The sequence below is a fragment of the Scomber scombrus genome, chromosome 4 (assembly GCF_963691925.1).
Source record: "Scomber scombrus chromosome 4, fScoSco1.1, whole genome shotgun sequence".
NCBI lineage: Eukaryota > Metazoa > Chordata > Actinopteri > Scombriformes > Scombridae > Scomber > Scomber scombrus.
Genome location: NC_084973.1, coordinates 12,273,882 through 12,511,208, shown reverse-complemented (window position 1 = coordinate 12,511,208; position 237,327 = coordinate 12,273,882). Strand labels below are relative to the sequence as shown.

Genomic DNA, 237,327 nt, shown 5'->3' with positions numbered 1-237,327 from the left:
AGGACGAGCTGGCCTGCTGCAAAGCAGTGATGGGTGAGGTGTCAGCATGAGACCTAAATCTGCTACATCACTTTTATCTTAATTGAGTCTTTAATCTTTGTAATCTCAAATACACAATCCTCAAGCACAAAAGAATCATTTTTGTTGATGTTACTTTTGTAGAACAGGCACTTACAATTTTGATACATACTGTTCTGAAATGGTTGTGGTTTGATTTTTTTCAAGTTGAAGTAAATATTTAACCTGCACATGTTGCACATTTCTATTTTGAAATAGGCCTGCTCTCATTCTGTACAGTTTGTCTACACATGACCTATTTATAATGTTCACCAGGCCGTGTATTGTGAGCAGTCAATCAATTTTACTCGTAGAGAAACTTTTATTACGTCAACCTAGGTTTAAACTAATTGATTTTGTTGGGAAATACAAGCATGTATGTACAAATGAGCTCAGCAAATTCGATAATTCTGGATATGAATGAATATATTGTACCGCATGTCTCACAGGTCAAGCTAGAGCAAAATGCACAGAATGAGCTCTGAAAAGTATGAAAGTGATTGATGTTGCGTAACTGGCAGTAACCTGGCAGTTTGATATCTAAATGCCCTCTGTGGCTGTGGTTTCCAAACCTGACATGTTTAACACAAAATGATAGCTCATCAACGTTACTGGGAATTTTAGCAAATTATCAGTTCAAGCCTGCACCAGTGATGACTCAGCAGCCCCGTCAGCTTTGACCAAGCACTTCAGTTTGCCTTTGTCCCCCACCCCCCTCCCCTCAGTCCCCACCAGCCCCCTTTGACTTTTGTGGGCCCAGGCCTTTGTGGGTGTCTGACCCCTGTGGATTGAAAAAAAGGAGGAGGGGATTATTGTGGGAGAGCATAGATTGGGGCGGCATGGTTGTATGTGTGTGCGGTGGGAGTGTTGATTAGCAAGTGCTGACACTACACAGGCCTCAGCTGTTTCCTCTCACCGGTTAATCCCACCACCCAGAAGCCCCTATGATTCAGAGGTTCTCGGCAGCTTGCTGTGACCAGGCACGTTCAGCATGGATGTAAGGGGGTTGGACTGAGGCCCCCGTACGCCTGCTTGCCAGTGCCACATCATCACTGTGACATAATAGAAATACACACACACACACTCATCCCTGCACTGAAGCATAGAGCGCAGCATTGATGTGAGCCCACGCATTCCTCGAAACAATGGAACAGCCAATATTATTACAGGTCTGCAAATGAGCAGATAAACAGATATGAGTTAACAAATGTGAGAGTTTGTGACTGCTGTTTTATAAACGCCAAAGACATATAGTGCCCTCATAGAGTTTAATTGTTTCCCTGGCAACATGGAATCATATTTTAAAAATTATATTATACATATCCAGTCCCATAAAATCTGTTGCACTTGAGGAACATCTCTTAATAATTATGTTAAAGATTCAGTTGATTTGCAGACACATTTATGTCAAACAGCACAACCCTTTGAAAAGGCAGTCTGACCTCTTCAGCTGAGAACTTGAATAATTGACCACATTTGGCTACTGTTTGCTTATCATTAACACACATGCTCCTCTGTAAATGTCACTGCTTTGTGTCAAACATTAAATGCTTTCAACTTGTTCCACATAAGTGATCTGCAACAAAAGTTCAAAAAGGAAATTCACCACTCCCAGTGCAGGGCTTTCGGCCTTGTACTTCCCCTAAAAGCAGCATTCTTCTAGTAATCCCAAACCTTTTAACCAACCAGTTATCACTCTAAAATCATATAACCAACATATCTGTTTGATTTTTTCCAGAGGCTGGTCTCAAACTAGTCGTAACCTTCCTGTCATATAATAATACATTCTGTATTCTCGTCATCTTATCGTAGTCATTCTGTGTGCTGAGGCATCAAAGGTCACTGTTTGTCTTCTTCAGTCAGTTACTCAGTTGACATTTGAGCCAATGCCAAGGTTTACATCAAATTATCTTGTGTCATGGATAAATGAACATATAAATAAATTATTCTTTATTATTTCTTGTATGTCAACATTGACCTCACTGACGGAAGAAAGTTTATGACTCGTTTATAGCTTTTTATTTTGATTTATTAATTCATGAACGATAAAGATGGACTTTTAGTAAGTCTGTGTGTATTTAGTCATTACATCCTGTATAAAAGTACATCAGTGAAGTCACCAGTCATTTGCAGCATCTCTCACCCCTCCCCACACACACATCACTAGCAGCAGCAGCAGCAGCAGCAGCAGCAGCAGCAGCACTGCAGCCAGCTCCCCATCTGCCCTATGTTGTACAGACTATACTTCCTTTTTCTCACTGGGCACAAAGAAAGAAATAGAACGAACTAGAGATAGACTGAACTGAGGCAGAGGAGGGGAGGAGGGGGGGCGTTCCTTTTTTTTCCAAGGGCTTTTCTTCATGATCTTTCTTGGCAGCTGGTTCATTCCAGTTTGAAGCACTTTTGCACGAGGCGGCTGACAGCAGATACTGCTGCTTTTTTGTCACTGGATTTCGACCTTGCTGGGAAAGATGTTTACCTTCACTGAATGAACCACATTCGACCACTGAACAAGAGAATAATTGACCATGGCGCAAAGCAGGCTGTCGCTTGCTTTATTCACTCTGTTGTAATGTTACTGTAGCAGAGAGAGAACATGCATTAAGAGGAACCTCGTGGTGACCTTTTCTCCTACATCTTGTCGCTGTCAACACATGTGTGCACATGCCTTTTCACTGCAAAAACATTTCAATTGAACATTAATACAGTGTGTGCATGTCAACAGCAGCTGCTGCACATAAACAGTATCTGTCACTTGTCAGGTATTAGAGTGTGTGAGTCTAAGTTGGTCCCTCTTTGAAAGACAGATGTCAGATTCCTCTTCTAATCTCAGCCTAAAGTCCACAGGGTCTGTCTTCACCTCACTGATGTGTCATATTTTCTGTTTAGTGTATGGAAATCAAATTATTGGTTTTAAAGAAAGAGTAGACATTGTCTGCCCTTGGGCTAACAGTGGTTATGGCCTTGATACCCAGACTGAGTGTAATATATGATGATGGTGCTAATTGAACATCTTTTAAAATATCCTCAGTGGAGCTGTGTGGGCTGTTGTAGCCCTCCATGTTTAGTACAGACAGGAACCTGATAGCTACAGTGACACTGTGCTATGTTCCCATGCCAGGACTCCCATCCCTGCCATACCAAAGTCCCAGCATGGTCAGAATTCCACCTCCAACCCTCCTGCGCACACCCACAAATACAGACTGCACTGGCATGTTTGCAACCCTTACGCAGCACCACAAGTTCAAGACCTTACTGCTACTACTGTTGGGTGAATCCCCGTACAGGCTCCCACTAGAGAACTGACTATGGTCAAAATAGACAAGGTTGAACAAAGTGGTCAAGTTCAAGGTGCTGAAGCTAATATTAGGTGTCATTTTAATTTTCCAAGGAGAAATACTGTACAGAACTGCATCATCTATATCTCAAATTCACTTGTGAGACATAAGATGAGACACTGAGAGAATCCAGCCATAAAGTGGCTGTAAGTTGCTCAATGCACAGCCGAGAATGATGTCACTTTGATCAGGGATTTAAAATCCTACAGCTTTACCGCTGCGTAGGTAGGATGTCAACTATGCTTCATTGCTTGTACTGTGCCATCCTCCTGGGCACAGGAGGTAAACAGAAGGCTTTGTCAGGCCTGATTATGACAGTCTAAAATCATATCAGAGCCAGACCACAAAGAAAAAGTCACCTGGAGTTCATTTTTGATGTGACACATTGCATTTGGGCAGATGCCTTTCTTCCCCTCTCTCTCTCTCTCTCTCTCTCTCTCTCTCTCTCTCTCTCTCTCTCTCTCTCTCTCTCTCTCTCTCTCTCTCTCTCTCTCTCTCTCTCTCTCTCTTTTCCATCCATTTGTCATCTACAGCATATCAGAGCATCCACAGTGTTTTCCTTCACAGGTAAAGTTTCTTTCTTAATGAGATCATCACCAGATGTGTTTGAAAAGCTTTACAGAGCTAAATCTGTTCTGATGGCTATGGCCATGTTTCTCTTTCTTATCACAACCAAGTCAGAGAGACTGATGAATTTGGGGAGTCATGACTTGAATCCAAGGAGAAAAACAAAGTCAGTATAGTGAAACAGTATATGATTTCTGCATTTCCTCACCATGGTGAGCCATGCTCGGTGCTTTGCTGTATTTTGAGAGTTCAGGGGGAGGAACGGGAGATATCGTCACCAGTGACACTCTACCTCTCCTGTTATGTCACAGAGAATTTGACTCCAGAACATACGAGAGGATGAAATTCTGTTGTAACCCCAAAAAAAGACTGAAATGTTTCCCTATAAACTGAACAGATGCTGCAGTTAATACCTTGTGCAGTGGTAATTCGATTATCTGTCTGCACAAATAGCTGTGCGTCTAAAGGGTCTTGATATGGTATCTATAATATCCTTCACGAATGCATTCAGTATGAGATGAAGCTCTATCTGAGAGTATAGACGCAATTGTGTCAGCGCCTCATGGAAAAGGAGATGCCAGGTGATTTGGTTACTTTAAAGTCCCTTTTCGTGTTTGTTATTAAGTGTTATTAAGTCTATTTGTGGTGTTTAGAATATGATATCTAATGGCAAGCCACCAAGCCAAGCATGATTATGTAATTTAAAACCTGACATGCTTCTTATACAACTCCCTCCCCAATGTCTTTGGTCACATTAAGTTCCTTTTCAAGGGGACAAGAGGCTGAGGAGTGCTGTTTCACCACTTGTCTTATTTTACCTTGCTGGTCCCCAGTGGAAGTTGCTCAGTTTCCTTTTTTAGCCATGGCTGACTCATTGCATAGCTCCCATCCCCCCTCAGCTCCCTGTCTGTGCCTGCTCAGATTCTCCTGAGTCACAGGGAGCAAAGGCACCCCTTTCCTCACCCCTCCTCTCTTTGCTCTTCCCACTGTGACCCCCTACCCCGCCTCCCCACACCCCCCCATGCGTCTCCCTCCTGAAAAACAACAGGTGCAGCGGGGCCTGCAGAGGGCGGGCTGTCTGGTTGGCAGCGCGTCCAAGCCTTCCAGTCACTTCTCACTGTTATTTCACCCCCTCTGCGTCCAAACATCCAATCTGTCGCCTCTTCCCCATCCTTCACCCAATCTCGCTAAACCCTTTTACCCCATGTCTGCACCCTCCCCTCCCCCACCCCTCCACCTCTATCTGTCTTTACCTCTCTCTGTACTGAATGAATGTGTGTGAATGGGGTGAATGAAATGTATTGTAAAAGCGCTTTGAGTGGTCGAAAAGACTAGAAAGGCGCTATATAAGTACAGGCCATTTACCATTTACCATGTTGATCTTTGTATGCCTCATGTATGGTTTCCAGGCCATCACCGGTGCACGTGTTCCAAACAACACATGGTCCTCCCTCTCTAACCCAGATCCCTGCTTTAAACACCCTCTAGGTGATATCCCAGTGACTTCCAAAATAGCATGAAGGCCTTATACACAGAGTAAAATAGGGCGAGTTGCACAAGCAGCTTCAGAGAGGTGTTTACAAGTCTAAAGGGGGATTTTATTGGTGGGTTAGTTGTGGTTGGCTGAAAAGCTGTAGAACAGCAGTACAATACATCTACAGTAAAACAATTTATTTCATCTTCTCTCCTATGAGAATAAACTCTACACTGAGCTCCAGTTCCTATTTTCCAGTCCACAAAAACGGTGTGCAATGCAACTGCACTAAAGCTGCTGAGTAAATGTTTATAAGGATGTATGTTGATTGGCCTTGAGTCAGAACATTGCCTTGCTATTTGAGTTTATATTCAGATATTGCCTTTAGCTCTGATATTGCACTGTCAAAACTTAAGCCATCTTTATGGTGAAAAGAGCTCATAAACATTTCTCTTTGGCCTTGCTCAAAATAGGACTGGGACACTTGCTGTTGATTAGTCTATATATGAGCTGACATTAAAAACGACCCTGAAGCAGCAGCTCAATTATAAACAGTTGAAAAACTCTTGAGTGAAGGAGTTTTCTGTACATCAGTTGTTCCCTTTTGCTTTCTCATTATAGTAAAAAGGTTTTCTTTTAAAGTAAATTTATTTTTAAAATCAATAGTTTAATGTTGAGGGGTTTATCATTGTTGTGTCCTCTCTGCTCTGAGTAGCATATTGAAAGGTATAATCTTCTAGAAAGAGCTTTTTGCAGGAATCAAGATGTAAAATTAAGCTCGGTAACACTGTTTCACACAAGAGTTCAGCTATTAATGGAGCACAATATCAAAAAACACTTTGCAATCCAACATTTTATCAACAAGTCAGGTGTAGCGTAGTTCACTGCTGACAAGACTTAAATTTCTTGTCCTTAAATTTGTTGCCAGACATCCTGAGACACCATCTCATGTTTCAGAATTTTCCATCCAACTAGACTAGACTGGACCTGTGGGCAATTCCCGCAGTCTGTCTGTGCTCCCTGGGTTAGACTGATACGTAAACAACATGGCCGGACAGCTCAGCTGGTGTCTGTAAAGCTGAATCCAGTACAATGGATAGGAATGACCAGGTGGCTAAACGAGATGCAGGCACACACTCATGCACGCAAGCACAAGTCATTATAAGCCCTAGTTGTGTGTCCAAATTGTCCCAGAGCAACACACTTAGTTGTGGCCAAATGACAATTTGATGAAAGCCACAAAAGATATTAATCATAACAAAGTAAGAGCTGCTGAAATGTTGATGCCATTGGCTCTGAGACAACAAAGAACATACGCAACAGTGTTATGTTACACAACAGATAAATGACCTGCAACAATTCTGATACGTCATTATAAAACCAGTTCTGAGTTGTTGCTCAAATGCACAAACACACACTTGTGTACGCAGTAGCTGAGACGTATTGACACAATGTATTTTCTCCATGAGCTACATCAGGGACAGTGACAATGCTGCTCTACTCTCATGCTCATTATCATCTGAAATGACATGAGAAGATTTGGAGCGAGGCTGAATCTTCTGTTGGGTCTGTGAGTTTTGGCAAAGATTGTTGTGCAGTGGAGGCAAAGGGATGTGAGAGGAATTTGCTTAGGAAAGGGCTTAACTACTTTGAGCTTCATAATAATATTTCATTTTTCCTATGATCTGACAATTCTTGATAGTGGAATGTCCCCTCTATTTACTTTCTCTTTTAATCTCGGCTCAATCTCACCAGCTCCTCTTCTTTAAATTGTTTCAATTTCTGTTTATTTCTTCCGTCTTTGATTTATCTTTGTTAAAAACTCCTCTCCTCTTCTCTCCTCTCCTCTCCTCTCCTCTCCTCTCCTCTGAGCAACAAATCACCACTGAGTCAGGAGGGTCCTGTCCTGGGCAGTGGGCTAACTACTTCAGCTGACCACAATCAGCCAATCGGAAAAAAGGGGATGAATCACACCCCTACTAGGTCCACGCCTGCTTCTTCCTACTCCAATATATGAGTACACACACATACACACACACACACTTCCACGTGGTATCAGTAAATATGTACTATGAGTGTTTTTTCTTTACTATCAAGTGAACTCTCTCTGTTGTACACACTTTTCTTAATCTATTTAAAATCATATTGCATTTTTTCAGTTTTTTGACCCCCCTTTTGCTCTTTACTTTTTATAATGCTTGAAGTCAGGATATCATTCACACAATAATCTCATTTGTGTTCTCTGTCCCCAACTATTTTCATCATTTCACTGTAGAGACTTACTCACTAGAGTCACTTTAGTACAAGGGCAGCTCGGTCCGGTCTGCTCCAGTTCTGTGACTCATTTTAATCATTTGAAGCGGCTGCCTGATGAAAAAGAGACTAAAAGGCCTCTCTCATTTCATCCAACTGAGTCAGTTTTTGGCAGCCGGTCTCTTTTCCCTCCAAATGAACGGAGCTGCAAAGCTGCGTTCGTCATCACTGTGAGCTGAGCAGACAGAGAGGAATGTGTGACACATATCAGTGCAATCGTCTTCTGACCAGTTCACGCTCTGCTCAGCATGTGCTCAGCTGCTTCTTGGTTCCCGCTTCTTTTCACAGCAAACTGGATAAAGTAGGTTATGACTTGGATGCTTTATAAGGTCAACATTAAGGACATTTTGGCATCTTATATTACATTATAGTTGGTGTCTGCCTTTTTAAACACCCAGCTACAGTGAGATGATTTTTTTTACACCTTGAACTAGAAAACTAGTTCTTACCATGTTTTGTGATATTAACATGACTGTAAAAAAAAAAAAAGGGCATACCCACCGTGGCGTCACTCATTGGTTGGTTTTGGAGTCCTATTGTGAAGCCTCGACTTTGGCCGTTTTGACTGTCTTGGATTTTTGGAGCCAGAAGTGACCATATTTGGACAAGTGGGTGGAACTGCTCAGTTAACACAGTGCATTTACAGTCTATGGTTAACTGTGATAATGTTAATACGAATGCTAATTTTGGCTAGCGAAAAACAACCAAATGCTTAATAAGACTTTTTAGGTGACTGAAATGTTCAACTTTAATGAACTGAAAACATACTGAATTGCAACAGCTACACCTTTACTCCTATATTAATGTGGGGTTGTAAAACGAAACGTAACTAACATTGCCGGCATGGTAGCAACTTGTCAATCACAATAAAGCTACACCATTAACCTCACGCAGCTTTAGTGTCTGTTTTACACTAAATGGGACCATAATTTACAAAATAACATCATGATGTATTGAAGAAGAATTCAAACTAGCAATTGAGAACATAAACTCATTGGGGAAATGTTTACTGAGGCAGGAGATCAAGTCAAGAATGAGTTATTTTCTCATAGACCAATACAATTGGACTTCTGGCGATTAGAACGAATGCAGGTTTAAGGTAGCCTGCTTCTGCATTGGTAGAGGTAACAAGGGGAGAGAGACATACAACAAGGGTCCGTTGCTGGAATGAAACTACTGACTTTGCAGTTTTGTTGCATCGTAAACAGTAGGCTGTCAGAGCACCCCAAAAATACCATTTAATATAAGACTGTGTAAAGTGCTGTATGGGAAAACATTTTGTCATATTTTCAGGTAGGAGGCATTAAGTAATTTTGAGACTGTTTGCTCTGATAACTGGCAGTGTCAGTTGAAGTCCTGTCTTGCACCACTGTAATCCAGGTTGTTGTTTGACTAGTTTTGGACAGGAAAAGAACATTAATACAAAAAACTTAAATTAATGATGACCAGAGCAGAATTTAATAATAGTCAGGGTAATGGAGTGTGACATACTCAACCAGGAGAACACTTTGCATGCGGTTCCCTCTTTTGTTCTCCATGCCAGGCAATATGAAACAACAGGTGGGAGGCAACAAACAGTCTGACCTATGAAGCATGCAACATTTTAAAGATCATATTAACTCTGAATAAACACTTCCTGGTAAAGAAATTCAAAGTACTATTAACAGCAAGGCGAGATAACTGCATGAGACAGGGTTTGCTTTACTAGACAACAATTTAAGAATAAATTAAGCATCTCTATTCTTGCTCTTTGACCTAATTTTTGTCCTCAGTTCTTGGACGCAGACTGTGGACTCCCAGAGCATGTGGCTGAGGGGAAGTCATGGGAATGCTGGATGAGAAAAGATAAAACAAATATAAAACTTCATTCACCTTTCATTATCCTAATGAAAAGTATACTAAGTTCCTCTGTTCCGATCTCGTCTTTTCCCCCTCATCACAGTAACTCCATTGTTCTGAGTTGGTGAGTCTGCTTCCCCACCACCAACCCCTCAGGACCTGCTCTAACTGCCTTGCATTTTACATTTCATCACGGACACACAACAATAACTGATATTGTTCTCGTGTGCAGTCAGAGCCTGATCGGGCCGGTTACTCTGCCTCATGTCATGTTGTTGCTGCTGCTGCTGCTGCTTGCTGCTGCTGCTGCTGCTGCTGCTGCTGCTGCTGCTGTTGGTGCAGACGAGCTGCTGGATCAAACCAGCTGAGTCTGGCTGAGCTCACACACAGAGGAACCAGTGTGACACGATTGCTTTCTCTGATGTGTCATTTCCATTGGGTTGGAAAGGTCACACGTCTCTCCACTGAGGTCACCAGTTGTTTCCCTCTGTATTGCTCACTCCTCTTTTGCTTAGTTGTTATCCTTTTTCAGTTGGTTGTTATCTGTTAGGCGTGCCTATAGATGCGAATAGAAGTGCTGAGATATCTGACAGCAAGATAGCCCACATTTCCACTTATTGTGCTTAGATTATGGTATTTATAGAACAAATCTTCACCACCGAGGTCAGAAAGTGCTCTTCCATCCAGGCAAGCAACATTTACACATGTGAGTGTCCAGTTTTACATTGAACTGAAGCAAACAAGCCTGATATAAACTGACATTCAGAAATCGAGAATTGTGACTTTATATTATCATTATTATAAATTGTCGTTATTTAGTCATCTCTTACCTTCATGTATTTCAATCAAAGACAGAATTTACTACACAAATGCTGCTGCTTTTGATGATGATGATTTAGGTGATTATGAAGATAATAATGATGATGATGCTGGTGACCACAGCTGTGATAGTGAAAGTGGTGGTCAAGGTAAACAGCTCCACACAGGATGACAGGAGGACAGCTATCTCTTTCTCTCATGTATTAAGTTACCGCAGAAAAAGCTCCTTGTGGGTGATAAGCAAGAACTGGTCTCAGCCTGCTTGAGGGAGTAATCAGTGTAAGCCAGACATAGAGAGAGAGAGAGAGAGAGAGAGAGAGAGAGAGAGAGAGAGAGAGAGAGAGAGAGAGAGAGAGAGAGAGAGAGAGAGAGAGAGATAGAGAGAGAGAGAGAGAGAGAGAGAGAGAGAGAGAGAGAGAGAGAGAGAGAGTCAGAGGAGAGTGAGAGAGAGAGAGAGAGAGAGAGAGAGAGAGAGAGAGAGAGAGAGAGAGAGAGAGAGAGAGAGAGAGTCAGAGGAGAGTGAGAGTAGGATCAGCAAGAGGGAGTTTGTAAAGTTTGTAAATGAAGCACATATGCCCCTACAAACATTCTTGCATTAGAACACTCAAGTACTAATGGGTGTGGCAGTTGTGGTGATGACAGCACAGCTTACACAGACCAGTCCCATTGACTTGACCTGCACTGGAACACTGTGACCATGTTTACAACAAGCAGACAAAAGGTTGTTTCAATACATATTGCTTTAATAAAGACAGTTTATCAATCTAAATGTAAGATAAGCCTTTCATTCTTCAAAAGCTTTGATTGAATAAAGCTTTGTCACACAAAAGCCCACTTGGGATAAAAGGGTAGCTGGATGAGTTTCAGATCTGACTGATGCTTTGTGGCTCTCTGTAAGGTCTGTGTTCCCAGCAAAACAACTCATCTGCCCAAACGTGAGGACTATTTCAGGCCGTTGGAGGGGTTCCAAATATATATCAGGACCCTGTAGATTCCAGTGTCAACTTTCAGGCACATAAAAGTGTACAGTATGTACAGTACGCACACTCACGCATACATACAATGAGGTCAATAAAGTTTTTTGACCATATATTTACATGCATAAAGACATGCATGTGCACTAAGACACACACATAAAAACAACACATGCAAGGACATACATTAAATAAAAACTGATAAGCAGGCAAACACATGCTGTAGAGGTTACAATCAAGTAATCCTGCCAACTAGACCACATAGTGAGAACAAGACAGAGTGTCATTTGCAGACACGCTATGGCTAAACCCCCATCCTCCCCCTTCCCCCGGTCAGGCATGTTGGCAAGGCCGCCACAGACAGTGTTGCCTTTCACTTTGCAGAATCCCATCATAGAGCAGCTATAGCCTGTAGTTTCAGCACACTGTAATGTGGCAGTAAAACAGACAACAAAAGGCATCAAAGAAGCAATTTTAGAGGCCACCTAGAAGAAAAAAGACTGTCTGGGCCTTTTTCTGTTTTTTTCTCTTCTTCAATACAGTCAAATTCTGGCTGCTCTGCTACACCCTGCTGTCAATTTCAATCAATGAACCAACTCATTTCAATGAACATGCTGCATTGATCTATGATGTCTACGTCTGTGGCTCAAGACGGTCTGTTTGCTCTGGTGTTCCTGGCTACACCTCCACAAGGCTCTCTTCTAATCTGCCTGACCTTTGCAGTCAGTGGACGAAAAGAGCCAAAATGTCATGTTATCTGACCTGAGTGTCAGCTTCAAATAAAAAGGGATTGACTTCCTGAAAATACGAACAATGTCCAACTGCCCATGCCGTGCATCTCATTTCTTCTAATAAATTATTCTGTACAGAACCACGGAAATGCATTTTATGAGGATGGAATGTGTGTGCTCAAGCATGTGAAGTGGATGACATTGTTGATCGAGTTTACCTTTTTTGTGTATGAAAAGTACACTGCCCTACAGAGTAGTATAACATTATTCCTTTGGTATGGACTGATTAATGAGGCATTTGTTAACCATTAATAAGCAATTATTTACTGTTTATAAACTCTTCATGAACTAAGCCTTATGAGTAAGTGTAGCCAAGTTTTATATACTTCCATATTTGGCTGGAGAAAGACAAAGTCTTCATCTAACAACCCAAGAATAAACACATATTCAGAGTTTTCAAGCATTGATGCCACCGAGACTGCTGAAGCCACCAGATACCCTTTAGGACTTGTCGGTGATATCAGACACACCAATGTTTCAGTGACGTGTGTGGATGTAACTGACCAGATGACAAGATGTATAAGTCACTTTGACTTGTCGAAGTGAAGAAAGAAAAGCTCTGCTCTGACCTCATTGTGGAAAAGGTCAACATGTGCCACCTTAATGAGGGGCAATAGAATGTGTGAATATGCTTACACACACTTTCTCTCTCACACACACACACACACACACACATACACACACACACACACACACCATATAGTACTGTACTCTGATTGTTACTGTGAAATCAATGCAGGCATTGATGTTACACAGGAAATTACTGTGAAATTGAACTTGACACAGAGCGTTGTGGGATTGACAGTTTGACTTCATCTGTTGGGACTCTGGATGTGTTCTAAGAACTGGACAGGGCACTGCCAATTAGCCTTACAGCCCATTTTCCCAGTGGTCACTCACGGTATTGCAGTGAACAATACCCCTTCTGCCCAAAAAGCATTTTCTCGTTAACTGTTAACAGAACACCTCAAACTGCAAACAAAATTATTATGACACACAATTATGACTCTTACTACTATGAATTTTTGATCCATGGAGCTTTTATATTTGTAAAACTTTCTCCAGGCCGAGAAAGGCACTTTTGGTGTATATAAGCAATTCTTGCAGGACTGAATGGGTGCAATTTTTGGTCCTGTATCCAGCTCTTATAATTCATCCATGGTTCAGATATGGTGAGTAACGAAATTGGGTTTGTTATCTAACTGATTGACAATGTTTTGGTATGTTTCTGTTTTAGAATTTTGTGTTCAATAAAAAAAGATTTTGTGGAAAACATGTTAAAAAACATTAGGAAACAAAACATCAAAGTATTTCCACCCTTGCACCACTGCATTATTCATTTTCTGCTGCTGTCATCATTTTACAGACAGACTCTGTAATGATGATCTAACATAATGAACTGATAAGGTGGGGATGTCTTTTTTTTTTTTTTACAGTGTACCTGTGTGCCAGTGTCCCAGATGACCTCCTCCCTGCTGTCGACATCCTGATTCACAGCAACGATCCCCAGACTTATGAGAGCTCTAGAGTGTCGAATAATGTCAAGAAGAGTACGGACAAAGACCTTCTGACGCTTTCAGCTGCTTCACTCTATCCCCATTTACATCAAATTACAGCCAAGTTCAGTGTGACCTGAGCTGTCAGTATCAGCTTTAATCATGCAGTTTCTGCTGCTGCTTTTCTGCTGCTAAATCTGATCTACTTGTGTTTCACACTGACAGACCGAAGACAGAACAAATGCATCTTTAAACCAGTTGAAATATTGGTATTATTTTTTTTTTAACTGAGTGTGAAAAAAGACCATGACCAAAAACTAGCTTCATGATCATTGTTTGAGAGGTGAAAGTTACCATAGTTGCAGGAATAAAGATTTAAAAAATCATCCAGCTCTAAAACCTGTTATATAGATCTCATGACGCATGTGTCTCTTGAAATATAAACCACTGCAATCTGCATGCAGCTTGTTGTTGATGATTGGCTTGTTGTTCTGTGGCAGAACAACTGTGTGTTCTTGTGACCCCTGACCCAAAATAACCTCCTCTTAACGCCTCCTTCCAAAACACACCACCAATCACATTACCAACATATTTTTAAAGGTGAAAAGAACCAGAGGCAAGTAGGAAACAAAATGCCCACAAGAAGTTTTACAGTAAATATTTGTTGTCACTCTTCTGAAGGAGACACAAGGTTGATCCATGTGAACGATCCATGTCAATTAAAGAATTATTGATAGTGGTTACTGATATTTTTTGACAGGAAAACACAACAGATGTTATAATGCCTCGTAACATTCAAAAGATACGATCAAATTAACTCATATTTTTTCCCACTAACCGAGTAACCAAGATGAGGGATCCCAGATCTGGCCTATTTCTCCCACATCAAAGTTTTCTTGCCTGACAATAATGTTTCTCTTATACCAGACAGAGGCTTTAGGGGTGAGATATAGACTAGCTGTTAGTTGTTGTTTGGTGAGTGATTGTCCAAGTTCATCTGATAAAACATAATACTATATGTTAAACCGGTCTTCCCATTCGATTCAAGGAAGACTCCATCAGGGCCAAAATCCACAGTCCTCCTTCTGTGCAAAAATGTATTTAAAGCTTCAACTGTCCAAATGAGTCAAATCAAGAAGATCTTTCTCTTTTTAGTGCCAAAGTCCCTCTTTTTGTTACTATACTTCCACCACAGCTAAACAGGGAAACAATATTGGAGGAAACACATAGAGATAATTTGATGCTAAAAAGACTGTAAATGTGTCAGATAGCCACTTTATATGACTAACTCAGACTGTTGAAGCCTCATATAAGCTTCAGATAAACCTTTGAAAAATTTATTTTTACACAAAATGACCATGTGGACACACAGTCCCCATCACTTACATTGAAAGTGCAGTTGAAGGGGATCTTCAATAGCCAGTATGAACAGGACAAATTATTACAGCGAGGAAAACCCCTTTCACTATGAGAAAAACCTCTTTCACTGTTCAAATTGACACCTGACTTTTTGTCAAATTTGTAAACTTGTCCTTTTAAGATGTTTAAATACTGTGTTGACATTCCAGCTGACATTTCAATCAGGAGAGACCAGAGAATGAAGCAAGAAGAGCTGTTTATTATTACAATTATATTGATGATTAGGTATTGTCAAAGTCTTTGGCACTTGGACTCTGAGATTTTGAATCGAAGGACTTCAGTCCTGAGCAGCAGCAAGATAGAGCCCTCCTTGAGTTCAGACACTGGTGGTGGTTATCTGATGACTTATGCTGAGACTGATCAGGCTGATGAGGATGATTAAGTGATGCACTGATGAATCTGAAGACATCATCAAAAAAGCCCTTAAGCAGAGAGGGAGAAAACATATTTAAAAAGACAACTGCAATATGAAAGGCTGATAATGAAGGTGTGTCACCATGCTATTGGTTAGATGTGACCAGGTGATGTGAACAGCTGACATCTTAATTGATGCCCCAGAGATGCCCCAAGATAGTCTTCCTGACTGACCTAAGTGACTCAGTTTAGAAAACACTGCTAAAATGTAGTCTGAAGTAAAAGTTCATAAGTATTAGCAGTTAAATGTAAGAGTAAAACTAGTGGTGTGGTCCCTCTGACTGATATATAATTATATATGACATCATTAGATTATTAATACTGAAGCATCAGTGTGTAAGCAGCATGTTACTGGTGTAGGTGCTGGAGGTGGAGCTAGTTTGAACTACTTTATATACAGTTAGCTAATTTAGTTCAGTGGTTCCCAACCTAGGGGCCAGGCCCCTCCAAAAGGTCAAGGTGAACATTTAGTAAAATGAAACGATGTGAGAAGTTTAGACGAAAAAATCCCTAGTTGTTGGAGCTGTTAACAACTCATAGGCATCTGAAAAGGGACCCAGACTACACTGCTTTTTTTTTTTTTGAAGATGTCAAAAGCCAAAAAGGTTGGAAACCAGTAGTTTAATCTTTAACAATTTGTTGTATTTTAAAAGCTTGTTACATTACCCATTGTTTCAAATCTTCATCTGAAAAGTAACTTAAACTGTCAAATGAATGTAGTGGAGTATGATATGGAGTATGAATGTAGTGGAGTGGAAGTGTAAAGTAGCATGGATGTTTCCTCCATGTTTGCCTTTCCTCCTCCTCTCTATAAAAGACTGAGAATTGTAGGGATATAATACCATACAAAAAGTTGTACTTGAAATCAGGTCTTTTCTGTTATCAGTGACTGTAGTTTTGTAAACATGTACATTTATGTTTGTAACTGTAAACTCTGTGCTGCAAGCTGTATTTGCATACTTGCAGGCTGAACATTTTATGCTGCCTGCTGCAATCTCCTTTTTGCAAGTTTGTGCATCAGTTACAGGTCTGCAAGCATGTGTTCACAACCTGTGAGGAAAAAACAATCACGCACAAAGGCTTTTTCTACTTTTTCTTTACTGCATGTTGCGTGTGTAACAGTTGTGTTATGTACACTGAGCTTTGTAAGAAGGAGGGCAAGACCTTCAACTTTAACAATTCAGCTTTGTTGGAGACTTAACCACTTAAAACGTCATTAGGTGATTGTGTGACCACTAAGATGACTCAAAAACAAACCCATAGCAACAGTCCTGATGAATATTTAGATTTGGTAGGTCAGAGCAAAGAAACAGAGAAACAAACAGTAGAGAGTAAAACATACAAAGTTATACAAATAAATAATACAATACACGCAATACAATAGCACATTACAAATGTATGCTAGTCAAAATAACTAGTGATCAAGGTAAGATATTGAAATCAGTGAGTTAAGAGCTGAGCGGCTTTTAGCAGACTTTTTAAGCTGGTTTTGAGAGAACTGATAGAGCTGCAGCCCCTTACATTGTCAGGCAGGGTGTTCCATTGATTGGTGGCTGTTCCAAAGAAAGCTGACTGCTCAAATGCAGTGTGGTGAAATGTTATGGTACAATTTAATATAAAGGATACTCTGGAGAAGGGACCAAACCATTTAAAATGGTATAAACCAGGCACAAATTTGAAAATATAAGATTCTCAAAGCTAAGTAAATTTCATTTCCCCAGTACCTCACAGTAATAGAAATTCACTGGCTTTTCGTCTAGAGTTTTCAGACTTTGTTTGGTTTTATGGCTGTTTCTCCAGCTTGCCAAACTTCAACAGCAACATATTGATATATCACAGTAATGGAGTGGCAGACTGTGTGTCACTGTGAAGTCATAGCAAACAAATGTCATTTTATAGTAATAGACTGTGAAAATGTCACATTAGCTTACTGTGAAAGAAATGCATCTAGTAGCCAGTAATTTCCTGTAAACTTACATTCAAATATTTTACAGTGTAAGGATATGTTAACATCACATCCTCACAGAGCTCACTGTCTGTTTCCTCCCATGGATAGCAGGGAGGATGAGATGATAACTTTAACATATGCAAACACATGCACTGTCTCCTCAGCACCTTCATTTAAATATGTTTACTTTGAACCGTCTATGAGCCATCCTGTTCTCTCTCCTTACATCATGCAACTTTGTGTTCATCTCAACGCCTGTGAATTAAGCTTCTGCTGACTTGGTGACCTACCTTCCTTTTATTGCTCTGTGGTGTGTTTCAGGGAAAACCGACAGGAGTATGGGGAATGTAGTGGGAGTTCAAGCACCATGTGCGTAATAGACGGACTCACAAATACTTAACAGAAGTGCAAATCATCTGTGCTTGAACTCAACTGATTTCTGAGGTTGTGGATGAAGACAGTACTGCTGGTCAGCAGTCTCTGTGGGACACAAAGAACTGGTTCGGCTGAGTGTCAAACATACACTTGTACAAACGTTATGTAGTCTGCTAGGTAAGTTAGTTAGTAAGGTACACATACATAACAGTTTGTTATGAACTGAGCATCTGTATTTGAGGCATTATTAGTTCTCAGTAGTTCTTATCTTGAATGCCTAATAGTAATCTCTATTGTGAGTAAAACCTGTAAAATCAGCTTCTGTACTGTTCAAATTACCTTTAAGCAAGTTATTGATTATCTGGCTGACGTCACAGGGAGCTGATTGGTTGATCAAATTACACCTATGCTGCAAAGCCACTTGTAATGAGATATGTTTACATCCTGCAGCTCTGTGAGACTTGAAGTGCACAAGATGTACACAAACTGCAATAACCTCCTAACATGTGCATTTTCTCCACCACAAGTTGAATGTAATGTAGCACAGATTATTTTGAAGATGTGAACAGGAAGTATGCAATTAATAAACCTGATTGTTGATGTTCTGCTTCTTGTTTTACCCATTCATCCGCATCAGTGGCCCCTGACTCACTGTCTGGCTGTATTGATTTAATAGATGAAGACTGCTGCCGCCAGGCTTAATGTGTGGAACTGGGTCACTCTATTGTAGTCTGAGATGAGGTGTTGCATCCATTAAAAGGTTTTACTTGTTAATATTCACGCAAAGTGTACACTTATTCACAGGCTAAAGAATTAAAGAGGTGTTTTCTTACATTCATTATATTGTGGAGAAAAAAAGAAGGAAAAACAGTCAAAAAGATGGCATTATCGTGTTTCAGAAATTCATACCCTTCCATTGAATTTAAAGACTGATGCAATCCATTGAGATTGTTGTAGTCATAAAAGACTTTAGATGAACGAAACACAATGACATTGCTTTCCTTTGAGGGTTTACCTCAATTTCCTGTGACTTTTCTGGAAAGACAAATGCATTCATATTTAGACAGAACCTCTCCCCGGCCTCCTCCCCCTCCAAGCGAGGTGTTAAAAGAGAGCGATCCCTGATGGGACGTGACTGGTGAGAATCAGTGCTCTTTTCATCACCCTGTGTTTGCTGTGTTCCCTTCTTTATTTTGACAACCTTGCTTTGAGGATGTGGAGATGTGGTGATTCACTGAGAGATAGAAATGCAGAGTCATCATCTGTGTGAGAGAGAGAGAGAGAGCATCTATTCAGACAGACTGTGAGCCAGCATGAATCAGCTGTTGCCTGCAAGTCTAAAGTCTTATCTCTGTTGTTCCCTCTGGGCACCGACAGATAGAGAGGGCACGCAGGCGAGAAGACCAAGGACTTCAACATAAACATGTTTGCCTCCAGCCTGGTGTCTTTGGGACCGAGGCTGGTGGTTTGGGACACTGAGCTGTTTGCTGTGGCTGTTTAATTGCTTTCCCCCTATGGCTGAGAGAGACAGTTTAGATAATTTGAACACTTTTATTGATGCTCTCAGCATCTCATTTGAGACTCTGTGAAGTACTGGCAGAAAACTTTCATTACTTTTATATCAGCCACCAAATCAGTGCCTCACAAAACTCAAAATGCCTCTTAGAGAAACATTCAGACAACTAATTCCACAGTAGCTCAAGATTTAAATCGCCTTCAATCCTTGAGCCAGAAGGGTCATTCTTAACCTTGGAAATAGCGATTTAACAAAACAAAACAAAAAGTCTCATCATCAGGCGCCACTTACTTTTTATCTGGACCTTTCAGCCATATCTAATGGGCTTTGACAGCTGATGTTTAGGTATCATGGAGACATTTAGTGAAGAATGGTCTTTGGAGTCACATTTTAATGGCCCACAAACTGTGGATGATGAAAATTAAACATGTTCAAGCCCAATTCTGACAGTATATAACTGACAGAAAAATCAAAAATGTATGATATGTCCTGTTAAACATTTCTGTTGGTATACCAAAAAGACAAGACCCCATACAGCGAAACACTATAGGTATGTGATGGTCTGACATCGCAGATAGCATACAAAAGTGGGCCACTTCAGGCAATGATGCTGCACTGCTGGCCCTCCTCTGGCCCAGACATAATGGATGTGATCCTGAATATAAAACAGCAAATAAATATCCCAAATCAAATGTGAGCCTTTTTTGGTAAAGATGTGGTGCTCTCAAGTATGTGTATTCAGGACGTGGGCCAGTTCTGGTTTTTCTTGGTTGACATAAGGCATTGCTATGACTTGCTTGTGGCTCCAGATCTGGGAAACAGGAGCGGACCGCCCAAGTGCCACCATCACATGGTGTATAATTATGTCATCACATGTGACAGTTGTGGGGAACACTACAACGGCAAAGAACCTGGACAAGTTACTTAATGAACGTCGTAAATACAGAAGGATCAAATATCAGAGACCATGTTTGAACAGAGACAGGGATTACTATCTATCTTCCATAAATATAATAACACAATAAGTTGATGTTAATATCTAATTTGAATTGAAGACTTGACAGTTCCATATCTTAGTGTTCATAAACTGATCTAAGCTAAACAAGATAAGAATTGTGGCAAGACTGTACACCACGACTCATTACATAACTAGAATATGCTATAAAATATGCCATGTGCACAGGGCCAGCTTGTAGTCAGCAGTTTTAATACAGCAGTTAATTGAGATGTCTATCAGCAGGTTTGACTAAAGGGCAGGAAGTCTAGCTGTTTTTAAGCAAATCCATTGTCCTTGTACCCCCTAAAGCTTAATAGGTTACTGATGACAGCTGCTGTTCATGTTAACGACTCATTAACAATGATGACATAATGCAGCCTACAGACATGACAGAAGTTTTAACCTAATGGATACATAATGGAAATATGTGGAGTTTGTAATGCTATCATGATGGCAGACTGCAGTAATACATGAAAAGTAATTGCTTGTGTCTTAACTATTCTTTATAGAGGGAGGTAAATAATGAAATGAGCCCCTTGGAAATGCTACATGACAATCAAAACTTCTTACTGCATTATTATGAGCTCATTTGCTGCTAGAAAAACACAAACCCAGAAGATGCTGCCATCAAACAATAGAGTGTTATTTTGTTAAATGACCTCGTTGCTTTGTTTTCCTTCAAATCCCAGTGGATGGGCTTGTATTGACGGTTAAAGGATGGGTCTGAAAGTGATGAAATCATGTGGCAGGAAACAGAGAGGACTTGCAGACTGAACATTGTTGTGTTTTGGGAGTTGATATGATTTTCTGTCAGGGCAGATGTGTCTGAGAAACTTCTCCACAATCTAGTGAAGTCAAATCCAAAAGTGTGCCCAACGCTTGTCCCTCAGGGGTGGACAAGAGCCAGAGTGGTGGACAGAAAAATTAGAACAGAGGAAATGAAAGTCCTACACATCCAGCCATGCTTTAGAGTGGGGAGAGGAGGATCAATAGATTTGACAGATTTCTGTGTGAGAAAACACTGGCTCTGAGTCACTTCCTAAATAAAAATAAACTACTTAAATGTTTAAGTGGGGAAAAAATCATTCTTTTTACTCCCCTTTTGTTCTTACCTTCACATTCTCAACTCCATTTGCTGTGGGAAGGAGAATGGAGTCATTAGCTAGTGGGAGGGAGGTATATCAAGAGGCAACGATTTTATCTAGCTGGTTCCTCAGTGTCAAAATATCTTCAAGTAGCACACTCATCTGCTGCTGCTGCTTTCTCATTATATGTTGGCAACATGACCCCAAGCATCCAGCCTACGTCTGGAAGGGTAGCTGTAACGAGCAGAATATGGTGTTGGTGGCAACAAACAGTTGGCAGGATGATTCCTGCCTCTCTTCAGTCTGTGTTTCTTTACTTCTTAGTTTTGCAAATTTCACATTCTTGCTTTCTTTCTTGAACAGTAAAAGTAACAGCCTCTTGTGCACACCAGTGACCAAGTTCAGAAGTTGAGTTAACAGAGGACAGAGGTTAAAGGTCAGTACAAGGGTCAAGTAGACGGTGGATTCCAAGAGGATCAAAGCTGATGCCAAAGTTGAAAAGGGGAACAGTTGCTTGTACGTTTTCACTAGCTGATTCTTCACAGCAGCAGATCAAAGACTAGACTTTGCTTTAAAAAATGTATGGCATTAAGTGAAACTGAATTAAATATGACTGAAAAGCTAACATAATGCAATTTTAGAGTATTTAGAGCTTACTCCACATTCCTCTGCTTTGCATTGGTAAATTTTTATGAATCTCATTCATTGCTGTCTGCCACGGTGCATTTCTGCAGACAGCAGCACAGCAGTCACACTTCTCCTCGTCTCTCAACTCTCAGATGATGTGGAACCAGTTTGTGAAATGCCTTTGAAGCAGCGATCATTCACACAAACCATCCTTCATAAGGGTGTGACCCTTGACCTCTGCAGAGACTTACATAACCGTCTGACCCCCCACCCCCCCCCCCCCCCCCCCCCCCACCCCCCACCCAGTCATAAACTGCCTCTTGCACTTTGACATTTTTGACTGACAATTTTGAATGAGTCAGCACAGCCAGATGTAAAATATAAAGTAAATCATTTATTAACAATGTTACACAATTTCCATCCCAAGCAGCAGTAGTCATGCTGTGGGCACATCTGGCTATCTCATTTGCTAGGTCTCTAAAGAAAAAAAGAACCAAATATACATTCAGAAAACAACTCCATCAAGGACTTAAAAAAAATTAATTTAGTAAAACATTTATGTATAGGTTCATACATATATATATAAAAAACAGATGTACAGTACAAATCACAAGGTTTCATATCAAACATCTATATGAAAATGTTCTATTCAAAAAACAGTTTTAGTGCAAAAGCATTTTATAATATAAAAATACTGCGTTGTAATTTCTCTCTCCGATATGAAGAGTAGAGGACACAGGACGTGTGTCAGAGGAAAAGGTTAGAGGTGTGTGTCTGCGATGGGGATTCGTCTCAGCTCGACAATCTGGGAGTTGGTTACGCTCCCTCCGTCGTGGCTTCCAGGGATGGACTCATTATCGCTGACATTAAGGCCGGTCCCTAAGACAGACAGAAATGACACCTTACACTTCTGTCACCAAATATGATTTATGTCTTTGTGCAGAGTATGTACTTTTACTGCGTTACCTGTCTTTATTACAACAAACACAGCTAGTCATTTGCAGTACTGATTATCTGTCACATTTGCCCCCTTAGTGGCAACATGTTATTATGTAATCTAATAAATTTCATAATCTTGGGACTGTATCTGATCAGTCATGGTCATGGGTTGGATAAGGAGCAGACTCAAACTGTAATGCAAAAGTGGAAATCAGCAGTGAAACAAAGTAAGCCAAAAGTTGCAGGATAATTCATACAGCAGGCCTGTTGGTAAAACTGTGGCACCATATGTGTATTAGTGTGTATAGTAAACATGTGTTCAGTAATCCTATCACCAACAAGCAAGTTACTAGATATTTTCTGCACTGCTTGTTTGCAGGATATCATCAGAACTTCTACAGTTCAATATATCTTGCTGGAAAGTTAAATAGTGGGCCAAGAAACAAAAGATATTTCTTTGTGTAGATTCAGAAACTGTTGCATATTGTGGGACAGGGAATTTAACTTTCACTTTGGTATCTAATACAATACATTTATTATTGAATCTTGTGTTTAAGTTCTTGTCACATCATATTTCTTAATGTCTGACTTTGAATGTGGTCTCCATTTTGATAAAGGATGGTGAACTGTATAAACCAGGGACATTAATGGAACTACTTACAGCACCAGTCAAAAGTTTGGACACACTTTCTCATTCAAGTCAATGGGAATTTCTGTCTGGGAATGTTTTGACTGGCGCTATAAGTCCTGGACTTTATCACTCTATTCCTGACAAAGTCTGACAAAGCTGACTGTAAACTAGAAATAATCAGGATATCACAATACACACATTTATATGTTTGTGTGTATATATATATATATATATATATATATATATATATATATATATATATATATATAAGTGTTCTGAGTTGAATCCTTGCTTGATACATTTAACTGTAACTTACAGAATAAGGTGACGTATGACACCTGTGACTTAAATAAGTGGAGTAGCGGTCTGACTTCTGACCCATAATGATTCATTCTCAGTTATGTCAAGGCTCCTTTTACAAGAAAAAGCTGCCGTTTCACTGTAAAACCAACACGTCAATGATTAGCCTTCAGTTGTACTACGCAGAATAGATGTGCTGATGGTACGTGTGTATCTCATCGTGTGCGTGTTAATGGTTCACTACCAAATGAAGTGTGAGGACCCTCATTACAGTCCTACTTACTGACCCTGTCAGGCGGTACCCTATTATGTAATACTGATTAGCGAATTATCTTTACTGCTGACTGACTGGTTGAGATTAAACCAGGTTATAAGTTTAGTGTGACATCTAGGCTGAAGAGAAGGTCAGGGGTCACCAAGGAAAGTGTGGAGACTCTACTAGTGGCTTATGGAAGAAAGTTCTTGAGACCTGTGAGGCTACAAATGTAAAACAGATTGGATCATGTTAATTAGCTGATTTGTACTATTTTACTAAAATTAGTCTAAAAAGTTTGTATTTTTTAAAAACAGCATAACTCAACTTTTCCCTTTTACTTTTTACTTGAGGCCATGCCAAAGACCTGTGAGGAGCCAACTGCTTTGAATTAATTCAATCTTGCAAACTTGCCTCTTTGCTGAATAATATGAATGACTACTTCATACTGCTGAGTTTGCATTTGAAGGCACCAATAAATTCCCTCGGCTTGTGTGCTGTAGCCCCGAGACTATTACAGGTTGAACACCACACTGACTCAAGACAGCAGGAAGAAGTCAAGATAAGAGCAGAGCAGGGACAACTGTCCTGCTGCTACAACAGTCTGTTTATTCAAGATGCAGGCTGACACGTACAAACACACAAATCTGGCTCTGGTTCAATTTGTCACCAGACAGTCAATAAGAGTATAGGAGGTTATCTCTGTCCATGTTTTTCACTCAGTGTAATGCTATCCTCTCAGCCTAATCCACATTCATTATCACCCCTAAGTCTCTCAAACTCACAGCTGCTATACTTTAAATTTGGCTATCTCCTTGGTGACCAGTTTTGTTTTTCTTGGATGCACACTAACGGGTGCTGCATCCTAGAGGCATACCCTCTGCACTGTTATCTGTTTTGTACCTGAACAGACAGAGTGAAGTTTGATGATTGTTTCAAGATAAAAACCTGGCGTCAAGGTCAAATCAAATCTCAGGCCTGTAGCTTTTACTGCGCTGAAAGATGTCAGGAGCTTGGAGCTGCTCATTAATTGTTAATGTTTAATTGGATCTCCTTGAAAGTATTTTGACCAAATCCTCTAATAATCCTAAAAATGATCCGGTGACATTCAGCGTGACCTGACCCAACCCCAATAACTTCAAGTTCTTATCAGGTTCAGTTATGTCACTCAGTCTATCTTCCATAACCATAAAACAGAATTTACAACTTGTTGATTCATCGCAAAACAGCACGTAATCTAAAAACACACAATACAATAAAGTTGGTGACACGTTTGCTTCTGTTTTCCACAGAAGAAAATTTCAGGTTCAACTTCAAGAATTTTGTAACTGTAAAGGCACCACAGACGGATTCATTCCCTGAGCTGAAGCTGTAACAAGAACAATCATGTAGATTTTCATGATTCATGACAGAGAAGACTCTTCATTACATTACATTGCTACGGCTGAATGCCTTAGTTGGTTCAGAGCCTCAATTTTCTAAACACAAAACCAGATTTCATGTCTGCAAATCACATCTACACCAGCAAAAATGAAAAATTGCTCTCTATCCTCAAAGTTGAGAAAAATAGTACTTACCTATTGAAGGGAGATTATTTCATTAGTTTGCTGACTAAATGAGATATAGGCACCAAAGTAGAGATTACAGCAGATCTTCAAAGTAGATTTATGAATGCTGCATTTATTCAGGTTCTTGTACTCATTTTAAAGTTGTGCATCATTGCTTATTTATGTTAACACTAGGTAGGACAGCCGCCTCTGTAAGAGTATACGACCATGACATCATCAGATCGGTTGTTTTTCAGCAGTGGTAACAGTTACTCCGCTGGAGTCCTTCTCTTTCTGGTAATGTCTCACATTAACAGCAGAGGAGTGTCCTGGTGTATTGAGGCTCCTTCTGGCTGCTGTCCAGCTGGGCCTGATTCTTACACAGACACTGCAAAGCAATTACTCAGTGATTTGAAAGAGTGAAGAGAGGACTATGTATACTGGACTGGTGATATATCAGTGAGCAGTTTGGGCCCTCAGCTCATTAAACATTGATGGCGATTGAGGAAGAATGGTTTCCATGGTAGCAGAGAGATTTAAGGTCAGCAGAGGAATGACTATACAGGGATGAAGCTAATGGATGCCATGGATATGTATGCATACTATCAAATACACACACCACACACATGCTAACTTTTGCATTCACTCACCACAGAATAAACTCATAATATCTCTTTTGTGTTTTTGCTCTAAGCCACATGTGCCACGCCCTGGTCCAGAAGGGGGATAAATTAAGGTCATATTTTGGAAGCATGTTGTGTTTTTCTTGTAATTTAAAGAAAAAGTTGCCACCACATTGTGTTGGATCGTGGTTTTGCACAGTACACAGTGCCTGTGTTATTATATGTCATGGAAAAGTACTAGACTGACATGCTCACAGGATGTTTTTATGCTTCCAGTCATGGTTGGGAAACAATGATAGGATCAGAGGCAAATCATCTACGCATTTCCAATGTGTTTGATTAAGAATTTACTAAAACGTAAACGAGAAACTCTTGGAAATGTTGTTTTCCTGCCATTAGTTTCTTACCGCTGTATAATCTGCAGGAAACATGTTTTGTGTGTGTTGGTAGCATCCTCACCAGTTTTTAAGGCAAATATGAGGTCATCAAACTCTTGCGACTCTTCATCTGCAGTAACCAGGTTGGTGTTGATGAAGCCTCCGTCGGAGGTGTACGTCCCCATCACAGGACTGGGCTTAAACACACTGCTGGGCTGACTGCTGGGCCGCAGCGACGCTCGCTCCCAGTCTGCTGACACCTGACACGCACACACAGGCCAGCACATACAGTTATATGAAGACACAAATTTACATGGACATAAACTAAGTTTCCCCATTTATGAATTATAGTCATTGTTGGCCAAGAATCTTGATTGAACCCTGATTTTATGATTTAACCTCAATTCCCTCTAAAAAAGCTCAGTAGTTGCAAAATAATACAAATATCAAATGTATTTATATAATACTTAATTTTAATTCAGTAACTTCATTTCTCATAGATAACATTTCAGAGGTTTTTTTTTATGGTGCAATTCTCTTTAAGTACATGTAACAATCTTTATGTGTTGTTGACTACAATAAGTCCAATGCACCAAAACATTAACTTGACATGAACACAGGGCAAAATTGGGTCAACTATTCCTTTCATCAATACGCTCACACATAAACGCACATGCATACTTAATTCAGAGAAGGGCTGCATCTGTCAGCTGTGTAATCATGTCTGTGATGTGTTAGGGTCAGTCAGAGTGCATGTTGTCCAAGCACCCCGAAAGGTTAAGGCCAACCCAAAGGGTCACAGCGGGTTCATGGGGTGAGAGCGAGGTCAGCGGGTTTGGGATTTCATACTTAATATTAAAATCATACAAATGATGCTGTGGACACTGTCGAAAGATGATGCACAGTCTAAAGCTGAAAATTCTGGGGAAATGTGCAATTTATGCATCCATGAGGGGAAAGAAGGGAGTGATGGGAGTGAAATAGAGAGGCAGAGATGGAATTAAACTGAGATTCTCCCTTTTTTCTTTCTTTCTTCTTCTTCTTTTTTTTAATTTTTTTTTTTTACAACAGAAGTGTATCACTGTATTTGTGTGTTTCCTTTTTATTAGAAAAAAACAAGATCCATTATCTCTTCTTATTATGAATGTCTCATCTGTTCATGTACATGCATAAACTTGTGTGTGTCTGTGTGTTCCAGCAGCTTATGATGCTTGCTGGGTTGTAACAGGTAGAGAGCCTCCCAGTGAGGTGAATTAAGCACCACCAGGCACCTCAGATCCACTTTGAGGGGAGCAGTGACTGGATCATTCCAACCTTTCAATAAGCAATTTTACCCTCAAATTACATGTTCCTACCCCTATTCTGATCTCACTCCAATTTCTTTCAAGCCAATCCTCTCCACAAATCATCACTCATCCAACACTCACATCGCTCTTCTTAGCGTTTTTTTGTCTGTGCTCTGCCTCTTATTTTTCTTACTGGGCTGTAGCCAAATATCAGAAAGGCAGGAGTGTGCTCTCATGAATAAAACAAGATTACTGGATTGCTACGTGGGGAGAGAGATGGAGAAAGAAAGAGGGAGGGGAAAGTTCCCAGGAGTAATGAAGCTAAACCTGCCTCCTCTTTTTCTCCTTCTTTCTGTCCCTCTCACCAGCTCACTCCTTATAGGGTATTCTCGAGGGAAAAAGTTGCTGAGGAGACTGGGTGACTGTAGTAGTAGTGTGCGTGCCTGTGTGTGTGTGTGTACATTATGTTTTCTGTGTCAAGAGGAGTTGATGTGGCTGTTATGAAGGAGTTATGAAGACGGACCATTTACACACGCACAATTTCACACTGATGTTACATAACGAGAATCAGTCTGAAGTGGACAGAGCAAACGAGTGTGAGTGAGTATGAATGTTCCCTCTAGAGTCACGCTCAGCTGATGTGAGAAATGTTTGAAGGAGGAGCAGGAATGGGCAAATAGAGCCATGGGAATGAGGGCATGGGAAAAATAGGACTAGGAGGAGGAAAATCAGCTTTACATCAGTCAATCAGTATTTACAGGACCATTTTTTTTTAACATCATGCGTCTTATTTTCATAGTTCTGGTCATCGTTCCAAATAGTTAGGATAACATTTTATTAATAAAGTTAATTTCTGGGATCTGGAGAAGTAGGAACATCGCTACCCTTTTCTTGGGAGGAACATGAGTGCAATTAGTGTAAGGTTGTACATTTGTTTGTTTAATCTCATCCACTGTTATCGGGGAATCAAAAGTGAGATTGAGTTAAAGTTGAACCATGAAGTGAATTTTGGACTGATTGCTGCATCTACAGATGTCAGATGTCAAAATGCTTTAATAATCAACAGAAAAAATCTATAGATGTATGACCCAGACAATAAAGAATATAATTTCAGTTATGAGTTGAAGTTATAATTAAAAGTTGACAATGAAGTGCACTGTAACTAAAATAAGAATGATTAAAACAGAAGAGGATGGAAAATATGGCTGTAAATGCTGTTAATTTATAGCTAAAATATGTGTGTGTGTGTGTGTGTGTGTGAGCATGCTTTTGTCATACCTCCTCCATGGCGCTGATGAGGTTCTGAGTTGATTTACTGATGTCACCTCCCACAGTGGTGGGTCCCCCTCCCTGGTAAGTAGAGTCTGGACTGTCATGGCCGCTCATCTCCACTGTGTAACTGGCTTTAGTTGGCCAACACAGCTGGTTGTGCATGACAAAGTACACTGCAAACACATACAGGCCCTGTAAAGAGAGAGAGGGTGGGGGACATTCAGGATTAAGAAATAAGTTCAACAGTCTCTACTGTCCTGTTCCTTTATCTTTTGCAAAGCTCTTCGGCATCACACATGTTCAATCTTAAGCTTGTGTCAGACATGGAGCCCGTAACATTACTGGCTTCACAAAGTCTCTTTGCCACTAGCAGGTTTCATGGCTGCTTGTAAGAGCAGCCATGAAACTCTAAAGGAGTAAAATGTATTCTGTTATATAGGTCGCACTTGAATGAGACTGTGAAGTAACTGATTAAAATATAAATGTATAGAATTTCAAACTTCAAAACACAATTATAGCTTTCTTTATTATTAAGCATATAATAATAATAATAATAATAATAATAATAATAATAATAATAATAATAATAATAATAATAATAATAATAATAATAATGAAGTGAAAATCCATGCGCATCATTATCGGCTGCAGTATCTGTTCAAGCATGATTGATGGAGAATTACTTCATCTGTGGGCAATGACATCATTGGCACCCTGGTACTTCTCCTTTCTCTGCTTCCTTGTCATTACCAAATCCTCTTGGTCAACAGCACCGGGCTGTGAATTACCCCAAAACACCAGAGTGTCAAATACCACAAGTCACTCCTGTATTTCATAACACCCATCACCGGGTGATGACGGCAGCCGCAGACAGAGATGGAACGCACAAGAGGGCCAGGCACCAGTGTGTGAATGTGTGTGCATACAGGTGCATGACCTGTATATACACAACCAATTCTGCACACATAGAAACCTTTTTACACAATCAAAAATGACTGGTTTGGTTTAATTTCATGTGCAGACATACAGAACTGCCTGTCAAGCTAATTGTTAAATTGATGAATCCAGACTTCCTCAGTGGCTTTGTTTGTTGTCACTACACTTAAAGCAAAAGCACAAATTTCTGTCTGGCTGATGAGCAAAGCAACACATTTGTTTTAGGTTCCAGTGGGTGCGAATGTCCCAAAGTGTCGTGAATATTTCACATCTCACTATGCAACATGCAGATGTGTTACACATTTAAACTATAAAGCTGCATGTTTGCAAACCACAGACACGCTCCTACAGTATATGTAGTGAAGCGATCATCATTACCCATTTGCCTGAGGGATATTGACAAAGAAATGGGGTTATAAACAGTGCTGATGGTTGCAATCAACATTATGAGAAAGTCAACGGGGGACGTAACTGGAAACTGTGTGTTTATGGGTGTGCTTTAAAACAGGAACATCCAGCTTGTAAGAAGGGGAAAAAAAGCCATGAAAGTAGATAACACATGGAACACCTCACAGGTCATTAGCTGCGCTTTATAGCCTGAGTTACACAAAGTGTCTTAGTGTGCTGTATATTTATGTACGTAACCTTTGAGGACAGGTAAGTGTGGTTTAGCTTCTTTTTAAGAAATGTATTCCATGTCACTTACAAAATGGGACACCTCAGGGTTAGGAGCTTGGTTTAGTGGTGTGTTGGATGATTTGTATAGTTGGGACCTTTTGTTTGCATTTTTTAGTTTTCTGATGAAGTAAAAGACAGACCCTTCCTTTGTGTAATCACTTAAAACACTGAACAAAAGCAAACAGGTGTGTCTTGTCTAGTTGAGCATGTTGCTATCCATGACTGTAGGTCCATCATCAAGGTACTGTGGGTGATTAGCACAGATCATTAGCAGCCTGGGGAACAGGCTTTACTACCATAGGCCTGTTATGTAAGTGTTCCCTGATCAGTGGAGAGGCCACGTCATTAGAGATGGAAATGCAGACCTAAGGAGTGCAGGAAGGACAGGGAAGGGTGGAAGGTAGGTAAAGCAGAGGGAGAAAAAAGCTGGGTCAGGTCAAGAGAGAGAAACAAGTGATAAAAGAGGGAGAAAATGGGGCAGGTATGGGGAAAGAAGTACAGGGTACAGAAAAAGTAGGGGTCATTCAAAAGATAAATCTCTAAAGACATAAAGCTCACAGAGACATGCTGTTGTCTTTCTTCTAGTCTGACTCATGCTACAGTGACAATCTTGCTGTCTGGAACTAAAACACATTTTTGTATTCAGCTGAATAATTGATGCAGTATTCCCTTCAATCCAAACACAGAAAAGTGTTGTGGGTTGTGTGCAACACAGACCTTCCTATGAATCCTAATTCTTCACACAGCTGATAGCGTGAGTGTGGACATGAGTGGGCCTGGGTCTTATTTTCCATAATAACACACAGATATCCTGTGTCCTATTTTTAGGCAAGTACAAAGGTTGAATGAGGAAACAGGGGTGGAATTGAATTTTAATGGAGCATGGTGCTGCTTCACAGTTATGGATGTTTCTAACTGTGATGATACAATAAGGTAAGCTTTACTGGCAGCGGGCCGCCACAGGAGGAGATAATGAGGGTTAGTGCTGTCGTGATTTGATTATTGTCTCCTGGTTCAGCCTGATGTGGCACAGATGTGGATCCAGACTAACCACGTGACATAATGGAAAATGAGCGGTGGAAGGAAAAGGGAAAGAAAAAGAATGAAAATAGTGATCTGTGCATTAAAATAGTTATAATTTCCTCATCGCTGATGCAAACATGAACACTTTGACAGTTTGGTTCTATTGAATGTGCCTACTGGAGACTAAAAGTCACTTTTAGCAAACAGTGTGCACAGACAAAAGAGAAATATCTGCTCTACAACACAAACACAGTTGTGCGCAGCTGTAACATGTGCAGTGGTTTAATGGTGTTCAGTAATCAGCTGTTGGGATGTGGGCCACACAGACATCAACAACACAAACATGGAAAATTCTCCTAATGGAAAATTCACGGCATGAACGCAACACAAACAATGACTCTACTATTCTTTGCAGTAGAGACCTACAATATAATAGCATGTAACCTTAAGGCAATGGAACATGGGAAAACAATACATTAAAGACTTAAATAAAGGATACAAGAGCGTGTTTAAATAATCAGCTAGTGGAATACTAATCTTACAAGAAACAGGTGATTATGCAGCACCTTAGCCTGTACAATATGTTAAGTACAAAGTTTGTTAACCACAAGAGTGTATTTTTGTCGTTCTTCTGTTCATTTAAGCTTTTCCACATTGCGTGCAGAACTAGATGAGACTGAATTTGTTTAACTTTACAACTTTTGCATCTGTTGTAGATCATGACAAACAAAGTGTGTTTGTTCATCATATCACATTTGTTTCATTAAACGTTCATTTAGTCTCTAATGGAAGTCTCACAATAGCATACAATGTCAGCCCTGTAACGGCAACTTTCCCCCCTTCACAGCTAAAAAAACATTTTTTCCCCCCATAAAGCTTTCTTTCCTTTATATCCATGTACCCATACACACGCAAATCTAATTACAACCATGCTTGGTACATGGCAACAGCATCTCTACTGATACTGTCTGTTTCCTAAGCAGCCTGTAATAAAAAACTAGGTCAGATGAGTTTGTTTACTGCTAATCAATGTCCTTGGACTGTGGCTTTGGGGCTTTCTACCTGTCTGTTCCACTCTGATGAATCCTTCCTCATTCCTGCTGCAGTTGCAGACTGAACCCCAGAGGCTCCTGTTTTCGTCTGAGCTCTGATATTGCAATGTGGAAGAATGGACTGAAAATCAATTGGCAGAGTTCTTTTTAAAATATGTATATTTAAGAGAAGTCAGAGTTTGAAAGGTTGGCTGTGTGGGTCAACTTGTCTCCAGAATGTGTCCACTCCTTATGCAAAGGGAAAATGGGACACAATTTAAGGCAATGCGTGTGTGTGTGTGTGTGTGTGTGTGTGTGTGTGTGTGTGTGTGTGTGTGTGTGTTTGTGTGTGTGTGTGTGTGTGTGTGTGTGTGTGTGTGTGTGTGTGTGTGTGTGTGTGTGTTTGTGTAAGAGTAAAGCACAAAAGACGGTGATGTTGCTGCAGGACTAAGGCAGGACTTTCACCTTAGTGAATAAGGTAGAATAGTTTGAATTGGTCATCAAAAAAATGACATCTATCAAGTTTAGGAATGTAACACGGCCATTCAATGTTTCAGGACAGACACACTGAGTCCTGCAATATACAAATGTCCTCATACTTTTAAGAGCACCATCATGCTATTGGTCAGCTGAAGAAACTGACCACATGATGTCACAGAGTGGGACAAACACTATTGGAGCTCATAATCAAGTGCTAAGTGCAACCGTTGGTGTTGACATCACTTCACTTCATCAGTCACTCTACCAATAGAAGAAGTTTACTTTGGTTCAACACTGTTGTCTTTGGCATGTGGATGCCACATATCACTCTAGGTTACCACAGACCTCTTATGGCACACTTTACAGGCAGATGATGTCCGTAAGCCGATGACAGAAGAGACCACAAGCATTTATAGACCAAACAAGGAAGAAAAGAACCTGTTGTACCGAAGAGAGTGGGGTGGGGTCAGGGGAGCTTCCTGGATATTGTAAAGAAGACACATTGTTCTCTGGCTCAAGAAGCAAGACATTTCCACTCAACTATATCCCATCCAGCTGGGAGGGGATATTTAGTGATAGAGGTTTTTTGTGTCTTATTAACGTTCTCTTTATCTCCACTGATACTTGGAGCACAGAGCCAGAATAAAGGGAGGGAGCAGCAAGAGAGAGGCAAACACAGAGACAACAAAGAGTGGAGACCGAGCGAGATGGCAGTTTGAGGCTTCACTGAGATCTAACACAGTGATAACCCTTCTCTGTCTCCACTCCTGGGGCGCTCCTCTTGCTCTGCCTCCCAACACTTCAAAGCAAGGCTTCAAAGTGGGATAAAGCAGCCTTCATAAGTCCCTCAACAAAAGTCAGAAATCAGCAGCACACATCACACAATGCAAACTCACTATGCAATGACCACATAGAAGAAAGAAAGCTCTGTTACTGTAACCCAAAAATACATTTCCTGATATTATTAATGTGCCCTCTAGCACCCTCAAATTCCCACATTTTCAGCTGGCGTAGTGCGCACAGTTCATAGCTGAGTTTCAGAACACAAACATTTGGCTGGGAGGTAACTTTTGAGATTTGGGAGAGCTGTGGGAGCTTCATAACAAAATAAAGGAGTGAAGCTTTAATGGTGTCAACTGAAATCAAAGTGGAAAAGGGAACGCTTGGCAAACAAACTCCAGCACATTTCAAGCTTGGAGGTGCACATCAAAACATCTTTTATATTAGTTTCACTTCATAACTCTGCATTGGCAAAGGTGACAACTAGAATTTATGTTGATGGCACCGGTGAAAATGATGACAACACTGATAATGAGATTAAGGACAATGATGAACAGCAAATCAGTTCATTAATCTCATTATTACAGTGTGCAATCAAGAGGGAAATGCAATACAACTGCTGTTAATAAGAGTGTTGGAAAAATAATTGCACAAATGAACAAATAAATAAGCAAACAAACTGATAAATAAACCAATGAGCTCACCAGCAGGCAGTCAAAGATGACGTAGAGGATGAGCATCCACAGGTACCTGTAGCCCATATGGAGTCCAGCCCACAACCAGACCAGAGAGATGAGCAGGAACAGGTAGAGGACCAGCGGCACCTCTGGAGCACAAGATAACAACAGAGAGGCGTCAAAAACAATGTTACATAAAGTATATCAACAACTAAATACATCGCAGAAAGGTTTTTGTATTCATTTTATGACTACTGTAAAATCCAGCTGAGTTTTTTATCATATTTATATTACCTTAGGTGAGTAAAAGCTTTTAATGCCTGCTTTATATTATTTTTAATGGTTGTACATAGATGGGATGTTAGATGGAGGAGAAGGCCTTAGGAGGAACTGCACACTCAACTTCAGTGAGTCCACATGGAGACCCTGTGGATTCTTGTGACCCTGATTAAAGGCCAAACCAGTGATTGGTGCACAGAAACGAGTGTACTACTGGAAAACACACAAACACACACACCATGACATATGCCAGTAAGCAAACACACATGTAAACATGCACTCATGGCAGTGCTCCATTTTCCCCACTCAGGACTTCATCCATTGAATCTTTGTAGTCCTGCTAATGCAGTTTGTAGTACAAGAAGTAGCATTCATTCATTCATTCATTCATTCATTCATTCAAGTGTACAAAAAATCATTATGTTTGAGTAAGTAGTGGAGAAAACTTGCATGGTCACATTAAAATATTATGTACTGTAAAATGCCAAATGGAGTAGATTATCAACATGGACAGAACTGATCACTCTGACCAACTGACTAAACTAAAAGGCGTGTAAATGTGCCTGGTATTCATCACCCAGAAGTCACACGGTTCTTACAACAAGTAAAACATGGCTGATGGGTTTAAGCCACAACAGGTCTAGTGGACGATTTTGTATTTGTTTGATTATCTATTGCTTCCAAATGTTGAATGAGAGTAAAATGCATCATACATTGCCTAATGATATTCCTTAGTATAATAATCCTAACATTGATATTTAAAATGATTAAAGAACTAAAAATGAGCCTCCAGAAACTGCTATTCTAGTTTTGACAAACCTTGTAGCCTTCATCTCCCAGCTTTTAGCACACCTCACCTCTCTAGGGAATGGGAATATACTTGTGAGTCTGTTAGCCTAGCTAACCCTCGTTCAAGACGTCTTTCTAACTGCAAATGTTTCTAAACTGAGTTTTATATGGCTAATAAACTACTTTCAGGCATGTGAGAGTTCAAGAGAAGTTCAAGAGAAGTGGAGACTGAAGAAAGGACACCGAGGTATCATTTCACCTCATCTCTATCAGTTCATAGTGTTTCTCACAGCTTGAAAAAACCCTCCTTCACCTATTATTGGAAAAGCTAATTAGAGGACAAACAAAATGAGTACTGCCAATGAAGGGTGGACTGACTCAACTGGGAAAATGAGTAATCACATCAGAGGGAGAGAGAAAGAGGGTAAGAGTGCAAGGCCTGATTAATGAAACAGCTCATTATTATCCAGCAAAACAAGACAAAAAAATAATCTTGTCCTTACAAATTCTGTGGAACATTTTGAAATGAAAAAAGGCTGTACTTGATGAGTAAAATGTCTTCACCAAGAGAGGAAGATACTTTTTTGCTCCTTTGCTGCTACAAGTATGAAAGTCAAATTTGAACATTGTCAGCAGAATATTCATTAAGGTACTGTAAAAATGTGAGATTTCAAATAATGTAACCTTACTGGCGATCGCTATCAAATTAGAGGCTTACATCTATTTCATTTGTTAGCATTAGCCTTGGTCTTAAATATACTTAGCAGCTGATATAATACAGGTTTTACATGGCAGATTATTAGGACTGAAAAGGACCAAATGGAAAAAGTGAGGATAGAAGAGGGATAGAAAAAGGGTGTGAGACACTGAAAAAATAACCGCAGGCTCTGATCGTTATATATTTGCTGTTAACTCAAGAGGAAGTTACTTTAGATATGCATTTTAAATATATAGAAAGTATTGCAGTGTATGTATTTGTGTATGTGTGATAAGGTGTAGCGAGCTAAAATATGCAGCAGCACGTTTACAGTAATGATAATGGATCCTGTGTGACTGAGAACATGATGTACCATTGATAACATTCATTCATGCTCCATGTTTTCATATTTACCCTGACCATATGGAGCACACGTTGTCAAACAGACCGTAAGAAAACACCATAACCTGAATCTTATATAACAAACACAATCTAAGAAAACACCTTCAATTAACTGAACTCAAACGTACCCCAGATGGGTTTAAATGCTTATTTTAAACTGACTTTCTAATCTCAAAGAGTAAACATACAAATTCAAAATTATGCTGTTGAGTCACTCTAGCTGCAGTGTGCTGGCTGGTGTTATCCGGGACAGACTGTACAGTTCACTTCACAAGTAGGATGGAAACACAGGGCACGGGGCCCAAGTTTGCACGAAAAGCCCTCACGTAGGTGCCACTTCCACCACCCTGTCAGCTCCCCTCTGCTCCAACTTCTGCTCCTTATCTCACTGCAACTTTCCTTTGGCTCTCCCTCACACTTTATTAGAGCTGTCTTCTCTTTTTCTTCTTTTCCATGCCACTATGTTTCCCTTTGAAACTTTTTTCCTTATAAGTCTTTTATAGGTGCATTGTTTTCCACTGCTTCAGTATTATCATTTCATGACCAGTCTCCTCCTGCCTTATGCTCAGTCTGGACATTCTGTCTCACTTTGGTGTATGTTTTCTCAGAGCTGATAAATCTGCATATTAAGCCATTTCATCTGTTGCTTTAACTGTCTTCTCAAACTTCCTATTCCTTCCAGTTAGAGCAGCATAGACTTTTTCTATCTCTTTTTCTTCTTTCTTGCACATCTGTCTCCATCTCCTCCCTCACTGGTATTATTTTTCCAACCATGTAAGCACATTCCAGGCTGTGGACAGGGCAGCGCTCCCACAGTAAGAACAGGTTCCCAGAACCAAACGGAGATGGACTGCAAAATGCTGACTGAATGACTGGCTGTTTGGCTTCATACCACTACAGAGAAGAAGAAAGAAGCCGAGCAGGCAAACGTTTTCATTAGTTATGTATGTGCAGATTTGTTTGAACATGCATGAATGCATCTTCAACTATCCGCCACACAGACACTGAAGCTGAGAATGATGTCATGGGCATCTTTCTGTGTGGCAGATCTAAAGTAAACAAACATATTAAACCCCCACTGGTGGAAATTTTACACTAAACTATTTCTAGAGTATTTTTGCTAGACACAAGGGAGCTTTTTTTCTCCAAAGGCAGACAGTTTACATTTGATCAGGGAGTTCCTGTTGTGAGAAGACAAACTGAGAGAGGAGTGTTGGTTCAACAAAAACAGCCAGACAGAAACTCAAGATGGTGCTGACATTACTGTCACAGAGGTCAGCAGCTGTAATAACAACACGCTGTATAATAAGCATGTGTTGAGCGTACATAAACACATGCACACAAGTAATGTGTGTGTGCACTAAGTATGAACATTGCTTAATTGCTGCAAATATTCAGAATAACACTATCAAACTACTGACAAACTGATTTAGTACTGCAATTTCAAAGTTATGTTTTCTTGTATACTTTTACGCTGGTAGGGAAACACCTACCTACGAATAATTGAGAATGTGTCCTTCAGTTAAAAAACCGTACCCCCCTAATAAAAACTTTACTTAACTTTATAACTGTATAGTTTGGAATAATGTTATTAATATGAGTCCTAACCTCCAAAAAACAGGAAGCAGTTGTCTTGAATTACAAACCTTATTGACATTAGAATACACAGACACAGTGCGGCATTGCTGTTTTAGTATTTACATTCATCTCAAAGCTGTTGATACAAAATAATCACAGTGTGAAGTTGAAATCTTGGTATGTGGATAACGTGGCCATTACAAATAAATTTATTAAACCAGGTATGAGAAAACAAATCCAGTCCAAATCCATTATAAACAACATCCACGTTGGATGTTTGCACATTTGCATTTCAAGGAAAATGATAATGAGGTTGTGAGAGCAAAATATTAACATGTGTCTGGCAGCCAGATAAAGCAACTTCATTGCCTCAAACACGATGAGTACATAATGCTGCAATGTGCAATCAAACTTCAACCATCAGTTATTTTCCCCCCACATTCCTAAACCAATCAATGATCAAAGTGCAGTGAGGGAAACTCAGAGCCATAAAATAGAACAATAATAGTTATTCATTGAAATGTGCTCATTTGGAAACTGAAAGTTTGCTCACTGCTGCAACAAAAGAACATCATGTCTTAAAAACACCTTGTTGATTCACTGCACTGTGAGCTATGATAAGAGCTTACTGATGATGATTTGAATTGGCACTATTGTGTATGGTTGGTTAAGCTGATGCTTTGTTTTCAGCATTCCAGTCTTCACTGAGGTACAGGTACAAGTCTGCACACATGCTTGATTTCACTGACGTCAGAAGTCCTGCTATATCTAACATGGTCCTGTGAGTTTTACATGTGGGCTTCTCACACCCACGTACACACACAGATTAGCGCTCATCTTATCGCATCGCTTCTTTATTGTAGTACGGAATTTGGAAATGTTGGCGATCAACTCTCTAACTGCACAAGGTACCTGCAAAACATACCAGATTAAAATATCAATCCTTAAAGATTTTTTTCATATTGTTTTTTACTGTACTGCTGTTTTTCAGCAGTGCCTGTGGTTTGGAAATGAGAGATAGTGAGTTTGGGGAATTACCAGACATATGATTAGAACAATAAAGTATAAAAAGCTGTTCCCTCACATTTATTTTATTCACCTTTTAACTCTGGACATGTTAAGACAAAGTGAATACTGATATTGCAGAGTCGTCAACTGTGCCTAAAAACCAAAACCAATGACAAAAAAAAAAAAAGGAAAGGAAAGTGAAGAAAAAGGTGACAAAATGCAGTCTATACCGTTTGTGTGCATGTTGTGTTCATGGTTTTAATATGTGCTTGTATGGTTGTATTGTGTCAGTATGTGTCCAGATAAAAAAACTGCAGCTTCAACAAACACTGATCCCTCACTGCATGAAGTTTTAACAGGAACGTTCTAATTGTATGTTTTTGAATGAATTTGAATTCCCTTTCACGAGCACACTTTTCACAGTGCAGCTCTTTTACGCAAAAGTGAACACATACATTCACACCTCGAGGGCTGTCCTGTTTGTGCCTCACACACACTCACTTCTGCTGCTTTGAATAGTGTGCCTACCTTTCCTCTCACTTGCTCTCTCTCTCTCTCTCTCTCTCTCTTTGAATAGACACTAACTTTTAAAAGCTGCTGAAACCTTGTTTGCTGTGCTAACTGCTTCCTCTCTGCCCTCATTCAACATATAACATAGTACCTTATTCTTATTCTACTTATTCTTCAACTCACCCCAAAACCATCCCGTCTAACCCTGATCTCTGCCTCTCTTTTTCTTGCATGTCCCCTTTGCTGTCCATGTGACCCTCAAAGTAGGCCTGTTAGGTAAACAATCTTACAGGATGAGATTTAGCCTCAGCCTGGTTTGTATATGAGAAAATATTGCCCTCTTTTTAGGTAATGCACGCTCGCAGTACCTGCAGCTCAACAAAGCACTGTTTTGATTTGCTAGCCTGCTTCAGAGGCCACACACAGCGTGTAGGGCAAACTGCTCGCCAGCCAAAGGAGTGGCACTAATTCCAGGCTTTGCTTTGTCATTTGAGGACCTGAACTGAGCAAAACAAGCTTAGGCCATGACACTGTGGGACTAAAGTGCTTTGGCAAGGATTCCCGTCTGTGGGGTAGAATGATCGACTGCACTGAATAATTTCAACTGATTTATACTAACCATAACTCTATGATGGTTGTTTCTCAGTAAAGAAGAATGTCACATAAAATACAACTTTGAGGTTGTACGCACTCTAGTTGTTGTCTTTCAACACTATATTTAGTGTATTTACTGCTTTAAATGACTTCATATATGCAATTAAAACAGTTTAGATGTGGTAGAGGTTTTGGAGTTGAAGTGTGCACCCAAAGCACATCCCACACTTCTACTACGATCTGTAACAGCTGCATACATGTTGCTTAAAACTGTGTCAAGTTCTGCAAACTGTTACACTAAGTCAAAGAAGTAAAATGGCTGAATAAAGGTGATTATAGTTATAGTATTATATCATCATACAAGCAGGTATTGGTGATGCTTTGTTCCTGTTGAGCTCTTTTAACTGCAGCATGGATCTCTTGGGTGCATACAGCAGACTGTAGGTGAGCAAAATAGGGGCCAAAACTTTTTGCCAAAAATAGGGGTGGATGCAATCCTGCTCCTGAGGGCAGCCAGGCAGCGGGCTACTTGTTTCTGTGGTGTGCATGAGAGATATACAAAATGAGATTGTGTGATTGTACACGTAGGCAATTTCATCTTGACTTTTTTGCCTCCTGAAGTGCAATATGTAATTGGAACATTCTCCAAATCATGCTCAGTGTGTTTGTGTACTTATTGGCATTTATGCTGGTTGATTGGGTACCTGTGCTGTTGGTGCGTCCACGATAAATGTCATCATAGGCCTTCCACTGCTGAGTGACCTGGTAGGCGTGGATGAACACGACAAGCACTGCAACCAGACAGATGAGGGGCACCAGCACTGCTGTGCACAGCGCTGCATAGATGTTTGGGATGAAGCACCTAGAGGAGGGACAGACAGAGATGTGAATGAGTGTTTTTACTTACTGTATGTTGAAAAGAGCAGAACAAAGAGGAAAGGGAAAGCGAGAGAGGTGGAAGTCAAGCTAAAAGAGTGACATAAAGAATGCACCAAGCTCAAGGGTAAGTTCTGCAAAACAGAAACGCATTACATGTCTTTATTGCTTTATATTGACTTAAGTTAAAACCCTGTTTCCGCAAGTTTCACAAACAGGGTCTGCTTGGTGAGACCTCTGAGCCTGCCTGAGACTCAGTATTCTTGCTCAACAGCAGCCTTTGCCTTCAGAAGGAAAAAAAACATGTTTTTAAATCTTCTCAACAACCAGGTCACCCTGCAGCTACAGTGGGATAATATCTGAGGCCAAAGACGCTTAAAAGTGTTTTTCTATTTTGAGGATGAAAGAACATTTGTAAGAACAAACAACAAGATGCATTTGTCCATTTTGAGAAGGAGATGAATGTGGAGTGGTTATGTGAGTTCATCTGCTGATCTTGCCAAAGGAGCAACGTTTAAAACTTGGTGAGGCCAAACTGAATTTCAGGCTTGATACAAAAGGTCAAAAGGAAGCACTCTGCTGGCAAAAGTGAAATCTATTTAAACTTCTGATGAATAATATTTTTTCATTATGACTTATTGCTGTGTACTTTTCAACAGTTTTTTATTGGTGTGTGTCCGTTATTTTTCACTATCTTTCTGTCATTTTTTCGGGAAATCTCAAGAGTCCTTTCCCAGCTTCTGCCCAGTTTGATGCATTTGTTCTTCATTGAAGAAAACTGAGCAAAATATTTGTCTCTGGGAAAATCAACTTCCTCATATAAACTGTAACTGCCAAACAACTATCAAAACATGCATGTGACTCTGTCCTTTTCACATAACTCAGCTCAGCCCCTGGTTTGGTGGGAGTGCAAAATACAGGTGGGAGTGCAAAATACAGATAGGACCTCCCCACAGGCCTGAGTAATCACAGGGAAATAATTGGCACAAAGCTAGCCATAACATGACATGAGGTATGCCAAATAAAGCATTACATTACACCGTCCCAGCAAGACAGCCAGACTGTGAGAGTGTAAACAAGCTGTAATATGGATATTTGTACTGTGTGTGGCCTTACTGTACTAAAAGTCACACAAGAAAGTGAAATCTCAGGGATTCCTGCAGTGGATGAAAAAAGAAACATTACCCAGAGGTCCATTTTCCTGACTTCGGGTTGGATAGGGAGAGCGAAAATGAAGTGAGGAAGTTAAGAAGAGCATTCTATCATTTCAAGATTATAAGCGAGGTTGGACCTTTTTTCCCTCCCCGAGATGCACAGAAACTCGTGAATACTTTTGTTACAAGTAGGATTGATTACTGTGTCGTTCACAGGTCTCCCTAAAAAGTTTATAAATCAGTTACAGCCCATTCAACACTGCAACCAGATTTCATCACTCCTGTTTTAAAGTGTCTGCACTGGTTTCCAGTTACTTTTAGGATAAGTTATAATATTCTTGTTCTTGCATATAAAGGTATTAATGGACTTTCCCCTGACTGCTTAGTTGATATGATGCAATGACCCTGGTAGATCCCTCAGATCCACTGATTCTCTGCTACTTAACTAACAAAACAAGCAAAAACGTATGATGAAGCTGCTTTCTGTAGTTCTGCACCTAAACTGTGGAAATACCTGCCTTTTGATTGATATTATATCGTCTCTTTTCTTTTTTTGTTATTTTGAGGGGAATTTTCTTATGGATGCCGCAGGGGTTTTGTTTTTTATATGTACAACACACTTACAATGTGAAGTAATGGCTTACAAACATTCATTTGTATGAATCATATATCTCTACAGGAAATTACTCATAGCAAGGCAATAAAGTAGCCACACTGATGATGAATTAGCCAGGTAACACAGTTTATCATGCTGGCTTTAAACAAGACTTACAGTAATAAGACACAGCTGTATTTAAATTGCATTTTGTTCAAATCAAAATCTAATCAAAATTATGGTTATAAGATACTGCATCAGTTCTAAAACACTTAGGAGGTGAAAAAAGTATTTCTAGGTGTGATAAATAATTATCTATTTAATCACTCTGCAATGTCACTACCTGTTACTTTAATCATCTTCCATCTCACCTGCTTAAATGTTCAGATATTCTTTTTTATCCATACTTTAATCTAAAGATGCATTAAATTTAAGTGGCGCCTTAATTTTAATTGAAAGATATACAACCTACCAGAGCCACAGTAAAAATGAAATGGGGATCAACCTACCAAGTAAAAACATGACCTCTCAAACACATAAACTGAGACCTATCAAAAAACCTATCAAGAACACCTTTAGGTACTCTGTATAATTACTTACTATATGGAAGATAGGATACCAGCATGAAGTCATGACATCGGGGTTGACAATGAAAGAAATGTGATATTATGACAAATGGATAGAAAAAAGTTTCATTCAACATCGCCCTTCCATATTATGTTACCATTTCACTACACTTCTTCAAAAAGGTTTTACAGTAATATAATATATATGACAGACAATGTCTACTGACACAAGGTCTGAGTCTGACACCTGTTTGTAGGCAGGTGGGGAAACTAAGCCAATTTTAGAAAACAAGAAGCTATCTATTTATACAGATGGAGATAGAAAGAGAGAGAAGAAGAGAGAGATAAAGAGAGGGAGAGAGAGAGACAGAAAGAGAGAGAGGGAGAGAGAGAGAGAGAGAGAGAGAGAGAGAGAGAGAGAAGTCAAAAGCCCCAAAGAGGAAGGTAAGCTTCCCTGGAAACTGAATACTACAGTGCATACACTCACTGTCTCACACACACCCACAGGAAGCCCGTGCACACACCCGATCCCAAGGATAACAGCCACACCTAGGACCACTGGCTAATTTTAGATGTGATTTAGGGGCTCTAACTTCATCAGTGTTTGACTTCGCCCATCATACACACACATGAAAGGCAGCCACTCAGAGGAGAAACACACGTTTACTTCACAAGCACTACATGGACACCTACACACACTAAAACATGGTCACATCTGTAGGGACCATTGTGCTGTTTTTTTTGTTTTTTGTTTTCCCAAAGTGACCTCGCTAGTAATGTTTTAGGATTCAGGTGTTCTCTAAATATAGATAGGAACTGGATATTTATACCTCACACACACACACACACACACACACACACACACACACACACACACACACACACACACACACACACACACACACACACACACACACACACACACACACACACACACACACACACACACACAGTTAGTACACAATATAAGGGTTATTTCAGGTTTCCCTCCACCCTGCTGCTCCCTGTGTGAAAGCCTCCACCTCCAAGGTAAGGAGTTTCTATATGAGCATTCAAACACTGAAACTCATTCATTTATTCATTGAGCTGATTGGTCACGCAACCTCCTCACATGATGTCACTGGCTCAGGTGTTTTCTGTTTGCTTTACTCAAGTGTGTAGGGGAATTTACCTAAGACTGAAACAGAAACTGATGTCACCATGACTGACTCACACTGGTTTAAAAACCACCTAGTTTTAAAAACAGATTACGTGGGCATTGGGTTTATTACACCTTCAACGGTTATAAACACTAATAAACACATACGCTTTTTTTTACAGTTACACACTTATTTGTGTGCACTTACACATCTCCTTGCACCAGTCCGTAGACAGCATGTATGGTCCATCCGAAGCCTCCGAGTAAGACGATGACCAGGACAATGATGACTAGAGCAGGAAGTCCCCAGCCCAACAGGAAGTACAGCAGATATCGACGCTCTGTGTGCTCATCATTCATCACCAGAACTTGCCAGAAGTTCACCGCCTGTGGACACAGTTAGAGAAAAAAACTTGTGAACAGGACTGTAAATTTAAAAAAAAACAACAACAAAAAGCAAGTATCAGCCTCTTATTGTTCTCAGTAAAGGCAACATATCTTCACTTTTGGGGATTTTTTTCCATTTTTCTATGCTTATGAGGACATTTGATCCACATAGTTACTGAAGCTTGAAAACAAACACACACACACACACACACACACACACACACACACACACACACACACACACACACACACACACACACACACACACACACACACACACACACACACACTTTATAACACCCACAATAGCTATGTTTGCTTTGTAATCTGGCAGGCTTTGATATTCTCCTCCGTCAGATATAGCGAGCCCTTGATTGTTACATAAGAGGCTTTTCTGAACACCTGTTGGTTACAACACGGACACAATGTCTCATCCTAGTGCAAAGACTTCAACAGACAAAAGCTTATCTTCCCAACACAGATGTGAGTAAAAACACTGCAGAAGAGCAATGGTTAACGTTAAGTTTTAAAGTTGAACTCAAAACAAAACAGGTCTTCATTTTGCAAGCCTACTCTCTCTGTGTGAGGTTAAGACTGATGACCTCCACCTTCTCTAGCCTCACTAAGACAAAGACAAGACTATGACAAACCATGTAAGGAATTCAAGGAAACCAACAAGGACAAAAAAGATTTAGACATTATGGCTGAAGCAATTTAAAATTCCTTCTTTTCTTTAGAGTGATAAACATTTAAGCAACAGGTCAGTAGCTACAATGAATAACAGAGGAGGATGTTTGTGACTGTCCATCTGTTTGCAAACACTTAAGCAGGGCATTTGCACAGAGGGCACTGTGATGCAACTAATGACAGGAGGTTAAGAGATGCTGACCTCTCCCTTGGATAACCTATCTCCCCATAACCATAACCGTATTGTATAACCACTGACACAACAAACATTGCTGCACAAACTCACAACAATGAGCACAAACACACATATGCAGCTTGTGAAACCAAACTGCAGTTGTATAACAGCTTGACTGTGCTGCACGGAGACAATGGTGCGGTGTCAGTCACAATCAAGAACAGCCTTTCCTGTGAGCAGACTGGAGCCACTGAGATACAGTAAATGGATTATGGGTAACTTTGTGCTGAACTTTTTCCTCTGCAGCAGCTGCTTATTTCACTGACTGTTGCTACTGCAGCTATAAGAACAAGGCAATGTGTTACCAGGCTGGAAAACAGATCGATATGCTCGCTGAGTGGTTCGCCTGACGATTGACTATTCTTTTGTCATGCTGGTTGTTTAAAAGGCCAGTATACCCAATTTTTTTTCTCACTTGTTTTTATTTGTCACAATTTGAATATATGTGAGATTTCAATAAAATGGAAGTGAATGGAATCTTGAATACGGTTCTCACAGCACTGAAAATGTGTCTGATCAGAAACAATGTCTTAGATAGTCTGGATAACCCACAGTTTTTATTAGTCAGTGGATTATCCAGATTGTACTAGAGACTCTCTTGACTGTAAGAACTGTATTGTTATGTAATATTACGCAGCCACCCAGTAAGCTGATGTTGGCGAGCCTCTGTAGTCAAGAAAAATCTGGTCTGGATAGTCATTTAATTATTGGCCGTTTTCTGGCATTATGTCAGTGCATATTCCCCTGACCAACCATTGGTTGTGCAGATCCACACACCCACAACTGCAGTTATTGATTTAAGTGTTCTTCGTGGTCTGAGATGGGTTTCTGGCGCCCGCTCATATCAGCCACTTAGCTGGAAGCAGCTACCTGATAGGAGGGAAAAATGAGCGGAGAGACATCACGGGGTCGATACGGAGACGTCGGTGAGGACAAAGGGGCTTTAGTGCCACACATCAATGAAAGCCTGAGTGGAAGCAATATTTTCATTGTCAACTGCTATAGTTGCTGACAGAAAAGAAATGACTAGAGATAATTGTTGGCAGCGGTTTTACAGAACAAGAGCAATTTAAGAAAAAGTAAATCTCTGACAGTGTGTGAATGTAAGATTAAAAAAAATAATAATTCCCATGTGCTTTTTTTTTCTTAAATTTGAACTCACTGGGGTGAATTATAGTTTAATCCACTAGATCATATCAGCTCCACTATGATTCTAACCACTACCATGTGTGTCTAAATCCACTTTTTTAACGTCTAAATACATTTAATCTTGCTGTCAATTCTTTTCATCCAAATTCTAACACGTCTTAAACCACATGAAAGTCTTTAGCCTAATCCATCAACCTTGAGGATATCTCAGAGGTCATCTGGTAAACAATCTGATACCTTATGGAAAAACAGAAACCTAGCGTGCATACATTCAGCACTGCTCAGTCCCTGTATAACCTCTGGTGTGGTCAGTCTACATTAGCTTATTAAAAGGGCTAATCTCATAATACTCCACCAATAATAATATATGTGCCAGGAGAGATTATATCCACTACATAAACTATTATTATGTACACTTTCAAACGTCACAGGTTGTAAAAAGATTGAGGGGTGATGGAAACAAAGCAACAGTCAGTGGCTTACGCAAGAGGAGGACAACGAGAGGAAAAAAGGGGGGAGATGAGGAAGTTCATTTAGGGACAGGTCTCCTTGGGATATTGGTCCCGTACAGAATAAACTGCTCAAATGTGTGGCCCATGTTTATCTGGTAGAAAACTTTTTTACCCCAGTTTGAATGAGATTCTTTTTGTCTAGTTTATGGTTGAGTCGGACACAGAACAGTTTTAAGAGATAATGGGTTATAATTACATGGATCACATTCAATATTCATTATTGTTTTCATCAACCAGTGAATCTAGTGGATCAGTTGGTTTGCAGTAATTTCTAAGATCAATATGTGTGCCACCAACAAAAACCCCAATTAAATTTTTTAAAATGTCTTTCCCTTATAAGGAAGTTTACTAACCTCAAACAAATCTGTTAAATCAGGCTATAATACATATGTTTTATTCCTACAAAAATTTAATTGTGTTTTTATTATTAAAAAATCAATTAATTTTACTACGAGGAAGGATTTTGGGAAGGAGGATCAGCTGAGGTAAAGGGTCTATCCCTGGGGCAGCATTCTCCTCTAAAGCAGCTGATGAAGTGCTCCGGGACACATTCACCACATTCCTGTGCTCTCTCAGCTGGTCACAAGTCATCCATAGTCTCTCTGAGGGATTAAAATTGGCTTAGGCAAGATTTACACTGCTAGTTGAAAAATCATATTCTTTTCTTTGGCCTTGTGTGTGGCATGAATATGGCTTATCTTCTATCACTGCATTAACAATGAAAAGATAATAATAAGCAGAGAAAAAGATCATGTTCACGTTTCTGGTGCCAGTTAGACTCCCAGAAGCTGCCAGAGTATATGAAGCTTTAAAATCTTCATATGCGAATGTAAAGCTATGGGTCAGGTTGCCTGGTTGGCTTTGTTCTTGGCTATTGCGCCACAAAAAAGAGGCCAAGAAGAAGTAGACGCCAGATGGTCAAGAAGGGGGGTTGGAGGCTGTTGGGGTGAGGTGTTACTAAGTGGTACCAGTCTAGGGTCATAGGTCATGTTATGCAGCATTGTGGTACTTTCATCTCACCCTCTAATGAAAACCTGCCTAAGCCCACGTGGCGAAGGAATGAAGTTTCACTTCTTAATACGTTAAAAAAACACATGCTTCACATAAAGAACAAAAGAAAGAATGGGAACTCTGTTTGTGTCAAATCATGGGGAAAATAAGCCGGAGAGGAAATTTTAAAAACAGGTGTGCTTCATTAAAAATCATATTTCCTGTTCTTAGAGAAAAACCATACCTCTCTAAAAAACACACCTTTGTTGTTAAATACAGGAAACTACAGTGAAGAAATGACTTGATCTTAAATATTACAGCAACAAATATGTTGCACTATAGATCTTTGATCTGTATCTTTATCTTTGATCAACAAACTGACTTTATTGAGGCTTTCATGTTAATCATCAACACTGTTGAAAACCTAGTGAATAGACATTATTGTTGAGGTTTTCAGACTGAATAGACACACAATGAGTGACAATGTGTGACAATGTGATGCTGGTAAAGGGGTAAACCAATCTCCTCCTTGTCTATTTTTCCAGATGAATGAACACAAATGGAACATTTTCCTCATCTCTGCAAATATCAGAAAAATATGATATATATCACAGTCTAGCTGCATGGGACAATGGCAACAATGACAGCAAACACCTTTTCTAAATGAGCACTCTGTCTTTGGGGTATGTCCAGGTGTGATGGACCTGTTCCTGTAGAAATAATCTAAAGGAAATAATAATCTTTATGTCCAAATATCTCAGTTTAATGCCATAAGGAGCAAATGTTTTTAATCACCATGTAGGCTTTCTAGTGTTGCCTGATACATTTCATTACCTGTATAAGCATCCAAAAGAATTGACTGAGGTGGAAATAGTGAGAGAAGAGCGCCAGTGCAGCACAGCTGTCCTCTGAAAGCATTCGACCACGGAAAGCTGACACCAGGAAACAGATCTGTAAAGAAAGAAAGAAAAAACAAACAAATTTAAAAAATATGGCACAAATAATTATATGGTATAAAGAAGTATAATGAATTATGCCATTCACTGCTTGATTATCATGGTGATTATGTCACCTTGAAAGCAGTTGCAGCACATTTTTATGGCAATTACTGGATGTACACAATTTTTTCTATTTAGATAATGTGGTGACATTTTTTAGTATAGAGTAGCTGGAAAACACATGCACATAGATGCAGCATTCATTGCAGTGTCAGCAGGTCATTGAGCATGAAGCATTTTATTGCTTGCTATATAGTCTATGCATTTTTAAAGGAGGACGGCAGGATTCAGATACCCCCCCTCCCAAAGAGAGACATCCTATTCTGCAGACCTGTTACATCACCATGCAGTAAGCTACAGTATGCAGGCTGGAGCAAAAATAAAGACATCAACAACAAAAACAACAAAAATGTTCCTTTGGTGTCATCCCACATGTACAAAGATTTGTACAAATATGCGGGTGTTGCATTTCTCCAAATAACAGAATAAAGGGCACAACAGAATCTCACTGCAGAAAACAGCATGTGTGTGTGTGTTTGTAGAGAATCAGAGACTGGAAGAGACAGCAGGAGAGATAGGTAGAGAGATTTTTGTAGGCAGGAACATATCAGGGCCAAAATTCAATTTGTAACATTGGAAACCCATGAGGGAAGAAGAAAATACTGCTGCTCTTCTGTCCATCACAGAGCTTCATTAACCTTCGGCACTGAGAAAGTGTTGTGCCAACACAGCAAGGCGATTGTTACATAACCTGAAGCCTGTTGGCCTGTTGCCAGTGCCATGGACCAGAAAGAGGGTGAATGGAAGAGAGTAGGGAGTGAAGGGATGTGGGGTGAATGGTAACTTGGTGTCAAATGTTACATGAATTCATTACACTCAGCTGCCAGGGACATACAGTAGCAGAAACAGCTTCAGGTAAAGAAGGAAGGTTTAATTTTATATAACAGAGCCAAGGAAATGGTAATGAAGCAAGACGACAGTAGCAGTAGCAAGTCTGTCTCTATAGTAACCAGGTAAATAGGCATGTTGAGCAGTGACATGACCTGTTTTTTACACATATACATCCACACAGGGCTTATGTTTGTAAGACCTGTGTTGTGTTGAGGTTACTCTGCATACAGACTGATATTAAGTGACATGCCCTTTGGAAGACACCAAAAGTCCTACCAGTTTGAGTAAGGTGACATCAGCGTCTTCGCTCCTCAAATGTCCCCTCTCTGTGTGCTTTTTCACAGTGTTCTTTGTGTTTCATTTCAATTTTTGTCTCTCTCTCTTCCTCTTCCCTTCCTTGTAATTTTTTTCCCCTCTTCCCATTTTGGAGACTTAGCAGGAAAAACCCCAAATGATCAGTCCTGGATTTTCCAGCTTTTACTAACCCTGTCGAGTAAGTGGAAAAGTCACGGCCTTTAAAGAAAAATAAGAATCATGAGTCAGTTTCCTATTCATGCTCCAAACCCTGCAGGGTGTGAGTGGGAGGGATGGCACAGGAAGGAAACTCGTGCCTGAACTGCCTGGAATCGGGCCTGAGAGGGAAGCTGTTCAGGTAGCTTATGGGAACAAAGATTAAGCTGCAGGTCTGTGTGTTTTTGGCAGAGGGCAGCCTCATTTGGCCAAAGGCACAGCGTGACACACCATATACTCCCTCAAAGGCAAAACAATGGGGAAAGTACCCAGTGAGAAATACAAAATAAACTGCAGGACACTATACACATAATCATGAGCAAACATGCATGTATGCATTTTTGTGTAACATTAAGAGCTCTAATTTTTTTAATGAATTCAAGCACTGGGCACCAAGCCTGGCAAAGTCTGCCATGTGCAACAGGGGTGGCAGCATGCATACACAGCACAGCTTTGTGCAATGCATCCAAACAAATTACTAAAACCTTTCATGACAAACTCTAACAGCCACAGGGATAAGTATCAAATTACTGAAACTACTGACCTGTAGTGAATCGATGACATAACTGGTTGAGAAAAATTGTCATGTTGGGAAGGCAAAGGGCTTAAACGTGTGTGTGCAGTGGCTTGAGTGGACTCTTTAGCAGGTGGTTGCCCCTCAGATGTGCATGTATCTCTGTGTTTGTGTCCTCCATGGACCTGAGCTTTGAAATACCTGGCTCAGGCCAAGGCTAGAAAACCAGGTAAACAGGTATAGTGAGCCACGTTTGGTGAGCCACTAGGTGACAGGGCTTATTCCATAAAGATTTCATTTGATTACAGACAGTCTGCCGGCCATCTGCCTTTTCAAAAGGCCCAAAGATAAGCAATCTCACAGAAAGGTACACACACAAGTGCACTCTGATAGGAACTTGACACGACTTTTTATTGCTTTCGTGTTTTTATTGTTTTGGGGTCTGGCTAATATATCACACTTCATATCATGTGGCTAAAATTAAACACAGGGCATGAAACTATACATTAAAAAAATATCACTAAGTTATAGGATCAAGAGTTTTTTTTCATATGTGAGATTGGTTGTTAATGAACATAGGTCTACAAGTTCTTTGTAAATATGCATAAGACTGCTGTTGCTATTGGCAGCAGGAGCACTGCCACAGCTGCTTTGAAAGCAGCAATCAGATCTTTGCTGTAAAATGCTCCCATTACCAGATATTTTGTATTGATTAATGTTTCCAATGAGGGTTCAAAAGACCAGATTTCAGAGGAAGAATAAACTGCCTTGTTAATGAAACCACAGCAGTGAAGACTCTATTCTAAAACTGGAATGAGAAATTTGGTGTGAGAGAGATAAGGGAGTTATCCACCCGTCCTGTAGATAATTACACTTAGGACTAACGAACTGAATGTTTAACTAGACAAATGTCACATTGCACAGCACTAACTGAACACTAAAACAAAAGAGGGAGAGGTAGGGTGTTTGCAAAGGGGAGGTTTTATGACACAGAGGACTGATCCTTCACACATTCATCAGTAACTGTTCAAATTATCAGTACTGATGCGCAAAGTACATGAACTAATTAACTGTGAAGGCTTGGACATATCTAAACTATAGCCATTAATTCTGGGATGGTAAAACCCATTTCACCTGTTGCTTGAGCTTTGTTGAGGAAACAACAGAGTACAGAGACTGCTATAATTTGAGCCACTGAGAGTAGTCTGTGTTCAGGTCAAGCTCTGCGGTTTTGGAAGATATGCTACTCTATGTCATAGGGTCAGGATTTATATGAATATGGCCTTTGTGGAGGCCTATTATCTGAGGTTAGCTAAGTAGGTATGGAGGTCATGGTTATAACTGTGGCTATTGTTCAGCCTACTGTGAAAACAACACAGGTACATGTCAGGACTGTTGTAATGATGACCTGCCAGAGGGAATAGGTTAGCAGGGTGGTTAGGTGAAAGGTGTGGATGTGCCTATCTACTGTTCTGCCCTTTATCCCCAGGTCTCCCTCTCTTTTGTGTAAAACACTGGGAGTCGACCTGTCTAGACCCTAAGGCTACAGACTTATTCATAGCAAAGACTGGGAGGTGTTGCTGGAACACTAAGTACAAGTCATGGCAGTGCGGATTGTGTTATGTGTGTGCTTGCGTGCTCTTGTGTCTGGTAAAACAGGAACAAACCAAAGCACAGAGGCCTTTGAGAATAAATATAAGGAAGTAGAAAATAAAGCTGCTCTACTACATAATGGTTTTGTGGCCTTGTCTTGCCCTAGATCTTTAGCCTGAACTGTTGGTCCATCTCCTATAAGATAAATTTTCCAATCAGAGAACTTCCTTTTATTTTGTGGCCCTTAAGCAGATGAGAGATTGTCAGTTCACTGTTGTTGCTTTTGTTCCAGATCTACTACTGCCTTGAGAATGATTCTGTTTATCTGTAGACACAATTTAAAATAATATTGATATGATATGAAGGTCTGACATGAACAAAATGCATTTTTTCAAACCGTGGGAAATGATACAGAGGCTGATGGCAAACTGCTATACTGCCAAATTGCCTTCTAAAAAATTTAAAAGATGCATTATTAACAATAAATCTATATAAAATAAAGTACAAAACAAAATAAAGTTATCCACTGTACATCAAATAATAGTAATAATGTACTTGTCAGACCTAACAAAGGAGAGAAATACTGCAACACCAAATGGCAAGGATAAAAAATAATATTTGGTGCAACTGCTTTGTATGGCTGGTGGCTGCAGCCCTCGTCCTCCCAGTGAGTTTCGCTGCTGATCGATAACCCTGTGTGCTGCTGTGTACCAGTGTGGCTAAAAATAGCATCTGCCTGATGCATTACATCACTGAGGGAATGGGGCCTTAGCTGTCAGCCTGCCAGATGATCCATCTAGACTTGTGTCCAAAACACTTAACCGCCACCTCTCCCCTCCTCTAGGCTTCCTCAAGCCATCCTCTTCTTCAACCCCCAACTCCCTCTCCATCCTTTGCTACACCCTGCATCTCATCTACCCCTCTCCCCCCTCCTCCTCCTTCTCCTCCTCCTTTCTCCTTCACCTCCCCCTTCTCTCTAACAGCTACCGGTCTGATCTAGCTGGTTCCAGCCTCAGCCTGCACCCTGGGTGTTTCCTCTTAAGCCTTTGTTCAGAAAGAGATAAAGCAAAAGAAAAGGAAAAAAGAGAAATATAAGACAACCACTCCACCCTCACACTCTTCATCATTTTGTCACTGGAGCAATGCATTCCTGTCAAGCAACATCACTATCAGACATACCAACTCTCCTCCTGCACGGCTGAGCGATCTATTAAAAAAACTGAAGTGAAGCCAGCTTTGATGTGTACAACTACAGATTTATGTATATGTTACAATTAATGTCGTTTTAAATGTAGCAATGTGACTAGCCAGCAATTTTCATTTCAGTGCTACTGACTGTGTGTTAATGAGGAGGCCATTTATTTTTTTGCTTTACAGTATATGCAGGCATCATCGTCTTCTCACGTGCTGCAGCCTCTCAGTTTGTGCAAGCATGTTGTTTATGTGCTAAAGGCGCCCAGGACAGGCAGTTGCAAGAAGCAGGTCACATGGGGATGGCTGATAGCTGGGTTAGTGGGCCAGTGTATGTGGAGAAGGAGGTAATATATGTGAGGTGATTTAACATTTGCTGACAAGAGGTGAGATTGTTGAAATAAAAGGAGAAAACAAAAACACATGAGACCAACGTGGGATGCACGTGTCCCAGTTGAGCAGGAAAAATATCTTAACGGCGTCAAGTGTCTAATGCCACATTTTGAGAGCACCGTCCAGGACATAGCTAATGATGTCATGTCTTTCATATTTTGAGACTCACTGGATGGTTTACCACAACATATCCTGTGTGCGTGCTAATGAGCTATCTTACAGTAAGTGTTTCTTTGAATTTTTGTTTTTTAATAGCATGTTCAGTTGCTTAAGGTCAGAATGTAGAAGTAAAGTTCACAAGTGTTTTGGGTTGAACCTCAGGTTGAGGCTTACTTGCTGAGCCAGCTGTTGGCAAATAAACACCCACTCCCCTTTGGTTTGTTTCACATCCAAACAACCACAACACTGCTTCTACATTTGCTTACGTGAGCACATACAGCGATAAAGTAATACCATGCCTACGTGACTGTGTGAAACAGGAAGGGACATAATTGGGAGCGACTATCACGCATTCTGAGTGACATATTCCCAGAATCAATAATAACCTCAGAGCCTGCAGGTTTTGGACTTCCAGTTTAATGCTGTGTGACACAACAATAGGGGACTGTCAGCACTTTGAAGTTTACAGTTTCAAACCAAGGAGCATCCCAGACCTGCTCTGTGTAGTTTGATCATTTAAATAAAAAAGCCAATGAGATAAAACAATCTGTATAAACTGTACAGTATGTATTCCTGCTGTGTCATGTTCCATAAGTCTAAAAGGTTATGCACGAAATCAGTGCAAATTCCTAAATTGCGTTTTGTTAATTACAATTTTCTCTGTAGTGTAGTAGAGACATGTGCAAACTAAATGTAATGACAATGTCTCATCATAATTAGTTCCATAGTGACAGCACATGTAAATAGAAACTGTTTCTAATGTTATTTTTGATATTGCTGCATCTCCCATCAATACTCATGAATCTCAGCAGTACCACCCACATGAAGCACATTTAGCTGCATTCCAGCAGGCCTCTTCTCATTTCTCACATTCACATTTGAGTCAAAGAGGGTCTGTTGCTGGAAACTTTCAGCTGCTTTTCAACAGGGCTACTTTCAAGACGCCTCTTAAATTTCCTTCCTCAGCATCTGGTGTGAGCCATTCTGGTGACCAAGACAGAGAACTCTTTGCGCTGTAAGACACTCGTGGATGCATGTGCACACACATAGCTACACAAACACTGCAACCAGCTGCTCAAGGTCAGCTCCCTAAACACACACGCTCAGTGGGTCTTTGCTCTACCACAACTGTTTGTGTGCACACATACTGATGTGAATACATGATGTGGGTATGCATCAACCCACATATAGAAATCCACTGGCATGGGGTGACTATTATACATTTTCTCTAGGCTATTCTAAGTTAACAGACAAAATACCACATAGTAAAACATGATAGAAACATGGCTACCTTTTGCCCAAATTCACAAAAAAGGTGGTGATTATTTACTTTAAAGAGAGACTACAGTAGCACAGAATGATGTGTCTTTATTGTATGGTTGCCAAGGATTTGCAGTCTCAAATCAATACACAAAATGTAATGCAATGGATAGTGCAATGGATGTGACATGTCTTCTTGATATATGCACAAGTATGCTCAATTTGACAGCGTGATGTGGCTTACAACACAGTTAAACAATTAAGCTGTTTGCAGGAAGAAAGCTGTTTGCACACAGATTTGCTCTTTTGGTGACTTGTTACATCCCTTCCAGATCAGTAGTACTTTTCATGCTTCAACTGGTTATCAGTCAGGTAAATGCAAATCTAATCATATTGATTGAAAGCCTACAGAAAACTACATGGACCCACCAAAGCAGCCTCATCCACTGCAGTCCAACAGGCCATCGATCTAGGAGCGATCCCTTCCATGCAAATTGGCTGATCTACAGCAGCTCTCAGTTTCTTTCAATGTGCATTCGTAAAGTCAATCGATTTGTGAAGATTCTGAGATAAATACTTTAGGCTTAATTCATGCTGCTTCTGCACACACACTAGACTATACAGTACTATGTGCTTTGGTAGCTCACTGCGTTACTGAGACTTAATCAGAGCGACAGTTGGCCCTCTTCAACTATCATATCCAAAATTAGATAAGACTAAGATTAATGTTATGGTTGTAGTTTAACCTTAAAGTATTTTTTTGATTTGTATATATCTACCTAGATGACTCAGTACTAGATGACCGCTTGTTTGGCTGTTCGGATAAGGGGGATTTTTTTTTTATTTTTTTTATTTTTTTTACAGCTTAGACATCTGTAAAAGTGAATTCATTATCAGAACATCTCCTACTGGATAACAGCGCAGCAGTGTCTTAGTGTGCTCCAAAAAGAAAGCACTAGTCATAAAAAAAGAGTAAAACTCTAGGGACTCATTGATTAGGCACTTCATTCACATCTGCTGTTGCACTTGGCTCTGGCTGTGGAGCTACAGAGACCTCTACAGGTTACTGTGGCCAAGAGCTGAAGGCTGAGTGAATGTATTGGATGTTATGTGTTTTTCTGAGTGTGTGTTTGTATTGGTATTTGCTCACAAGGCCATCTGTGCACACTTATATATGTTTGTGCATCCATTAATGCAAGCATAAGCATGTGTTTTATATCCACTGCATCGAGGAGTGGGCTGGTAAACAGTGTGAACAGCATTTGAATATGTTTTTTTAATGCTGACTGTACATGAGCATATTCACACACATTTGATGGTGTATATGTGTTCATCAGTGTGTGTGTTTAATGTATTTGTCATATAGATATGTTTTGTTTGTGAGCTAATGCACTCACAATCAGCGGTGGGCCTGCTGTTCATCATGTCACTCCAAATATTAAATCATGCTCAGAATGAGACTGAGAGTCAAGATTCAAGCAAAGCTAGAAACAAAGCTGACAAAGTAGACTGATTACAATTTGCCAAGATAAAGCGATAAGCCAAGAACAAAAGATCTTTTTATAGATTCAATTCAATTTGATTACACCGTCCCCCATTTCCTTCCTCCATTCAACATCTCCTGATTCTTCCATTAAGCTGGCATCACAATAGAAGAATCTTCAATCTTGCACAATGTAGCTCAACACAGATAACATTAATGCTACAGTAATATGCTGTGTTATATTACAACAGGTGAAAAAATCGTGTTCAATCTAACCTATAAAACCTAGGTTATCTATCTAGGGTGAAAAAATCCACTGAGCTCAATAGTTTCAGGGTAAATCATGTTTTCACTCCTCTAAACCTCCAAAGTTCACTCCACTCTACACACAAAGGTCTGCCAAGGCAAGCTATCAAACTCCAAAAATAGAACAGGATACTGCAGACTTCTCTAGCCCCCACTTTGTTTATCATTCATGGTGTCAGCAGCCCTGTTTGATAAAGTCCTTCATGGCAAACAGGATGACCCCGCTGAATCAGGTAACAGTGCCGGCTGCTACAAAGTATGGAAAGTACAGCAGGCTAACAATGGTGGCTGTTGGATTTTCAACAGTTTTTCTTTGTGCTAATACATTTACTACCTACAGGCCTTATAAATTATTACTCCTTCATACTGGCTTAAGATTACAGGAATACTAGCAACTGTTAAATGACACAAGCCCTGGACTTGACTTGCCAAAAGAAATGTTCCTCTCAGATATCCATCTGTTGATTGTATTATCTTTACCTACTGAAGCGGGTAATTGATGAGAAGTCAATGTGTTACAGCTTAAGGGATGTACTAGGTCGTATATGCTTTACTGACAGATTTAATGCCTAATGCACAGGAAGTTTTTGAAATATTGATTTAAAATAATATGAAAGTATACAGCATATTGTAGCTGAATAGCCATGTTTTTCAATACTTTCTGGATACAAATCTTTACTGTATTTATATTTCTTTGAGTTGTGCTGTGAATGATCTAATCTAATACAAATGCTGAAAATTGCTATTTTGTTTGATGTACTGTACTCAACACAGCGACTTGTAATACTGTCAAATACTGTGTATAACTGAAATATTCAGTCACCCCAGAAATAACCACCAAGGCATTGACAGCTTGTTTGATTTGCTCTTGGATATGTGCTGATAGGCTACTGTGGCCTCCTGTTGCTGTTTACTGTGCTTTTTCTGGAAATAGAGGAAAGTTCATGTTTCTAGGGTCACCAGCTGATAAGACAACACACATTTGGCAAAAATGAGAGTGTAACTTCCATAGTCCAAAAAGGCCAGAGTCTGGTGCATCACATCTGATCGTTAGGAAACCATTATGATTAATCCAGTTTAAATTGCTCTTACATATGAAGAAATCAAAAATCCGACCAGTGACCACATACACTCACACATTGCTTGAAACTTATGCAAAAGTACATTAAACAGAAATTATTAATTCTGCAAATACTATACTGCTGAATGGTATTATGTCCTTACTATCCATTACACTAATGAGCAAAATGAATTGAAGACTGAATTGAATCACTATAATATTACTGATCAATAGTTTACCAAGAAAATCTGTACTGGATATACAAGGGTGATCTCTGTGTCTGTGTCTGTGTGTGTGTGTGTGTGTGTGTGTGTGTGTGTGTGTGTGTGTGTGTGTGTGTGCGTGTGTGTGTGTGTGTGTGTGCTACATCCTAATGGCCACCCCATAATGTAATCTAGATAAGACTGATGTCTGACCACCCTGGTAGATAAATAACTAGAGCATTTCATGAATAGCTACTGCATTTAAGGCTCTGTATTTGTGCAAAGGTATGTGGGTGACAGCTGCAGAGGAGGTTACATTTCCATCACAACTCAAATTAAATTGATGATGTCGCACCTGTAAGACTTGTGTAAACAGTCTTTCATGAAAGGGCCTTATATCTGATGACAAAAAATGAATTAATTTATGAAAAAAAGTGAAGAAATAAAGAATGTAAATTATACAGCATTTTCACAACCTGTTGCACTATGGGGCAACATATCTCGTGCTCTACTGTGAGGATAATTGATAGCAAGAGGGTGACAGGATACACATTTTTACCAAATGCAGAGGACAGTAATGCAAATGTGTAGTACATGCATGCTATTGCTATATGAAGTCTGTCATTTTTATGCTGTTCAAGTAATGGACACTTGTGGTCCAAGAAGAATATGAGTCAACATTAACATGCATTTAACAAATGCAGGTTCCAAAATATATACAAAAATATGATTTGCAAATGTTTTATGAGGAATGTTCAGCACATTTGTTATTGCTAAAGGATACACACAATGCGTTCTTGTGAGAAACACCAAATGTAAACAAATAGGAACTCCACAGGGTATTTTTAGGGACTTGCAGTAAGGCCACTGTTGATGATATTAAAATATGACAAAAATGGTCCTGGCAGAAATCCCTGTGTTTGGTGAGTCTTTAAGAGTCAGTAGGCTGTCTACAACCAGTTTAGGGGAAAGCAACATCAAAACTGATGAGTCACACAGGATGTGCTCGGTCACTTCCACTGGGATAACGAGAGGGAGAGGCTGAGACAAAGTGAGATAGTCTTTTTGTGGCTCATAATGTCAGAGCTCCCAGCTAAGCCCAGCAGCAGCCAGAATGATAAAGGGGACAGAGAATAGAAATAGGGACATCAGTCATCATTTTGAGAAATAAAGCTGAGGTGAGAGCAGAAAGAAGCCGCAAGGACAGATGAAAGTGAAACAGGAAAATGAAGACATGAAAGGAACTTTCTGAGAGCATAAATACAGCTTTTTACTTTGTGTGGTTTATCTTTGTTTTTCAGTATCAGACAACAGACACAGGGGAGTCAAGAAGGGCACAATGAATGCTGAGTGTTGTATAAAAGAAAGATCCTCCTGTATTAGCAGAGATGGGTCAGATGATGAGGAGGTGAGTCAGGGAAAGCACTACGCACAAGGTGGTGGACCAGCTAGTGAAGCGTAATGTGAGTCTCCCAAGAGGCCTTCTTCACCTCTCCACTGTTCTGTCCACACACACACACACACACACACACACACACACACACACACACACACACACACACACACACACACACACACACACACACACACACACACACACACACACACACACACACACACACACACACACACACACACACAGTAACACAGGCATCGACTGCTGTTACTTTATACCGTTCCATCAATTGCCTGCCATTAGCTTGGGCTGACACAGTAAAGAGCTTAGAATTGCATTAAAATCAACAACATGTAATACACTGTATCTTGCTGTTCATTTCTTAATAACTACAAGAAAAAATAACATTGTAAGACTACAGAGTAAAGAAAAGTCAAAGCATTAATGGCCCTTTTCTTTATCATATTTGTTAAAATTAAACTGGACGAAACTATTGGAAGGGAGAAGAAAACACTGAGAAAAAAACAGCAGTCCTTCCTTCTTTTAGCTTTTCTTTTTTGTCTTCAAACACATGCTGGGCTAAGCACAGAAAAGGATAAGATAGGCGTATTCTCTGATGTCAAACAGAGGGGTAGACACATAAAAACTCTCCCTCTGTTTATTGATTTAATGATTGATTGGCCATGATGGGAACAGATAAACTTCCTCAGGAAAAACAGAGTCACTCACTTTGTTTACAAAGACTTGGATGTGTGGCTCTCACGTTCTACAGACAAGGACACAGTAAGGTCTTGGATTACGCAATTCATCCGCTTTCCTTGGGAGCTGAGTAACTGCATGCACGCTCCTCAAAAACCATACCGCCCCCACATATATATACACGCTGACGACAAACAGGAAATTTTAGGAATTTGTGCAGCAATCAGACAGTTTCTTTATTCTTCTGAAAGACGGGAAGTGAGGGTGTGGGTGTTGTGTCAGGGGTTAGGGTTTAGTGTGCTGTATGTGCCTGTGGACTCAGTAACAAAATTCTGAATGCTGGAGCCGGTCCCAGAGTTACCCGGAAATCCTTTATAACCAGAACTAAGAGTCACCTAAACACCTCCTAGGAATAAAACACTGGAACCACTGGGATAAACACTTAACTGAGTATGTGGGAATGTCTGTCTGATTCGTGGAAAGCTGTTGAATCACAATGGATGAGAAATTAAATTGTTTTTTTTGCAATAAAGATGGAGATGAGATTTCCTTTCTCACACTAGCAGTTGAATGTGTGTTTTTAAGCACACACGAAGCTGTACGTTTTATAGTGTAAGTGACACTCAAGGTACAGCATACAGTACTACAGGAGAATTATAAGTTCTTTGGAAGTTCCTGGAAGTCTTTCCTGGAAACAACTATGGGAATATGCTTGGCATTGGTCTGAAGGCAAACACTGATGACTTTAATATAAGATAAACTGTGAATGTGGTGAGAAATTGCTTGAGGTGCCACATTACAGGAAAAGAAGAGACAGGGTGTGCAAATACAACAAGAAATGAGATAATCAGCCATCTAGTTTGTTTTAATGGAGGCATCAACCCATAAATGTTCATCAAATGTGTGACCTGTCTCTGCTGTATATTTTGGTAAAATGAATGCAAAATTATGTAAAACAGTAAAACTACATGTGCGTGTATTTGAGACCACATACAACTGTAATTCAAGTCAAATTGCTGGTCATTTGATAAGCCCTAACATGACACACGCACGCACGCACGCACGCACACACACACACGCACGCACGCACGCACGCACGCACGCACATACACACACACACACACACACACACACACACACACACACACACACACAAACAGACGTACAGATGAGGTTCACTTACACAGTACATATGCACTGGGTAAATTTCCACTCTACACAGACAATCTTCAGTTGTCTTGCTGAGAAGAGGGCAAACTGCTGGCCAGAGCCTGTCAACGCACTACCTCTGATGTGACAAAGTGGCACACACACACAAACACAAACACACACACACACACACACACACACACACACACACACACACACACACACACACACACACACACACACACACACACACACAAACACACACACACACACACACACACACACACACACACACACACACACCACCATGGTTTAAAGTGAGAGGACTCTCCCTGGAGGTGGTGGAAAGAACAAATCATTATTTTCTCTCGGTAGGTGGCCGACTGTATCATTGTCAGTGTCTGCTCTCTGTTGCCCCGTGTGTGTCTTGATACCAACACAGATCAGTTCCAACCTGTTTGACCTCCTGACACCTTCAAAAACCTGCTTCTATGACTGAAATAATGTTGGACAAAAAATAAGTAAGCCTACAGAATATAACTAGTATTGTACAGTCAGAGTTACAGTACTTTTCTTAAAGCTCCAGATAAATGTTAGACTTCTGGATGTACATTGGATAGAAAACACTGGGAGTATGCTACAGTTGCAGTTTCAAGAAATTTGAGGTACATTTTCTGGTTTTCCTGAGTTGCAAAAAGTCACATTGACACCTATAGTTAAAAAAAGCTTGAGATGGAACAACAGAGACTAACTTGCTGTTTTGGTAGCCTTACCAATTGATGTGGCACTGAGCAAATAATGAATTAATTTTCATTTTTCAGTTGCATAGGGACAATGAAGATGAGATTAATAGCCTTTTTTGAGTGGCTCACAGAAAAGGGCATTTGCAAAACAGCTATTGTTGCTGTAGCTTATTTTCTTCTAATTTATTCTTTGACAAGAGATGATGTCAAAATATGTGATGCCTGAAAGTAAATATAAGCATGAGATGGAAAATAGAGGAGCAAATGATGATGAATGAACCAAATGCATTTTGTTTGGAACTGAGGTCATATTGCACTAATCTTGCAAGTCTGCCTAATGTTCTCCTTTTGTCCTGCCAGCTCATTTCTCTCTTGTTTGTGCTTATACTCATGTTCGTTTACTTTGTTAGTGGTTTCATAGCTTAATGTGATACCCTTGGTACCATCAAGTCTGTTACATTTTCCACATGGAAATTAATGAAGTGAAATGACAGTGGCTGCACATATTGTGACAGTAAGACAATTAAAAGGTACATAATCATAAATTGATCCATGAATCGCCACCTTTTACATCTCCTCCACCTGCTCTCTACTCTCAGAGTCTCACTGCGGAGTGGGATATTATTCTAGTTCTATCTCGCTGACTGTAGCTGTTGCAGAGAGAAATAAATCAAACCAGCAGCATTAATTTTCTGCCCACAGAGGGCAGCGTCAGTGACTAATTACAATCCAGCCACCATAGATGGAGAGTCCTCTTCTGTCAGAGGTGGTGGGAGCTTGACCTGACAGTTCAAATCAATGATGAGGCGTGAGCAAGGCTGAGACCCACAAGTTCAGGAGACATTTCTGTCACAGTGATTACACATCTTAGATCAACGATGCAAGATCCTTGGACCTCTTAATACAGACATTTAACATTAATCACTTCCTAATGCCTACCCTTGACGGTAAATATAATCCTGTGGAGCATTACAAATTCAAAAAGATGCAAGACTACCAATGGCATGTCACGTGACTGACCATGTAGTGCTGTAGCAGCAAAAGTAATAGCCTCAGTTTTACTGAGGTGTGGACTCCAAGGAATCCTTACTGACATAGAGGCATCTTATTGTAAATGGGATCATACAATAAGAACAGTGACAGCGTGCATAATGCATATGATAGTTAGGCCAAAGACTAAATGGATTATACTTATCCTTTCACCAATAGCATCTAAATCCACTGAATATACAGAAAGTGTGTCTGCTACTTTGTTTTATAGCGTACTATATAACCATTGGGAAAAGTTTAGGAAAGTCTACTTTACTGACAGCCAGAAACTAAAACCTTAAATATAGCTCACCTAAAATACAAAGATATAGCTTATCTCCAATAAGATGTGAAAGGCTATTCTAAAAAAAAAAGTCAAAGCAGTTACTAAACAGATCTTGCAGTGAGATCGTCTCATCAATTGTTACGTTTTAGCCTCATACCAACTGCATATATGCGCATACATGTTTTAACAGTGGAAGTTGACTGATAAGGCATATTCAGTCCATTCAATGATCCATTTGACCATCTCGTTGGTTTTTCAGTAAGAACTATGGATAGTTGATGTGTTGGACACAAAAAAAGGTTACAGAAAGAGGAGACCAGGGAAGAAGCAAAAGTAGACTTGACCGACAAATCTGCTCCTAGAGATTCATATAAAAGGGAAGTTACATTTGTTTACGTCTGTTTCTAGCTAGCCATTCCAGATCTAAGACAAAGTGCATAGTTAAGTGAACACAATGACGTCAACAGGTCTATTTTAATTCAGCACATCCTGCACCGTGAGCCCATCATCACCTCCAAAATATTTCCAGCAGTACCAGACAACCACTTAGAGGGTACATCTTAATACCAGAGTGTACATTCAGATAAGCCTTCAGTTTGACAGTCTGGCACTCAACCAGGCCTTCATCAGCTGGCCTTGACCAGAAGGCCACAGAAAAACACGTATGTATTTTATAAACTATAGCACAATCTCAGACACGTGCGAACAAGGCCTTAATATACAGTACAGTATCAACAAGGAAACAGAACAGGACGGAATTTTCCATCCAAAACCCTTTTAGGTTCAGGGGCTCTCTCTGGGCCATAAACAGGTTGAGCCTGAGGTGGTTAGCCCCCAACGACAGTCTGCTTTAGTAGGGGCTCATGTTTGTCAACCAAAGAGACGGGGGACCAGTGGAAAATTACCAGTCCCGCACTCGGTCACGCACACACATACACACACACATGGTCAGGACCAACTGAGAGATTAACCTGCAGCCGCATATCTATCTCGCTCATTGCTTATGTGACAGCTTGCGTTTTTAATGGGTGAGAGTGCGGGGGGCATGGTTGCGTTGTCAGGACGCATTGGCCCGCAAACTACGCAACCAATGACATTTGATGATGTTTTTTTCACATCTATGCACATTTCCAAGAAAAAGACCTGTGCCATGTTTGGTGGCCAGTAAGAGAGGTTGGCTGCATACATATGTGTGTGTGTGTGCACATGTAAAAGACGTTAATAAAAATGAGAAAATGCATGTGTGCTTTCTTCTATTTTTCAGTCAGTATTTTTATATGCACTTGTGAAAGTGAAGGTGTGTGTTGCACTGCAGACACATCACAGCTGTGTTAATGTATGTGAGCTACCAATCAACCAAAATGGGATTAATGTCTCTATAACAACCTCGAAAGGTTCCTCATCCATCTATACTTCTAGCCCTACAGAAAATCAGTAGATGCAAACACAGATGGTGTGGGACTATGAAGGTCTCAGCTTTCATAAGCAGTCAACTGCGGGTCTTAAAACTGTGGCCTGTATAGAAAAAGTGTTGTTGTACCACACAAGAGGATGTTAGCAAAATTATTATATTACCTGGGTTCCAAGGCAGCTCACCATCATGTGAGTGAGAAGTTTGGCAGCAAACATGGGGAAACGGGAGCACAGCACGTGGGATATAATGGCCAATGCAAAGCCTGAGGAGAGTGAAAACACAGAACCAATATTTAGTATAAATGAATGACTACTGATAACAATGTGAGATGAATATGGAAGATAAATAGCTATAGAGAAAGGCAGGCAAGTGGGCAGTGGGCAGACACAAAAACACAGGAAAACAATGTAAGACATGTTGAAGAGAAGATATAACAAGACAGTGTTTTGTACCTGAGATGCAGATAAATCCCGAAGCATAGAAGGCCTCGTTGTATGATGCAAAAGTTGTAAATTCTGCATAGGCCGTGTAGATAGACAAGTGGGAGCAGGCACATTCCACATAGTTGCCACTCTCTTTCACAACCCTGCAGTACTGACCATCTGATGACCAGCTAGAGGTGAGGAGAGGAGAGGAGAGGAGATGGAGAAACCATGTAGGATAAGGCGAGGAAAGACAAGGAAAAGCAAGTAAAGACACTATTCTAACAACAGACTGAAAAAACATTGACAAGGCAAGGCAATGACTCTGATGATCATCTGCTCTGTGGTGTTTTGACTTCAGTAAGTGTTATTTGATGTCACATTTACCCTTCAAAGATTCTTTGTGACAAACAAGAACATTATAATGTGTGCTAGATTCAATGGCACAAACATATAACAAGATATAATATGAACAGACATGCACTGAGTGAGCCATTTTTCAAAAGCAAAAAACATCTGCAGTGACATTTTCAGTGTCCTTTCCCTGTCAGTGATTTTGCTTCTTTCACCACCTTTTGCTCTCTTTCCTTATCAGTTCTCCCATCAGTTTTGTTATCTGGGATACATTGTCCAAGTCGCTGTTCCAGCCAAACCAAACCTGCCAATTCTTAACTTGTAACAGTGTGTTCCAGCCAAGTCCCGCTCAAAGCCCCAGGAATGTCCTCAACAAACTGAGGGCGAGTGGGAGGATTCAGAGTGTGCAGATTTTAAACAGAGAGCAATGTGACTTTACTCACAGTCACAGAGAGGCTCCACTTAACAAACTGTGCCAGTAAGTGCTGGAGTGGCAGAAAGAGGTGAGCAAAGGGTTACAATTTTAAAACATATTCAAATAGCATAAATGTATAAAGAGAGGATATAAAGGATATAGTTGAGACAAATGACAATTAATAGAAGAAGAAAGTTTGGACACACTTTCTTATTCAAGTGAATGGGAATGTATGCCCTTACTTTTAATTGGTACTGCATATTTAGCGGCGAGTAACAGTGGACATTAATATATCATTTTGCGTGTCAAGTAGCTGTCTTTAGCCTATTTAAAAGCTGAGCATGTACCTGCACAGCTGCGTCTATGGTGGATTACCTTGCAGTGGTCTGATTCCAGAGAAGACACAGAGACCGGCCAGGTTTAACTTGTTGACCAGGTGTGTGGATACGGTATACCACCTCATTACCATCTCCTAGGGGTCGTGAACCTCTGTCCTGGAGGCTGGCTGAGAATACCTACATATCAACAGAGGCAACAGCAGAAGGGACTTCAGCTTTGGAGTGAACGGAAAAAGATATGGCTAGTTTATACTGGGGCAATACTGCCACCTGCTGTTTCAATCAAATCATTTTCCCAGCACCAAAAGAAAACATGCACAACATAATTTCCTTTGTTATTTACAGTTAACTAAGCAATACTAGATACGCTTCCCTACCTTCCCATTGAGAGCAGTGGTTGTATCATTGGTGAGAAACCAGTGTTCAGTTCTAAACTCAGTCAGTTGAATCCGACTGAGGTTGCCACAGTTGGCAGTCAAACCTGCTGGCACTGCAAGCAGAGTATCTGGGAGCTGGAAGAAGTCTGCATTATGGCCCCTGAATTTGTGTCCATTGATCTGTGTGGGGTACCATTGGAAGGCAGAGATGGACATATATGGACATTTGTCCAGGATGGTTCCCCCTCTGGAAAATCACAGAAAAATAATATTTAACAGACAAAATCCTTGGTGTTTCATTCTGTATTGTTTGTCTGTAAATGTCCACAATGTTCAACATCTCAAGATTTCAAAGCAACATATTCCCCATCTTCAGCAGATTTAACAGCATTCCTCACTCTTCACTCTCATTGTGCTGGGACTCACATTTCACATTGGCTGTGTGTAAGGAGGGAGAATGCAAATCGCTCAGCCACCTCGGCAAGGTGACTAAGGCCCTGTGTGTCGACTCTGCTGGGATTGGCCAAGGCACACAGCAGGTCATAGGTCAAATTTCGGCTGCTTTCCTGTAAAGGAACCCTGTTGGCCACTGCAATAACCTGGCTCGGGAAAAAAACAGAGACAGGAACAAAAATGCACTGAGAATTTCAGTTATTGTCACATCCATCTGTCACTGATATGCATGTCATCTGTGTTTGACTAAACTTTAGGGTACAATATTTATCCTCTGACATGCAGCACTTTTGTTTTTTATAGTTAATTAATTTCATTTGCGTCTGCAGTGTTTCATCTCCTCATCACTCTTTCTTTGCTCCCACGTATCCTCATGCTGGCATTTCTCCTGAGACCTTTTCAAATGACAAACTGGTTCAGATTTGTCAAAATAGTGCAGTGGAAGTGATTTTAAAAATATGATGCGAATAAATTGTAACCATTCTGGTTTTTTTTTTGTTGAGACCAGAGTTAGCTTCATCATTTTGACAATGGAATGGCACTCTGGGGGAAAGAAAATCATAGTACATTTAAAAAAGTAATGATAACTCTAGATGACGTCTAGTCTCATATCATGATACTGATGATGTGTAGGGGCAGAGGAAACAGTGAGATACTATGATAGCCCATTGTCCTATTTGCTCCAGCTTCCAGCTTCAATGAAAATAATGGTAAGGGTAAGAAAATATGGTGTGGTTATTGTATAGCGGAAATACTTTTGTCTGTTATCTCTCTCCAACCCTCTTACCTTTTCCACAGCTTCAAGCACAGCGATCATCTGCTCACGATTGAGAGGTGTGGTGACCTTATCGATCAGTCTTTGCAGAACCTGGTTCAATGTAGCTGCATCGAGAGGCTGGTGTAATTGGTCCAGTAAGACCCACACAGATTCACTTGCCGCATTTGACACCAGAGTCACATTAGCAAGCCCGAACTCAGGCTGCACTCTGACACTCCCTGTAGCATTGTAGAGCTCGATTTGGAAGCGCTTAGGTGTGGGCAAGGATGAGGCAAGGTCAGGTGTCAGGTAAATGTCCAATGATGTGTTATGGTGACCCACATCAAAGGTTAGCCTGCCCTCCTGCTTAGGAAAATCCATGCCTGCTTTCGCAGGCCAAATTATAGAGGGACCCACCATCTCTTCCCTGGGAAGTTCCTAGGGAAGAAAAAAACATAGATGTTATGTACTTCATGGAGTCATGTTACCAGCATCAACAGAACAATGACAAAACGGCAACAATGTACTGCCTGAAAACACCTAACAAAAACAACTATACCTCAGGCTACTGACCACATTGTGAAAGTTGGGATGTAATGTAAATGAGGGACTGGGCTTTTATTATGTATAAAAGCTTATATGTTGCAACATGCTTTAGTTGTGAGAGGTGAAAGCAGATGACCTGGTCATGTGTCTCAGTGAGGTTTTTCAATTTTGTTGAGTGCACTAGACACTCTCTACCTTTCATCTCTAATATCAAACACTGGGAGTGCCAGTGGAGACTTTATGCCCCTGAGCTGAATGCAGCCAAGACATGTCTAATCATTATTCCTCAGAGAGAGAAAGGGTGGCAATGATATAAAAGATGCAAGGAGAAGAGGGAACATTGGTCTCTTTGAACTTTATAAGTACCAATAAATCATTAACACAATTATTATTTCCATAAAGCTAAAGAAGATTGCGAAATCTTCTAGGGTTCAACCATCAGATGAAATGTAAGATAACTACTAAATGCAGTTTTGTTATTTGCATTCCATTTTAAAATAGCTACATAAATGAAGGATTATATCATGCAAAGTTGATACTTTTTGTATCTTTCTGGCATTTCTGCTTAAGGATAGAGAAATCAACCATGATCCGAGGAAGTGTCCAAAATTAGAAAACAACGTAAGCTTTCTGAAAAAGAATGCTTCCAATTTTCCAGTATTGTTAAATCAGGGAAAACCTTTGAGAAAAACCCCTGCACATCCCAGTCTTGGGGCTCGGTGGTAGCAGCTAGAACGTGACATGATAAAATAGTTTTTTGAACTGGCTTTAATAGTGACAGCGTTACAAAGGAGCCAAAATAAATCAGTGGACTACTAGATTTGTGATTAACTCATTGGGTGGATAGGGTTAACAAAACCAGGTCAGTTGGAGACAAATATACTTCATTCAGGTGTCACAATTTCAACGATTGGGGAAAATCCTACTTGGCACGATATCATTACAGCCTAGATTAAAATGGGATTTCTTACTATGCAGAATGACACCTCCAAGGCAAAGGTGAATGGTCCTATTTGTTTCCATACAATCAAAGTCAAGTACAACAAGTTGTAAATAAAATTTCAAGATATGTGTATCATGTTTGTTCGTATGCCCAGTTGTATTTATAGTACTTTATGTATGCTTGCATGTGCTATAGTGTATGTTGGTGCTTAACAGCCAAAAAATTGTGTGTAACTTACCAATGTGCGATATTGTACAGACATGACAGAAGCTATGCTTGCTCGTCTATAGACCTGGAGACTGAGCCTTGTGGTCATCAGGGTGGCGATGGGCAGTCTGTGGCCAACAGCAAAGTACACAATTCCTTGTGGATCGTCGCTCTCAGCCAAGGTGATGTTGGCAAAACGGGTTGTTGCATTAATGGTAGCACCTGCACCCACCTGATAAATCTCCACTAAGAACCATGCCTGGTACTCTGGTTCCTACGGAAACACAGATGAGTGGTTGTTTAATTTTGTGCACCACAACATTTCTCATGTTTACATACATAACGTAAATTATTATTCCCCAAATTATGTTGGCTTAAAAACTGTATTTTCAATTCTTAGAGTGGAAAAATCAGCTGCATTATAGCACACTGAAGCACGTGTAAATCTTGGGCAAAGTGTTATTAAAGGTCAGGAAGATACCAACATCTAATATTACCACCTGCACAAGGGACTGATCCCTCTCACCTCATCATCTAGGACCTCCACCGTAAGAGCACATATTATCTCTCCTCTCGTGCACAGCACAGTTCCTGAAGTTTGCACCAGCTGTTTGGTTAGGTCGACTCCATTATTGACAAGAGTTAGAGTTGTCTTATTGAATGTAGCTCTCCAGAAGACCTGCAAATCCTCAAAAACTCTGATCAGAGAGAAAAGACCATACAAAATAAATAGAAATAACAAAAAATGAAAGCAGAAGAATTTCTTTGAGGCAATTTCATATTAACGTAAATTTTAACCCAATGAGTGCAAAAAAAGTAGGTTTTATTACCTGTTTTCTTGTCTCTGTAGGTATAGCTGAGTGGTTCTGTTCTTTGAATCCTCATCCAGAAGTTGGCCCATCAGAGAATTAAGACTGAAGCCTACAATACCATTGTGGAAGTCACTCCCTGTTGTAGATAGTACAAATTAATGATACAAATTAATTTAATCATAGCCAGACAACCACAAAATTATGTACTTTGTAATCAATCATAATAATCTTCCCACTGCAATGATTATGTGTGAAGTAATGCCAGGAGGCCGAAAATAGCAGCAGGACCCTAATGTTACAGCAACTCAATGCAAAACAAATAGCATTAGTGGAAACTAGAGGAGGACACTGACTCATTCAAATAACAAACACATGTCTGCAGGTTTTTTTAATTAGTCCCCAAGGACACACTTGGAATGAATTCAGTGCTATAGCCAGAAGAACATGGAAAAACATAGTAAGAAATGAATGCAAGAAATTAACATGTTGGAACAAATTCATTTGCTAATAAATTTGCAGAACTAAAAACAAACTAGAAATAAATACTACTTGATCTTTCGTTCGTTATTTTACCAAGGATGGTGATCTTGACAAAGGCCCCAAAGCCCTGATCTGGACTGTCTGTGATCTGTGCCCCTCCCTCGGGATCACTGAGGTAGATGAAGAATACTTCCTGTCCCTCTGGCTCAGAGTCATCCAGGATGACAAGGATAACCTCGGCCTCATTCTGACCAGCCTGCAGGGTCACAATAGTGGACTCCAAGAGGAAGTCCTGATTCTCCTTCGCTAAGGTCTCAATAGGATCCACAGTGAAGGGAAGAGGTGTTGGGCTTCCATCTGGATGAAATCACACAGCAACAAAAACTAAAGCAAAACTGTAAACGTCACAGTAAATTTTGATATAATATATTGTAATTGAGCAAGATGAGGTGCATTAAAACAAACACACCTCCATATGCTTGTACCCGAACTCTCACAGCTCCAGCCACACTGTCAGACCTGCGCACCCTCAGAACCACTTTCCTCTCCAGCTGAGTCTCCTCATCCCTGTCTTCAGGTACTTGGATCTGTCCAGGGCCAATACTCAGCACTCCACCAGTCACATCACTAGCAAGGATGGTAATAGTGGCCAAGCTGTGCTGAGGGTTAAGACGAGGAGAAGTGTCTGCCAATGCTGAGACTGGAGTAAGGAGGTGAACATCTGTTAGGTTGACGTGAAAGTATTCATCAGGCTCTGAAAGGGAGTCATCAAGTATTGAAAGGCGCAGGGAAGTGTTGGTTTGGCGAGGGGAGTCAAAGACCAAGCGGCCGTCTGGCACTGCAATGAAGTCCTCTCCCGCTGCTGCGCTGCCTGTTATTGTTGTATAGGACAGGCGGGTGATGTTGCTACGAGAACCGTAGAGTCTCTGAACATAAAGTGTTATAGTCTGGATGTCTTCTGCGATAACCAGCTGCCGAGATTCAGGGGCAAACTGGTAGATTCCCAATGGCTCCACTTCAGCCACAGTATATCCTGACCTGCACAGGCAGAGAGACACATTTTATTTGTCTTAATGTTTTATTCAACAGACTTCTAGATCCACATATTGACTGTGCTACAACTTCAGACCACTGTAACACCATTACCTGAGTTTAACAGTACTGGTTACAGCAGTGCTGGAGGTGGCAGCAGTAAGGTGTATGGCATGGACAGCTGGCTCAGATGCATCAGCAATAGCTGTCAGAGATATGGCTTTAGCCTTCTCTCCATGGGCCAGGGTTAGTGAACCTGTATATGAGGAAGGAGCACATTAAAAAAAACAACTGACATAAATAATGCAAGTGCAGTGAAATGCCTGAATCTGTGCTGCTATCATTCAGTTTTTCAGAGTTTATTTGCCTACAGGGTATCTCACCTGAGTTTGGCATGATAGTTCCAAATCTGAAGCCAGAAGGAGCCTGTCCTGAAGGATACCCTGCTCTCCACTGCACCCTGATCTCTCCAAACAGCCCTTCTCGCGTCACTTTTGCTTCACATTTCCCAGTTTCTACATTTGAAACCTGCAGGGCCAGGGAGCCAAAACCAACCTGCACAACATAAGTGAGACAGGATAATTATAAATGCTGCTGTCTTGTTGTCTCCTTTATCATTAACCAGAAAAATATATAAATGCATTGTTGTATCTAATAATTATTTTGTATTCCACAGCGCTGAGAAAGTTATCTGTTATAAAGTGTCTTTTTGTAGTGTCCACAACGTTTGTCATGTTCTGTAAATTTCCTTGTTAGCAGTGAGTTAAATGCATTAGCTCGAGTGTGTTACATGGACTTTTCAAAAGGTTTGACAAGGAACAGTTGAGTGTTCACAGAGCAGTCAAGAACTCAACATTAACTCAGTTACAAAGGCTATAATTGAGTTTTATGTTATATCAAAGTCTGTGGAGAGAGATTTCAGAAGGTTATGGTGTAGTAGTAGTTTTTCCTCTGTTGGCGGAGAAATAATTAAACAAACTCATGTTTACCGATCAGTTATCTGTAAGTGTAACTTACCCTACCTTAAATAAGGAAAATTGATGCATTATGTCAGTGGTGTTCTACAAAAGGAATTATTTCTAAGCAGAAAGCTGCCAAGTGACACAATATGTATATAGAAGATATATTCACTCTAACAAAATGTCATTGGGCATTCAGTGAGGCCCTACCACTTTTCACAATTCGGAGTGCCCTGAAAGGGAAGGAAGTTGGGGACTGGAAGTTATCCTTGCAGGGTCATATATCAACAAACAAACAAATAAAAACATATCCACAACTCACCTCTGAGCTGGCAGCTTCTTTAGGCACAGTCACGGTAGCAACACTGGCCTCATGAAGGAGACGAGGAGGTGAACCAAGAATAGGACTTACTAGTCTGACATTAGTCAGCTGTGCTGTTAAGCTTTCACCCACTGCCAGAAACACCTACATAGAATAAAGCAGGAAAACAAACAAACGCTGTATGGGTGCTTATTAAAAAAACTACTTAAAAGCTAAAAACCTACATGGGTCCTTTTAAAATTAATTTAATTTAGGTCTTAATTGTCGTTAAGCATCCTGATCCTTACCTGGCTGCTGATGGGTACAGTGACAGTAATGAAGGCCTCTCCCTCCTTCGACAACAGCCTCCCTTCAGCTAGTCCTCCCAGTATCTCCTCAATGTCCATCACTTCATCTATGCCTCCACTGATCCTATAGCCAACACTAGCATTGCCAAACAGCCCTGCGAGCCGTGTCACGTTCATAACCAGGACTCGGCTGACCTCTGAACCTGATCCCACTACAATTATAGACTGTTGCTCAGGGTTCAGGGAAAACATGCCATGGGGCTCGTCATTAGCTTGCACCCTAAGGATGAGAGATGAAGGTGAATGAAGTTGATGAAATATTTGACTTTTTTACTTTATATTATATATGTTCCTGAGTATAACAGAACCATAATGACAAACCTAATACGGGTGCTGATGAGGTTTGGGTTGGAATCCAAGGTAGCACCACCCTCCACAGCTGTGAGCTGGACAATGTAGAGCTCCTCCAGCTCTGGCACTGTATCGGGCATCAGCCTGAGGACTATTTCTGCCTCCCTTTGGCCCTGCAGGATCATCACTGAGCCAGAGAAGGCTAGGAAGTCACCCGCCATATCAGAGTCACTCTGTATCTCCCAGTGGACCTAAGGTGTTGGACAAACATATGTGTGTGTTTCAATGAGAGACTAAATAAAAAACTAAGGATTTAAATCAGCTATTTGACTGATAATTGATACATTTCCTTATATTTCTGCTGCTTACTGGTGACAGAGGGGGCATGTTCTAACACATGCACATAAATACATAATCTTACCATGATGTCACCCATGACACCCTCTCTGCGTGTGATTTGTAGGGAAATGTCAAACGGTCCCTCTGCTTCTGTGGATTCATTGTAGACACGTTCACGAAGAGCATTCTCAGTAAACCGGACTATACCATTTGGGTCACCAAACTTCTCAATCTGGAAGACAAAAACACATTAAGAGAGAGATGCTAAGGCCTGCTATTACATGTCCTTCTGCAAAAAGTGTTGTAATTCATGATAGCGAAATCAACCTTGCTGTCATGATTAAATTAAGTACCTTCAGTGTTACAGAGCCAGCCTGAGGATCTATATCCATGTCCCCAGACAGGATGTTGAGCTCTATAACAAATGTCTCCTCCACCTCCACTTCACCATGGGGGAGAATAAGCAGCTCTATGGTACGTGTGCCTTCCTCTCCCTCCCTGAAGAAGAAGGACCCATTCACAGGTTCTCTAATGTCTGTATTGAATGGAGGAAGGACCTTTCTGCTGTTAGGGCCGAGGATAATCCAGGCAATCTGTAAAAGGGTAAAACAAATTTAAACACCTGAGATCTGACAGTAAATTGCAAGCAACCACAACTGAAGTGATGTGATTTTCTCTGTCTGATACCGTTGCATTGCCCACTAGACCGCCTGCTCTCTCCAAGACAAGGTTGAGTTTTAGAGTTGAGTTTGGGTTGACCAAGGTGATTAGGCTCTCATTGAGGAAACGCACAACCCCGTTTGGAGAATCATTTTTGGTGATGGTTACCCTGGCAACATTTTGAGAGCCGAGGACTGCACCCCCTGTAGCTCCAACCAGTAGGACTTCAAATATCTCAGCATATTCACTGGGGAAGACAATTTGAACTTTAAATTATAATCAAAGAATATCTGCATATAATTGTATGATCATTTAAAACACATTTGATGATTTATGTTCACTTCAGCAGATATTCTATTCAAAATATACAGTATACCTTAAATAATCTGGTCTAAATGTCTTTCATTTCATCTCTCACCTGTCCTGGTCATCTATGATAGAAACTGTAATGTAGCTGGTATTCTGGCCATGGACAAATACAACTGAGCCATTATTCAGGATATAGTCAAGGTCAGGAGTTGCACTCAAGCCTTTTGAAATATACTGAGCTGAGACCAGTCCATATGAACCCACTCTCCTCACCACTGGAATCAACAAAGTGCCCGCATCCTCATCAACTGAAAGAAAGAAGCCAGAAACAGGGATTTTACATATGCTCCTAATAGATTCTCTATAAGACATTGGGTCATTGCACACTTTTGCCTCACTTTAACAAGTGCTTTAACAAAGCTCCTTTTCAGTGTGCCTTTCTTTTGATTTACCTGTTATGTTGGAATAGTCCTGCCTAAACTCTAGGATACCCTCGACATTGTCATTCTTCTGTATGAGTACAGTAAGAGAAGAGATGTTGCCTATAGCTGGGGGCTGGTCCAGCTGGAGACCGGACTCTTTCACTGTGTAGTCCACAGCACTGACCACCAGAGGGAGACACAGAATGAAGAGTAACCGACAATAACTCATATAGACACAATATTTTGACTAAATTAAGGCTATGAAGTGTCTGTAATATAAATGACTAGGACACTCCAGTCAAACTTGCAACATCCTTTCTGAAAATACTATACAAATTTCAACCATCCATTCATTGCCTTTATCCAACTAATTTTACTGTACCTGACAGTGACTAGCTCCACTGCAGTGATGTTGAGGAAGAAAACCTCAGGCCCCTCTGGAAAACTGTCATCATAGATATGCAGTGAGACCTGTTGTGATGTCTGGCCTGGGGTGAAGAGTAGTCTTCCTGAGGCTGGAGCAAAGTCAACTCCACTGACCGCTGTGTTGCCAGAGGTCTGATAGGTGACCCGCACGCTGCCAAGACTGCCTAAAGAGCGATTAACAGCCACATTCACCTGGGGAAAACATGTAGCTGTGGGTTAGGTTTTTGACTACAGTATATCAAATACACTCTAAATTTTCTCTGTATATGACTCTGTGCTCACCACCCCCTCCTCCTCAGTCACCCTGATCTGGTCCTGGGTGAAGGAGAACAGGCCATAGGGGTTGTCGCTGGCTGCCATTATAACTCTGGCATGCTGTGCTACGGGACTGATTTCCAGTCCTGGGGTAGCAGACATGAGTGTCAGCTGGTACTCACGTCGCTCCTCAGGGAAATCATCATCCAGGACCTGGCATCATGATAGATGTGATAAGGATCATTTTGTGGAAAGCACAGAGAAGTTCATCATTATGATGCTATTTTGGTCTACATATGTGTATTCTGCAGACAATCACCCGATTGTTCAATGAACACTACAGTCCATATTAACCAGTACCTTCAGAGTAATGGTAGCAGCAGACTGTCTGTCTCTCATAATCACAATGCCAGAGATTTCCTTGAACTCCGAAACCACCGCTGGAGTGATGTTCCAATATAACTGGACCTCCCCAAACACACCTGGTCCTCGCACAAGGCTGGAAGACACACACACATACAAAATGATACATATACCAAAGGATTTTCACATGAATGCTTAACTAATCAAAGGAGGCACTGAAAATTAAAGCTCTCATATGTTTATCTCACCTGACCACGGCACTGCCATTGTAATCTCCCTGGGGTTCTCCAATGATGATGTTCCTGTATGACTCTGCTATTCCAATAATTCCCAGGGCAGCCTTGTCTGCCCTGATAGTGATGGTGGCCAATCCTGGAGGAGCATATGACCAGTGAAGGGAGGACAAATCAATGAAAGACAATAAATAATAAATTGATGCAGTCATTGTGCAACTTTTTTTTTGAAATGCTGACCATTTAGGTGATCAATGACAGCGCCACTCTCAGCAGGAAACACCCGGACAGTGAAGTGCTCATCTCCTTCCAGTATAGTGTCAGCGAGGGCTCTTATCACAAACGTCTTCATTGATTCACTCTGGAAGGTTTAACATTATAATTGTATAGCAGACATCATGAAAAAACATCATACCTATGTAAGACCTAAATAAAAAAGAACAATATATTCTGAGTGATGTTCACAAATCATTACATAGAAATAATACTAATACTATACTGTGCGGTGGGACAGTGACACCACCCCTTTTATATCGTACCTCAGTGAAGACAAGTGTTCCATTGAAAGGTGAGAGGTCATCTTTAGCCTCGTCTTCCAGCTGCCACACAAGTGTCACTGCCCCCTTGCCCTCTTCACTACGCAGCACCGCTAGCGTTGCTACAGCAGCGGGATCATCTGCAAAATCTGGCTCACTGACAGTAACCTGAGAGGGGACCAATTAAGGTTATTATATGTGACACCAACAGTAAAATAACATGCATAACCAGCTATACCAGAGCTTATGATCACTACGATGATATTTGAAGGATCTGAGATGCTGTTATTTTGTTGCAGTGGAGCAATGAGAGGGAATGAACGTATGTATATTTAAGTATGGGTGATCCACAAATCTGCTCAATTGAGAAGGTATACATAAGTATGAATAATTTAGGCTCACCTCCTGTTCCCGAAATCCGAATTGTCCAAGTGGTGAGTCATTAGGTGGAATGCTGATAGTTGCAGAAGTCACCTCTCCCAGCCGAGCACCACCAATCACACGCAGTAAATTTACTCTGAAGGTTTCCGAAGTCTCCACCTGTTCGTCGTCCAAGATAGTGATGGCAATAATGGCTTCTCTCTAAGAACAAGGTTGAGGAAACAACATAAAGCATCGAGGATTTCAAGATAATAATAAAATAAGAGGATTTCAAGATTTCAGGATATTTAATTCAGGTTCATTTTAAATCTGGATAATTTAACAATTTACCTGTCCATCTTGAAAGGTGATGTTCCCAGATGTAGGGCTGAAGTCATTAAAATCAGCAGTGAGGGGCTGAGCCTCCCAGTAGATGATCAGTCTTCCAGTTGTACCAGCAAGTCGCACAACTGACAGATAGAGGATGTTGTCTGGTGGTGGGATCTCATAGGCCAGCACGGTTCCTGGGATATCCTGGAGAAGATATTTAGAAATAATACTTAATTAGTGAAGAATATGACTTAGGATTTAAATATTATTATTTAAACATTATTAATTTAGTATTTTGGTTGTTTCACTTTGCATCATTTCAGAGATTGTTGAAGAGGACTGCAAACTGCAAAACTAATATAATTAATTTTGTCACTAATGAGATTGTATCTCTAACATGGTAATTTCTAAGCCATAGCCATAGAGCTGATCCTGCACTCACCTCAGACACATTAAACTGAAGAATACCTCGAGGGTCATCATTCTCCTGAATGGTTACTTCAGCTACTTCCATACCATGTCTCTTAACACTGGGCTGGCCTGCTCCAGCCGACCCTCTAACAAGCTCCACACTGGTGATATTTACCAGGAAACACTCTGCAAGCTCTGGGATGTCATCCTTAGAAAACACATATTTAGGCAGACATCAATATGCATGAACAGATTCTCATCCATTTCTCAAAGTCATAAGCTTTGTCACTAAATGTAGCTTGGTGGTTACAAAACTGCAGTTAATGGTGCAGCCAGGAGTCATCTTGGATAACACAACATTTTCAACACAACAATATTAATGAAACCTTGCAGTTACAAAGGGCTGGCAGAAAATTGTGTCTCACATCATTTATTTCAATCTCTAGTGTAAACACACAACATAATCACAAAATCCCCTTAATAGGAGATGGACAGTAAGACTGGGTACAAAGTAAGGAAACGTTTATCAAAAGTAAATGCGTATAAAGGGAATATTTGAATGGTATGTGGAAAGGAAAAGTTGCATTTTCCCTTTTTTGATGGAATACACCTAACATTTTAAGGCTAGTCAGATAGTCAGAGGGCTGGTTGGCAAGTTTTATGCTGAAGGCAAGAAACAGGCTCCAATCTGCAAAACCAGTCTAAATGTGTATGAGTGTGGGAGGTGTGAGATGAAGGACAGAAAGAAAGAAAGAAACTTAGAAAGCAAGATTAAAATTGTGATTGTGCAAGAAAATCTATTATACTTCATTCCAATAAATGATAGGAGACTGGTGCATTTTAAGACAACATTTTTTTGTCATATTGCTAATTTAATATTCTTCATTCAGGTAGATTTAATCGACTCTATTACACAACAGTCCAAACTTACCGGTAGGACTGTGACAGTGACAAGGGCCACAGTAGCACCATCGATCATGACAATGGTGTCATCTTTGGCAGTGTAGTCCAGTCCTGCAGTGGCCTGGTTGGATTGGGGCTGGTATAGGGCTGGCCTAGTCTGGTAATGGATTGCCACCTCACCTGAAGAGCCCTGCTCCCGCACTATGGATAGAGTCACATTGACTGGAACCCCTGTAGGTTGGGAGAAAAAGGAGGTCACAAAATGTTGAAACAACACAAAAATTATATTTTCAAGATCTATAACTTGAGTCTTTCCACACTCGAAAGTGAATTTGAAGAACAGTATGAAGGTATGTTACCCTACGACACAGACTACTCTGACAACTCGGCCAGCCTCCAAAACACAGATGGAGACAAATCCTAAATTACACCAAATCCTGGAAACCACTGCAGATCTCATTTACAGTAAATCTAAAAGTGTGATTACCGTAAAGCGCCTTAAGAATCCTTACTCAAAAATAAGATGAATGACTGGTATTCAGTAACCATCTTAACTCTATTGGAGTAATCTTAATAGAGGATTATCCTTCAATATTTAACTGTAATGCATTGTGAAATACACATTTAGCAGCTAATCATTACTTGTTCATTCTCTCTCTGGAAACATAAATACTTACTCTGTGGTTCTTGTGTTAGTGTAAACTGGGAGTCCAGATGCCATCCAATCACCCCATAGGGAGAACCATTTGGTAGGATGGTGAGTAGAGCTTGTGCCCGCTGCTTGTCAATGACTGCGGCCTGCTGTAGATCCTGCAGTCCCACAGTGGTGACATCCATGAGGGTGATAGTGACACTCTCTCTCGCTTCTGGGACACCATCTGCTATCACAGTCAGTGAGATGATGGCTACTGATTGGCCCTCTGAAAATGTCACCTATTATAGAAAACAAAAATGTATCTTCATTTCACAAATCAGGGACACTTTATTAGTATTCTGCCATTATTGAAATTTGGTAATATTTCATATTCAAACATGTTGTCAATACATACATACAGTAATGTAATATAGTGATAAGTACGTATAATAGGAGGTTAACTCACCACTCCTGAAGTAGGGTAAATGTCTGCCAGACTGCCATTTGCAGCCCAGTGAACAGTCAGTCTGCCAAAAGTCCCCCTTCTTCTCTGGACACTCAGAAAAATTTGATTATTTTGCTCCAGCTCCTCCACCTCCATAGACAAAGAATTCTGCAGAGAGGTGATGATAATTTGATGAATGTGATACTTAAAATGATGTTAAATTATTCTGATATGGTTTACATAACGCAGCTTTACACACAATTGCTGTAACATGATGACTACTGTGGTTGAATACCCAGACTATCTTACATTAAAGGTTTATCTGCTTACCTGAGCAAAGCTTATGACTCCATGGGCATCATCGTTGGTCGGGACAATGACAGTCACCTGACCACCAAAACCAATCTCAGCCCCACCCTTTGGATTCTTCAGGCTAACCCGAAAGCTCTCCTGCTTCTCAGGGATGCCATCATCAATGACATTCACCGCTATCTGCAGTTCGCTGTCGTCTGGTAGAAAGTGCAACTCACCATAACTGAACGTGAAGAAATAGAAAACAACATAAATTAGTTTTTTGTGTCTTATTTGTCCTTGAGCAGGTTTTGCCTTCATGAGTTAACACTAGCAGATCCCAGATTTAGGAAAAACAATGTGGGTACCTGGGTATGAAATCAGATTGATTGGAGACGAAAGTGAATTCATAAACTTTTGAGCTGTTCTCCTCAGTGGAAGCCAAAAGGGTCTTGGTGGTGTTGAGGGACGGGACCATGAAAGAAAGGAAGCTAATGGCAGGAGGGGCCCTCAGTATCATGGTAAGAAGGCTTACATCAGACCTCCAGGAGTAGAGTGATGAGCTATTTTTACCAGCTAGCAGGACATAAGCTATGAAAAAGAAAAAGATTTCATTGATTTAATCAAGATGTCTGGCGAAAGGATTTCAATAGCACACCTGACAAATACAACTGGATTAAAATGATGACAGTTATCTTTAAAAACAAAGCATTTTATTTTATTGTATAACATAAGTACTTACTGACTCCAGAAGGAGCAGTGAAGGGGTGAATAGAGGTGAGGCCCGGGTGAGGAATGGACTGATAAAGCTGAGGTAAACGCTGACCTGAGCCCCATCGTAACACCTCACAGGATGGAGAAAGACCTTTAGAAGGAAACACGCACATGAACACACAAATAGACACACACGTACATTCTTTCACACTAGAATAGCACATTTATGTAACGTAAGGATTGGTCTGACAGACACACCCAAGACTGACAAATTACAACCTCTGAGTCCCTCTGTGGCTCTGGTCTCCTCCACACTGAGCCCTTTCCAGTAAACCCACAACAGATCTGAACCAGGAAAACTCACCACTTTTGCAGACTCAGAGAGATTATGTCTCATCAAAATATACAGAGCGTAGTATAAATATATGATCTGGCTCTGTATTGAGAATTTTGTCATCTTACTTGAGACAACAGAACAAGGCTGTTTTGTCTGTAATACACACATAGTTTTTGTGTGCCTTCTAAAGTATCACTGATTTGTTTGTACTGTCCGAACCAGCATCAAACTGCCACACAATCCACTAAAAAGAACAGTGAACCACAGAAAATAGCATCTCATTATTGTAAAAACACAACCATCCTCTTAACATACCATAGATTAGGTGCATTTAACTTCCATTGTAGGACATTTCTAAATACGTAGGCTCTGCAATACAGTCAACTAGCACATACATTTTAAATTTACAAATTTAGCTAGTCACATCTGTTTATGGATGCTCTTATAATTCAAGAAGAAACTGCGTAGTTTTTTAGATATAAAAAATAAAATAAAAAAAACAATTTAATGTCATGGGATGCCAAAGTAAGACAGGTCACCTTCAATAACAACCAATAGGAGAGTGTCATCTGCTCTTGTGTGGATTGCCTCCACCTGACTGGCTCTGCCATTGAGTGGGAGGGGCTGCGGATTCAGAAATCTTCCACTGGACCACTGAAGCAGGAGACAGCTGGCACTCTGTTTGTCTATGCACACCACCAAGTAAGGCACAGCCGCAAGAGTGACTGGGGTCACACTGAGGATGTCCTGTTCAAAGTCAAGTGTCTGGTGGAGGGTGAAGGAGCCTCCACTCCAAACAAAAATCTGTAGCACAAAACAAACAAAATAGCAAGACTTAACATTTTTTAAACATTTTATGAGAAGTTTTATCCATTTTAATGATATTGACACCACTGAAAACAATTTCAAATTTGTGGTACTGAGTTCAAGCCTTACAATCAGACTCACCTGGCTTGATGCAATCAAATAATCTCTGCCTTCAGTGGAGAAGTGTTTCACATCCAAAGCTTCAACACCTATGGTTTGTTCCTAAAGAAATCAATTTGCACTGATTCATTTGAAGGTAATCCAAAATAAGGTACTAAAACCGTGCCAATGTACAAAAACATGATGTAAGCAACAAGTAGCACAATTAGGATATGCTTACCAATGTGACATTGAGGTCCATCTGTAGTTTAAAGATGCTGAGGTTGGCAGCAGGGGAAAAGGGAGGGCCACTATGTGTGATGGCTATGTATGTAGAGTTATTAACTGCAAACCCAACGCAAGAGCTCGGGTCCTGAATCCTGACTGACTGGAATGACAAAAGAGAAAAATATATATTTATGATTGCAATGTAAATAGCTATAAATCAGCTCTGCAAGTATATGCATTTGCAGAAGGAGGATCAGGTGCTGATTGACACTACAATACTGTAGTTAACCTACCTCCACTGACACAAAAACACCCTGCCATTGATAGAGAGTCGCAAAAGTGTGTGAAGATCCAACAGTGGGACTCTGATCCAGTCTCATTGCAAGGAAAGAAGGCCCTTCAGGGAGGGAGCACCAAGCAGAAGTAGGGTTGTCCTCAAAGCTTTGGTACACACCCATCACTGGGAGATGACCCTCTGGAAGAATCAAGCAAAAGAAGGAATCATGATGACATTTCTTATTCACAGAGAAACTGGAAAAAACTAATAACAGAAGAACAGAGTAGATATTCAGGAGATTGAGACTTTGAATACTGGTCTCACCAGAGGCAACAGCTGTGACGGACTGTGTCACCCATTCCACACTGACAGCTGTCTCCAGACCATTGCTGCGAGACACCATGAGGAAGACTGGCCCATCACCTTCATTAGCTACCACTTCTGTGTTAGTTCTGTCCAGAAAACACATATGTAATAGTTAGGGATTACATTGACATGTTTTCCATTAGTATGTGTATACATGCTTATGTATTTGTAAACATTTTTATGTAGTTTATGTTTTCTTAAGTTTGAGGGTCTTCTTGGTGCAATTCGATTCAGACCTGTTGAGAGTGGGTCCAATGCGGAACAAGCCAGAAGGAGCGAGGTTCTCCTGGATAGTGATGAGAGTATGGAGTTTGTCACCCAGCCGTGCACCTCCTGTTGGGTTGGACAGGGTCACTGTGAAAGTCTCATTCACTTCAGGCTCAGCATCCAGCAGTGCCCAGATCTCCAGCATCTGACACAACACAGATAAAACAATGACTCATTAGCCAGATAAACTTGGCATAATGCGTGTGTAGTATGGGAAGAAAAATGAGATCCACTTTACATTACAAAAATGCATGTGCATGATTTCTCATATTTGAATGCTTTAAACCTACATTCTCTCACCTTAAATCTGACTCCATCATCCAGTACCACAAACCCTTGTGCTGGCATCAGGTCGTTCTCTGCTAGGCTGCCATTAGCATCTGTGATGGTAAACTGAACGGTTACAGCGCCAAATGTGCCTTTCTCAGGGTTCCGAACCACATACAGTGTGGCCACGCTCTCACTCAGCGCTGACACAGACGTGGGCTCCTTCAATAAGAAATGCTCGCTGGTGTTAAAGGAAATGACGCCATGTCCATCATCACTGGCCAGGATATTCACTGTTGCTGTAAGAAAACAGAAAGATGCACTTAAGGAGAATAATATCAAAGTTACATATGGATACATGAGAATAAGTTCTTATACATTACAAATTCTTGTAAATTCAGTAATTTAAGTAATTTTTAGTATTGTGTTGTGTGTGATGTCTTAATTTGCATCCTGTCCTGTTTCAGAGTGCATGATAAGGTGTCCTTATTTAACCTTGTATGTCCTGAAATAACATATTGTGTGGTGGCCTTCCTGGAGTTTGGTGTTTTCATGTATCATGTCACCAAATTGTGTGGTACTGTGCTCATACTCTACCACTTACCATAGAAGAAAAACGTTTGCTGTGTTTAAATTAATCAATTTGTTTTAGTTTGTTAGTGGTCAGTTCAACTCATGGTTAGAAACAGGATAAAGAAAATGTACCGTTGCTATGGTACCTTTGATATAGACCACTGAATAAACTGTAATCTAGAACAATGTATGAAGAAGCTGTGATAAAGAACTTTAAAAATCCTACAAATCCTATAAAACTTACAATCCGATCAGGAACAAGTATCTTCTATTGTCACAGTATAAGACCTCTTTTATCTCATATTTTGTTATTAAATTCCTAACCCTCTTAATCCAAATCTCCACTAATTCTTCGCCATTACTTGCACATTTTGAAGATTTTAACCAAATATACAGTGAAGGTTTATGTTCCAATGTCTTATACTTATTGATTCTACTGCAACGAAAATTTCCCAGAATGATATCGCATTCTACTCTGCTCTATCTACCTGTAGTATTTGTTCCCAATTCCAGCCCAGGGGAAGGCTCGGACATGATAAGCTGGAATCTCTCAGCTCCCTCTGGAATGGCGTCATCAATGATCTGTACTTCGACAAACTTATGCCTTTCGCCATCAACAAAATTGAGCATCTGGGTGGACAGAATGGTTTTCAGTTGATTAAAATCATGCAACTACAAATATTATACAGTGCACGATATTCCATGTTAGTGTGTAAGTGTGGGTATCTGACTGTGTGTGTGAGTGGCTGACCATTTCGCTGGTGTTGTAGTCCAGTCCTTGCTGAGCCTCCAGGTTCTGAGCGTAGAAAAAAAGAGAAACATTTCCATATGCCCCCTTGTTCCTGTAGGCCACTAGAGTCAGCACCCCTATTGATTCATTCACTTCAAACCTGGAAACCAGAACATATTTCTATGAGAAAAAAACACTTTTATTACAGCATGTGTGACTCAACATAAGAAATCTGTTAATTATGGGTACTTTCTTACATGGTGTTTGTCCATTCAATGACTCCTCTAATTCCATCATTAGCCGAAATGCTGACCTCTGCAACCAAACCCTCAGTGTCTAGGGGAAAGAAAAAACACTTAGCACTAGCAACATCGCTGAATTTAGGGCTATAACTACAGTACTAGCTCCAACAGCAAGTTGTGCAACAGCAAACTCTGGAGGATCTAAGTTTTCTCATGCCACATTTGAGCGAAGGATTACAGCTAAGGAGTGTCTCCTGTAAGTGGCTTGGGAAATTGAGCAGCCAAGTCTTTTGGGTGGACTGATTTATGACCCCCTGAATAGTCTTCTCCCATTCATTCTATGGCCAAGGTACTGGGAGGCCAGCTATGGGTTTAGTTTGGCTTTCTCTTTCCTCACCACACAGTGCTACTCGGCTCCCACCAAATCCCTAGGCTTCCTCAATCATGGAAAGCATCAATCTCACCATCCAAGCCACATAATGACTGCTGCCAAAAGAGCGGCCTGGTGTTTACTGTGCGTCTCCAGGCAGAAGGCCTATAGTATTCTGGGAGCCTCCAAGCATTGCTCTGCCTGTAGTATTCTGTCTACTCATCACTTTCTAAAGCTATCCATTCATAAATTGGACTGTGGTTTGAATTATGCAAAAACAGTAGCAGTAACTAACAAGCTCTGTCATGGCGCATGTTGACAGTGAACTACAACATTATACTTCAATGTACAATACAAGAACATATTGTACATCAGGCTACATGGCATTTCAGGCAAAGATTGTCAACATATGAAAGTATATTTTACCTGGCAATGTGCAATACACAACCTCTACTCATCAAATAGAGCAAAGTGGTGTGGAATTAGGATAAATTATAGGAAGAAAAGGAAGAAAATAAACTTTTTTCACGAGAGAACAGGAGAAAATGCTAACTAACAGAGAGAAACAATGAGGAAACTATTAAGATTGTTACATGAAATTCGAGACGGTAATGTTGCAAAGAAATTCAATAATCAGTACAGATCAGATTTAAGCTGCGTAACTGCTCCATACCTAGTTGGGGAACAGTGGCAAGGGTTGTGATGAGTACTGCTGACGTAATGTTGACCAGGAAGAACTCCTGCAACTCTGGAATATCGTCCTGGTAAAACAAAGGGAAACGAAAAGCTTAAAATTCAACATTCAAACAAATCTGCTTCATCTACGTTGATTTTGTGTTACAACGAGAATATATATGGCAGTCACATCTCCATATTTTCTTAATATCAGACTGATGGTGGTGCAATGTTTTTATAAAATTGATGCTTCTTGATTGATGATGCTTCCCCCTACTGTTTTACACTCAATAAGTAAAGCAGTAAATAATTTTAAATGATGAAGCGTAGTGGAAAGATAAATCATGCAACAATGGTGTTGTAAAAATACATCTTTTCCAATGTATCACCTTAGCGAACAAGTTTGATAGACAGACAAATAAACGAATGGGAGAAGGACACATTTTTTACCTCCAGTATGGTGACAGGGATGGCGACAGAAGTCTGTCCATCCTGAAGGATCACAAAACCAGTACCAGAGATGAAGTCTTGTCCCGGGTCAGCAAGAGCACCCTCTACCTGGGACAGGTCCTGTAGAGAACCTCTGATAACCTCATAGGTGATATTCACAGCTCCTGGACAAAAGCATTTAGGCATAGTATCAGTTAAAAAGTCAAGAATTAAAATATACTGTAAGGGCCAATTTCCCAGACAAATCTACTCTTGGACTAGTCCTGTTACTAGACTTGTTTCTCAATGGATATTTTTACAGAATCTTGTCTTTAGTCTAGGACCAGGCTTAATCTCTACCTGAGGAACTGGACCTTATTCAACAAAATAGTGGTTTGAAGTTAAATGGGATAAATCTAATTCAAAGGAAACTTTTTCATTCCTACGACACATTTTTGCCCACTGACCTGAAGCTCCAAACTCCCTGTTGATGTAGATATTAATAGTTCGGTCTCGTTCCTCTGTGGTCAACATAAGCGATGATGGGGCAATGGTCAGTATCCCATAGGGTACATCACTGGTGTCCACACTAAGCACTGCCTCACTGGCCTGAACATCCAGGGCAGCATGGCCGGTCACTGCAATGCCTGTATCAGGAGAATGTCAATCTGTGTAAGAATTCTGATTAGGGTTATTTTGAGGTACATTCTTAGAAATATAGCATATGTGTATCATATCATAAGCTCATGCACGATTATCAACCACATTAGCACTAAGAGCAGATGTATTACCAAAGGTTTGTATGTTGGACAAGGCAACTTTGTATTCGTTTTTGTCCTCTGGTGTAGCATCATCAAGAAGCTGAAGGACAATGGTGTCATTCAGCTTTCCCTGTAGGAGATACATAATGAAATACACTGTTCCTGCTGGAGATACCAAATCACAGTTTATATCAATTTCAGTCACTAATAATGGTCAACAATCAACAACAATGACAACATGCTGGTATGTGCTATGGTCTGCATTTTTATACTGTGCCGCTGTGTGAACTGTACCTCAGTAAAGAAAAGCCTCCCTGATGTTTTGGTAAAGGTCCGGTCTACCAGGGGCCCTTGTACAGTCCAGTCCACAGTGACATTACCTAGACCTGGACCCGTCCTCAAAACTAACAAGGACAGTTTCTCACCTGTAATACAAAAAATGACAAAGTCAACCCTAACACTTGATGCAAAACCAGGAGTAATTTAACATACTTTGTCTTCTTTTCTCCTTTTCATTAATTGTGAGAAAAGTTAATGCATAATCAGAATAGGATAGTGCAGTACATGACAAGCCTGTCCACACCTGTTTTATGAGTTTAAATTATAAATCTGTTAAGATAATGTAAAATGTTTTTTATAGATTCAGGTAGAGACAGTTGAGGGTCCCTAATTGCATGGATTCTACTCAGCGAGACGTCAACTGCTCATGCATACATAATTTCCGGATAACGACAGGCAACTACATGGGCCACCTGTTGCTGCATGCTGCCATTGCTATGATTGAATTTATTTTCCTTTGCACCCACACATAATTAGGACACATCTCTAGTGAGAGAGGCAATGGAAAAGGATTATGAATGTAATGTATGGCTGTGATAATAGACATACGCAATGTACAATGTACATCCAAATAAATTTGCAAAGCATCAAAAATGGCTACGCACCCTCTCTGGCGATGACAGAACGTGAGTCTGGATGGAATCCTACAATCCCAGCCACATAATCATTAGCCAGTATCACTATGGTTACAGTATCAGAATTTGGCAGGATTCGACTTCCTCCCTCTGTATTAACAAGACCAATCATGAGACTCTCGTTGTCCTCTGGCTCAATATCATTTCTGATTACTATCTCTATTGTCTTCTTCAAATCACCTGTTGAGACAGAGAATAAAGTGCGTTGAACATGGTGAAGGGCACATACTAGCATCTGTCTATTCTCCTGACTATTAGATAAATTTAAGCAAAAACAATTAAATATCATATGAAGAATTCCAAGATATATTGACCAATGATGAAGGTTTAATATGGACATTGTCCCAAATAACTCATTCTGAGAAGTTGTATTTCTGTTTTTTATATAATTCCTCATAGATAATTATAAAACTGCATGCCATTGCTAATCAGTGAGTGATCCACCTACCATTAAAAACCAGAGTCCCTCCAGTCCCTGTGAAGTCAGCATCTGGTGTGGCTTTCCCTCCAACAAACCTCCACTCCACAGTGACAGTCCCCAGATTCCCTCCCCTCCTTTCTACAACCAGGGGCACCACAACCATAGGTTCTTCTCGAACCTCTAGATGGAGGCCCTCGTTAGTAGCATTGGGACTGACGCTGTATATCAAAAATACACCAAACGCATCGCCATTCATCCCTATAGTCACCACAGCGTTGTCTGGCTGGCCAATTGAGGGCAGATTCTTCTGTGCCACCATCAGATTCATCAGTTCTACCTTCAAACAACATATGATTATACTTTTTACTTGTTAATTTGCCGTAAAACTTGAAAAGCATGTATTTAAATAAAACAAATTAAACCAATAGTGTGAAAAATACTGTACATATTATTGGATTTTACCTTTAAGATCTGTATGGAGAAACTCTCGTCCATTTCAGCAAATTTATCAGTCAAAATTTGGACTGTGAGGTTGGCCACCCCTGAACCATCCTCCATAAAGGCACTTTGAGCTGTCACAGGGGTGTAGTCACTCCCTGCAACAGCCTGTGCACTGAACAGGAATGCAGATGCAGTGACATTTTTTAAATAAGTCATAACCTGGGATTTTATAGTCAGCTGGTCCACCCCTGAAGTCACCCAGGTGCAAGATGGTGGGGTCACGGCTGATGAAAGAGAGAAGGCCTGGCAAGCATGTTCTCTCAAACATGCAGCAGCACATGCAGCCAGGGGGTCTCTCTGACCAGTGATGTTAATTGTCTGATGGAGGGCAGTGGATGGAATGCCTGGGTTTGGGAGTTCATAGTACATAAGCAGGTTTTGGCCCTCAGCATGAGCCAAACCAACAATGTCAATCTCAGAGGTGCTGTACAGGATCTCCAAGCGACCAAAGTGACCCCCTCTGGAATGAAAGCAATGGAGATGATGGAGAAAAAGACAGATGATAGGAAAAGGGAGGTTAATGTAAGCAGTACAAAACAAAACAATTAATGCAGAAGAAAAAAAATCAAAAGTACCTCCTGTGGACACTAATATTGGCTCTATAAACTCCCTCCAATGGTTCCTGAATGCGGTAAACAGACTGTTCAAAGTATACTGTTCCATATGGGTTGTCATTGGCTGGCACTATAATGTTAACAGATGTGTCGGCTCCAAGGTTTCCTCCATTACTGGCGCCAGTAAGCTCTACCTTAATTATCTAGAAAAGACAGAAAGAGTGTGATATACACAGTGAACTGTAAATAGAGCAAACATCTTAATTTAGATATTTCATATTGTTATGTTAAGTCTCAGTTCATTACCTCAGTGATTTCAGGATCATCATCATCTAAGATCTCCACTCGGAGCGTCTTCATGGTCTCTCCAGGAACAAACCTCACCTCTCCCGATGTGGGTCTCATGTCCCCTATAGCAAGTTTACCATTGACAGTGGCCTGCCATTGGACTACCACTGTTCCAATAGTACCAGCATTACGGACTACAGGCAGCAAAACCTCAATGGAGTTAGATCCTGGTTCCTCTATGGTGACTGGGACAGACTGGAAGACTAAATAAAACAAAGTGAACAACTTGCTTAACGACCCTGTAACTCACTGAAATCAAACCATTATAGTGAAAACAGTATGACTGTACATATGAGATGGAAAGACTGAAACTAACCAAAGGCACCAAAAGGGTCATCAGAAGGCAGTATGGTGATAATGGCACGTGTGAGCTCTCCCAGCAGAGCTCCTCCAGTTGTCTGATTGAGCAGCTCGATGAGAAACGTCTCCTCCAGCTCAGGGACCACATCATTAATGACATAGATGGGCACAGATTTACTGGTCTCCCCTTCAAGAAGGACCACATCAGTGGAGGCCACGCTGTAGTCTTCACCTATAGCATGACACACACGCACATATATATGAACATGGACAACCTCCACACACAAATTGTGGAAAACATTTGCACTGCTCAACACTTACTGACTCTGGCGGTCAAAGGCACAGTTCTGAACTTGACAGATACGTCAGCAAAAATCCCCCCTACACGTGTGACATTTATTATGGGACCAACATAGTGCTCAGCCACACTGACAGCAGAAGCTGACAGCTGAAGGATTCCAAAAGCATCATCGCTGGCCTCTACTATCACCTGGGCTACAATGTCCAGCTTGGGGCCCAGAGAAGGGGAACTGAAAACTGTAAGGGACAGTTAGAAGATATGTTATCAGTGTAGGGTAGTATGGTTGAAGTATCATTATATCTAAAATGATTTCTTCAAGTAAAATCTGTGTCAGTAGCTTACTGTGCCTCTCCTGCTCTCCTTTGATGAGTTGAACACTGATCAACTTCACAAACACTGACTCGTCTCTTTCTGGATCTTCATCATCCAGAACTCTGAGTGTGATATTTGCTTCACTCTGATTGGCAAAGAACACAACAGAATCTAGGAGAGGAACAAAGTCTAGCCCCTCAGAGGCTCGGCCCACCCCTGGGGTCATGTAAGGTGCCGGATCAGCTTCTTTTAGTGTCCCATACGTGACTCGCACCTAGGTAAATGAATATTGGAGTCAAAGACACAGAATCATTATTTTAAAATTCAACTCAACAAAACATATCACATTGTTTTATTAAAGAATACTGCCAGTCATAGAATTGGCAGTAGTTTCTTTACTTCTTCTATAACCTTCTATAGTGGGACACACCTGTCCCATAAGGCCTCTTTGTCGCAAGATGGTAAGGGTGACAGTTGAGTCTGCTTCAGGAAGTCGGACAGGCCCCGTGACATTAGAGAATACAAAAACACCATAAGGATCGTCATTGGCGAGCACAGTCAGAGTAGCAGAAGTCTGAACACCCAGGCGACCATGGGAGGCGTTAACTAAGGACACAGTGAAATTCTTGTCCAACTCAGGGATATCATCCTGGGCCACTCTGATGATAATGTTCTCCGATGTCTGACCTATACCAAAGGTGATGTTACCAAATGTGCTGAGGAGTTCCCCATCAGAGCTGTTATCAGTCTCCCAGTATAAAGTCACACTGGAAAGGTCACCAAAGGACCGATCCACCTGGAAGAGGAAAAAAAGATATTGTATGATGATGAATAATACAGTATAATATGCTGTATTTAAAAATAGTAGCTAGCTTTGTTGCCAGAGCAGTATTAATATCTTGACTACTGACCTGTAGGACCACAGTACTATGTCCGTCCCCAGGTTCTGTCCCATTAACAGACAGGGAATCAGGACTGAACTGAAACACTCCGTGGGCATCATCAGAAGCAGCGATGGTCACTGTGATGCGGGAAGCAGCTCCCAAACTGGCTATACAGACAATACAAGATATGATTATTCGTTAGATAAAGTTTGGATTTGCATTTTTAAGAGTGAAGTAAATGAAAAGTACCTAACAGTTAGAGAAGAGCAAATGGATCATCTTTTAGTCGAATCAAGCACAATAATAATATTTACACATTTGCTTCCCACTAAATAAAGTTCAAGTGCATCAGACTGAAGTATGTGTGTGGAGGGTATTATAGCACTAAGGTATGCAACACATCATGTAAACCACTTACCACCACTACTACTGAAAGGCTATTTGCTTTTCCCACATCACTTTCCTTCAGTCTTGCACAGGGGTCATAGTACAATGTAAATAGCACACACTATTAAACACACACACATGCATATGCATGCACACATCCACAATTCTGTGTGAGTGTATATGCACATAAGACCACACGGGTAGATACTAACTATGATGTTAGTGGTGATTTTTGTGCATTATGTATGAGACAATCCATGTCTAAATTAATGGATGGCCAGTGAATTAGTTTGCAGATATAATGTGTTGATAATATATTTAAGAGTTGGTTAGAGGCATACTAAGAATGTGATTGTAATGTCATCTATGGTCAGTGTATACAATATGTTACCTTATTAGTACTATTTATTTCACATGGCTGATCAGAGAAATCAATACAGTATGATTTGGGAATATTTCACTCAACAGATTCAAGACTGACAGTCCAATTGGAGAATTTAATTCATTCTGATTTCAGAGTTGTTTTTGTGGTCCAAATGTTGTTTACGCAACTCTATCCAACTCGCCAAATATATTATTCTGAAAGAAAGAGGTCATTCTTATTCAATTTCTGGATATCAAATTTAAACATCAGATCCAAATAGTATTTGTCAGAAGTTACACATTATTTGATCCCTGACAGAAATTGACTTTGAGATATGCAACCTCGGGGAGTGAGAAATTATGTTGTTGTGGGAGTTGCCGTAATAAAGGAGTTCGGGAAGTTGGGGAGGGGAGACTTACCATGGTGGTGATAAGATGGAAGTAGAAAGTCAGAGTCACTCTCCCCACTACCACTTCCTTCACCATGCAGAAACTGATCCACTGATGGATCACACACCAGGATCACACAGGTGTTACACCAGGTTAAAGTCAAACCAGAGGAGTAGGAGTAGGTGTCATAAAGCAAATAGGAGGGATGGTTGGTAGGTAGGTATGTGGGAAGCACACAGGAGCACAACACACAAATCACAAAACACACGAAAAGAGGGGCAGAATACAGGTTCACTTCAACTCTAAATTAGAGGATAGGCAATGAGAGACTTCTATTAAAAATATAAGTGAATTTAAAAAAGCGCATATAAAGTAGTTCTAAAGCATGCTAACTATTAAAACACTAAAGGAAAACAATATGCTGAATTTCATACCTCCTCCATCAGCATTGTAGAGCTCCACTCTAAAAATCTTTTCCAGTTCAGGGACAGGATTGTCTATGATGGTGACACTAATGAACTTTAACCTTTCCCCTGGCAGAAAGTCCAGCATGCCCTCTGAGTCCTGACAATGAAATACACAAAAAAAAAATCCATCCGAGCTACATAGCAGAAATTTGAAAGCTGGGGCCAAAACTTCAACTTCAAACCTTTACATTTATCAAAATCAGCATAGCATCAGTAAGATAAAAGACTTGAGGGGAAACCAACCTCATAGTCTTCAGGACTGGATGCTGTAAAGGGGGTGGTCCTGTATCCTACCATGACCCTACCCAAAAGGCCTTGGGCTCTGGCCACCAGCAGACGGACTTGTCCATCTTCCTCATTAACAGTGATGTGGGCAGGTTCTAAAGCCGGAGCGATCAAACCCTCTCCTGGAAGGCTGGGCTGAAACTGCAGCAGGCCTGGAAATAATTATGTTTGTGAGTTATAGTGATGATTAGAACAAAAGAGATAGGGGAGAAATATACAAATATATGCCACAAGAAAAAGTGAAGCGAGTGAAGGGAAGAAGGTAAGAGAAAGTTGTACTTAGTTTCAATTAACCCGGTAAGCCACTTATCACAACATACTACTAATAATAGTAACACTGTTTCCTAGGTGTGTGAGTAAGTACCATAGGGGTGGTCGTTGGCTGTGACAGTGATAGTGTTAACAGAGTTGTTGGGGTCGATGCTTGCTCCGCTGGTGGGGGTGGAGCCTGGCTTCCCATCACCAGACTCTGCTGACACCAGTGTGATCTGAAAGGATTCTGCCAGCTCTGGGAGGTTGTCATCCAACACCAATAGGTTCAGTACCTAAAACAACAATGCACATCCAGTACATTTGTGTTATGTTTGACTCCAGGCTGTATCTCACTCAACTGGGATTAAATACTTGATTTTGCATAACGGAGTCTAACTGTAAGTACATTATTTGTGTACAGTGTGTTCATGGTGTGTGTGTGCTGTGTGCCAAAGGATTAAAGACTAAGCTTAATCACCAGCTGACACCTGTTGACTCATCAGTAAATGCCAAACAAGCAACCACTAGGTGGGGCTGGTTGTCAAGTAACGTTGCAATTAGGTGACTAAAACACTGCTGTTAAACCGGACATACAGTATTTATTTGAAATCAGTTTACTGATATGTAAATACAATGCACAATAGGTGTATCACGCTTATTTCACCTACATGTGTGACCCTGGATTACCTCAGAGGGGTTTTCCTCAGCTCATATAAAGTCACATTAATACATGTACAATGGTTGAGTCACTCTCACACACAGTACACACACCTCAGAGCGCTGTCCAGGCACAAAGAGTACAGCTCCAGTTGCATTAACAAAATCCTGATGGGCTGGCGTCTCACTGTCCAAGACATCCAGTTGGGTAACAGTGTAGTTAATATACACATGGTCCAGAGATCCTCGCATACGCTCAATCACACAAGAAATGGTGGAGCCCTCGTCAGTGGTCTGTAAGGACAAACAAGGGAATACAAATGATAACAATGGAGGAAGTGATCAATACTGAATGCATTTTATAACAGTAATTTACTGCAGTTATGCTTAACAGTTAATGGCCCTATCAAATTCCAGCACAGTAATAATGTGATTTAGAGAAGGGGTACCAGATAGCCCACATGCCTGTACGCCTTTTTTTTTTATCACTAAAGGGTCTAGTAAATAGAGAGGATCCTCTAGTTCTGATGGAATGCCATTGCCAGCCCTGCCACCTGTTGTGCTGATGGAAATGAGGAACTAGATCTTCCATTTCTAGTGCTGGAACTCCTGATCTACTTCTACAGGAATGCCCTGACTGGTAGACCTGCTGCAGCCACACCAGCTGTCGCTTTACCTGAGAGGGGCCAACATGAGTCCACCCATCCAATCCAACTAAAAAGGGAGAGCATGCTCTTGCTGCAGCCAGGCATGAAGTGTGATGAAATATGCAGCAGGACAGGGACTGACAAACCAGTGGGTTTCCATTACATGTGTTTCTATGCATATGTTTTCTGTGTAAACACAACTGAGTGATGACACCGACAAATACTACTATAATGACAGACATGTTGACTTAAGCTTATTCAGAAGACACCTAATTTACTTGATTAACAGTCTGATTTACAATTTTAAAAAATGCAGTTGAAAACTGCAGTGTTTGTGAGGTACTTTTAGATGCTTAAAGAAGAAAGTTTTTTCACACTAAATGCCCCTTACTAAATACTGTGCACTTACATCAGGTATGCAGGCACCGGTGAATCCAAAAAGTCCATTGGCATTGTCACTCTTCATGACTCGTAGTATGGCAGTGGGTCTGGGGAGGGGGATGCGGGCTCCCCCGTGCACTGCCACCAGCTGAAGATAGAAGACCTCCTCTCCCTCCTCCTCATTATCATCCCTTACTTCTACCACAAACGACTTCTGCCTCTCCTCCTGCCGGTACCGTAAGTAGCCTGCGATGTTACGCAGGTCTATTTTAGCAGGCTGGGTGTGAAGCTCGTGGATGTGGCTGCGGTTCAGCTTTGTCCTATATAACCGAACATCCTGGAGAAGGCCTGTGTACCGCTGTTCACCCTCCGGATCTGATCCAATAAACAGTGAAACAGGTCCTGCAGAAGACATATCCAAAAACAGTAAACAAAATTGTATATAACCAGCAGCTGTACATAGAATATGTAACATATAATATGACAGACAATATGACTGAGGAAAACACTGACATTTAGTAGTAGATTTATGTGGTGCAAAGAGGGTCAGAAGCTGTTGGAAAACCTTGGGGTGTTTATTTTTTGAGTGTGTTCTGTAGTTCTCCTGGTGTTTTATAATTCTCATAACTTGATAACTGTTGAAAATTTAGCAACATAATATGAACTGCATCATTTTCACAATGAAGAATGTGACTTTTATTGATGCAGAGGGGCTTTTACCATTACAATGGGGGGGGGGGGCTAATATATAATCATATTATTGTCAATGGTGGAACTACTTTGGTTGCTATTCTAGGTGTACTGTGACCAAAACATAATCTTGATTAAGCTACCAAATGCTGCTGAGGTCTAGTCTAGCTCTTTCTCATTACTCATTTATACACTTACACCTCACATGGCTATCATTTCCTGTACTTGTACAAAATGGGACAAATGCAGGAAATCTGCCACAGTGAGCAAATACAAAGCCCTGACACAAAATGGTCCATCTGCAGGATGAGTTACCAGTAGCAGACAATAACACATGACACAACTGATGATTATGTATATATCTATAGTGATTAAAGTTAGCCAAGGAGCCATCAGGCTATTTCGCCTCTGGGAGCTATTGGTCCAATACAGGCTGCCACTACTGTCTGTATTAATTAGAAAGAAAAGAAAGAAAAGAAAATGCAGACTGATTCCCTTTAGCAGTAACAATATCCAGCAGTGCTGGGACTGAGTGGTCACTCAAGCATCGCAGAGTCCCAATAGCTCTGAACAATGAAGAAGCGACTGAGAGGTTTGTGTGTGTGTGTGTGTGTGTGCGCGCATGTGTTTGTGTGTGTGCGTGAATGTGCATTAGTGTGTGTGAGGGTTCATGCATCTATATGTATGCTTGAAGACTTGTTGTCTTTCCATATGTGAATAAGGAGAAGAGAAAAAAAAACCCTCCCCATACAGTCATACATACAGTTTTGCACATACACACACACACACACACACACACACACACACACACACACACACACACACACACACACACACACACACACACACACACACACACACACACACACAGACACAGACACAGACACACACACACACACACACACAAAATCATAAAAGCTGATTCACAAACTTACACTTGGGCCACCAATAACATAATTACTACACAGACATGAGCATGATATTTGTGCCTTTCTGACACTGACCATGGTGCTGAAACAACAGTGAGCAGTCGTCTGGATTTACAGGGTGAGTAAAGTCACAACTTAGTCTGAGTAGATTTTGTTATTTGGTATTAAAAACAGAATGTCAATGTATAAAGGGTTTCAGACAAAATTATTTACATTTGTCTACATTTGTCATCAAAATGTTTCATCTATGAATGTGATCTGGTATCAGTACTTTGATATGGAGTTTTCAAGCATCATGAGTCATCAGAGATGCACAGGGGCCTCATTTTTATGCCCAAGTAGATATTAAGTGGAACAAGCTAAAAAGTTGTGAAAACTTGGTAAACATAAATAAACTGTATTTACAAGGAACAACAAACACAAGTTGAAAGTAATCAACAAGAATATGACACACACTCTACATACAACCTGTTATGTTTAATACATCTCTAATACTGTAGAATAGCTCACCATCAGTGATTCCTTCTCCTTTGATGCTCTTCAACCCTCCAGGAATGGGGTTTCCATCAAGGAAGAACTCAATAATCCCATCATCGACTGTAATGATCACATGTAACCACGTATTCTCCTCCACAAACTTCTCAGCAGTGGCTCGAGCCACTTGGGTATTGTTTGACCCCATCACTGTATAGTACAGCATCACTGTGACATAAGACTCATTGACATGGACCTTCACTCCATAATACAAGGTCCCATTCCTGGTACCTTTAGAGACAATGAAGCCATCCGTGTCTGGTCCAGGCACTAGCCATGCAGAAAAGGTAAAGTTTCCAAGAGGAGCTGGCCCATCTTCAGGGTAGATAGTCCCATAGGCTCCTGGAAGGCCAGAGAAAAAACATGTGTCTGTGGCTGAGTGGTGTCTCCTGGCATGAGGCCTCATTTCAACCTCATCTGGGAATGAAGCTACAAGGAGCAGGTCATCCATCAGAGGAAGGCCATCTGGGAAGCGGCCAGAAACAATATCCCAGGCAACCCGCACATCACCAAAAGCACCCTGCTGTCGGAGGATGGTGAAAGTAGTGACGTCAGCCATATCATCCTCTGAGAGAACATCTTCAGCTACTTCTTGGTCCAGGTTGCTGTCAGTGATGGCAAAGACACCGAACGGATCATCGTTGAAAGGGATGACAAGTGAGGCATTCAGAAAAGTCTCAGCCAGTCGTCCACCCTCCCCTGGGTAACCACCTTAAAATATAAAGACAAGAACTGAAGGGTTTTGCAACAAAAAAATGATTTAAATGATTTGGTTGGCGATTCTCCATATTTTTCTTGTTGTCAACAAACAGTGTGCAGAGCAAAGCCAGCAATGGACTCATCCTACTCCCAATTGTTGGGCATTATCCAAAGGTTGATATATTGCATTCCCTTTGCTGTAAACCTCCATGGTTGTCCAAAAACTATTAAAAACACATCAATGAGCCACAACCACCGCATTGGGTGACATGTTCTTCCTTCCCTGAAGAGAGTGGTTAACATAGCTTGTTTAGAAAAACGGCTTCAAAGAGTAAAAACTGCAATAAAATATTAACGTTCAGGAGTGAGGTTCCTAGTACAGCAGATGCCACTGTATTTTTTTGCATGCAGTGGCTGGTTGCTATTTTATCACTATTTGTATAGGGCTGTTTCTAAACAAGCTATGATAATGTGACTGTACCTGTGTTGTCAGGGACGAAGGAACGTGTCACCCAGTGCAGGGGTGTGACTCTTTGATGTGTTTTTGGACAACATGAGATTTGCTAAATAATATAGAAAATCACCAGTGATCCCCTCTAATTCATTATGACTAAAATTAAACTTTATTCTTAGTTTACCCTTAATGTCAATAATCATTCATTATAGCAGCTGCCACTTCACAAACGGTAACTTCATACATGTTTACATTATCTATCAAACCTAATACTTTTGTCTGGAACTCACCTGAGATATTAACCAGCCTGAGGACGAAGAACTCATTGAACTCTGGAAGCTTATCTGAAATGGCTTCCAGGACAATAGGCTTCGACTCTTCCCCAGTGATGAAGGTAATGGAGCCAGATGTATTGGTGAACTCCTGGTTTTTATCCAGTGGGGTTATTGAGTCGTTGGCATAAAGCTGCCAGAAGACTGTGACATTACCAAAATGACCCCTTGAACGCAGGACACTGGGACAGATAGAATAATAATTTTAACAATCATGAAAGATTTATCTCAAAAGTGACACAAGAAAATGTCACAGTTTTGTCAATACAAAATATTTTAAAAATCATTAAAATGTTACAATAAATATGACAACCACCATTTTTTTTTTAAATTATCATGAGATGCTGTGCACAAAATAACTTTTCCTTACTAGAAGTTATTGGTTTTGCCCTCTTCAACACTTTTTTCTGTTGGCTCCAGGGAGAAAATCCCATTGGCATCATCATTGGCCTCAATCACCACAGTAGCCGTGTCTGCTCCATACACAACAGCATCACCTGTGTTTATACACATAAGATCAAGTTAGTCATGATGATGTTATGTCAGAGTTGCCAAAAAAGATGCCTTGCTTACATATATATAGGCACAAGAGAGACTAACATGCATTTTGCTGGCCATATTGTTATTGTCATTCTATATTTCATGCAATAGGGGGAGGTTGTCTCACTAACATAGCATGCCATAACTATGGCAACCAGGCCAAGTAGGAAAGGGCTTCTTATCCATGAAAAAGCTAGAGTTCATAAGAATGGGCTTCTCTTAGCAAAGGAGTCAAAGTGAAAAAAACTCAAGGATAGAGCCTCAATAAACCTTTAAGCTTTTTGTATAAAATTAAGGAAGGAATAAAAGCTACCAGAAAATATATTTAGCTGAAATAGCATTCACACAAGTGCAGTGACCTCTAACAAGCACATACTTCAAGTTGCCAGACTACAAGAACACTGAAATAGGTATGCAAATCTGCTCATAATTAAAAAGACAAGGTAAAGTGTCAGTGTCATAGTATGCGTTTGATTGACTTCTAACATGAGGGTTATTGACTTTCAATGCAATCCCTATATAGAGGACAATCCCCTGGTGTAAACCAGAGACTGACCCTTAATCTACTCTACTTCATGTCATTAAGTAAAAAGAAAGAGGCCAGTGGAGTAATCAGTCTTTGTGTCTTAGAAAGTCTGGAGCCTGTTAATTAAGGTCCTGTTGGGGCCAACTAGTCTTTCATTCCCATCCCTAACACACAATACTGGGATTAGGAGAGCATTCAGTGTTACTACAGACAATGTTAAATAACCCAGCTACTCTTCTGTGTACATATACAACTCCCAATAAGGCAAGAAAGGTTATTGAGGTGAGATCTGTAACTGACTTGCAGCTATTGGTTACATTCTTTTAAGGGATCTATATAATATATGAATATGAAGATTTGACACGTGCACTATATTATCTGACCTGAACACTGATTCACAGACACTATCCTTCTAATATAAAATACTTCGCTGAACTAACGTCTTGTTTGAAAGGAAGCATATACTCACCGGTGGCGTTGTATAGAACAATATAGAAGGGTTCATCAGTCTCTGGTATGTTGTCATCTTCAACAGCCACAGAGATGTTCTTCATCCATTCACCCACATCGTACACCAGCAACGTGTCATTACTCAGCAGGGTGAGGTCACCTGGCGACGCATCACCATATTGCACACGGTACATCACTGTGACAAGAAAGTCTGCCCGTCCCGCCCTCAGAACAGTGAAGTTGGCCACGCCACCTTCCTGAAGCCGCACGATTACAGGTTCTTAAGACAAGGCAAGAGAGAAGGACAGAGACAGGTGAGGGGAGTGAGTGGCTGTGGCAATAATAAATGAATATCCTTTATATACAGTACATTTCTTACCAGAAAAATAAATGGGGTCATCATTCTTATTAATCTGTAAATTTGCATTGAGAATGTTTCCCATTCTTGCTCCACCTGTAGCATTTAGCAGTGTGATGGTGAAATTCTCCATGTCCTCTGGGATCTTAAAATAAAAATAAAAATAAAAATTCAAACAAACATACTAACTGAAATTGGGCTGGCATGCATTATTGAGTTCAGGTTTTTTTACCTCATCGGGTTCAGAGAAGAGAGTGAGGTTTTTCATGTACTCGCGCTCCTTGAAGGTGACGTTTCCCTGGAGTGGGCTAACGTCTCCAGGTAAGGCTGGCTCCAAGACCCAGGAGACAGACACCTCTCCGAAGTGACCCCTGTTCCTCACTACAGGGTACACCGCTGTGATAGAGTCAGAATAGACAGAGGTATTTAGACAAATAACTTTCCCTCAAGTCATCAAATGTGGTCCTTTTACTCTTGATATATAACACAATGATTATGTATTTTTCTGGCTACTGGCTTCTGTTTTTAGGTTTTTAGCACACATTTTTTTGCCTGCTTGCTCCACAACTTGAACAAAGTACTCTTACTACTTAATATATGTGAACTTTCTGCCACAAACACGTTTTATTTACTACATAAACTCTGATTGTTCAGTTTTTAATTAACTAGGACATAAAAATTATTTACAGTAAAATACAAACTTTTTTTCCCCAGTCCAACTCTGCCTACTGGCATAAAAATGTTCTGCGATTCATCCAATTAGGTTAATTTTAAGGGTCGATGAGATACCACTTGACATGGAAAAGTATAGCTATTATCTAAAAGAGTGCTAATCCAAAGTACCCTTGTGCATCTCGTTCCCTTTGCTTTCATTGATGGCCACTGTCAGTCCTGATTGGGCAAACTCAATGACCCCAAAGGGGTCGTCATTCCTCCGCACTGTGATGTTGACCTCCCTGTGGTTGCCAAGGCGACTGGGTGGAGTGCTGTGGCTGCTAAGTACCACAGAAAAAGTCTCGTCCAGCTGCATGCACACATACGCGCATAAAAACACACACACACACACACACACACAGGTTTTCATGCATCAAAAACAGCATAATCTTTACAATCTGTTATAGATTCGATCAAAAACTAAATACATTACAGCAGTATATATGGAAACCAGTTGACTTATTTTGACTTGTTTCATGAGACACACTTGCAAGATTTTGAATCAAATGATGAGCAACTTGATTTGCTAAATTATTCTAAACAAGATTTAAAACAAATGGACATTATTTTGTCATGAAGGAAATTAATATTATATTAACTTTAATGAACATATTCTCACCTCTGGCACACCATCAGGCCGAGCCACCAATGCCACCGCCACCTCTCTCTCCCCTGGTTTAAACTCCAAGATGCCTGTGGCGCTGTAGAACTCAGTGTTGCCTGAAGGCATGACGGCATATCGTACCAGCTGTTTTAACAGCTGTCCCTGGGCTCTGACCACATACAGCTCCACAGTTTCACCCTCCTAGGTGCAAAAGTTTTAAAGTTTACAGATGTAATTTGAACAGATCCAGAGAAAATAACAATCTGTGGAGTTTCATTATTGTAACTATCAGTTCATACTGTTCGTAGCTAGTTAGATACAAACTATACAAACAAATTTAGTCTTATAGTCTGTAAAACTGCAGTTAGACTTACATTGATGACCCATGGACCTCTGGAGAATGGAGAGAACTCAAAGACTCCCCCAGGGTCATCGTTCTCCAATATGACAATCTCTCTGCTGGTAAAGCCAGCTTTCAGGATCTGATTCTCCACATTACTCCTGGGAAACATACAGTGAACAAAATAGGTTGATGTATTTGGCTAAATATTACTTATGCCCTCCTTAATAAGGGATTGTCAAGCTGTGTTTGGTGTAAGCAAGGAAGGCACATAAATGCACCCTATAATGTTTTGTCTTGCATTTGCTGTTGTTCAACATCATCAACATCATGCAAAATATCACGACAAAACAACTGAGCTTTAATCTAAACATTCCTTGTATTGTGTGATGATCATCCATCATTTGTTCCGTATGCTTAAGATTTGCTGTTAAGACAGCTCTTATTAACAATGTCAATCAACACTGTGCCAGCATCTTTATTGCGAGTATGTGTGTGTATGTTTGTGTGTGTGTGTGTGTGTGTGTGTGTGTGTGTGTGTGTGTGTGTGTGTGTGTGTGTGTGTGTGTGTGTGTGTGTGTGTGTGTGTGTGTGTGTTTGTATGTGTGTTCAGAAAATTGGAGCCAAGTAAGCATCACATAACGGGTAAATTAGAGACAAAGACATGAAGTACTCCAAACAAACAGTCACAGCCAAGGCACTGCATGCATACAAACACTGACATCTTCAAAAGGGTATACAATCAAGCCTGGTTAAATTAGAGTGAAACACATAAAGAAGATACTGTGTTTACTCCCCAAAACCACTTTCTTTTGGGTTCCCTTTTTTCACACCATCCCAGAGTCCCCCACCCCAAAGCCCCTCATCCCCACATCAACCAAAGACCCCAAAAATCCTGAAGTAGGCCATTCTCTGAGAAACAAGGTCCTGATTCATGCTACACAAAAGGCCCAGGTTCACTCCACTCTCCACTTACCCGAAATACACTATAAAGCGTGCAGTCTCCACCCTGCAGGGGAGGAGTGGGAGGGAAGCAGAGGTGCTGTTCTCATCAGAACATAGACTAACAGATGAACCCACCCCCAAACCGCCACTACAAACACACACACACCCACACACATCTACAGAGAATCAAGGGAGGTATGGTATGAGATCGCACCCGCTTTGTCCGATCCCACTGTACTCACTTGTAAGTTGGCTTTAAAATATTACATGATATTCACATTCTAAACCCACCAAATTTATTTTATCATAATTATTTGTGGATAGATCAGAAGCTTCTAATCAACGTTGATAATTAACAAAATGATGTGTTCAATGTCACTCCTTACCTATCCAGAGTGAGCACTAAGGTCTCATTGACCTCTGGTATATTGTCAGCCAAGACAGTGAGATTGATGGAGGCATCGCTCTGCCCAGAGAGGAAGACAACAGAGCCACTTAAAGGTTGCAGATCGTTCACTGTTACATCCCCACGATTGGCTCCGATTGGATGGAGACTCCAGAACACTACAGCCTGACCATCTGTCCCATCACGCCGCAGAGGAAGGTTCACCTGCAACAAACATTGTGAAAATGAACTACCATACATTTGTACATGTACCAACAGAAAACTTGGTTTCTGACTAGAAGGATGGTGGCAAAAATTAGAGATGCATTTTGTTACTGTGTATGAGTGTATGACAACCAAAATGTTTTTGTCGAATATCTTGTAGTGCCACCCCCGCATAAAAAGGGGATAAGATTGTATTTGGCACTGGAAACCTTTAAAGGAATGTTAAACAAAGCAGGTCAGTGGGCGAGATTGTGTGCACAAAAAGTTGATATTTATTAATAAAAACATAAATGAAACAGTGGTGAATTCAACAAAAATAACTTAAGCTGAAGAAATGAACAAACAAATAAAATCTGCAGCCTCACCTAATTGGAATGTACCATCTACTCAGGCTAAGGCAGGATGTGCTAGATTGATATCAAGCCTTTAAAACATATAGAACAACACTGATGCAGAATTCCTGTAACTGCTGAAAATAACAATTTTCTGTGGTCACACACACAGCTATGAGTGTATCAAATTATCCAAAATGTAATTTACCAAAGAACAGTTTTATCCTTCCTATCTCAACTTGATAGCATCTATTGACTAAACAGTCAACCTCTTGTCCTTGTTATTGACTAAGCAGACAATCTGCCCTACCATAATCAAACTCTCAAAAAGAATAAAAGGATTGAAGCCCTTCAACAAAATAAAAAAACTACCTGAATTACTTGAATTAAACCTGTATTCCACTATTCGCGTAAAATGATTGATAAATTAACAGAAACACTGGACTGAAATGAGTGGTTTAACATAAAAAACACTTGTAATCTTGGACACCAGGGCCCAGTGAAAGGGAGAGGAGCAACCTTTTCACAGATTTCCACCAATTGATTAAACATGAACCTTTTTCTCACAAAGTCATTGATAGCATAATATAAAAAAGGGCCGATTTAAAGCTGTCAGGTAACTCAGCTGAAAATTGTATTGTGTCTTCCTGACAGGATTATTTATATGTAATAGTTCATGAATGGTTTATTTTTGCTTCCCAGTACATTTATATCCCTTTTAATCAAATCAAATCAAAAAAATACTGAACACAGACCTTAAACTATCAGTATTTACTAGTGCTGAAATGGGGGGTTGTATCTTACCATGCTGGTATTGGTGTCCTCTGGTTCATAAACCACCACCATGGTGTTACTAGTAAATCCGATTTCCCCATTGGCAATGTCTGGGCTGACTGTCAGGGTTAGGTTGAGAGGCCCCCCAAACCTTGGGCTGTTTGAGGGAATTTGGGGATGAATATCTACCAGCTCCAACGCATTCAACTAGGACAAAGAGAAAATAACACCAACATTCAAACAAGGAATAGATATTTAGATGTTTCTTTTTTTTTTTTTAATTCATCAGTAAAGAATACAGCTGTTATTACACTTCGTTATTTCTATTCTGTCACTTGTACAGAACAATTGAAGTCAGAGCTTCATTCACAGCATTTATGTTTACAGTTAAAAGGCCTGAATTTAAGTGTGTGGTGTGATTATAGTTCTGAATGTAAGGAAGGCTTTTCTAGTACGTTTTTGCTTGCTTTAAGAGCTAGGTGATGTTGTTAGTTTGGACAGTTAGGCAATTCCCATAGAAAGATGCCAGGTTTGAGTGCCACTGTCAAGCCATTCTCACATTCAAATGAAGATAGGACTGATTTATCCCAAAGAGCAAACAAACAGAAAACGTATGCTTGCAAATGTTGCCTGGATTACAACTTTTAAAAAATCATCATGTCACTAAAATGAAAAAAAAAAATCAGATTTCATCCAATCATGTGTTATGTATGTGTTTCACTTCATCATGTTTCCAGAATTGTTACCTGTATTAAGAAATGAGCCCCGTTCTGCAGAAAGGCATCATTCCTGATTGGCAGTATGACATGGACCTCCTGCTCATGGGAGAACACCACATTAACGGACCTGCTAACATTCAGAACCTGGTCACGGGCTAACGCTGGGTCTATTGGACCTGCAGGAATGTAGAGGGCTATGAGAGTCATAGACACATCACCGAGCATGCCTCCATCCCGTAGGAAGTTTAGGGACAGGAAACGGCCCTCAGGTTGGCTCTGTATGCTTTGCTCTTTTGCCAAATTAAACTGAAACATCCCATAGACATCATCACTATCTTGGATGTAGAACACCATCTGGGGAAAGAGTGGATGAGAGCATGAAAAGATTAAGGGACTGATTTACTAAAGGTTTGCGTGTGTAAAAAAGTGTGCAAACTTGACATCTTCACAAAAAATGTGCAAGCTGATCTACTAACGCAGCACACTGAGGTTTGCGTCCTTGTTTTTGTTATAACTCAATATATTTGTTAACCTCTTCCACTAGAACCTTATCACATTTCATTTTGCGCTTGCAGCTTTCTGCTCGTCAAAACTCTCCATAAAGAAACGCAAAACCCTCATTTAAATACTGCTGTCTCCACCATGTTGCACCTGTTTTCATTCACGCAGTTATTCTTAGTAGATCATCCGCAAAACGCACGCAAACGAAACACGCAATCTATTGCACTGCGCACGCAATTTAGTACCTTTTATTTGGGATCTTAGTAAATCAGGCCCTAAGAGTATAATTGACAAATTAGGAAAGGTAAGGAGAAATATGTAGATTGTATATGTTCACTGAGGAGGACATGATCAAATACACATTTCATAGAACACAAATAACTTGTTTATGGAGTATTGTTTGCAGATACAATGAAAAAAGTAAGATGATAGACTCAAGTATGAGGACAAAACTGAGAAGTTGGAAGGTACTTTTTCCAAATAGTGCCAGGTAAGTTGTAAATTGTACCCAAAAAGTCCCATCAGTAAAATGAATGTTTAGGCTGACCTTACAGGTGACTATAGGTGGTTACAATATAGTCACATTTAAATTCTGTGCTATTCATTTTATACACTTCTTGTCTTGGAAAAGAATGGGATTTCACATGTTTTACACGTAGTTCTTCACCACACTGCTTATAGGAGGTAGCAACTCCAAGCCAGGTGCAGTGTGAGTGTGAGATGGTAATTGCTATGAAGTTCAGATATCTCATCAATACCCTGTTGGAATTTTGTTACATATCCTCTTTTTCCGTGACTAAAACTGAATCTTGAAAATGGAAAGAAATGAGGAGAGGTGAGGAACAGAGAAGAAAGAAAACAAGTGGGACTGAAAGTAGTAAAACAGAGCCCTGAGCTAACTTTAGAGAGGCATCCTCTTTAATTAACTCTGCTAAGTCTGCTAGAGTAGTTTTCATGAGCGTTTTAACTGTGGCTCGTTCATTTCCCTGAAAACTACACTTGTCTCATGCATTGCCTGGCATGTTCACAAGATCTGATTTATAGCTTTGTATAATGTGTGTTGGTGTGCATGATTTATCATTTGTAACATTAATGAAACATAACACTGACTCACTTGTCCCACTGTTAAAGTCATCTGTTAATTCTTAAAGAAATTTCTGCTGAGCATACTCGTTATACACAGATGGCAAACAGGCCCTGTAACCTCACAACCTGAGGTGGTGTGCTGTGTGCTGTGTGTTGTGTGTTGCGAACAAAGCAGGGTTTGTGTGCATCTCATCTCATGCCTCAAACATAAACAAGACTGAGATGTGCCCAGTGCTTTCACACATAGCCAAAAGGCTTGGACAAAAATTGGAAGCTATAAAAAACCTGTCACCACTTTACCCATGCTTTCTAAAAAAAAAACACACAGACACCACACACAGAGTGCGCCTGCTGTTTCCGTTTTGTTTTGATTCAGCCACATTAAGGGAACACCCAAAGAGCAAATTGAGAGACTAAGGGGTCGACTTTTGCAGAATATGCCAAGTTTGCCACTGTACTTTACAGTAGATCACACAAAAGCACACAACCATGCAAAACACATGCATAACATCTGGAGGATATGTTCCCCAACAAGTGCACCCTTCTCTCTCTATTTGCTCTCTTTCACAAACACATCATAGCATCAAATAGAAGTTACAATTAAATACACAAACACTAGCCTATCAAAGATCTCCTCTGAACTGACCTCCATGGGCTCATCAACCTCAGCATTTCCGGTTACAGTATTGGGCAGTAGCTTGAGAATAAAGGCCTCTGCCTCTTCAGGTAGATCATCTGCCAAGATGTTTATTGGAATCACAGCGGTCACCTGGCTGGCAGAGAATCTAACTGTCCCCGCTGCAGGACTCAAGTCATCTGACACAGGGGAGCGGTCACTGGAGTTTCTACTGATCGACCAGTTGGCAGACACATCACCATAGCTGCCTCCGTTTCTTACAATAATGATGCCATTAAATCTAGTGGAAGGATAGAAAAAAAGAAAAAGGTTCACCTTTTTATTAAAATACACTCATAGTTAGATGTGCATTATAGCTATTAAAGAAGTTACAGTATTACTATAAATCCAAAAAATGTATATAATATTTGCCCATGTCCACATATTTCATCATAGTTTCCTATGTATTTTAAGTTTTCCACCTCTGTGTCAGGTCTTCATTGATGCTGATTGGCTGAAGTATTGCACTGCTGCTGATGGACAGGACACCGTGAGGCTTATCGTTGGGCTCGATGGTCACTTGGACAGCGTTGGGTGGTACTAAAACAGCATCTCCTCTGACTGTCTCCTCTAGCAGGACCACATGGAAGGATTCTGCAATTTCTGGCACTTTGTCATCGAAGATGTTAAACAGCAGGCTGGTCTTGTAGACAAATGGAGGGAATGTTATTGTTCTGACTGGCTGTAGGTCAAGGAAATCCACAGCTGGTGTGGCGCTTCCCAGTCCTTCACCGCTCACCACCATGTAATCTACAGAGACCTAAAAACAGTATAGTCCAGAGGTTTTAAAAAAATGTTTCATGCTTAATGTTTTTTTATGCAGCAATATACTGTACATATATATACACACACACACACACACACACACACACACACACACACACACACACACACACACACACACACACGCACACACGCACACACACACACACGCACACACACACGGACACACTATATACTATACTGCATGTATGTAATTATAGAAGTTGAGCCCTGTTCTTCAATAACCAAATGTCTACAGTCAACATGCGCAATTGTACAGTAAGTTGGTAAGGTCAACAGATAATGAATATTGCTAGATTTTAAACAACAAACAAAAAAGTGGTTCATAGAAAAATACCTCAGTGTCAACAGAGCCGACGAGTGGCCCGTCCTCAGTTAAATGACCACGGGTCACATTGAGGGCAATGACTCCAGCAGATTCTGGTACTGCGATGATAGAGTGGGAGAACCTCAGTGGGCTGTCATTACGCCGAATTCTCAGCTGAACACTGCTGGCATTGGGCCTGAGGAGGGCTCCACCTGCCACACCCGTTAGTCTAACCAAAAACACCTCATCATCCTCTGGGATCTGGTCCACAGAGAAAGGGAAGCACATTCATAGTTACACATAGTGGTGCATTATATGCAACTGCTTTTTAAAGTCTGAATATGCAACTTAAAGCAATATATATAGTCTCATGAAGGGGGTCTTTAGAAAAGTTAACCTTTTATCATCAATTAGGCCAATCATAGTTATTTGTACAGACAGCAGTATGTGTATGGTTAGTTCTATATTTCTCAAACATATTGCATAGTATAGGGGTTTGTCCTATCAAACTTTGAAATGTTGATGTTTAAAAAGAGCAACCATACCCATCAGGGCAATTGGGGTCACTCTAAAAGATTGATAGAGAGACAGATGGACTGACAGAGTGTCACAAGCTAATCCATGTCTGTCACATGTGGTGGCTTGAATGAGGATCTTGTTCAGTACCTGGTCATCCTGGATGAGAATACTGAAGTGAACTATAGCCTGTCCTACAGGGATGGCGATGTTCCCTTTGTCTGGACTGAGGTCTTCAATGGCAGGATTCGGACCTCCAGAGATCTGAACAGGAAGAAGTTGCAGTGATGTTTACACATGAGCAATGAGAGAATTACATGTTCCTCTTTCGGTCCAAATTCTCCAAACTCTTGCAGTGACAAGTCTTGTTTTAACTAGTAGAATAAACTATCAAATGAATGTTAGTTAAGTTAAAAACAAGCCAGTTTGTCAGATACATATCTATAACATATAAACAGATATAAAGAAAGTATTTTAGTTCTGCTAGTTTTATGTATGTTTTCTTCTTACCTCAAAGTTCACATTCACAGTCCCATATGTTCCCTTTTCTCTAATCAGGGTGAGAGGCACATAATGGTTCTTTCCTCTCGGCTCATCGACTATGATCTCCTCAGTCTGAAATGAAGAGGGTGAGACAGAGAAAAACAAACAAACAGAAATAGAGCCCCAATTAATTAATTTTAACCATTTCAACAAAGTTTTGTATTCACTATTAGGATAATTCAAATTATAGTTAATTATATTATAATGAGAGCAGAGATGAAGCAGTGCAAGTTGCACAAAATTATTTTTTATTCAGTTTCAGTAAATTAATTTGATTGATCACTAAAAAATATTCCATCATAACATGGAGTCAAAAATCACATTCAATCTCACTGTATTTGGAGTCATTATCATTGACATAAAATTTGGAAAATAGATTTGTTTTTCTATTCTAGTTTCATTTGTCATGACTAAAACAAATTCAGGAGGATGCAAGAAAGAAGGACACAGGAAAGCAAAGAAATGCTGCACAAATACTGCAATTAGTTTAGTATCCTAAATTCTGTACAGAAGTAAATACATCAATGCATTTACTGTGGTCAGAAGGCCTTTTATAGATTTGAAGCAAGCCGAATCACTAACCAGCATATGAGACCAGCTGGGCCGGTGGGGCAAACAGTTCCTAATATACCATAGCTACCATGGAAACGCTATAAACTCCCACTGATAAGTTAATCCAAGGGAATGTTGTGGTTTTATTTGCCCCTGGAAACCCGCTTATCTTGCCCCCAACCATAATACTGGTATGATAGGACCAATCATTGCTGTAGATGGCCTGTATTTCTCCACCTCTGACCCCTTTGTTTCTACTGGTAAGTAATATTTGTGATATCTACATTATAAAATTGGTTGCAATGCAAATGTATGCAAGTTGTTATGGTGCATTGTGCATTGGTGTGGCCCATTTTGGCCAGTGGCCAATTTTTAGAATTCATTTTGTGAATAGTGGCACAACTGCTAATATGGCAGACATTTTTTTCTGATTATATTCACTATTATTGTATATTGAATTAATCATAGAATCTAGATTATAATTTATCACACAATGTATGCTCTTTAGGTGATTATATACAGGACCAAAGTGCATAAACAAATGAAGACAATGCACGTGGATGACAGGGTTTCTTACAGAGTTGAAGGCAATGATTCCAAAGGCGTTGTCATTGGACAGGATGGTGATGGTTGCCTTGCTTGGTGTTCCCAATTTCACGCCATTGGAGGAGCTCTAGACAGTAGAAAGAATTGATTGAATTGGTTAGATAAAACCAGGCCACATACACAGTATGTACTTTAACACACCTCAACCCTTCCCCCATCAGCTAACCCTGACACTCATGTGAAAAGCCAGAACGCCTGCCTTATCCACTGTCTTCACTTTATTCTTGTGCTCCCACTGAGAGGTCCTGGTGAGAAGGCACAAAGACAGGAAGTACTGGTCTCAGCCCAGTTGATTTGTCAGGTTCCCTCTCAGAGGGATACCTCTTCAGGACTTGTGCTGTGCTCTGTGACTCGGCACTAAGACCTGACAAACTCAAAATTTCAGTGTGCTTAACATCAAACAATGACTTCACTAGGCTTACACTGAGTTTTTAACTTGAACAATAGAACCATAACCTGTGATCTGTGCAAGGACAGTTTCCCTTTTTTTGAACCCTATTAAACATGTTATTTTATGTTACCTTCCAAGGTTTCCATTTGTGAGCTTACCAATGATTTCATAAGTATCTACAATACTAACTGTCCTGACTAATACCATGTGCACAGGCTTTCCATTTGCACCATACAAACATCTGGATACAGGCTCATTTGTGCATGTGCAGGACTCTACTATATCATTGACTATGAGAGTCTTGAAGAAGTATAATAACCAGAAACTGAAGGCAAAATCCTTTACAAAACCACTATGTGTGTGTGTGTGTGTGTGTGTGTGTGTGTGTGTGTGTGTGTGTGTGTGTGTGTGTGTGTGTGTGCGTGTGTGTGTGCGCACTCGCATATGAGGGGCCGTTTAGGAAATAATTCATAGTTGCTCTCACATGTTACATCATACTCTCTTACAAACACTAGTATAGTCACGCACACATACTGTCATACTCTCTCACATACACTACTATAGTCACACACACATACTACTATAGTTACACACACACACACACTTACTATCATACTCTCTCACATACACTACTATAGTCACACACACTTACTATCATACTCTCTCACATATACTACTATAGTCACACACACATACTATCATACTCTCTCACATATACTACTATAGTCACACACACTTACTATCATACTCTCTCACATATACTACTATACTATAGTATATAGTGACTATAGTAGTGTATGTGAGAGAGTATGATAGTATGTGTGCGTGACTATACTAGTGTTTGTAAGAGAGTATGATGTAACGCATGAGTATGATGTGAGAGCAACTATGAATTATTTCCTAAACGGCCCCTCATACTCGCATGCCAGCATGTGCGCATGCATGTTAAAGTGACAGCAGGCAAAGGAGAAAATGAAAAACAACAACAACAAGTGCTTAGGCCTTCTGCATTCACCCCTCTATTCAAACAGGGCTTTTCCCAGCTGTAGCAGAGCTTTCTTTTGCTGCTGAGCTTTTGTAATGGTCAACTCACAGACACAGACTCCAAACAAAGCCAAGCCACCAAGCGAGCCAGAAGTCTGCTCGCACACGCACGCACGCACGCAAGCACGCAAGCACGCACGCACGCACGCACGCACACACACACATACACACATACACACACACACACACACACACACACACACACACACACACACACACATGCTCAATATAGACATCATAGACATTAGACATAGACAATAACATACTCAATTATGCAGAGACACACAATCACACAAATACTACTTAAAAGCTATACTTGTCATATGCACTGTATACAAAAAGTAGTACAAAAGTACAAAAAACACTGCCTCCCCGAATCGAATATGCTACAGCCCACTGAGTGTTAGTGTTGCTGGCAGGCTGCACCTGCTCTGGTCCACAACAATTTTAAACTATTTCTATGTAATGTTTTGTCATATTCCCACTTTCTTACTAACTAACACTTCATTTACTATAGTAACAGACTGTTGGCAATGATAAATGTTTCCTCATAAACCCTTTATTTGTACCTTATGCTTGATCTGTGACACCTCTTGTAGTGCACATTCATCTTCCCGACAGTCTTTCAGTAAGCTGATAGGGTAGCATTTGGTCAAAGCTTTGTCTTCGCTGTAGTGTAAACAGAAGGGCTAAGTGGGCCTCAGCTGGTCTTTCACTTTAGTGGCAGGCTAAATACAGGCTTGCCCTGCTGGTTTTTAACCAGATGACACAAAAATGTAGCATTAAATTAACAATGTTGTGAGGAAAGTCACTCTTGTTGACAGCTGTTGAGAGTTTTGTGAATGTGCAGAGATGACAATCAGTGATTTACAATTCACAACCTTTGTTTTAGGTCTTTTAGTGAGGGATAAGACAGTCCGAAAGCAAGAGCAGCACCCCCTCATCAATCAAACTTGACAGCTAAAGGCTAAATGAAACCATGGAGATAGCCTCTAGGTGTAAGGCACCCTGAAGGTGATGGTAATTCTTTTGAGAGGGATTTACAATGTCTACCCCTAAAATATTTTCAAACGTGCAAACATCTACAGCTGTCTTATATAAGACTATGTACAATAGCAAGACAATAAAAAACAATTATTGCACACCATCTGTCCGTTCTACTTTTTTCATCTAGTCTAGAATAGTAGAGAGTAGCGACTTTTGATAATATTCTGTGTTTAATGATGTCAGCAAAAATGTCTTAAAAATGTAAATTATTAGAAATTATTTTCTTATTATTTATATTATATATTTAGATATTTATTATAAATACAAATTATTGTAATGTACTTAGTTGTGAATCCATTCATTCATTGTAAACTGAGCTTTTATCTGCAATAGTATATCAATTGCAATACTGAACACATAACATACACAGAAATTAAATCCACGGAACGGACATGCCCATTGAAGTCAATGGGTGCAGAGAATTAGAAAATCACTTTAATCTATGTGTGGTGAGGTTGTGGCTGTCAAAGTTAGTTTCTTTTCACAAAAGTGTCTTTTAGTGGGGAACCTAAGAGACGCTCACAACATGCAGCCCCACCCAGGCCAGCCATGGAAAAAGTCCTATAGAGCACAAACATCAAAGACCCAGAAGCTCAAAGCCTCTCAGGGCTTACTGTGGTTGACGCCCCCACTCCCCATTGCTTAGTAGCTGGGGTTAAGGTTTAAGATGGTCAGGGGCAAAATTTGAACAGTGGGACTTTTTATGGAAAGGAAGCTTGTAGCTCCAGAGAGGAGAGAGAGAAGGAGCAAGAGGGATTGGTCATCCATCCAGAAATATTTGGCACATAACTGCAAGTCTGCAAAGGAAAGGTTGACATACATGGTCACGCAAACTTTTCAGAGAAACAATAGATTTTTTACCTGTAGAGCGAGGTTGAAGGTAAATGTCTCATCAGCTTCAGGCAAGTCATCATCTTTCACAGCAATAAAGATTGTCTTACTGGACTCAGTGGACCGTAGAAAGGCTGCAGCATTAATGGCTTCAAAGTCCCCTGTGTCAGCTCCCTCTAGCTGGATAAAACAAGCAAACACAACATGGTGTCACTCAGAGTAACACTGCGTTTTATGCATTATCTGAAAATGTAAAATGGAGAGAAAGAAGCTTGAACCTAGGATGCTGCATGTACATGATTTATGTCTTAGACAACTGTGCCAATAGGATGCCCCTGGGCCAATGTTTTTGACTGTTTCAGCTCTTTCCAGCGACAGAGAGCAGATATTGTGTTCCTGTCACTTTATTTCCTCTCCACTGGTGAATTTATCTGCTAGATTTTGTGATTCGACTGTTTGTTTCTGTGTCTGTCTGTTAGTTTCTTGACAGGAAGTATCATATTATGTAGGATTTCATTAATTCATAAGGTAATGGAAGTTCAGGTATAATAGTTAATGTAAGAAGAAATATGGTTAAGACATCAAGAGGCATAGGAAACCCCCAACCACACTCCACTGCATGGCCAGCTTGCCTTGCCAGACACCAACTGTGAGCAGCTGACACTAGCCCCCATGTCAAGTAAATAAAGCCAAAACTCATTCTGTGATTTCCAAGACAGTTTCTGCAGACACACTCTCTGATTTCGCCATCACTGGCTACCATAAATGAAAAGTTACTTGGTCCTCAGCTGGACATAAAGGTGACAGCCTTAACAGAGCAAAGAGATGGTGCTACTGCGTGGTCTGCTTCGGGTGGCTTTATGGGTTGAGGGGTTTCTTATGCAGGATAATATAGTGATATGATATTATTATATATGGTATTCGAGCTTGTCCGATGTCCTACCAGAACCAAAGCTGTCACATTGACCGGGTCTCCCAATCTCTCCACTACCAGCCGGATCACAGCTGTGCTGCTCTCGTTGACAACAAAGTCAGTCTGCCCCAGGAACTGCAGTGTGGCTGACTCAGACGTAGTGCCAGGGATGGACAGAGCCTGAATCAACCCGGCTAGCAGAAGGACAGGGAGCATTCCTATGAAAAGAGGGAAACACATGGAGGAAATGTTTTTAAAATTGCAGAAGAGACAGACACAGTACATACATTGAAATTTAAAAGAAGTATATTTGTAGAAGTTACAAATATAGAGTTGGAGAGGTTCAACTGGAGAGGTTGGAGAGGTTCATTGAATGTATTTGACATATCTTTCACCATCTAACAAATGCAACACCACTTCAGAAATGGCAATAGTAATGACACAAAGACGTAACTAAATCACAAATAAACAAGGTGCTTCAGTGAGTCAGATTTTAAGGTTAGGGTAGGTTTAGGGTTAGGGTTAGGTGTTAGGGTTAGGGTAAGTTTTAAAAATAGAAGCAATTCAAACCACGATAATACAATTCTAACTATACACCCACAAAAAAACCCAAACAACAACAACAACAAACAAACAAACAAACATAAAACAAAACAAAAAAACAACATAAAAACAAACTCACATAAAAATTTAAATCTAAAATTTAGGGACCCTCAAGGTACAGCTTTAAGAATTAAGATATAGGATGTCTCCCCTCTAAAAGTCAACTCAGGGTTGAGGATAATGGGAAAACCCAGACACACTTTTAGAAATTACAAGACTTTTTCTATAATGAATAATGTATTCACTCATTCATTATTTTAATGATGGATGTAGATATCACAGTGAAAAAATGTACAGTCAGGATATAGCTAATATGATATAAATACAAGCAGTATCGAGTGGCCAGATGTTCAGAAGGACTGGCTTGTGAAAATATGCCAGGCCGGCTGGCAGACTTGATGGTATAGTGGTATAAATGATTCATAAATGTATTCCATAATTACGACTGTTGTCCTTACGTTGTTATAACTGTTAAAGCACTTGTTGTTGAGATTATTCCTCTTAACTATATGAATTTAATATGCCATGCCAGAATAAATTAGATCAGATCAGTATGTTTCAGTAATTTAACATGAAGCTCACTGTGTGTTTTGCACTTCAACACTCCTTTCTTTCTTTCTTTCTAATTATCATTTATAGTCTCCTGCTACCTCCAATCATCCTCACTTTTAGTTTGTCTCTTCTACTCCCCTCTGCTCTCTACTTCTCACATCCTCTCCTCTCCTGCTCAACTCTCTCACCCACAATAATCCTAAAGCTGGATGGAGCCACTGAGACAGTTGTCATGGTTAACACAACAAAACAACACAGCATGACAAGTGGGGTGGAGCCAGCTGGGAGCTAAATTGTGGCCACTCAATCCTGTCTCTCCCCCTCCTTGCTGCCTTTTACCCATCCCATTCATAATCTACACCACACAGCACTGCCAACAGTATGAACACGTAAAGGTCTTTAAAAAAATGTTTGCTCTTAATTACAAGGTTGAAAAAGAACATCAGCAGCTACGGTGTATGAAGTCATGCTGTTTGCTCCCTTTTTTCATAAGCAGAAATCGTTTAGGAAAGTTGGACATTGAAAATATCCCATTTTTCATATGTTCCATTACTGTTATATCAATTGGAGTTATTCTCAGTATTGCCTGGTGTATAAATAGCAACCATCCATCAATCAGTTTGTCAGCTTAGAAAGGAGGGCAAGACACTGTAGCAGCATTAAAAGCTGTTGGTTGACTGATTGAGCCAGAATCAATAGATGCAGACATGTGTGTGAATGTTATTGTGTGTGTGTGTGTGTGTGTGTGTGTGTGTGTGTGTGTGTGTGTGTGTGTGTGTGTGTGTGTGTGTGTGTGTGTGTGTGTGTGTGTGTGTGTGTGTGTTGTTAGACACATGCCAGCAGTGGAAAGATTGCTGGGAAATCCATCAAAAAGGGATTTAGTGCTGGTGGGTAGCAAGGTTGGACGGTGGGAAACAGAGGGTGAGGCTAAGGGGGAAGAGAGGTGAGTGTATTGCCGGACAAAGAGAGGCCTGGGCTGAATAAATCCTGTTATTCACCTTACTCTCTGTCCTGGGGTCAGGAACTTCCTGCACCACTGAGAACTTGAGTGAAATCCCCTCTTTCTTGCAACATCCTCCCTGGACCTGCCTTACACTGTATTAGTCAATTCTAATGGCTAATAGTGCACCTAAGGGTGTGTGTAGTTTCTGGGCACACAGACACAGACAGGCGTATACCCACTTGCCTACCCAACTGAGTTATGATGGAGGGTTATGGCACCAAATGCTTTTTGGCTATAGCAATCCCTCATCAATCACAACTCTCTAATAAAGAACAAATGATTTTTTCTTTTAAGCTAACTCTTTCTATATCTTCTCCTCTCTCTATTGTCAGAACAAAAGGTCTGGGTTCCCATGGGCTATTTCTTCAGTTCATCTTTGTGCATAAGAACCTCACTTCCAAATGACTGAATAACATCCCTTAGACCACAGTCTTTCAGATGGATGGTAGCAAGCATCCAACCCTCTAACCTCTTTAACCCTTACTCCCAAAAAGTAGTGATGTGGATGGTCCATTTCACATCCACTGGCCCAGATGCTGCGCTCCCTAATACAAAGCAGATGCTGTGTGTATGGCACAGGTCTTGCTTATAAGCTGCGGGGCAGTTTTGTGTTGGCATCAAGCATTGTGCCAACCCTGACCCCAGGGGTTACAGTAGGACCAAGGATCTGTCTGTCACAGCAAAAGGCGTCATGGGGTGTCTGGCACAGACCTCTGACATTGATAAGGCTGGGAGTCAGAGTTCATGTAGAGAGGTGCGCAGAGACACATTCAAAAATATGTGACACACAGTCAAATGTGTGCACAGATAGGCGTATGCATAGATAGAGCTGCCACAGTCAGCATACACGTCCAAAATGCAAGGTCTCAATGCTCAGGCAGACAGCTGGGTGATAGGCCAGCACACTAGAGAGCTTCATAATGCATGAAAACACCCTGTCCATCACAAGTATCGTGGGCCAAAGGAACAGAAATTGATGGCTGGGGCTTGGAACCTGGCACTCTAGCAAGCCACAGACAACACCACAACTAAAAAGACTTCACGTTCTGAACATCCAAAATTGTTTTTATTGGCTTATTATGTGACAGCGCAGTCAGCTGACTTATGTTTTTTTATACTGCATTACTTTACTACCGGAACACACATAGCGTCCAATGAATATCAAATGCTCACTATACATAGTATTCACTATATCTGTGATGCACCATTTTGTATCAATCCAGGGAAGAACAACATAATGCAAGATAAGCATTCTCATAGACTTGACAAATGTATTCTTAAATAAGTAAGGAACGCTCAACGTTTCTGGAACAATCCTGAATCATTCTTCACCAACAATTAGGCACAAATTCATGAAGGTCAAGTCTTATGTCATAAAGCCTTGACCTTGAACCTGCTTTCATCACAACCATTTTTGTCCCGCACATAATGCTTCCAGCTAACTTCTTTCATCTTTTCTATATGCAGAGTCATTTGGAATTATGGTCCTTTTGCACAAGCAGGCGTTGGGCTTGCCAGGAAAGTTTCTAGTGTTGGCCATTGAGCTTTATGAGTATCATGAAATCCACTTGTTTCACCGGCTAAGCTCAGATCAAAGCTACAGGGAACAATGGCAACACACACATGCACATGTACACATATCCTGCACTATCTATAGGCTATCCCTTTAGTATCCCCTCATAATCACTCACTCCTCTCTATCTTCTGATTGTCTCCTTATCACTTCTAACTCATTTTCCTGTGTCTCTGTGATGGATAGCTGTCCACCAGTCACTGTGATGATATCAGCACTGGTCTGTGGTGGTTTGACCCCTCACCTGTCAGCCCTTCTTAAAGCAGCTAACAGTGTTGGGAGTTTGGTTCACAAAAACACTGTTACACTGGATCCCTTGCAGACACACACACGCACACACTAAGTCACTGATCTATTGGATATCCCTGTTAGAGGTGCTGAGGAGGTGTCTGGTTGCAGGGCTGCTCCTGGGGTCAGTGCTCAGCGCTGATACCTCTAGGGTTTCTCCTGACAGTAGCCTGTGTGTCGTAATCTTTAGCATCAATTATTCACCGTGAGCCTAAGACTTCACAATCAGAGGATCGTAGTAAGCGTGACACTGCAAGATCCTCTGTATGGAACGTGCCATGTGCATGTTTGAAAGTGAGTGACTTAATTTTAGCTTTAACTAAGCTTTAACTATGCCAGTTATTTGTCTCATTAAATTCAGCATCTGTCATCTCTTTTTGCCACTTCAGCTCTCTGGCATCTGCTTGTGGTAAAGTACCAGTCTCTATAATCAAATTAAGGACTTTGCCTTTCCCCTAGTTATTTCACTAAGAATACCTGGTTATGGAGGGTTTAAAGAGGAAAGAAATACTTTAACTTCCTTTTTGGTTGAGGGTGTGTGGGATAAAGGTCTGCAGAGTCTTAATCAAGGGCTTTCCCATGTGGCATCCCTGCCCTGAGGCTTCCCTCTTACTGAGACGCCCTTGGTGAAGAGTTTATATCTGGCAGTTAGATATCTGCGCGCACATCACTAACACACACACACACACACACACACACACACACACACACACACACACACACACACACACACACACACACACACACACACACACACACACACACACACACACACACTCTCTCCAGTTGTCTGACACTGGGAGGCCTACAGTGGGATCTCATTCATCAATCTTACAGCTCTGGTTGGTGATCTGGAGTCAGTCTGGCCACAAAAAGAAACTGCTCTGTCATTACGATCAACTAATATAACAGTGTTCCTGGAACGTTTGTGTGTTTCTTCCGCGCAAATTCACACTAAAACCCAACCACACAAACAAACAGACAATATGACCGATACTGACAAGTAGAAACAGATAAGTAAACATAACAGAAAGAGGTGATAAAAAAAAGCCTACATGTACGCCTTTATTTATGCATATTGTAAGGGGTGACTGCTATGCCAGTGCTTGAGGGCTGTAAACATTGGAAAAATGGACATATCCTGTGGTCGAACCACCAGATTGTTATTCAGAGTTCAGACTAAATAAAAGAAGTGCCTAATTTGAAAAGGCAGTGGCCACCAATATTGCAAGAGTTACTCAAAATATCTTACAAAAAATGTCTGTTAAGGCCCTCAGTGTCTTAAACTAGTGCAAATCTAATAAAATCAAACCTTATAATAATACCATTGTGTCATTGTGTAAACTATTTTGTCATAGAAAGTCTGCTACAGTATATTAGAACAGTTTGTATTTATAAGTCTCAGGCTATGTGCTTGGCCCAAAACCACAGTGCCTCCTCGGCTCTGTTTATTGGATTGTTTTCTGTTTGAGCTGCACTCTACTCTAAGCGATGCCACCACCCCAATGTGTGTCGGGCCCTACCTCTGAAACCACCCACCGTCCGTTCTCAGCCCGGCGTAGCCGCGCGCTGCCATACCCGGTCAACTCACAATCCCATAATTGCACTTCACATGTAGTTTGTCCCTCTGGTATTTTTAGATCAGTGAATGTTCTCGCCATGCAGAGAAGTTGGGGAGAAGAAATTAAGAAACTTAATAAGCGAGTAGAGCTAAAACATACATCATTAAATCTGACAAAAACTCTGTGTTACTCACTGGGCTTATTTTGGACAGCTCAACCCCCACAAAACAGATTTTTATTTATTTTTAGGGGGAAAAACAGAAAACCTACCATTAGTCCAAAAAGAAGGGGGGGGGGGGGGGGGGTGGCAATGTGCTGAATTGCAGCCAAATTATGCCATTCCACATAAGGGGAACCAGAAAACACTTGAATGAACACCTCTCTCAGGAACAAAAATGCATGAGGTCAGCCTTCCAGCTATTGTCAGAAGATACTTTTCAAACCAGGCATTTCTACTTCAGGGGCAAGAGGCTGCCAATCAAGTGTGCATTTCACTGTGAAAAAGAAACAGAGAGAGGGAGAGTTTTCCTGAGGTATTGTCCACCGGGCTGTGGTCGGCTGCTCTTATGTTGAGCCAATGGCATCTCACGTCTCTATAACTAAAAACAGTTTTTTTCTCCTACTTAGGAAACAGTGGGAAGGAATATAGAAAAAGGAAAGTGGATCCAATTGAGTAGGAATTAGTGCGTGAGCAATTTAGAGAATTTTCCAGTTTGAGCATTGGCTGACTGATTAGCCTGTATGACACACAGTGATGGAGGCAGACAGAAAAGCACTTTCAGGGGATTAAACAAAGTTGCGCTCTCCATAGCGTCCCAGTCCAAAGGGCCAAATTAGAAAGGGTATTACTTCATTGCATGTAACTGGTTGGGCCTGGATGAAATGCTAATTGCATTTCAAAAGAGTTCCCAAAACAGAGAGGCAACCCATAATGGGGGTGTATTTTCATTGGAGAAGAAGCGGGACTTTACGATTCACTGACCAGCACACAATTTTAAGGAGCAGGCTTTTTTTTCCGCTCATGCTCCTTTTTGTGTTTTGTGTGCATTTCTAACATTGCCACAGTTCTCTATTCTTTTGTTTCTCCCACTTTTTGGCATGCAGGCCTCCTCTCCAACAGAATCCAAACCATCCTATTCAGACTCACTCTTTTTCTCTCAGCTCTACTCTATCACTCTAAAAAAAAGGCCACGACTGCACACACATCCACGGTACAGTAGGTGCGGGGGAGCCTCTCTTTCAGGCCTTGGAAGCAATGAAAAACCTAAGGGCCAGATGGCAGTATTGAAGCCAGAGGAAGTAAATCCCTGAACAAGTGCTGTCCTCACATCCTAATTATCATAAAGAAAAATAATAAAAACTGTTTTTTGTAATCTGCCTTACGCATTCAGAACCAGTTATTCACACGACTGTGTGAGGGATCATTTACAGGTGTGCAGTATTTAGATGACACAGAGATACATTTGTTAAAGGATCCTTACATACACTCTAATCAAACTCAGCAGTGTATTATCCTGAACTAATAGGCATCTTTATCTTATCTAAAACATTCTTGTTTTGCAGTGCTTCACAGATCATACTTTGAAAAATACACAGATTCATGTGTGTTGCCTTTTTATCACCAAACAATTTTGATCTTGAGATGTTTTACTCACAAAGCTATAATCTATTATGACAGGCATCCAGAGAAAGTGGATGAATACATCACATGCCGCCACATCTCGGCCATGCTAGAATCACCCACCCATCACCACCCCCACCTACTCAAGGAATTCCTCTGCCATGACCAACTACAGTACAATGAAGGAAGTGAGAGATAAACAGAGAAAGACAAGAAAAGAAAGAAAGAAAGGAAGGGCTGGTGTAAAGAACAGGGCAGATGGGAGGGGGGCGGAGATAAATGTGTGTGGATGAAAACAGAATGAGTCATGCTCACATGGGGTGATGATGGATAAATAAGGTTGAAAGGTTATGGAGGGAACTAAGATTGAGTAAAGAGTCAGTGACCTACATCAACAGGTTTATGTTTTAAATAGGTGTCCTGACCCTTTTTTCTCTCTCTCTCTCTCTCTCTCTCTCTCTCTCTCTCTCTCTCTCTCTCTCTCTCTCTCTCTCTCTCGCTCTCTCTCTCTCTCGCTCTCTCTCTCTCTCTCGCGCTCTCTCTCTCTCTCTCTCTCTCTCTCTCTCTCTCTCTCTCTCTCACACACACACACACACACACACACACACACACACACACACACACACACACACACACACACACACACACACACACACACACACACACACTTCATCCTAACATTACAGTGCCCCCCTTTAACGCATAATACACACATACACACAAAGAGGGGTATTAACAAACAAGGAAGGGTCTAGGGATGGATAGCCATGAAGTCCTTCCAGCCAGACTCGGAGTGTGACCCACTCAACCCAACCTGCCCAAATTAGTACAGGAAGCAGGGGGCACCATGGGATTTGCTCCATGTGGCTCCCCCAAAACATCCAAGCGAGGGGTATAACCCCATGGGAATATATGTCTGTATGGCGGGACCCATGTGGGGGTCTGTGTGTTTAAAGAATAGGATCAGTGAAGGGCAACCATAGAGCGTGTTCATTCATGAAATGAGGCTGTAAGGCAGGTTTATGGCTTGGAGATAGTAAGTTGTTCATTGGTTAAATAAAAAAGGAATATATGCTTTCAACAGTCCTTGAAACTAAATTTAACTTAATTTAGTGTCTAGCCAAGCTATTGTGAACCAAGAAAAAAGTGCCTTCCTAACTGTTCTTTTACTTTTCATTATGTTTTGACATCTGAGAAAAGGATGTTGCTCTCTGTGTTTCCTGCACTGATTTTCCATGCAGTTTGCAAGTTGCAATGAAACATAGCTGCTTCCATTTAACAGGATTGTAAAAGCAATTAGCACAGAATAAAGTGGAAATATTATAAAAACATTAGAAATTAAATTTCTGTTTGTGTGTTAATGAACATAGTAGAACAACTGGCCATGCATTATATTGAGCACAGCAGGTAGGAAAGGCTCCAAGGCTGACCTTTACGAGGCCACTAGCTTTTACTAACATCACAAAAGGTCAGGTCAAGTTTAATACTTGAATGGAGATGCTGGGCAGCTGTAGGAGGGCTCCTTGTCACCCCTACTGAACACAAGATATAACAAAAAGCGTGTGTAAGTGTACATGGGTATGTATGAGTGTGTGATTATTAGAGTTGACAGCAAGGTCATGGCCGAGTGTTCGCTGCAGCGACTGTACTAGAATCCTCTCACCGGGAACAATATGTGGTCGGTCAGGCCCACTAAAGAGACCTCAGGATTGTTGGCCATCGCTGAGGGCCCACCACTTTCCTGTCCCTCTGCTCCAAGGACAACAACTACTAAAACACGATACTGTCTCCTCTGTGTAAGCATGAACTATCAAATAATTTTTGAAAACAAGCTCTTAAATTCCCAGATGATGTTATACGAGACGTATTTATGACTTGAATTTGTCTGTTCACTAAATCTCAAAGAAACTGTATCGTGGTTTCCAGACATGGTGGCATCAGACCTCATGATCCCAGTGAAACAACAGGAAAACATGCAGAAACAGGCATTGTTTCTTTCTTATTTGTCACTAGGGAGCGTACTGTAAGTTCATTACAAATGAGAGAAAAGCAACATTAAACCTAACAGGAATAATAAAAACTAATTGTTTTCAGTTTCATTGGTAGATCATATTTGTTCTTGTTCTTGTTCATGTTCTTGTTCTTCTTGTCCTCTTTTATCTCTTGTTGCAAATATTTTTGGAAGATTTCTTTCTTGACTGTATAACACACTTGTTGTTCCTCATGGAGTTAAGAGTCTTAATCATTCTGTCTGCCCACAGCAGTGCCTTTTTAAAAAAAATCAGATGTGCCAAATATTGGGGGGACAAACACTATGCACCAAACACCGAAGAGATAGCTCCAGATAAACTTCTGCTTGAGAATAATCTGTGAAAATGAATTCCAATAGTTAAAATAAAATCAAATACAGTCACTCTGTACAGCATATACGGCCATAGAAAACAACTTAATGTCAAGTGCTTGTTCAAACACTAATGTACCAGGTCCCAGTTTGCCTCATGTTTGCTTTTCCAGGATTCTTCTTTTTAAAATATAAAGCATCTTGATCTGTTTTTAATAGGTATGGGGAGAGTTTCTGCATATCAGCTATGCAGAGAATCAGAGGCTTCAAAAATGTCTTTGGTTTGCTGCTACAAAAATGTTAACACCTATGGTTCATGAACTCAAGTAAGCATTCAGTGAACCCAGTCAACTCCCAACATAGTTCTACTGCAGGTTTAAGGTGCACATCTGGACTGTCATGCACCAAAGGATTATGAATTGTTCTACTGCATGGTACTTCTGAGGGTAATGGTAATTTGAGAGAGAAGTGGGAAAGTAGGTGCAACATTTTATCCTCTCAAGGTGTGAAAATGAAAACCAGACCGTAACGAAAAAGAGGTGTACATAGGTTTGCTGTTTTTTACTTCCACCATTATGAAAAACGTTAATAGGGAACACAAGGTCACTCACTGAGGAGAAAACAAGGGATATCATTTTGCACTGAGCTGTAATAAAACACACTTAATGAATAAAACTGCCAACATCAGGTCTACATATTCACATACAGAAATTTTGATTTCCTAATGGGGATACATTCAAGGGCAGTCACTCCCAGCATTGTTCCTATCATCATGCAAATAGACAATTAATGCACATACAATACGTGCACAAGGTAAATGCCTTAATAGTTCTTTGATATATTTCCTTGAGGGGGAAACATTACTTACTGGGCCTGAGTTTTCAGAGGATATGTTATATACACTATAAATATATAAGGTAAGGTGTGGAAAACACATAAGAAAACAACCAAATAACGTCAATGTATATATAATATTGGGAGGTAATCAGGAACTACCGAAGATCACGAATAGCATTGCTAATATCTGTATATAAGTTCTCATTCAACCGTACGTCCTTTAAGACATTCTTTACAACTCTTGCCCCCAACTGTGATCCATGGCGGACAGCCTGTTGCAGGGTGGTAAAGTGTATCTAGAGCTGTGCCCTCATATATTTCCCTCTATGCCCACACACTGGGAATGTAAACCCTCTCATCTCTGGCAAACATCAATCTCGTCCTGTCTGCTATGTGCAACACTTCAGCGCCTCTCATCATTGAACAGGCTCTCTTTATGGCACTGTCCCTTTTGTACTGTGTAGCCATTAGGGGGGTGAGACAGAAGGAGAGAGAAGCAGGCAGTAAAACAGTTTCCGCCCAGTGAATCACATTCAGACCCTCACACAGGCGACTGGGGGCTGACCCCTGCCAGGCGATGACATAAACACTGACAGACAAAGGACCTGAGCTCTGAGCAAGTGAGGATCTTAGAGGATCCCAAATCTAAAAAAAACAAAACAAACACCAACAAAAAAAACAAAAACGGGCTGGCTGTGACATGTGGGTTTGTGACAATGGAAACATAAAGGCAGGTTGGAGGTATTAAAATACAGAACATTTCATGGCAAGTTTATGCTGCTTCTTTGCAAACAAAAGGAGCAGGCTGTAATTCCTCATGTGGTTTCATAATTCTACCCAGTTATACAAAGATACATGGCAGAAGCAGGAAACAGTGAAGGCTGACGATGGGGGTGAGAGCAGGTGTAAGTGCTGAATGGATACAGAAGCAGCTCCGTCCCCTCCTCCCCAGTGAGAAAAAGGATTTAACTCTGCTGAGGCACCACGAACAGAGGAGGCAACAAAAGAGATTTGCAAGGGACGCACCAAGATGACATCATGTCAAATCAATTAGAGATAAGGTGGACACATTCAATTATTCCAGGACTTAAAACCCCACCCCGTCAACTGGTGTAAATTATGATGCCTGAACATCTGCGCCAAAAACTGCAGCACAATGAGGCACACAGGCACCACTCGTTTATTTAACAGTAGCAGCACATGTGCGCAACTTCAAGTGTGCCAAGATTACTTATGGCCCGAGTAAGCCTATAGATTAGTCAACGGAGCTTTTATGAGCGGGTCCCCGGCTCACCATGTGTGGCAGTTCCCCCTGAATTCTTGTTTTATTTCAGTGGGCGAGAGAAGCCACACAAAGCGCAGCAATCACACTGGAGATCCTGGACGTAACCATGGAAGCGTTTGTCTCCGTCCTCAATGGGCTACTCGGCCATTCATTTAGTGATTGCGTTGAATCAATATTTAGGCTTTTCAATTTTATTAGCTGCTCCAAGGGGGATTTTTGGCACAGCGCAAAAGGAAATTAGCAGTAGCCAACCACTTTTAATTGTTTTCTTATAGTGTTATACAACATGTCTGCTTGAGCTGTCTGGCATAATTGATGAGGAGTATCTACTACTCATTTGTTTCCTCTATATTCTCTGCGCTATTAATCTACCACCGGCATCAGTGCCTGGAGTCACCAATCATTGGGCTCACCTATTGAAAAATAAATCTAAGACGTTTGCATTGTCTAAGAGACAACCTAACCATGTGTCACAAAGCGATATCACCTCAAATCTTTCTATGAGATGAATCCAGCAAACTTTTGCCTGGTCGTCACACATCCTTATTATTAGGCTTCACTCGCACAGATAAACAAGATATTTTTCTAGAGAAACATAAAATAAATCAATACAACTTACCTGACACCTTGCTTGGCCTCTCTGTCCGAGATAAATGACTACAATATCTGTATAGCTGAGGATAACATCGATAAGCGCTCCCAGGCTTTGCAGGTCCTTGTCTTCTCAAGCAGCTGCCAATAACTGCATCATTAAGTATTGTTTATTAAAAACCTACTGAAATCGGTTGGTCCTTCGGCAGCAATTTGAGTTCCCGGTAAACAACATGGGATAAAGCGCGAATGTCATCTAACGGGACTGAAGCCGGCAAGAGAAATAACAACAAGAGACGCAGGACCCTCTCCTCTCTCTACTCATAGCTCTGGGCTCCTGCAGCCATGTGAGAGCCACTTCTACAGCATATACACTGTTCACTGTCCCGACACAAAGATCGGTTTACTGTTGCACACTCACTCCAACTCGTCCGTCTCCCTGTCGCTGAGCCTAATGAGACAAGATGTTTTAATCCCATTTGTCTCTCAAGGGTGCTCAGTGTGGTGGCGGACAGCTCCACCATGTGAGCCGAGCACGCATAGAGCTGCCGTCCATCTCCTCGCTGCAGTTACTCTATAAACTTTGCAAATTTAAATGTTTGTAAGAAAAAAAAAAATCTATACTAGCTGTGCAAAAATGACACAATACAAAAAAGAAAGAAAAAGAAAACTTTTAGTCCAAGCAGGAGCACATATTGTTTTATAAATGCAGTAACAAGCAATAATAGTCAGAATACGTTCTCAGATATCGCCATAATACATTTGATACCACTTAATGATGTATAACGTAACACTTGTTATAAAAGGTAGATAAACTACTTCGCTAACGTTGCAATAGAGCTCAACATCAATTAGAAATAAGGTAGGCTTAAGTTGGTTTCCAATTGGCCCATTTTATTTTATATGGAATTTACCCTAATAAATAATTATTAAATAGTTGGATTAAAAAGCTAACATTCTTGTCCACTCAGTAATTTAAAAAAGCATACAAGCAAAAAAAAGGATAAAACCAAAAAAACCAAAAAAAAACCCAACTATTAAATTAAATAGTTGCTACGTTACATTTGCATTGGCTTTATATTAGCCTACTGAACAGAAAACTTAATTATGGTGAACGCTGAAATATTGGTTAATAACAACATGCATATATGAATATAACTGAGAATCTAATCGTAACCCGAATCAAAAATCCACTTATTCTTGAGGTGCGGTTAATTGTCTTGACATGTAGCGCCATCTCGCGATGAAACATAAATGTGCGCTTTGGAGGCGTCTGTGGTAACGTCATTACGTAAATATTCTGTTGACGTGGCGTGAGAGGTTTCGATTCAACTGTGGCTACGTTAGCAGGTCTAAAAAGCAGTGTCTAAACGCCAACCAAGAGACCGAAGAAAATCCAGTGGAAGTATGGATATCACTCAGGACAACTGATCGATCAGTGCTCATCTGTTTTCAGGTAAAGGCAGGTGTCGACGACTTCCTCCAAATCATATTATTCATGAACCGTTTCCACTGATTGAAATCTACAACTCAGCACCTAACATAGGTGTACGCTAATTAGCACTAGCCTATATGGTTCTTAGTTTACTTACTTGATCCTAACTGTAGGCGTGCTGTAGCTACATTACACGTATAACAGTCCAGGCACGACTTGACATTTCATTTAAAACACCGATCTGGTGGCTTAAACAATATTTTTAAAAGTTACAGGACAACGGCATCGACTGAGGTAACATGTTAGCATTAGCTTTGTTGTTTTATAAGTCCTTAGCTTAGTTAGTAAGGTGAGGTGAAATAGTTAATTTGCTACTTGGGATTTTAGCCGCAGTAACTTAGTTCATCGCATCTCTGCTTGCTTGATAAAGTAGAGAGCAGTTGTAGTGATTTGTGTAAAGTTGCCAGCTAGCAGCAAGCTACCTTTATCGTACATTAGGCAGGACTCTGGCTCACAAGAGTCATCTAGACACCGCTTAGTTCGTAACGGTAAATAATCTTAGGAATGATCGTGGGAATAGGCAAATGTACCTATCTGACAGGGTGTCACATTAGTTGGTGGTGTTCACGTGGCCGTGACGGGTGAGCACCTTGACATGCCGGCGATTGCACGTACTGTCTGTATCGTCTTATCATCTTATCATACTTTCTTATCTAGCTGAATTCAACCTTGCCTGGCCAAATTTGCCAGAGATGGACTTTAGCTTTGTTTTCCAGTATGCTGAACATGCTCGCTGTAGCCACCAGTAACATGTAATAAGTGGATTTCCCTGCTGCTGACAGCTGTTAATTGTAGGTTTCAGAGAGAGAAATGCATGCTTGTTCTTGTATACTGTCATTAAATTCACAGAAGCCAGCTTCAATCCATAGTCTGACTTAATTTGATACGTCAAAAGTTTAAGATTATGTAAGTGTAAGAGCTATCTGACAAAGTGGTCACGTTTGGGATGACAATGACAGCTGAAATTATACTAGACAGAGTTATGAACACATCCAACAGTGTTTAAGATGGTGAAACATAATCATCTGCATGTAGTTCCACATTTTCTCATACAGTGAAACAGCAGTTCGTTTAAGTATACCATGCTGGTATTCCCAAATAATATACTGACAACATTGTAGTCAAGCCTATTTCTGCTCTCTCCTATACAGTGAAAAAAAATGTCCAGTAGAAGCCAGCACTATGGTTTCCAGTCAGCCACCATGGTGCAGCCTGCTAATGGTGGCCATGCCTACCTGTTTGGAAACAATGGTTCGGAGAATGACCTGTCAGAGGAGGATGGTGAGAGTTACGAGTTGCGGCCACGTGGCAGAGAGAGGCTGCGGAGGAGCACCTCCAGAGAGCGGTTGGACGATATTGTCTACCTGACCAGAGATATCCAGGAGGGTGACACCCTGAACAGTATTGCTCTGCAGTATCATTGCTCAGTAAGTGCTTAGGACCAGAGTGTCTGGCTTTCTTTCTTTGTCTCTTTGGGGAGTACCCACTAAAACTCTCCCTCATCTCCATTTTGAAGTAGACTTTTAAGTAGATCTTTTTTTTATTTCTTAAATTACAATACATACACAAATGTCTTTGCACTTAGTACAATTAGGGCTGTAAATTACTGTTGACAAATCTCATTGGTAATTTTGAATTTTGGCAACGGTCTCAGTAATCTGTGTTCCCAAATTTAAATGTAAAATAATTTCCATACTCATCAGAAACTTCATGTGTTCATCCGTGCTTTGATTTATAAGCTTCCACTACCCTCTAGGAAGAACAAAGGAGAAGGCGGTTATTTTCAGGCCACAAAATGTTGCATATTTAAATATGGGAAGTATAAAATAAATAAGTTAATGAATACCCACAGTAATCGCTGTGTTCCCAAATCAAATTTTAATTTCCATCCTCATCAGGCTGTTTTTGGCTGCCAAAAATTAATCTGTTCATGACTGGTACACTGGCATTGGCCTGAAACACTTAATATTTAAGTTTTTTTGGGGGGCTTTCTATGCCTTTATTCAGACAGTCTGGCAGAGAGGCCAACAGGAAACAGGGAGAGAGAGAGAGGGAGGGGGGAATGACCTGCAGCATAGGTCCTGGGCCGGATACGAACCAGGGACGCTGCGATTATGTGGCATGCGCTCTAACCACCAGGGCGCACTTAATATTTAAGTTATTTCAATTTGAGCCAAAGAGTCATACAGAGGTCAAACTCAATTCATCAGCTATTTTTCTTATGAAAACTTGTTGAACTGTCATTGTAAAACATCTACATTAATCCACCATAATCATACTGACAATGTTTACCCCTAATTTAAGTTGATTTGGGTTTTTTCATTTCTTATTATTTTCAATGTCTTTTTTGAGAATTAACTGCAGTTAGTATGTGCACCTTTCTAGTGCAACGGTGGACTGATATTCAGAAATAGACTAATTTGTTTAAAGCAGTATAGTAAACTTACATTTCTTCTGTGTTTCCTAGGTGGCTGATATAAAGCGTGCTAACAACCTCTTGACAGAGCAGGACTTCTTTGCCCTGCGGTCTATCAAGATTCCTGTGAGGCGCTTCAGTGTCCTCACTGAGACTCATAGTACTGGACCTCTCAAATCTGTCTCCCCTTCAGAATCCAGGCGCCTGCCCCAGATCTCCCCTGTTACCTCCTTTCCCTCAGAGTCCTCCACAGACTCATCAACTTCCACAGACAGTGTGGAAGGGTTCCTCCAGGAGAAGGACAAGGACATTGAGCAGCTGGTGAAATCCACAGGCCCATCTCGGAGCAGCCTTAATGAGGTTGTGTCGTCCTTAACGCTCCAGCAACAGCAGCCATTGCTGGGAGAGGTTGAGTATAAACCAGCACAGCGAAAAGACCCTTATTATGGTGCAGACTGGGGCATGAGATGGTGGACGGCTGTGGCTATCATGCTGGTTGTCGGCATTGTTACGCCTGTGTTTTATTTGCTGTACTATGAGGTTCTCATGAAAGCTGATGTAAGCCATCATGGCAACCCTACACAAACTAATGACACATCAACATAATTTGAACATTCCTGTTGGAGAAGACGGTCATGCAGGGACAGGACCTGGACACTATGCTGGAGATGTGGTTAATGGAGAGCCGCAGGAACCCGGTGTGGATAGAGCACATGAGAAAACATAGCAAGGGATTATAACTTTATGTACAACTTTGTTGCTAACTCAGAGACATTATAAAACTGGGAAGATGTTCCCACTTTTTAGTAGTTTTTATTGACTTGGTACATTAATGCAATCTGATCGGGAAAGTCACTTTTGTAGTGGGATCAGTAATTTTTTATAGGGTTAAGAGACCACAAGTAAGGGTGTGACAACATTAATTGCCTGTGTCTGAAAAATGTAAATTGTTTTTTTAAGCAAAGAGCATCAATTGGCTGACAGTGGGTCCAACTGTCTCTAAAAATATGTTGAACTTTCTGGAACTGATGGATACAATTCAGTCTTGTTTTTTCAATATAAAAAATCCATGCTGCTGAATTCTCAGAAAGTGAACTTTATCCAAAAAGTTCAAAAGCAAACCAAGATTGAAAAAACACTCAGTGAGGGGTCGTAAGCGAAGCATAAATTCTGGGGGGAGTTTTAAAGCAGTTTTTAGTGAGATTGGTTCAATTTTTGCTATGTTTGTTTGGAATGGTATGATTGCTGCCATTGCGTTGGAATATTTAATTTATTTCTATAGTGCATTATTCTTTACTTAACACTATCAGTATTGGGAGTTAAAAGTAAAATTATAATTCTGAATTACGTTGGAAGTTGCCTGAATTTTTCTTTTAACTTGCCTGGAGAGAACTGCATTTTGTTTCTAACCCAAGAGCATGGTGAGGAAATTGGGAAATTCACAGTATTCCCACAATGACTCATACTTGTAAGTTATGTGAAATTTTAGACTTTGTTATATAGCCCTTTTATTTTATCACTGTTCACTTGATATTTTATCAAAAAGCATAATGTGTTGACAGTATGTGCCTTTCAACCTGTGGAAAAGTGAAACAGGCTGAAGAATAAATAAATCTATTTTGAATAAATTATTGCCAGTGTGCACAGTTTGGCATTTCTTATTTACACAAGGCGTTGAGAAAATCTTGTCTTTCAAGATCACAAAACAAATAAAAAAAACTATCACTCTGCTTAACAGTATTCCCAACTTATCTACAATATTTAACCAAAAGTAGCATTCACATGGTTATTGTTCACTTTAACGATGCATGGTTGAGGTGACAGTCTCAGTATGTTGCTTCACCATCCATATTGTCGTCACTGTCTGCACCAAAGTCTTCACCATTGTCAAAGTAGCTTTCAATGTAGTCGTTGTCCTACAAAAAAAAGAAATGTGGATGAAGTAAATATTACTGACATTCTTATTGACCATAGGAAATTTGTGTTTAACACATTTTGAAATGATTCTGGGTTATCATTTCTTATCTAACCTCTTCGACGTCTTCTTCTTCATATTCTTCCGCTTCAATTTCCTCCTCTTCGCCTTCCTCTTTCCCTGTTTTCTTTTTGCCCTCATCATCAGATTTGTCAGGGTTCCCATCATCTTTCTTTTCCAGTTCCTAAAATATTGACATTAGTGTTAAATTATATACATTAAACATGTTCTTGGGTATTAGGTACATTCATAAACGACATGAACCACATTAAAACAACGTCTTACATCTAGTTTACTCAGCACATCCTGTGTCTCTTTGGGTGATATCTTCACAATTTTCTTCTTTGTGTCTGTTGGAATTTAACCATTTAGTCTTTATTCTTACAAAATTAAATTTCATTATTTCATAGTAGATTTAAAATATTTGAAATACCTGCTTTAACCCGGGGTTTTTTCTTCTGTGGCATCAATTCTTTTGGGAAAAGGCTCCAGTCTAAAATATTAAGAATATACATTATTTTCCTTTTTTTCCTCAATTTGCTCTAATCCCATGACAATATGTTATTACAAGTACCTGGAGTCCACGCATCATCCTCCAGCTGCCATTGCTTCAGGTATCTCTCTGTGTATCGCTCCACGTCTGTTTCATGTAAATAAGAGAAAGTCCTGCTTCAGTACATTCCTCTTAAAACAAGTCCCCATTCATGCTCACATTACATTGAGCAATTCATCAGAACCATAAATAATACACATATGAACATAAGCCACTGGGTGTTGCTCCTAGTTCTTGGTTACAATGTGTCCTCAAATGTGACTGACAAGTTTTGACTATAGCGAGAGCAGTCAATTGTTCAGTAGATACCAGCAGCACATTGTCTTTTATTATTTCAAAGCACCAACACTACATCTGACAACATTCATGACAAGATAAGATCTACCACTGCTGAATAAAAGGAACTTCAAACGTCTGTCAGGTCAGACCATAGAAATCATATTAAAACCACCATATGAGGCAGCTGTAACTCAATATTCTGCCATAAATCTACCTTTCACTCCTTTTCCCAGATAAGACCCTAATTAAATGTCTCAGCTCCTAAGTGCTCTATTATCTTCCCTCACAGTAGCCAATTGCCCTGCCATAGCATTTCTATTAGATGACAGGTTTCTAATGCACTACTCTCCTCCTCACCTGCCTTTTTGGACAGAGGCTTGATGTTGTGTGGCAGCCGTTGCATTGTTCCCCTCATCTCCTGTTTCAAAGCCAGCATGTAATCCTCATCCTCCCCAGCTTTCAGTGGAACTGGCTTGAAGTCTGTGTTCTGGAAAAAGGATTGATTATGGAGGGTAAATGATACCAATTAAGTACAGCTGTTACGTTTCTTTTTCAAAGGCAGGTTTGATTGCCTTTTAATGAGGTAGTGTAAGGGCTCCAGTCCTGTTTTTTATTACATTTTAGTTTTGATGAGTGAAATTACATCATTTGCAGTAAAATGTTGTCATAAAATAGTATCACAAAACACCAAATAATTCGAGTTATAAATTGCGTGATATGATTTTTACACAAAAACATTATTAAAATGACATCCTCCTTCTCCCTCATAAAACAATCCAGAATCTTTGAATATGCAAATGTTCTTATTTTCAAGTTTAAACGCCTGACACGAGATGTCTCCTGCTTCACTGAAAAGTCCATCCTAAGTGTATGGCCACTGGAGGCTTCAAGTTCCCACATCACATCACACTTACAAAACCGGACCCCTACTGGCTCCAAACTAGTTGTGAGTCTTCTAGTGTCAAACTCTGCACATACATAATTTTGCACAGTGAAACTCAAACATCCAACTAAAGTAAACTGATTGTTTGACTGGAAAGTGACTTTAAACTGTCGCGTAGTCTGCTGTGTACACTGAACATTGGGAACAGGACACATAGGCTACACAACTCAGAGTATAAAAGGGAAGGGAGAATACACAGGTCATTTTAAGCCAAAGGATCCCCTCGATTTCCTGCATCACACAACAAATAATAGAAACATCCTGGAGCAACTGTTATAGGAGGATGCTCTCTGGAAGGCACCCAATGAGGCACTGTTTTCAGGAAAGGTGCAGGCTTTTCACAGGACCAAAATTACAATAATCATTATAATAAGTACTTTTACCCTCATATTAATGGATTCATGTCAAATAAAAATGGCTACTTCATAGTTTGTACTTTTGTTTACACCTATTTATACATGCCTACTTTTTAAACTCGATGCAGATTTCACCTGCCTGTCTGAATTCTTCCCTCTCTGATACTTTTAGGGCTTAAGAGTGAATTGAATATACTGCAATGTGATATGTGTGTGAGTGCGTGTGTATGGTCGGTACTTACTGGAAACAGCGGACTGGGCCCCACCCTGGCTTCTGGCATGCTGCCCCTGCCGATGCCCAGAGCCTCAATGTTGAAGGTAAAGGCAGCTACTCCACGGCCCTTACCCGCCATGGTTGCAAGCCTCCACTGAACCTGCAGCAGAGTCCACACGACTTCAGTCAGTGTCAAACACGTGTAGACACAAGTTCATGAGCTACAGCTTCTATCGCCTGATTTTGCCTACTATGCGACGTTGGTTGACCCTGTAATATTACATCAGACATATAACATCAGAGACACATCGCCACATACAGCAAGTTGTAATACTCACTATGGGACTTTAGGTTAATTTCTCCTTATGTGGAGACGTACAATCCTAAAAGTCTGTGTACTTCAGGGCTATTCAGCAGCATTTAGCGTTTACTGAGCCTCCATATTGTCACTTTTCGAGTTAACTTGTCATTAACAGTCAGCTACTCAACTCGGTCTACTGTTCGGCTCGTAAACAAACTCCTGAAATTATTAAATTAACGGTTAAACCTCATGGAAATCAGTAATGCTGTGCTAACACCGGCGTGTGCACACAATCAACCACCCAGCATGCGTAAATGTGGCTTTAACTCTCCCCGCCCCGTGTGACGTTGCAGAATGCATGACGTATTCCCAACCAATAGGAGAACGCTTTAATGCTTTCGTCACCCACCTCCTCGGCCAATGACAGCGCTCTCCTCCTACAAGGGTGTGTCGGCGGCCACCATCGCGTTAACCTCAATGAAAACATTTCACCTGCAGCTAACAGCTCCGCTGCAAAACCGACTGACCCGACAGCAGCGCGACACCCGCATCAGCTGACGTCGACAAGTGCATGAACTGGGATGTCTGCAGCCGACTGGTACGCTCACAAATCGCTCGGAGACGGACTCTTCTGGATCCAGGAGCGATTTTACCAGTCAGAGAACCGGGCCAACATCTGGCTGCTCCGCGGCTCGCACCAGGACGTGGTTATAGACACGGGTCTGGGCTTGAGGAGCTTACCTGAATACATCGACGTCAAAAAGCTGCTGGGTGAGGATCCGCAGAGGAAGAACCCTCTGCTGGCCATCGCTACCCACGCGCACTTTGACCACTCGGGCGGTCTGCATCAGTTCCAACAGGTGGGCGTCCACAGCGCCGAGGTCGATGCCCTGGCTAACGGAGACAACTTCGAGACGGTCACCTGGCTCAGTGACAGGGAGATAGCCGAGGCCCCCAGTCCAGGATGGAGGGCAAGGCACTACAAAGTCAAGGCTGTTCAGCCCACACACATATTGCAGGAGGGTAGGTGGAGAGGTAGCCTTTGCAGATATGATCTATGCAAGGGGAGTGGATCTGTGATCAAAGAGCAGGTAGTAAGATCTAAATGCATTTCACTAGGGAGGAGCGTCACGGCCGATACCGGTGCCATTAGACGAGATTTAATGGGTATGCCTGGACTATGCCCACAAGAGGATGCTACTGCACAATGAATTTGGCAGACGACCAGACCATACCTTACACACACACACACACACACACACACACACACACACACACACACACGCACACGCACACACGCACGCACGCACGCGCACGCACACACACACATGACGCCATATGTAGCATCATCAATTTTATGATGAGTTTGCACATAGCTTATATACAGATAATGTTGTGTTTGACAGGGTTATTGTATGAATGCTTAATGCTTACATAGCCTTATTACCACAGCCAGGACTTATTACATAACAAGGGAGCTATACTAAGGCTGCAGAAACAGGTCATTTGTCAGCAGGGTGGGCCACCCTAAACAAACTGTATTGATAGTTTGTGAAACAATATTTGACAAGAAAAAGATCAGTTGTCTTGTTGGCAGATTTACTTTTTTGTTATGTGAGCTTGCAGAGCTACTTTATAAACCAGTATGCGGAGGGCTGAGATGCATTATGTGACTTTCAAGGGGGAAAAAGATGAAAGAACACAGAGACTGACTGCATACTTACACAAAGCATCACATGGAGTATTAATAACATCATTGCAGGGATTTAGCCATCACTTGTGCTGTCAGCAGATACATGTTCATATCAATCACAGACAGATTAAATTCACATTTGGCAACATTACATGTCTTATTAATTTCATGTTAACTGGTACACAAAGCTTATGTTATAGCTTTGGCCTCTAGAGTTTGGACCAAATTGCAGTGTAATAACTGCACCGTCAGTCAATACATAGACTTGTTCTGCTGTGTCAGAGCCCCTGCTGCAGTGCAGTTGGAAAATCTCATTGCTTAGTGTGTCAATTTCACCCTCCTGTCACACTGTCTGACTCATATCTGACCTGGACCAAAGTACTGATTATAAACTGAATGTCTTAGACTTTGACACTCATGGGGATTTGATCTGATGTGTGGAAGGCACAAATATAACTCTGGCTTAATTCCAGTTTACCAAATTATGAGGAACATAAGGATCTAGGATACGTATGTGAGTTTTATAATGGGGCAGCAAGTCATTGTGTTTGACACAACACTGTGTGAATTTAACTGAGGTACTATCTTTCCTTCCCTCCTCTCTAGGTGATGTCATTAATCTGGGTGACAAACAGCTGACAGTGCTTCACATGCCTGGTCACTCTCGAGGTAGCATCTGCCTCCACGACCGTGACAATAAGATGCTTTTCAGCGGAGATGTTGTGTATGACGGCGCCATGATTGACTGGCTGCCATACAGCCACGTCAGTGATTACATCAGCAGCTGTGAGCGTCTGGTGGGGCTGGTGGACAGTGAACAGGTAAAACTAAAACACACCAAAGTGAGGCCTTACCATTTAAGCTCATTAAGAAAACTACATTCTTTGGTCAGATTGACTGAGCTTCGATGGCAAAGTCTCCAATCCCATAATGTTAAAAATATTAGATTGTTAATACAATTTCAACACTTAATTGTACATCACTTTTATTAATCATCTCAATGACAGGGACATTCGAAAAAGTAGTCTTTTTATAAAAAAAGGGGGTAGAGTTCGCCATTTACCATGTAAACTGAAAGATGTACAAGAATCTGTTTTTCAGCTATTGGTACACTCTCTACCCTCTAAATCAGAGTGTTGTACCATCTACAGGTCAAGACAGATTTGATTTTTCCCACAGACATGCTGCTTGAGTGCCTCACAACTGGTAATTTAGTGCAATGTGAAAAGTGTGTGTTGTATGTACAATACATGCATCATTTGAAAAGTCAATTAACTGTCAAATCAATTTAACAGGTTGACCAAGTCCTCCCAGGACACTACAACACCTTTGGTGCCAAACGGCTCCACCGGATTGCATCCACATATATCAGCAGAGCTGGAACCTGCCCCGCAAAGTTCTCCACATTCGCCTGGAGTGCTCTGGCTGGTGTGGCGCTGCGGGCATCTAATCCACGGAGTGCCTGCTGATAAGAGGGGATCATGGAGCTGGAGAAAGCACAAGTGCAAAAAAACTATTGTATGAATATGGAGGACATCATGAATGGGTGATGATGCCCTAATTTATCTGTAACTTGATGTAACATTATTCATTTACTTGTGTAATCCAACAGAAATTATATAATTGCCAAACTTTCTGTAAAATGCCCCTATTGGGTTACATGAGTCAATAATCAGCATCATATGAAGCGTACAATATAAATATATTAGTGGATTCTGTTATATACTGATGAATATGAATTTATTGGGTTTAATATTATTAGATGTATGTTTTTATACTTTAAGCAGTTGTGATATTACTATAGCACAACAATGGTACAATTCAGCACCGAAAACAAAAAGCAGGGAGCTTTGGGTTCTCCTCTGAGACATTTGAAACACAGTCAATATGGCCATAGCATTTCTCTATGCATATTACAGGACTCAGTGAAGACTCAGCATCCACTACCTCCTATGTTTGTAACAGTGCTTTGTACTGCTGACTGATCTTTGGCTTTACTATCGAAACACTGACAATAAAGCCTCTGTTCTACCTACCTTTGGTGATGCTTCTGCAACAGAGACTGCAGCAGGCTCTATTGTGTTATGGAATTGTATCTTCAGTCGTTCACATAAGATGACATCTCCTATGGGATTTGTTGCAGGAGGGAAGAAGAGAAGCAGATCAGAATAGCAAAGAATACTGTACTATCCATCAAGTCTTTCAAGTTATTTGACTGATCTGACAGAAAGCTCTCCCACTGCAGTAAAAAGTCTACATAGTGGAGAAGAAAGAGTTTTCCTGAGCCAATTTTTCAAGTCTACTATACAGAATTAAAATAAAAAAGCAGTACAACTTTGTATTAAGGTGTTATAAGCAGAATGTCTTCATATATCTATGAAAATGTAAGATGCACAGTTGAAATTAATGACTATAGAGGATATTAAATGATTTTAACTTAATAGCTCTTACCACTGACAGACCTACCTTCATCTGGTGTAAAGTATTTATAGCAGATTTCCAAAGATGATATTTCATGCAGATAAGGCTCATGTAGACGTGAAGAAACGGAGGCAATTTTAAATTGATAAAACATTTATTATAATTAATGTTATATTATTTAAACATGAGATTTCCATATTTCTCACTTCATGTTCGCCTTCCAGGACGGCGTACATGCAGAACACAAAGCCTACTAACACGGGAAACTCTTGCAAGGTTATAACATTCATTGTTATCTATAGTCAAAGATCTGCACATCATCTGTTAACAATATAATAATCATAGCTGCATTTATAACAAAATCAATAATGTAACAAAAGACAAAGAGAGGAGGTTTATTTGTTAACTTATAAAAATTAAATTACAGTAACAAATGCTGTTTTCAAGCATTTGACAGTTTTAATTCTTAGTAGAAATGGTTGCCCAAGTTCTGAGCCCCAAGAGAGAAACTGTTACCATAATGAAGTCCACAGTAAACAACAGACAAAGAAGAGGAGGCTTTACTGCACTGACATGGGTCACCGACTTTCCTATTCCTAAGATTTCTTTTCACATGTTGTCTAAATGGCGATAACTAAACAAATTATACTGAGGTGGCAGTGTAAACAAACCATTTTTCTCTTAAAACCATGACCTAATGATTGACTAAAGAATAATTTCATAGAAAGTACAGCCACCATAAAGTAAAATGTTTCTGTGTTGCCTAACAGACATTAGATTGTTAAATGGTTCACATTTAATTGGACTTTCCAAAAGCAGTGAGGTGGTGCGGCAGAATCATACTGTAAGTATGGCTTGAGCTTTCAGTAATACACAAGCTTTGGTTTGATTTAGTTTGTTCTAGGGTTCTGAGTATGTCAGCGGTGATATCCTGTCAATAGTGTGCAGAGACCAGAGCAGAGATTTTTTACCCTGAAGAGATCACAGTAATAACCAGTACAGTAAGTAGGAGCACTTGCATTAAGTTAAGCTTTCACCAGATTCATTGTTGAAATCATCTGAAGTAGTTCAACATCTTAACTGTAAGTCAAATCATGCAAAAAAAAAAAAGAGAAAACAATAAACAAAATGGTGCATAGTAATTTTAGAAGAACCTCAAAGATGATATTTCATGTGGATATTAGATGATAAGTACACTGAAGTAGATATCACAGTACAGGAAAAAGACATCAACTCTTCCCTCCACACTCAACAGTTTTTAACATTTAAAAATACTTTTGACTGATTACATCACATCTTGCATGTCCATCTCACCACATGCTTGCTAGCTTTTATAGCATAAACACTGCAAACCTTCGCTTAAAATAAACAAAGCATCCAGTCAAAAATACTGCTAGTGCATTAAGAGAGATGACCTTGAAATAACATTTGCAAAGCCAGGATGGCTGACGTAGATGACAAATAAAAACATTTCCAGTTGCAGAATTTGATTTCAAAGACAGAGAATAGGCCTAGTGTGGTTTAGTGTGTGTTTATTGGAGAAAGTCCTTAGTTCTTAGCATTGCTGTCTCCCAAGCAGCATGACCCATCATTTCCCAAAGCAGTGTACCTCCTATTTAGTTTTGGACCATCTTCTGTTTTGGGGCAACCCTGCAAAGAGTCGCCTGCAGTGATTGTCACCTGTCTTTTATGTTAGAAGACATTCCAGTTTGCCCCAAAGGGGTCTTCCATGATCCATCCTCAAACAGGAGGCAGGCTTGAGGCAGCTTATCCTCCTCAGGGCCGTGCATGTGGCCTAGCAAATTGCCTGAGGTTGGTTCACATTATGTTAAGCCAGTTAAACCATGGTTTAATGAGCACTGTTGCCTTTCGGGCAGTGTAATTTGTCTTTCAGAAAACAAGTTCACACCTGGCTTTGGAGCCAGTTGCGAGGATCAAGTCTGGCCCTGAGGTTCCTGAGGCTGCGTCGAGCCGGGGAGGGCCTTGAGAAGGGAGCCCCCTCAGAAGACTCAGGGCTGTGGCTGCCCTCACTGGTGCTGGAGCTGTTGCTGGAGGTGGAGCTGGAGCAAGAGAGTGTGGTCTGCGTGCTGCGCTGTGACAGAGGTGAACGAGAAGAGATGGGAAGTGGGGTGAGCAGCGAGGAGGTAGGAGGCTGGCAGGGGCACTGGTAGGTCCCTCCTCCTCCATAACCCCTCCCACGGAGGGTGCTGAGCTTAGCATCCAGCGACAGAGTGCGTGGCCTTAAGCGGGAGGGGGAAGATGACAAGAGAGAGAAGTTTGAAGAGGGCTCAGGCCAGCCATGGTGGTGAGAGCAGGGACTGGTGCTGCAGTGGCTGTCGCTGTCTGAGGTCAGACTCGCATCTGAAGACAGCAGACCCAGCTGTGGGCAGCGATGAGGGCTCACAGGGCTCCGGGGCAGTCGATGAGGGGTGCAGGGACTGTGGCCAGACAGGCGAGAAGTGCAGGGATGAGGGCGACCAGCGCTTTTGGGGTTGTTCTCCTCAAACACAGACATCCAGGTTGGAGAAGTGCCCAGCTGGTTGCGGAGCTCCAGCTCCTGCATCCTCCGAGCCAGGATGTCTGACACAGTGCAGCTAAGGTCATCCGATGACTCAATAACTGCAGAAGAGATGCAGCAAAACTCATTTTTACTGCTATACATCTTGAGCTTGAGCACAGATTTGGAAGTATTTAAATCCAATTTGGTTTGGATTCAATCTCAGATTTCAGCTTTTTAGAGCAGGTCAGGACTTTCTTACCATTTAAAAAATAAATCTGGCAATTCAGTTTTGATTTAAAATGTATTTTAATGTTGTTTCTTACTAGTTATTTATGTCACTAAGACATGGATTTGGGAATATTTTGTTCACAATGTGTGTATTCTGAATGGATTTAGATATGTCTGCAGATCATGAAATCAAGTTTTAAAAGAATGTATGCATTTTTTGTTGCCCTTCAAGTAGGCTTTGTAATTTGCCTTTAATATTATAATATGTTGTATACTTGTGCCGAATAAAAAATAAAGGTACACTACAAACTTATTACTATTTAGTCAATTTTGATCCAGCTCATTATGTAATTTTGGTTTTACAACATATTGCAACATACAATAGTCAAAGAGATTTAGAATTTAAAGACTTCAAATCTGAATGTGTCTTAATGTTGGTTATTTATTAATAAAGAACAATGACAAAAACAAAATGATTCTATCTTGTAATGTTTTTCTGATTAGACTCACTATCAACCAGATGAGACTGATCCTGGATGTGCAATACATTCAGGACTGCAACATTTACCACAACATAATATATACAGGCCCTATTCCTGTTACTTCACCTGTCGTTGTAATAGGATGAGAGCAGAGCACGAATCTCAGCAGACACAGCATTATCCTGCAGCAGAAGACCCTCACAGGAGGGTGTGGCAAGGGGGGCTGCCAGAGGAGGCGATTAGGAAAACCAAGAGGGAGGTTGGCAAGACAAAAAGGGTGGAGTGGATAGGAAGTATGCAACAGGTGGAGTGCAGTTTTTTCATATGTTGATAAGAAAGGAAAATGTATGAGTATGTATGTGTGTATGAGTGTTCATTAAGGAAATTAATATTGAGACATGATGCGAGAACAAAAAAAGACCCATTCAAGGATAAAGATGATTCATCCGTTATAATTTAATAGTGAAAGTTGATGAAAAATGTAGTGATGATCATGAATAATGTAAGAGGATACAGGAAATAATAAAGAAGGACAAAAGGGACAAAGCCAAGGAGTGATGGATTTAGGACACACAAGGAAAATTGAAAAGGACAAAGAGGAACAGAGAAACAGAAGACAGAGAGTGAGTCAGCGTGTCAGAGATAAGACCCATTCTATCTACCGTGCAGAGAAGTAAAGCAGAGTGTGAGTTTGAGATATCGGAGAGGAAATTTTAATTGTGACAGCATCTCTCATGCGCAAAGACACGAGGAATCAAAGCTGCAAACAGTCACATGCAATGCAAGACATTTCTTTAGTGTTCTTTCCCTGCGTTCTCTAGCTGTTGCTAAAATGTTCTTTAATTATATCTAGAATGTTAATTACATAGTGTTAAAATCAGAGAGAGGTCTTACCCATTTCATGATATAGCGAACCCTGTTTTGGTGTGACAGGGGCTGGTTTCCTAGGTGATGGCAGCTCAATTTTCATTAAGTCATCACAGCACTGCTTCCATTGGCCTGTATGTTGGAGACAAACTGTCATCTTCAACGAACCAAGACGTATATTACAAAATACTACATGTCCTTGCACCTCTTATTATTTATGAGTATGTAGTGGTTGTAAATCAAACACACTTCCTGTGATATAGCATAGCAAGTACTTACTCATGTCATAGAAATGTTGCCAAAAGGCCTCCATCCACCGGTGCGTGTCCTCGCGGCTGTCTGTTGTTAGCGTGTGTGTGACCTCCTCACCTCCGTACTGATTACTGATACAGATATTCTGAACTTTACTGTGAAGGTCTTTCTCTGACGCACGTATTCTGGTCTCCTGAAAAATGGGAGGGACAAAGAATACAATCATCTGCCAAAAAATGACTACAATCAGGGATGAATGCCATTACTCCTGGATGAACAAAACCGTGTGCTGCAACAAGTGATCATTATAGCAGTTGTAATTCTAAGTCCCCACTGACAATAAGCCCTCACTAATAAAGCTACTAATTAGTCCTCTTCCAAACCATTCCCCTTCAGCAATTATCCAACAAAAGGTGCAGACTCCCAATTCCCACCTTCTTGCTCTACTCCAATTGTGTTCAAATATGTTCACAACCACTAGATGGCAGTGTTGTTCCACTCATCAATTTGTCACACTGCTCTCCCCTTTCCCTTCTCTTTAGACAGCTGACAAAGTATCATGCAGGCCTGATCTGACTGACTTAGCTCCAGGTCAGCTGTGTGTTAAGGGTCAGAGGCTACAAAAGACTGAATGAGTCACTACGGAAAGAATGAGAAGCCCCATAGGCATCAACTCACTTTTTTGCCTGGAAAAATAGGAGGATGAGAGAAATCTGATTTCTGATTGGATGGGGCAGACTGCTTTGTCTTATTGTGTTTGGAAAGACTTGAGATGATACTGGAGAGACTCAGTTTTTAAATCTTTTAAGCTTTTAATCCAGACATACATGCTCTGAGCAGCTCTACTGAGGCAACTGAGGGAACAGTGCCTTGCTCAAGGGCACATTTACAATAGTTACTTGAAGAAGTCATGTCTTACTTATTTTATTTTATTTTTCTGGCTCAGAATCCACCATTTGGCTGAAGATTGAAACTGGCAGCAATCCACAAGGTCACTTCCTTAATATCTAGTCTGTTGATGCCTAAGGTGTTACCAAAAAATACACAACTATATGTGTTCTGTACAGGTGGATCAATCTCTGGAGATGGAGCTTTTTACTTCATTTCAGATAGTATTTCCATTTTTTACGACTCCTTTGCTGACCTTGTTGATGGCAATGGTGAAAGCTGGCTCAACATTGGCCTCCACATCTTCTTGCCGGTGGAAGCAGGAAAGGCTTGTTCCTTTCAGAACAGCATACACTTTTGTCCAACTCTGAGGGTCAGCTCCCAGCTGCTGTGAGGTAGAATGAGAGATCAGTTGAGCGAAGAGAAAACGATATAAAAAAACACATCAAGAGTTGGCAACATAAGATGGGAAAGGAGAAGTGGAGGGGGAGAAAAGCAGAGAAATAAATCAGGGCAAAAGCCAAACAAATATTGAGAGAAATAGTCCCAGACACTACACACATCTCCCAACTTACCTTAACTTTCAAACATCCACTGATCATCTGTTGGGTCATACAGTGAGGCTGAGCTGCAAGGCGGCAACACATACTGCCATAGAGCGGCAGCCAATACGAACACTCTTCTATAAGGGGAGATGGATGAGGAAAAATAAACAACATTAATAAATCAAAAAAATCCCAAGGCATTCAAAATTCACACACAAACATTATTCTCATGATTCTACACACACACACACACACACACACACACACACACACACACACACACACACACACACACGCGCGCGCACACACACACACGCGCACACACACACACACACACTTCATCCTAACATTACAGTGCCCCCCTTTAACCCATAATACACGCCACTGGGGTGTAAAAGACTGGCAGCTGCAGGGACTGTCATGAAGTGCAGCAATGCAACTTTACAGCAGTCTGAAGGGCCAATGAATAAAACACTAGGGGCCTGTCTGTCTGAGGGTCTGGACCCTTGTTAGCCCACATCATTACAGCTTTACACAGCAGTCGCATCACTAGCACAGCCTTTTATTACTGTGACCTTGACAATGGCTGTCTGTCAGAGAACATGAGAGGACAGACAGGAAGGGGAAGGAGGAAGAGGAGAAGGAGGAGGGGGTGGGGGAAGATGGTTGATTAGAATGCAGGGAGGAGACGGAAGACAGTGATAAGTGGGAGACTGCTAAAAAAAACCAGACAGATGGCTGATTTGGCAGAGAAAAGAGAAGGATGGTGAGGAGACAGATTGATGGAGGCTGCCACTCACCGTTGCCTGAGATGGTGAGGTCATGTGTGCGAAAGCTGTCTTGGACGTGTGACAGTGACAGGGTGGTATGAGCTAAGAGGTGGTACTTGGGGCCCCTGTCAAGAGAGTGGGCAGAAATTATTTGATGTTTTATAGCATGCATGTTATCTCTCAAACATGTTACTTTTCTCTCTATTCTCGCTCTGTTCTTTATCTATCTGGTATAAAGTGTAAACTAGTTCATATTTCAAAGCAAACTTACGGTACAGAGGGAACTGGAAGCAGAAGGGGAGCAGCCCCCCCGTTGCTCACAGGACTGCATGGCCCTGGCTCCATGGCTGCCCGGAGTTTCTTCCCAGCTGATCGACCCAGTGAGGAGCTCAGCTTGCTGGCTAGTTTCCTGGGTGTGCTGCCTGCAGAGTAGTCATCCTCCGAGCAGCAGCTGTACAGCTCAACACGCAGCTCAAAACCTGGGCTGGCTTCACTACTACGAAAGGACACACAAATGATGACTATGACTACCGGTCACAAGTATGTGTTTTCTTTAACAATGAAAGATTATGTTGCTTTGTGGTTATAGAGTCCACTTACAATACGATGGTGTTGTCAAAGCAAATATCGGTCAGTGTCCGGTCCACTATCACCATATCTGTGTCAAAGATCTCTCCTCCCAGCTGCAGAAGGCAGAACACTGCACATCGATGTAGTTCTACAAAGGAAAAGGTGAACAGGCAGGGCAAAAGAGGACAGAGAAAAAAAACAACAGAACAGAAAAAAAGAAATTTAGTGTAACAAAGAAAAACAATATCTGTTAAACACCACCTCAGCTTTGATTCTGCTGCATTACTTCAGGGCAAGAGAGGACATATGACCTGAGTAGTTAAGAGCAATCTCAATGGCCAGCTGTGCTAAGAATTCCTATGAAGCACTATTAGCTGTTTTGTGGTTGAAACCAAAGCACAATATCTATAATGGTGCAGCAGTCAATCAGAGCTGCATAACAATCCTTTGCCTCCTATATGTATTATAAAAAAATATCTCAGGGAACACAAATGCATTGTATAGAAACTGTAACATTCTTTTGGGGGAAATCTTCTTAATTAATATGGGAAATTTAGAAAATCTGTCAAGAGGCAAAACCATCATATCCATAAGTATGGAATCATATCTAGGGTGTTGCTGGTCGACTACTTTTTCTTCCCTTGTAATTCAGATGATCATTTTGCCACTTTGCATAAGAATTGAAGGTTACAACTGACAAGGATGAAAGAGGAGGTCTGTTCCTCCTTATGCGCTTCCCTGTCAACCTCACATTGACACTAAATATTCAAACTTATTATTCCAAGTATGAGCTCAACACTTTACTTTAAAATATGAGTGGATATGTGAGAGAAAAGCATGCTTTACCTCCCCCATGCCTCTTGGGCTCAGTTTATGTCTCAGTGTGCTTAATGACCTTGACTAACAGCCTCATTAAGCTTTGTTAAGAGTCTACTACCTGTCTCCTGAGTTCATTTATATGCACAGGTCATGCAGATTAATACTATTCATGTTGCCAGGGGAGAGAATGAGCACTGAGACTTCTATAATGACTGCATGTGAGTTAACCCACATTGACTCTATCAAGAGGAGGAGGGATAGCCAAAAGTCAATCTTAAGATTATATGCTGTTGTATTATCAGTGCGCTGTTGGATTCAGAGACGTAAAAACATTTAAATATGACCCAGTTCACAGCACAAAATACTAGAGAAGTTCCTTAAATGCATTTCATTTGTTTTCCCCTTATAGTATTCTTTGTCCTACTAATAATGACCCAGTTCAGTGCCTGAGCACTGCTGCTTTGCAGACACAGGAGGCAAAGCCAAAAGGACTAGGCAGTGGGTCAGGTTGTGCTGCCAGGAGTTTCTCATGTCTAAAAAAAGAAAAAAAAATCAGTTCCTGTAAAATACAGAGAAATCTGGAAAGCTGCAACAGATTGTAATGATCAGCTCCAGGAACTGTGCTATGTACCCTGTATAAAAATGCCATGCTGTATTGTCTGTCTGCAGAGTTCAGTGAGTTTCCTTGGTCAGCATATTTTTTAAATATGAAACTTAAAGTCCACATCTGTGTTTCACCCTCTGGCCAATGATAAAGGTGATTTTTGTTCTGTAGTCAGAAGGAATCCCATACTCACTCCTCTGATTATACAAGGCTTTCACACAAGTTCAGATTTTGAATTGCACATTTGATAACCACGTACCACTTCCTTCAGATATGGCTCATTAATAAATACTACAGCCATAAAACATTAATAAACTACCAATGGAATTCTTCGCACACATACAGAAGTGGCTCCTCACCTCCTTTGTTCTTGAAGTACTCTGTGTCTTTCCACATGAGAGGGATACGAAGATCTGTAAAGACATTAGGTAGGGGATTAGACCACAAAAATGTTAATTGTCCAACTGATATGTGTGTGTCTGAGTCTCTGTGTGTGTGTGTGTGTGTGTGTGTGTGCGTGTGTGTGTGTGTGTGTGTGTGTGTGTGTGTGTGTGTGTGTGTGTTTTGCATGTGTGTGTGTTTTGCATGCTCTCCAGCTGGGTACCAGGAATACAGAAAGTACCCACATGAACCTCAATTCACAAACACACATGATCCCAGCCCCTCAACTCATTAATATTTATTTCTTTACATTCACAAACCTAATAAAATGACAACTACAACAACAACAACAACAACATGTCACCCCTACTGTCATGCTCCCTGGCGTGAATTATCTCTGCCATGTGTCCATGAGACAAACAGAGCAGTTTCATAATCATTCATCTGACTGTCCTCTTTCATTTTGTGATGGGCAGCATCTGCAAGTCACCACGTTCACTGCGGTCAATAAACAGAGAATCAAACATCCTCTAATAGGGAGAGAGAGGAAGCTGGATCTCAGCTTGTGCCTGACGAGCTCTGCATTTAACTATAACGCTAAAGGGATGGCAGAGATTCTTGTCTTTTTTCTTTCTTATTGCAGTCTTTTGAACAATTGCTTTTCAGTAATTCTTCAAGGTATGGCCTTTTCATAAACATGCACTAATATTTGTAACTTGCCTGAGATGGCCACTTTTCCTTTGCATGGGAGTCTGTCGTCCATCGGTCCCGCATCTGACGACCTCCGTGTTACCTTCTGCATGACCTGAGCTTCCTTCATCCTCTGCAGCTCTGACATGTAGGCCATGATACGGGTGCTGCAGGTTTGCAGGCTCTTCGCTGCCTCCAAAGCCTGGTCTCTCTGTGAGCAGGCAGCCAGCAGTTTGCAGGCTCCATCGCGCATCCGGATCTCATGGTCGATTTTTTTCTGAATGTCACTGTCCTGCAAGGAAATAGTGGAGAGAGGGGAAAAAAGAGTGTAAGGTGGGACATCCAGTATTTAATGACAGATAATTACACTTCTGAAAAGTAAATAACAGGCATGACTTCTCTGATAGTCATACGAAGAGGGGCATTTTTGGCAAGAACAGGTGAAATATTGATATGGAAGTGAGATTAAACAAGAGAGTGACTGTCTGCTGTAGATTTAAGCTCTCTTGTGGATACATTAGTGACGTGTGTCTCTGAAAGCACTTCAGAGTGTTCACTGGTGTATGTGAGTGTTGGCACAGACAATATTCAAGCACATTGCCTTTTGCCCTCTCACCACAGAGCCCACCCCCCACTGAGCAGACACGTAGATGCTGAATCATTTAGTGCAAACTTAATCACCACACACACACACACACACACACACATATAGAGAGAGAGAGAGCAACACATCTCAAGTGTAAGAATAAGGAATTAAGCTGTCAAACACTGAACATCTGTAGCCTGACTGAGAAACCCCAGATACACCAACACATGCACACACAAACACAAACTACTACTACTACTACTACTACTTGCCTATTCTAACCCTACCCTAACCATGCTTTAATCTTAAACCAAGTCATAACCCTAAAATGTAATGATTTAGGTCATAGGGGCTTGCGTTGTGTTCCTCGTAAAAGTAAGGCCAGGACAAGGGGACTTTGCACACACTACCTATTTGTCAAGCATTGCTGTTTTAAGTCTATTGTATAGTTAAGGCCATATAAACTAATTTCCATTGCATCCCATATCAAAGACAGCCATCCTGTCTGATTAATAAGACACTTACGTATGCATGCATGAATACAAACACATAAATACGTGCAGACAGTAAAGGTTCCTGAATCCCAAACTGTCTGGTTCTCTCCTCCTGGGAGAGAGGTGATGCTGTCCAGAGGTAAAACAAATCCCTAAGTCCCAATTCTCTCTGTCAGCAAAACAGAAATACTGGATACATGAACTTTAAAACAGACAGAGGACAGAGAGTAGACAGAAGGGGGAAGAACTAACATATAAGGTGAGAGGGATGAGGGGCAACACAAAACAATCCAGGAATCAAGTAAAAACAAAGCCGGGCTGACCCTGAGTGTTGGTGGCAGCATTTTATTTCCAACTACAACACCTCTGAATCATTTGCACATCAATTACTTATTGATCAGTAAAGATGTCTTTAGAGGACTGGTTAAACAAATTAGGAAAACACTGTGTTTACCTGGTGTTATAAATTAATGAATGAACTAATAAACAGCGTGATTCATCTGGCTATCTGCAAGAGAATGTGTGTGTAGGGTTGTACGCATGCTTGTCCTCTTCTGTGATACATTAGCAAGCTCACACTCTACCCACAAATATTCTCTAATGCTCCCTTTGCCCTTCTTCCCCACCCCACTCCCTGCCTGATAAATGCACCTTCCCCTCCTCTACTCTGATATTTCTCATTTATCTTCTCTCTCTCGCTTTCTCTCTGCCTGATTCTTATGAATTTTTTATTCCTTTGATTTAAGCTTTTATACTTTCCCTGCTCATTTTCTTGCGCCTTCGCTCACACTCCGTTCCACTTCACTGTCCTCAATCGGCTTTTCTTTCTTTTCTGCACCCATTCCTCCTTTCTACCTGTTTCTCTCCTTGCATGAGCCCCACACTATGTTCGAAAGAGGTTCAGCGGGAGAGGAATGAATGCGGTTTGGACACACATTTGGATACAGACACTTGCCTGGATGTAGCGCCCTTCAAAATGAGGTTTCATGCAATTCTCGATTAACCACTGTATCGGAAAAAATAACTTGCTTCTTAGGATGCAACCACACTGGTTCTGCATGGTGGTGAAAGCTACACTAACAGCTGTAAATCATACATAAGATCAAAATATACTCCCTCTACCAAACCACTACAACATTAAAACCCTGTCTGACATGCATTACAGTATCACCAGCTACAATAACATGTACTGACATTAGAAGGACGGAGGTGATTATTTGCAGATTTCTCCTTACAAACTCTGCCCGAGTGAATAACTATCAGACACAGTATGATCGAGTGTATTTATACTGATGAAGATAATAATCAGTAGAGCTCACAAAGTCGAAACTCACTGGATATGTTTAGCACAATGTACTGTAGCTACATAAATATACTTGTGATTAAATAAACACTTTCACTGACTAAGAAACAATTACAGTCCTCTTGACTGCAAAAGAAAGGAATTTAGAGCAACAATACAAACATAGATAGCAGTTAACTACTGGATGTCTAAGAGGGACAAATAGAGAATTTAAGTTGTTTGTGTATGAGAGTTGATGTGGTTTTCTTTTATCTAAGTGTCTGCTTTTTGGAAAGAGAGAGAGAGTGAGTAATTTTAACTGAGAATAGAGGGAAAACAGAGGAGACACACCCAAACTTGCATTTATGTTTTTGATTTTTTTTGCACTAGGTACCACTAAGGTGTTGTTGTAAAATGATTTCAAGAAAAGAACGTTTGAAGCTTTGAACTATCAACCCCCTGGCAAAACCAGAAATACCACCTTGCAGTTGCAGTTTACATCTATATCTGTCCAGTGAATAATTTCCAGTAAGAAACATGCCGTCTTCACTTAAAGACTGTGAAACTTTGTCATAAATAGCATATGAATTCTTGAGTTACAGCCAAAAATGTGTTTTGTGAGGTCACAGTGATCTTAACCTTTGACCACAAAATTCTAATTAGTTCATCCTCAAGTCCAAGTGGACTTTTGTGCCAAATTTGAAGACATTCCCTCAAGGTGTTCCTGAGATGTCACTTTCACAAGTATGAGATGGACATGCGGACTGATTGACAGACAACCTGACAACATAATGCCTTTGGACACGGCTGTCACTGGTACAGAGGCATAAAAGTATTTCTGTTTGTAGAATATACATCTTTAATACATGAATCTTAGTACCTCTAAGGAAGACACACAAGATTCAGTGCTTGAAAAAATGATTTGATACATTCATTACTTGATCAATGAGAACATGATTTTATATCACTGCAAATTGACTTTGGATAAAAAAGAATTGTGAAACTCTAGTTAATACTTGATTCATGAAATGAATGAAATGTAAAAATAATGAAAATGTTTCATTATCATCATCATAATCATTTCTTGTTTTTGACATTTTATATATCGAGCAATTAATACGTTTGTTGACAAAAGGGCAAAAAATGGAATCTATGATATACAGAGAAAAGAGAGAAAGCCCAGCTCAGGCTGTGTCCAAATGTCCTTGTCAATGGTGGCACCACAAACCATGCTCCACGCATCACTGCCTCCGAGGCTGGCGAGTCAACTTTGAAGGAATGCACACACATGCATACACACGCATACAAACACACACACACACACACACACACATATATATATATATATATATATATATATATATATATATATATATAAAGATACCACAGTCCAGTTCCATGCAGTCGGTCTTAAGAGTGACCTGCTAGGAGGAGGTCCTGTATTTATAGCAGCTAAATTAACAGGCTTCTCCTTCAGGGGATCTCAGAATAGAAGACAAGCAGCCTAATTCTAACTCTAATCTATGTGTCTGGGAGTATGTCAGGCTAACTGAGTGCAACAACCTGTTATAAGCACTCAAGGAAATAATAGGGTAAAGCCATCAAACAACACAGCGTACAAACAGACAACAACAGGCAGGACAACATGTCTAGAAAGGATGATAAACTAATTTTCTTCTTATGATCTTTCACACAGACAAACACACACACACACACACACACACACACACACACACACACACACACACACACACCGAACACACACGCACAGTGTCTTCAAAGTGGCAGGTGTTAGACCGGTGGGCAGTGCCAGAAAGGCTGCCTGTCTGTGATGGTGGCAGTGTGGAATTGCAGCCAGATAGAGGGTGAAGGAAGGGTGGATCGGCGACAGGGATGCAGTGCATGTAGAGTATCAAGCAGATACACTGAGGAGGGCTGGCACTGTCAAAGAAAACAATGGGGGACTTGAGGAGAAGAGAGGGGGAGTGAAAAAAAGGAGATATGAGTCGAAAAGGCAAAAAAGGCCTGGGTGGAGCTTGCGAAGCAGTTGCAGAGAAAGGGAGTAAACTGTATAGAACAAAAGAAAAAAGGGACTGCAAGAAAGAGTATAGAATAAGGGGATGAGAAGCAATGAAGGAATGGTTAGGAAGACAAGTAGGAGGTTTGGGCTTGTAATAATGATGACGCATTATGACAAAAAGCAAAAGGGATGGCAAAAAAGAGGTGGCAACCAGGCAATGAAGAAACAAAGATTCTACAAAAAGAAGAAAGATGGTGGAGGGTTCTTTATGAGCAAATCTTCTCCCAAGGTAATGAAGCATAACGCTCTGTAAATGAGCAGGCATAGAAATAATTGGGAGAGAAAGTGCCTTTTTTTCCCAGGCGGGAACAAACCGAGGGCACATAACGACAAGTGTGTCTCTCCAAAACTTCACAGTTACACTAACGGCTAAAGACAGGAAACTTCAAAATGACATTACGCCAATTTACTCAGAGAGTTATAGCAGAACTTACATTAACCGATTACTTTTGCAACATTTAATTCATAAGTTTCTGTGTGAAATCATAAAGATTGTAGAGCAGGTTGGCCATTGATTGCAGGGTTGGTAGTCTGATCACTGTCCAAATGTTCCACAAGGTGACAAATACATTTTTCAAAAAACACTGAAATATTAAATGAAGATTTGCGTCTAACAACATGATACATTTTGAAGGCCTCATTGTATGACGTAAACAGTATATGCATAATGCCACTGTAACCTTTCAGCAGGTAATTTAATTCCTCAGTAGATACCAGATGGTCACTTCCCCTGTCACCTCTCTGTCCCCGTCTGGCCGTGTGTGTTGATCCTCACTTGTGTGTCTGTGGGTGTGATCACAGAAACACTAACACACAGACGCTGGTTGGGGATTTGACGCCGCTGCAGATGGTGTGTAATGGTTTGTTTACGATGTGTTGTTCTGCATGAGTAGGCTTTCCTGTTCAGATCGCTGACCCTTGACCTCTGACCTCTATCCCTGACAAGACCAGACGGCTGCAGTTACAGCATGGAATTAGTCCATGGGGTTCGGTTTAACAGAATGGGCATTAAAACCCTCAAGAAACAACATGTTGTGATTTGTTTGTACAGCAGAACTATATTAATTTAAAACAACTGGGGATTGAGGTTGCAGAGGGGAGACACAGAAGTTATATACTAGTGTTTAAATTACTGTACAAAATTACTTATGTTAATTATTCTGAAATTCATTGTGGAGCCAAAAGCAGAGAGCACATTTGCATCATTAAATACTCATTTCAGAAGTCAACTTACAGCTTTTTAGCCATGCTAGCAGCCATCCTGGAAGGTAAGTGTATATAACTTTTGAAACCAACAATTTGACATTCACAGCCACTTCACGCAGCAATTGGTTAAGAATGTGGAGGTGAGGAAGTAGTCAGGGTTATTTCAGTTTTCACAACTATTTCTGTCATTTCTAATGTGAACAGCTAAGTGCAACACTATGAATGCTTTCAAGGAGAGACTGCCTGAAAATGTGGACCATTATCCCCATTTTTAAAAAATATCAACAACTGAATTCATCTAAACAAAGCCACTAGCCTAACTGTAGATTACAGTGCTAACACATGCACAGTAATGTCCTGCACAGTCAGATACAGGTGCACAGCCATCTAACATTAATATTCATACCTATAGAAAAACTGTTCTTCTGCTTGTCCTCCTCCATAAGGATGTCAGAGGTCAGAGCTATCTACAGTGCAGGAGGAGAGAATTCAGAAGTACCTTCACTCTCTAAAGTTAAAGGCTCCTCTAACCCATTATACATCCCAGCTTGTCTTTTCTAAGGTCATTTTTTTGAACAAACAAGATGCCACAGCTGACTGAAAACCCACAAGAGTTGGATGGACACAGTACGAAAGAGGCTGGTAGAAAAGCAAGAGGGGAGAGTTCAACAGTGGAGTATAATGACCGCAGGACTGAAGCACACTCAGACCAAAAGGCAAAAGTCTTGTTCACTTATTCACACAAAACAGAAATGTAGAAAAAAAATACACAAGCTTGCTCACACATAATCTGTCAATCTTTATGGCTAGAGACACAAAGATTGACAACAAATGTGCCCTGATTCTTTTTCCACAGACACACATATGCAAACCAAGAATTGCAAATTCTTGACCACTCCCATATTGGGACTTTACTGACCAAACTGCTGGCTTTCAATTAACCAGCCACAACTATGCGTCTCGCCTTCCTCTCCACCCTCTTCCGCTACTCTCCCTCTTGCTCACCCTTTTCCTCTCCCACACCCAGAGCACAGTTGCAGTTAAAGATGTAGGGAGGAGTTGAGAGTGCAATAAAGTGTGAAAGAGGAATGATGACAGGAGGGGGAAAAAATCAATGACAAATTAGCTGAAGAAGAGCTGAGAATGAGAGAGTAGGAAAATGAGAATTAAGGCAGAAGTAAGGGAAGAAAGATGGAGAAAGAAAGAGCTGGCAGAGTGTGGATGGAAAGGGAGGGGCTGCTAGGATCTCAGAGAAAAAGGCGTTTAAGCAGACTGTAAGTGACAACACATGTCACTGTCATGCAGAGAGACACATATAAGCATTACAGAAATGCATAATGATTTACAGAAGACATAGCCTGGAGTCAGATTTGGAGAAAACAAAAAACAAACAACAGAACGAAAAACCCAAAGTACTCAAAAACAATGATCCATTCACCCACAACGTCCCTTCCAGTGTTTCAGACTGCACATGCTGCTGGAATGCCAACAGGGTAAAGAACAGAAAACAGTGGAGGGAACTGGTTTCATACTGGTCATGGAAGACAGAGGGGGTTGGGGCAGGGAGAGTGGGCACAGAAACAGTAACTGGGTGGAGTGTTTGCATTAGCCTTTTACGACAGAAAAGCCAGCTACATAACAGTCCATGCCTGATCAGCGCCAACACACACTTCACACACACACACACACACACACACACACACACACACACACACACACACACACACACACACACACACACACACACACACACACACACACACACACACACACACTGCTAGGGCCTTCTCATATGGCACAAAGCACCTGTGTCCCCCAGTCTATAGGTGCCAACATGCTGATGTCATCATTGGCGTGATCTCTATAAAGTTTCAACAGTACTTGCTCTTAAAGCTGGAACACTGTGAACTCTCCCCCCTCCCGACAGCTTATGCATTCAATTATTCAACGACAATAGAGACTGTTTCAGCTCTGTGTGCATGGGAAAATGTGTGTATCTGCGCGAGTGCTCGTGCACATCGTGCCTGTGTGTGCGCGTGTGTGTTCAAATGACTTTGCAGCCAGCTGTTCTCACACAAAAGGCAGAGTGTTATAATGCAGCTGGGTCCTGGCACAGGGGGGGGGGGCACAGCAGAAAATGCTAAAGAGATACATTTTATATGTTTTGTGTACTAAATAATGTTTTATATAGATACAGGAAGCAACTGAATATGTGTGCATGCAAGCGAATCAGCCCATACTAGTTGTGTGTGTGCACTTTAATTTGCAAGTGCATTTGTATTTTTTGGCTGCTGGCCCTATGAGGAGCAACACTGGAGTAAATTTCAAGCTATAAAACAAATTTGTTTAGAGCTACAGAAGAGCACAGGGAGCTTAGAGTCTGCCAAGCAGTGATCACTTCAACAATTTATAGGCACACTAAAGCTTGATGGCTCTTACACGGCTGTGAACACTCAACATAATACACAGCGTCTGCATTATCATATAGTAGCACAGTGGGAACCGGGAGAAGCAGCAGGCAGGCAAACCAAACTGCAGACCCATTTGAAGGCGATGCATAGATAATAATACAAGGAAGTGTGATTACACCTGTGTGTGTGTTAATATATCTACTGTATAACTGTGTGTGTGGTCCCACAGCATATAACAAACAACAGGCCTGCAGAGTATAGATTTATGCAACACTAGGTGCAAGTTCCAGAGCATAGAGTCATAAATAACTGTGGGCTGGAAAAGAGCTACACATTGAACCTGCAGGGTAGTTTATTATGAGTAACAACACCACAAAAACACTAATAACAACAGGACCCCCACGTGCTCTTCTTCCATCTCACATCTAAGAGGACCAGGGGGAGAAAATAATGCTATGTTCAGATGTAAACTGCATTATAAATCCTCTTGGAGTGGTAGAGCTGAATCCCAAAATGGTAAAATCAAAATGTATTGTATATCTCAAAGTTCCGAGCAGTGTGCAAAATGTTGAAGGAAGTACTGAATCAGAATGCTCACAAAATCTATTTGCAAGAAATGTGATGGTAATAATTCTGCCTTTGAGTATTTTTGCCATATTTGTTTGATGTTTCACAGCTTTAAAGTTAAGATAGCAGCTTTCACAGCTTCTGAGAGGGTCAGGGACCAAAAGGGAACCAAACGTGCCACCGAGCAGCTTCCTCTTCCAATCATACGGTAATAGACATACCCTAATGACAGTAATTGGCAGACCTGACTGTCTGGGGACTGTGAAAGGCAATTAATGAATTAAGAAACACACACACAGCAATACTGTAATCTCCTCAGTGAACTTTTCTAGCACAGAAAGTGTTGTGCCCTGCAGGCAGGGACACAGCAACTGACTATTATACAAGTTGATACTGTATTATTACCTGATTAGCCAGCTTTTCCTGTAAGCCAAAAGCCCATGCAGAGAATGGAGAAAAGGGTTTAGGAAGGAATGGGTATGAAGCAGGTCTTTCTAAGCCACTGATCAAACACTGCTGTGATCTCTCTAAATGAGAGCACTCTGCTAGTACATCCCTAAGTGGGGAGATGTGGTAAAGGGGATTTAATCACATTAAAAGATACACATAAAGCTAAAGAGTACGGATGTGACATTGTAATCCACTCTGCGCCGGAATTTTTTCATATCATTACAGCCTGTTCTTTTTCTAACACATCAAATTACTGTTTGAAGAGAGGCGTTGCGCTGTGAACGGAAGTTGGCCATGTCACTTATTACTAAAGATGATATGGCTGTGAAGGCCTAGGCAGTTCATATGGCACCACACTTTCTCAAAGTAAAAAAACTAAACTTTCTAAAAAGAAAAACACAGAAAATAATTTCATCTGAGTCTCCAAACAAATTCAGTGTGTGTGCAAGTGTCATGTTGACTGACAGTTCTCTGTGTGACAAGTTGCCTCACACCTCTGGTAAACATGCGGGACAGGAAGGGGGGAGGCACTGAGGGGAGTAGGACACAATGACAAGCCATGGCTTCCATCTCTGCAGGTTTTCTAGGCTGGCAGGCCAAATGTCTAAAAAGATGTTCTCTATCTCATTCACATTTTTGCCTGTGTCAAGAATATCGTGATTGTTGACGTAGTGTTTTTCAAAAGTCCTTTAGGTTGCATGTTTTCAGTTTTCTCCATGTGACTTGCAAAAGCACCTTGACATAGCATGGATAAATGAAAAATGCACAAATCTTGTATTGAAATGACTACATTAACATTTGGTCACATCACTGTTTTTGCAAAATTAATTGACAGAAGCAGGTTGAACGTCGACAGAAGAAACACACTTAATAGAGTTCCTCTTTAAACATATGGTATTAGGTGACCTTTCAATCAACAATAAGATGTATAGAAAGTATGTATGATCTATGGGATCTGGTGTGACAGACTTCATTGTGACTAGTGTGGGAGAATAGGGACAAATGGCAGATGACAAATAGCTAAAGGGACAAAGGGAGGATGTGGAGTGCAAGAGGTCACAGTGTCACTGTCTACTGAAAGAGAGTGGCATCCCTGCTGGGTCCCGTAGCATTAAGCTCCTTTTCTACCATCTATAGTGGGGTGAGGGGTGGCCAGCTACAAACTCACACAATCCCCATCCTAACACTTGCTGTGCAACACACTGTAACACATTTGTAAATCTCTAATTAGTTGACTTTTGCAAATAAGCACACCCAAACCCCCTGCTGATTAACATTTTCAACAGCCTGACACCATTTCTGTGACACATACACACACAGTCTCAGTAATCCCAGGCTTTCATCCTTGTCTGAATCAGGATGAGGAAATCAGTGCTAACTAGCTCAGCCGGCCTAACTAGCACTTAAGCCTGCCAAACTCTCCTGTTGTATTTTACCTCAGCTCTCTTTTCTATACATATACACTCAGAGGTGCAGTTGAATCCTAACAGTTCAATCACCATACAGTTTGAATAGGGACATTTCTCCTCAGTTTCTATCCACATGATAGAGGGCTAAAAGCACTCTCTAAACACTCTTGAACAGATGGGCCAAATAGAGCTTTTATAAGATGCTTACATATGATTGTCATGTGATCAACTTTCCATAAACAACCTTACACAATCAAGCACTGTGTTTACCAGATGGTGATAGCAAATCGACACATTGTTGTTTTCCCAACTTGAGTGAAGGATTGATGTGGAGGATGAAGTTTTTGTTGGTGTTGTGTTGGCAACACTGGCAACTACTTTTAAGAAAGTGGCATCCATCATTCATCATATGTATATAAGTATAGATATCCATCTGTACCCAACTTGTTTTTATTTATACTGAATAAAAACATGTAATTTCCAGTGATGTCAATAGTAATGTGACTGGCAGTATCACAAGCAAGACAAATACCCTAAAAGTACACAGATGGTCCATCATAGGTCTGGGCAATATGGACAAAATCAAATATCACGATATTTTAGACCAAATACCTCAATATCGATATTGCAACAATATTGTAGAGATGGCTGTTGGTGCTTTTCATGCTTGAAATTTTTGGTAAATAATCATCAGTAATGTGGATATAATGACAAAGTGGGTAAAAGGTACACAACAGAACAGCTAGAACAGTCTGGTAAGTTCAGAAAATTACATATTTTACTGTAATGCAGCATTTAAAACCAGGAAAAGACAACTCTGATGACATATCGCGATATTACGATATCCAAAATCTAAAACGATATCTAGTCTCATATCATGATATCGATATAGTATCAATATATTGCCCAGCTCTAGTCCATCATATACTATATCTATACTGTTTGTGTCAACTTTTCTCTCTTTTTTAAAAACTTTGTCTTATCAAAAGTGACCCATGTAAATGTAGTCATTTTCTCTGTCTCTGTCTTTCATTCTGTGTACTCTCCCTAAGCCCCATTTCTAACCAGGGGCTCTGTAGTTTAAGCTGCTTTTATCACCCTCTATTATTCATCACTTTTGCTACTGCTGCCTTATTTAGACTATATGGTCACATGTGTATATATAACCACATGTGGTGCCCCCACGTGAGATCTGTTGGTGGGGCGGTGAGGCTTTTGTCCAACATGAAGGTGTATAAGCCAGAGACACAATGACTGCGCAGCAGATGTGTTGTGTTGAAGCTGTGTGTCTGTGTGTGTCTTTGTATCACTATCGACCAGCGGGAGCCTTGAAGTAAATGTGGTTTATTATAATATTCATGAAGCTGCAGGACTTCAGAGTGGAGTTAAAGCAAATTTGAATATCACTAAATTGACCCTCAGCACTGCCCTCGGGGTGAAATGACAAAGAAAGGGACAGATGAGGCATGACTGGAGGTTATGTGTGTTTGTGTGTGTGTATGTTATATATGCTGATGAAAACTGCTTATTTTACATTTTAATAGTTTAATGGTTTCAGAAAATACAGTATTTGTATTTATCACAAACTGAAAAATTGTACAATGCATTATTCAAAAGTACAGCTTTACAGCCCTGCGGTATGACTAATTAATAGTCACCCCGAATTAAAAGCAAAGACTTGAGGTATACTGCTATCATAAGATAGAACTTTTTTTTTTTCATTGCCTTGATTAATGGTCATATTAATGTCATTTGGAATGCATGTAAGGTGAGCTCCACTCAAAGTTCCAGAGTCTGTCACTGTGGTTTCACCCTTCTGCCACTTTACAGCACTTACAGCCTGCTCTGGTTACTAATGGGCCATATTAACCCTTGGACACACACAAAGACGTGTGTGTGTGTGTGTGTGTGTGTGTGTGTGTGTGTGTGTGTGTGTGTGTGTGTGTGTGTGTGTGTGTGTGTGTGTGTGTGTGTGTGTGTGTGTGTGTGTGTGTGTGTGTGTCAGTACAGTGAGAGACAGTGAGAAAATTAGTTGGGGAAGGCAAGGAGACTGATAAGGGCAACTGAGATTGAGAAGTGGGAAGAACAAGAGAGAGAATATAATTAATTGCAAAAAGTGTGTGTGTGTGTGTATGTGTGTGTGTTTGTGTGTGTGTGTGCATGGCTCTTATCTCTGCCCTCCAGAACGTCTTTAACAGATTGGGGGATCCAGCCGACATTGTATTAACATAAACACACACAAACTAGAGTAAAACTTTAAACTCCTACACACTCATTTATTCTAGCGTGCGTCTGCACAATAATACTGCACATGCAAATACTACTCAACTCAACTCAGCTTTATTTTTATAACATCTTTCATACAAACATAGCAAGCTTAAAACAATAGACAGTATTTTAATCTATTTGCTCAGTCAGCATTGGGTGCATTTTATTTACTTGCTCCTTTAGGTCCAATTAAGATAATTGAATCTAATCTTTTCAAAAGTATTTATCCATTCATACATTACATCAGTGAGATAGGCAATGAGAGCATGCAGTGAATTGGGATCATTTGATGAGACAGAAATGTACAATTGTGCATGACAATTTTAATTGGTGTGGTGTTGATTAAGAATGTTTCCAAGTGGTAGCATATATAATGAAACAAAACTGGGCCGAGCATGCTTCCTTGAGGAATACCATATTCAATACCATGAGTCTCTGATACATAAACACCTAGTCTGACTGCCTGCCAGTTACATGAGGCTGAAACCAAGCTAAAACACAGTCAGATAGTCCTGTCCATTTCTCAAGTCCGTCAAATAAAATGTCATTGTTAAATGTATCATATGCCGCTCTGAGGTCTAAGAGAAGAAGGACAGCCACATTTAAATCTCATGTCATTTACAACTTTCAGTAGGACTGTCTCTGTGCTGTGGTTTGCTTGATAACCAGATTGGAGCTTCTCTAAAATGCTGTTGTTGGTTAGATGAACAAGTAATTGATTAAAACTATTTTCTCTAAAGGTTTACCAAGGAAAGGTAGATTAGAAATGGCCCTGTAGTTGTTTGGGTCTGATTTCTTGATGAAAGGTTTTATCACTGAAGTCTTGAAAGCTGTGAGGAAGATGCCTAAATTAAGAGAGGAGTTTTATTATACTTGTTACTTGGGAGAGGCTTTGGAAACAGGACGTTACGGTATATGGCAGTAGTACTAATTAGACATAATATTTATTCAGCTACAACAGTACAGTGCACAACCTCTATCTGCAGACATGTAAATGCAGCACAGGCAGGCAGACAGATTAAATCCGATTTGTCTCTGACTGCACTGTGAGGGAATTAGTAAAACAAACATCCATAAGAGCAGGATAGATAAATAATGCACACAACAATATTCTAATGTGCTTTCATTAAGGTGAGATCAATATATTGAACCAATAATGGCCTTTTAATAAATATCAAATGCCTGTTTTTGCCTGGAGTGAATCTGCACGCAGTAGTGATGGTGGCTCCTCCATGGTCCAAGCCACAGTCAGTAAAGCACATTAATTTAATTCTGTTTGACAGGAGAGAGGTTCACTCTCCCTTCTAGGTTTAAAATCTGTTTTAAAGAGCTTTTCCACCCAGAAATGTAATAAGTATGGCAACAGAGTAAACATAGTTTTTGCTTCTGAAAATACTAATTCCAAGGGGTTAAATATGCTTTCAAAAAAATGGTATTAGCCAAATTGATCTAAAAATATAAGAGCTGACCCATACTAGTCAAGTTTTTTCCACTGTGGAGCAAATACAGAACAGAGAACACAGACACTGACTGTTCAGTGTGGTAGCATTCATGAAAGCTTTACTGCAGTCAATCAACAAATGAACAGAGACACCGAAGAGATAAATAAATGCGGCTAAACATGTTTCATAGTGACAGCAGCAAATTGCAAAGGAGTCAGTGTGCACGGCACCCCTTTAACATTCTTTGCAGTCCCTGCTCCACACTAATGTATCATATAAGCAGCATGATGTATGCAGTGAAAGTGTGTGTGTGTGTGTGTGTGTGTGTGTGTGTGTGTGTGTGTGTGTGTGTGTGTGTGTGTGTGTGTGTGTGTGTGTGTGTGTATTTGAGGCATTGTAACGCTGTGCCTTTGATATAATTATTATTGATTCTATATGGCCATGCCAGCATTTCATCAGAGGGACACTGGAGCAGGATAAAGGGTAGCCTAGATGGATTATCCATTATGTTAGATTTCTGAAGATCAAGAGTGTGCGTGTCTGTGAATGCTTTTGGTAGCTCCGCTCATATCAGCAAGATAAGAGCAATTTTGCTAAACAAACATAACCTAATCATGGATTGGCAGTGCAGATCCGGTGTATAACGAAGGAAAACGCAGACAACAGGTAGCAGGTATTATACAGCCTGTCAAACAGCTTTGTGATGACTGACAGCTCAGCATCTGCTAACTCAGATACACATGACAGATAGATGTGGACCGGGTCTGATTGTTATCCGCTGCCAGCAGCTCTGCATTAGCCGCTTGTCTGATTATCTGTCTGTAGGACTGAGCTCTCTCCTTCATGACCATCAATCCCTTCACAATCTCCCTGAGCAACACCAGGTCATCACTCCTCTCTAATTGTCATTCTGGCTGTCTGTTTACCTGCCTGTCTTCTGTTTGTCCATCACTCCAATCCCAATCTACTTCATCAGCATCATCGAGCCAGACCATTACTGTATCCTGTACATCATACTAATAATACACAGATATGTCTTACCACACCTACCCTATCTGTCAAATCGGCCCACGTTTGTCTGTCACTCTCTTTTCATTTGGTGCTGAGGCGCTCAGGACAAACCTATTGCGGGCTCTGCCACTCCGCCTACCACAACACTTGCTTCTAAAAGGAGATGGGGAAATAGGACAGAACATTGCTAAGAGGGCCCTGCCATGGAATGTTAGGGACATTGTCGTAGGGGCTTAGTTTAGTTTGTGTTTGACTCATGAGGCCAGAAACCAAAGCTGGAGGAGCTGACTAAGAGACACTGCGAGAAAGTAAGAAACCCCCAGAGAAAGAAAGAGTGTATATGAATAAGTTGCAGTTAAAAGATCTATAATTGGGTGGGCGGAGAGGCAATATTGTGGAGGAGCAGGGTGGAAGTGGCTCATTTTTCACACTATTCTTAAGACAACTGGCTCAAGACCCCCCCACACACACACACACACACACACACACACACACACACACACACACACACACACACAAACACAAATACTCTTGCACAGCTGCTGTCATTACGTATGGTATGTAGAGTTATGTGTTTCTCAAGCTAAGGAAGTCCTACCTATCTCAGTCCCAACAGCCTCCTGCTGGGAAAAAGTAATGGACAATATCAGCAGAAAAAGCAGAATGACCTCTACTGCAGACACACAGCAGCACAGAGAGGGAAAAAAAAAACATATGCACGTGACTGCAGAGGTGAATGAAGGCTGGGGAGGGAAGAGAAGGGAGAGAGAGGCAGATATAAGCAGAGGAGAGACAGAAAGCTGGGTGGACAGAGACTTGGCTGCAGCTTCTCTGCAGTAAGTGGTTATTGATTGTAAGACAAGGGCCGGAGGATTCCATGGCCATTGAACTGACACAAGATGCTGACTTTTTTCCCCCGCTTATAGAATTGCAAACGCATAGAAAAGCCCCAGTAGGAATGCATTTAACAGCAAAGTCCATTTATCTGCAGTATGTAATGAACAAGCCCAGACTTGTAGTGTGCAGCAAAGAGCACCATGTCATTGCAGACTGGATGCTGTATGGTAACACACAGAGTAGATGCTCTGGCACATCAGTGACCTTTAACCACTAATGATCAGAGACGGCTGTGGTTGTAACAGTAGTAGGGACAAAATGAACACACACCACATGCTTTGATCTTTCTATGCACTGTATCTGCACATACACATGGATACAGCCACACACATAGGCGCAGGCAACATCCCAGGATTGGAAAGACCACATTTGTTCTGCTCTTTCAATTCCTGACCAATGCTGATGCAGGTGACCTTTTAAATCAACATGAGGCAAAAATGTGTAACTCCCTCCCTCTCTCATGCATCAGGAAGCAGCCTGTCATTAAGAAGAGTGAAAGCAATCAACAGACAGAGGTGCAGCCAGTTGTTTGGTTAATCTGTGTGTGGATAGAGTTTATGTGAACTATAGAAGAGTTTATTATAGGAAGAGGTCAGAGCTACCAGTCTGCCAGTCAAATGTACTCAAAGCAAGAAACCAGAATGACTGCCTGTCATACAAGCTCAGGCTCTCTAGCCACCGCTCTAAAGGGGACAACATGATGAGGAAAATATTCTTTGATGTCCTTTCTTTAAAATATTTTTATGAGGTTTGGCCATGCTGTTTCAGTGGAAAGCATGGTGAACTGCTTCCGGAAATAGAAATACGAGTGCATGCTACACACTTCTCCTCGATCCAGAGGGGCAAACAGCTTTCATGTGAAAACCATAGGTTATTTTTTATTTGATCTTTTATTGCTCTTGGAAAAATAATGAAAATCAAAGTATTCTGACATGTTTTTTCATATATTGCAGCATTCAAGTCAGTGCGATTTACTGTGCTGTCAACTCGAGGCGTTTAGGAAAGAGTTATTCACAAGAGAGGGGAAAGGTTGATGACTGGGAGATGTAAGTCATTACTGCAGTCATATCCCACAGTTCTCACATTGTCACAGAGAGAGACATTAAAAGAGCTGTTTATTGATGAACAAAGTACATTAGTTGCCATTATTATTAAATTGGTCAATATGCCCATAGATGTGTAACGTTAATGTAACGTTGTGTTTCCTGATGACAAAAGAATGACCTACAGCACCAGAATAGACATTAAACACAATAAGAATCATACTGTAACCAAACTCCTCTAAAAAAAATCATGCAATTTCAACATTTTGTGATTATTAGGACAAGTTATTAACTTGTAGGTCGTGGGGTAAATTATTTAACCAATCACTAGGTGCGTTTAATTCAGTTAACACTAATTAAAGAATTGACTCTGATAAATGTGTCTTATAGAACTTGTTCATCTATTAAGCCCCTAATCTTCCACTTAAAAGATAAAGATGGTGGTTGGTAAAAAGCAGCATGAACCAGCTCTGCAAATTAAAATGTGATGTTTAAAATCTGCTGTCTTAATCAGCTGTGAACCAAATTCCTCAAACCATTTACCTTGCAAATGCAGAATAGGCGCTAATTATTTTACACCAGGAATTCAGACTTGTGAGATAAGCAAGGCAAATTTAAAATGCCAGTTGTTTCTTTTTTTCATTACTAGAGTTGCGTATCTCCAGAGTTCAAAATTTATGGTCAGGGAAGCTTTGCTTCAATCATGTGGACCCAATCGGACGTCTCAAAAGCTGCTGCTCTGCGGCTCATTGGAGGATCATAGTAAGTCAACGTGACTTAACGGTGACGAATTAACCTCGAGTGTGACGTGTAACCTTGTGCAAGTGACATTTTCCATATCGGCTCAAAGTTAAAGTGCTCTAAATCTTTCGGAAAATAAACATTTGGACACAACAACAAACCTTACCCTTTGATTGTTTGAGTTGTTCATCGTGTTGAAAGAGCAGGACTCCGCTTTCCAACTCTCCAAAACTGGCAGCACGGGCGCTTTACGCAACACCAGGGTCCGCACAACGTCCCCCACACAGCGTGATATACCTTAACTCAGATTTCCCTTTGTGGCAACTCCATTTATGGGTAAAATGACATATCCACAGAAAACATCTGCCGTGATTGTCCTCACAAGTTGTTAAGGATCTCTGCAGTCCGCGCAGAAAACACAAATCCCGCACTTGGCAATTTGGGGACGGTAACGGTCATATGCTTGAAGCCCTCTCTGTGTTGTCTTTTTCGTCATCATCGTGATTGTCGTTGTCCTAATAGCTCCAGAGCTCCAGTCAAGACTCATACACACACACACGCGCACACGAGCAGCAAAAGGGAGGATCAAGACTGACCGAGTGATGGACCAACCGAGAGTCGTTTCTGAGGAGGCGGGTGCGTATGCGTGTGTGCCTAATCTGCGCACAAGCAGAGGAGAGTGAATTGTCATTTAAGACAGTGGCTCTCAAAGCAGTGTTCAGGGACCTCAAGGGTCCTTAAAGAGCATCTCAGGGGCGTTAGCAGCAATTTTAGGAAGAATCTCATCCTACTTAACCAGATATTATGAAAGAATGGTGACATTTTGTTCAGTGGTTTCCTCTCTCTCAGTCCCATGCAGTACACAGACATGCAGTTCAGTGTCTCCTGTCCCTCCCGGGATCCCTCCAAAAATGTACAAAATGGAAGCACAAAGTCTAAAGCAAATGTGTTATTTTAACTGGCAAAACAAGCACTTGGCAAACCAGAGTTTGGCCAGTTTGAAGTGGGCTGTTAGTGTGTCAGTAAAATGGCAGGCCTGTGCCTACACCGCCCACTGTGGAAAAATATGTTTTCCTTATTTTAAGGCATGACTCAACTTTTTCACAAGCCACCGGTCAATATGTTCAGCTGCACTGAACAGTAACAGGCAAAACTTCCCATTTTTACTCACGTCACTGCCTGCTGCCATGATTTAAAAAAACAGTATGTCTATGAAAACCACTATCTCATGCATACTGTTATTGGAGAGTGTAAAGTGTTCTTTATGTGCCAATTTTAGAATCAGCAAAACCTGCTGTTGAGATGCAGCTGAAAGGAATGATGCAACTTCAGGAGATATCTACCTCCTAGGACTTAAATCACTTTGAACTCACTATTGCATTCATGCCAGATTTGATTTCATAAGCATACGATTAGTGCCGTGATTATTAAGTAATTTTATAAAAAGAAAAAAACAATGAGTACAATATGTAATACCACCAGTATACTTAAAGTTCATTTAGCTGTGGCTGCATCATCATAAATATACTCTGAATTTGCCTGAAACATACTCAAAAAAGAAGAAAATATGTTTCAGTATCAAGACACCAGCAGCCTAATGTTGGTACATACTGTATTACTGTATACTGTATATATAATTCTACTGACAGGACAAAATAATTCTCATTCCAGGCAAAATAAAAATATTCATTTGTATTCCTGTGCCTTTTCTCCCTCTGTGCTAGCCTCTCCTTATTGTCTGGTCCATATGAGTGCGCTTGCAAGTTGCTGTGCAGCAGAGCCTGTCGCCTTGTCAAATAGTGATGTATGAGAGTGATTTGTGGGCAGGTGGAAACGGAAAACACAGATGAGTCCGGCTAGAATTAAGTGTGCGAATAAACAGGGGTTAGAGGGACTCAGCTGACTTGAGAGTTGGACTCCAGGAAATACGCTCTGGAAAACTAATAATGGACTGTTTGGGATATATTTTGCAAACACAAGGAGAACGTTATGAAAATATACCTCTGCAGAAAATAACTGTAAGGCATCAAACATAGACAAAGATTTATTTTTGTATTGTTTTAGCATATTCCTGAATGTCAGCAGGCGCAAAATGGATAAAATCTCAGTGAAGGAAGACAAAAACAACATCACTTTTTGTGTTGTGTGCTGTTTGTGGGCGAGTGGAGAATATACAGTCCGGAGAGGCAGCAGATGACATGTAGGAGGATCAGGATGGAGGAGGAGAAAGTCAATCTGTGGGCAGACTTTGCTAAAAGCAACAGAGCAACAAAGTCCATTACAACGGTGCAATAATACATCTGTGCATCTCGCCGTGTGAATAAAGCTCTTTACCCCTGGCTAAGAACAACAGGAGGAGTCAGGGGGCAAGAATGTTAGCAAAGTCATACAGTATTTAAAAATTCAACCTTCTTACACAAATCTCTTTCTCTCCCTTTGCTCATCTCTCTGGGTGAGTAGACACACAAAGACAAGATGAGCCTTGATAACGCAGGACTTGGAGCTCTAAATATCCTGCAGTTAATCAGATTAAGGTTTCATCAGCAAGTGGCTGTGCCAGAGAGCCAGTCAGAGAAGTGCTGTCAGAGACAAATTTACACTCACAGTTCACTTCAGAGAACAACACGTAAGAGAGACAATACTCATAGATGCATACAAAGACAAAACACCTGTTAAATAGGAATATGGTATTGACCCAGCAATGCATACTTAATTTGTATTAAGTATTTAAGGCATCTGAAAAAACAGACATGCAGTCAACTTCAGATTTCCCATGATAAATGACTCAGAGGGGCCAGCTGAATGAATGATATCATCATTCAGTGTCATAATGCTGCGTTTCACAGGAAGAGAAGACATTCCTTCAGCCAGACTAACCTACACAGCCCTCTCCCTCGGAGTCTCGAGCACTTCCTATTGACTCACTGACAAGAGTGCCCTTCCTAAACATGCGTTTCTCTTCCTCTTCTACTGCTACTGTTGCTATACTGCTAATCCTCAAGATATCTTCCTTCCTACTGTAGACATAAACACTGGTTGTAGCCTTTTTTTCTTATCACAGAGCATCTTTCTGTTCCATTTCTGTTCAAATTGTAAAAATAAGGATGAAATCTTAATTCCTACCGTGGCCTTAAGGAGTAACTGTGCGGTAGATAAGCTTGCCAAAATTCAAAATTTTTTGCACAGATTTGACTTAGGTGCCTTTGTTGACAGTAGTTGTTGAGGGACAGGCCTGCGTTTCTCCTTCACATATTTTTCCACAGCTTTTGTTTTAAGAAAGGTCCCTGGGCAATTTTGCATGGACTGACCCAGAGGAAGAACTGGAGCACACGGATAGGCTGAGATTGATTTACTGTGAGACACAGGGAATAACAGTCAAAAAATAAATGTATGATAACTCTCTTTTTCTCTTCTGGATCATATTTTTAGACTGTTCATCGCGTTATGGCGGCAGGATATTGACAAATTTGAAATTATATGATTAAACAGTGCAGTATGAGGGAATAGCAAAACTGCAGTGTACAGAAAATTTAGAATAAAAACACAGAAAATGGTTTAAAAAAAACAGAAATAGAATTTTATAGGAATCTATAGGATATCTATTGTCAGTTTGGGCCACCCACTACTATGATTTTACCACAATCATTTCTTCTGAACTATGCAGCAATAATGTGCATTTATGTATTATTTTTGCCTTTATCTTATCTCTTTATTTTTATCATTCATATTTAAGGATAGGTTAATTTCTCTTGTTCTTACTGGTCATTAAGAGATCAATTTATTATGCACTTTGAATGTCAGTAATGTTACAGCCCTCCTTCTGTGCAAAAATGTATTTAACATTTTATTTGAAGATATTTTAAGGCTTCAGCTTGTCAAAATGGTGACAGGACGCAAAACCTGTTTCAATGTTCATATAGTCACCTGACCATTGTTTTAAGAAAGACTTTAGAACTGTGAACTTATTCTTTTAACAGACGTCCTCAACTCACTATTGGCCATTAGGGGGCATAGCAACATCTACATACACAGTGATACTGGATAATTAACTTCCCTCTTCTCCTTGTCATTGTTGAAATGTGTCCAAGTTGATGTATGTTTTTTCTTACGCAAGAGACATGTAAATACCTGCTTCCCTCCCAGTGTCCTAATGCAGCCTTAGGTGCTGCCAAACAGCCAATGAACCTGACTGCTGTCTAACCACAAGTATGCAGGGAGTGAACCAGGGACTGTCACCAACCAGACATGACATCAGCATGATTGACTGAAGCATATAAAATATGAAAGGGGACTTTCCTTGAATTAGGAGTGTAGTTTACATACTCAGAAGACCACAGTCCTCAATTGGCCTGAAAGTATAGCTACAAAAACTGTGTGTAGGAAACCTTATCTTTTGCAGTCACATACGGTATCACAACAACAGTCTACAGCTGCAACATGACAAACCTAATAAACAACATCATGAGACACTTCTGTCACCAGTGATACACAGCTATTGCAACCTATACCACAGTATTATGCGAGTCAAATCAACAGTGATCATATGCAAAGCTATATGTATATATATACACTGACTGTCAGTCTGGATGGATCTCAGTGACAGCTGTGGTCACCAACTGTGAGGACATGAGCTGTGTCTGAGTGTTCCTAAAATAGTGTCTCAATAAACGTACACGTGTAGTTACATAACAGCCAAAAGACATACTGTGTCCAGTGACATACTGACCAATGACACTCCGTTTCAGAGGGCCTTGGCATAGCAGGGGTTAAAGGGGCTCTTCAGGCCAGTTAGCTATGTGTCACAGCCTATCATATCGAGCTGTGCTTCTCCTCAGCACCAATAGAAATCCCTGTCTAGTTTCCTTAGTCCATCCCAACAAAAATAAGATGGATTAACCTTTTCATCTCCTAGAAAAGACAAGATTAGAAATATATACTAACATATGTACACCTGTCATCTCTGAGAAGGTGCAATCAACCTGAGGAGGCTTTACAAGCTTTTTTAAAATAGCTTCCCTAATGGAGGGGGCACAGGATGATACAGAGGGTAGCAAGGTGTGTGTGCTTATGAGGGCAAGGAGACAGAGGAAAGAACACAAGATGGTACTACTTAGAGCTTGACTAACACACTGGTGTTAGTCAGCTGATATTATCAGCCAAAATTGGCTCTTCACAGATATGTATGGTATGTATGTATGGTATTGGCGTATATGTTGTCCAATATGGACCTACATAAACACACACACACACACACACACACACACACACACACACACACACACACACACATATATATTAAATGTGTGTGTGTTACCACATTTGAGTAGTCATTGCAAAAAAAAAAAAAGTTTGTTTAAGTATATTCTGTATAACGATTATTGGTTGATATTGGTATCAGCATCAGCCCCAAAAATTGGTTGCACCCTAGTGCCACTACAACACATTAGTACATTACCAGTCCAATTCAGTGTGGATAAAAAGGACGTTGCACATTTGGTTCCCATACAGACACACAAAAAAGCTTCTCCTAATGTGACCCTGAGCTTTTGACCCCCCGGTCCCAAGCATGACATCATACAGCTGGAGAATTTGTTCCACTGATCTCATCATGATGAAACAGTGTGTATGAGGAGGGGGGATTGTTTAGGGGTGGAACAGCTCAGTCATGCCTCTCAACATCTCACACCACAACAAGAGGCCCCTTTCAGCAGACTTGGCCTTCAGATCTACCTCAGCCTTAAGGCTCAGCTTCTGCTGGCCTGCCTACAAACCCTGGAATTCCCCCTTGACAGTTCGCCTTTGAGATTTCGGCTTTCCTTAACAGCACAGTCATCTATCTTCTAAGGCTATTCACCAACAGAAGTCTTTACATTTTGAAATTAACTCACATTATTAGCAGTAGGCTTTGAGTATTTCTGTACTCAAAGCCTACTGCTGATAATGTGAGGCCATCTGTTCTGCTTGATCAGTTTCGTGTGATTAAAATATTGTCAACTAGGGCTGGGCAATATATGGTGATATGAGACTATATATCGTCTTAGAATTTGGATATTGTAATATCGTGATACGGCAGAAGGGTCTTTTCCTGGTTTTAAATACTGCATTACAGTAAAATGAGTAAAACTTATCAGACTGTTTTAGCTGTTCTATTATTTGCCTTTACCCACTTTGTCATTATATCCAAATTACTGATGATTATTTATCAACATTTTATTGTGTGAATATTTTTTGAAAGCACCGATAGTCATCCCTACAATATTGTTGCAATATCAATATTGAGGTATTTGGTCAAATATATGGTTATATTTGATTTGATTTTATCGCCCAGCCCTATTGTCAACATAAAAACGATCAATACTGTGATGTTACTGTGTGTCTCACAGACACATGGAGACAGAGGCAATTACAGTGTCATTACATCATGTCTTAAAGAGAGGTGTGATCCTCCCGTCATTAATGAAAGCAGAACGGACTCAGATGGTCAGACGGCAGCCCTCCAAATGCTGACAGAGTTGTTCCACCTGCTAGACACACACCCACCAGTGACACACACACACACACAGCAACTCAGCGACCAAGTATCCCAGTGTGCAGTGATTCAGTAAGACACTTTAGCGTGCTACTGGCACACACATTGTAAACGCTGACCAAAAAGACAACACAATCCTCAAGGTCACGGCAATGCCGGTGATGCTATCCACTTCATGGGAATGTACACAGGGAAATGCTTAAATGGCTGTAATTGTTTGTTTAGACAGCTCTTGCCTCCTACTTATCTTCGGCCTCTCTGACTTCCACCTACTCTCTGTTCCAGTGCACACTCTTTGCATGGTGCTGGTAGGGATAATGAAGAGATGTAAAAAATCAGAGAGCGATACAGAAATAGATAGAATGTATTAATGCACACATTAATCTCCCACACATGCTAAACCTCAGCAAAGACACACAAATCAATAAAGACACTGCATGAACCATAAACTTGCACACAACCATATATACTGTGCAGACTTTATCTCACAAGCTGAAGCACACACAAATAGATCAAAAAGACACAAGCATAAATTGCATCCATATGGACAAACACAAAAGCAAAATCTACAGGCTCAATTAAACCAATTACCAAATGTTCAACACAATGTGTGTTCGCACACAATTTCAAAGACAACCATCTGATTAAACAGCCTGTGCTACCAGCTGTATCTCCAGAACAAGTTTTTTAATTACATGTTTTACAAAGGAAAACAACATTTTTAATAGCTCTACTTGAAAACAGTGACTTGTGAGCTTGTTGACACCACTACTCAAACATAGCTTTAATCCAATCCGTGCTGATTTGAATTAGGCCTGCAGTTTCAGTTTAAATGGCTTAACTGGTTGCAATTTTCCTTGCAGTTGCAAAAAAAAAAAAATCTGCATAAACTGCTGAAACCAAAGTGTCTTTGTGCCTGCGCAGGTGAAAGCAGAAAGAGTGGAGAAGATTAACAAAAGGTGACGCTGAAGGTTGAGATAAAAGAGTGTGGAAATAAGGGCCGAAAGCTGAGATACAGGAACAGAGAGAGGAGAGCAGCAGAGGGAATTTATCAAATAGTTTCAGGCAGAGATAACGTGAAGGGGAAGGAAGCCAATGACAAAAAGAATCAAACTGGGAAGGTGCAGGGAGTCAGGCTGGTGTTCCAATAACAGCACCTCATGGTTTGGCTTGGTATTTTATTTCCTTCGCACTCTCCTGGTTCACACTTGCTGTTTATCAAAAGGAAACTGGCTCAGACCGCCGCATCTAACTGGTTTCTGTTTGCACAGAATGCCTATTCAGACCTGCACTGCCTCCTCCTAACCGCTGCATGGGCAATGGCTGGGGTGTGGACAGAGGTGTAAGGGGGTCACAGCACTGTGGTTAAATCTAGTGGGTAGGGGAGCGTTGGGGTGCAGAGGTGAGGTGGGAAGCCAGATGGTTTGGAGTCAGTAGACCTGAGGTTAGCAGGGAGGGAGGAAGGCTTAAAAGAGATGGCTGAGGGTTAGGAACTAGATTTGTGGTTCCAAGACGGAGAGGAGGGCCTTGGTAGGGAACGATGGGTGTGTGAGATGTGATACAAAGCTCCCTTTCTCCTCTACCTCACACACACACCGTGTCTGCTTTTGGCATAGAGCGCTGGAAGAACTGGAACCTACTGTAGCTATCCATGCTACGGATGCCAAAGATACACTTGCAGACACAGAAAGCACACACACACAGCAAACAGACTAACATGTACATAAATCTTAAGCAAGCAAACCTAACTATTTCCATCCATTTTGCCAGCATAGTGAAACTGTCAAAGCTGTTGCACTCAAGTAAGAAATTCTTTCATGCACAAAAAAAAAGCAAAAAGACTTAAAACCTACATTTACAGGGAAATGAAAAGTGACAAACGTATTGTGCCTAATTAAACCAGAGTACTAATCTGCTTGATTATATAGATTACAGTATTGGCTTGTTGGTCTTTGCAAATATTTACACACACACACACACACACACACACACACACACACACACAAGCACACACTAGCACACAGGCGCACATACAGACAGGCTCAGCAGGGAGCTATGTACGATGAAGTGGTCCGTTGTGAAGGAATGTGTTTTGGCTCAGACGTGACTGTGTATTCTGTATCACACTGTTAGCTTTAGCACACCTTCCACTGAAGCAGGCAGGTCTGGTGTAACTTAGGCTACTTAAACAACCTCACAGCTGAACTAACACACTTTATACACACACACACACACGCACACACTCTTCAACTGCTGACTTTGTATTTTGCAGGAGTATGTTGAAGCTGACCTGAATACTGATAAGATTAATTTATTACAAGAATGGAAAAAGGCAATAAAATGAAGAATTGACATTTTAACCATGACAACGATACAAGAAGAAGGGAATTTAGAAGAATAGGAACAAATTTAATGAAATGCATCTAAATGTCCAGGCAAGGTAATATAGGGGACTGCAGCTAAACCTTGCATGCACTGTTTTGCTGTTCAAGCATAAATAAGATTAACATTTGCTCTTACAACAAATTCAACATCAGGGTAGAGATTCATCAGTCTAGCCAGAGTGCACACGAAGATACTGGTTTGCTGCCTCACTGCAGACAGGGATTAACTGCCTTCAATTTGGCCTTTGGCCCTCCTGGACCTTCCTACATTTAGAAAGCCTGAGCTCTAAATGGACTAGAGCTGAGAAATATCAGTTACCAGGGCTTATACTGGCAAAACATCCATATTTAATCATTATTTAATGACTTCAAATCCATGCATATGACTACAAATGGCCAATTTATAAGGTGACAAACTTAATTAGAAGATACATTTCTTTGCAATTATCACAGTGCAGTTTCAAATGAAAACAGACGATGCATTGATCAGGGTTTAGAGATGTTACCTACTCAGTCAAATGGTCAAGGCAGCTTGATCAGTGATCTGAGATCAGAAGAAGACAGGCTACATGAATACCAGCCAATAGATATTTGAGGCCTGAACTATCCAAGGCATGGCTACAGCTAAGTTTAGGGTTTGGGAGCGTGTGAGGGGTCAAAATGAGTCCTGAGTGAAGCAGCAAGAAACTCCTACCTGACCCCCACGTAAGCTCATAGTCTAGCAGGGTCAGAAGCTCAGCTACCATAACTATAACATGTTTGGATCAACGTTTCAGTCTCCTGTAGCTTAAGGACTTCAACTGAACTTGTCAATAAATATTAAAGTTAATGTTGCTGTTTATCACCCTTATTAGTTTAATGTAATTTAAAAAAGGGCCTGAACACTTAAAATGCTTTAGCTTGGTAGCAATATCAGAAATCTAAGTAAATAGATAAGTGGAAAACAGCTAACAGGTTAAATCTTCAGTAAATTATTTTGAGACTTTCTGATCATACATACATATTTTAAGTTGTCTACACTAGTTTGTGTTTTACACAGGTTCACATATTGATGTGTCAGTCCTATGTCCTAATACCTCAATAAACACAACAACTGCAGCAGAGCCCAAAAAAGGAACCACAGATTTCTTCAATCTTTCATCAGATAATATAATTTCTATGAGCTGGAGCTGGAGCAGCTAAATGACCCAGGTTGCACCCCTTCTGAACAGTGCAGGGCTACTGTGACCCAGAGAGGTCAACACACTCACACATAGAGAAAGTATTGTACTTTCATAAACAATGACTTACTTGGAAAATAAAATGCTTGAGATGAATCTCGCTTTTATAACAAGATCAAAAATACATGACATCAGAAATCTGATGTCCTCACTTAACTCTGGCAATGCCAAGATATGTATTCAAGGCCAGTCAACAGGCTAAAATTAGACCAGGGAGAAAGTGTCCATCTACAGCCCTCAAGTTGTTAATGGGGAGAAGGGGACAGGATAGGGGGACAGAGTTTGTGAGGGACTAGAGGACAGGAAAGGAGAGAAAAAACAAGGGGACACAAATAAGAAAAAAAATCTGTGTGTCCGGATTTGTGGTGACAGGAAATGGTGTGTATATATTTATTAATGGCAGTGAGTTCAACAACATCATGTTGTCACTCCCGGTGGGAAACAGTAATTACACAAGACCAATTTCCTGTTTCCCATCGGCCATCTCTCCTTTGAGAGGGAATTCTGTACGATGTGGGTGAAAGGCTTTACACTTTGCATGTGTCTGAAGTAGAAGCACTGCAGTGACTGTCCTCTGGGCCTCATAAGAGAGGAGGGGAAGTAGAAAGATAACAGTGCACCGGAGCCAAAAATGCAGTCATTCCTATTCTAACAGACTTGTTAAAACCTGAAGAGCAGAAAAGTTACATCCTACTGAGCTTGAAAATAGCACAATGGCTGCCCTCGCTCCTCCTGACACAGCAATTATACATCCCGGAGAAATGTTGGAACCTCAGTGCTTAAGACATATATGAGTTTCTTAGTTTTTAATTTTGTTTTTAAATGACCTGCATTCATATCTTCTGAGATTACGTGTACATAAAAAAGTAACCAACAAGGTGCAATTTAGTAGATGTTGTAAAGATGTGTGTGCATGGGGTGGGAGTGGCTTTCAGATATATGTTGCCACAGGGAAAGACAAAAGGAGGGGGAAAGGGTTTTAATAACTGCAATTTGTGATGAACCTACTGGACGTTTATGAAAAACCCTGGAGCAAAAAAAAACAACATCCCCAGCAAACTGAAATTACAGTTGGACTGTGGGCCGTGCAGCTAAGCCACATACAAAGAATCCCTGTCTCATAAACCCACCCAGGCAGAGGAGATATGGGGGGAGGGAGCAAGAATGAGCATGTGAGCAAACAAGTGAGCAAGGGAGTGAGTGTTAAACAGAAAAAAAACTTATTTGAGTTGAAGATGAGCACAACTTTGTATCTAACAAAAATCCAAATCTATTGCAGGATAATGCTACTCTGTAACTGACCCTGACCTCTCAACTCTCTGCAGAGGACGAGAAGTGACAAGAGCGTTTTCCCACTGGGTTAAAGAAGGGCTCACCATCTTGTTATAATAATAATAATAATAATGCATTTTATTTAAAGGCGCCTTTCAAAGCACTCAAGGACACCTTACAAGGCACAAAAACACGACAACAGTACATCAAACAATAAAAATCAGGTACATTTTAGTGCAAAGATAAAGAAATAAATATGAATGTGACTATAAAGTGCATCAGTGCAACAAATAAGCAAGAACATGATTGCATAGTTAGTGTGAGACAGAGTATGCCACTCTGAATGAGTGCATTTTCAGGCGGGATGTTATCACACATTCCTGTCAATGCAATTGCATTAACAGAAACAAAAATGGAACTGAGACAAATGCTTAAATTTGCAAAGTTTTCAGACAAAAATGTCATCTACATTCCAACATAATGCCCTAGATTCAATATACAGACACAGCACCACATTCATGTGTGAGCAAAACAAGTTAATTCATGAAAAGGAGGCCCTGTGTCAGGTACTAATAAGTTGATTAGTGCACAATCAAATTGTTGGTAAGAAATACCTCGTGATTGCTTGTTTGTCACGTTGCATTTCAAACTACAGGCGGTATTAAAGCGTCAGGAAAATCACTTTTACACTTTCCTCCAACACAAGTGGCTATGGAGTTTGATGAAAGTTTCTAAAAGAGATCCTAACATCCCACAAAAAGGGTAGACTAGCCTAAACACAAACTTAAATTGGTAGAAATGTGTATGTCATTTTATAGCAATGAATCCCCTCTTATGTGATAAAAGCCAAAGACACAACTTGGCATGCTCTGTTGTACTTGGCACTGATAAGATACACCTCATGCATGAAAACGGTGCCAAACTGTTAGCAGGGGTGACACATCTCTGCACAACCCCTGTGTCACACAGCTGAAGGCCTACGGGACTAATTTTCAGTTTCCAATGAGCACCTTTTTTACACCTCTGAATAACTGCAGCACAGACAGGCAATATCTTTTCAGATTGTGAAGCCAGAAAATAAAAAAGTATATTAGAATTCCCCATGGAGATACCTGTAACATTTCCAATGGCCTTGTGTCTCTTCATTTGGCTCTGTTAAGATTGAGATATTCTTCAGCTATTTCCTCTGTAACTGTTAGAGGAACAGAGATTGTGCATATTTGGCACATTGCATTAATGCTAAGTGCTGTCATGTTTCTTTGTGTCTCTCAGAACACAATACTAGCCTGCACACACATGTGCACATGCACACTCCCACTGGGACTTATGAGGCCCATATGTGCAGCTGTGGACTGTGTGTGAACCCCAGTTGGAAGGGGAGAGAAGGGGAGAGATGGATGGCATGCAGTGTTGTTTTCTGTTTGCTGTCAGTGAGAGCTTTGCCATCTGTACAGGGAGAGACCACACCAGTGTCAGCTCGACTTGTTTGTCACATAGAAAAGAGTCTTCAACACAAGCCCTCTGTAAACTTCACAGCACACCAAGGCACAGCTGCAGACTCATCTAGTTAACACAGTGATGCACTATACTCTGGGAGAACAAACATTACTGTAAATAGAATCGAGAATTCAGTTATTAGACTGCTTATACTTAGGCTGGACAATCTGTCAATCAAGAGAAAGAAGGTAAAAGTTGGAGACAGGCATACTTATTTCCTGGGTGACACTTCATTGACACACCCCACAACTTTAAGACTGTTCAAAACTGGTGACAGCAGCTAAAATATAGGCAAGAAACGTGCAGAAGAGATGAAACGTTTACCTGTAAACTGAGAGCAATCTGACGAATGTACATCATATTGAGGTCCTCCAATATCCATAGTTTGTCCTCCATGATTGCGAATTTATCAACTGGCATCCTTTAATACGATATATCCAGAAATGATTTCCTCTTGAAGTTAATTATCGAGATTAAACCACAACCCCGCAGGTACCCGAGAGAGAAAGTTCATTATGACAGTGTTCCTTGTAGTTGAGTCTTGTAGTAGGCTACAGTCAGTGCGCAAAACAATCCATAAAAGTTCCGCTCCTTGTCCAAAATAATACTAGTCGCTCCGGGAAAGCAGACAGAGGTGCAGTGGATGACAGCATGGGCTCTGCTGTAGTAACCCTGTCCATAAAAATCCCCCCAACTCGTTCACGGCGCGTATTCTTCCTCTCTACTTTTCTTCTGGCAACAAAGATCCTCTCAAACACCCACAGTCAACACCCAGCGGCAGCGGGGGAAGAATGGACCCTTTTAAACGCAGTTCTTCTCTTTGTGTCCCTGTGTCCCGATTGTGAATGCCGTCTGTCCTCTGTGTGACAAGAGACCCTTCCACAAAAGGGCATCGCCTCTGCGGGAGTGATCGGCACAACCAGTCCACTGTGTGCGCCCTGACGCGCCCCAACTAAGCGCTAAATTAACCCCTACGACGCGCCTCTGGTGATGGTAATGAACTTAAAAAAGAAGAAACGGGGTAAGGGGGAAAAGAGATTACTGTAGCAGCCCCCACGCCCTTTTAAACAAACAAATAGCAAATACCGCGCCACCACACATGCATAACAGGGTGGGGAGCTTTGTTCTTTTTAATAAATGGAGAAATTACAACCGTGTCAACTGGCGCTGACGGGAGGCAAGAATGAAACAGAACACACAGAGATGCAATCTTACACCGTGGGGAACAAATATGCTCATTTTGAGCAGTGAATTTGAGTCACATTCACCGTTTTAACTCTAAAAGAAATTAGCACAGCTGCTGTGACTTGATTTCACTTGTTAAATCCGTTCATTTGTTTCTCCAGTCCCCTTGTGCAGGGATTAAAAGTTGTAATACATTTAAATAAATCAAATAGTGATATTATGGAACCCAATATATGTTTTTTAATTTAAAATCTGTTTTAAAATAAACGTTTCATAACATAATTGAAAACACTAATCCAGATGTGTGTGCTGCTGTTAAAAACTGATTATTTGAAAGCGCTGAAAAATTGGAGAATGTAAGGGAAATATACACTTTAGTAGGTCACAGGGTCAGAAGCGTTTGGCAAAAATGTGATACATATTTTATAGCACAGAACACCAGTGTCACAGACCATTTCAATCTTTTATCGCGCCTCTTTAAATATTAATTGCAGTCTCCTGGCAATTCTTACCACATCCAACAAAAACACTGGCTCCCCAAAAGACACTTGAATTTCGCACTAAGTGTAAAAATGAGAGGTAACACAAATGTCAGGAAGCTGTTTAAGAAATACTTTCACACCACTTTCTACGTCACGCCAAGGAAAGGCCAGTCAACTCTCCCATCAGTCCCGCTGTTTCCTCTGTTCTCAAAAACAAGAACATCCCAAAGTTGACTCCATGTGACTTTCAGCTGTAAACTCCTCTGAAGTTTCCGCTTCAGTCCTGTGGGAACAGTGGTTTATGGCTCATCTTCCTTTGCTCTCCAGAACATACTCGAGAAGTAGGAGCGTTCATCCTGTTCAATTCTCCAGTGCGTTAGATCCTGAACCTGATACAGATGTTGTGTGTGAGCGAGAGAGGGTGCATGTGTGTATCCTTCCTTGTGGCGTGGGTGAGACCAAGCATGCGCAAACCACAGAACCGACCCCTCAACAGGAAACCGGCGTCACATTGCGCACCGCTGACCGAGGCACATCAGTTACAACGTATACATTTTTCTCCTATTCACAAACACATCGGAATGGACCAGGGCCTTTCAGAAGATCACTGACTGATGTCAAGAGCTCCACATGAGCAAAGGGGTCCCTTCTGTGAGGAAAGGAAAGTTTTAAAAAATACCTTCACTTTGACATGACTTTTGTAAGCACCCCTCTCCCCACACGTGTTCCATGGCACTCCATCACACTGAAGCACATCCTCTAAACTCTTCTACAAAGGAAAAACTAGTGAAAACAAAGGAGATGTAAAAGCCCTTTCACCTCACGGGAGAGGAGTCGGAGGGGGGGTGCCAGTAGCAAAGCGGGTCATTTCCCCGAGTAAAGCCTCCACCCTGAGACTTTAAATCACCCGGCTAATCTTTCGCAGACACCAGCATACACGCAGTAAGAAAGTGATTTATTGTTCTTGAGGTGGAAAGAGAAATAGCTAAGGTGAATGCACAGAGGGAGGGTTATGAGTCCTCACAAAAACATTATGGGACTCCTGTATGAGAGAGAGAAAGTGTGTGTGTGTGTGTGTGTGTGTGTGTGTGTGTGTGTGTGTGTGTGTGTGTGTGTGTGTGTGTGTGTGTGTGTGTGTGTGTGTGTGTGTGTGTGTGTGTGTGTACTGGAGTCAAGATTTGCTGTGTGCAGATTCATATTCAGTCAATCTCCTCTGAAAGGCAATCTGGCATGCTACTGAACTGGACAAATATTCACTTAACAAGACCTCAAACACCCTGTACACTATACTGAATTGGATTTAAACAGGTTTAACTTCCTAATGGAGTAATACAGCGTTCTCTATATTCTTTTCCAGAGGCACGGCACAACACTTGTTTGTAGGTGGATGTGTATGTGTCTTAAAGAATGAACAAGGAGCTGAACGCATCAGGACAGAACTATTTATTTTTTCAGTGTCACTTAATCCATTTATTCTTTCTTGAATCTCTCTATTACATGAGCACCAGATCCTTAAAGTACAACCTGCCGCAGGTAAATCTCCCTGCAATAAAACACATCGACTGACACCTTATGACAAAAGCCTGAAGGCTGAACAAAAAAAGGCAACAAACAGTTATTATCTCAATGACAGGGCACATTGGGAGGCAGGTACTGTAGGCAGGCAGGCGACTAGCTCAAACAGAGAGATTGCGGCTTGTTGGCCAGGAGCCACTGAGGATGAGGCAAACTCAGGCATTCAGAGACAGTAGATTAGTGGTTATTGGAGTGGCCAAACAGCTTTAGACCTGACAAGGATTTTGTGTTGTGAAATAGTGATTACCTATTGATCGGGTAGTGAATTATCAGCTGGTGACTAAAAGGCTTTGTCTGATAGTAGCAGGGCCAGATGTACAAACCAATACATTACACAATCAGTTAATCCAAGAATAACTCTGAGGTTTGATCGAGAGACGGGAGGATTTGGCAAACAGAGCACTGACAGAATCACTTGTTCCATGAAAAGATTACAAAATGAGGATAAAAATCCCTCCTCCTGACCTTTGCGTAATAGGTTCTGAAGGGGTTGAACCGCTTTCAAGACAATAGCCGGTGCAATTTCTTGTTTCTGAACGGATGTGTGGAGGAATATGGAAGACTTCCTGTCCGTGCACCTTATCAGCTGAAGGAAACATGCTGGACTTGGAGTTGAGGGTTACTCTGTCAGCTGGCGATGGTGTGTCAAAGAGGCAGACAGACAGGTGTTTGTGCGGAGTAAAGTGTATTTATCTAAAGACTGATTTATATTTTCATTCTTTAAACATCAGCATTTGGTCAATCATTAGCTGTTGGACTGCGGCAATGTTTTGGGCAATTAAGTGAGCACGGAAGGAAGGGCTGTCAAGACAAGGCAGAATTTGTTGTATAAAGTCAATGACAAAGTAAAGTAAAAGAGCAAACTTAAAAAAAATGTCTCACTGCAAATGAACAAAATGTTAAAGAACAATTCTTGTGTTTTTGCAATTTTGGGACTTATTTTTTTACAGTTTCAACCATCATCTTCTATCGCCTGCAATGACTGATCTGAGGACAGGATAGAGCATGTCTGATGAGGCAAGAAAAACAAACATTCAGACAGTTAGAGAGGTTGTCATCAGGTTGTTGACAATTGGACAACTTATCCAGATGTACTAACCTGCTTTATTTGGAAGTAAAACCAAAAGTGAGTACACCTGACATTAGACATATGCTTGTATTGTATGCACAGGAAAACTCATGTTGTGTGCACAACTGCGACAAAGGTCAAAACTGAACCTGGAAGTCGGTCTGTAAACTATGATGGATATTTAAAATGGAGAGTTTTGTTAATAATTTCCCTGTTTACCTTCATATGCTCTTCCAAATAAGTTTGTCTGCCCTGAGGGTTTGTTTAAAACCTGTACAATCAAGTTTCCTGCTCCATCAGACTTTCCCAGATTACAGCAATTAGCTTGGTGGAATGAAGGTTATTGTTGCCTGTAGGAATAAGAACATAAGTTGGAATAAATTACAACTATACGTTGTTATATCCAAACTCCTTATGCTGCAAAATAAAGAGTTTGCACATTGTTCAGACAGGCAGTCTACCAAAGAAAAAACAAGAAACCTAAGGAGATCCATCTGATACTCTACAGTGTTAAAAAAGCAAACAGACTGATGTTTATCACAAAAATGTCATTTTCAACCTCTAATCACCACCATCTTATTGCCTCAGATAACAACGCCACCTTTTATCTTCAGAGTCTATGCTAAAGGTTAAAAACTGTCTTCAGCATAACACACTGTGTGGCAGCAGAACAGGGCAGGGAGAAACAAGAGCGGGCCCCAGGCCAGCCGGGCCCCAAACCACAACAAAGGACTGTCATCGAGACCCAATCTGAAAACTGAACCTCACCAGCACCACGACTCCCTTACACACTGTATTTACACAGACAAGAAACCTACACTTACATACACACCCAGGCATAAACTTATATAAACAAACACACTATGAACCATGTGCACACATCACATACACACACAGACACACACACAGACAATGATACCATAGAAAAAAAACTCTCAAAGGATAAAAAAAAATGCAGCTGACGGCTCATCTGTCTGATTATGGCCTACCAAGCAAGCGTCCGCCCTGTTGTTTCACACAGAGGGAAAAGAAATAAAATAGGAGCTTTTCATTCAGAGCTTTCTTTCAGTGCATTTTTACACTCTTAGACAGTTGCTTGGTCAAGGACAGAGAATAAGAGAGACATCTGCATAACACAGACAGGGCAACTGACAGATAAATTGAAACCTTTGGTGATTGTACAAAGTCACAGGGAGAGAAACATGTTCTAATCAGTGTACAAATGGGCACACAGAAACTAGCAACAGTTTCAGTCTACTCATAAAAAAATCAGACTTAATAGATTTGGAATATTACAGAACTTCAATTACATGGCTGTGTTACGGCAAGCACTGGGTCACATCTGCTCAACTTGATGACAGTAGTGTGTGACGAGCTATGAAACCAGACATATCATAGAGAAATACCCCCGGAGGTCAATTCGCAGTTACAGAGCATGAAAAACCTGCGCTGACAGCTACACAGTCATAACTCAGGCACAGAGACGGTGTAATGACATTGTAAATCTCACGGACACTCTACCTTGTTATTAGGTGTATCGGTTTCAGTCTGTAAGTTCTGAGTGATTTAACTTCTACTTTAAGATTAGATACAGGGGACGTTATGACGATCATGATCAAAACTGTTGGAAATTAAAGGTTTCATCAACTGGAAATCCTGTGTGAAAAAAAATGATGTGTGTGTCATGAATCTGTGTGTAGGCTTGGGAGAGCTGGGGGAGTAGCCTGTCTCATCACAGATACAGCAATAAAAGAACATGGAGTGAGTTTTGGCACTTGGTTTAAGGACCCATCTTAGGTCTCAACATGGGCCCTTGTGCTGTTATCTATGAAGGACACACACACACACACACACACACACACACACACACACACACACACACACACACACACACACACACACACACACACACACACACACACACACACACACACACACACACACCCCTATAGAGACAGTTCAGCAACATGTCAGCATTAAGCAGAATATTCTGGCTGCTTCCCAGAATCATTGCTGACTTTAAGGAATGATACCTCAGCCAGTTACCAGAGACTGCAGCATCTCATTCCTGTGAAGAAGCAGGCAGCTCAGTGAAAGAGAAATTAACTCATTAGGCAATTCATCTCCATTGATTTCTACCCTCAGGGGTGCAGACTGCACCTCAGCAGACTAGCTATGTGTTGGATTTGGGAGGATAAGTATACAAAGACAAATCATTTACTAATTGAAAATGTGCATCCTCTTCTAAAATGACTAGTAGTGACTGTAAGGTCAATGTAAAGCAAATGTCATGTAATGAATGTCAAAGAAAAGTGACTAATGAGGAGAGAAAGCTGTGCCTTAGCTGCTTGTGGGGCTTCTGAAGAATCTGAAATGGAGCAATGGCTCCCTCTGCAGAACATTAGCAGCAACACAACCTGATGTGCCACCACTTGAAACACAATTTCACACTCAGCAAGGCTGCACAAAGCTTTATTAAATAATGATAATAGGGATGTCCCGATCCGATATTTGGATCGGATCGGCCGCCGATATTAGCAAAAAATGCATATCAATATCGGATCGGCCTGCACGGGAAAATCCCGATCCGGACTCCCGATCCAGTTTGTTTTCAAAACTCCGGTCCGTGTTTTCCAGCGCACCGCTGTAGGTAATCCATTCCAGTTTTTTCAGCTTTCCCCTCAAATCCGGTCCGCGTTTTTCAGCACACCTAGCGACCTGTCCAGCATCCCACTATTTATTTTCTACTCAGCTTTTTTGTGTGTTTTGCTTTTTTAATACAGTTTACAATATTGTTTGCACTGATGGCTTTTTAAGCCTTGGTTTACACTATTGTTGTTCAAGAGCAGAGCACTGATGCCAATTCAGTTTGTGTGGTTAATTGACTATTTATTATTTTGTCTATTTTGTGTTTATTTAACCCTGTTAAGAATAAACAGGTCAGGTTCTCATTACCAACCATTGTGGATTATTCAAACTAACCTAATTAAGTTGGCTAGTTGTTCTTAAGAGCAAAACCCTTTTCAACATGAGTATAACAACAAAATAAGTAAATATCTTTAATCTTTAATACATGCTTGGATCGGCCGGTATCTGTATCGGCCTATGCTAAAAGCTACAATATCGGTATCGGATCGGAAGTGCAAAAAGCTGGATCGGGACATCCCTAAATGATAATGACATCATTTTGTGAGTCTTAAACTTAAATAATTCAAATGAGAAATCACAGAGAACACTTGTTCAAAAGGATTACGTGCCTTTATTTGTTTTTTTGCTTTAAACCAGACATGACGACAATGAGCTCCACGGACATAAAAGAGAGCAGTGAAGAGTGAAACCAAGACAGAGAGACATATAAATAGTCAGACTTTTTTTAAAAACATCAAATTCCACACTTTATTTGCCACAGGGTCACTTCTGCCAGACCATAATAAATGCTTTTTGTAGAGCTCTCACCAAGAGGCTCCCGTTTGTAGTAAAAGTCTGTCTGGGTAAAATGTAAAACAGATCCCACAAATCTAAACATCTGCAAAGTTACCATAATAATCTAAACATCTGTAGAAGAGACACTGGAGGGACCATATCTCAAACTGACAAGAATAACATCTTTTACATCCTAGCCGGCAAGGAGTGAGAAAGGAGAACATCTAATAAGGTAACTGATTCAACAAGGTACTGAACATGATGGTGATTTGCATAAATCATTTTGGTCTTTCATGTGTTTAAATTAATCAAGATATTTAAAATTCAGTTGTCTTTCTAATGTACTCAATGTACTTGTTTTTGACTAATACTAAATGTGGTGTTGAAAATGATATGTGAAAATGTTTTTTATGTTGTTATTCTTGCTCTCTTAAACATGTATTAGGAGAAAAATGACATCACCAGAGTGTTTTGTCTGCGCTCATCATCCCTAAGTTGTCCGGTTGTTTCATCTGGTTGTCTAGTCTCAACCGGAGATTCCCCTGGCGAGTCTGGACTACACAAAGCATTTTGGAAGATTAAGATTTCAAAACAGCATGTTAGATTACGGTTACTATATGAAGCAACTAAATCACCACTACCGACACTGTTAAAAAAAAGTCTGTTGTATCATCCATTGATAATTTCCAATTACACATTAGTATGAATGATAAAGCATCCGAATCCACCTGAGTGAAAATCTAGACAAGCTGATCACTTTTCTTTTTCTTGAGGTAGGCAATAATGGAAAACCAGAGACAGACGCAATAAAAATAATTGCTGAGACAGCAGGAAGAACACAGCGATACAACAAGAAGTGACAACACACCGTCTGCCACCAGAACCAGTCAACACACGCATTAAAACACATGCTGGCAGAGACTGGTACACTATGCAGCATGCAGGGAAGGCAGACATGCATAATAGACCCATCTGCTCCAATAAAGTCAAACACCTGCTCGGCATCATCAACACAGAGAGCAACATCATTGGCGGTGTGCCCCTTTGCCCTCTCCTCTCCACAAAAAACACCCAATGATCTCCCAGTCAAGCTGCGCTATAAAAAATGCCCACATTAACAAGTTCTTTCAGCTACAGATTAGAATTTTGGTTCAATGCTGCTCTAAATGATTTGCTTTTTTTTCCTTCTTTATTTTTTTCTTTACAGTGTGAGGAAAGAACAGCAACACAATACTCATATCCATCAACCGCACACGGATTGTTAGTTATTACTCACAGTTCATCTACTGAGGGTGACTTAGCTTGAACTCATCACTTTGTAACTCAGTAGGATTACTCAAAATGAAAACAATTTTCCAAATCAGTGCAGGAAGAGGCATGCACAACACACCTACCCCCCCCCCCCCCCCCCCCCCCCCCCCCCCCACACACACACACACACACACACCTACACACACCAAAACATTCCTCAGTATCAACTGCATTCCCCTGTATGAAAGAGAGGCCCTGACTCCATTTATTTCACAATGTGTCAGGTGCTGATGTGATGTATAGGAGCAAGGTATGAAAGGATCTTTGTTCAGAAAAAAAAATCAGAGAAAAGACTGGATTAGAAAGAACAGTAGAAAAGATGTAGTAAAGTGGGCTGACACAGTCATGCCCCATATTCTTCAGGCTTAATGACTGTGTGGAACTGAAGGTTAATGGTTTGTCCCTGGTGAAGTTACTGGCTAAACTTAGAGCAGACAATGTTGTAATGGATTTACATATAGCGCAAAGTCACTACAGTCCATTTTTCCTCTCACTGCCTATTTGAAACTATCCTACCAATATTTTGAACTTTAGTTTTAACATCAACATATTTGGTTTGCATGGCAACACAGGATGTAACAAAAAAACAAAAAGTCTACTTTTTTATACCCAGTGTGATACTAGGGTGTAAAAAAGAACCAAACCAGCTTCCACTTTTCACACTAATCTTTACAAGAAAAAAAGAGAAATACATTTGAGTTTCATAAGCCCCAATGCACAAATGTACAGCCATGCAAGCATCTGTAACTATTTATGAAATTGTCCAGCATAATATGTTTGTCAGAGAACGGCATTGTTCCACATAAAGACAAAGCCTATTATCTTTCTAAGCCCCCTGTGATACGTCAAAGGGGGCTGACAAGTGTTGTAGACTGTAAACGAAACCACACATTGGAATCTGCGTGTGTGGGTGTCTTCTTGTCAATGTTTAACCGAGCTGTATTCAGCGGGGGGTCTTATGTTCACACGAAGAAGATACTTTTGGCATGATACAACCAAGTTTTGTTTCAATGTCTGTTAGCACAGAGCCCGACAGGTTAAGGTTAAGGTCTCTGCTGAGGTGTGTATACAGAGATAGAGAGATAAAGGGCATTCAACAAACAGTAATCCTCTATGACTGTCATGAGGTAAAGACAATGGAGGTCTTCTTCAGTGGATCTGGATCAGGGAAGTGGGTTAGCACCACACTACATGACATAAAAAGACCCATTTTCTTGCTACATCAGGGGACCTGAGCCTCAAAGAAGTGGAGTGGCCCACATAACACAGCTCTCCTGGGGAGAGGAGGCGTTGGAGTTGATAGATTGGGAAGAATGAAACAGTGAAAGGATGTGAAAGCTCTGAGGCACGTGAGCAGGTACACAGCTGAACATTGCAGTGTTCTTTAACGTCAAACATTTTCTTCATGTTCTCATTTTACTGTATGACATCATTTAGGCACTATATTTATTTCCTTTACAGTTCTTCAACTGTGGCTCATTCCCATTCATATTGTCTGGGAGAGCTTAATTTACAAGAGGTACTGCAGTACTACACAGTAAAGACAAGACAGAGAGCAACACTTCTGGGTTATCCACTTCACTAAGCAAGGTAGTAACTGAATGAGACAGGTTTGATGATGCATGGAAGAAGCTTCCCATCTGTGGGAGTGGGAAAGTATCCAGCGATTATGCCACCTTCATCTATCTCTCCGTCTGTCTGTTAACCGAGTCACTACGAGTGACAGTCTCGCTCAGGACACTGCTGAACAAAGCCTGTCTGTGTCTGAGGTAATGCAAAGGACCTTGTTCAAGGATAGACTGCTGCTTAGTCACTGTCTGAAGGTGTGTGTGTGTGTGTGTGTGTGTGTGTGTGTGTGTGTGTGTGTGTGTGTGTGTGTGTGTGTGTGTGTGTGTGTGTGTGTGTGTGTTTGAGAAACAGAGTGTGACGAACATGGACATACAGACATGTGTGAACTGGGTACTGACAGTGTGTGTGACTCACTTCCTGTGTGTGTCTGCATGTGTACTTTTACCCTCTCTAGTAACATCATGTTCAGGGTGAAGCTCTGTAATGCAGAAACATACAGATCTGTGGTTGGGTGGGGTTCACATGCAGCATCAGCAACAGACCCTCAGCTGTTAAACTGCACCCTGACACCAGCTGCCACCTAGAGACACTAACCACATTCCAAGGCCAAAACATGTACGGCCGTCATACAAAGGCAGCCAGCTATATTCGGTCTGTATTCATTTATAGCAAAGAGGACCTGAAAACAAAACACTCATAAGGTGTAACTAAGTATATTCAGTCAATTACTGAACTTTAAAACACCAGACTATATCCATTTTTATACATTTCTATTTCATTACATTGAGAGAAGTACTTTTTACTCCACTATATGTATTTACAGCTATAGTTACTTGTTACACTGAAGATCAGGGTTTTACATTCCAAATATATAATCAGTTTATAAAATACTGTTATAGATTAAACGAGCTAACATGATATTAAGTACTTACAAATAGGCTTTACTTTGCGTACACAGCATTGCATTTGCATTAAAATATAATGTCACACTGACAAGGGTCATTCTGCAGCATAATGAGGACTTTTTATTTTGATACTTCAAGTAGTTGCTGATAATAATTCTAGTATGTTGACTTAAGTAAGATTTTGAATGCAGGACTTTTACTGGCCGTGGAGTCATTTTACCTCATGTTATTGCTGCTTTTTCTTTAAGCTTTTTTAGTAAATGAAAAAATGTTTAAATTGTGTGTTCCTCACCAAAGCAAATTGTGTGTATCCTTGAGGTCCAACAAAAGTATTAAATGCATTTCCTTCCTCATAAAAACATTTGCAAAGCCGATTTTTAAAAAAGTATTTTAATCCTGCATTAGCACACCCATGTGTGGTAGCTTGAGAGACAAACAAAATTGGACTGGCTCATTACTAAATGCTTCAAATCACTATTAGAAGTCAACTCTACAAGGTACCTTTAAATAAAAGGTCTGAATAACTCTTCCACCCCTGCAGCAAATAAGAAAAGAAGAGAGTAAAAAAAAAAATCCACTGTGGAAAAAACTATACCCTTGAAATCAATTCAAATTAACACACAAGTTGTTTAAATTCTACCTTTGTGATGCCAAAGCTACAATCTGTCTAAGCCAAACATTGACCAGTTTGTCCAGCATGTCCGGTCAGTCGGACTTAGATAAGATAAAGCTGTGAAGGAAAGTGCTGTCTGGAGAGGACCAGTGAAGGGTTAGTGCATGAGGACACACTGTAACTCTGTGTGTGGGTCATATGAAATACAAAAAGGCCTAACAACAAGTCAACAAAATCTATAGTGCGAAAGGATTGTCAGCTGTTGTTCTGATCACTGTAAAAACTAACAAGACTGAAAGAGATGAGCTTACATTACAGCAAGGACATTACATAAATTTGATGGATGAAATTTCAAAACAAACAATTGCGCTATTGTGTTAAATATCAAACTATTACATAACCTTACTTTTTGCATAAAAAGATAAAGAATGTGTCTATTTGGGTTCAACAGTAGAAGTAATAACAAGTTTTAATTTATACTTTATTAGAACAATAAACCTTTGTTCTGTCTTTCAACTTATTAGGCAAACAGTCCAGTCATTACATGGGAACAATAGTGGGACATTGGCTGAATTTTACTCACGGCTTGAAGAAACTGAGATTAACAATTTTTCATTTGTGCTAGGACTCAGAGGCTAAGTGGGAACAGTACTCCACAATGATGTACACACAAAGCCTGTGTAATAAAAAAGTTAAACATTTGCTAGTTAAAATATCCTTCAGCATACCGAGAAAGCCTCCAAGCATACAGCTCTAGTAGTCCTGCTTTGTTTGAGACGAAGGGTCTTGTAAGGGGTAAACCTTTTCCCTGGCATCTCCCTGGTCCCCCTGCTGTGTTCAACATGCCAGAACGCCTTGGGGTGCACACACACTTTAATGTTTAAACAGATTTAAACACGTCTGGTCAGACCCACATTCATTTGAAAGATTGGGCTAAAAATCCAATATCATAACTCTCGCACAGAACTGCATGTATGCCAGTCTTCAAGAAGCTTGGCTCTGCAGTTGTTCAAGCAATCTGGTGGAGTGCATCCACTCCTAAGAAGCCCAGGGCCTCTGAGTCCCTTTGCCTGGCATTTCATGCCCCAGAACAGGGCTTAGTTTTGGGCTACAGTGCAGTGATGGCCCATTGTTCTCTGAGACTCGGGGGGGGGGTGCATTCCTTGAAAGTAAGTCTTTTCTCTCAATGGTCTGAGGTTCTCCCACTTTGATTACTATAGCGTTGCCCTGGCAACATCTACATGACCTCTCCCCCTCTCCGTATGTGGGGAGGCAAACATATGTGTTTATAAACAAACTTAGTTTATCACAGTTCCTGCCAGGCCACATTAAACACTAGTAGAAGCCACACTGAGAGACAGCTGAACACAAGGCTGCTTACAGTGCAATGTCTGCCTCTGTAAACTATAAACTGTAAATCTAAGCATCTGGAGAAAACATATCAGCAGACAATATCTCAGACTGGGGAGGAGTAATACTGAGTAGCATCAGTTCCCACTGATAAAAGCAAAATATATAATTCCCCAAAAAAACATGTAGACATTTCTCTTGCTGAACCAAGTTCTCATAGCGTTTCTTCTTTTCCAAATGTCTGACTTTGTATAAAGGAAACACTGTATTACTAAAATCTCAAAATAGGAGTTCCTGTACCTCTGGTGTGACCAACACATTCTTTTTAAGGTGGGTGAATATATGCTGAGCGGAGGAAACACCCATTGTATCCAGATTTTCATTAAAGCCTCTAGTAGTTTCAGTTTGGAAGCATGCTGGTGAGAATGTGTGGATCTACAGGGTGGAGAAGGGCAGAGCACCAAAATCAACCAAACCGCAGCCCAAAGTTGTTAAAGATTTTACTCAACACACATGGCAGACTCCCAGACTTTGCCATACTCTCCTTCAGGCTGGGAGCGAGTGTGGGTGGATGGGTGTGTCATGACACACACACACACACACACACGCAACTAACCACTTCCTGGCCCTGCATAGCTGATGGTTGCCACAGTGGTGCGGACTAGTGGGGAATTGGGGACCATCCTTGAGTTAAACATAACACAAAGTCAGAGCATTGAAAATGAGGACATTCCATCCCCACCTCCATAATAATAACTGTACTACCCATGCTCCCACTGCATGCCCGGGTGGCTTCAGCTGAAACAGCAGAGCCGGCGAGGATGGAGAAAAGAGCAGAGTGCAGAGACACACTGGTGGCCTTGTGGATGAGAGGAGGGATGTAGAAAGCAGATGTCTTCTCTGCTCCCACTGAGAGCAGCAGGCAGAGAATCGACAGGACGGCTGCAGAATGGATTTCTGGACAAATGCTGTATGAGCATGTAATCGCTTGCTCCGTTTCTTTCTCTCTTTTTCAACTCTCTGACCATATTACCCTGTCAATTTCTGATATGCACACAGCAGAATGATTCAGCACCAGACCTCAGAGGATGTGGAGTCAGAACACAGACTGTCAGGGCTTCTCTTGATAAGGTAGACACACTTGAAATATAAGCCATAATTCTAAACTTCTTATTCATCTTATATTACATTTTGACATAATAATATGTCTAAAAGACAAAGTGGGTGCCTAACAATATTTTAAACATTTTAATCTTTTATTTAAATAACTGATTGCTGTAATTAGGCACACAGTCCATAGAAATCCCCAAAGCCTGGTCCTGCACTCTCTTGATTAATAATAACAGATATTTAGTTTTACCAAATCACTCTCTTGGCTTCATTTTCACCCAGTCTCTAGGCAAAATAGCACAGACAAAATGCAAACACGTTCACTGTTGACTGTGAGGGTTTTTTTTTTTTTTTTTTAAATCACTTCACTCGATTCAATTGATACTTTATGTGTCGCTTTAACAACAAGCTACTAAATTCTGGTACACGTGGGACAGTCCTAACCAGTATCTTTCCTCTACCAAATACACACTTTCATTGCCCGCATGCATACAAATGAGTGTGCGAAACAAAGTCGGCACTGGCCACTTTGGGTTTGGTCCAACAAAGCAGTAGAGGCTTTTCAATCTCTATCAGCTGTTTGAGCATGGTGCATTTCATTCACTGATAGCATGTCATTGACTGATAGAAACTCCAGACAAACCACGTTTTACATGCACACATTTACATAAGAGGTTCAAATGTTGGCACAAACACGTGCACGCTCACACACATGTGATCTCCCCTGGCACAGTGAAAAGGGGATGCATTCATACTAAGGTAGCTTGCTTCATTGAAATGCCACAGGCTGGTTCCACAGTGGCATTAAGAGAGCCCTAACACACAGAGCTGAAGGGAAGTCCAAGTCTCTGAAAGAGGATCATTAGCATTGACAACAAAGCCTGAGACACAAATTAATCTTGTATGAGAGCCAACAGAGAGCAGATTACAGAGTTAAGGAAGCAATGATTGTTGATGTGAAAACAAAGTCTTTACTCTGATAAATAAGTAATAGAGAGACTTAACAATCAATACGAGTGGGGGAAGGAATATACTGTAGGGCTGCAACTAATGATTATTTTCATTATCAGTTAATCATTCTGTCTATAAAACGTCAGAAATGGTGAAGAATGTCTGTTATAATTTAGATTCCAAGGCGACGTCGATGAATGTCATGTTTGCCAAAAATCCAAAATGTTCAAATTACTATCATGTATGGCAGAAAAGCTGAACATTTTTGGCATTTTTCCATAAAAGTTAACTAATCAATTTAGGAACTTACGTTCAAGATGTTGCTCAGCATAAACCCAACCTTCCCTTTTTCATCTGTTTGGATTTGATTCTTTTTTTTCTCCCAAAAATATTTCTCCACTTCTGCTCCCTCCTCATCTAACCTTTATCCAAAATTGCAGGCAAAAGAAACACATAAATCAATATTATTTAAGATGGTAGGAAACACCCACACCCCCCAAAAAAAGACCAAGTGCCAATGCTCATGCAATGCTCACCACGTCAACAGCACTACACCTCCAGGAGATGTTATGAGTGATTGGCCTATATGAGCCTGTATGTAAGATATGAGCCAATGCTGTTCAGACACCACATCTGGATAATTCTGACTGCAAATCAATACAATGGAGTGTGTCTGTTTTCCCCGGGGGTTGGCGGTGTTTTCCTGTGACGCGAATTACAAACAAGTAGTAATACACATAAGCCTGCACATGTGTGGTGACATACACAAACAAACACATACACAGAAAGGACGAAAAAGTGAGAGAGATTCAGAAAGGGAAGGAGAAAGCCAGAATCAATAGCTACCCTATCTCTTCTATTTGCTGTATTGCACCATTAACATTCCTTAAGTATCCTCTTACAATTGAGTCTCCCCGTCTCCCCCTCTCTCTCTCACACACACACACACACACACACACACACACACACACACACACACACACACACACACACACACACACACACACACACACACACACACACACACTTCTTTCTTACGTCTGTCTAGTTTAACACAACACAGTGTACATCTAAAATGTGGGTTTAGTGTTCAACAGACACACACACACAGACCCAAAACAAGAACAAGTTTCTGGCTGAATAACCTAACACCAGCAGTCTAAAATGAAACCGAAGTAATATGCATACTCCTCACGACTCACAGGCAAGTGAATGTTCGTGAGAAAGGAAGAGAGGGTAAGATAGACGGAGGGAGGACTTTCCATCAGAACAGTATTAAAATGGACTGAGTAAAAGTAATTAGAGGATTGGATTGGGAGCGCTTCTGAACCTGTCTGCTCTGCCGACAAACGGTGGCTAATATGAAGCAGGTGTTGACATGGGAGCTTTGCAGAGAGGAAGAGGAAAACATTCATGAAGGGTACCAGTTGTAATCCAGTGATAAACAGCTCAGAGGGATACACAGGCTTCAGCTTTGACCTCTCAACTTTTGGTGGATGCAGTATATTCTGACTATTTCCCCTGTGGCTGACTGTGCAAAGCAGTTAGGACACAGTCAGGCTGAAATCCTGGGCTGTGCAGAAGGGCGGTTTTACAATTTGAAGTTATTCAAAGAAAGTCTTGGAGATTAAACAAAGCAGAAATCTCTTGAGAACATAATTCAAAAGTATAATGTTCATTATACACTATAAATTGCCATTATAAAAGACGAATGTCATGCAATAACCGTCTCAAAACTACACAATATTAAAACATGTAGGAATAATAAATCATAAGAGATGGAACGCAACATAAAGTACAATTAAGTTGCTATCAGCTCACTACTGAGTGCAACAGAAACACTTTCAAGTCTCTGTAGGAATATTATTGGTTTTATGCTTAGAGTAAAATGTAAAGTAGTTTGGAAATGCTGCAATTAAGAGCTTTAATTTGAGGACGTGAACGCAGCAGCGTAGCTCTCCAGTGCAATTTAATTAAAATATCGCACAAAAGCAACACAGGGTACACACTCAAATGCCTTCAATACAAGATTAAAAGTGTGCCAAACATGTTAGTGCGTAGAGGGAGAGAAATCAGTCAGAGGGGTAAACAGAGGATCCCCACATTGTGTGTGTGTGTGTGTGTGTGTGTGTGTGTGTGTGTGTGTGTGTGTGTGTGTGTGTGTGTGTGTGTGTGTGTGTGTGTGTGTGTGTGTGTGTGTGTGTGTGTGTTGAGACGGTGGTGATAACTGGCGGACAATCAGTCCAGTCTACCTGTGATGTGTCCAGAAAAACGCTCTTTCTGAACTTCCCTCGCCGTATCTCCATTTCAAGGGCAGAGCCGCGGGCAACGGTGGCTCTGGTTGTTTGATTGCGGCAAAACATCGTCTCTGCTTTCTGGCAACTTCACAGAGAGACTTGTGTAGAGCGTATTAAGCTGAGTTTAAACTGAGCGCAAAGGGAGGAACCGCTTCGAAAACTGCCAAACAGCCAAGCGCGGTTCCAGGTGGCACAAAACGGCCCTACCGGCGAAACTCCCGAGAGATTTGAGCAAACTCCGGATCAAACACTGGCTTTTTTTGTTCTCTAAAGTTGAAGCTGAGACTGAAACAAGTCTATAGGCTGGGAAAACAGATTTACCGAGTCTTCGCTCACAGCTGACTTTTCACTTTTCCAAACACTGCCCCTTGCGCGTCCAGAGTGACACGGTGACACCCCATGTGGTGCAGCCGAGACTTAACTTCGCCCTGTCCTGTATCCAGAGACCTCTACCGGCGATATGAATGGCTTGCACTCAGGGCAGAGATTAACTATTGAAATATATGAGGTGTTGAAGGCCTGTTTATGGTTTATGCACGTTATTCATTAGGGATGAAGCACGGTATAAACGCCTTTACCATCATTAGAGTAAATAACTATGCTATATCATCATTATTAGTAGCCTTTATAGCCTAATGGTTTTTTTTTCTAAGGTACAACCGACCACAAACCCTAACAAATACGAAATCCTCTGTAGTCCTATATATCTTCAAAGTGAGAAATTAACTCACTCTACAGGACAAGTTCCTATACTTAAATGTGTCTGTGTATATCACACTTAGATTGGTCCTTTGTGCTTTTAATAAACAACATATGCATGAAATAAATAAAAAGATGGGGGTGGGGGGGGGGGGGGGGGGTGTGAATGATTGAACCACCAGTTGATCTAGTTGTTAATGAGGTTATTATCACATGGATTCAGTGGTATGTCACATATACAGTAAGAGGATACCAGAGTAAATAATGTCATGACCTGTTAATAGATCAGCTTCTTAAATGTACAGGATCAGTAATGCTTATTTGATACTGCTTGGTTGGTATGCAGCACTTGTAGGGTGCTGTAAAGGAGGAGCGTATAAGCTTTGCCTTCATGGGGCATCATTTTATTTACGAGCTGCAAGATCCAGCAGGAATGTGAATCACAATACCTGAGCTGCACAAGGGACTTTCCTGGACCTGCTGTGAGTGGAATTCTGAAAGGTCAGAAGGTCATTGTGGATCAGTGTCACTGAGACAGACACCACATCCTCACAGACACAACTCTGAATGAAGTCTCCAAGATTTACATCTTGGAATGTTTAAATGTCAAAACCCTTTCCCTGCTCCCTCTTTTTAATGATAATTTAGACAACCCACTGATAATATTAGAATATACTAAAATAGGTGATAAAAAGCCAATGTCCAGCAAAAACTTAAGTTACCTATTTGCTGTATATCTACACACTGTGTAACTCCAACACTGACCTGTATCACCTGATACTTTTCAAATAAATGTGAGCAATTACAGGAGAAAAAAGCTGAAAGTACCCGGAAGACATCAATAAATTAAAAAACCTCTATTGATGCATGCCTGGGAATTATTGCATTAAGATAAAGTCTAGGTATGGGTAATTGTGAGCCATTGTTGAATAGGTAAGTAATTAACCCTGAAAATCCACTGTCTGGCAATATATATTATTCATGTCCTGATGGCAAGCATGTTTTGTTCAGTTGTTTTCTGCATCATAAACAGCCTTTTAACTGCAATCTACTGTCTGTCTGCCAATCATAAAAAATAAAATCTGGGTCTGGTTGCAAACATTTGTTTATGTTTACTGGAACAAACATAAACAGTGTTACATTTCCCACGCTACAGAACCAGATTAGTTACAGTTTGTTGCACTATGCTTACTATTAAAAAAAGTCTCACACTTCAGCCTAGTAATTAAGCACAGAGTCAAACTCTATGCATAATGGTCTAAATTGATCTTTTCCTGTCTCTTAAACATTTACTCTACTCAATTGGGGTTAAAGGTGCGTGCACCACGATCTTAAACGTGATGATGACTGTAGTTCTGCAGTGAGTGTTTGTGGTTCTGTTTCTACAAAGACGGGAATGGTGCTTGTGCATCCCCCTTTTTCTCTAATCTCACCCCAAGTCTCTTATTTAAAAGCAGGATGTTTGTTGATGTTGGGAGCTTGAGTAAATAGCTGAAGGCGCTGTAACTCATGCGGCAATGTGATCTTACTTGGATGTCTGTCTGGTTCCTAGAAGGGACTATGTGAAATGCAGATTATGTTTACAAGCCTCATGCCGCTCTGGTCAGTAGGGGGTAGACAGTCACAGAGGGGAACAGTGCTTTCCCAAGCTAGGACTGACCCCCTTTTAACTCCTCACTGGGCTCCATCGAGCCCTTTGGGCAGCTCAGTTTGCTGCAGAGTCAGGCAAGCAATGGGTTTATGTGCAGGCTTTTCTGTGGCAGATTTTAAACCCATCTGGGAGGAGAAGATAGGTCTGGCTTATCAGCCCTTGTTTATAGTGCATATTCTATTTGTTAATCCAAGAAACTACATTTGCTCCTGTTACCGTTCCTCTTTCTTTACCCATTTTCTCTCTTTTGCCCACACACATGCACACAAAAACAGCAAAACAAAAGTGACAGCTACATGAGAATCAAATACAGCAGTCAACACTGGAACAGTCACAGTGGGCTATAAAATGCCGACCAGTCAGCACACAAACAAAGGGACCGCTCTTCACTCAGAAAGCAATGGCTTTAGAGCAGCTGGAGGATGATCACATGGTATAAAAACCAGGAGACAATCATACTGTTACATCCTAACACAAAACACTATTCTGTTTCTCTCTCTCTCCCTAACACACATGCACACATACGCAGTATGATCAATTGCCCACTAGTTTAGAACCAGAGGAGTGGGTGTAAGCAGGCATCAAATCACCAGTATTTGAAATATAAGAAATCTGTTTGGCTTCCTTTTCATAGAGCAAAAGCACTACATGCCCAGCAGAATGATTGTGGCTATAGCAGCCCACTGTAATTACATGTTGTTTTCTATCTTCTAAATATAAACTCCCATCCAGTATTTGCAACCATTGCCCTACTTCCTCTTTCTGTTCTTACATTATTAAACCCCAAACATTCCAGGATCAGTTTTCATGGGCCATCAGGGTGAAGATAATAATAAAAATTCTGCAGACTCAGTCATCAAGCCAAGAAAGTAATGAAGTTCAGGCTCTCATTTCACAAGCATACCATATAAATGAATGCAACATAAGTATTGGTCTGTATTAATAATACATCGCCCCCATGTTCTCTCTCTGACCTCCAAAGGCCCTTTAATCATTAAAAGTCTGTAACTTTGAGTTGATCAAGTGTAATGGATTTTTAGATAAAATATCTTTGAATGATGTTTATGCATTTACACTTGTTTAAGAATCAGTCTTCATCTATCTTCAGCTGGCCTAATGTGTCATACTGTCTGTAGTTGAAACCTTGCGTGCTATCACCCTGAAATATGTACCCATCTGATATGAGTTGAAAAACATTATGATGGATGCAATCCTATATTGGGTGGTGGATGAGGGAGCACCTCAGGGAGAAGGGCGAGCTCAACTGCAAGGCATATCCTGGAATGATACTGTGGAAATTAACTATGTGGAAAGCACCACAGGGACTAAAGCAGGACTCAAGTCTGGCTTGTAATCAAATTCTTTGCGTGTCAAGAGACACAAGTGCAGAGCAGACACGCTGGAAATGGTAAGTCTTCCTCTGCATGGCAGTCATTCTGTAGAGGTTTAAACACCAACCTATTATGTATTCATGCCATATTTTCCTGTTACGTGACTACATTATACTAGTCTGACTTCTGCTGGACAATACTTGCCATTACAACCAAACGTCATTGAGTCTGTCACATTCATATTTCTTAAACTAATATCCAGAAAAACAATTGCTTTTTTGTGCTAAGTGGTAAAATAAATGAGAAAAAAATATTTCATACAAGTGGAAAAAATCTATCATTTCTATCATGACACATATCATGTCCAATAAACATTAATTTTATGATAGTGTGTCATTATAATAAAAATAATTAACCGAGTTAACAACTGTGCTCCGATAGCCTTTATTTAATTTATTTACAAAGAATACAAAAAACTCCTCCTTGAACTCAGATGAGCTACCCGTTCAAATCATGTACAATTCCTTATTTCCCTTTTGAAACAAGGACACGCATCAGGCACAACAGGGAGGGTAACTGCTGCTCCAGGTGACAACCTGTGGAACTAAAATTGTGACATCTTGTGCTGATCATTTCATTTGTGGTGCAGTTTTGTCCAGTTGGCAGCTTCTTTGCGTCCTTGTTTCAACCCCTGTAGAAAAAAAATTGAAAAATATTAATTTAAAATAGCTCTCCTTTTAAAAATGAAGGACTCCCACCTGTTATGAAGATGCGGGTGTTCTTTAAAAAGGTTTTACTTTGCTAAGAAGCATCAAAGCAAAAATAGAACAAACTCCTGAAAAGGAGAAAACCTCTAAATAACCTCATGCTCTCACTGCTCTTGATTGTAAATAAAAGCTGTAATTCCATTCTAAATCCATAATAAGTCGGCTAGCTTCTGTGCACATACCAGGTAGTATCCTGTGTGATATCCACTCATGTACCAGGAGATGAGCACGCCACCCAACGCCTCATCATCCACCATGTCAGGGCTCATCGGAGGAGGTGGAGGGATCATCTGAGGTAGAGAAATCAACCAAAGAGAAAGTGTGATCAGAAAGCTCCATCTACATTTGTCCCTCAAATTGCCTGTTTGACTTGTCAGCATACAGTGCAAATGATAGTTTCTGCTGCAGTATTTGCATTTCTAATCAGCATTAGTGTGAAGATCTATTCCAACTCACTGGTGGACCAAAGGGCATCATGGGAGGCCAGGAAGGAGGTACAGGTCCATGACCACCAGATCTCCTGCTTCCACCCTGGTAGAGTCCCAACAAAAGACAAAAAGAGGCTTGAAAACAACACACTGTGATCTCAATAATACTGAGAAGTAACCTTGATAATTTTGCATAACAGAGAGGATAATGGTTAACCTAAACATTTTTGATAGATTTGATCAACGCACATGTACGATGTACAGGAAGGCCCTCCAGAATCTCCAAATACTATTTATCTTTTTATGACTTAATACATACAGTACAAGTCAAAAGTTTAGACACATCACATTCAAGAATTTCTTTTTTTCTTTCTTTTTTTTCTTATTGTAGAACAATACTGAAGACATCAAAAACAATGAAATAGCACATCTGGAATCATGACGTGAACAAAAAAGTGTTAAACCAAAATATCTTTCATATTTCAGATTCCTCAATGGAGCAACTGTTGCCTTGATGACAGCTTTGCACACTATTGGCAATATCTTAACCAGCTTCATCAGGCCATCACCTAGAATGGTTTTCAATTAACAGGTGCTCCTTATCAAAACATTGGTGGAATTTCTTGCCTTCTTAATGCATTTGAAATAATCAGTTGCGCTGTACCAGTGCAGTTTTGGTATACAGCATATAGCTCTATTTTACCACTGTAGTAATCCATATTATTGCAGGAACCACTCAACTGAGTAAAGAGAAATGACTGTCTGTCATTACTTTAAGACATGAAGGTCAATCAAACAGGAAAATTTCAAAAACTTTTTAAGTTGCAAAAACCATCAAACGCTGTGATGAAACTGGCTTTTATGATGACCGCCCTAGGAAAGAAAGATGAAGAGTTACCTCTGCTGCAGAGGATAAGCTCATAAGAGTTACCAGCCTCAGAAATCACCAATTACTGGCGCCTCAGATTAGAGCTCACATAAATGATTGCCAGAGTTTAACTAGCAGATACATCTTAACATCAACTGTTGGGAAAAGACTGCATGAATAAGGCCCTCACAGTCAAACCGCTGCAAAAAAACAAAAACACTAATGGGAGTGATAAATAAGAAGAAGAGAATTGCTTGTGCCAAGAAACACAAAGAGTGGACATTAGACCAGTGAAAATCTGTGCTTTGGTCTGAGTCCAATCACTGTGTCTTTGTGAGAAGGTGAACGGATGGTATCTACATGTGTGGTTCCCACCATGAAGCATGGAGGAGGAGGTGTGATGCTTTGCTGGTGACACTGTTGGCACATTGTTCATATTTCAAGGCACACTTGACCAGCATTCTGCAGCAACACACCATCCCACCTTGTTTTGCACTTAGTGGGACCTTTATTTGTTTTTCAACAGGACAATGACCCAAAACACACCTCCAGGCCATGTAAGGGCTATTTGACCAAGAAGGAGAGTGGTGGAGTGCTGTATCAGATGACCTGACCTGACCTCCACATCCACCCAGCCTATGATTCCTTATGCGTTATCTTATATTGTTCATGTCTTTGGCATTGTTCTTACAATGTATAAAACTGTTTAAATTAGGAAAATATAGATGAATTAATGTGTAGATGTGTCCAAACCTTTAACAGGTACTATAGTTGTATCAATACAGAGGGTAGATATATGAACATAAGTGCTAATAATACATATTGCAAAACAATATTTATGCAATAGAAACACCAACCCTGAGAGGTTGTTTATATGTTTTAAATATTGTAATTATCATGCATTTTCTATGGCAATTGGATAAAGTTTCAATCTCATTTTTAACATTTTTATTTCAAGCAATAGCATTTATGAAAACAGTCTAATATCAGTTATTTTGCTGGAAGGGAGTCTGTCCTCTTACCTGTCTGAAAGCCGGCATTGGAGGGGGGCCTGGAGGAAACCCAGGGAAGCCAGGACCCCACATAGGAGGAGGTTCCCTGTGGGCCTTGGGCTTTTGGGTTTTATTTTGTGGCTGCTGTTTGTGTTGGTTTGGTGTACTTGACCGGTCACTCTCCTCCGTTGAAGATTCTACTTCATTTACCTGAATTACAGACAAAAACAGCTTTAGCTTCTTTTTTAAAAACAGCCTTCATTACATTAGTAACATTTCAAAAATATCCTTGAATTTGTTTAGGGAGCCAGTTGAAAGATATGTGTAAAATATGAAGATATACATTTTTTTACAGCCAAATTAACTTACAATTAATGTACAATGTAAGTGCACCCTGAGATATCAATGTGTTATGCTTATCACAATCGATTGACACTAATTGTATGTATCGTACTTATCCTCAATCGATTCAGTGATTCCCCACTATTTTATTCAGTCTAGAGTGGCATATTGAGATAAACACAAAATTGGCAAGGGTAACTGTTCAATCCTCTTTTACAAACATACTATACAATTTGCAGTCAATACCAATTTTACTAAGCAGTTAATATGGATGAAAGCTGAACATTTAGGGTGACCAGTCTAAATTCATGGCATACTCTTTTGTGAACTGCAACTGGGGACAGTGCTGCTTTTCTTTACAAGTAAATGTCACAGAGATATTAGAAATACCAGATCTTGCATTGGCTACATGTCAAAATGATTAGCATAGAAAACTGACTTTTGTTCACAGATAATCCGAAAATGTACAATTACTGAAGTATCTGAAGATGAAGATGATGTGTGAAAGGGGCATTCAATGATGAAAATGTAAGAAACCCAATGTCTTTAATTCTAACAGACTGGAAGCAAAAACTGTCATTTACCCTCACAAATCTACTGTTTGGAAAACATTTGAGTCATGACATTACATTTTTGACATGGCTGTCTTTACAAGACAGAAAAAATAAAAATATACTATTGAACAAAATCAACTCAAGAGATCCAAGTATATCACTATTAACTTAACAGAACAAATGTTTTAATCTAAAACAAAACAATAACTGCACAGCTTTACCTTAGAATTAGTTTCCTCATCACCCTCAGAAATCTCTGAAAGCAAGTCTTCAAGGTTCTGCTCCTCCTCGTTACCATAGTCTGTATAAACAACTATACAAGTGCCCCTCTTCATGTCTATGGAGGAGATGGTGGCTGCATACAGCTGGCCGTCCTCTGACCAGTAAGCACTGCAATAATCTCCAACCTGCCACTGCAACAGAAAGTTTATGTTATTATGACTGAGGCGTAATCATATACAGTTCATTGTATTTTAGTATGAAATCAATCAAATTGAGAATCTCAAAATCATGTAAACAGTCTTGTGTACTAATGTGTACTACCCACAGATCTCAACACTATTACTGTAACCAAGTAATAAACATCCATTATCACCCTGAACCCAAAGTTTTCGTTTTTGTTCCCCATTCTTGATCAACACCTCTTTATCTGGCGGTGCATTGGTTCTCTTCCTGCTCTGGTTCTTTTTATTGTTTTTGCGTTTTTTTCCTGGGTGGTTTTTCTTGGAAGCTTGCGGCTCATCTTCACCTTTGAGGGCAGTCTGGCACACAAAGCAAAAAGAGAGGAGAATGAACACAAAGCTCAAAAAAGTTGTAAAAAGTTGCACACACACACACTAATACTGCAAAGCACCAAATTGAACCTTGAATGATGCCACTGCCTTGTCATATGCCTTTATCAAAGCGGTGTCATCCCATATGTCCGAATCGTCACTCTGGCAGAAGAGAAAAACCAAGTTAGAGCTTCTGGTGATAGAGGATTCATTTTCTAAAAAGCATTTCCAATTCAATGCAAATCAAGACAAGATACATTTTTTAAAAAAAAGAAAAAAGAGATTATGGACTACGGAAACCGATTTGATATTTTGATACTCTAATTACTGCATCTGTCCTGACTTTTGACGTGAGCATGTTTAAGTTTGCATCCCCTGAACTAAGGAAAAAATGAAGCTACAGAAAGAGGGAAGCAACACACTTGTGCAGCTACAGCTCAAGCATGTGATGGCTGTTCGAACACGTCGTAATAAAATAAGGTGGCTAATGAGACACGTCAGGTACACTATGGTTTTCCTCTTTGTTTGCCACCCAACTTAGTCGATTGGATTGTAGCTTAGCTGGCTAGTTCAGCACCTAAACCAAATCTACAGTGGCGTAGAAAGATACACACGTTCTGTTATCTAATATTAAACACTGCTACATGACTCACCTGTCCAGCTCCGCGTGTAAACAGCGCGTCTTTGCATCCGTTCGCCATGTAAAACTGTGATGCTTTCACTGCTAAGTGCTAAACAACTAAATACTAGCAACGTGCGTCGGAAATAGTGACGTACATAAAAGCGCTGACGTATATGTACTGCGACGCGGCGGTTGGCTTGGCAACGGCGGTGGTTGTCGACTTTATCTACCTACATGACCCAATTACACGACAAATCTGTGTCCAAACTGCGTTTATTATCCACAAATAGGCAAAATAGCCATAGTCTGTGCCGAATGTGAAGATGATCGATTCCTCTCTAACTTCTCTGGGTGCAAAAGTTGTCGTCGCTACATCCAGCGATGAGAATCACCCACCAGAAAACATAATTGACGGGTGAGTGTGTCCTCTACAATTAGGTACTTTAGGTTATTATGTATCTGCAGTGAAACTTAACGCTGGCTATTCATTAACCACTAAGTTGGCTATTACTGACTCCAAATCTTAATGTTCACACTTGATGTTTGTTTTTGTCTTCCACTGAAAATAACTTTAAGCATACTAAGCTAATTTTATTGTAACAACCGTTTCGACCTCAGTTCACCAAGAGTGGTCAAAACGTTGTTTGGAACTTATCGTGCTGGCCTTCTTCTCTACAATATAGTCAATATATCTCTGGCGTGCATTCACCAGACAACAGCTGCTGTTTGTCCCTTTCCACCCAGAAACACTACAACGTTTTGGATGTCCACCGGGATGTTTCCTCAAGAGTTCATCATTTGCTTTGCTGAACCCACGATGATTTCTGCAGTGACAGTGGACAGCTTCAATGGTGTGTGATGGTGTCTTTCAAGAATATGAATAAAAAAATATAAAAAAGAATGGTTTAGTGAATGGATTAATACAAGCTCTGCTGAGCATACTGTATTGGACTACACAGGATCCAGATACCATGTAGATATTAATTAATTCCCAGGATACTAAAATCAATGATCTTTTTTAAAATATGCTATAACATGAAAACACTCTCAAACTGAAGAACAAATATGATTAGTTATCAAAGCTTACCTTGATTTTATATCTCAGATTGGAGCTACATGCAGCCTTCCTTCTAAGGTCCATTTGCACCGCCTTGTTTCTACAGTAGCCCAGAACAGACAACCCAGATACTGGCTCTAGAGAGGGCTTTTTATGTTTTTTTCGCAGCAACCGTAGTTTCCCCTACATCAGACATTTCCAAACTATTCCATAAACAGCCGTGTACCTGCAGGTTTTTGTTCCAACCAATCAAGAGCACACGATTTGACCAATCAACTGTCTGAGATCAGTGGATTAAATGCATCGAGCCTGGTGTGCTCCTGATTGTAATGGATACCTGCAGCCACATTATAGCCCTTTATGGAATAGTTTTGGACATGTCTGCCCTACCTATTTGGAGGGGGGGCGGAGTAAGGGGGTATTCATTTGGATGCAATGTCCAACCTCACCACTAGATAACGCTAAATTCTACACGCTGGCCTTTTAATTAACAAATCTTTACACAAAGAATCTAGTTTTTTCAGACAGTTAATTTTTTTTCAGGTCAGGTGTTTTTGATTATATGAGTGAAGATGATGTATGGTTTAATGATAAATTGAATTGTGAATTATGCCACTGATGCTTAGAGACAACGGTGCACAACAATTTACTATATTTTCTCTCATGCTATGATAAATTATATTTTTCTTAAGCTATATACAGTAGGAGTTTATTCATTGTGTTTTGTTCCATAGTCTTCATTTATAATTGACATCATTGATTCTGTTGGACAGGACTAATTACATTTTTGTTTATTTTTTTGCAGTCAAGCATCTAAAGATAGAAAAGAATACTTCACAAAATGCTTCTAACTTCGCGTTTGTTGGGGAGAAAGGTGAGGATGCTATATGCATGTATCTGTTACATGTATGCATCTGTACATTTCTTTTTAAATGCCAAAGAATTGACATTGTGATGAACTACATTTCTTGCAGAACTTGAACATACAGACGGACATATTCAGACCAATGCTGTTTCAGTAAGTTAAAATACAGGTATTCTCATGTAAAATGTTTGAATGTATTGAATTAAAAATTAGCTTACTGTTTTTTTTCTACTTTTTTCAGCTAAATGGATCCAGTGCAACCCACCTTCGTTTTATCATCACCTCAGGATATGATCACTTTGTCTCAGTGCACAGAGTCAGTGTACAGAATTGACACATTTGAATATTCCTAATTAAAGCCCCATGATGTATTTTTTGTATATACTATATGGCATCATTATGTGCTCAGTCTGTTTTGATAAGAAACACACACACACACACACACACACACACACACACACACCAACATCGTCCATCATGGCAGATTGCTGTAAAAGGGATTGGGAATCTGATACGCTTATTCCATGAATATGTGAAGAACATTGATTTGTAAAATCAATTAATGTACTTTACGTCTAAACAAAATGAGTTTAATCATCATAATCTTATCAGCAAAGTTGCAATTGCAGACAAAGCATGTGGATGAAAGCTAAGGTGAGGTTTCGAATCTGAAGTTTACTTCTACTCATTTCTTGTGTTTATGCATATTTAATGTTATGGCTTCATTTATGGGGCTTTTTAATTTCATGTTCAAATTTTCCTAGTAATTTCACAACCTGATAGTTGGCAAAGCTTCAGAATAAAAGCGTTCGATTGTGATGAATGGAATTACTTACAAAGGAAGTTTCTTTCTGTGTGAGAGATAGAGTTAATTAACTAATTTTGAGCAGTGGAGGCTTAAATTGGCATCCATACAGCACCCCCTCCCCAATGAGCAGAATTTGACATCCCCATAGAAATGGGGAACCATGGGCGATGCCGCTGGGGGGTTGGGTAACCAGATGGTTTCCCAGCCAACCAGCAAATCTCTAAAGACTGCAGGCCTAGTCACACAAAGTACTCAAGCCACCTCCTGTACTTATATCCTACGCACATACAGACACACACTCACACAGACACAAACACTGACTCCTATCTACTTTTACTGCCATTTCAACTTGTCGGTAGCAAAGGGTTCAGCAGTGTGCGAGGACCCTTTGGGACTCCCTCCCCAATTACTTTGCTGAGTGCGGAGGAGCTTGGGGATTTGCTGAGGCTGTGTTTTCTATAGCTTGGTCTGCATGCGGGGCTCTGAATAAACCAATACAAATATGAAATACATGCCTGAGTAACTAGCCCCCTGATATTTTAGAGCAACTAATTGCTCAGGGGTATGGCTGGGATATGGCACATTTGAGTATGTGAGTGTAATGAGTAATGAGGGCAAGGTAGAAACTGATACAGTGTTATTGACTCATCTATTATTTACCGGTATGGAATATTTATTATAATGTTAGAGGTTAGAGTTGGGCATTGAAATGAAGTGCAAACTCCCATTTTGTAGGAGTACAATTTTTTTTTTTTCTACCATACTTCAATTTGTGAATTTATTACATTTGTTTGCTGTGAATATGTAACCACGGATCCCTTTTTTGTATGATGAACAGGTTTGCAAACGCGCCTCCCCATTACTAATGAATTCAGGCCCTTTTGTGCTTGACTGTCAGCCGAGCAGGAGAATCACAGCAGGATATGAGTGCGTTATTATCATGTCACTGCAGGGCAGGGCTAAATTATCGCCCAGTGTCTTCTGATGGCTGCCTAACTGCTGTCCTATCACTGAGACATCTGCTGGACCAAAACTCTGCTTGTTCAGTTCATATAAAGAGATGTATATCATGACCCGTTACCCTCCTAAACAGCCTTTCTGCTACTGCACGACAAAATTGAAAATGGTAGACTTCATAAAAAAGATCAATATTAAAAGCTAGAATTCAATAATTGTCATAATTAAAATCATTTTTTCAACTACCCTGCTGTTAGAGACTTTAGCAATAGTTGCATACTTATTACATTAAGTGCAGGAAAACATCATAGCTGCAAAGGTCTACTGTATATTTATTGTATACAAGTGTAGAAGTGACGCTTCTTAGATGGTTATTTTGAGCAAGACATCCCCCCACCATCACCACCACCACCCTCTATCTACCTCTGGTATTTGCTTTCATGTCCAACCAGCGACTTTGAATTTCTTGTTATCTCCTCTGCGTGGTCCTCCTTTCATGTCAATAAATGAGCCACATGCGCTGACAATGGACCTTAATTTGATTTCAGTTTTGATTTGGTCCAATCAGCTTAGTTATGACAGAAGCTGAGCTGGAAAGAGCCGCTGTGCGAGGAAGGAAACACTATCAAAAGGCCGAAATTAGATGATTAGATGGGCTAGGAAAACAATCTTCTCATTATTTTAGTCCAAGAGAAATGCAGAATGATAATAAGGGTTTTACAAAGAGTGCAGTTTAAGACAGTTTTGAGTATATATCAACAGCATTCTTTATTTCTGAGTCAGAATCCAGCATTTGCTTGTGAAGTTGTGTAATAAATAGTACCAATTGTAAAACAAACATTTAAAAAAAAAAAAAAAAAATCTAATAGATTTAAAAACTCAGCATATGGTTTATGGTGGTGTGGCTTACTCAATCAGATGTATTCACCCATGTTCTTTTTCTCATGCAGTGCATTAAAGGACCGTTTTGGTAATTGTTTAAAGCAAACATAATGCAGATATGTTCAATAATGTATTTATGTTAGAACGTAGATAAACCTGCTCACTCTCTTCTTTTGGCTAAAAGAGTGTCAGTACAGTCTGTCCTGTGAGACAGATGTAAGATTAATTCTTTTCCAGATAGAATTTCAGAATACAACAAATAAAATGGGCAAAACCATTGAATGAGTACTGATGCACAAATGACAAACATTTGCTGCTTGTACCTTGGCCCTGAGGCATTTTTCCATAAAGTGTGCAAGATGTTCTGTACTTGAGTTTGTATATTTAATTCCTCGACTGCTGCATCCAAGGAGTTTTTACCAACAGTTTTATCAACAGTTCTTATGCAACTTCACTATTTGACCATATTTCTGTGCTAAGACCTTGAGATACCGCTGTAAAACACTTATCAGTCACTTGAGTGTGAGTGCCGTTGATCTGCGCCTCACCGTAGAGTTCCACTCTGTCTGCCTGCAAATCTCTCCTGACCTGCTGTGGTAATGTAATGTAATGGTGGGCTACTGAGCAATCTCTGACAGCCTCATTACAAAGATTGCCACACATTCTTGACCAGCAGTGTGTGCATGTTTCGGCCTGACAGTCTATGTGAGCCCCTGAGTGCTGAGTGGGTGGAGTAGTCGAGTAGTTAAACTTTTGCTACACAAACTACTTTGCCCTTGTGGGAAGTGGAATAGCGCCAAAATAGTAGAGCCAAATGGCTGGGGCTGCTGCTCGGAAGGGTTGTTTGTCTCCAAGTGGAGCGTTGCCAACTAACTCTAACGAAGTTTGATGAACAATGCCGGGAGAGAGATAGACATTGCAGGGAGATCCTGATTTTTTTCTTTGTTTTCCTCTTAAAATATTTGTTTTTATTGTATACCATCCAACCCCCTTAATCTCTCTCTCTCTCCCCCCCCCTCTCTCTCTCTGTCTCTCTCTCTCTCTCTCTCTCTCTCAAACACACACAAAGTTAATCCCAAATTTTGCATTTGCCCTTGGCATGTGTCAAAGAATATGCTGTCTAACATATATTGCCTGCATTTCTGTATCAGGAATTAACACAACATATTAACACTGGAATAAATGTTAAATTATTTGCATGATGCAGACTTAAGGTTTGCTATTACACAGATCCATGCACACTCAAGAGTATACAGTGATGCTGCACTCTATTCTCAAGTGTAATCTCATAATTTAATGTTTGTAGTGGGACCCACAGAAAACAAATTAAGATAATTAGAGCCATAAGAGCTATAACTTCTCTGGTTCCAGCCCATCTGGGCCCTTTGTTGAATTTATTTCTCCCTATTGTCAGTAATTAAAGCACAGAAAATGCTCAAAAATCTCATCACCATAATCTACGTGAACCACAGTCAATCCTTTTCAGAAGTTTCCATTCCTAAAGGAAATAAATTGTTTCAAATAAAGAAATATGGTCAGTGGAATTATGCATATTGTATGAGTGGAGTGATCTCAGGACTCTAATATAGCACCTGAAGAGATGAACGTGGTTATCGCCTTGCAAGATTAATCTACTGATTTCTGAAATGTTGAATTTTTACACAATACTGATAAAAACATACAGCCAGTGCAATAAAATATTTTGATTGCACTATTGTTGCGTTTCCAGTGTTGAATTGAATTTAAGGGCAAAAAAAAAAAAAACATTTTTGACACATAACATGACTTTAACGTGTATTTTGAAGTGGAATTTGTTTTTCATTGGCGTGGATATAACAAATATTCACATCATAAAACGTGTGTTCTTTTGGAATGACTCCTAAAAAATAGAATAAAACTTATTTCCATGCACAAACCCCTTAAGAAGAATGGGCACTGTCTGACAATATTGTTATGTGGACACACAAGACCAAGTAAATGAAGGTTTAGGAACCTAGACTCACAATAGATGATATATCACTGTTATTGTTCATGCTGGTAGAGACAGATGTTAAGCCGCTATCATGCTTATCATGTGTTACCATCAGACATTTATCATGAAACATATAAATCAGCTGTTGCATGCCTGGACAGTATTGATGAACAACTAACAAATAATGTTTCAGCTGCATGATTTGAATAAAGAGGGATCCTGTTAGACAGTGTGGTAAAAATAAAATATAAAAATATCCTCTTTTGAAGATAAAATAACTTAATACTTACTCTTGTACAAGTAGAAACAGTGTAATCACTAAAAGAGTTGCACATTCTTTAAATAACTACTATATCGATAGTCCAGTGGCTGTTGTGTAATGTCTCTTGGTTCGTGCAAACATGTACATTTTCGTGGTGAAAAAGTTAGTGCCAGTATTCTTTATACTGCAAGCATGTTGGTGAGTTTTCCTCTCAAATCTCTGTGGCGATAACATCGTCATATGTCTGTAACCCTGAGCTGTAGTTGATGTCCATGCCGAGCTCCGTCCGGCTTTCCAGTTCAGCAGTAAGCTCCTTCAGGATCCTCTCCAGATCCTGGTTCTTCTTGTGCATCTGCAGGTAGTTGATCTGGAGCTGTTTCTGGTACTTTATGACCCTGTCTTTCTCCTTGTTCCATGTCTGCTTCTCCTGCTCAAAGCTGGTGGCCAGCCTCTCCTGAGCATCCTTCTCCTCCGTGAGCTGCTGCTTTAGTCTCTCCACTTCTTTCTGGAGGGATTCTGTGGAGGTGTGTCTACTGGTCCCGTCCTCCTGGCTCTGGATGGGGGACTCTGAGCCTTGGATTAGTCCTTCCGAGTCCTGACTCTGGGCTTGGGCCTCAATATGCATGTGGGCCTCAATATGCATGTGTTGCAGCCTTTGCTCCTTGGCCATGGCCAGATCTTGTTTCATTCCCTGGATGTCTTTTTCCAGTTTGCCCACTTTCTCTCTCAGCAAATCAGCCTCGTTCTTCTTACGCTGAAGTTCATTTTGGCACACCTGAATTAAAAATGGAAAACATTTAGACAGGTATTAATTAAGGAGAGCATTTTGACTGATATTATTAGTCTAGTCATGCGAAATGTCAAGTAAGCTCTCTTATTAGGCACTGTGATTATATAAATCTGCCAAAACATTAAAAACAGTCTGAAGGTCATAGCTGAGTGTAATAGCAGGTATCCTTTCATTTTACATCTTACAAGCACTGTGTGGGCATGTAATTCACATCTTTTTTCAAACTCAGATGTGCAATGGATTGTCATTCAATCAGCAACAGATTAACCTCAACCTCTCTGGTGCGAGAGTGGAGCTTGTCCCCGTGGTCTTTATTCTGTTTCTCGAGCATCTCCATCTTTGCTGTGATTTCCTTCAGTGACACCTTGAGGCCGACTATCTCATTTAGCTTGTGGCTGACGTCTGCCTGGCAGTCTCTCATCTGCTGCTTCAAGAGTGAGATCTCCCCTGCTTTCTGGCACACCTACATTTGGACAGAAAGAATTATAAGATGAAACAGTCTTATATTCTGCTTTATTTAAATACCCCAATGGGGCAGTCAAAGGAAAACTCCACCTTTGGAAACCCTTACATATCTTCTCATTTTCATTTTCATTGTTCTTCAAGTGTTATTTTCATGTCCACCCTGCCTCATATACATTTTTACAGTTATGGCTTTTGTGCATTTCCCATAGTAACAGCTCTCAGAAAAGGAATGTGAACCTGTTCAATCTTGTGCACACTGTGTCATAAACGTTTGTGAATAATAATAGTACAGACTCTACTGAGCAATTGTTAGGGACATGAATTATTAAATTACATTCCTATATCAGTAATGGATGGGGAACACTACTTTCACATTTGCATGCCAAAAGTAAGGTAATAATTCAATAATCCAGCAGACACAGAGCAACATTAGCATTCATTTGAAGCCACCTGTCAATACTATTCTCCTGTTAGATCTGCTCACGTCTCCACTGCAACTCAGGAGTTGTTGGTCTACAACTAGTCGCAAGTCAGTAGCTAACTCTGTTTGTCCACTGTTTGGAGCTGGGCAGGTAGTTGGTAGTTTACAAGAGCTGATGACAGCCGCAAGATTGAAGCAAAACAAAGAGCTGAAACATGCAGAAATGCTCTCATGAAAGAGCTAAAGGAAACTGTGGGTTCACCAGTATGAATGACCCTTGTCAAATTACACATTTCATTTGATCCATTACTAATATATAAAAATAAAAAAAACTTTAGAGCAAATGGTCTTGATAGGAGTTATAAATGTGGGTACATGGAGAGAGCTACAGTGGCATAAAAAACAAGTGGTTTTTCAAAGTCATGATTCAGACTACTAAGGCAAATGTCAGTGGAGAAGCTGGTATTTCTTAACCTTTTATGATGGATTCATCTTTGTTTTTTGAACATGATACAAAATGGTGGAATTTCACTTCAGTGATGGATGAACATTATGTTCCCTAAACAAGCAGCAGTCTTCGGGGTTGTGCCAGATTATGTTGTGAGCTACAGCGTTTCAAATCCAACTGATATCACACATGCTATGACTCATGACTCACCTCCCACTGTGTTTCCTCGAGTGTTGGAGCGAGCAGTGTGCTCTCTGTCTCGTAAGACCTCAATCTGAGCTCAACAAGATCCTTCTCTCGGGTTAGCTTTGAGACATCCTCCTGAAGCTTGTCCTTCTCTGCCTGTGTAAAAGTTTGTGTCTCATATCATTAATTCATCCAATTGTGCAAGTTGTGGTAAGTCTGATGTTTTTTTTTTATCAAATTAAATGAACGTAAAATGCTGAATTTAATTTGATTCATTTTAAAAGGAGAAGGCTTGGTAGGATGATAAGAAAAGGATGGGCTGACCTGGAGCTGGCTGACCTGCAGCTGTAATGCTTGCTGAGTTTTTGTAGCAATCTGAGACACTTGTCGTAACTTGGTGGAACATCGCTGCTTCAGCCCTTCCATCTCCTCAGCACAGTACCTTTGCCTCTCTTCAAATATCTGGCAGGTGTCTGCTTCCTTCTCCTCAAAACTCACCTGTTGTAAAATGAAGTCTCAGTAAATATACTCAAACAGTAATGTACAGTCTTTTACAACTGACGAATAGATCCTGATTAAGAGAAAATGCTGTTTTTTTAGTTGCCTGTCAGCATGGTACCTGTAGCTCCTGCAGTTCAGTTTCTCTCTCCAGCAGTCTTTGTTCCAAATTTTCAATCAGTGACTCATCTGTAGTAATAGGGGACCGAATCCCACCTGCAGTTTCAGAGAGAGGGCTTGGCTCATCTGCAGAAAGTGGGGAGCCAGCCTCCCCATTAGCCTTTGATGCCAACCCTACGCTTTTTAATCCAGCCCTGTAGCTACAGTCAACGTTTGCACTATTTCCATTGACCCATGGAGGGAAATTGGGTTGTGGTCCCTTGCTGAGGCTGTTTGCGGGAGCCGAGCTTCCATCACTGTGACTGGCAGGGCCTGCTGAAGCACTTAGGCTCCCACTGGTGCTGTGGGTGGGAAGGCTAGACATAGAGTTACGTCCAGAATCAGAGAGAGTCCCTGAAAGGAAAAGAGATGATGTATTACTTTAGTGTCATTTGGCATTCAACCCAAAATAATTCAATGTTAAGGCAACAGTTTATCAATACAGTATAGATGAAGACCTGAGAGGGTATCTTGCTTATGTCTATTGTCTGGACTCCTTGCTTTCTCCAGTGGGCCGAGGATGTGGTCCAGGCTGTCATGCCCTGAGGAGGTCGTACTCCTGGGAAACACAGGCTTGAAGGCAGTGGAACGGACCAATGACTTCTCAGCAGTGGTCTAGAAGAGTGAAATGACACACAGTCAGGGATGCTCTTCCCTATTCTTGGTTTTTATATTCAGAGCCTCCTCTTAGCTGACAGCCTAGCAAAAAGCAAGTCCTCTTATACTGTTGCGGAGAGTACAAAGAGCTGAGGATGAGTCACATTCTAAAACTTGAAAATTACGACTGGCTTTTGGCTGAGATAAATATTGTCACGTGCTGAAAGACTGTACAAATGAAAGGGATAGATTTTTTTTTCCAATCATGTCTTTTCATATTAGAAATAGAACCACTGAAGCGTGCAGAATTGCCTCACTACAAGCTGGCAGTATTAAAAGCCACACAGCAGTAGTTGCAAGTAAAATTCACTGTTTCCAAGATGAACTTATACTCCACATGCTCCACCTGTGCTGTCCAAGAACGTCACAAGCTGCACTATACCTCCCCTCCTTTCTGTCCTCCTCTCCTCCCCTCTGCATCCCACATCTCTCCCCCATGTGCTGTCTGGGGGAAGATGAATAGCCCTTTTCTGTGATATTAATAATATGAGCTACTGCTGAAGTGTAGAGGTAAAGCTTGTGAGCTCAGCATTCCTTCTCACTGACTTCATGACTGGGATGTGGCATGCCTTTCTCAGTTTTTTTTCTTCTTTCTATCCCTCAAATTCTCTTTGGCCCTCTCTCTCTCTCTCTCTATCTCTCTCTCTCTCTCTCTCTCTCGCTCTCTCTCTCTCTCCCTCTCTCTCTCACGCTATCTCATTCTCTCTTATTTCTCTTTTATTCTCTGCTCTGTCTCTTTTAACGCGCTTTCTGTTCCTATACAAACCCCCCCCCCCCCCCCTCTCCCCCCCTCCCCACACACACACACACAAAAAAGGACTAAAGAGCTATTGACGGAGAGACTCAGTTTGCCTACATATTCTTGGCACAGAAATGACTTGTCAGAGATCAAGGCATTCTTAGGTCATTAATCTAGGAGGGGGTGATTAATAAACTGGGAAGGTTCAACACAGGTTATGAGGAAGGACTGCTACCTATTAAACTACCTGCTGTGCATGTTTTATTCTGTACTTCACTGGGAGGCTTCTGTCTGGAGCGGTTATGCTGTATGACTTGTTAATAGTTTTAAACATAGCAACAGTTTCAGTCAAGCAAAGGCACATTTTATGAGGCTATGATAATGGCCATTAATAATGAAAGTTTGTATACCATCTTGTAAACACACACAAAAACCATAATGCCATTAATATCTACATCTAATATTCTTAGTTTGGGAAATGTGTTTTCTTGCTTTCTTGTGAGAGATATGATGAGAAGGTTGATACCTCACTAAAAATGAAGATATACCACCAGCAGCCAGTTAACCTAGCTTAGCATAAAGACAGGAAACACAGGAAAACAGCTTGCCTGGCTCTTTCCAAAGGTAACAAAATCCAACTGCTACCAGTATCTGTAGTTTGTTCAGTAATGTGTTCATTAATTAGTTATCTTTAGAGGTGCTTGTAGGTGTATTTTGTTACAGTTGAAGAGATTCAGGCTAGCTGTTTCCCAGTGTTTCCTGTCTTAATGCTTAACTAAGCTAACCTGCTGCTGGTGGTGGCTTCATATTGTCTAATGTGATAAAAAATCTGCTCATCTAACTTTCAGAAAGAAAGGAAATAATTTTCCAGACTGCCAACCTCTTTAAAATGAAAGCTTTTGGTTAAAAATGAAATTATTTTGTTTAAATCATGACAGAATAAATAATAGCCAGTTTGCTAACCCTCTCAGTCATTTTCCCTGTCATAAGCAGCAGTTTTGTTTGCAGTCGCCCGTCTGATTCCCCATCTCTGTTCCTTCGACCTGCATGTTCCTCCATTGATCCTCCTCTGTGGTACACCGACCTTGGTTTATGGCCCACCTTATATGGAACAGGACATGTTAGCCTAAAAGCAGTGCAATATTGGAATATTATGTACATGTTATTTGAAAGCATGTGAGCTGACCTTGATGTAAAAAAAATCCTCACTTCGTCCTGAACGGGAGTATGAGAGGCCTTTAGAGGGATGAGTGGATGAAGTGGAGCCCTGACTAAAGCCACACTTCAATAACCCATCAAGGCTGCAGCCTCCAGACTTTCTACTGTGGTTTGTTCCCCTTTTTAACCTAAACTCGGATGCCTTGCAGTGTTTGCTGTCGAGGCTGTTGCCGCTGATAAGGCTGCTGACGCTACCCATGGTCCTGCAGGCATAGGTGAGGGAGTCCAGGTGGTGAACTCACACAATAATGGAGGGAAGACTTGACTCATGACCCCAGAGATGTACAGTCAGTAGCCCAATCTGCAAAACAATATGACACACATTAAATACAGACAATATAGTTTAAGAATGTTTTTTTCATGAATTAACTCAGAATGCCATACTTTCCTCTAATGCAAATTGTCAGTTTTTCTTCTTTTTTTGTTTTATTTTGCATTTTTTATTTAACTTCATTGTTTCCTGTTCAGCCCAGGTGTGCTCACATTTGCAAAACAAACAGACTGAAAAAAGTCCATCTTGGCACTCTGCCTGGCTTTGTGTGTCTAGATTTATGGCTCGACCATTGAATTTGACAAATAACCCTTTGGGCGCCCTTCTTCTAAACAAACTGGCAATTAGTCTACTTACTGCCTACTCAACACTTGGCTGGTGCTGCCATCTGAATAATACTGTGCAATCATTTTGTATTTGCTGTTGTACTTGAGACCAGTACTGAGACAGACAACAGAGACATATGCAAGTTTTTATAAAGTGAGTAGCTGGAATTATGATTGTTTGGATTAAGGATACAAAACATGGATGAATTTATGTTGTTAACATTCTAACTTATAATCAGACGATTATTCACAGAGGTACTAGTGATGCTCTCTATTCACTGCCCCCACCTCCCTTTAAAAGACAACTGGACCCCAGATGTTACTAGTCATTATCTCTAAACCACAGGGGAAAACTCCTCTCACTACTCCATACCAGCTGATCAGGCCTGTGGGCTCCCCTAACCATCAGGACCTCAGCCTTTACACAGTTTATGACAGCCATAGCAACAAACGCATGTGACTAACAGCCCACCATAAGTCACATATTAGTGTGAATTGCATGTTGAGGCTAATCCATGATTATTGGTTGCACAGGGGTGTTTGTAAGATATACATAGCTGTCAGTGTGATTCATCCTGAGGGTGATGGGTATGCTGGAAGTGAAAAATCAAGAATGACGGAGGGAGCATTGATCAAGCCTGTCACTTTTCATGGACCAGGAAACAATTATAAGCAAGATGAGACATGAGCAAAATAGATGTTTCATGACGAGGAGGATAATGGATGCATCAGAGTCAGACAGCAAGTGAGACACAGTAGCATGCATAAAGAAGCAGGAGGCTCACTGTAGAAGGAAATAAAAAAACTGACAGCTACAGCCTTAAAGGTGAAAATTGGAAAGGAAAGATAATCCTAAATTGCATGAAGCTTTCTAATCATTAAAAGAATCATACTGCTAGTTGGAAATCTTCCAGCGTGGCTTCAGTTTTGATTTTCTTCTTCATTCAGGATAGTATTCAATTCAGAATATATTTTACAAAGTAAACAGCTGAAATGTAGAGTAATTGTATATGATGTTGAATCTGTACCTGCACAAATGCAAAGCAGTCCCCTGTGCCACTGATGTAAACAGTCCCTGACACATCTGTGACTGCCTCTATTCTGCTATGCCTGGATGCCTGCTGCTAAATCTAAACCCCAGCCTTCACTATCACTCTCAGATATTAGCATCCACCACTGACATGGGACTGAAATAATGAAACAATAGATTTTACTTACTAAGCATCAATCTCTAGCAAGGCCCTTGCAGAGTCATCTATCCAGTCCTGGACGTGCACGTCTGTGTGTGTATGTCCTTGAATAAACCAGCAGCAAATGCAATCCTCACACTATCACCACAGCCAGGACGTCTGCTAACTGTTCTGTGGAGGGGGTGGGTCCTCTAGCTTTGCATTATAACTGACATGTAAATTCAACTTTGTGTGCGTGTGCGGGTGGGTGTGGGTGTGTGTGTGCACTTTGGGACCTCCCGCTCCCCCCCAGGGGGACCAGTGTACAACATGTGCTCCCATAGAACCGGCGTGTGCCGCTCAAGTGATTAACTCCCAGCCTTCACAAAAGATCTTTTACACCCCCCTCCCGTAACCCCTTTCACTCCCCACTATCACCCAGACACCCCCCGTTTCTGCATCGACTAAATGTGTAATAACCATTCATCCTTCCCTCCCTCCCTCCTTCTATAAGTCCCTCCCAACATCCATCCGTCCCACTCGGTGCCCTGCACCCATCCTGAACAAACAACTCTTCATCTGAAGGAGAAAAAAAGGCGCTTGCCCTCTATCTTTCTCCTCTTTGTCTCTTGAAGTGTGCCGCTCTTTGTGTGGACTCTAGTGTGCCGGTTGATGTATTCTCCCCAAACAGCCCAGGACCATATTTGAGTGTTAAATAAATGACTAGTCTCCACAATGAGAGGGCTGGAGAGCTTCAGTTTTATAGTGATTTACCACCATTCTGCTGTTCAGACATACAAACAGACTCTCTCTCACACACACTTTTACACATCCACACGAATAATGCACACTTTCACACAGTCTCATCGGTAGTGTACAAGTGTCTCTGAGGCAGCTGAGTGTTCAGCGCCCGACAGAGTACACACTATTGACAGAACACCTTGTGGATAAAATACAATCACACACCATGACAGGAAAATACACAAGGTACGGTGTTCCAAAAGAACAAACCACAACAACAGAAAAGTTATGGCCCCTAAGCTCTGCTGCTGACAAAACAAGTGTCAATTTTACACCCTTTCTGTTAATGTGAAGAAAAGAGACAGCTTTACCGTATATGTACACATAGCACTCTACTGATTCAAAATACAATTAAAAAAATCTTTTTTTAAAGATTGAACTTATAACAAAGAGCAGGAAACAGCATGAACTCTTAACATCTGCAGACAGAACTGCACTAAAGTCATGTTACATCATACTATCTGATACTTAATTTTTAAACACAGGGTTTTTCAAAGTATTTTGAAATAATATACAGTATCTCTTTAGATCTGCCATAATCTTTCAAGCAGCACTGCTCACTTATTTTTTCAGTTGACTACCATTGTTCCTCGATTAGTCCCATCCAACCCCTCAAGACTGTATGTCTGAGCGATGGCCCTACAGCTTCACTAATATGTTCCCATTCACTTTCTAGAGAGAACTGGTCAATTTCACTTCTATTTGACACAAAGTGTAGTCATTTGAAAATCTTTTTATTTCTCCACCATTGCAAATTTTTAATAAGCAGTACAAATAGTCTGACCTCATGGCAGCGTGATTTAAGACCTTTGGTGAGATGGGATGGGGGTGTGCATGCATCTAATCTGATATCTGATAGGCTGCATGTTTTTTCAGTGTCTGCACAAAAGAGTGTGTGCACTTATTTGTCATCTGTGTGTGTAAGCAGGGGGTGGTGTGTATGGGCGGGGTGTCGTCCTAGCTTTCGAGCCCCAGCTGACCTGCCTGACACAAAGCCCTGCCTGCACAAGACCAGCTGACAGTACACCCCCACCCACCCCCCGTACACAGACACACTCAAACAGAGACGCACACTCACAGAGCATAGCCAATCCATTACCACAGCCAGTGGAAGGCAGCAGTGTGCTATAAAGGTCCAGGATTTATACCTGTATCACAATGACCATGAAACTCTGCTCTGTTTTCACTGTACCTCTGCATTATGTGGTGCCAGATGGCATCACTTTAATTCTCACTGTCTATATGTTAATTTCTAACAGATGCATGTATAATCTATCTAGTTCAGTGTGTCTGTTTTTTTAGGTCAATCTTGGACAGCTTATTGTTCTTTGTGCATGTTTGCAGTCTAGAGCACACAGTTTTATATAAAGTATCTCTTTATTTGAACCTGTGGAAACACTGTGTCTGTAACTGCTGTTATGAAGTTAAGTTAAATTTATTTTTCAGACTCTCCAATAAAAAGCTGTCATAAAACAGTTTAACTAAAAGACAGTCATGTTTTACTGGTTGCTAACAATAAAGTTTGAGTTTTAAGACTGAATTTCTCCAAACTAAACATAGAGTTGGAGAACTTTTAAGGTAAAGGTTGTGAGGGAAGCTTGTCAGTGATGAAAAATGAAGCTGCAGAGTCCAAGATATACTGAATTCTAATCCCTGTTATGGGTCAAACTGCATAAAAACGAGATCCTAAATTTCCCATAACACAACTCAATATAAAGCATATTTTTCTTTAAACCCAGTAAATTACCATATCTTTTAATCTCCATATCCCCAGGTTGCAACACAGGATTTCTGTAAATGATCCTCAAAGTCCAAACTACCCGTGATGCCAACAGGCTTATTTTTTAGATTACAGGAAGCTCCCTCTGTAAGTCATTATACAACTGTTGTACACGGGCCATGTACTGTATATTCCCCATGATGAATAGACTTATTTTAATTTTTTTAATTGGGTTCCTTTGTTTATCATACTTCACAGACAACTGTGACTTTTGACTTATGTGAGTGCAGCGCCTTGAAGAAGCTTAAACTTACTTTGCTTGGCTTACTTTGTCAAAGTTTGGTTCATTCTCGTCATTGTGAGATAATGTACTGTGGATGACAACACAAATTATTCTTGCAAAGGCAATGCACCACCATCAAACTGACATTATCATTTCCACAACATTCATGTTGGTTCATGCACGTATTGATAAAAATGTAAGGATGTATCACCAAATGTTATGTTATGTACTTCAATATGTTTTTAATAGTTTTTGCACGACAGTATTCCTCTTTAATCTTTCAATATAATAGCTTTGGCAGCATGGTGGATCCGGTAGATTGAATGTTAGGAGAGGCCTGAGGCTTGCTCTATAACAGATATATCGGATGGCTACACAGGCAAAACTATTGTTAGGAAATTCATTGCTGGTTTTAGTCTGGTTTCAATTGTTCTTAATATTAATGAGGTAGAATAATGCCAGCCTTATCCTAAAAGGTCAATAGTGTCCTAGAGTTTACCGGCATTCATGTTGTAAATTAACTGAAACAGAGCTGTAAACAACATGTATTTGGTGAAAAAATCCCAGATTCTACTTTTAACTCTGGAGGAGGCATCAATCTAAATCAATCCTTATTATACTGTTCGATCCCCTAAATGCAAAACGCGGAACATATTGCTCCAAGTGTGATGTAACACGTTAGATAACTGGAATCGATCTGCAAAGTAAGTGATGACTCACATGTAATAGAGCAGGCATTTCCCGATTATCTCAGTCATGACACAGTGGAAATGAAACTCGCAAATTAAAGCAGGGAGAAGAAGAAACAGTTCACACATGACAGCATAGAGTACATTTCCAGAGAATGATAGGCTGATAGGTTGAATTATTAAGAAGTAATACTCAGTTTTCTACGGCCTGTCAGGGACCCAGTCACACACACACAAACACACTTACTTCCCCGTCTTGTGTCTTACTCACTGTGGCTGGGTTGTGGGAATGAGTAATGTGGCCTCCAGCAGAACGTCAACTGGGAATGAAGTGTGGGGTACAGACAGCCATCTATCTTTCACTTTCACTGCTAACACATCTATCTATTGACCAAGCACACACACACACACACACACACACACACACACACACACACACACACACACACACACACACACACACACACACACACACACACACACACACACACACACACACACACACACACGTACACAATGGCATCCAATAGCATCTAATTGGGTTATCCTTTTAGTGCATTGTTAAGGAGATTGAGCATGAATAAGGCTTCAATGCTGAAGAGCAGAATACCAGACACTCATTACCGCCCTGGAGTAAGGAGATGGAATACCAGGCACGCAGAGAGAGAGAAGCATGGGCCGAAAGAGAAAGAAACAGACACGGAAAGACAGAGTGTGCATGTGAGAGAGATTTATATTCTGAGGAGTTAACTTTGCATTATACACTGATGAATGTTGTATTGCCCAGCAGTCAAACAGTGTCTCCTCTGTTCAAGGTTGGAGGGGTTTGGATGCACATAAAGCTTTTAAATTGGCATTTTCACTTGAATCATGTGAGTAAAAACAGTTATGACTCATTAATTCAATCTCAGTGTCTGCTATTGGCAGCCATTTGGCCTTGTCTTTGACAAGAGGCCAGCTTTTAGTGATGAAATTAGATCGCATTCAGATGCTATTATGTGCATCCAAATGAGACATTAGGTCAACCAAACAATCCACCTCCTTTGGTATTAATAGATAAGGAGGTTGTCTGTGCCGCTCACTGGGTTTGTATGGCTGGCCAACCACTGTTCCTATAGTACAGACATTTGCATAACCTTGGCAGCAGGAGTATAGAGGAAAATGTATTTTTAATGGAGTCTAAATGGGAACCTTTAGCATGGAGACGAGCAGGGGAATTGATGCTCATGAATTTAAGGAGTCCTAAAATTAAATATCGGAAATTTCCTTTTATATTGCTTTATTGAACTGCATCCACCCATACAAGATTGAATATTATCCTACAATATGTGTCTGCACTTTTCTGTAATGCTTCAAACTTATGCAGCACCCTGGAAACTGTCCAAAAATGGTTTTACAGAGTTGTATGTGTCTTCTGTTAGATGCAGCAGATCACCATCCAGCTCTATAGTCATAAAATATTTACTTGTAAGGCTTTTATCCTACTCTAAAAACAGCAAGAGAAAATGTACTGTAACAAGTGAAAGTATTTTTAGACATTTTGAATTATCACCCGTCCATTACCCACCAATAATTTACCTTTTCCGTTACCCATCATATGTTTTGAGTGGGCTGTGTCATTTATGCATGATATGACAGCCACATAAAAAAAGTAAACTCGATGGATGGTCATAAAATCTTTGTTGTGGTGTCAGATTGCTATTTAAACAGTAATTGAGCTTCCAGTGAGGAAGGCATGCTTGTTGTCTAAATGTAGAGGGTAACACTACTAACACAGTTCAGTTTTGTTACTATTTTGTCAGGTTTGTCAATAATATTTACCACTTCTCAAGCCATTATAAAGACTGGACCTTAAAATTGTATCCCATTCACAAATTGTAGCTATTATTTCTTTAAGTGAATGACAGAGAATTATGAGTTTTACATAAAATCATCATGTCACACACACGGTCAGTGAACTGTTTCTTAAAACTCTGTCATATGTTTTATTGTTTGATACGTTATCACAGTGGAATGACATGCATAGGTAGGTGGAAAAAAATGAGGCCTTTCCTGGCACAGGGGCCCATTGACCCTGCAAGCTGAAGACTCACTGATAAGGTTGTCATTCTGGAGCATAACCATCCTCCCATCCTCTTAATCTGCTGTGGCTGTGTGTGTGTGTGGATGGTGTAATGTGGGAGTAAGAGAAGATACAATGAGCTCACTTTCAGGGGTCTGTATCATTCTGAAAGCAGCTGGAAATAATGTGCTGCAGGCGATACCTGTGCTCAGCTCCAAAATAGAAGCCCTCTGACCTTGTAATACTAAATTGTTCATTGTAACAGTTTGAGGTGTCATAACCACCAAATGTCATCACTTATATTCACATGCTGTGCACGGTTGCTCAGCTGATTCTTACATCTGAATGTAATTTCCTTTTAAAGAGGTGAAGTTTACAGGAATCATGACTGAATAGCTGAAAGCTCTGTAAGATTGTTGTGGGCTGAAACTCTCAAAGTTGTTGGGATGCTGCACTCCACTAACACAGAGCCTTCACTCAAGGAAGGATGCTGTATTTGGGTATCTGGGACAGTTATTTTAAGATGCGTCTTCTTTAGCAGGTCATGACAGCTCCAACGGTTTGTCACACGCTACAGATAGGGAACTCAGCTACATTAATTCCCACAACAAAAGGCAAAATATGAAGAATATAAAATGACCTGTGTACACCAACAAAAGGAGTTCTGTATTGCATGGAAGAAAAACAAATAGCTCAGCTATGCCTGAAAAAGACATGGAACCTGTTTTTGCTTCTTTCATCCTGCACATCCTATCCTTGTGATTTTGTTTCACCCCTGTTTTTTCTCTGTACCACAAGTTACAGTAAAGAGCAATGCAGAACATGCCTGAGCAGGTGCCCCTTTACTTACCTATTCACCTTGTCACCATCACAAAGTAATTCATGATCCCCCACAGGTCTCAACACATGCATTACTATACAGGTGTGACAGTGCTGGAACTGGGAGATATCTTCCTCATGTTCCCATTAATTATACAACAAAATCATAATATTCCAGAGCAGGTTGGCCAGTTACTTTAGAGAATCACTGGGTGGGACATATATAGATGGACCCACTTAAAACACATATAACAACCAGCTCTGTGTGCAAGGCCATTCATTTCCTGAAATTTCTGTGTATAGTGCAATATTTAAATAAATCCCCATGCTGCTCCCTATCATTTCACCATTCTAAAAACAACAGTTTGTCCTGTAATGGCTGTGCTGAAAGTAAAGAACATTATTGGCAAAGAACTGGAAAGAGAAAAAAAGTTAAAAGCAGACATTTCATTTGATTCAACTTTGAAGTTCAGCTTGCATATTAAAAGAAGCAAAAGAATAGTTGGACTGCTCGCATGCTGAGCAACTTCAGTTCAGATAAAATGTTTAACAATGTGTATACACAAGCAAACTTTCAGTGTGATACTAAAACAAACTCTATCTTACTTAATACAGCCATTGCTAATAAACTATACAAAATAAGCTACATCAAGACAGTCAGACAAACAGACATAACCTTCATTCAAGTCCAGCTGGTGGTGACTTACCTCCATAATAGTCAGCTTGTCACCACTGTCACAGTCACTGCTGTTGCTGCTGCTCTGTTTCCCAAAGCTGTGTTGATCACTGTGGACAAACCACTTTCAGCTGGATACTAGCTAGCCCTGTTGTTGTGGACAGAGAGAAATGTCTGCTTTTGTTGCTGATATTCTCTCCTGGTCCAACTCTCACCCCTCTTCACCACCTCGTATGGTGCAATCAGTCCGTCCCATCTCCCATACACTGAACACTGTCACATTCCTCCATAAACATGCTCTTTCTCTCTTTCCCCACCTCCCTCTCTCCTTACAGTGTATCCTTGTTGCCTCCCTCCTAAACTCCCTCCCACTCTCTTCTTTACTCTGAACATCCAGCGCTCCCTCCCTCCCTCCCTTTGCTGTTTGCCTCGTCCACCTCTTAAATACATTGCTCTTTAGCTCTCTCTTTCATCACTTGTTCTTTGCTTCCATTTCTCTTTACCTGTCTCTTCTTGCTTTTCACCATTCTTTCCCACTCGTCTTCTCTTTCCTGGCATTATGCCCTGCGGCTCTGCCATTCGTCTTAAGTCAATTCACTGCCTCTGTATGCCTACATAGAGAACATCATAGTTGCCCACTCTTCTCAGCCACACAGTATGTAAGTGGTCTAAATATCTGCAGGTTTCAGTGTGCAGCTTTAAAAGTGTCAGATATAAAACACTTCCAGTTATTTAGTTTTTTTAAATACGTCAATCTGCGTGACTATGTTCATGTGAACTTGTGCAGCCTAAGTGTGTGCACCTGCAAATAAGTCAGTAAGTGGCTTCTGGGCTGATGACTCATCCATGCTGTTACCCACAATACTCTGCTGCTGTAGATTTAACCTGCTTCACTGGTCCAAGCAACTCCAGTAGCTCTCACACACATAGGAAGCCAGGGGCAGATCTGCAGTGTTTTGGTTTATTTATGTAACAGATGAGTTGAATAAATTATTAGCATGGCAGTGCGCAGGTTATAACCCCATTGCATAGTCTTGACAGAATTCCTGTTTTATGTGCAAGCGCATCCTTCCATCTCTCAGCTCTCAGCTCTCAGCTCTCTCTGTGTCCATCATTTGCCTGTCGGCATGTGTTTCTTGTTTTTGTTATCTTCCTCCTTCTTCTTGTTTTCCTCTTTTGCAGTTTACCCTCCTTTCTCATTCTTAATCTTTTGCCTCAAAACTCTCTACAACTGCTGCATCACAATTAGGATTATCAAAACCTCCTGTCTCTTTCACAATTAATATAATAAAATCAAGTTTTGAGTTACTTGAGGAATTTTCTGGCGGGGAACAAAAAGTACAATACTCTTCTTTGCTGTCTGGGCATGTTTGGTAGAGATATAATGACTGTTGCAGACTTCCTTCTGTGTTCCCGGTGTGCCAATTTGTCTTGAAATGATATTCCCCCTTTAGTCTGGATAATGATATGTAATCAGCGGCCAGGAACACAGTCAGGAGTATCGCCTTTTCACTCAGTCGGTGCCAAAGATGTGTATGTCTATGTGATTGGATGCTTGATTCAAGTCTGTAATCTTAGTTGTCACCAAGATGGATTCAAATGATCTAAATTTGATATACTTCACAGTGTCATTTTCCCCTGTTTTATACTGCTGATAACACCCAGATTATTATTCCTCTGTGTGTTTGTGTGTGTGTGTGTGTGTGTGTGTGTGTGTGTGTGTGTGTGTGTGTGTGTGTGTGTGTGTGTGTGTGTGCTTTCAAAGTGTCTGTTTTCATACCTCAGTCTAAAGGTATCAATAATGGTGTGCAGGGTAGTAAAAAGTAGTCATTTATTATTCATGTACCTCAGCCCCCTTTATGTATTTGTGTACGAGAATGTCAGAGTGTAAGTACATGAGCGTGAGTGTGTGTATGTAGGGTTAATCTTTGCATATTCAAACTCACTGTCATATAAATCTCTAAAGACTGAATTACAGGAAAACAATGAAAATATATTTGTGTTTTGTGCCAAAGTGAATGAACCTGCATGATTACTCCTGTAAGTTTGGTGTTTTCTGTACTTGAAGGAGCGACTCAGGCTATCAGGCTTGGAAGGGGATGCAGCAATTGATTGGATTTTATGTCAAATTTGCTCATCCAGAACGTGTCTCCTTTTCTTGGCCCCTGCTTATCTTCACTCACACACACACACACACACACACACACACACACACACACACACACACACACACACACACACACACACACACACACACACACACACACACTCAAATAAACACATGGAGGAAGAATCAATACTTTGTTGAATACAAAGACCAGGCATAATGTTGTTGACCCAGCTGGCCCGAGAAAGTGACCCTAGTCAATGTCAGGTGGCTAGAGTCTGGACACAGCTGGGCTGCAGAAACACACACACACACACACACACACACACACACACACACACACACACACACACACACACACACACACACACATATATATATATATATATATATATATATATATATATATATACACACACACACACATACATATATATATATACACATAACCTTAAATTCCCATCACCACGTACGCACACACAGTCAGACCCTCTGGATTTTATTGAACCAGTGCCTTAACACATGGAAAGCCACAAACGCACTTTTTCAGAAACGCTTTTTCACAAAATCCAATTCGTTATGTAAGCCTGCTCCATGTTTGCACATATGCGTTTTTTGGCAGACTGGTGATGTAGGCAGCTGAACATGAATACAATATGAATCAATATTACACTAGAGAATTAATAGACAATATCAAGTCACAAAAGTTATCATACATGGAGCAAACAGATAGTAACTGTGTGATTTACAACCCTCATTTGAAGCCATAAAAACTGAAAAGTTTCATTCCAAAGTGAAAATGTCCAACAAAGACTAGACAGAAACATGAAATTGAAGTTATTGTTTTACAAGTTAGCAGAGTACCACAGTTTTTTAATCATTTGGGGTTTTTTCATCTCATATCAAATAAGATAAAAAGAGTATAAAACATGCCTACTCTTACACAATGATCATTGGCATGAAAACAAAACTCCATGCTATTACTGCTATTACTTACACACAATTTTTAATTGTGACTTCACAGACAGGGTAAGTGGTGGTTTTAAAATGAATTAGCAAAATTATTCTAAAAGGATTTTATATTTCAACCCTCTATAGTTTACAACTTTAACATAATTTCTATCTCTGAAGAATCATTTTTGTGGAGAAATATGTCCATGAGAGATTAAAGTTGCATTTCCCACAAATAAAATTCAAGTCCTTTATGGGAGAACTTCATAATGGTAATCGACAGTAATAAATGAAAGCCAAACCTCTTCACCATAGGAAACTTCTACTCTTTTGGGTCGTAAACAGGTAGCAGTGACATTGACGCTAGTTTAATTACCGTGAACTACTCCCCAGTGCTCCTTCTATCTCTCTAATAGCATTTCCACTGCTGTCTGAAACGGTTTGTGGGTACTACACAAGGCCCTTCATCATTTAAACTGTCTATTTGGGAAACATTCACACCTCCAGAGCTTGAATCACTCAGCCCCTCTGAAAAAATTATGTATGCATTTGTCTGATGTAGGTGCCGCTGCACTAACAAGCTGAATGGCCTTCGGTAATCCTCAGGCCTTGGTGTTTTCTTTCTTTCTGAAGTGCTTTTCTTTTCTTTTTTTCATCTTCTGTCAAGGCTGACAGCTCCACTGTGTATCAGCATGTTCACCTGGGGCCGAGTAGAAGGGCAGATAGAGATAATATTGACAGAAGTTGTAGCCAGACACAGATAAATGATGTCACTCTGGAAAAGTCAGAAGTGGAGAGGAAAAAATGGACAAGCGGCGGGAAAAAAAGACAATGAACTTAAGTAAGAAAGAAGGTAAAGAGGCCAAAGCAAGGTCTGAGTGCACAGAAGTAGGGCTTGAGCTAAGGCTTTATTGATTCTGTTGGCTTTGTCTGTCACTGCCTCTGAGGACACAGTTGGCCTATGATGTATGTCTGCTTCATCCTCTGCCGCTGCAGCGAGGGACACGAGTCAGGGAGTCAGGCACTACAGGGACCTTCTGTTACATTGCTGGTACAGGGGCAGGGCAGCCCTTCAAGCCCTGTACATCACAACTCCACTGAGAGCTGGTGTGAAGCACAGAGAGCAAGAGAGACATTCACCTGCTTGTTGACCTGTAAGAACAAAGCTTCCCGCTGAACTTGATAAATCTCCAGCGCTCGCTACCAGAAAACAAACGACATAAACTTGTCATTAATAAGTAAAATCTATACACAGATTTTCTTTTCCCCCGGCATCAATATGTAGTACAACTTGTCCTGCCTATTGCAAGAGACGAAGTGAGCCTCTGCACACATACGCATGCACACAGATACTCACACTTCAAAGCTGTGATAGCTGTATCTCTCTGTGCAAAGGCAATTTGCTCTCCCCAAGATCTCTCTCACCGGCAGCATATAAATAAGCCTGGCAACAAGCGGTCAGAGCACGCAGTAACAGCCTGTCAGGTTAGATGAGGACAATGAATTTGTCCGTCTGTCCCACACACCTGATGAGTGGTACAATTTGAGAGTATAGCAGGCATTACACACCTAGATACTGATGTTGTCACTAAGGCAGCCGCACAAACACATACAAGGGGTATTAGTATTGATTTAATGCACCTCGCTCAACTCTGCCAAGCCACAGTTTGATGAGGCTTTAATTCATCAACATACTTTCTGTGTTGAAGGTGTTGGGCACAGAGCCAGGACAATCATTGTCTTGAAGGATTAACTGACTTCAAATAAATGTATCAGGCCAAACACGTACAGATCTGCTCATCAATATACACTTGACCCTTTGAAAATGTGTAAACCTGTGAAGTTACTGGTATGACAATGGTGCCTCTGGCGCCCACTGAATCTTTGTTTGGAGCTTCCAGCTGCTGTTTCACCCTCATTTTACCTTTCAGACTAGATAAGCACATAATCCTATTAAGTCTTGAGGTTAATAGAGGAACTGTTGCTGATTATTAAAATTTTTGATGTAGGGGTGTAGAAGCACAGGGTGACTGTGCCCGTATGCAATGCAGATGGATCACTGCCAAAGTCACCCTGATCTAGCTATTTTGTCCCCCAGGTGTTATGTTCTTGATATAAATTTCACAATAAAGTAATTCATCTCTCCCTGTGGTTAACACTTCAGAGGCAAGCAACAGATAACTGCTTTGAGGAGTCTTAAGCATCTGCTAATAGGGATTATATGGAGTGTAACTGAGCTATAAAGTGCAGAGGGGTGCATGGTCAGGTATCGTGACCAGAATAGTAGAATACCCCAAACACCTCCTCCACCAAAATCTGTTTGCTTCATTGAGCACACTCTAGCGATGATATCAAGAGAAGATGATGTTATAGGTGTCTTTAGTTTCTTCTAAAGATTGATGGTGTAATATATGTAAATTGCAATAATGGCTTACCTATAGAAGATTTTAGGCCTCATGCCAGCTCAACAAGTGTCTCAATTGAATCATGAATATGGCGATCTGTAAGCCAGTAGTTATTACTTTACAAACAGGGCAGGCTGGTGAAAAATGGTCTTCACTATCATATAATTAAGCCTCTGTGAACACCAGCAGCACTAAACAAATGTGTTAATACTTGCCACACTAATTAAAACTGAGGCCCTGCTGCACTAATGCACTTATAAAAATCCTGCTGTAGACATAATACCAGCTTGTGATTGCACTTTATTCATACTGTTATTCTAT

At 40.6% G+C, this 237,327-nt stretch overlaps 8 protein-coding genes across 10 annotated transcripts; 3 read left to right on the top strand and 5 right to left on the bottom strand.

Moving 5' to 3' along the window:
- Positions 1-22,541: 22,541 nt before the first annotated feature.
- Positions 22,542-118,405, bottom strand: adgrv1 (adhesion G protein-coupled receptor V1). The gene is made up of 95 exons (XM_062416710.1): positions 118,220-118,405; positions 117,307-117,456; positions 113,935-114,030; positions 112,773-112,877; positions 112,413-112,526; positions 111,777-112,007; positions 111,079-111,416; positions 110,627-110,897; positions 108,421-108,747; positions 107,705-107,881; positions 106,345-106,568; positions 105,048-105,174; positions 104,689-104,874; positions 104,199-104,379; positions 103,588-103,751; positions 103,377-103,500; positions 103,017-103,277; positions 101,852-101,978; positions 101,440-101,663; positions 99,973-100,707; positions 97,872-98,245; positions 96,930-97,109; positions 96,271-96,451; positions 95,865-96,058; positions 95,589-95,718; positions 95,185-95,265; positions 94,042-94,181; positions 93,561-93,926; positions 93,161-93,404; positions 92,839-93,054; positions 92,534-92,749; positions 92,176-92,420; positions 91,891-92,072; positions 91,277-91,775; positions 90,842-91,151; positions 90,364-90,573; positions 89,714-89,844; positions 89,450-89,549; positions 89,126-89,305; positions 88,680-88,843; positions 88,228-88,315; positions 87,981-88,007; positions 87,200-87,278; positions 86,964-87,102; positions 86,701-86,842; positions 85,673-85,938; positions 85,342-85,517; positions 85,064-85,191; positions 84,756-84,937; positions 84,476-84,622; positions 84,277-84,357; positions 83,868-84,132; positions 83,020-83,142; positions 82,646-82,868; positions 82,317-82,521; positions 82,008-82,154; positions 81,585-81,840; positions 80,936-81,138; positions 80,036-80,212; positions 79,615-79,797; positions 79,306-79,485; positions 78,907-79,071; positions 78,608-78,728; positions 78,383-78,506; positions 78,132-78,270; positions 77,799-77,984; positions 77,473-77,708; positions 77,121-77,269; positions 76,778-76,976; positions 76,387-76,606; positions 76,053-76,292; positions 75,782-75,931; positions 75,391-75,611; positions 75,010-75,289; positions 74,723-74,866; positions 73,825-73,996; positions 73,556-73,697; positions 72,879-73,447; positions 72,503-72,766; positions 71,948-72,065; positions 71,644-71,815; positions 71,149-71,391; positions 69,452-69,859; positions 68,638-68,810; positions 68,212-68,458; positions 67,872-68,011; positions 66,758-66,918; positions 66,467-66,567; positions 49,863-49,979; positions 45,277-45,455; positions 41,444-41,601; positions 34,910-35,031; positions 29,284-29,469; positions 26,802-26,979; positions 22,542-22,928 (listed from the first exon to the last, which is right to left on the bottom strand). Exons 1-95 carry the CDS (start codon positions 118,403-118,405, stop codon positions 22,810-22,812), a joined length of 18,651 nt encoding a protein of 6,216 aa, XP_062272694.1. The 3' UTR covers positions 22,542-22,809.
- Positions 118,406-131,766: 13,361 nt separating this feature from the next.
- Positions 131,767-135,944, top strand: lysmd3 (LysM, putative peptidoglycan-binding, domain containing 3). The gene is given in 4 exon segments (XM_062417539.1): positions 131,767-131,901; positions 133,092-133,367; positions 134,408-134,946; positions 134,948-135,944. Coding segments are annotated over 3 exon segments (942 nt in total). The 5' UTR covers positions 131,767-131,901; positions 133,092-133,100; the 3' UTR covers positions 135,084-135,944.
- Positions 135,945-136,140: 196 nt separating this feature from the next.
- polr3g (polymerase (RNA) III (DNA directed) polypeptide G) lies at positions 136,141-138,829 on the bottom strand. The gene is made up of 7 exons (XM_062417540.1): positions 138,705-138,829; positions 137,521-137,650; positions 136,906-136,971; positions 136,765-136,824; positions 136,617-136,681; positions 136,387-136,515; positions 136,141-136,272 (listed from the first exon to the last, which is right to left on the bottom strand). Exons 1-7 carry the CDS (start codon positions 138,813-138,815, stop codon positions 136,183-136,185), a joined length of 651 nt encoding a protein of 216 aa, XP_062273524.1. The 5' UTR covers positions 138,816-138,829; the 3' UTR covers positions 136,141-136,182.
- A 605-nt stretch (positions 138,830-139,434) lies between these two features.
- mblac2 (metallo-beta-lactamase domain containing 2) lies at positions 139,435-142,885 on the top strand. 2 transcript variants are annotated; one of them, XM_062417729.1, is made up of 4 exons: positions 139,435-140,000; positions 141,277-141,491; positions 141,850-141,876; positions 141,966-142,885. In XM_062417729.1, the coding sequence occupies exons 1-4, from the start codon at positions 139,559-139,561 to the stop codon at positions 142,137-142,139; spliced, it is 858 nt and encodes a 285-aa protein (XP_062273713.1). In that variant the 5' UTR covers positions 139,435-139,558; the 3' UTR covers positions 142,140-142,885. The 2 variants fall into 2 exon arrangements, with proteins under 2 accessions (XP_062273713.1, XP_062273714.1); XM_062417730.1 differs by lacking the exon at positions 141,850-141,876 and having other exon boundaries at positions 141,966-142,881.
- Positions 142,886-143,290: 405 nt separating this feature from the next.
- Positions 143,291-201,540, bottom strand: rtkna (rhotekin a). Of its 2 annotated transcripts, none has more exons than XM_062417489.1 (11): positions 201,272-201,540; positions 152,718-152,979; positions 151,976-152,029; positions 150,224-150,341; positions 149,895-150,119; positions 149,654-149,748; positions 148,884-148,990; positions 148,565-148,696; positions 147,448-147,613; positions 147,196-147,300; positions 143,291-145,710 (listed from the first exon to the last, which is right to left on the bottom strand). In XM_062417489.1, the coding sequence occupies exons 1-11, from the start codon at positions 201,380-201,382 to the stop codon at positions 144,995-144,997; spliced, it is 2,091 nt and encodes a 696-aa protein (XP_062273473.1). In that variant the 5' UTR covers positions 201,383-201,540; the 3' UTR covers positions 143,291-144,994. The 2 variants fall into 2 exon arrangements, with proteins under 2 accessions (XP_062273473.1, XP_062273474.1); XM_062417490.1 differs by lacking the exon at positions 201,272-201,540 and adding an exon at positions 183,801-184,201.
- A 3,877-nt stretch (positions 201,541-205,417) lies between these two features.
- smn1 (survival of motor neuron 1, telomeric) lies at positions 205,418-210,567 on the bottom strand. The gene is made up of 8 exons (XM_062418118.1): positions 210,375-210,567; positions 209,812-209,883; positions 209,590-209,709; positions 209,170-209,361; positions 208,083-208,262; positions 206,221-206,295; positions 205,947-206,054; positions 205,418-205,688 (listed from the first exon to the last, which is right to left on the bottom strand). Exons 1-8 carry the CDS (start codon positions 210,420-210,422, stop codon positions 205,632-205,634), a joined length of 852 nt encoding a protein of 283 aa, XP_062274102.1. The 5' UTR covers positions 210,423-210,567; the 3' UTR covers positions 205,418-205,631.
- Positions 210,522-212,688, top strand: hspb11 (heat shock protein, alpha-crystallin-related, b11). Its single transcript, XM_062418119.1, has 5 exons — positions 210,522-210,758; positions 211,088-211,194; positions 212,206-212,274; positions 212,375-212,418; positions 212,507-212,688. The coding sequence occupies exons 1-5, from the start codon at positions 210,667-210,669 to the stop codon at positions 212,597-212,599; spliced, it is 405 nt and encodes a 134-aa protein (XP_062274103.1). The 5' UTR covers positions 210,522-210,666; the 3' UTR covers positions 212,600-212,688.
- Positions 212,689-217,207: 4,519 nt separating this feature from the next.
- On the bottom strand, positions 217,208-224,716 carry lzts1 (leucine zipper, putative tumor suppressor 1). Its single transcript, XM_062418037.1, has 9 exons — positions 224,543-224,716; positions 222,696-223,028; positions 222,473-222,610; positions 220,572-220,728; positions 220,076-220,467; positions 219,781-219,954; positions 219,481-219,612; positions 218,205-218,399; positions 217,208-217,921 (listed from the first exon to the last, which is right to left on the bottom strand). Exons 2-9 carry the CDS (start codon positions 222,924-222,926, stop codon positions 217,358-217,360), a joined length of 1,983 nt encoding a protein of 660 aa, XP_062274021.1. The 5' UTR covers positions 222,927-223,028; positions 224,543-224,716; the 3' UTR covers positions 217,208-217,357.
- Between the last annotated feature and the right edge of the window lie 12,611 nt (positions 224,717-237,327).

Bases quoted from the DNA above. Each gene is read 5' to 3' on its own strand.
- smn1 (XM_062418118.1), bottom strand. From the start codon at position 210,422: ATGGCGAACGGATGCAAAGACGCGCTGTTTACACGCGGAGCTGGACAG. The intron at 206,296-208,082 runs GTAAGAGGACAG...GGACTCTACCAG, and splicing joins CAATGCCGGCTTTCAGACAG to GGTGGAAGCAGGAGATCTGG. The intron at 205,689-205,946 runs GTATGTGCACAG...TTTTTTCTACAG, and splicing joins ATCACACAGGATACTACCTG to GGGTTGAAACAAGGACGCAA.
- adgrv1 (XM_062416710.1), bottom strand. From the start codon at position 118,405: ATGCTCCCTGTCCTTCTGCTAGCCGGGTTGATTCAGGCTCTGTCCATC. The intron at 93,927-94,041 runs GTCAGTAGTCAA...TTCCTCTTCCAG, and splicing joins ATAGTACTGTGGTCCTACAG to GTGGATCGGTCCTTTGGTGA. The intron at 81,139-81,584 runs GTAAGTATTTAT...CCCAACCTACAG, and splicing joins ACTAACACAAGAACCACAGA to GGGTTCCAGTCAATGTGACT.
- lzts1 (XM_062418037.1), bottom strand. From the start codon at position 222,926: ATGGGTAGCGTCAGCAGCCTTATCAGCGGCAACAGCCTCGACAGCAAA. The intron at 220,468-220,571 runs GTCTTCATCTAT...TTTTCCTTTCAG, and splicing joins TAAGCAAGATACCCTCTCAG to GGACTCTCTCTGATTCTGGA. The intron at 219,955-220,075 runs GTACCATGCTGA...ATTTTACAACAG, and splicing joins CTGAACTGCAGGAGCTACAG to GTGAGTTTTGAGGAGAAGGA.
- polr3g (XM_062417540.1), bottom strand. From the start codon at position 138,815: ATGGCGGGTAAGGGCCGTGGAGTAGCTGCCTTTACCTTCAACATTGAG. The intron at 136,825-136,905 runs GTACTTGTAATA...TTAATATTTTAG, and splicing joins GGATGATGCGTGGACTCCAG to ACTGGAGCCTTTTCCCAAAA. The intron at 136,516-136,616 runs GTAAGACGTTGT...TCAATATTTTAG, and splicing joins ATGTGCTGAGTAAACTAGAT to GAACTGGAAAAGAAAGATGA.
- hspb11 (XM_062418119.1), top strand. From the start codon at position 210,667: ATGATCGATTCCTCTCTAACTTCTCTGGGTGCAAAAGTTGTCGTCGCT. The intron at 212,275-212,374 runs GTGAGGATGCTA...CATTTCTTGCAG, and splicing joins CGCGTTTGTTGGGGAGAAAG to AACTTGAACATACAGACGGA. The intron at 212,419-212,506 runs GTAAGTTAAAAT...TACTTTTTTCAG, and splicing joins TTCAGACCAATGCTGTTTCA to CTAAATGGATCCAGTGCAAC.
- mblac2 (XM_062417729.1), top strand. From the start codon at position 139,559: ATGTCTGCAGCCGACTGGTACGCTCACAAATCGCTCGGAGACGGACTC. The intron at 141,492-141,849 runs GTAAAACTAAAA...TTTTTCCCACAG, and splicing joins GGCTGGTGGACAGTGAACAG to ACATGCTGCTTGAGTGCCTC. The intron at 141,877-141,965 runs GTAATTTAGTGC...TCAATTTAACAG, and splicing joins GCTTGAGTGCCTCACAACTG to GTTGACCAAGTCCTCCCAGG.
- rtkna (XM_062417489.1), bottom strand. From the start codon at position 201,382: ATGTTTTGCCGCAATCAAACAACCAGAGCCACCGTTGCCCGCGGCTCT. The intron at 150,120-150,223 runs GTAAGTGGACTC...GTCCTTTCGTAG, and splicing joins TTTGACAACACCATCGTATT to TAGTGAAGCCAGCCCAGGTT. The intron at 149,749-149,894 runs GTAAGTTTGCTT...CTCTCTTGACAG, and splicing joins CTTCCAGTTCCCTCTGTACC to GGGCCCCAAGTACCACCTCT.